Below are 288,358 nucleotides of genomic sequence, written 5' to 3'. Positions count from 1 at the left end.
GAATGGGGACACAAGGTGATAGATATCCTGCATTGGACAAAAATGTGGCTGTAGGGTTAACAGAAACAATCCGTATACCAACCTAATCATGAGGGTTATGACATCTAGCTAACGGAGGTCATTGTGGTTTTGCAGTTATCTTTCAGCAGCATTACAAATGACCACAACAGCGCCTGTGGGGTGTACCTCAGCAGATACATTCAGCAACTGTAAAGTCCACAACAGTACCTCACCAGGAGTATCAAAGAGCTGGAACACATGTAATGTGTCGCCTGATTAAACAGAATTCAGCTCCACACACTGCCATGCTGGCCACCCAGACACAAGCTGTGCCTGATGTAGAAAGCCATGTCCAAGCTGGCAGCAATGCACATGCCGTACCTTGTACAATGTGAATGGCAGGGAGATATGCACATGAGGGACCTGAACCCCAGCACTGACATACATAGGACAAGCTGTACTGCATTATCCATAACACAGAAGCCACGCCCACGCATGAGTAAACTACCAGTACAGGTTATCCATAGAGTCACTCATTGATTCTACTCAACAGGGATCCTAACGAGTGGATGGGAGATGGTAGGTATACCCTGGGTATCAATGTTGTGTCACAGGTAGACAGAGGCACAGTATACAAAACAAGACATATGTCATGTCAAACTGCACTTACGATGTGTTGATGGACAAACACACTATCCAATAAGCATTAGAAATGGCCTTGGGCACATCGGTAGTGTTTGCCAATGTACACCCATGTTGTGGAATACACTACTGATGTTGGATGAGGCCGTTGTAAGTAGTTCACATATGAACATAATGCAACATGGTCAGATAGGTTCATAGGTTCATACTAGGCTATCTGCCCCAAGGCAGTTCTAAGCCTAGCCCAGAGTCTGGTTGCGTCGCCACCCCTTATATGGAAACAGTACTGTGCCCATTAGTTTGACGTGCCTGTCTCCAGCAGTGACACAGTGACGATCCCGGGTAAACCTATGATTTCCCATCCACAGGTCAGGATACCTCTTGAACAGAGCCAGCAAGGTGCTGTGACTCACATGGACCGTGATTGTATTCCACAGCATAGGAGTCTCCGGTGATAAATCCACCCCTCCAACATGTCCAATGTACATCCCTGCTATGGTGTAAGTCACTTGCACTAGTGGTTCAGGTGGATCTGACGATTTTGAGGTGGAGCATGTCCATTAATCCCTGGTTGGACATGCTTGCATGTCATGCACATGTCACCTGTAAGCAGACAGTATGTGACTGAATAGAGCTGTAGTGTCTTCAATCTGGCAGCATATGACAGATGTTGGAGACCCTTTATCCTTTGTTGGGGACATTCAGGGTCTCTCCACTTGCTGCAGATGTCAGGTGAGATACATCCAGATAAGGCAGTGTACCAGATCACCGGTCCGATAAGTGAAGAGTACAGGGGAACAATGACCCACTAGATCTGGATGTGGATCCCTTCCTGATCATGTGGACAATGTAGAAGGTCCTACTAGCCACTTTAGCAATGTGAGTGTCATCAGAACAGTGACTGTCAACCTGGGTCCCCAGGTCCATGATAACCTCCTCTGTGCTTAGAGGATTGCCACCTATATGGTAGCTTGGGGTTACCTTGCTTTCCCTGAAGGGTATGACTACACATGTTTTGCAAGTTGACTTCAGGCCATGGCTCTGGCACCAGCTATCAGTGTCCGTGAGTCCCTTCTGAAGGATATCCGTGTCTGATGCACTGTCCACTATGGCACCCAGTGTGCAGTCATCTGCAAACTTTGTCAGCCAAAGTCCTCCCATGTTGGCCTGTACTTCTGAGAAGTAGATAACAAACAATAGGGGCCAAGGACTGAGCCCTGTGTGAGACCACATGTGACTGGCCTGGTGTCTGACATAGTGCCAGCAACTCTAACCCTGTGGGTCCTGTCCATCAGACAGTTTGCAACCTGATCTTGTGACATATGGGTGTACATTTCTGTTGGTAGGGTTTCCTACAATACCTGAGTGGGGTATTGCGTTGAAAGTGTTTTCAAGGGCAAGGTAGGCTCTATGGACTGCCTTTCCCTCATCAATGGCCTTAGTTACTGTTTTGATAATGTCAACCAAGTACAAAAGGCATGACTTGCCCTTGATCAACACAAACTGGGACAGGTACAATGTCTGCATGTCCCCATATCTTTCTTTATGAGCTCCATTATGATCCTCTCCATAGCTTTGCAGACTACACTTGTTAAGCTTATGGGGCAGTAATTACCAGAGTCCATAGAGGCACTGCCTTTGTGCAGACGTGCACAACTGGACCCTAAAGAGGCTGTTGTGCACAGTATGGAAATGTAAATCAGTGATAGGACTAAAGCCCAGGATACTGTCCACCACAGTGAAAGTACTGAACCACTACACTATACAGTACTACAGTGCTAGGTCAGTAGGAATGGATGTTAACAATTGTATGCAAAGTATCCCATGCAAAACCTGCAGGCACAGTATAATCCCTGTTGTGTTCACAGGAAGCATCTGGACAGTAACTACACAACATGTCACAGAACACACAACCTTAAACAGGAGTTATTTTTGGAGTTCACACTCATCCACAACTGTGATGGGCTGCATAGTTCAACATATGGAAAGCTCACACTGGGCATGCTCACACACTTTGATAAATGAGACATCATTCACACAACATGCCATGGGAAGGCTGAACTGGGCATGCTCACACACTTAGTTCAAATGTTCCTCTTAACAACTGTGAAAACACACCACAGGATGCACATTCCCCATTCCAAACAATGAAGATGTCAGCACCCTATAAGTAGATCAGTAGAAATGCTACCTCCCAGTAATCCGAATAGCGTGCTCTGCTAATGCGTCTGTCTCTAGTGTCATAACATAGTTAGGTAGGGGTTTGAATCCAGCAAGTGGCATGTGTGTGTGTGAATGGGGATAAGTGTGTGTATAAGTGTGTATGAGAAGAACATCCCTTTTGGCAACTGTGGAAACACACCACAGGGAGCTCATTCCACTTTCTAAACACTGATGATGTCAGCACCCTATAAGTAGATCAACTGAAATGAAATCTCCCAGTAATGCGAATAGCGCGCTCTGCTAATATGTCCGTCTCTAGTGTCATAACATAGTTAGGTAGGGGTTTGAATCCAGCAAGTGGCATGTGTGTGTGTGAATGGGGGTAAGTGTGTATGAGAAGAACATCCCTTTTGGCAACTGTGGAAACACACCACAGAGCTCATTCCACTTTCTAAACACTGATGATGTCAGCACCCTATAAGTAGATCAACTGAAATGAAATCTCCCAGTAATGCGAATAGCGCGCTCTGCTAATACATCCGTCTCTAGTGTCATAACATAGTTAGGTAGGGGTTTGAATCCAGCAAGTGGCATGTGTGTGTGAATGGGGGTAAGTGTGTGTATGAGAAGAACATCCCTTTTGGCAACTGTGGAAACACACCACAGGGAGCTCATTCCACTTTCTAAACACTGATGATGTCAGCACCCTATAAGTAGATCAACTGAAATGAAATCTCCCAGTAATGCGAATAGCGCGCTCTGCTAATACGTCCGTCTCTAGTGTCATAACATAGTTAGGTAGGGGTTTGAATCCAGCAAGTGGCATGTGTGAATGGGGGTAAGTGTGTGTATGAGAAGAACATCCCTTTTGGCAACTGTGGAAACACACCACAGGGAGCTCATTCCACTTTCTAAACACTGATGATGTCAGCACCCTATAAGTAGATCAACTGAAATGAAATCTCCCAGTAATGCGAATAGCGCTCTGCTAATACGTCCGTCTCTAGTGTCATAACATAGTTAGGTAGGGGTTTGAATCCTGCAAAGGGAATGTATGTGTGTTAGTATGAGTGGGGTTTGTGTGTGTGCATAACGCTGTGGAGGGAAAGTGCCTTTTGCCAACTGGGAGAACACACTACAGGGTGCACATCCCTCTTCGTAAACACAGATGATGTCAGCACCCTCTAAGTACAGCATTGGAAAAGATTGCTCCTACTAATGCAAATAGCACACTCTGCTAATGTGTCTGCCTTTAGAGTCATAACACATCTAGGTAGGGGTTTGGATCTTGCAAATGGAAAGTATGCGTTTTACTGTGGGTGGGGTTGGTGTGTGTGCACAATGGTGGGGGTGGGATGTCTCTTTTGCCAAATGGGGCTATGCACTGCAGGGTGCACATTTCCCTTAACAAACAGTGATGTTGACAGCACCCTGTACAAACAGAACAACAACACAGAAGGTGTTGGTACCAATGATGCATGTAAGGTTACACTTCAACTAATGTCCACAAAACAAAGTAGGATAAACAAATGCTCCTTTTACTCTATCCAAACAACATGGCAACAGACAACTGCCACTACTCAGTATAGTGCTACATGCTACTGTAACATGCAGATGTACCAGAATATACCTAGATAGTGTTTTGAAGCCTGAATGTGGCAAGTGTGTGGATGTGGGATGTTACTGTGTGTGCATTTCCGTATGGAAAACATGTTTGAGATATTGGCAATATTGTTGCAGACAGCTTAGGTGCAGATATCCCCCATTCTCCTACACAAGTGGAATTAGTTATCACAGATGACTGTAACCTCCCTATCCTCTCACATGTCCAGGTGAGGGCCACCCTCAACATTGCAGGACACATAGCATCACTGTTACAGAATGGTATCCCTGGATGTGTGCTACATTCACCCCTGGAGGACATGGCACCACATTACAGACTAATACTACTCCCTGGCCATACTACAGGATGTGTACCTGAAGAGTGCCATACAGACACAGTGGTCCCACACCAATGAGGAGTAACCTCTACTGACCCTGGTATCTACTGCATCATATGCACAACTGGCCTTCTGTTCTAAGCTACGGAAGTTTCACGTATGGGCAACATGTACAGCAATATTACATATGTATATATTTCAGGACTATGCACACAAAACCTATCTCATGGACAGAGCTATAGATAGTGAACTATGATACATTTGGAGGTGTCACAGTAAACACAGTATTAACCTGCTACTTTGCATTACCTGTGTTTGTGGCAGCTGTTGCTGTGTCAGTGGTGCTTGCTTGCTGCTTGCTGTTTGCTACTCATGGTTTTGCTGCTGGCTGTCTGTATATTTTCTCTTCTCTCTCTGTCTCTCTCTCTCTCTCTTTCTCATTAGGTTTGTGCAATGACTGTATTGCATGAGTGGAGTGTGGGTACTGAATACTTTTGTAGGTATCTGCATAGGTCCATGTGATGGCCCCTGCACCAATTGTAAGGCAGCATTTGCTAATTGCATGCAGCCAGGTGTGTGTTGATTGCATGTCTCACTGTGATTTCAGGACACTGCTATAAAAGCGTATGTGAGATAGGCGTTGCCCTTTCAGATTGTAGGGTGGACCATGCTGGTATGCTGTTGACAGTGTTCTGTGAGTGTGAAGGTTAGTATGGGAATCCAGTGATTTGGCCATTAAAACTTTACCTCACATGCTTTGGATGGTACATCTCCTATATTGCCTTTATACTAATTCCTACTATTGACTGTTATATTTATTTTAGCAGAGTGATTTTGTATGGCTGTCATGGCTTAGTGGTAGGTCATACAGACTAATGTTACCAAGGTCCTGGGTTCGAGACTGGCAGTGGGAATTTTTTTTGTCTCCAGACTTTCAAAATGAGTACAAGACCTGTCAATCAAAGTGCCATAAAGGCACTTTTAAGCACTTTAAACCAGGTCTGCACTCGTTAGCAGAAGGAGGCGTGTCCAGTATGACCTGGCCTTGGCAAAGAGGCAACGATAGCACATATGCTTGGTCAGTAGGAACACTGGGACTGATACCTGCTCTGACTCACTCATACAGTAACAGGGATGCCTAACATGACACAACCTGCTTCCAAACGTACAGGGAGTGTAGTATGTGTATCCGACAGAGGTGGCCCTGCAGCACCACCTGAGGCATGAATGCCATGTGTTAAGTAATGTAATAACATGTACAATATGCACACCTGAGGACCCCAACTAACATCCATATCCACGCATATGACCCTGCGGAAACAGCTGCACGTCATACAGTGATGTACATGTGCAAAAACATGGAACAAGATACAAAATGAGGGTGACTAGCAATAAATAGCATGGATAACCACACACCCATGTTTGTACCACAACAAGAAGCAACATGGAATAGCCATGGTCAAAACCCAATGGCTAAAACCGACTACTACTATATAGCTTGCTGCAGACCACTGTCCTAATAGCAGGAACTGCCCCAGGCCTATGTCCATAGGTCCATAGGTTCATACTAGGCTATCTGCCCTAGGGCATTAATAAGCCTAGCCCAGAGTTTTGTGGCTTCTGCCACCCCTGCAAGTTGATGGATAATATGCCCATTATTTTGCTGTGCCTCTGTCAAGCAGTGATACTGAGGTTATCCCTGGGGTATACCTGCAATCTCCCATCCATTGGTCACGATCTCACTTGAACAAAGCCAGTGAGGTGCTCAGCCTCACATGTACCAGGATGTTGTTCCACAGCATATGGACTCTCTGGGTGAGGAATCTGTCCCTTCAGCACATCCTATTAATATCTGTGTTGAGGTTTAGGTCTCCTGCCCTTGTAGTTCTGATGGATGTAGAGGTCTTGAGGTGAAGCATGTTCATTAATCCTGGGTTGGACATAGCCTTGTATGTCAGGCACAGGTCACCTCTGAGCAGAGAGTGGCGACTGAATACAGCTGGAATTCCTTCAGTCGGGCAGCATAAGAAATATGTTTGAGACCCTTTCACCTCCTGTCGAGGAATATGTGGGCCCATCCAATCTGAATGGGGCATTGTATGCAATCATTGGTCTGATGAGTGATGAGTACAGGGGAACAATGACCTCCCTTGATCTAGATGTGAATCACTGCATGATGAGGTGGCCAATGTAGAAGGCCTTCCAAACTACCCTGGCAATGTGAGTGTCAAACAAAAGGTCACTGTCAATCTGGGTGCCCAGGTCCCTGATAACGTACATTGTGCTTAGAGGATTGCCACCTAGATGGGAAGTAGTGGTAACCTTGTTCTTCCTGAAGGGTATGGCTATGCATTGTTTAGTGTGTAATGCAAGGCCATGGCTGTGGCACCAGTTAGCCGTCTCTATGAGACCCTTCTGAAGGATGTCTGTGTCAGATGGGTTTCCAACTATGCTTCCCAGTTTGCAGTCATCTTCAAACTTTGTCAGCCATAATCCTCCTGTGCTTGCTCGTACTTCTGAAAAGTAGATACTGAACAAATGTGGGCCCAGGACTGAGCCCTGTGGGACACCACTTGTGACAGCTCTGGAGTGTGAACTGGCACCAGCAACTTTGACCCTGTGTGTTCCGTCACTTAGCCAGTTTGCAACCCATGCTGTGATGTATGGGTTCACAATTAAGCTGGTGATGTTTTCAATGATACCTGAGTGGGGTATTGTGTCAAAGGCCTTTGCCAGGTCAAGGTAGGCTGTGTGGTCTGCCTTGCCCACGTCAATGGCCTGGGTGTGTGTTTTTAAAATGTCAACCAAGTTTAAAAGGCATGATCTGCCCTTGACAAAGCCAAACTGGATTGGACCCAATGTCTGCAAGTCCCCTATGTCTTCATTTAGAATTCCCATTATGATCCTCTCCATAGCCTAGCAGAACAGGCTTGTCAAGGTGATGGGATGGTAGTTTCTGGGGTTGGTGGAGGCACCCCCTTTGTGAAGTTGGTCCACCATTGCTGTATGCCACTCCTTGGGAACATATCCTGAGGTGAGGCTAAGATTAAACAGCTGCCCTAACTGCGGGTGTAATTACTCATTGAGTTCATGGAGCACACAACTGGGGACACCATCTGGTCCCATGGATAAAGTGTTTTCTGCCTTGGATTGAGCAGTTCCCACCCCAGCAGTGGAGATGTTTTGGGCTACAATCCTCTGGTGTACATACCCCCCCAGTTGGGGGGGGAGAAATCTGCACTGAACCTGTCAGCCAGTATGTTGCCAATGTCTGTAGGTGCAGTGATATCAACATCATTCTGAACTAAGTCTGAGCATATCTGGGAGTTTCCTCCCAGGTTTCAAACATAGGTAAAAAAGGCCTCATGATTGTCCCTGGAGTCCTGAGTGGGTTTACTCTCTAAACATGCCTTGGATGATTGTATGGGGGAACCCAGTGTTTTACTCACAATGAGCAGGGGTGTCTTCCCCCATCTCTATCTTGTAGTAGCTCCTTCCTTGTGTTGTACAGCTTGTTTATGGCTAGGGTCCACCAGACTGGATGCTTGCCTGTGGTACAAAGAGTCATTATTATTTGGGATTGCCTGAACCATGCAGTCCTGGAGGTGCTGGTAGAAGGCATATCTAAGTGATACAGTGGCTTGGGTAATGGTGTCCGCTGGCCTGGGGGCCTTGAAAGAGACCACACCAGTGCTCAGAAATGTGAAGTCGGCATTTGACAAGGTCTTCACCGTTTCTTTTCCCATCTGGGGTGTGGATGGGATGTGGACTCCCACTGAGAGTAGTCCATGATCTGATCTCACCAATGATGGGTATCGTCTGGTGTTGAAGAGTGTGACCCCATGTTTGTGATGATGTGTTCTAGTAAGTTGCCTCCACTTGAGGGGATTGGGACCAGTTGTTCCATGGCATTTCAGTGTATGAACTCTTGGAACCTTTGTGTTAGAGTGTTGTGGCATGATTAGTGATCCCAGTCTATATGTGGATAGTTGGAATCACCCAGTAGGATGGTGTTTGGAGATACATTTATCCCCTTCAGTGTTTGCAGGATAGCTGTGTGAGGTACCTGAGTTTGAGCGGGTGGCATGTAACATGCTACAAACTGCAGAGCAGTCTTGCCTACGGTCACTGGCACCTGGATGGTCTCCGATGCATCGTGTGTTGCCACCAACCATGAGGTGAGGGTGTCCTTGATGAATATGGACACCCACCATCCTTCTTGGTGTTGTCGGGATGCTGGTGCCGGAATGCATGAGATGAGGTAACACCCGATAGTGCGGGTGCTGTCAGAAACTGTGAACCAGGTTTCAGGCACAGCACAGACATCAATGTGCTACATACTGAGAAGGGCATAGAGTGTGTGCAGCTTGAGGTAGAGACCTTGGGCATTGAGCAGCATTAGCCTTAGTGTCTTTCCTTTACTGTGTTCTAGGGTGGTAGGTGTAGAATCTGAATCTTGCATAAAAAAGGCATAATGGGGTGGCAAGAGCATCATCTCAAATCCGGAAGCCCAGGGTGACAGGTGCAAGCCGTCCCTTGCAAATCACCATGGCCTGTCCAGCATCTCATCCCAGGCAGACAGACATTGGACCCCTTAGAATGACACCATAGTCTAAGCAAAATACTGCAGCTGATCATCTTGTCTCTGTTTATGTGGCATCATACTTGGTGAAGGTAGGATACTGCCGAAGGTCAGGGTCATACCTGCCTGGCCTACATAATCAGAGGGATCCTCTATGTCTCTTTCCATGTAGTCCAGGGAGGTACATCTCAGGTCGTTCACACCAGCATGGATTATGACTGGGTCAGACCTGTACTTGCAGTTTAGTGACCTGAGTGCTTGCATTATGTGGTGGATTCCAGTACCCGATAGGCAGCTTACTGTGACCTCCTCTGTACCTGATCTGGTGAGTGGGACATCAGTGTGTCTGACTATGGAGTCACCTATGACAAGTGTGTCTGGCATTGTGTTTGGCCTTAAGGGCTGTGACTGTTTGGCACACTGACTCTGTGGTCAATGTGTTGCATGTGCTGTGCCCTGTGGAGGCAGTTGTGTGAGTGTCTGCTGTGGTGGCCACCGCCATTCTGGTAGACCTCTGATCAGAGCCTCCGAGTGTCTCTGTGTGTCTATGTGTATGATCTTAAGTTGTGACAGTGCCATGTGAGACTGGATTAAAGATGTGTGTGTGGTTACCTTCACCCTCTCTCCAGTCTTGCTAGTCCTATGCTGAGAGAGCTCAGCCTCCACTTTGGCTATATAGTTGCATCTCTCACATGTATGTGTGTTTTATGGCAGAAGGAGAGGGTTGTCAGTGTACATGAGGCAACTGTAACAGTGCCTCAATATTCCCAGGTTCACCAGCTGAGCAGGAGAGGACACTAGCAACTGATCCCTAGACATGCTAGAAGGAATAGACAAAACAATGTTGGAATACAGGGAGATATCAAGACCCCCAAGCCACATCATACTGTTTGATTGACAATAGCTACACATACACTGGTGTTTCATAGTGTCATAGTGTACTACTAGGCTATCTGCCCTAGTGCATGTATAAGCCTAGCCATAGTGATGTGGCTATTGCCACCCCTTATAGTGGTAATAAGTGTACAGAATAGATTCTGAATATTGTGCCTCTGACTTAGTAGTGACACATTATGACCACCTTACGTCATTGAATAACATGACTGTGTCTCTGTCTAGTCTGTGCCTCCGTCTCATATGCAGTTGTCCAGATGTCTCCTGAAGAGAGTCAGTGAGGGACTCTGTCAAACATGAACTGGGATACTCTGCTAGAGTGTGAGATGCCTCTGAGTTATGGCTCTGTCCCTCCAGCATGTCCTATACATGTATGTGCTGAGGTTCAAATACTCAGCTTTCATGGCTCTGGTGGATTTGGATTGCTTGCAGTGGAGCATGTCTACCAAATCCTGATTGGACATGGTCTTGTATGTCAGGCATAGGTCACCTGTAAGTATGCGGTATGACACTGAACAAAGCTGGACTTCCTCTATTCGGAAGCATATGACATGTGTTGAAGAACCCTGATCTTCATGGTAGGTACTTTACGGGTGCAAAGGTGCAAAAGGCAGGATCTGCCCTGTACAAAGCTGAACTAGGTGGGAACAAGGGTCTGTAGGTCAGTAATGTGTCTGTGTAAGAGCTCCATGACTCCTCCCATATCTTTGCAGACAAGGCTGGTTAAGCCTGTGTGGTGGTAGTTGCCATGGTCTGTGGAGGCATCTCCCTTGTGGAGTGGGACCACTGTTGCCGTATGCCAGTGTTCAGGTACATATCCTGTAGCAAGACTAAGGTTAACTAGCAGTTGTATATATGGGTCCAGCCCTTCTGGAGTTCACATAGCATGCAACCGGAGATACCAGCAGGTCCCATGGATGCTGTGTACTTGTCTTTGCTGAGTGTGGCTCTCACATGGACATCCAAGATGACAGTGAGGTTACATACAGCAGTGATAACTATCTTGTTTTGGGGGTGAGGGAGGGTACATCGCACTGAAGCTGTCCGGAATGTTGCCAATATCTGTCAGGTCACTGGAATATATGTTGTTGTGTACCAACTCTGAGCATATCCGAGGGTTCACAACCAGGTGTCTGACATAACTGAAGAAAGCAGTGTGGTTACCTTCATTGTCTTTGGTGATTTATGTCCCCAAGTTGACCTTGCAAGTCTTTATGAGATAATGTAGCTTTCTACTAGTGCTGATCACAGCTGTCTTCCCTTTTGGAGATGTAGCTCTGTCTTGCATTAGTAACCCTCATCTCTCATACAGTTTGTTTATGGCTGGGGTCCACCAGACAGGACACTTTCCCTTTGTGGAGAGGGTCCTGTTTTCATTGTGATTGTATGGTCCATGCTGTCTGACATCTAGCTAAGGGGAGGTCATTGTGGTTCTGCAGTTATCTTTCATCAGCATTAGAAATGACCACAACAGCCCCTGTGGGTGTACCTCATGCACACACATCCAGCACCTGTAAAGTCCACAACAGTACCTCACCAGGAGTATGACAGAGCTGGAACACATGTAATGTGTAGTCTGATTAAACAGAGTGCAGCTCCACACACTGCCATGCTGTCCACCCAGATGCAAGCTGTGCCTGATGTAGAAAGCCATGTCCAAGCTGGAATCAATGCAAATGCTGCACCTTGTACAATCTGAATGGCAGGGAGCTATGCACATGAGGGACCTGAACCCCAGCACTGACATATATAGGACAGGCTGTACTGCATTATCCAAAACACAGAAGCCACCCCACACATGAGTAAACTACCAGTACAGGTTGTCCATAAAGACACTGGTTGAGTCCCCTCAACAGGAATCCTAATGAGTGGATGGGAGATGGGAGGTTTACCCTGGGTATCAATGTTATGTCACAGGTAGACAGAGGCACAGTATACTAAACAAGACATATGACATGTCAAACTAAACTTACAATGTGTTGATGGACAAACACATTCTCCGACTAGCATTAGGTCAAGATACCTCTTGAACACAGCCAGCAAGGTGCTCTGCCTCAAATGGACCAGGATTGTATTCCACAGCATAGGGAGTCTCCGGTGATAACTCCATCCCTCCAACATGTCCAACATACATCCCTGCTAAGGTGTCAGTCACCTGCACTAGTGGTTCAGGTGGATCTTCTGAGTCTGAGGTGGAGCATGTCCATTAATCCCTGTTTGGACATGGCCTCGCATGTCAGGCACATGTCACCTCTAAGCAGACAGTATGTGAGTGAATAGAGTGTGAGTGTCTTCAATCTGGCAGCATATGACAGCTGTTGTGGTTCCTTGATCCTTTAGGTGGGGGACAGTCAGGGTGTCTCCAATTGCTGCAGATGTTGGGTGAGATACAGCCACAATAGGGCATTTGACTCGATCACCGGTCTGATAACTGAAGAGTACAGGGGAACAATGACCCACTAGAGATGGATGTGAATCCCATCCTTATCAGGTGGGCAATGTAGAAGGTCTTCCTAGCCACTTTAGCAATGTGAGTCTCAGAAGAATGGCGAATGTCAACCTGGGTCCCCAGGTCCATGATAACCTCCTCTGTGCTTAGAGGATTGCCACCTATATGGTAGCTTGGGGTCACCTTGCTTTTCCTGAAGGGTATGTCTACACATGTTGTGCACTCTGACTTCAGGCCATGGCCCTGGCACCAGCTATCAGTTACTGTGAGTCCCTTCTGAATGATATCTGTGTGTGATGCACTGTCCACTATGGTGCCCAGTGTGCAGTCATCTGCTAACATTGTCATCCAAAGCCCTCCCATGTTGGCCTGTACTCCTGGGAAGTACATGACAAACAATGGTGGCCAAGGACTGAGCCCTGTGTGACACCACCTGTGACCAGCCTGGAGTCTAACATAGTGCCAGCAACTCTAACCCTGTGGGTCCCGTCCTTAAGCCAGTTTGTAACCCATCTTGTGACATATGGGTTTACATTTCAGTTGTTAGGGTTTTCCACAATACCTGAGTGGGGTATTGTGTTGAAAGTGTTAGCAAGGCCAAGGTAGGCTGTATGGACTGCCTTTCCCCAACAATGGCCTAAGTGACCAATTTGAAGATGTCAACCCAGTACAAAAGGCATGATCTGCCCCTGACCAAGCCAAAATGGGATGGGTACAATGTCTGCATGTCCCCTATATCTTTGTTTATGAGCTCAATTATGATCCTCTCCATAGATTTGCAGACTACACTTGTTAAGCTTATGGGGCAGCAATTAACAGGGTCTGTAGAGGCACTGCCTTTGTGCAGATGTGCACAACTGGACCCTAACCAGCCTGTTGTGCACACTATGAAAATGTAAATCAGTGATAGGACTGAAGCCCAGGATACTGACCACCACAGTGAAAGTACTGAAACACTACACTAGACAGTGCTACAGTGTTAGGTCAGTATGAACGGATGTTGACAATTGTGTGCAAAGTATCCCATGCAAAACCTGCAGGCACAGTATACTCCCAGTTTTGTTCACACAAAAAGCATTCGGACAGTAACTACACAACATGGCACAGAACACACAACCATAAACTGGAGGTATTTGTTGAAGGTCACACTCATCCACAAATGTGATGGGCTGCAGAGTTCAACATATGTAAAGCCCACACTGGGCATGCTCACACACTTAAGATAAATGAGACATCTTTCACACAACATGCCACAGGAAGGCTGAACTGGGCATGCTCACACACTTGGTCCAAATGTTACCCCTAGCAAATGTGAAAACACACCAGAGGATGCTCATCCCCTTTCTAGACACTGATCATGTAAGCACCCTATAAGTATATTGGAGAAAAGGATTCTCTCAGTAATCCGAATAGCGCCGTGCTAATGCGTCCGTCTCTAGTGTCATAACATAGTTAGGTAGGGGTTTGAATCCAGCAGGTGGCAAGTGTGTGTGAAGGGGGTAAGTGTGTGTGTATGAAAGAAACATCCCTTTTGGCAACTGGGAAAACACACCACAGGATGATCATTCCACTTTCTAGACTCTGATGATGTCAGCACCCTATAAGTATATTGGAGAAAAGGATTCTCTCAGTAATCCGAATAGCGCGCCATGCTAATGCGTCCGTCTCTAGTATCATAACATAGTTAGGTAGGGGTTTGAATCCAGCAGGTGGCAAGTGTGTGTGAAGGGGGTAAGTGTGTGTGTAAGGGTGTATGAAAGAAACATCACTTTTGGCAACTGGGAAAACACACCACAGGATGATCATTCCACTTTCTAAACTCTGATGATGTCAGCACCCTACAAGTATATCAGGGGAAAAGACATTCCCCAGTAATGCAAATAGCGCGCTGTGCTAATGCGTCCGTCTCTAGTGTCATAACATAGTTAGGTAGGGGTTTGAATCCAGCAGGTGGCAAGTGTGTGTGAAGGGGGGTAAGTGTGTATGAAAGAAACATCCCTTTTGGCAACTGGGAAAACACACTACAGGATGCACATACCCATTTCTAAACGATATCACAATTATGTATGGCTTTTGATTACAGACATGCCATGTGTGTTGTGCACACACAGAATGCCCATGTGTGGGTTGTCCCTCACAATAATGCAGGACATTGATTACAGCGGTTATGGCAATGAACACATGATGTATGTGTGTGCCAAATACACATATGTACCTGAGACTTTCAATAGTTACCATGTGTGATGCCTGCCACATGTGAATACATGGTATTTGCACAGGGTAACATTATGACCGTGGTCTTCTGTGCAGATGCTGCATGTGGGATGTGTATATACAGTGTGAGATGTAGATGCTATCAGCCTAGTAGTGAGGGATGCACACCTGGTCTGGGGCATAAAGTCTACATGTTGTTAATGTACAGGAGCTGCATGTTCTCACCTTTTGTGGGAGTGGTAAGACAGTATTCCATAGCAATGCAGTGACTGCATGCTAAGAACCATTCAGCTATGGTGTTGTAGATACACTTATTCATTAGCATTCAGTAATTTGTCAGAATCCCTGGTGAGGGTCTGATGCCAACCAAGGTCAGGGTCTACCAGCCTGTGTCACTTGCTCAGTGATCCCTTCCATGTTCCCTATCACGTATCCCAGTGAGCGACATCCCACATCAGCTGTGGTGGCATGGACAATGACTGAGTCATATGTGTCCATGCATCTGACTGACTTGTATGTTGCTGTTACAGTTTGGCCATGTGTTTCCATCTCATACATGTGATGTACATCAATGGGTAGGGGATAGGGTTGACTGTGTACATGTGGCAGCTGTGACATTACTACATGACACACATATTCCACAACTGTACCATAGAGGTGACTGACAACTGACCTTTGCACATGCTACCGGAGTATTGAGATTACATTGGTGATTGACAGCACATAGGGCCAATGGTGAAAAAGAGACATAGGTCCATAGGTTCGTACAGGGATATCTGCCCAGGGCATGTATCCACCTAGCCAGAATGTGCGTGCCTTTCAACATGCATTGTGAATCCGTCTTGCTATGCCCTTTTCCAAGGTTAGTATACTGTGCCTCTTTGTCACAGTGACACATAAGTGATACCCAGCGTAACCCTACAATGTCACATCCAGTCATTAATATCGCTCTTGAAGATAGTCACTGAGTCAGTCCACCTAACCTCTATTGGGATAATAATCAGGAATGAAGGGTGCCTCTGAGTTGTGAATGTGCCCCTCCACCATGTCCTATGTATATCACTCCTGAAGTTCAAGTATTTCCAGCGTGTATCCTGGTGGGATCTGGATATTCTGAGATGCAGCATGGCCATTACGTGAGGGTATGACCTGGCCTTCTATGTCAGGCACAGATTGCCTATGAAGAGTCAGTATGTCACTGAGTACAGCTGCTGCTACTTTAACCAGTCAGTATGTGGCATCTGTTTGAGCACTTTGATCCCCTTGTCGAGGTAGATATGTGGTAGCCCCAGTTGCTGCAGGTGTCTGGTAAGGTGCATGCCGACAGGTTCATCATAGTCAATTATGGGCATGATGAGGGATGAGTAAAGGGCACAATGTCCTCCCTGGCCTACATGTGGATCCCATGATGATGTGGCCCATATCACATGCTTACCTAACCACTTTGTCCATGTTGTTGTCAAATGGTAGAATGCTATCAACCTGTGTACCCCAAGGTCCATAATTCCTTGGTCTGCACTTACTGGATTAACACATATGTGGTACATTGTGGTCATTTAGTGTTTGACAAAGGGGATGACTATACTCTTTCTGTCATTCACGTTGAGGCCATGGCTGTGGCACAAGTCGTGTGTTTGCAAGAGTCCCTTTTGGAGGATGCGTGTGTTAGCTGTTGAGTTGATTATGGTGTTCAGTCTGCAGTCACCTGTGACTTGCTGAGCCACAGTACTTCCATGTTGGCCTGTACCTATGACAAATATATAATGAACATGACAGCCCCTAGGGCTTTGCCTTGTGGGACACCACTTGTACCAGGTTGGAGGCTGACATGGCTCCAGCAATTCTACCATGGATGAGTGGATGGAGATCATAGTTGTACCCCAGGTATCACTTCTATGTCGCTGTTAGACAGAGGCATAGTATACTAAAGTCGGACAAGGGCATAGCAGCATAACTTGTGATTGGGTGGCAAAAGACAAACACATTCTACTAGGCTTACCAATGCCCTAGGGCAAATAGCCTAGTATGAACCTATGAACTGTTCATTCTCAACTGTTCGAGCTCATTACAGAGTAAAGGGAGCCTCTCAGTTAGGAATTTGCCCCTCCAGCATGTCCATGTATGTTCTATTCAGTCGCTTACCGCTTGCTCAGAGGTGACCTTTGCCCAACATACAAGGCCATGTCAAACCCAGATTTGATGAATATGCTTCACCTAAAAAAATCTAGATCCATCAGAGCCACAAGTGCAGGAGACTTAAACCTCGACACGGCTATTAATAGGACATGCTGGAGGGATAGATTCATCACCCAAAGACTCCCTATGCTGTGGAACAAAATCACGGTATATGTGAGGCAGAGCACCTCGCTGGCCTTGTTCAAGAGAAATCTTGACCAATGGATGGGAGATAGCAGATATACCCCAGGGATTACCTCAGTGTCACTGCTCGACAGAGGCACAGCAAAATAATGGGTATGGTTCCCCATACTAAAGGGGTGGCGTAAGCCACAAAACGATGGGCTAGGCTTGTAAATGCCCTCGGGCAGACAGCCTAGTATGAACCTATGAACATGTGTGTACTGCTATAGTACTTCTGCCATATGTTGCATGTGTGTGTGTTGTGGGGGATGCACAGGTAATGGCCAGATACGTCTGCACAGGTGACACGTGTGACACATTCTGGGTGTTCATCCATACATACTGGATGTGTGCTGCCATCCAACCCTGTGATGTGGACACACATTACTCAGCCTGGATATACATATCTGAACAACACCACAAGCACAATACACTACCTTGCTATGTATGCATGTTATTACACAGTTATTCAGTAGTTATGACAGTGATGCTATCCATGCAGCCCACTGGGCCAGTGGAAGCCACAACACACACCGCCAGCACCTTTGCATATGCTTACCACAGACATCCCACATACTGCATGTACTGTGCACACAGTTATCTAACCCAGAACAACTGCACACCACTTATTAATCCTGTCCAGTGGACTACAGATACAGGCATATTGTATAACAATAGTAGGAGGCTACTGCAGCACAGGGCAGATTCACATGACGGGAAGGCATCTGTTGTCTGCAGTGTTAAGATGCTTCACATTCACCAAATGCACAGATATTGCCAACAATGTTGCAGACAGTTTAGGTGCAGGTACCCCCCCCATTGTCCTACACACGTGTTATTAGTTATCCCAGATGACTGTAACCTCCCTATCCTCTCACATGTCCAGGTGAGAGCCACCCTCATCATTGCAGAACACATATCATCACTGTTACGAAATGGTATCCCTGGATGTGTGCTACATTCACCCCTGGAGGACATAGCACCACATGACAGACTGATATTAATCCCTGGCCATACTACAGGATATGTACCTGAACAGTGCCATACATACACAGTGGTCCCACACCAATGAGGAGGAACCTCTACTGACCCTGGGAACTACTGCATCATATGCACAACTGGCCTTGTGTTCTAAGCTATGGAAGTGTTAGTTATGGCCCACATGTACAACAACATTACATATGTTTATATTTCATGACTATCTACACACAACCTATCTCATGGACATACCTATAGATAGTGAACTATGATACATTTGGAGGTGTCACAGTATACACAGGATTAACCTGCTACTTTGCATTACCTGTGTTTGTGGCAGCTTTTGGTGTGTCACTCGTGCTGCTTGAAGTTTGCTGCTGTTGCTGCTGCTGCTGCTGCTGTTTTGCTGCTGGCTGTCTTTATTTCTGTTTTGTTCTCTCTCTCTGTCTCTCTCTCTTTCTCTGTCGGTTTTGTGCAATGAATGTATTGCATGAGTGTAGTGTGGGTACTCATTGCTTTTGTAGGTATCTGCATAGGTCCATGTGATGGCCTCTGCACCAATTGTAAGGCAGCATTTGCTAATTGCAAGCAGCTGGGTGTGTACTAATTGCAAGTCTCACTGTGATTTCAGGACACTGCTATAAAAGGGTATGTGAGATAGGCGTTGCCCTTTCAGATTGTAGGGCGTGGACCATGCTGGTATGCTGTTGACAGTGTTCTGTGAGTGTGAAGGTTAGTACATCTCCCATGCTTCATGCTGTGTTGTAGATTCAGGTTGCTGCATTTATCTTGCCTGTTCCCTGTAGTGAGTGTGTATGCATACTGACACCTACAACTATATGTCATATGTATTGCTATATAAATATATATATATATATATATATCTGTGTACATATACATACTTTCATATATGTACATTAGCTGACATTATTGGGTACAAGCTAACAATTAGCAGGGCTGTTTCCGTTAACACTACTCTAGTATGGGAATCCAGTAATTGGGACTATAAAAGTCTGCCTGACATGCTTTGGGTAGTAGACATACTATATTGCCTTTATCTTCATTCCTACTATTACATGTTCCACTTATTTAGCACTATATTCCTGTATGAGAGTCATGGCTTAGTGGTAGGTCATACAGACTAGTGTTACAATGGTCTTGTGGTAGGGCCTACTAGTATGCTCATATTCTGCTTTTGAGTTGAGTATAGGGCCTATCAATCACAGTGCTGGAGGCACCTTTAAGCAGTTAAAGGGCTTAGTAGGTCTCACAGGAGCCAGGCTGTGTTGCAGATTCTGGTTGCTGCATATATCTTCACTGTTTCCTGTAGTGAGTGTGTATGGCTACTGAGACCTACAACTATATTTCATATGTATTAATATATATTTATATATATGTATGTGTAGATATACATACCTTCACATATGTACATTACCTTACATTATTATGTACAAGCTAACAGGTAGCAGGGCTGTTTCTGCTCACACTGAACTAGTATGGGAATCCAGTCATTTGGCCATTAAAACTCTACCAAACATGCTTTGGATAGTACATCTCCTATATTACCTTTATACTGATTCCTACTATTACATGTTATATTTATTTTAGCAGTGTGTTCTTCCAAAGCAGGCATGGCTTAGTGGTAGGTCAAACAGACTAATGTTACCTAGGTCCTGGTTTCGAGACTGACAGTGGGAATTTTTACTTTGCAAACTTTCCAACTGAGTACAGGACCTGTCAATCAAAGTGCTGAGGCCACCTGTAAGCAGTTAGAAGGGTAAGTAGGTCACACAGGGGTCAGGCTGTGTTGCAGATTCAGGTTGCTGCAATTATGTTAACTTTTTCCTGTAGTGAGTGTGTATGGCTACTGAGACCTACGATTATATTTCATATGTATTAATATATATTTATATATATGAATGTGTAGATATACATACCTTCACATATGTACATTACCTTACATTATTATGTACAAGCTAACAGGTAGCAGTGCTGTTTCTGTTCACACTGAACTAGTATGGGAATCCAGTAATTTGGCCATTACAACTCTACCTGACATGCTTTGGATAGTACATCTCCTATATTGCCTTTATACTGATTCCTACTATTACATGTTATATTTATTTTAGCAGTGTGTTCTTGTAAAGCAGGCATGGCTTAGTGGTAGGTCATACAGACTAATGTTACCAAGGTCCTGGGTTCGAGACTGACAGTGGGAATTTATTTTTCTTAGCAAACTTTCAAAGTGAGTACAGGACCTGTCAATCAAAGTGCCATAAAGGCACTTTTAAGCACTTTAAACCAGGTCTGCGCGTTTGCTGAGCTCACGCATGCGCACTGGCAGTGAGCTCCGCTAACACAAGCACACCACGCTATTTTCTTTGAAAGAAAAGAAAAGGGGTGACAGGAAAGTGGTGAAAAGGGGTCACAAAGAGGGTAAGACAGTAGGGAAAGAAGCGTGGGATTTGCAGGAAGGGTGTAGGTAAGGCCCATAGATGCCCATGTCTTTTGCAACAACAGCTGTATATTTCTATGTATTTTGGTGAGACATTTGAAACCTTCCACCTCTGAGAGAGGTGTCAGGACAACATTAATATTTGTTGTACAGCCAATTGTAATTAACAGTTTAGATGTCCAGCGGACATGTGTACGACATGGACAGCTATGTATGGTGCGTAATTTTTTGTGGGACAGAGTGCCCTTTTTTTTTTACAGGTGAGAGTGGTATGACAGGTGAAGGAAGTCGGTAAAGCTGGGGAGGTAGGTTGGGTAGGTTAACAGACAAGACAGACAAGACGCATACAGGGACGGTGTATGACACACGTGGGGGTTACACAATTGACGGGACGGAGGTTGGGATATCCGAGATGCACGAGCCCACAGATGGCAACAGTGGAACTGATATCCCCACCCATAGGCAGTTGCCACTGTTCCTTCACAGCCCAGGACGGGCTGTGCTGGGGCTGTGTAGGCGGGCAACGGCCGGGGCCGTTAGCTGTGCCACACGAGCAACAAACTGGCGTGGGGGTCCAAGAACAGTGTCTTGGATCTCCCACGCACCACAGACCGGACACCGGAGGGTGAGTGGGCGAACCCCTCCGGCCACACTTGCAGAGGGGACTGGCCCCATCCCCTGCAGCGCTTCCACCCGAAGGTGGCACAGGGCCACCGGAGGGGTCCGCCTGGGCACTAGTGCCAGGTGCAGTCGCCAGCTGAGGTGGGAGAGGTGGGTCCGCTGGGACCTGCCTTCCCAAGCGTTCTAGGTTTGTGAGTAGTTATGTTAGTTTGGGTTAGTGGCATTTTATTCCATTCAGATTAGTTGTAACAGCATGCATTGGTATTCCCATCAAACAAACACCCAGATATGAACACCATTGAACAAGGGGCATATCAATATCACATGCATTATTTGAACAGCAAAACACAGTCAAACGACATGCAGGGTTGATTAATGGCAACAGGCCATCAGATTTGCAGGTATGAACAGGGCACATGCACGAACAGACATGCATATATGTTTGAAACGGACAAATGTCCATGATTAATGAAATGTTCACATACCATTATTTAGTGGATGTTGTTATATGGAATTATAGGGTTGGGTGGGGATAGAAAGTGATGACACATTCATATGTTACACATTGATTCACATTTCTCATAGGTACACAATTAAGTTGAGGCTGATGTTTCAAAATAATCTTTATTTGACTGTCATGCTACACCTGTTACACATACATCACTATCCTACTTATTTTGAATTTGATCAGATACATCATCCTGCTACACTTTGATGACAGGACAGGGGACAACTATGGCTGTTTAGTCTGTCAGATAATCATTCATTCTATCTGCAAATTGTTTACTGTTATCACCATATACAGATTTTGACCTAGACATTCCAGATTCAGACACACTGAAATCAGTTTGGGATGTTAATTTGTACTTCCCACATGCATTTAGTTCTGTAGAAACACACTGAGGCTTATATATTCAGGGGTTATTACTACTTTATTTATTCATACATGAGCCTTTCTGTCACTCTCACACATTCTGCAACTTCACAGTTCAGGTTGGTACTTCTAGGCTTTGTTCACATATTAGACCTGTGGTGATTCAAACACTTTCCAACAGCCTCACTTCTGTCATGATTCAGCATTTCAACAGGGGATATATCTCACATGTGACTACCTCAGATTCTGAAGCTGTACTCTTGAGACTACTGCAGGTTACAGTATATTTAATTAATGATGGGACATCTGTATTACAGCACTGTTTAATTCTATCAATTATATTTCCAGTTACACTTGCATACTGATGAACTTGTTGCAGCCATACCTGCAGACTTTCAATTCCTGCTTGCACATTATATTACTTTTAATCAATACACTGCACTGTTCTGATACATGGTACATAATAATATTTATTTACAAGTACTGGGTGGGGTTACTAACCTGCATGGTGGCGCAGCCGCACCAGCCTTCTGGCGTGCATCTCACGATTCAGAGCGGACACCTGCAGCTGTAATACAAAGGGAATAATATTGGACTACACATCTCCATGGTATCAGCTGGTTGAAATCCTTACATACATGAGTAAAATGTGACTTACTCAGTAGTGGGGCGTTGGGCATTTGCCGGGCCTCCTGGATCCAACGGTTCAATTGGTCCTGCTTGCGTCTCTTCAGGTCCGCATGGTGGTGACGGACCTGCTCACCAGTGCGTGGAATGCCAGTAGCACTGGTCAGATCACGAGCCAACTGGTCCCACACCTCTGCCCTATATGCTCCCCATGAGACCTGGCCCTGCATGAGTTGGGCCTCGTGATTATGGACAAGGAGCCAGACCATGTATCTGGACTCCTCAACGCCCCAACGCTGTGCTCGAAAGCAACGTCCTACCTACTCCACTCATGCTGACTGCAAGTCTGTTCTACAATCAGTTATGCTGTGTATTCCCGCCTATGGGGCTTATATATGCTGCTTTTCCCGCACATTTCTCTGATTGGCCGTTTTGGAATTGTATCTACTTCACTGAAAATGCTTTCTCATGCTCCATTCTGGGTTTTATCCCATATACATGCTATTTCTGCATTTCTAGGTATTGCTGTCATGGCTTGGTGGTTTAGTTCCTTGACTCTAGTGCATGGTATCCTGGGTTCGAATCTGGCAACTGATTTTGCTTTTCCTGGCAGAAATGAATTGAGGACCTGTCAATCAAACATGCCAAAAGCACTTTTAAGCACTTTAAACCTGTTCTGCTCGTTTGCGGAGGTAACGATGCGCACTGGCAGTTAGCCTGTGGGAGCGGCGCAAACGGTGTGCGCTGGGATAAATCTTAATTGGCTAGTGACACACATGTTCAGCTAATTGCACACAGTTTCAGCCTGTTTACCCGCTGCTTGGCAACGGGCACGCAGTTTGCAGCTTTTTAAACACTACTCAGCTACGGGCACTCTGTCTCACGGCAGCTTAGCTATCAGTACATTTCTGACTATTTTTATTCTTATGTTACTTCAAAATATATGCTCTATTTCATTCCATTTTACAAAAGGGAATACATTTACATTTGTACAATACTGTCAGGGGGCTTTTTAGTGCTTATTTACAAAAAAAAAAAAAAGGTTGATGTAGGGGCTCGAACCCTGCCTGCCTACTCTGAGGGCGGCTACTCTACCGCTAAGCTATTATTTCTTGGCTTACTTTGCATATTTAGTTCTTATATCCTTTTCCACTGACTGCTAACTGTGATTGCGCTAGTAGCACACCCGCGCACACAGTAGCAAACATTTACGGGGTTTAACAAAAAAAAAAGGTTTTAATTTAATTTTATGACATCTCTTCACTTTATACACTGATGGCCAGTCGGGGCATGTGTTGTATAGTGTGTTTATTCACATTTTCATGGCCTTTCTCGTGGCTGTTTACTTTCAGCCATTCTAGTCTTCCGGGGGCGTGTCCACTTGCAGAGCTTAGCCTACAGACACGCCCCCTACTCTCTTACACGGACCGTGTAAGAGTTACTAGTGTGATTCAGCATGCCTCATGCACCTCATGCATATGCATGACATGCTGACATCACACAGTTTAACTGCAGCCTCCGTGTAAGAGTTATAACTCTTACACGGAGGCTTCCTGAATCTGGCCCATTGTCTTTCCAGACATTTTCCATACTCCCATTTCTAAACTCTTAATACCATTAAGCTTACAATTTCTATTAGACATAAATATTAATCTTCATACTGATTTCACAACGCTGTAAATCATCCTATAAGAGCAGAGAAAGAATCCTTTGAGTCATACTAAGTGTCTTACAAGCATTACGGCTCCATACGTGTGGTTGTTCTCAAATGCCATTTCAAGCACACAACCATGTACATCATCAACTTGCATTTTTTTTATATACCTGTACTCACAAACAAGGACCAGTGGCTCCAGTTTGTGCCTATAGTACTTCAAAAGTGTATAAAGAGACCTGTACACAGAATTATGCAAATAACTGTAAAGACAGCTTCTGACAGCATACCATACTCCATCCTATTAATCAAACTTAAATGTGCTACAGTCCTCACTTTATTCAAACGTTTTTCTAACCAAAAATCAACAACGGCAAAAATTATGGATTTTAAACACTGGTTGGTGTCCATACTGCATGAACGTCAAGCATCTCAGCTGTGCTCACAAATATTTGAGTTTTATTCTACTCCTTTGCCTTGACAGTGTGTAAATCATGCTGCACAGATTAAGACTGTCACACATATTTGAAAAATTTTGGGATCTTCACACAGACTACAAATATTGTATTTACCAGGCTGTGGATGGTGATTCATTACTGAGACTAAGCAGAAATTCCTTAAGATTCCAAGAGCAGGATAAGTTATTTCAGTACTTGCGTATTATCGCAACCACATTTCTTACCTCGCACAATGCATTCTGTTTTCGCGAAACATCAGAAAAGCAGGGGAACTGTGAGCCTGTGTGTGTCTCACTTTGTACAACTTTTGAAAAGATCTTCCTAAATCAACCATTGAGAAACAGTTGTGATTCATGGTTGTCGCATCCACTACCTCCGAATGAAGCCATTTTCTTACAAGAATTTTGTGTCTCTATTCCTTACTTCTGCCATGAGGCTGTTCTTGAAAGTCAGACTCCTTTAAGTTTTTTTCTCATTCTTATTCCACTTAAAACTGTGCATTAAGCTGATGTTAACTTCACATAAATTTGTAGCAGCAGACAAGGGCTCAAGCTTTGATGCTAATTTCTCAACAGTGAGTCGCTTGCAACCTGCTTGCGAAAACACGATGTAAGTGACCATTTTTTGCCCCAGAAAAACGGAGACAGCTTACTTAATTTTTACCATGTCACATTGAGTTAGGGATGTTTTCTGGATATGAATTTGTCGGCAGTGACATTAAGTAATCTACATTTGGATTTGGATACTGTGATAATTTACGACATTTCTGCATGTACTTGTATTCTGCTTTACAACGTCTATGCGTAGTTCAAGTGGTGACAGAAAACAGCTGTAAAACAACAAATCGCTCACTGTTTATTAAGACATGAGCTATTTCACTGAACCATAATGATAAGTTCACGGACACACACTTCCCAAGACAGATATATTTTGGCAGGAGAGCGGCTCGTAAATGAACCGTTTCACCTGCTCTGAAAGTGGTTGCAATAATACGCAAGTACCGTTATTTCTTACACTTGCTTCATTGAATTGCATTTCTGTAATGCTTATAATTGTGCTATACAGTTAATCTACTACATTTTGCACTGTTATAAAGCTTTTTTTTACTGTTTCACTGCATTTATGTACTGCTTTAACTGTATTTTTCATTACTAGATACTGTTTCATTACTCTACTTGCATGTTTACTGAATTACTTAACTGTAAACTGCTTTTTCATACCGAGAGTTGTATTTTTTCTGTTTGTGAGTGCTTTTCTGTGCATTTTTCTGAGGTTTCTGTGTTCTAGTCAGGTATCATAGAACTGATTTGTTTGCAGTTAAAAGCATTCTCTAGAGTCTCCTTGCTCCTTTATCTGTTTAAAATTTTCATTTAGTGGCTACAGCTAGTAGCTGTAATAGTTTCCACTCCCCCTCCCTGTTGTCGTCTTGTTCTTATACTTGGTGGCTTTGCAGTTACCTGCCCATACTGTATATTTGATCTGGGACACTCCTCCCGGTCTAGTGTCATTAGTTCTTTCTACCTAATAGAGAGAGAACATTTGTGAAGACCAACCCAATTCGATTCTTAACCTTGAATTATCTTCTGTTCCAGCTTTCACCTTTTCCACTTAAAAAAAATTCTAAGTTTGTTTCCCCCCTTTCCTGTAACGAGTCTAGTCCAGATACAGATTTGCTGTATCCAGGACTGTTTGTAGGCTCCAGAGCCCCCCAAGCCTTTCAGTGTTGGAGGGAAGCCTCCTAGCTTATCAGTAGGAGTTGTAAGCACTAGGTAGCCTATCTACCACATAATGAGTGGTTTCTGGCCCATTTTTGATTTATTGGCCTTTTGGGCAGTTTCTTCCAACTCTCTCAACTTTCCAGTTTAAAAGCCCACTTTTGCTCATTTCCCGCCTTTCCTGTAACTAGTCTAGTCCAGATAATGATTTGCTGTATCCAAGACTGTTTGTAAGCTCCTAAGCGGTGCCAGAGTCTGTTCTACAATTTTTCCCTTAGATTTACAAGTTCTCTCCACTCCTGCACTTATACTAGCTTATTAGTCTAGCACTTTACCAGACTTCTTGTAGCAATTACTGTAGCACACAAGTGCTACCAGCACTAAACGTTCTACAAGGAAACAGATCTAGTACTTATTATCAATGCCCACCCCTCCAGGCATGTCTATAGGTCAGTTCCCTGTGCTTTCTCCTATTAACCTAGTGAACCTGGGCATCCTAAGGCAATGTAGTAACTGCCTCATGTACACCGACAGCCCTCTCCTCTTACCTTCCAACACTCAGACCTGTGAGAGATGCACTTATATATCCAAATTGGAAGCCACTCACTCTCCAGCCAAGACAGGAATAGTTGGTCAAGAGGAGAAGGTCAACAGTTGCTCCACACCACATGGAACACATAGCCCTCTGGAACACACACCAGCACTGCCTTCACATAAAAACACAAACTACACACTCACCTTCGCAGAGGCTCTCAATAAAAATCTACCCAAGCAGCAGAGACCTCCAAGGCAGAAATGCACTTGACCACCACAACACAACGCAAATCATGAGACACATAGGTCTCCTAAACAGTGTGCCACTCAACCAAAGCTGCTAAGGCAAAACAGCATGCCCAACACCCTAGTCATAGGTGACTCGATAGTGAGGCACACTGATGTCCCACTCACTAGGCTGAATAAGGAGAAAGTAACAGTCAGGTGCCTGTCAAGTGCCAGGATCCGACACATAACGCATGCACCCAGATCGCTCAACAACAGGTACAAATATGACTCTGTCATTGTACATGTGGATGTGAATGACCCGAGACGTACCTCCCTCGACTAAATGAAAAGAGACATGGAAGACCAAATTACCACCATAACAGCTACAAACAAATGCAATCTGAGGGTCATGTTGCTCAACGCTAGAAGCCTAAATCTCAAAATATGTTTGCTTGTGTCACTCCTTAAAATGGAGAACATAGACACTTGTGCTGTAACAGAGACCTGGTTCAAGGCAGCAAAAAGCACCCCTGCACTACCAGGCTATAACTCATTCCACACCTTTTGGCCCCAGAACTTGGACCGAAGCTTCAAAGGCAGTGGTGTTTCCATATTCATAAAGGATGCACACCCCTCCAGACTGGTAGCCCAACATAACGCATCAGACATACTTCAAGTGCAGCTAACATTGGGTGAGACAGAGATTCAGGTCGGAGCCTGCTATAGGTCCCCAACCATGTCCCAAGACTCACACTCCAGGTTCTTAAGCACCCTGGAAAATATTAGGGTCCAACCTAATACTCTCTTACTAGGTGACTTCAACTACCCTTCCATTAACTGGGTGAACTACTCATATACCAATACACTTGCCCAATGTTTCCTTCTCTTTCGGCTGTTCCCATTCCCTGGTTGCCACAGTGGTCATCTGTCTCCATTTCATCCTCTCCTCTGCATCTTGTTCTGTCACACCAACCACCTGCACGTCCTCTCAGCACATCCATAAAACTTGTCTTAGGCCTTCCTCTTTTCCGATTACCTGGCAGCTCCATCCTTAGCATCCTTTTCCCAATATACCCAGCATCCCTCCTCAGCACATGTCCAAACCAACACAATCTCGCCTCTCTGACTTTGTCTCCAATCCGTCCAACCTGAGCTGACCCTCTAATATACTGATTCCCAATCCTGTCCATCCTTGTCACACCCAGTGCAAATCTTAACATCTTGCCCATCCGTGACTTGCCCAATATTTCCTAGAGTTCATTAATTCCAATGCCCACGACCAGCACGTTTTTACCCCCATTAGAGGTAGCAACATCCTTGACCTGGTTGCTCTACACCAATAGTCAGCTCCTCCCTGGTTAAATCAGACCACAAACTAATCACCTTGAAAATCCACAAACCTCCCACCCCCCCACCCCAACAAAGGTAACCACCATGAAAAACTTCTCCAAAGCTAACTTTGGGATCCTAAAAACAGAGGCGGCTAACTTCACTGCACCCATGCAAATGGGGAATAGTTGCATGACCACAGAATCATGCACCAGTGCACTGTACGAACACGTACATAAATGCATGGATCTCGCCATACCCAATAGAACCAAGACACTCTCCTCCAAAACAGGAAGCCAATCTGGTGGTCCCCTGCCATAAACAAACTCTACAACAGGAGGAGGAAACTGATGCGGAATAAGATGAAGTCCCAAGACTGGAATAATTCCCTTATCTGCCTCAACAAAAAGTTGAGATCCCTCATCAAATCCTCTAAAGCTAGGTATGAAAACAGAATTGCAGCAGATAGTAAAGACAACCACAAGGCCTTCTATAGTTATGTAAAGAATCTCCACGGCAATACCCAGATTTGCTCTGAGCTACTGCACAATGGTACCTCCCCTATACCAAGCCAACAGATATTGCCAGTATACTGGCCGCCAGATTCAGTGCCAACATTACCCCCCCCCCCCAAGGACCAATCACAATACCAGTATATTGCCAGGCACCCAGTATTAGTGCTGCAAAGGTTAAAACAGCACTGTCCAAGGCCAAGAATACAGATTCTATAGGACCTGACAATATCCCTGGTTGTGTTCTACATGAACTAAAGAGTGAACTGGCACCTCACCTGTGTGCCTTGTTCAATCACAGCCTCACCTCAGGCTTTGTCCCTGCTGAATGGCACACTGCTACAGTCATCCCTCTCCACAAAGGAGGAGCGATTCTGATATGCAAAGCTATGGAATGCATCATCATGGACCTAATAAACAAGGATATAGGGAATCTCCAAACTCTGGATCCCAAACAGTTTGGTTTTGTGAAGGGTAGATCATGCCTGCTCAACTTGGTTGACTTCTTTGAGCCAGTCACCAGAGCTGTGGATGAAGGCAAGGTGGTTCATACAGCCTACCTTGATGGCCAAGGCTTTTGATACCATTCCCCACTCAGGAATCATAGAAAAACTCACTAAGCTTGGCATCAACCCCTACATCACTAGGTGGGTTGCAAACTGGCTCACAGATAGAACCCACAGTGTGAAAATAGCTGACTCCAAGTTAGACTGCCGAGTAGTCACGAGTGGAGTCCCACAGGGTTCGGTCTTGGGTCCTCTCCTGTTTGGTATTTACTTCTCTGAAGTCCAGGCCAACACAAAGGGACTCTGGCTGACAAAGTTTGCAGGCTATTGCAAGTTGGGAGCTATTACTAGCTCAAGTGATGTTGAAATCCTACAGAATGGCCTCACTGTGACCAATGACTGGTGTCAGAACCATGGCCTAAAGCTCAATGCCGTAAAATGTGTCATCATCCCCTTTGGGAAAAACCCGGTTCCCATGAATTACCACATTGATGGTAGTCCACTGAACACAGAAGGGGTTATAAGAGATCTGGGAACACAGGTTGACAGCAATGTCTCATTTGATCACCACATTGCCACTGTGGTCAGAAAGTCCTTCTATGTGGCACATCTCATTACTAAGGGTTTTGCATCCAGAAAGAAAGATGTCATGGTCTCCTTCTACCCTTCCCTCATTACGCCAATTATCGAGTACAATGCCCCATTTGGCATGTACCTCACTAGACACCTGCAACAACTGAAGAGGTTGCAAAAGCACCTCACAAAGAGGATCCTAGGTCTTAAACACTTGTCCTATATAGACAGACAAAAACTGCAACTATTCTGTGTCTCATATCGCCTTATCGCCTACTTAGAGGTGATCTCTGCTTGGCTTTAAAAAGCCATGTCTGACTCAGCTCTGTTAGAAATGTTACATCTAAAGAAATCCCAATCCCCCCGCACCACACACTCCAGAGACCTCAACCTCATTACCACAATTAACACAACATGCTGGAGAATAGGTTCATATCCCAGAGACTGCCATGCTATGGAACAGACTTCCCATACATGTCAAGCAGAGCACCTCGATGACCTTCTTAAAGAGAAATCTTAATGAGTGGATGGGTAACAGAAAATTCACCCTGGGGATAACTCCAGTGGCTCTACTCGACAGAGGCACTGAGAACTAAGGTCAGGTGGCACTATGTCTGGGTAATCCTATGGCTAGGCTTATAAAGGCCCCAGGGCCATTAGCCTAGCGCACACCTATGAACAAAGTGCTTTATCATGCATGAGGTATGGTCTCTAGCTGCCTTTTTTTTTTAACACACAATGTCCAGGATAACCACATGGCATTTTACCAGTTTTAATTTTCTACCTTTTATTCATTATAAGCTTTAATTTGCCTTCTTCTTTCACAGCTATTTTCACACTTTCAACTCTTAAATCATACTTTTAATATGAATATTTGAAAAAATACTCATGATACACACATCTACGTAGTATTATCATTAGGAGTCAAGCCTGCTTCTCTCAACTCTGATATTGCTAAAATTCTACACCCTATCAGTGAATTATACAAGGCAGCAAATACAGTCTTGTTTCAGTTCCATCTTATGCATCTACTGACTCAAACTCACACATACACATATACAGTAAAAAAATAAATGTCTTGCATATGAAAAATTCCTCTTTGACGCATATTTTTCAGGACTGCCAAAGTGTCTCTTTACTCTTCTTTAATGACAACTGTTAAATACCTCAATTACATCAATACCTGTAACAACATTACTGTTTTTACTGTCTGCAATTAGAGTCGTTCTACCAAGTGTTGGAGCCATCTTGAGACATTAGTGGCTAATCTACTGAGAGTGTATTAAACTGCTGCTGTTTCTGGGTAGCCAAGCATCAACTGGTAAAACTTAAAGCTACTTTACACTGACAGTTTACTATTTACTGTTTGCTATACACTTAGATCAACTGCACTGAGTGGACTGTCATGGTAAATGTAGCTGGACAATGGTTACTGTTCCTATGTAAAGTTTTTCTTAATTGTTTAGTGCAATAATCCTTCTTTCATGTTATGGGTGGCGATCTCTTGTCTGCTCCGAACAGTAAGTGTTTGGTGCACTTGAGTGGACTTACAACTAGTGCTAGTTTGTGCTTTGGTTTTTCCTACATAGCCTGTGTATTTTCCTTACTTTGTTCCCTCCAAGATCCTACAAAACTAAAAATAATATAGCACTACAGAGCATAGACAGACAGCAGACTAGCCCCCTTCTACTGCCAGCCTTCTAGCATTTAGTACCCTAAAGACAGCTTAAGAACCACCTTATACTCACTGAAAATTAATTCTTGCTTGATCAAAAAATTATATCTGTGAGAGCTGCAAATAGATAGCTAACTTACACACAAGCACTCTCGAAATGTTATTCATGCAGTGAGACCACCATACTGCTTTACTCTTCAGCATAAACACACATACATTTTCATATCGACAACACTAAACCATCATATGCAGATGCCAAAAAAAAAAATCATTACTAAAGTCTTTCAGAACTCTTAACAGGTGGCAGCAACAAAATCCATTCAACACTTCTATATGCGCCTCTTCATCAACATGCCAACAACAACGCAACACTCCAGTGTCTGATAAGAATACATAGACTTCTGGAAACATCTTAGTAACTGGTGACTCTTATTAGACAGACTGACTCCATAGGCTGAACAAGGACAGGGTTACAGTTAACTGCCTCTAGGGAACCAGGAGTCCTGTTATATCAAGAGCCCACAAGACTCTATCCTACAGCAAATATGACTATAATGTGAATGTAGTCCCTGCTGGAGGAGATGATATGTCACAAAAGCTCACGAGAGCCATGCAGAAGGACTTATTGGAACTCACTACCCATACTTCAATCAAGATAAGATTCTGATTTTTCCCCAACCCAGAATGATGCCAAGATTCAAGTAAAAGGTAACTGCATTCAACAACTGGCTAATCAGCTGGAGTCATGAGAGAGTGTGTGTGTGTGTGTGTGTGTGTGTGTGTGTGTGTGTGTGTGTGTGTGTGTGTGTGTGTGTGTGTTGTGGGGGACATCTCTCTCAACTGTCAAAAATTTTGCCTCATATTTTCAGTCTAGTCCTCAAAAAATGTACGATTTTTGGGCAAATCACAGAGGACTGAAGTCACTAAATAATTACATATGTTTGAGTTTTAGACTTCATATCTTTCATAAAATGTAAGATAAATACTGTTATTCTAGCAACCGTCCAAGTTTACAAGAGCAATATTTAAAACCTGTCCCTACTTTTAGGCCTTTGTCCCCCCATTATTTAAGGCTTTGTCCAGACTTCTTGTGCTAAGATGCCAAGAGGTATGGGGTGGTGTATGCATCTCCCTAGGACGATATGTTTACCATTCCTAATCATTTTGCAATGGATGACCTGCACCTCTTTACACATATTGGCCAAAGCTTTAGCTGCCCCCATTCTGCCTTTTTAAGGCAGAGTTCATCTAATAAGCATACCAACCTTACTAACAAATCAAATCAGATCATATCATAAATTGGACAACATCAAGGTGATCCTTTTTAGTACCAGGCGTCTTAACAACAAACTGCCCAACTTGGAGGCACTTCACTTCATCTGTAACAAGTCCGTGTTTGTATAGTCACACAGACATGATTCAAGTGTAATAAGAATACCATGTCAGGGTATTGTGGTTACCATGTCTACAAGCCTACAGGTAATAGTGGTGATGTCTCAGTATTTGACAGGGATTTTATCTCTTAAAACTGATACCCTATGACACTCACTCCCCTCTCCCCACCCAAGTGAACTCAGTGAACTTCAGCTCACACTAGGTAATTCAGAATTTCAACTTTCAGCTTGTTATCATTCACCTTTTTTGGCCCCATAGAATCATGGCAACACCCTGGCAAACATGAAAATATCCCTATAAGAGACTTCTCTTTAATCCTCAGTGACTTCAACTCTCTGTAGACTGCAGTACTTATTTCCAGTGCTTCTTAGAGTGGGTTCACTAGAATTACCTAGATGATACTATCTGAAATCCCATCAGGGGTGGTAATATTCTTGAACTAGTTCTCACAACTGAATACGTGGCATGTTCCCTGCCTCTGGTTGGTCCCTGTTAGTTAGGTCAGTCCACAAACTGGTTACCTTTACCCTGAAAGCAGCTATCCCCCCTAGTAATCAGCACCACCCTCTTTAGAGACTATAAAACAGCAAACCTTCTGCAATTGTATGATGAAATCTTAAAATTTGCCCATGTTAACCCCACTGTGGATTTGGGATACACAGACACATATGCTAAGGATCGTTGTGCTTGTTTAGATGAATGAGTTGACACAGCAGAGCCCACCACATCAAAGTTCAACAACAAACCACACTGGTGGTCAGGAGACACTATGACATTAACAAGTTATACAATAAAAGGAAGAAACTGTACCTTGTAAGATCAGAACCTCCCATCACAAAAGTTAAAAACCCTCAAGAGAGAAACTGAAGACAGCTATAACAATGAGCAAAGTATCCCATGAGGATAGGCTAGCTTCAGAGGCCAAGAATAATTAAAGTCATTCTCACAAAGAACATTTAATCTAAGCCAAGGACGTTATCGCTCCCATGTCCTCTGCCCTGGTTATAACTATCATACAATATAATGCATCCCTTAGCATGCATCTCACTAGACACATCAAAAGAAAAAAAAAAAAAAAAAACAGAAGTTCCAATAGAAATTATTTTTATTTTATTTAAGTTTGATGACCACGGAAGTCCATTGGGCCAAGAAGATCCCGTTTTCAGTGGAGGCCTGGGGAGAAAAGCTCCACAATAATTGCAAGTTACATTTCACATGTTACAAAAGGACATAGTTCATACAGCTAATTAAACATTTACAGATAAGCTCCATATTTGCAACTGGCTTGTCACAATGTTACAAAAATGAAAAGACATAATTTAATACAGAAATTTCAACATTTAGATAAAGTGAATATTTTTGTTATAAACTCAGTTGTAGGTTTAACATTTCAAAATATATAGCTACTAGCCATTAGTAGGTTAGGAAAATATTATGCATGGAGAGGGTAATAGTATATTTGATATTGGAGTGTATATTACAATAGATATTAGAGACAAAATTAGTTTTTAGTAGGGGAGGGGTTGTTTTGGGTGGGATGAAGTAATAGTAGAGGTAGTTGGATTAGTCAGTGCCAGGTGGAATGGGGGGGAGGGGGTTAAACTAGAGCGTGGTAAAGGCATTCCCATTTGGAAGAAAGATGACAGAGTAGCTGAGATTTGAAATTTGTATGGTTAGGTAGGTTGCGTAGGTGTGTGGGGAAGAGAGTTCCACTGTTTAACTAAGGAGTGGGACAGCAGTAGACAGCCAGGAGGTTGTGCAGGTTTGTGGACCTGAAGGAGATTTTGGTTTTTGGATCTGAGTGAGAGGTTGGGAATGTAAGGTTTTAAGGAAGTAGCGAGAGCTGGGCAGTTGGCAGGTTTAAAGATGAGCTTGTGGCCAATGGTGAGTTGCAGGTAACTGAGGTAGTTGGGTAGTTCAAGCCAGATGAGGGTGAGGAGGGAGTGGCATTGGTGGGATGAGTTTTTTGAATTGGCTGCAAATTTGGAAATCTTGTGGTAGTAGGATTCAGGTCTGGACCAAAGGCCAAGATGGAGATTAGTGAAAAGAGGGGAACCATACATAAGGAAGGGGAGCAGGAAGGTGGATGCAAGAGTATGACAGGTAGAGGGGCTTAGGAAGCAGTTGTGCCTGTAGAGGAGACCTAACTTTTGGTGGATTTTCTTGATTGTGGAGTGGATGTGGGTGTCAAAATTTAGTTCTTCATCAATAATGATGCCAAGAAGCTTGGTACTGGGAACAATTTCAAGGAGGGTGTTGTCTTGGCTCTGTATGGTGAATGTGGATTTGTCAATGGAGTTTTTGGTAGGGGAAAAAAAAACATTATAATTTGGTTTTATTTGCATTTAGTGCCAGACGGTTAGACTGCATCCAGGTTTCTGTTTTGGAGAAGGCTAATTGGGTTTTTGCTAGGAGCTGGGAGGGGGAGAAGGCTGAACAGATGATTGCCGAGTCATCTGCATACTGGATGATAGATTAGTCTAGTCTGGGATGGATTGGTGAAAGTTGTTAATGAATAGGTTGAAGAGAAGAGGGCCAAGAACAGAACCTTGTGGGACACCTGTGGGTGTTGGAAGGAAGGGGGAGGCTGAAGTTTTCCATTGGACAGCTTGTTGATGGTTGGACAAGTAGCTGGAAAACCAGGTGATGGTGGTGGGAGAGAGGTGTAGGGTGGAGAGTTGGGATACAAGTAGGGTGTGTGAGATGGTGTCAAAGGCATTTGACAGAAGAAGAGTGTGGATATGAACTTGCCTGAGTTGCGTTCGAGGTTTATGGCTTCAAGAAAGGAAAGAAGGGCAGTCATGGTGCTGTGGCCAAGGCGGAAGCAGTGTTGGGTAGGGAAGAGGAGATAGTTTAGTGTTAGGTGTGCCATGAGTTGTGCTTGTATTGTTTTCTCTAGTATTTTAGAAAGAGAGGAAAGGATGGCAATAGGCCTGAAGTTGTGGTATCAGTATTTTTGCTGCCTTTGTGGAGGGGGATGATGTAAACCTGGCACCAGACAGAAGGGATGTATGATTCTTGTATGGATCTATTTATAAGAACAGAGATGGGATTAGGCAATGCTGTCTGCAGATTGTTTAAGGAAGGTGGGTGGAAGGTTGTCGGTGCATTGCGACAGGGTTTGAGTTTGAGGAAAAGTCTTTTGATAGTGCTTGTGGGGATGGGCTTGAAGCAGAAGGATGTGGAGGAAGGTTGACGACTGGGGCAGGGGGCTGATAGTTTAGCTATGCAGTCTATGAAGAATGAGTTGAACTGGCTGACTGTTTCAAGGTTGGAGAGGTTGGGGTCTGGGCAGGGGTTTTCTTTGTTGCCAGGATGCAGCATGGATGAGATGGAGTCCCAGAATGTTTGGGATTTGTTGAGTGCAAGAACTGGAGTTTGGAGTAGTGGGCTTTGCAGTCTTTAGTTATTAGTTTTTTTGTGGAGTTTCATAGTTGACTATACTCTAGGAGGGTATTAGGGTTTTTATGTTTTTGATACCGTTTCCAATTTTGTCCCTTTGGTGCAAGGCTAGTTTAGTATCTTTTGACAACCATGGGCAGGGACTGGTTTTGATGGGTTTGGTTTGGGGGGGGGGGGGGGCTTGCTGATTGAGAAGGGTTAAGAATGAGTGGTTAAAGCAGTAAACAGCATCATCTAGAGTAAGGGTTTTTAGAGGGGACCAGTCAGTATGCTTTAAGCATTCGGAGAAAGTTAGGGGGTTGAAAGTGGAGAGGTTGCGGGTTTGGACGTAGTGGTGTTGTTTATGCAGTGGAGATGGGACACTGTCGGCGAAGGCTGGTAGGTGATCACTGAGAGGATCAGGTAATGTTCTGGCTTTGGTTATAAGGTTTGGATGAGTTGTTAGGATCCATCAATGATGGTACCATCTTTATTTGGTCTGGTTGGAGATTGTATTAGTTGGGAGAATTTGTACAGGTTGATTGTGTAGGACAGGGCTTCAGAGTTAATAGTATTCCAGTTGATGTTGGTATCCCTGAGTATATAGGTTTCATTCTTTATATTGGAGGAGAACCACAACAGGATGTTTTCAAGAGTTTTGATATTATCACCAGGAGGAATATAGAGGGCAGCGATACATATGGACTTGTGGTTGTTTATATTTAGCAAACCTATTATAATTTCAGCGCTGGCAAAGGTTGGTATTTTATTGGAGTAGGGAGTTATAGTATGGGAGGTGGGGTAGATTACTGCTAATCCACCTCCTTTTTTGTGGGCTCTGTCATTACGAATGATTTGGAAGCCTGGTGGTACGATTTTGCTATCTTTTATATAGGTTTTCAGCCAGGTTTCAGAAACAGCGGTAATGTCGGGGTGGTTATGGGAGAGCCAGGCATGGAGGTTAGCGATTTTGATTTTTAGGCTTAAGTGTTGCAAGGCGAATCGACTTTGAGTTTGGTTGGGGTGGATGTCACCGGCTAGTGAGAGAGAGATGTGGGGGAGTAGAAGAGTGAGGAAGTATGTTGGGCAAGGGTAGCTTGGGTTGTGTGAGAGTAGTGATTTTCTGGTACCACATTTAAGAGGGGAGTACGGGGGGGGTTGGGTTGGAAGCAGTTTTGGTTTGAAGAAATAGATTGGGTTACAGGTAAAGAGTTCATGTGAGATGAACGAGTAGGATGGGAAATGATTGATGGTAAGATGTAGCCGAGTGTGTGTGAGAGTTATGACAAGGGTTGGGAAAAAGTGTGAGATAGGTAAGAGAAGAGAGAGAGATTAGGAGGGCAAATGGGGTTATAGGGACAGATGTTATGTAGAGCATTGTAGGAGGGATGGATGTTTGGGGGTGATGTAGATCTACAGATAAGTGGGGTTTGGCTTAGGTGTGTTGTAGGTAGGATTTGGGGTAGAGTGAGCCCGAAGGGCGAACAGAGCGGGTTGCACCTTCCGGGAGGAGCAGCAATCACCAAACAGAAAACAATCAGTGTGTGAAGGTTAGCAACTACAGAAATAGGGCAGCCTATCATTTTGGTTTGAATGTTACCTTTCTGTTTGTTTTTATTATTTATGCACCAATGGGAGCTGCAGTTCACTGAGAAGCAGGAAAATAATGTAGTTATGCCAGGGGTTTTAGAAAGGGTCATGCAGTAAGTGCACACTACTGAGGGATGCCCGTGGAACAGACAGAAACAGAGTGTAGTCAGGCAGAGGTTTTTAGTATTTCAAGATGGCGCCACCGCTCAGGGGAGAAATAAGTACACTCTCAAGAGGAAGAGGGAGGGAACAGACAGGATTGACAGGGCTGCATGTTAGGAGACCAAGAAAAGTAGGGGACTAAGAGCCAGGGCTTGGAGAAAGCTGTGAGAAAATGGGTTTGACAGGACTAGGAGACTTGCACTAGAATTATGTTAGGAGAACAAGAAAAGGGGGGAGGCTATGGACTAGGACTTAGAGAAAGCTGTGAGAAGAGAAAAACAAATCAACCAGCTAGCCCAGGTCAGTACCTAAAGGTGTCTGTTTATCTGTGTGAATTCAAAAGCAGATTTAGTAGAGCATCAGGGAAGTAGAATATAAAATAAATGTAAAGCTTTTGGAAACTGTATACATGTGTTACAATAAACGGGAGAATAAAATATAAGAATATAAAAGAAATGTGATATACAAGATAAATAAAATATAAGAATATAAAATAAATGCAAAGCTTTGAAAAAATGTATACATTTGTTACAGTAAATGGGAGAAAAAAGGGGGAGGGTCCAGCAGTGTGCACAGCAGAAAAATCAGTAGGAGTATCACAGAGAGATGATTATAATACACCTACACTGCTCACAGTTGGTTGATAAAAGAAGAACTTGCAGTGGCTTTTACTGGTTTGTACAGGGTTCCACTCTCCATGTTCTTGTATACAGGCAGTTGCTTCAGGTTTTTTGTTGTTGTTGGACCTTTGAATATGTTTAAGGGAACTGTTCACAGTCTGTAAATAATTTTTGAGATATGATACAGAATCAGAATTGCCAAGACATAGTAAGGCCTTGCTGAGTCCAATTATGGTGGCTGCCAGAAAAGCAATTACTACAAAATGGAAATCAAAGTCTAAACCAACTGTACTAGAAGTAGTGAATATAGACAGAAATCGCTTTAGAAAAAGGATAGAAGCAAATTACATAGAAAAAAGAATGAGAATTGTGGGAACAGTACATGCAGAGGAGGAATGAGGTGTGATTTGAATATGCTATGTAATGGTTGACTGGCAGTCACTGGATAGATTATACGTGATGTATAATGTTTGCAACTAAAATTGTCAGTATGGTTTGTTTTCATTTATAAACATGTATGACTGTCATTTAGGACATAGGCAATTTAATAAAAATGTTTCTTTAAAATCTCGACCATCAAAAATCTTAGCTATCAAGAAAGACTGGAATCACTATCCATTTACTCCTGTATCAGACAGACCTGTGCTTTGTTTTCCATGCCCTCAGGGGGGAGCGCTACAGAATCCTGAAGCCCAAAATCTCGAAAGTTCAAAATACTGAAAACACACAGGATACCAACAATTACTATATTCCAGCACAAGTACATACAGAAACAAATAAAGCACAAACCATATTACTCTTCTCCAAGTATAAGCAGGGGGGCAAGCCCCCCTGCACCCCCCTGATACTTAAATATATCAACTCCAAGATTGCACTTAGTGTACTGAAGTACAATCTCAGAGTTGATAAATTTAAGTAGCAGGGGGTGCAGGTGGGCTTGCCCCCCTGCATACAGTTGAAGGGTAATATGTTTCTGTATGTACTTGTGCTGGAATATACTAAGTGTTGGCATCCTGTGTGTTTTCAGTATTTTGAACTTTCGAGATTTTGGTCTTCATGATTTTGGTCTTTCAAGATTTTGTAGCACTCCCCTCAGGGACACTATTAAATTAGATCTCCTCTTTTTCGATATATCAAATAGTATAGCCACCACTAGAAAATAATATTTCAATTTACATCAGCTAATAACCTCTCTCTCCATTAAGTTTTGTTTTATTACCAGTGCCTGTGCCTCCCCTTGTCTGTCAAGAAATGTGACTCAAAATGCCCTTAAAATAAAGCTTAGACAACTGTACGAGTGCCCTAAAGTACAGTCTGGACTTACAGGCCTTGCACTACTTGAAAAGGTTGTAAGAACCTGAAGGTGGTTACTAGCAAGGCATGCATGGCCTCTGGTCAAATAGGTTTTGATTTCCCATGATTCCTAACACAACACAACACACTGAATGTTTTCTGGCTCTCCCGCAATTTCACTCAGTCAGAGCTCAATTTTTTTAAATCTATAGTTTTCAGATAGGTTTCTGTGCACTTTGAATGAAAAGGCTGGAAGAGCCTGAGGGAGGTTATTGGCAAGATGCACACGGCACGTGGTTGAACAGCTTTGACTTTGCTAGGATTCTTATGAACATAAAGGAACACTACACACAGGACATTTTCTGGCTTTCCTGTAATCCAGTCACAGTCAGGGACAGCTCAAGTTTTGGAATCTTATTATTACTTAAAATGAAATTAGAAAATTTACTCTCATACCTCTCAAGTGTACCTCATTATGAGGTAAGTTCCCCATTTTGGGTCTTAAAATGCCCATGCTCCTAGAAGTTCCACAATGAAAGGATATGTCATACATTCAGTGTTAGGAGTATTTTTTTAACTGACATCCTTGGCAAATAGTATTGAATCATATGAACTCATCAAAATAACTTTTTATAGGTATAAAAACAGTACATTTTAACCATACTGTGAGCTTCCTAGTTGAAGTTGTTAGTAAGTCATTATTAGGTATTCTACATTTTGCCCATTTGTTCTACATTATGCAAGCTAGTGTTTCTCTTTTTGGAGAGGGAAGATTGAGCGCTATGTTTACTATATGTGATAGACATGAAACTAAAAAATAATGTGTATGCAAAAAACAATTACTTATTAACTTATTACATTAATAATGTGAAAATTGAACTTTAAACTGTTAATTTTTGAACTTAAAAAAAAGAGAGAGAATGGTTTGTCATTCTAAGGGACTGTGAAAGAGTAGAGGTGTACATGAATAAGAAAAAGTGGAAGACTGCTGATAATGGTTTCAGAAGTTACAAAATTTGATGTAGGCATAAAAACATTTGGTGATAAAGCTGCTCTATATCTGACATCATAGCCTCAATCTAAGACATCATTTAGTCTATGTACAAACAAATATATGAGATATGGTCTACATGAAGAGGTATTAATACACAATTTGCCTTCAAAAACAACTTTTACTAAACTCTGCTGATGAAGTCAAATGCAAACAGACTCTATTACAATTCCCACTGAAAGATACAGCTATAGTATTAACCACTGTACATACTTGCTTGCTGTCTTAAAAGTCACAGCAGACTCCTAGAATGATCCCGCAGACAGTTGCTATCTGTAGAGTTTTCAAAGCAAAGAAGGGGAAATTGAAGTAGGTTGTACAGTCTTTCTTCAGTATCATATATGCATGATTAACTAGGGACAATTTAGAGTCCCCAGTATACCCAAAGTATGTCTTTAGTATGTGGAAGGAAACAAGAACACCAGGAGAAAATGTATGCAAACTCAGGGAGGATATGCAGACTTCACATAGAACTGTATGCATTGCATACAGTCACCTCTCAGTTAACTGGCACACATGGAGATTGGCAGATGCCAGATATCTGTAGTTTCTGGTTGCTTGAGAGTTACTATTAAAATAGGCCTGACTAATACCGTACCCTACTGTATTTCTTCAACATTTTTGGCCGGTTGGTTGAGAGTGGCAGTTGAATTCCGGTTAACAGAGATTATTGTTCTTATATATTCACATATTCTACACCCTTTATCCCCGACATGCAATTGACTGGTATCTCATCCATGGCTGGCTCCTGTTTTGTGTCTGCCACTTGTCAGAAGATGGTCAAGATCCTTCAACCCAGAAATGGATAAAAGAAGACACATCTGAACTCCTACAGTCAGACAGATGGAACACCATTAAAACATCTCCCCAAATAATGGCACCTCAGCAATGCAGCACACCCCTAAAGTTGCACTGCAGTGTTAGTGGTGGTATATAAATTTAAGCAACTGCTTTGGGGAAGAAGAGATCACTTTTGCCTCAAAGCATCCAATATTTACATAGTGCACTACTATAAAACATGTTGTGTTCAAGTGACATGGACCCTTTTTAAAAACCTTGGTGCTTTAAAATCAAATATATTCCAGTAGACAACTGGAAGGATCACATGGGACCATGACCTGTACATATGTCTTGCCTTACAAATGAAACTGTGTCTTTATATAAATAAATATATATATATATATATATATATATATATATATATATATATATACACATATACATACATACACACACACACACATACACACACCTGTTTCTGTAAGGCCCTTTTGTAGAATATCCATATCATTTGGGGATTCAATAATGGCTCACAGATTGCAGTCATCTGCGAACTTTGTTAGCTAGAGTCCCTTAGTGTTGGCCTGTACTTCAGAAAAGTAGATGCCAAACAAGAGCGGTCCCAGAACTGAACCCTGAGGTACTCCACTTGTCACGAGCTGGATTTGGAGTCTGTTACTTTTACAGTCTGGGTTCTGTCCGTAAGCCAGTTGGCAACCCATCGAGTGATGTAGGGATTTATGCCCAGCTTAGTAAATTTATCTATGATTCCAGAGTGGGGGATGGTGTTGAAGGCCTTGGTGAGGTCCAGATAGGCTGTGTGGACCGCCTTACCCTTTTCCACAACTCTGCAGACTGATTTGAAGAAGTCAATCAGGTTCAGGAGACAAGATCAGCCCCTCACGAACCCAAACTGGGTGGGGTCCAGTGTTTGAAGGTTGCCAATGTCTTTGTTTATAAGTTCCATGATAATGCATTCCATGCGCTTGCAGATCAGGCGCAGCAGACTGATGGGACGGTAGTTCCCGGGATCCAAGGTAGAACCCCCTATATATATATATATATATATATATATATATATATATATATATATATAAATAAATAAATTGGCATTCTTCCAAAACCACTAACATTTCAAAATGAACATCGGGGAAAATGCTGCACCACAAGTTATGGATAGTGCAAAAGTACATTATTAAAATATGGGAAAAAAACTCAAATTCCCGTAACCTTACAGAACGACACCACATAGTTAATTCAACTCATCTTACTACTGTGTAACTAAGACTACACACCAAAAATAGATAAGAGAACTTATTAACAGGAACATACAAACAAACCCTTCCTTTTCATAGGTTCATAGGTATCCCTTAAATATTCCACCAAGCCATGAAATGACATTCAAATGTGCCTCCAAAGTCAAGAAATGTGTTAGCTGAATGCAATAAATATTGAGCATTTCTGAACAGAAAACTGAATGGTACTCCCATTCCACTCCAGTTCATCCTAACCTTCAGAAAGTATTTTATGAAAATAAAACAGCAAATCCCATAAAACTGGCATGAACAGCTGTCACTCATACTTACAATTTCACTTACTCAGATCAATTTTTGAAGATTGAAATTAGTCTACTTTTGTGAGTACTATACGTTCTCATTATTTAAATGTGTTGACAAATACGAAAACAGAAGCTAAAGCAAGCTGCATAAAAATAAATGCCCATCAAAAGAAAGATTCAGTCCCAAACCATGCTAGCAATAACAAAACTAACCATTCAAAAAGTAAGCATTGCTTATGACAGACATGCATTGCTTTACACATACAGCAAGGAGTGTTCTGCCTCATTTTGTTCTAGTTTCAGCCTCCTCTACTTTCTGCTCCTTTCTAATCCATTCCATCTCAGTTGTCTACTACCCCCACAATTATGTCTCTCTACAATGTTTCTGCAGTGGACTACATTCTTCATTAGACTTCAATGCTCTTCATAGGTTCATACTTGGCTATCTGCCCTAGGGCATTTATAAGCCTAGCCAGAGTGTGTTTGGCTTTCGTCACCCATTTTAAATTAATTTTGCTATGCCCTTTTTCGAGGTTAGTATACTGTGCCTCTGTCTAACAGTGACACAGAAGTGATACCCGGGGTAAACCTATGATCTCCCATCCACTCATCAAGATTCCTCTTGAAGAGAGTCAATGAGGGACTCTGCCTAACCTGGACTGGGATTTTATTCCAAAGTGAAGGGAGCCTCTGGGTTATGAATCTGTCCCTCCAGCATGTCCTATTTATTTCAGTGCTGAGGTTCAAGTCTCTCGAGCGCGTAGCTCGATGGGATTTGGATTTTCTGAGGTGCAGCATGTCCATTAATTCGGGTTGGACATGGCTTTATCGTCAGGCACAGATCACCTCTGAGCAGGCGGTATGCCACTGAGTAGAGCTGGAGTTTCTTTAACTGGGCAGCATATGGCATCTGTTTGAGCCCTTTGATCCTCTTGGTGAGGTACTTTTGGGGTCTTTCCAGTTGCTGCAGGTGTCTGGTAAGGTACATCCCAAAGGGGCATTGTACTCAATTATGGGTCTGATGAGGGATGAGTAAAGAGGCACGATGACCTCCCCTGATCTAGATGTGAATCCCTTCATGATTAGGTGGGCTATATAAAATGTTTTTGTAACCACTTTGGCCACGTGGTTGTCAAATGAGAGATTGCTATCAACTTGGGTCCCCAGGTCCCTAATTACTTCTTCTGTACTTAATGGATTACCACCTATGTGGTAATTTGTGGGCACTTTGTTTTTGCCAAAGGGGATGACTATACACTTTTTGGCGTTTAGCTTGAGGCCATGGCTCTGGCACCAGTTGTCGGTTTCTATGAGGCCCTTTTGGAGGATGCTTGTGTTGGCTGGAGAGTCGATTATGGCGCCCAGTTTGCAGTCATCTGCGAACTTGGTCAACCACAGTCCTTCCGTGTTGGCCTGTACCTCCAAGAAATATATGCCGAACAAGAGAGGTCCCAGGACTGAGCCGTGTGGGACGCCACTTGTAACTGGTTTGGAGTCTGACATGGCTCCAGCAATTCTAACCATATGGGTTCTGTCCTTGAGCCAGTTTGCAACCCATCTAGTGACATAGGAGTTTATATTTAAGCTGGTGAGCTTATCTATAATGCCCGAGTGGGGTATTGTATCGAAGGCTTTTGTGAGGTCCAGGTAGGCTGTGTGGACCACCTTCCCCTCGTCAATGGCCTTGGTGACTGTTTCAAAGAAATTGACCAGGTTTAAGTGGCGGGATCTGCCCTTAACAAAGCCGAACTGGGTAGGATCCAGTGTCTGTAGGTCCCCAATATCTTTATTTATGAGGTCCATGATGATCCTTTCCATAGCTTTGCAGACCAAGCTAGTCAAGCTTATGGGGCGATAGTTTCCAGGATCCGTTGAGGCACCACCTTTGTGGAGAGGGACCACTGTTGCTGTACACAACTCTTTGGGTACATATCCTGTAGTAAGGCTGAGACTGAACAGTAGTTTTATGTTTGGGTTTAGCTCTTTTTGGAGTTCATGTAGGACGCAGCCCGGGACACCGTCTGGTCCCATTGATGCCGTGTTTTTTTGCTTTGGAGAGGGCAGCTCTTACCTGAGCATCTGAGATGTCATGAGACTCTGCTGGGATAGATATTTGCCCTTTTGGTGTGGGGGGGGGGGGTTACGCTGAACCTGTCAGCTAGGATGTTGGCAATGTCTGTGGATTTGGTGTATTTTTTGTCATTTTGGACTAATTCTGAGCATATCTGAGAATTCCCACCCATGTTCCTAACATAACTAAAGAAAGCCTTGTGATTATCCTTAGTGTCCTTAGTCATTAATAGCATGATGAAGTTTTATCAAGATTTTGCACACATTATTACTTATCTATTACTTCAACGAAAAGCCTTGTAAAACCTTTAATACAGTTTATTCTGGCTCTTTAGTCTACCTTGGAAGTAAATATTACTTAACTTGAATGTTATCTGATTTTAAAACAAATAAATAATAAATTAAACTGCACAATGATACACACCAGCAATACGCCAACTGAGATCATAAACTTGTAGCTGGTGAAAGTACATTTCCATTGGGCCTACCTTCACAGACGTGTAGAATGCCAAATATATACTACAACAACTTCATGTAGTAACTGTTTTTATATATATAAGTATGTGTATATCTGATCAGCAATCTATGAAGAGCATTTCTGGTTTCTGATCAAAGAAACAAGTCAGTACAGTGATCGGAGTAATTTAGAGGTTTCTCCACAGTCAGTTCTTTCCATCATAAAAGGACACGCAGTGGGCATACAAGAAAGAGCCCAGGAGCAGTATGGCACAGCAATAATCCTTTGCTGGCACCTGGGGAGAAAGCAACCACAAAGAGAAACATATGTAGAGCAATTATGGGGGGACTATACACAAGAAAAAGAAGTTGCCAATGAATTTTGGAAATATTTTCTGCAATGCAGCAAGGTTATAAAATTGTACTCCACTGCATCATTTAAAAAGTATTCTGTACTATTTTATTTTCATTCTATTCTATCCCTTACTGTCCATTTTTTTTTAAATCTTTTGTAACTTTTCTTACTGGGCCTCCAGTGAAAACGGACAACATGGGCAGCTGAGTTTCCCTGCCAACAAAAGCAAGTAAATAAATAAGACTTTACTGTATTTTTTCCTGGCTATTACCAGCAATTTATATGGTTCATAAAAGACTTGAGTATTACTATTATGGATCACACATGAGTGTGAATAGGTTAACCAAGGGGTTAATGTGGATAACTTCAATTAAAATTATTGCTATTATACTACCAAACTCACAATAAGTATACAACTATACTCCAAATATATATGGAAGTTTAATAAAATAACTTCAGAGAATATGTAACACTTTGCAAGCACCAATTAAATAAACACACTGGCATGCACCTTTTCTTCATGTCAAAGAATACAACTCCCTGCAATGCATTTTAATACAATTATGTGAAAAGACCATTACATCGACATACCATTTTCAATACTAACTTGTCACTTTCAAGTACTGCACATGCGTACATACACATCCACAAATATAAACACATGCACACACACAGAGAGACATTCATGGGAAATACATACACACACATATACTTCAAACAAATAATTTTACAGAGTAGTATTCATTCTGAAGGATAAAACTCATTCTAGTCACATCTAATTAAAAAAAAAATGTGCTTCAGCTCATTAAAAACTTATTAACCGCCATTTACTTTACTGCAACTATTTGCTCTTTAAACGTGTTTTAAGAAATACATTTAGTCTCTATAAAACAGGATGCCAGTATTCCACATAACCTCTTAATATGGTTCCAATTAAAATCCATCTTAAACTGTTAGATTAAACTTGGTTTCTGTGGATGACTAAAAATCTGTTTACAATAACTTCTGGGCAACAGAATCAGAAGTAAAGACGTATAAGGAACCTAGATGCCAAAACAAATAAGTATTGGCTACGTAGCTCATGCAAGTGTAGGTAAGAAATTCATAAAAAAGGCTGTTAACCTCATCATGTATGCTACTTAACTGTAATTTAATAACATATAATTTAAGACTTCCAAGGTGCTATCCTACTGAAAATGAAGCAGCCCACATCAGAAATATTGTTTGTTATCATTTATTCAGAAATAATGTGAAGCTGACACCTTTAAACACTAAGAATACCAAACGTGCATTTGAGACACTCTTGAAAGTGATAAAGCAATGTGTACGTCTTTGTACTACACAGGTCAATAATACAAACAAACAAAAAAAGAAGAAACATAAGCTGATGTGAGCCGCTCAACTATACATAAAATTCATGCTAGCCTCAAATTTTTGCAATGCTGATATGTCAGAAATGAATGTTAAAATCCAACAACCCACAAAGAATGTTTTATTTCTCTCAGTGACATTCCTTTGACAAACTGCCATGTAAACAGTTATGCAGTGAAACACTCCCAGGCCATAAAAACCTTGTTTTTGTCTTGATTTAAAGCACAATCACTGTGGAGAGGGGTTTGTTTCCTCATATTACAAAACATATCTATTATATACGTTACTATATATATATATATATATATATATATATATATATACATACATATACATATACACACACACACATATGCACACGCATACTTATGAACTGGACAGACAGCCCAGTCTAGTCTACCTCCTTCTACACAAGCAAGGATGCAGGCAGCAAGTGGCACTTAATCGTTATGCATACACTAAAATATACATATTGCATAAATATTTTTTACACTAAATTCAATATGATTTGAGGAAACTGGCAAATAGTCACTGATTTAAAAAGCGTGCGTGTGGGGCTTCATATAGTTCTGCAGCACAGGACATCACCAATACTGGTACCTGTTACAACAATTAGCAGCCAGTGAACAATAGATGTTTTTCACCAATACTACAGCAAATGTGGGAGCCATCTACACCTGTCAGTTTGTATTTACCGAAACTTTCGCTATGCCTCAAAACTACAAAAAAAAACTGCCTCAAATTGCAGAAAGGGAGGTAGCAGCTCCGGAAAACATCTCAAAATTGATATTTCTTGTGAAGCTGCACACCAAAGCATTCAGCAATAACTTTATAAACTTTCAAATGAATATAACCGACTTCACAGTCACTCACCTCAAAAACAGTAAGGGCGATTATCAGAAAGTATTATGCTCCCCCTTTAAATACCATGCCCTTACTGTACCGCAAATGCAGTTTCCACACTCGAATTTATACGAAGCAAAGTGATAACCCAATATTCAATATATCCAACTGCCACTACTGATGCTCTGGGTAACTAACTTCGTCTCCACGTTCACTTGGAAGTCGTGACACCTCCTTCACTAAAGAGAGAGCCACCAAAGCGATAGTTCATCCACAGTTATCCACGGCAGTGCGAATGCACGGATAAAATCCTTTCAGCAGCAAAACCAACGCACCCTGCTTGAAACAAAGTTCCTCCAATAATCTAAAAAGATACAACAGCCGCTCCCGCTTACTCCCTGCAGACCCTGAACACACTGCTTAGTTTCACCACTACCTCATATTGAAAGAGCGCATGCCCGGAAGTGGGCGGTGCAGTAGAACGTTTTCTCCACCTACTAAATAAGAAGGCGGGGTTAGTTTAATTTTTGACAATTTTTCTTAGGTTTCAACTGGAAAGTTGAACGGGATTTATCAGCGTTATTACTCTGCAGGTTATTAATTTATGTATACCTTTAAAATATGCGATCCGTGGATGGCACAGATAGTTCATCAGTTATATTTAAGACAAAAACGTGTTTAGCTTTCAAGGTGTGTGTGTGTGTGTGTGTGTGTGTGTGTGTGTGAGAGAGAGAGAGTGAGGGGGGGGGGGGGGCTACGGTGGGGAGCTACTGTACAGGCTGTTCAGGAACATCACAATCATGCACGAGCACTCCACGACGGTGTTTTAGATTATTTACAGCTACTCTAGTTTTCTGGATTTTACATTTAAGTATTTCATACAATATACAAACTGAATACAATAAAACCGAAGAGTAACAGTACTGTAACAGTAAATGACTACATGGATATGATTTAATGTATGTGAGTGTACACACACACACTTTATATATATATATATATATATATATATACACACACACACACACACACATCTATATGTGCTAAGTCTATATAGACACATTTATGTGTGTGTGTGTGTGCAGTAATTGACAAGATGGATATAATGTAACATGTGTGAGTGTACACGCACACAAACACACATACACACATATATATATATATATATATATATATATATATATATATATTTATATATATACACACATACATATATATATATATATATATATAGATTCACTTTGTAATCTCAAAATTCTGAAATACCGAATGTCAGAATCTCGAGATCATAAAGCCGAAAGTTAATAATAACGAATTCCCAGAAGCGCGAATTTTGAAATCCCAAATATTACATACACACATGCACATACACACAACTCCCCCACACACAAACACATGAACCTACACTGTGCCCCCCACACCCCCCTACTTAAATATTCTAACTCCAAGGTCGCACTACAGGTCGCACTACACATACACGCATGGAAACACCACCATACAAGCTGCATTCCCCTTGTACACACACATCATAGATTCATACTAGGCTATCTGCCCTAGGGCATTTATATGCCTAGCCAGAGTGTGTTTGGCTTTCGCCACCCATTTTAAATTAATTTTGCTATGCCCTTTTTCGAGGTTAGTATACTGTGCCTCTGTCTAACAGTGACACAGAAGTGATACCCGGGGTAAACCTATGATCTCCCATCCACTCATCAAGATTCCTCTTGAAGAGAGTCAATGAGGGACTCTGCCTAACCTGGACTGGGATTTTATTCCAGAGTGAAGGGAGCCTCTGGGTTATGAATCTGTCCCTCCAGCATGTCCTATTTATTTCAGTGCTGAGGTTCAAGTCTCTTGGTAGCGTAGCTCGATGGGATTTGGATTTTCTGAGGTGCAGCATGTCCATTAATTCGGGTTGGACATGGCTTTATACATCAGGCACAGATCGCCTCTGAGCAGGCGGTATGCCACTGAGTAGAGCTGGAGTTTCTTTAACCGGGCAGCATATGGCATCTGTTTGAGCCCTTTGATCCTCTTGGTGAGGTACTTTTGGGGTCTTTCCAGTTGCTGCAGGTGTCTGGTAAGGTACATCCCAAATGGGCAATGTACTCAATTATGGGCCTGATGAGGGATGAGTAAAGAGGCACGATGACCTCCCCTGATCTAGATGTGAATCCCTTCATGATTAGGTGGGCTATATAAAATGTTTTTCTAACCACTTTGGCCACGTGGTTGTCAAATGAGAGATTGCTATCAACTTGGGTCCCTAGGTCCCTAATTACTTCTTCTGTACTTAATGGATTACCACCTATGTGGTAATTTGTGGGCACTTTGTTTTTGCCAAAGGGGATGACTATACACTTTTTGGTGTTTAGCTTGAGGCCATGGCTCTGGCACCAGTTGTCTGTTTCTATGAGGCCCTTTTGGAGGATGCTTGTGTCGACTGGAGTGTCTATTATGGCACCCAGTTTGCAGTCATCTGCGAACTTGATCAGCCACAGTCCTTCCATGTTGGCCTGTACCTCCGAGAAATATATACCGAACAAGAGAGGTCCCTGGACTGAGCCTTGTGGGACGCCACGTGTAACTGGTTTGGAGTCTGACATGGCTCCAGCAATTCTAACCATGTGGGTTCTGTCCTTGAGCCAGTTTGCAACCCATCTAGTGACATATGGGTTTATATTTAAGCTGGTGAGCTTATCTATAATGCCAGAGTGGGGTATTGTATCGAAGGCTTTTGCGAGGTCCAGGTAGGCTGTGTGGACCACCTTCCCCTCGTCAATGACCTTGGTGACTGTTTCAAAGAAATCGACCAGGTTTAAGAGGCAGGATCTGCCCTTAACAAAGCCGAACTGGGTAGGATCCAGTGTCTGTAGGTCCCCAATATCTTTATTTATGAGGTCCATGATGATCCTTTCCATAGCTTTGCAGACCAAGCTAGTCAGGCTTATGGGGCGATAGTTTCCAGGATCCGTTGAGGCACCACCTTTGTGGAGAGGGACCACTGTTGCTGTACGCCACTCTTTGGGTACATATCCTGTAGTAAGGCTGAGACTGAACAGTAGTTTTATGTTTGGGTTTAGCTCTTTTTGGAGTTCATGTAGGATGCAGCCCGGGACACCGTCTGGTCCCATTGATGCTGTGTTTTTTGCTTTGGAGAGGGCAGCTCTTACCTGAGCATCTGAGATGTCAGGGGGGCAGCACTCTGCTGGGATAGATATTTGCCCTTTTGGTAGGAAGTGGGGGGAGAAGTTAGCGCTGAACCTGTCAGCTAGGATGTTGGCAATGTCTGTGGGTTCTGTGTATTTTTTGTCATTTTGGACTAATTCTGAGCATATCTGGGAATTCCCACCCAGGTTCCTAACATAACTAAAGAAAGCCTTGTGATTATCCTTAGAGTCCTGTGCAATTTTTCTCTCGAAGCTGGCCTTAGATGATTTTATGAGTGCCCGTAGTTTTTTGCTAATACTGATCAGTGATGCCTTCCCTTTTTGGGATTTTGCTCTATCATGTAGTAGCTTCCTCCTTCTATTGTATAGTTTGTTTATGGCTGGGGTCTGCCTTTGGAGGATTGGGTCTTGGTTTTATTTGGGATTGCATGATCCATGCATTCCTGAAGGTGTTCATAGAATGCATTTATAAAGGATTCTGCGGTCTGGGCCGTATTTTCCACAGGCCCGGGGGCTTTGAAGGATTCCAACTCGGTTTTGAGGAGTGTGAAATTTGCTTTAGAGAAGTTTTTCACTGTGGTTTTCTGGGTAGGGGGTGGGGTCGGGATGTGAATATCCAGTGAGATTAGTTTATGGTCTGATCTTACCAGTGAGGGATACACTTCTGGTCTGAAGCATAGAGTCCCCATGTTGGTGATGATCAGGTCCAGTATGTTTTCCCCTCTTGTGGGAGTGGTAACAAGTTGCTCCATAGCATTTGAGTTTATAAATTCTAGGAACCTTTGGGCGAGGGTGTTGGAGCTAGAGTAATGCTCCCAGTCTATGTTTGGGTAGTTGAAGTCACCCAATATAATGGTGTTTGGAGAGACCTTCATATTTTCCAGTGTTCTCAGGAAGGCCGAGTGGGGTTCCTGGGTTTGGGAGGGTGGTCTGTAGCAGGCTATAAACTGGAAGGCAGTTTTACCCACTGTTAGTTGCACATGGATAGTCTCTGATGCTTCGTGCTGTGCCACCAACCTGGAGGTGTGGGTATCTTTGACGAATATTGATACTCTCCCTCCTTTTGTGGTTCGGTCCAAGTTTTGGGGCCGAAAAGCATGGTATGAGGTATAACCTGGTAGTGCTGGGGTGCTCTTGGGTGCCTTGAACCAGGTTTCTGTTACTGCACAGATATTGATGTTCTCCATGCTAAGGAGAGTTTTGAGTGCATGCATCTTGAGGTTTAGACTTCTGGCATTGAGTAGCATTACTCTTAGTTTCTTATCCCTTGTGATACCTATGGAGGTGGGTTTGTCTTTTCAGCCTTGCCTAAAAAAGGCACTATGGGGGTAGCAAGAGCCTTTGCCAATATCCGAAATCCCAGGGGTGACAGGTGCAAGCCGTCCCTAGCGAAGCATCGTGGCTTGTCGAGCATGTCATCCCAGGCTGACAGGCATTGGATCCCCTTTGAATGACACCAATACTTAAGCCATTTGTTGAAATTGATCATCTTGTCTTCATATTGTGGCATCATTCTTGGTGAGGGTAAGATGCTACTCAAGGTCAGGGTCATACCGGCCTGGGCTACATGCTCAGAGAGCTCCTCTATGTCTCTTTTCATGTAGTCCAGGGAGGTATGTCTCAGGTCATTCACACCAGCATGGACAATGACTGAGTCATATTTGTACTTGCCTTGGAGTGACCTGAGTGCTTGTGTTATGTGGCGGATCCTAGCACCTGACATGCAGCTCACCGTGACCTTCTCCTTGTTCAGCCTGGTGAGCGGGACGTCAGTGTGCCTGATGATAGAGTCACCTATTACAAGTGTATCAGGTGTGTTGTTTAGCCTTAAGGGCTGTGACTGTTCGGCACACTGGCTTTGTGAGCTATGTGTTGCAGGTGTTTTGTTTTGGGGTACCGGTTGCTTGGGTGTCTGCTTTGGAGGTCTCTGCTGCTTAGGCAGATTTTTATTTAGAGCCTCCAAGTATGTTTTTGTGTGTTTATGTGTTTGGTTTGCTGTCGTGGTAGGTCTATGTGAGACTGGAATTGTAGTGAGTGTGGTTTCCTTCTCCTCCTGACTGGTTACGCCAGTACTGAGTTGAGAGAGCTTCGCCTCCAGTTTGGCTATATGGTTGCATCTCTCAAATGTGTTGGAATTTGTTGGGAGGAGAAGAGTGTTGTCTGTGTACATGAGGCAGTTGTAACATTGCCTCAAGATTCCCAGATTCACCAGCTGGACCGGAGAGGAGATTGACAACTGACCTTTGGACATGCTAGAATAGTATTGGGAATTCCTTTATAATTGAAAAAAGGGCCAATGGGGAACAAGGTACTCAAGGGGAGTTTGTGAGGGTGTAGTGCTTTTAATTTTTTAGTGCTGACTTAGTGAGAAAGTGCCAGGTAACTTAAATGCACCGTGTTACAGGTAACTTAAATGCAAAAACGACAAACAGTAACTTTCTTTCAAGTGAAACAAGGAAATAAGTACAGTAAGCAATGCAGATATCACTAGGGATCCACAGACGCACTGAAAAGCCGTGTTTTAGGTGGAATTAGCGTTTCAGGGAAATAACAAGCAAACAAACAACAAGCATACAAACAAAGCTAGATTCAGCAGGCCTGGATCTAGTCTATGCTACAGCAAACAAGATGTACCAATTTCAGTAAGAAACAGTTCAAATATGCAGGCACTATAAGCCTTTAACCAGAAATTCCCAGCTCAGAAGGGCAGAGTCCAGCCTCTCCTCCCACAAGAGTGCAGACCACGAACCTTCTTAATGTAAAATAACTGGCCTGAAGCCCAAGTGCTTAATCCAGAACTAATACACTTTTAGAATAACAGACACTGAGCCCTCAATCAGCAGTTCCCAACTTAGAAGGATGTAAGCTACCTGTCCTGCCACCACAGTGCAGGCCACAAACCTTCCTAATGTAAAACAACTGGTCTGAAGCCCAAGTGCTTAAGCCAAAAGACTTAGAATGACAGCTACACTTTAATCAAGTTACTACCAAGCAGTAATAAATACAATTGAATACTTTAAAGAATGCCTGGATTAGTCCTCAAGTTATACAAACAAAGCTAGATTCAGCAGGCCTGGATCTAGTCTATGCTACAGAAAACAAGGTGTACCAATTTCAGTAAGAAGCAGTTCAAATATGCAGGCACTATAAGCCTTTAACCAGAAATTCCGAGCTCAGAAGGGCAGAGTCTAGCATCTCCTCCCACAAGAGTGCAGACCACGAACCCTCTTAATGTAAAATAACTGTAACACAACACACTGACACACTCTAAATCCCCTAAATAAAACCCTTAAACATCAATACTTACCTGAATCTCCACCTATCCAGTCATACAGCGCAACACCAGAAGCGTTAATTCAAAATCTCCGAACTTCGGGATTTTGAATTTCGCGCTTCTGGTGTTTCGGTATTGTTAGCCTTCGGCTTTATGATCTTGCAATTCTGAAATTCGGTATTCCAGAATTTCGGGATTATAAAGTGTTCCCACACACACACACACGTGTATATATATATATATATATATATATATATATATATATATATATATATATATATATAAAAAAATATGTGTGTATATAGACTTAGTACACATATAGATGTGTGATTGTGTGTGTGTGTGTGTGTGTGTGTGTGTGTGTGTGTGTGTGTGTGTGTGTGTGTGTGTGTGTGTGTGTGTGTGTGGGTATCTATAAATATATATATATATATATATATATATATAGAGAGAGAGAGAGAGATTCACTTTATAGCATTGAAATACTGAATTATCAAAATTCATTATCACAAAACTATAAAGTCGAATCCCCTAAACACTGAAATTACACAAACGCGAAACACAAAACCGCGAATCTACAAACTCCCATCAAACGCATATCACACACAACAAAACACATACATACACCAGCGTACATACCTCCCACCACTTCCCTACAATAAACATAACACACATGCACACAACCAAACACATACACACACCTACCCTTAGTATATGCACTTCCCATGTGGGGGGCTGCACCCCCCACATTCCCCTACTTATATATACTAACTCCGAGGTCGCACAACACTCCAAACCACACACAACCCAGCATCGCACATTCCACAGCCCCCGCACAAATACACATCACATGCACGCAAAAAAACTGCATTCCTAACACTAACACATTCACACTGCATAACACCTACCCTAACCCACACCTCAAACATCCCAACATACTCAAACAAACACAAACCCTCCCCAAAACCTCAAAAACAGTACACTTACCTAATGCGCTATCCATATCGCGAGTTCAACATAATCCATTCGACACTTATGGGTTCGCGGTTTCCATCCATTCGACTTTACAGGCTCAAAATTTTAAAATTCGATATTTTAGCATTTCGAGCATGTAAAGTGAATCCATATATATATATGGGTTCGCGGTTTCCATCCATTCGACTTTACAGGCTCAAAATTCTAAAATTCGATATTTTAGCATTTCGAGCATGTAAAGTGAATCCATATATAGATATATGTGTATGTATATATATATATATATATATATATATATATATATATATATATATAGATAGATAGATAGATATGTGTGTATAGATGGGGATTTATATGTATATAGATAGATGGATAGATTAATACAGATAGATATACAGTAAAACCTCCATTATCCACTTGGTTAACCGTCAGTCTCAACCGTTAGGGCCAAAAAAAATTCCGCACGCCAGCAGCTACCTATGGTATTACTACCTACTACGTATGTACATACTGTATTGTCCTGCCGTATGCACATTAGAACAACTCTCCCTCATCCTAGTTTATAGTGTTCTTCCCCAGCACCATTTTGAAATCTACAGTACCTTCAGCTTTTCTCATTTGTTATAATTAATCTAAAGTACGTACTCATTGTTATGGCTGATAGATGTAATTGCGTGGTGTTGGGATTGTCACAAAAAATTGAAATGATTAAATGTTTACGAAACAGCAGAAGATCTTCAAGTATTGCTTCAATTTACGGAGTAAGAATAACAACAGTGAACTATATAAAGCGGGATGGCGACAAAACTGACATGTCAAAAATGGAAACCACTGACAGTAATGCTAAAAACTGCAAAACAATAAAACATGCTAAAAATGAACAATTGGATATTGTCATATATCAATGCTTTGTTCAAAAATGAAGGCAAGGAATTCCACTATTGGGACCTGTAATAATTGCAAAAGTTATTGTGATGAATAAAAAACTTGATGGGGATCATTTATTCAAAGCAAGCACTGAATGGTTGGAAAACTTTAAGTCCCGCCATGGTATTTGACAATTGGACATTGTGGGAGAAAAGCTGAGTGCAGATAATACAGTGATTGCTAATTACTGTGAGAAACTACACAAGGAAATAGGAAACCAATGTCTGGTTAGAGACCAAGTGTATAACTGCGACGATACTGGCCTTAATTGGAAAGCATTTCCTGAAAATACTTTGTTCTTGATGTCTGAAAAATCGGCACCTGGATTTAAGCTCCAAAAAGATGGCATCACTGTAATGGTATGTGCTAAGAATGGTTTCTTAAAATATTTGTACCAGGTGTAAAATCACACGTTATTGTTTGGTTTACCGCAAGAAGCGATGCTACTGATGGACAATGCTAATATGTGATTTGAAGAGCGATGGTGGCAAAGTAACATGTTGGTTTCTGCCAGCTAATACAATACTGCTCAACTAGCCAATGGATCAAGGCATAACTGAAAATATGAAATGCCATTATAGGAGAGGTTTTATTCAAAAACTTGTTTTTTGGCTGATGAATCAGGAGTAAAAGATTTCTGGAAAAAGTACACCATTAAGGACACTCTTTAATGTTGCTGAAGCCTGGAATGATCTGCCAGTTAAAATTTTACAAGAAGGCTGGCATAATTTATAGCCTATATTGGATTCAGCAGAAAGTGAACCAAATTCTGATTTAGTTAAAAATGAGATTGAAATCTTGAATCTGTGTTCAAAAGTTCTAGGTTGTGAAAACATTTCATTAGGGGAAGTGAACAATTGGCTGCAAATTGACAAAATGGACACTAATTGTGAAATCCTGGACGATAATGAAATAATTCAAAATGCAACTGCGGTGGACTCCTCTGAATCTGAAGAAGAGGAGGAAGTTGCTACCAAAAGAACATCAAAAATAATCAGTCACAGTAAAGCTGAAATTATGCTATCAAAGTGTATAGAGTGGTTTGAGGTGCAAGAAAAAAGCAGATGCCACACAAGTATTACTCTTACGCAAAATCTGAAGTATTGCTTCTAAAAAGTGCGTGGAGTAATGAAACAGCCAAAAATAACACAGTTTTTTAAAAAGTAAAAAATATATAACAAATGTATGGTATGTACTGTACAAATATCTATATTGCTTGTTGTTTCTTTTTGCTTGCTTCTGTATTGTCATTTTCTTTTTAATCTACAGTACAATATCATTTTTAAAGTAGCTGTTCTGTTATCCATCTTTTCTCTTATTTGTCATGGGTTCGGTCCAGACCCCTGATGTATATGTGTGTATGGGTTTAGGTGTGGGTGTATGTGTGTATAATTTCTGTCTATTCATGGATTTACCCTGAAGGAAGCAAACTACTCCAATCGCACAAAACAGAAAAGTAGAACAGAACAAAAAAAAAAAAAAAAACGTATTTCTTCCCATAACTTTCAACTTCTTTGTTCAATAATCCTGGACAAAGTCAAAAGTAATGGGGAAACAAAGACAAAAAAATCTGGAATGATATTTAAATGTTTATTTATTATTATTTTATTATTTTACATTTGTTGACTGGGTTAGTCCGACTAAGCTAAGTAGCCCTTTTTCAGCGGAGGCCCGGGAAGAAAAGCACCACAGTTTTACAATTTTAGTGTTAACAGTGTCACGTCATGCAATGAAATACATTTTATCAGAAAAATAATAGTGAAAAAAAACATAATAAACATACGTAAGAGAAATTATTTGATGCAAACATTTTCAATAAGCAGTGAAAAAAGTTCATAGTGTATGTAGTTATTTCATGAGATATGTGACATTAGAAATGGAGATAAGAGATGGAGAAGAAGAGCGATACTTTGAAGAGATTTACGAGCTAAAAGGGTTTGAAGTTTTGGCGATTACATATGAATTAATGGGCTAGATCAGTGAGGATGAGTGCAGTGATAGGACCAGTGAGTTTGGAGGTACTATCTAGTGGCAGTTTTGAATTGATTTGGATGTTTGAGGGACCTGAGGTCTAGTGGTAATTTGTTCCATGATATGGTAGGATTGTAGCTGTAGAGGTTGCAGTTGATTTTAGTCTTAGGTTTGTATATCTGTAGTAGGTTAAGGTCAGAGCTACGTAGGGACCTAGTGGAGGAATATTGAGAGATGAGGGGAGATAGTCTAGGGCAGAAAGATTTCTGGTATAGTACAGAGTGAATTATTTGTAGTTGAGAGAGTAGAAGCTGGTGAGGTAACTCCAGCCAGTTTAGGTATCTTAGTGAAAGACGATGCGATTTATAAGTTTGGTGAGCAGCGAATCTGGTAACCTTGTTGTAGGTAGACTCTAGTTTAGTTAATGTGGAGTTAAGATTGGTAAGAATCCGGTAGCTATATAGAAGGCTAGGTAAGAGGTATGCATGAGAGAGGGTTATTTTTGCTTTGTTAGTTAGAAACTTTTTGTTTCAATAAAGAAGGCCAAGTTTTTGGTGTGTCTTTTTGATGCGGTTGTTTACATGTAGATCAAACCTGAGCTGGTCATCTAGCATTACTCCTAGTAGTTTTGTACTAGATTCAACATTAATGGGAGTGTTATTGAGGGACAGTACAGAAAATGTAGATTTAAGGTGGGTGAAGTTCTTTGGGAGAAATAGTAAGAGTTTTGTCTTTTTAGGGTTAAGAATTAGCTGGCTGTCACAGAGCCAGGATTCGACTGAGTTATAAGATGCTTGAGTTGTGGAGATAAGGTCAGAGGGAGTATCTGCAATGGTGATGATGGCGGAGACATCTGTGTATTGTGCAAGGGATGACTGTGGACAGGAAGTGTAGAGTAAATTAGTGAATATATTGAATAATAATGGGCCAAGGATAGATCTTTGGGGGACTCCCATTTTGACAGGAAGAGGAGGGGAGAAAGCTGAGAGCCATCTCACTGATTGTAGACAGTCAGTGAGACAACTGGAAAACCAGGTAGTAGTAGAGGCAGAGAAGTTTATGTTGGCCAGTTTGTTCAGCAGAAGAGGGTGAGAGACCATATCAAAGGCTTTTACTCTAATTCTCTTTAAAAAGTTACTAGAGCAACAAGCTTTTCTGAACAATAAAAAAGTATGAAACTCTAATGTCTGGCAATATTAACTGTATGAGGGAAAGGGAAAACATATGAGGCAAAATCAGGGACCTTCTACAAAATCAGAGACAGTTGATAGGTATGTAGTCTTTCCATATAGCTTTTATTGCAATTTCTTGAACTCCCCCACCTACTTTATCATCACCCCTTTCCATTTTGAATTATAACCTTCTGCTTCGGTTATGTATATGAGCCTTAACTATGTAGCTCTAAAATATACCTTCAAACCAGGCAATCCTAAACCACCTTGTTCTATTGGAAGGATTAGCACATCATACTTTACTCTTGCCCTTTTTCCCTCCCAGATAAATACCTTCAACACTTTATTAATAATTGTCCACAACTTCTCTTCTGGTTGATAAAAGAATATGCCTGACTAGTATATAAAGTTAAAGGGACTAAAAAAACATTTTCATTGCTTGTACCTGACTATCAATATCCATAAAAAAGCTTCCAGTTTCTCAAATGTTTGTATTATCTTTTGTTTAGTCTCTTACCCCATATAGTTAGCTGCCATAACAGGAGCCTTTTTAATCCACACTGCTAAATACTTCAACTTATCATATCCCCATAAATAAGGGTATTGCTGAAGGAATTCATGTGTAAGTACATAATTTACAGTTACCACCTTTGTTTAATCTTCATTAATTTTATATTCTAAAAAGACTTGAAACTGTCTCAGAATGTTCCACAAAACTGAGATGTCCTTTTCTGGATTTATCAGGTAAAAATAATAACACATGCAAATAAAGCCAACTTGTCTTGATTACCATATCAATTATAACCTTGCATTCCTGAGTCCCTTATTTTCTTTGCCAATGGTTCTAAATATAAAACAAATAATGAAAGGGAAAGAGGACACTCCTGCCTAGTTCCTCTGTTCAGACACAACTTATCCAAGAGGAACCCTACCACTTTAATTGCTGACTTCGATCCTTTGTACATCATCTTAATTAACCTTATTACTGTATAAGAGAATGCTGATGCTTCCATTGCCTTGTTCATAAAATTCCAGCTTACGCTTATTGAATGCTTTCTCTGCATCAAGACTCACTAACTGGAGTGGCATTTTCTTATATTCTGATTCCCTCTGGATTATCATTGTTCCATTGATGTTGTCAAATGTTTGCCTTCCTTCTATAAAACCTCCCTGATACATAGCTATCAATTTTGGCAACACCTTTGCCATTCTTTCAGCTAGTATAGACATAAACATACCTCTCAACTGTACAGATTTTTGCCACATATTTTTGGTCTGTTCCTCATAAAATCTGTGATTTTCTGGCAAATCATTGGAATCATCTGAGGCCTGAATTCAATAAATAATGATATACATTCGAGTTTCAGACTTTGTATCCTTCAGAAAAATACATGCTAAGACAAATACTATTATTCTAGCAACTTTCCAAGTTCATAAGAGCAATATTTAAAATCTTTCTCTATTTTTGGGCCTTTGTCCCCTCATTCTATCAGGCTTTGCCCAGATTTGTCGCTAAGAAGTTGAGAGGCATGGACATAAACACTTTATAATCATGTTCTAAAATTGAAATGGGTCTATATAAAGCTGGGTCTGATGGGTCTTTGCTATCTTTAGGTAATATAGCCCCCATAACTTTCTTCCAAGTTGCTGGTGTTTGTCCTCTTTAAAATGCTGTTAAAGAAAACCTTCCAAATCTTTATCGCTTTTTTCCATCCTGAATTCCAAACTTCTACAGGAATATCATAGGTTCATGGAGACTTTCCTAAAGACTGATTATACATCAGCATTTTTATCTCATCTCCTGTCATCTTAACTGTTACTTGTTGAGCCTCATCTACCGCAAAAATGGTTGCTTAACAGCAATCTTTCTGAACTCAGTCATATTAATCATAAACTTCCTTATTTTCTTTTTAGCACTCTGGGTTTGTTCCTCTTCCTGTTCTTTGAGATTCCCCTTATTCAGCAATACTGTAACCTTTATCAGCCAGTGTAAGTAATTACTATTACTTCTTAACCACATTTATTTTTCTTTTATTTCGACCCAATTTTAAACTCCATTTTCATTTGATCCCACTCATTAGCTATATCTTCTAAGGATATTTCTATCTTTCCTGATAACTCTTGAATGTGTTCCACTACCCATTCTTTAAATTCATCTAATGTTGAAAGGTAAGCTGGAAAGTACCAGTGCTTCATTTTTACTTAATTACCCAGCATTTTACCTTGTTTCTTTTCAGTGCCTGATCTGAAATAGTTACTGTATGTGTGTCAAAGCTTTTAATCAAATGCATGCTCCTGTGAAATGTAATTTCTATCTAGTGTAGCCCAGTTATTCTACCTTGGGGAAATAAAATATACATTCTGCCCAAGTTCCTTCCACTTCACTTCTTCCATACCAAATATTTAAATAAATTTCTACAGAAATCTGCCCTATTTTGTTGTGTTTTCCTTTCTAGGTCCCCTGCTACATCTTAACTGCTGCAAATCAAGTTCCAGTCCCCACATATAAGTGATATTTTCTACTGAAAGGTAATTCTTTTTCCCAAACTTTTCTTAAGCTCCATAATAGCAGTTTTTGTTGGAATATAAATACATACCAGTGTAATCTTTCTTCTTTACCAATAGCCCCTTACTATCACAAATCTATCATTATTGTCTCTTTTCCTCTTCTATCACTACCAGAGTTTTGACCTTTCTTCCTCCATTATTTTTGGCTTTGTCCTGAATTATTGAGCAAAGAAGTTGAGAGTTCTAGGAAGACATCTGTTTTTCCTATTTCTCTCTCTCTCTCTTTTTTTTTTTTTTTGGGGAGCAGGCCATTTGGAATAATGGTTAAGGTCTTCACCTCCCATGCGCAAGGTGCAATATTCAATCCTGATCTCTGGCCAATGCCTGTTTAGAATTTTGTGCCTCTGTGGGGTTCTTTCCACTTCTGAAAAACATGCTGAGTGTTTCCATCTGAAACTCATCCAAGAATGGAGCTGTAGGCAGCAGCACCGACTCTATTCATTGATTTGTCCCCTCCAACCTTTTTGCTAATGTAGTCCATCACTAGTATGAACAGCATTGGGCTCAGCTGAACCTTGATCCACACCCAATCCCACTGGGAACTCCTCTGTGAGACCGAACACTGACCCCAACCACCAGACCGTGGATCATTTGATATCAGGCCACACAGAAAGAATAAAAAAACTTTTTATGTTGAGCACCTGACTGTTCAGAAAAAATGTGTATGTGTGTTTGTATGTGTATGAGTGTGTTTATGTTTCTGTCTGCATGTGTGAGAGATTGCATGCATGCGTGCATGAAAGCAGAATGTATGTGTGTGTGAAAGCAGAAGAGACTGTGTATGTGTGTATAAGACAATGAACAGTGAGATCTATCGAGCCATTATTTTAAACTCGCTAAGTAGCATTTTTACTATTTAGTGAGTATAAAATAAAAATAAATTAAACTGAAAAACAGTGTGTGTGTGTGTGTGTGTGTGTGTGTGTGTGTGTGTGTGTGTGTGTATGTATGAATGCGTACATGAAAGCAAAAGTGACTTTGTGTGTATATGTATGTTTGTGTGAAAGAAGAAGAGACTGTGTGTGTGTGTGTGTGTGTGTGTGTGTGTGTGTGTGTGTGTGTGTGTGTGTGTGTGTGTGTGTGTGTGTGTGTGTGTGTGCGTGTGTGTGTGTGAGAGAGACAGAGAGTAAAGAGTGAGAGAGATCCCTGGCAGCAGCAGCATCATTTAAGAGGTTTGCATATCTCTTAATCTCTCCGCACAAGAAATGTGAACACAGCCTCAAATACTAGGGGACAATGATCAAAAATAAAAATAGATTTTAAATATTGCTTTTATAAACTTAGAAAGTTACTAGAACAACAGGGTTTCCATTAGCATGTACTATCTGAATGATATGAACTCTGAAACTCAAATGCCTGTAATTATTTAATGACTTCAATCCCCAGTCATTTGCAGGAAAACTACACATTTTATGAGGATGGGGGAAAACATACGAGCCAAAAATCTTGGCATTCTGAAAAAATCTGGACAGCTGAAAGACTGTTCATAAGTTCATAGGTGTCTACTAGGCTAATGGCCCTGGAGCCTTTACAAGCCTAGCCCATAGGATTACACTGGCATCGTGCCACCCGACCTTAGTTCCCAGTGCCTCTGTCGAGTAGAGCCACTGGAGTGATCCCCAGGGTGAATTTTCTATTTCCCATCCACTCATCAAGATTTCTCTTAAAGAGGGCCAGTGAGGTGCTCTGTTTGACATGTATGGGAAGTCTATTCTATAGTATGGGCAGTCTCTGGGTTATGAAACTGTCCCTCCAGCACATTCTGTTGATTGTGGTAATGAGGTTGAGGTCTCTGGAGCGTGTGGTGTGGAGGGATTGGGATTTCTTTAGATGTAGCATTTCTAACAGAGCTGGGTCAGACATGGCTTTCTAAGTCAAGCAAGTAAGTAGGCAATATAAGATAGAGAATTGTTGGAGTTTTTTGAGTCTGTCCATATAGGACAAGTGTTTAACACCTAGGATTCTCTTTGTGAGGTACTTTTGTGGTCTTTCCAGCTGTTGCAGGTGTCTAGTGAGGTACATGCCAAATGGGTCTTTGCTATCTTTAGGTAATATAGCCACCATAACTTTCTTCCAATATGCTGGTGTTTGTCCTCTTTAAAATGCTGTTAAAGAAAACCTTCCAAATCTTTATTGCTTTTTTACATCCTGAATTCAAAACTTCTACAGGAATATCATAAGTTCATGGAGACTTTCCAAAAGATTGATTATACATCAGTATTTTTATCCCATCTCCTGTCATCTTAACTGTTACTTGTTGAGCCTCATCTACCGCTAACCTTGGCATAATTAAGTCATCCATAAATATTTCCATTTGTGCTCTTTTATTTCCAAATTTCTCTGATTTTTACACATTTTTGTAAAATTTCTAAAACATCTCTGATAACTTTACATGGTATCTGTTTTTTTTTTCTTGTTATAGGCTCTCTAAGTTTGGTGACAACCCTTTCTAATTTCTGTTACCTAAATTGTTGTGCTTAAAGTTTTTGTACTCTAGAGTTATTATCAAAAATGGTTGCTTAACAGCAATCTTTCTGAACTCATTCATATTAACCATAAACTTCCTTATTTTCTTTTTAGCACTCTGGGTTTGTTCCTCTTCCTGTTCTTTGAGATTCCCCTTATTCAGCAATACTGTAACCTTTATCATCCAGTGTAAGTAATTACTATTACTTCTTAACCACATTTCTTTTTCTTTTATTTCGACCCAATTTTAAACTCCATTTTCATTTGATCCCACTCATTAGCTATATTTTCTAAGGATATTTCTATCTTTCCTGATAACTCTTGAATGTGTTCCACTACCCATTCTTTAAATTCATCTAATGTTGAAAGGTAAGCTGGAAAGTACCAGTGCTTCATTTTTACTTAATTACACAGCATTTTACCTTGTTTCTTTTCAGTGCCTGATCTGAAATAGTTACTGTATGTGTGTCAAAGCTTTTAATCAAATGCATTTGCTCCTGTGAAATGTAATTTCTGTCTAGTGTAGCTCAGTTATTCTACCTTGGGGAAATAAAATATACATTCTGCCCAAGTTCCTTCCACTTCACTTCTTCCATACCAAATATTTTCATAAATTTCTACAGAAATCTTCCCTATTTTGTTGTGTTTTCCTTTCTAGGTCCCCTGCTACATCTTAACTGTTGCAAATCAAGTTCCAGTCCCCACATATAAGTGATATTTCCTGCTGAAAGGTGATTCTTTTTCCCAAACTTTTCTTAAGCTCCATAATAGCAGTTTTTGTTGGAATATAAATACATACCAGTGTAATCTTTCTTCTTTACCAATAGCCCCTTACTATCACAAATCTATCATTATTGTCTCTTTTCCTCTTTTATCACTACCAGAGTTTTGACCTTTCTTCCTCCATTATTTTTGGCTTTGTCCTGAATTATTGAGCAAAGAAGTTGAGAGTTATAGGAAGACATCTGTTTTTCCTGTTTCTCTCTCTTTTTTTTTGGGGGGGGGAGCAGGCCATTTGGAATAATGGTCAAAGTCTTCACCTCCCATGCGCAAGGTGCAAGATTCAATCCTGATTTCCGGCCAATGCCTGTTTAGAATTTTGTGCCTCTGTGGGGTTCTTTCCACTTCTGAAAAACATGCTGAGTGTTTCCATCTGAAACTCATCCAAGAATGGAGCTGTAGGCAGCAGCACCGACTCTATTCATTGATATGTCCCCTCCAACCTTTTTGCTAATGTAGTCCATCACTAGTATGAACAGCATTGGGCTCAGCTGAACCTTGATCCACACCCAATCCCACTGGGAACTCCTCTGTGAGACCGAACACTGACCCCAACCACCAGACCGTGGATCATTTGATATCAGGCCACACAGAAAGAATAATAAAACTTTTTATGTTGGGCACCTGACTGTTCAGAAAAAATGTTTATGTGTGTATGTATGTGTATGAGTGTGTTTATGCTTCTGTCTGCATGTGTGAGTGATTGCATGCATGCGTGCATGAAAGAATGTATGTGTGTGTGAAAGCAGAAGAGACTGTGTATGTGTGTATAAGACAATGAACAGTGAGATCTATCGAGCCATTATTTTAAACTCGCTAAGCAGCATTTTTACTGTTTGGTGAGTATAAAATAAAAATAAATTAAACTGAAAAACAGTGTGTGTGCGCGTGTGCACGCGCGTGTGTGTGTGGTGTGTGTGTGTATGTATGAATGCGTACACGAAAGCAGAAGTGACTTTGTGTGTATATGTATGTTTGTGTGAAAGAAGAAGAGACTGTGTGTGTGTGTGTGTGTGTGTGTGTGTGTGTGTGTGTGTGTGTGTGTGTGTGTGTGTGTGTGTGAGAGAGACAGAGAGTAAAGAGTGAGAGAGATCCCTGGCAGCAGCAGCATCATTTAAGAGGTTTGCATATCTCTTAATCTCTCCGCACAAGAAATGTGAACACAGCCACAAATTCCAGGGGACAATGATCAAAAATAAAAATAGATTTTAAATATTGCTTTTATAAACTTAGAAAGTTGCTATAACAACAGGGTTTCCACTAGCATGTACTATCCGAATGATATGAAGTCTGAAACTCAAATGCCTGTAATTATTTAATGACTTAAATCCTCAGTCATTTGCAGGAAAACTACACATTTTATGAGGATGGGGGAAAACATACGAGCCAAAAATCTTGGCATTCTGAAAAAATCTGGACAGCTGAAAGACTGTTCATAGGTTCATAGGTGTGTACTAGGCTAATGGCCCTGGAGCCTTTACAAGCCTAGCCCATAGGATTACCCTGGCATCGTGCCACCCGACCTTAGTTCCCAGTGCCTCTGTCGAGTAGAGCCACTGGAGTGATCCCCAGGGTGAATTTTCTATTTCCCATCCACTCATCAAGATTTCTCTTGAAGAGGGCCAGTGAGATGCTCTGTTTGACATGTATGGGAGGTCTATTCTATAACATGGGCAGTCTCTGGGTTATGAAACTGTCCCTCCAGCACATTCTGTTGATTGTGGTAATGAGGTTGAGGTCTCTGGAGCGTGTGGTTTGGAGGGATTGGGATTTCTTTAGATGTAGGATTTCTAACAGAGCTGGGTCAGACATGGCTTTCTAAGTCAAGCAGAGATCGCCCCTAAGTAGGCAATATAAAACAGAGAATTGTTGGACTTTTTTGTGTCTGTCCATATAGGACAAGTGTTTAACACCTAGGATTCTCTTTGTGAGGTACTTTTGTGGCCTTTCCCACTGTTGCAGGTGTCTAGTGAGGTACATGCCAAATGGGGCATTGTACTCGATGATTGGCCTAATGGGGGAAGAGTAGAGGGAGACAATGACCTCTTTCTTCCTGGATGAAAAATCCTTAGTAATGAGATGTGCCACATAGAAGGACTTTCTGACCACAGTGGCAATGTGGTGGTCAAAAGAGAGGTTGCTGTCAACCTGTGTTCCCAGATCGTCTGTAATGCCTTCTGTGTTCAGTGGACTACCATCAATGTGGTAATTCATGGGAACCGTGTTTTTCCCAAAGGGGATGACGACACATTTTTTGGCATTGAGCTTAAGGCCATGGTTCTTACACCAGTCGTTGGTCTCAGTGAGGCCTTTCTGTAGGATGTCAACATCACTTGGGGAGTTAATAATAGCTCCCAACTTGTAATCATCTGCGAACTTTGTCAGCCAGGGTCCCTTCTTATTGGTCTGGACTTCAGACAAGTAGATACCAAACAGGAGAGGACCTAGGACTGAACCCTGTGGGACTCCACTTATGACTGGTCAGCAGTCTGACTTGGAGTCAGCTACTTTCACACTGTGGGTTCTATTTGTGAGCCAGTTTGCAACCCACCTAGTGATACAGGGGTTGATGCCTAGCTTAGTGAGTGTTTCTATGATTCCTGAGTGGGGAATGGCTTCAAAGGCCTTGGCTAGATCAAGGTAGGCTGTATGAATCACCTTGCCTTCATCCACAGCTCTGGTGACTGACTCAGAGAAGTCGACCAAGTTGAGTAGGCATGATCTACCCTTCACAAAACCAAACTGTGTGGGATCCAGAGTTTGAAGATTCTATATATCTTTGTTTATTAGGTCCATGATGATGCATTCCATAGCTTTGCATATCAGACTCATCAGGCTAATGGGCCGATAGTTCCCAGGGTCTGTAGTCACTCCTCCTTTGTGGAGAGAGATGACTGTAGCAGTGCGCCATTTGGTAGGGACAAAGCCTGAGGTGAGGCTGTGATTGAACAGGGCACACAGGTGAGGTGCCAGTTCACTCTGTAGTTCATGTAGAACACAACCAGGATATTGTCAGGTCCCATAGAACCTGTATTCTTGGCCTTGGATAGTGCTATTTTAACCTGTGCAGCAGTAATACTGGGTACCTGGCAATCGACTGGTATTCTTATTGGTCCTTTGGGGGAGGAGAGAGGGGTAAAGTTGGCACTGAATCTGTCGGCCAGTATATTGGCAATATCTGTTGGCTCGGTATAGGATGTACCATTGTGCAGTAACTCAGAGCAAATCTGGGTATTGCTGTGGAGATTCTTCACATAACTATAGAAGGCCTTGTGGTTGTCTTTACTATCTGCTGCAATTCTATTTTTATAGTTAGCTTTAGAGGATTTGATGAGGGGATCTCAACTTTTTGTTGAGGCTGATAAGGGAGTTTTTCCAGTCTTGGGACTTCACCTTATTCTGCATTACTTTCCTCCTTCTGTTGTAAAGTTTGTTTATGGTAGGGGACCACCATATTGGCTTTGTTTTTTTGGAGGAGAGCATCTTGGTTCTATTGAGTATGGCGGGATCCATGCATTTGTGTATGTATTCGTACAGTGCATTGGTGTATGATTTGGCGGTCATACAACTATTCTCCATTTGCATGGGTGCCGTGAAGTTAGCCACCTCTGTTTTTGGGAGTCTAAAGTTAGCTTTGGAGAAGTTTTTCATCATGGTTACCTTTGTGAGGGTGGGAGGCATGTGGATTTCCAAGGTGATTAGTTTGTGGTCAGATCTAACCAGGGAGGAGTTGACTATTGGTGTAGAGCAACGGTCGCCCATGTTAGTAATGACCAGGTCAAGGCTGTTGCTACCTCTAGTGTGGGTAAGAACGAGCTGGTCCAGGGCATTGGAATTAATGAATTCCAGGAAATGTTGGGAAAGTGTATTGGTACATGAGTAGTTTTCCCAGTTAATGGAGGAGTAGATGAAGTTGTCCAGTATGACAGTGTTAGGTTGGACACTAATATTCTTCAGGGTGCTTAGGAACATGGAGTGTGTGTCTTGGGACATGGTTGAGGACCTGTAGCAGGGTACAACCTGAATTGCTGTCTTATCCAATGTTAGCTGCACCTGAAGTATCTCTGATGCGTTATGTTGGGCTACCAGTCTGGAGGTGTGTGCATCCTTTATGAATATGGAAACACCACCACTTTTGGAGCTTCGGTCCAAGTTCTTGGGCCAAAAGGTGTGGAATGTGTTATAGCCTGGTGTAACACCAATGCCCTGGCCTAGCAATCAATGAGCCTCAATTCTCACCACTAACACCAGAGAGGGCATCTCATATATGAGGAAAGGATAACAAATACACACAGTAAAGTGCAATTTCCCTTAAGAGCAGACAGAGATCACAGTCAGTTCAGGGCTGGTCGCTCCCTTGCTCTCCAGGTCCCCAATAAGACTCCCCACTGGCACAGCTATAGGGTCCAGATCTCAGCCTAGTGGGCAAGCTAAAACCTCCAGCACCCTCTCTGTCCAACCAGTGCTTCGTGTCCCTGCTCAAGTAGCTGACACACACACACTTTGAGATAAGAGTTTATACAACCACACAGACTCTTCTGGGGAAGGCTGGCACAGGTTCTCCAGCTGTGCCCCTTTTACCCAGACTATACGGTAGCACCCTGCCACCACCCAGCTAATAATTATCAGCTACTCAAACGCTCTTAAAAGGATGTCCAATTATTACTGTGCAATATTATTATCCAATTGGTAGATGTGATTAAACAGTCTCAAGGCTTATTAGAGTGACCTGGTACAGGATCCTTATATACATACAATGTACTCTTACAGCTTAACTTATAGGTTTATAGGTTAATAGGTAGGTACTAGGCTTTTGGCCCTAGGGCCTATATAAGCCTAGCCAAATGGTACCCTGGCTTTTGCCACGCAAGGAAATTATTTTCCTGTGCCCTGTCAAGAAGAGCCACAGAAGTGATCCCCGGGGTGAATTTCCTATCTCCCATTCAATCATCAAGATTTTTCTTGAAGAGTGCTAATGAGGAGCTTTGTTTGATATATATAGGTAGTTTGTTCCAGAGTATGGGAAGTCTCTGGGACAGGAATCTATCCCTCCAGCATGTTCTTTTTATTGTGGTGACAAGGTTTAAGTCCCTAGAGCGTGTAACTCAGAGGGATTGGGATTTCTTTACATGGAGCATGTCCAACAGCTCTGGGTTTGACATAGCTTTGTCTGTTAGGCAGAAATTGCCTCTGAGTAAGCGATATGCAACAGAGTAAAGCTGGAGTTTTTTGAGACGGTCTGCGTAGGGCATCTGTTTGAGGCCAGTAATCCTCTTTGTGAGGTATTTCGGTGGCCTTTCCAGTTGTTGTAGATGTCTTGTGAGGTACATACCAAAAGGGGCGTTGTACTCTATAATGGGTCTAATGAGTGATCAGTAGAGGGGAACAATGACCTATTTTTTCCTGGATGAGAAACCTTTTGTGATGAGGTGTGCCATGTAGAAGGATTTCCTGACTACTGTGGCAATGTGATTATCAAAGGAGAGACTACTGTCCACCTGTGTCCCAAGGTCTCTTATCACACTTAGGTTCATAGGTTCATAGGTAGGTACTAGGCTATCTGCCCTAGGGCATTTATAAGCCTAGCCAGAATTTGTTGGCTTTCGCCTCCTTTTTAGATTAGATTCCTGGGCCTCTGTCCAGCAGGGCCATAGAAGTGATCCCAGGAGTAAATTTATGATTTCCCATCCACTCATCAAGATTTATCTTGAAGAGGGTCAGCGAGGGGCTCTGCCTAACATGGACTGGGGTTGTATTTCAGAGCGAGGGAAGCCTTTGGGATATGAATCTATCCCTCCAGCATGTCCTGTTTATTGTTGTGCTAAGGTTTAAATCCCTGGAGCGTGTAGCTCTAATGGATTTGGTTTTCTTGAGGTGGAGCATGTCCAACAATCCCGGGTTAGACATGGCCTTGAATGTCAGGCAGAGATTGCCTCTGAGAAGGCGGTAAGCAACTGAGTAGAGCTGTAGTTTTTTTAGTCGAGCTGCATAGGGCATCTGTTTGAGGCCCATGATCCTCTTGGTGAGGTATTTTTGAGGTCTCTCCAGCTGTTGCAGGTGACGGGTAAGGTACATTCCAAATGGGGCATTGTACTCAATTATGGGCCTGATGAGCGATGAGTAGAGGGGCACAATGACCTCTCTTAATTTAGATATGAACCCTTTTGTGATTAGGTGAGCTATATAGAAGGTTTTTCTAACCACTTTGGCAATGTGATTGTCAAAGGGGAGGTTACTATCTACTTGGGTCCCCAGATCCCTAATTACTTCTTCCGTACTTAGTGGATTACCTCCTATGTAGTAGCTTGTGGGCACTTTGTTTTTCCCAAAGGGGATGAATATGCACTTTTTGGCATTTAGATTGAGGCCATGGTTCTGACACCAGGTATTCGTCTCTGTAAGGCCCTTCTGGAGGATACTTGTGTCAGCCGGAGAGTCGATTATGGCTCCCAGTTTGCAATCATCTGCGAACTTGGTAAGCCACAGTCCTCCTGTGTTTGCCTGTACCTCAAAGAAGTATATACCGAACAAGAGGGGTCCCAGGACTGAGCCCTGTAGGATGCCACTTGTAACCGGTTTAGAGTCGGACATGGCACTCGCGACTCTGACCATGTAAGTTCTATCCCTGAGACAGGTTGCAACTTGTGACATATGGGTTAATATTTAAGCTGGTAAGCTTATTTATGATGCCAGAATGGGGTATTGTGTCGAAGTCCTTTGTGAGGTCCATGTAGGCTGTGTGGACTACCTTTCCCTCATCTATGGCTTTGGTAACTGTTTCGAAGAAGTCAACTAGGTTTAAGAGGCAAGATCTGCCTTTAACAAAGCCAAATTGGGTAGGGTCCAGTGTTTGGAGGTTCCCAATGTCCTTGTTTATGAGATCCATGATGATGCGGTCCATAGCCTTGCAGACCAGGCTAGTCAGGCTTATAGGGCGATAGTTCCTGGGATCTGTTGTGGTGCCACCTTTGTGGAGTGGGATTACTATTGCTGTACGCCATTCTTTGGGTACATAACCTGTGGTAAGGCTGAGTTGGAACAGTGAATTTATGTGAGGGTTTAGTTCATTTTGGAGCTTGTGTAAGATGCAGCCCGGGATACCATCCGGTCCCATTGATGCTGTGTTTTTTACTTTGGAGAGGGCTGCTTTCACCTGTGTGTCTGTGATGTCTAGGGGACTGCATCCTTCTGGGACAGACACTGGTCCTTTTGGGGGAGAAGGGGGGTAAAGTTTGCACTGAACCTGTCCGCCAGGATGTTGGCAATGTCAGTGGGTTTAGTGTATTTTGTGCCATTTTGCACCAGCTCAGAGCATATCTGAGAGTTGCCACCCAGATTCTTGACATAGCTAAAGAATGCCTTGTGATTATCTTTAGAGTCTTTGGTGATTTTTCTTTCAAAGCTAGCCTTTGATGATTTTATGAGGGATCGAAGTTTCTTGCTAGTACTGATCAGGGATGCCTTCCCTTTTTGGGATTTTGCCTTATCATGTAATAGTTTCCTCCTTCTGTTGTATAGCTTATTTATGACCGGGGTCCACCAGACTGGTCTCCTTTTTTTGGAGGAGTGAGTCTTGGTTTTACTTGGGATGGCACGATCCATGCATTCTTGTAGGTGCTCATAGAGTGCGTTTGTAAAGGATTCTGCTGTTTGGTAGCATTTTCCATTTGCCCGGGGGCTATGAAACGTTCCACCTCAGTTTTGAGAAGTGTGAAGTTTGCTTTTGAGAAATTTTTCACAGTGGTTTCCTTGGCTGGGGGTGGGGTCTAGATGTGGATGTCCATTGTGATTAGTTTATGGTCTGATCTTACCAATGAGGGGTTTACCTCTGGTGTGGAACATTTAGCCCCCATGTTGGTGATGACCAAGTCCAATATGTTGTCCCCTCTTGTGGGAGTGGGGACCAGTTGGTCCATGGCATTTGAGTTTATAAACTCCAGGAACCATTGGGCAAAAGAGTTGGGACTTGATTAGTTTTCCCAGTCAATGTTTGGGGTAGATGAAATCCCCCAATATCATGGTGTTTGGTGAGACCGTCATATTCTCCAATGTTCTCAGGAATGCTTTCGGTGTTAAGTAGACTACTGTCTATGTGGTAGTTCATGGGTACAGTGTTTTTACCAAAAGGGATGACAATGTACCTTTTGGCATTGAGCTTGAGGCCATGGCTTTGACACCAGGCATCTGTCTCAGTGAGGCCCTTTTGTAGGATGTCCACACCATTAGGAGTTTTGATTATGGCTCCTAGTTTGCAGTCATCTGCGAACTTTGTTAGCCAAAGACCTTCTGTGTTAGCCCGTACTTCAGAGAAGTAGATACCAAACAGGAGAGGACTTAGGACTGAACCCTGTGGTACTCCACTTGTCACTGGTCTGAAGTTGGATTTAGAGTCTGCTACTTTCACAGTGTGGGTTCTGTCCGTGAGCCAGTTGGCAACCCATCTTGTGACATAGGGATTTATACCTAGTTTAATGAGTTTGTCTATAATTCCAGAGTGGGGGATGGTGTTGAAAGCCTTGGCGAGATCTAGATAGGCTGTGTGAACCACCTTACCCTCATCTAGGGCTTTGGCGACCACTTCAAAGAAGTCTATCAGGTTTAGGATACATGATCTGCCTTTTACAAACCGGAACTGAGTAGGGTCCAGAGTTTGCAGATTACCAGTGTCATTGTTTATAAGTTCCATGATTATATGCTCCATAGCCTTGCAGACCAGGCTCGCCAGGTTAATGGGGCGGTAGTTCCTGGGGTCCGTGGTGGCTCCCCCTTTGTGGAGTGGGATAACATTTGCTGTGCACTATTCAGTGGGCACAAAGCCTGAGATAAGGCTATGATTGAGCATGGTAATTAGGTGGGGTGCCAGTTCGTTCCATAGTTCATGTAGAATGCAGCCTGGGATGTTGTCAGATCCCATGGATGCTGTGTTCTTGGCTTTGGAGAGTGTGTTTTTTACCTGTGCAGCCGTGATTACAGGTACTTTGCATTCTTCCGGTATAGAGATGGGAACATTAGGGGATGAGAGAGAGGTAAAGTTAGCCCTGAACCTATCTGCCAGGATGTTGGCAATATCAGCTGGTTCTGTATATTTAGTGCCATTGTGCTGTAACTCAGAGCAGATCTGAGTGTTGCCATTGAGAGTCTTGACATAGCTATAGAATGCTTTTGGTTGTCTTTAGAATCAGTGTCAATTTTGTTTTCGTAACTTGCTTTGAAGGATTTTATGAGGGATCTCAGCTTCTTACTGAGGCTGACCACGGAGTTCCTCCAATCATGGGATTTTACTCTTTTTTGCAACAGTTTCTTTCTTCTGTTGTAGAGTTTGTTTATAGCAGGGGACCACCAGATTGTCTTCCTGTTTTTGAAGGATAGCATCTTGGTTCTTTTAGGGATTGCATGAACCATGCACTTGTGTAAGTGCTTATAAAGTGAAATTTTATAGGATTCAGCAGTCGTATCTCTATTGTCTGTCAGCATGGGTGTCGTGAAGTTTGCCACTTCTGTCTTAAGAAGCATGAAGTTGGCTTTGGAGAAATTTTTTACGGTGGTTTCCCTAATGGGGGGTGAGTTTGGGATGTAGATGTCTAGGGTGATTTGCTTGTGGTCGGATCTGACCAACTAGAAATTGACCTCTGGTGTGGAACACCGGTTACCCATGTTGGTAATGACCAGGTCTAGGATATTGCTGCCCCTGGTGGGGCTGTGGATAAGTTGATCCAAGGCATTGGAATTTATGAATTCCAGAAAACGTTGAGCACAAGAGTTGGTACATGAGTAGTTTTCCCAATTAATAGTGGGGTTGTTGAAATTGCCCATTATTAGGGTGTTAGGTTTAACCCTAATATTTTCCAGTGTATCAAGAAATGAAGAGTGGGAATCCTGGGGCATGGTGGGGGATCTGTAGTAAGCTACAATTTGCATTGCGGTCTTGCCCAGAGTTAGTTGCACTTGGATAATCTCAGATGCATTATGCTGAGCAACTAGCCTGGAGGTGTGGATATCCTTAATGAATATGGACACGCCTCGGCCTTTAGTGCTTCGGTCCAAGTTAGGTGGCTGAAAGGTGTGGTATGAATTATAGCCTGGTAATGCAGGTGTGCTCTCTGGAGCCTTGAACCAGGTCTCTGTCACTGCACAGATGTCGATGTTCTCCATTTTAAGGAGTGCCTCGAGTGAGTGCATTTTGAGGTTTAGACTTTAGCATTAAGTAGCATTACCCTTAGATTTTGCTTGCTTGTACCTGTTACTGTGGTGAATTTGTCATTTGAATCTTGCCTAAAAAAGGCACTATAGGGGTGGCAAGACCCTTAGCCAGTATCCGGAATCCCAAGGGGATCAGGTGCAGTACATCTCTGGCAAAGCATTGTGGTTTGTCGATCACGGCATCCCAGGCAGGCAGATACTGGATCCCCTTAGAATGACACCAGAAGCTTAGCCAATTGTTGAAGTCAATCATTTTGTCCTTGTACTGTGGTATCATTCTGGGTGATGGCAGTATGCTACTCAGGGCTAGGGTCATACCTGTCTGGGCTACAAGATCAGAAAGCTCCTCCATGTCTCTTTTCTTGTAGTCCAGGGAAGTATGTCTCAGTTCATTCACACCAACATGCACAATGACAGAGTCATATTTGTCCTTGCTGTGGCGTGACCTGAGTGCATGCATTATGAGGCAGATCCTGGCACCTGACAGGCAGCTGACAGTAACTTTCTCCTTGTTAAGCCTGGTGAGTGGAACATCAGTGTGCCTGACTATAGAGTCACCTATGACTAGAGTGTTGAGTACGTTTTTATGCCTTATGGGCTGTGTTTGAGTGGCACACTGAGTTTGTGGGCTGTGTGTCATTTGGGTTGTGTTGGGGGGTGGAGGTTGCTTGCGTTTCTGCTTTGGAGGTCCCTGTTGCTTGGGTAGATTTTTTTTGAGAGCCTCCGCAAATGTAGGTGTGTGTTTTGTGTTTCTATGTGTGTGTTTTGGTGGTATAGGTTTTGAGGGACTATGTGATGAGCGTGGTGTGGTGCAAGTGTTTACCTTCTCCTATTGACTGTCTAGTCCAGTCTTGGGTGAAGAGAGCTTTGCTTCCAGTTTGGTTATATAAGTGCATCTCTCACAGGTTGTAGTGTTGCATGGTAGGAGGAGAGGGTTGTCTGTGTACATGAGGCAATTGCTGCATTGCCCCAAGATGCCCAGATTCATCAGGTAGACAGGAGAAAACACCGGGAGCTGACCCTTAGACATGCCTAGATAGGTGCTTATTTATTAAGTACTAAAAACTGTTTTCCTCTAGACACGTGAGGAGAGTTGAGTGCTGTAGTAATTTGTAGCTTATTTAGTGCTTACAATGAGTTCTGAACAATTGCTGAGCTCAAAGAAACATATTTGAGTACTGAAACTAGAAAATTGGTTAGTTCTAAGAAACAAAATTAAGCTAGAAGGCCTCCCTGCAACACAGAAAGGATTGGGGGCTCAGAAGCTTACAAACAGTCCTGGATACAGCAAATCTGTATCTGGACTAGACAACTTATAGTAAAGCCAGGAAACAAGCTTAGAATTTTTTTTTGTAAAGTGAAAAGGGGAAAGGAGGAGCAGAAGCTAACTGGGTTGGCCTTCTCAAATGTTCTCCCTGGAATAGGTAGAATGAGGTAATGACACTAGACTGGGAGAAGTGTCCCAGATCAAATTTATAGTAGGGGCTGGCAACTGCAAAGCCACCAAGTATAAAAACAGGATACCAAGAGGGAGGGAGGATGGAAAACAAAAATCAGAACAAACAAACCCAACCAGATGCTGAACAATTGTAGAAAATTCTACTTAATACCTCACACACAGTGAGTAAAATAAAAGTGCTATAAATAACTCAGAAATAAGCAATAAACAGGATACGTAATGTTATATATCACAGATTAGTTAACTCAGAGCCCTTCCTCCGACTTCCTCCGATTAGCTCAGTGTGAAATGACAGAAACAGTCACAAGTTAACTTCTTAAGTAACAAAGTTGAAATCTGAAACAACTTTAAAAAAAGCTTGAAAAGAACCAATGAGGTGCTTACTCCAAGGTGCAGTCTAGGCAACCCCAGTCAGCCAATGACCACAAACAATTCACTCTCACTGAAATGCTATACTGGCTTTGGCTAAGCTATGATGGCCTGGGACATGTGCTCAGACATACCGCCTCTACTAACAAACAACTAGGCCCAAAACACAAGCCTGAATATGGACAATGCTACACTACCAACACTACTTAGGGAGAAAAAAACTGCAGAAATGTTTAAACAGAAAAAGGATCAAGGAGACTCTAGACAATGCTTTTAAATACAAACAAGTTATATGATACACTCCTAGCAGGAAATCAGAACAAACAAACCCAACCAGATGCTTAACAATTGTAGAAAATTCTACTTAATACCTCACACACAGTGAGTAAAATAAAAGTGCTATAAATAACTCAGAAATAAGCAAAAAACAGGATACTTAATGTTATATATCACAGATTAATTAGCTCAGAGCCCTTCCTCCGATTATCTCTACACAAACCAGCCACAGTTAAAAGGTTTTAGAATATTTAATAATAAATAATTAAAACCACAAGACAATACTTTCTACTATACAGTCAGTGCTAGTCAAGAGTTCAGAGATCACACAGAAATACTTAAAATAAATCAGTAATACAGTTCTGACATCACAGAAAACTTAGTCTAATCTTTCAAATTTTCTAGCTATTGCTAAAAGAAAACACACTTCTAAAATAACTTACTTACATAGAGCATAAGGCAGAGCTGAGTTGGATGTCCAAGGCAAAAATGCTTAATGCCTTCTGATTCTCTCTGTTTAAATTGCTATTGAAGTTCTGATAAACATGACATCATCTTTTTACACTTTCCTGGAGTTCCCAGGCTACACATTAACTGCATTTACTTTCTTAACATTTCCCTTTTCTATCTAGCAGCTGGTCAGGAACAGAGCAATAGAAATACATTTGCAGGTTTAAATCTAGCAATTTAGCTCTTGGTTAAAACAATAGAAAGAATTTCTTCATCTAGACTTTTCGGCACCACTGCTACTTCAAAGGGTCACCACATGCTTTACTTTGGTCAGTAGAGTGCACTGTCACATTTATTTCCAGGTCCACATGTAACAGTATTTCTTTACATTTAAGACAACAAACCTGTGATTCACATTCATATTCACAAATGATAGAATTATGTATACAATTCTATCAGGCTAGGCTGGCAGCCTTCACCCTTCTCTACCAGTCTTCACATTTCTCCCCCCCCCCCCGGAGATATCCACACCTCCTGGCTAGTTGCACAGCATAATGCATCCGAGATTATCCAAGTGCAACTAACTCTGGGCAAGACCGCAATCCAAATTGTAGCTTGCTACAGACCCCCACCATGCCCCAGGATTCCCACTCCTCATTTCTTGATACACTGGAAAGTATTAGGGTACAATCCAACACCCTAATAATGGGTGATTTCAACTACCCCACCATTAACTGGGAAAACTACTCATGTACCAACTCTTTTGCTCAACGTTTTCTGGAATTCATAAATTCCAATGCCTTGGATCAATTTATTCACACCCCCACCAGGGGCAGCAATATCCTAGACTTGGTCATTACCAACATGGGCAACCGGTGTTCCACACCAGAGTTCAATTCCTCGTTGGTCCCCCTAGACATCCACATCCCGCCCCCACCCCGAATTAGGGAAACCACCGTAAAAAACTTGTCCAAAGCCAACTTCACACTTCTTAAGACAGAAGTGGCAAACTTCATGACACCCATGCAGACAGACAATAGCAGTATGACTGCTGAATCCTACACAAATGCACTTTATAAGCACTTACACGAGTGCATGGATCATGCTATCCCTAATAGAACCAAGATGCTATCCTCCAAAAAAAAGGAAGCCATTCTGGTGGTCCTCTGCCATAAACAAACTCTACAATAGAAGAAAGAAACTGTTGCAAAAAAGAGTAAAATCCCATGACTGGAAGAACTCCCTGGTCAACCTTAGTAAGAAGCTGAAATCCCTCATAAAATCCTCCAAAGCTAGTTACAAAAACAAAATTGCCACCGGCTCTAAAGACAACCACAAAGCATTCTATAGCTATGTCAGGAATCTCAATGGCAACACTCAGATCTGCTCTGAGTTACAGCACAATGGCACTAAATATACAGAACCAACTGATATTGCCAACATTCTGGCAGATAGGTTTCGTGCTAACTTTACCCCCCTCTCACCCCTAGAGGGCCCATCTCTATACCAGAAGAATGCAAAGTTCCTGTGATCATGGCTGCACAGGTAAAAAACACACTCTCCAAAGCCAAGAACACAGCATCCATGGGACCTGACAATATCCCAGGCTGCGTTCTACACGAACTACAGAATGAAGTGGCACCCTACCTAAGTACCATGTTCAATCATAGCCTCACCTCAGGCTTTGTGCCCACTGAATGGCACACCACAACGGTTATCCCACTCCACAAAGGAGGATCAATGACTGACCCCGGGAACTACCGCCCCATTAGCCTGACGAGCCTGGTCTGCAAGGCCATGGAACGTATCATCATGGAACTCATAAACAAAGACATTGGTAATCTCCAAACTCTGGACCCCACCCAGTTCGGGTTTGTAAAAGGCAGATCATGTCTCCTAAACCTGATTGACTTCTTTGAAGCAGTCATCAAAGCCATAGATGAGAGTAAGGTGGTTCACACAGCTTATCTAGATCTCGCCAAGGCTTTCAACACCATCCCCCACTCTGGAGTTATAGATAAGCTCACTAAACTAGGTATAAATCCCTATGTCACAAGATGGGTTGCCAACTGGCTCATGGACAGAACCCACACTGTAAAAGTAGCAGACTCCAAATCCGACTTCAGACCAGTGAAAAGTGGAGTACCACAGAGTTCAGTCCTGAGTCTTCTCCTGTTTGGTATCTACTTCTCTGAAGTACAGGCTAACACAGTAGGTCTTTGGCTAACAAAGTTTGCAGATGACTGCAAACTAGGAGCCATAATAGAAACTTCTAATGATGTGGACATACTACAAAAGGGCCTCACTGAGACAGATGACTGGTGTCAAAGCCATGGCCTGAAGCTCAATGCCAAAAAATGTATTGTCATCCCCTTTGGTAAAAACTCTGTACCCATGAACTACCACATAAGTGGTAGTCTACTTAATGCCGAAAGTGTGATAAGAGACCTTGGGACACAGGTGGACAGTAGTCTCTCCATTGGTAATCACATCACCACAGTGGTCAGGAAATCCTTCTACGTGGCTCACTTCATCAAAAAGGTTTCTCATCCAGAAAAAAAGAGGTCATTCTTTCTCTCTACTCATCACTCATTAGACCCATTATAGAGTACAACGCCCCTTTTGGTATGCACCTCACAAGACATCTACAACAACTGGAAAGGCCACAGAAATACCTCACAAAGAGGAGAACTGGCCTCAAACAGATGTCCTACGCAGAATGTCTCAAAAAACTCCAGCTTTACTCCGTCGCATATCGCCTACTCAGAGGCAATCTCTGACTAACATACAAAGCTATGTCAAACCCAGAGTTGTTGGACATGCTCCACTTAAAGAAATCCCAATACCTCTGAGCTACACACTCTAGGGACCTAAACCTTGTCACCACAATAAACAGAACATGGAGGGATAGATTCCTGTCTCAGAGACTTGTCATACTCTGGAACAGACTACCTATCGGTGTCAAATAGAGCTCCTCATTAGCACCCTTCAAGAAAAATCTTGATGACTGGATGGGAAATAGGAAATTCACCCCAGGGATCACTTCTGTGGCTCTGCTCGATAGGGGCACAGGAAAATAATTTTCTTGGGTGGCGAAAGCCAGGGTACCTTTTTGGTTAGGCCTATATAGGCCCTATGGCTAATATCCTAGTACCTACCTATGAACCTATGAACCTATGAACTCAAGCTAGTTTTTCAAGTGCCCCTTGAGAAAAGCCTACCCCATTCCCTGTCTTGAGAGCCCATCTGCATTGGCATTGCTACTCTCACTGCAGTGCTGAACTGACATATCATATGTTTGCAACCGCGTTTATATTACGCTGTTGAAAACTCAAACTGTCAACAGCGTAATAATTGACATGAAAATGTCGAAACCCCTGAATATCAAACACACACGAAAAAAAAAACACCTAAACACAACACAAATTGCTCTATGCACCCCCCACACCCCTGCTACTTAAATATACCAACTCCGAGATTGCACCACATTGCAGTAAATGGAAACCTCCCCTTACAGAGATTTCTGTTTACACGCGTGATGACTTTCGCTTTCGACATTTTGGTGCTGACAATATCATCTTCGATATTGTCGGCCTTCGGCAGAGTGAAGTAGACCCTTACAACCCTAGGCTCCATCTTAGCAACTTGGCATTTTGCTGGCTGGCTCTGTTTAACCATGTTAGGGGGTTGTGATCTGTCATAACAGTGAATTTCCTTCCATACAGATAAGGCTGAAGTTTCTGCAGTGCCCACACTACGGCTAGATATTCCTTTTCTACAGCTGCATAGCATTCCTCCCCTGATTGGAGCCTATGACTGAGATAAACCACTGGGTGCTCTTCCCCCTCTGAAAAAAATCTGGCTAAGTACAGTCGCTACCCCATGGTTTGAAACATCAACCTGCACAACAATTTCTTTGATGTAATCTGGACTGGCTAACACAGGAGGGCCTCCCAAAGCTTCTTTAAGCTTCTGGAATGCCTGCTCACATGCTGGGGTCCACACTACTTTATCTGGCCTGTTCTTCGTTGTCAGGTCTGTGAGGGTAGCAGCTATGGTACTATAATTGGGGATGAACTTTCTGTAGTACCCTGCTGTCCCTAAGAATGCCCTTACATGCTTTTTGGTGACAGGTGCAGGCCATGCCTGAATGACTTCCACTTTGGCAGGTTCTGGCTTTATCTTACTACTCCGCACTCTATGTCCTAGGTAGGTGACCTTTGCTATACCCACTTGACATTTGCTCGGCTCAATGGTCAACCTTGCCCTCTGTAGTCTGCCCAGCACCTCCCTGACATGCTGAAGGTGCTCTGGCCAGGAATGGCTGTAGATGGCAATATCATCTAAGTAAGCAAGGGCAAACCCTCCTGCTCCTACTAGGATATTATCTACCAGCCTCTGGAAAGTCACTGGGGCATTCTTCATCCCAAAGGGCATCTTTGTGAACATATACAAGCCAAAAGGAGTTATAAAGGCTGACATCTCTCTAGCACAGGGAGTCAAGGGCACCTGCCAGTAACCCTTGGTAAGATCAATAGTTGTAAGATACTTAGCCCCACCCAGCTGCTCTAGGGTCTCGTCTGTCCTAGGCATGGGGTAAGCATCTGACTCTGTGTGACTATTTTATTTCCTGTAGTCCACACAGAACCTGGTGCAGCCATCCTTCTTTGGCACCAGCACCACTGGGGAGGCCCAGGGGACTGTTGGACTCTTGAATCACCCCTAGTTCCAACATCTCTTGTACTTCCTCCCTCAGGGTCTGTCTGATTATCTTAGGCACCCTATAAGGGGCCTGCCTAATAGGCCTTTGGGGTCCTGTATCCACCTGGTGCTGCACTAGATGGGTGCACCCTGGTTTTCCAGTGAACATGTCCCCAAATTCCTGCAACACTGCTCAGATTTCTCCAACCTGGGTAGGAGATAGCTGCTGGGACATTGCTATCCCTTCCACTGAGGTGTCAGCCCGAGCCTCACTGAGGAGATCAGTCCCCAGATCTCCCTCAGACTCCTCCTGCAATCCACTGCAAATGCTCAGCACAAGGGCCTCCCTATCATGGTAAGGTTTCATCATGTTAACATGGCACAATTTGTGCCCCTGCCATCTGCCTAGCAGTTCCACCATGTAGTTAACATCGCTTACCTCTCTTACCACCTTGTAGGGTCCCTCACAAGCTGCTTTCAGCTTGTTGTGTCTGACAGGAATGAGAACCATTACCTACTGCCCCACAGCATACTCTCTAGCTCAAGCATTCCTGTCATACCACACTTTTTTTCTGTTGTTGGGCTTCTGCCAGGTTCGCCTAGGCCACACCCATGAGTTCCCAGAGCCTTGTCCTGAGGTTTAGGACATATGCCACAACAGACTCCTTGTGACACTCGCACTCACCTTCCCACTCATCTCGAATTAAATCTAGAGGTCCCCTCACCCTATGCCCATACAGCAATTCAAAGGGTGAAAACCCTGTGGATTTCTGGGGAACTTCTCTATAAGCAAACAACAGATGGGGCAAATATTTGTCCCACTACCTCTTAAACTGATCTGCAAATGCCTGTAGCATGGACTTGATTGTAGAGTTTAACCTCTCAACAAGACCATTAGTCTGGGGATGGTAGGGGTGGTCTTCATGTGCTTCACCCCATAGGACTTCCACAGACAAGCCAACAGGTCTGACATGAAATTGGCACCTCTGTCAGTCAGTATTTCTTTTGGGAAACCTACCCTGCTGAAAATCTCTAACAAAGCATTTGCCACCTTCTCTGCCTCAATGGAGGACAAAGCCACTGCCTCAGGGTATCGTGTAGCATAATCCACTACCACTAGGATATACTTTTTCCCCTGTGGAACTTGGGGTACTCAGAGGACCCACAATATCCATAGCTATCCTCTGAAATGGCTCCTCAATCACAGGCAAAGGCATCAAAGGAGCTCTCACCTTGTCTCCTGCCTTGCCTACCTTTTGGCACTGCTCACAGGTCCTGCAGTACTTTGTTACATCTCTGGAAATTTCAGGCCAACAGAAGTTCTGCATAATATGCCTGTTTGTAGGTTTTATGCCCATATGACCTGCAAAGAGAATAACATGGGCTATGGCTAGTAGTGCCAGATGGTAGGCTCTAGGCACTACCAACTGCTGTACTCTCTCACCTTCTAGCCCTCCCTCAGGGGTCCACACTCTGTATAGTAACCCTTTGTCCCAGTATACAGATTCCCCCTTTCCTTGAGAATCAGGTGCCTCCCTAGCTACCTGCCTCAGGCCTTGCAATGTAGGGTCTGAGAGCTGAACCTGTCTCAGCTCTCTCCTTTTAACCCTTCCCAGCTCCCCTTCCAGAGGAAGTCTGGCATCCTCTGACAGTGGTGCCTCACTGTCAGCCTGGGTACTAGTACTCACTTCTACTTTTGCAGTTACTCTGTCCAAGAGACCATCAATACCCACAAGCAGCTGTGGTTCACATTCAGTCTCACTGCTACAGAGTAGCTCCCTCCCTGAAGTAACCACCTCACACATCCTGGCTGCAAGTATGCAGTCTGTCTGGGTCTCCCCCAGGCTACCAGACTTACCTGCTTGTCTCCAAGCCTGACTAAGTGTAACTGCACAAGCACAGGGTATTGCACTATCAAAATCATTCCATATTAGGACATCTGCAGGTATATCATCAAACGCACCTACTTGCTGGCTTCCTTTTCCACTCTCCCAGTCAAGGTGAACCCTAGCCAAAGGTATTTGGAATGGGATCCCTCCTAAAGCCCTGACTGGAGTGGACTGCCCAGGCAAGTAGTGCTCCTCTGTAACCATTGCAGGCTTTACAATGGCTATATCAGAGGCTGTGTCTCTCTTGGCAATGGCCTCTTTGCCATTCACTACAATAGGATATAGCCTGTGGTGGTAGTTGGGTACACTTGTTGTCCCAAGACAACCTACTATTGGCATTTTGTCTTTCACAATTACTGGCTCCCTCACCTTTGGTTCCCTACCTTGCCTCCTTGGACACCTCTATGCTACAGGGCTGCACTGGTTGCAGTCAAAACATTTAAACCTAGCTCCTGGATGTGTACCTAGACTAGTGGCTTCCCCTGCTACTGGCAGATTCTGTTGGGCTAGTCTGTGCTGCCCACCATGGATTCCTTTAGACCCATGACCAGTACTGGGGGTCCCCTTCCTGTGCAGGGCTGCCCTGCTTGCCAGGAATATGTTTCCCCTTCTTCCCCAACTCATCTGAAGTAGCACATTGTCTATCAGCTAACCAGATCCTCATGACCTCAGGCAAAGTGCTAAGGGCTTGTTCCCTCACCAAAAGGTCTGTCAGCCCTTCAAAAGTGGTGACCTGACATCCACTCACCCACCTATGGAAATAAGTGCTCAATTCAGCAACATATTCATGCACACTTTCATCTGCCTTGTGTCTATGCTCACAAAACTTTTTCCTGTATGTTTCAGGTGTTAGCTTAAAAAGTTCTAAAATACTATTTTTATAGCAGTATAATCAAAACATGCAATGTCAGACATTTTGGATAAAACAGTTACCGTTTTACCATGGAGTAAGGGGGTCAGCAACCGTACCGAGAGCCCTTGGTTAACTTTATACTGTTTACATACCCTCTCAAACATATGAATGAAACTATCAAAATTATCCCCCTCTTTAAACTGCAGAAGAAATCTACTGACCCGTTATGCTTCTGGGGTCCAGTTACTCCCTTCTCCATTACCTCCATGACTCTGGCGAAGAGTCAGCATCTCCTTCTCATGCTGCTTCTGCCTCTATTTTTCCTCAGCTTCCAGACATAACAGTTTCTCATTCTCCTCAGCCTGTAAACTCCACAGTCTCTCAGCTGCTTCAAATTCCACATGCCTGGCCTCCAACTCAAGTCTCTTTAACTCCATCTAGATTTGTAAGTCCACTGCAGAATGGTCGTGCTGTCCATTCTCCATGGGTATTGTATCTCTACTGCCAGTCTGATTGTCCTCCTGGTTGCTGTTTTCTGATGCAGCTGTAACTAAGGCTGCAATCAGGTCTGCCTTAGGTTTCCATGCACCAGTCCCCTAGCCTGGCACATCTCCGCCAGCTGGCTCCTTATCAGCTTTCCATACTACTCTGCTGACATGCTGCCTGTTCACCATGACTAAGCTAACAAAAGAAATAAAACAATTGTGATCTTAACTGTGAGTATTCACTGCGTGGCTGTTTTAGAGTACAAAACACCTTCAAAGCTCACTGTACACAAGATACAGGATTCACTCTACCCACACCACTACAAGTCAATTAGTATTTGCCAACTAATTAATATGTGATGTGGATATCCCACCACTGCCAAACAATTAATATGTGAGGATATCCCAACCACTGTCCACCAATTAATATGTGAGGTGGATATCCCACACACTGCCAAACAATCAATATGTGAGGTGGCTATCCCACCACTGCCACCAATTAATATGTGATGCACGTGCCCTGGCCCAGCAATCAAGAAGCCTCAATCCTCACCACTAACACCAGAGAGGGCATCTCATATATGAGGAAAGGATAACAAATACACACAGTAAAGTGCAATTTCCCTTAAGAGCACACAGAGATCACAGTCAGTCCAGGGCTGGTCACTCCCTTGCTCTCCAGGTCCCCAATAAGACTCCCCACTGGCACAGCTATAGGGTCCAGATCTCAGCCTGGCTGGGCAAGCTAAAATCTCCACAACCCTCTCTGTCCAACCAGTGCTTTGTGTCCCTGCCCAAGTAGCTGACACACACACACTTTGAGATAGGAGTTTATACAACCACACAGACACTTCTGGGGAAGGCTGGCACAGGTTCTCCAGCTGCGCCCCTTTTACCCAGACTATATGGTAGTACCCTGCCACCACCCAGCTAATAATTATCAGCTACTCAATGGCCCTTAAAAGGGTGTCCAATTATTACTGTGCAATATTATTATCCAATTGGTAGATGTGACTAAACAGTCTCAAGGCTTATTAGAGTGACCTGGTACAGGATCCTTATATACATGCAATGTACTCTTAGAGCTTAACTTATCTCTACACAAACCAGCCACAGTTAAAAGGTTTCAAAATATTTAATAATAAATCATTAAAACCACAAGACAATACTTTCTACTACACAGTCCGTGCTAGTCAAGAGTTCAGAGATCACACAGAAATACTTAAAATAAATCAGTAGTACAGTTCTGACATCACAGAAAAACACTTAGTCTAATCTTTCTAAATTTCTAGCTATTGCTAAAAGAAAACACACTTCTAAAATAACTTAATTACATACAGCATAAGGCAGTGCTGAGTTGGATGTATAAGGCAAAAATGCTTAATGCCTTCTGATTCTCTCTGTTTAAATTGCTATTGCAGTTCTGATAAACATTACGCCATCTTTTTCCACTTTCCTGGAGTTCCCAGGCTACACATTAACTGCATTTACATTCTTAACATCTCCCTTTTGTTATCTTGCAGCTGGTCAGGAACAGAGCAATAAAAATACATTTGCATGTTTAAATCTAGCAATTTAGCTCTTGGTTAAAACAATAGAAAGAATTTCTTCATCTAGACTGTTCGGCAAAACTGCTACTTCAAAGGGTCACCACATGCTTTACTTTGGTCAGTAGAGTGCACTGTTGTCACATTTATTTCCAGTTCCACATGTAACAGTATTTCTTTATATTTAAGACAACAAACCTGTGATTCACATTCATATTTACAAATGATAGAATTATGTATAAAATTCTATCAGGCTAGGCTGGCAGCCTTCACCCTTCTCTACCAGTCTTCACATCTGGTAGTGCAGTGGTGCTTTCTGCTGCCTTGAACCAGGTCTCAGTTACAGCACAAATGTCGATGTTCTCCATTCCAAGGGGTGCTTCGAGAGAGTGCATTTTGAGATTTGAACTTCTAGCGTTGAGCAGCATGACCCTCGGACTTCATTTGTTTGTAGCTGTTACGGTGGTAATTTGGTCTTTGGAACATCGCCTAAAAAAGCACTATAGGGGTGGCAAGAAACTTGGCCAGTATCAAGAAGCCCAGGGATGACAGATGCAGGCCATCTCTGGCAAAGCATCGAGGTCTGTTCACTCTTAGCTCAAGATAGCTGGATAAACCTAAAATAAACAGGGGATAAATGCTCAAAATCGGAACATGTTTTAATTTATTAGGATTTGTGTTAGCACACATTTTCTGAAACAGAGGTGTGTGTGAGAAAGTGAAAGACAATGACAGTAAAGAGGTTTGCATACCTCGGGACCTTTCAGCTGAAGAAACCTGGGTAAACCCTAAAACAAAAGGGAACAAAGGCGCAAAAATAGGAACAGATTTTAATTACTGCTCTTATAAAATTACAAACTTGCTTAAATAAAAGGATTTGTATTAGTATGAATTTTCTGAAGAAAATAATAGTTTGAAACTCAAATGTATGCCATTATTTAGTAACTTCAATCTCTAATGACTGGCAACAAACCAAACGTTTTAGGAGTAAGGAACCAAAAAATAAAGTAAATGTCTAAATATTTTTAAGTGTTATATTTTGGATGTAAAATGCTTTCTCCAACACCATTAACATATACTACAGCAAGTTTGAAACATTAGGAGGAGGAACTATTTTGCATCAAAAATAAACAAAAAAATTAGTAAGTACAACACAAGAATTTTACAGAGAGCCCTTTCTCTAAGCACACTAATGCCTGACTGGGTGTGTGTTAATGCATAATTAATGCCCTTCCAGGGTTATAAATATACATGTTTTATATATATATATATATATATATATATATATATATAATCTACGTGTACACATATATATATATATATATATATATATATACACACACACATATACATGTATATATATATATATATATATATATATATATATATATACACATATACATGTATATATATATATATATATATATATATATATACACTCACAAATATATATGTGCTTCATGAGAAGCCAACATGGAGTTTACGTGTTTGCAAGGTGAGCAGCAGCAGTGATTATATATTCATGCTGCACACCATGTTTAAAAGTAAACAAACATAGTTTTGTGGCTGGTAAGAGTAGATCAAACTAGGTTAGTGGGATTAGTCAGAATGCTACATAAATTATCAGGGTTTATCATATAGTAATGCATATTGTCCAAACACAGTACTGGACAGTGTATACAGTGCAGAGCAGGCCATTTCAGGCATTCTGTACAAAAGTTGTGTAAATGATCTGCAACGGTACATGGACTATCATTTAAAATAAACAGTCAGGGGAAGTGTGTGTATTGAATAGGGACACACAGATAAATTGTAGGAATGAACACAGGGAAAGAGGACAGATGAAACATTGTAATGTACAGCAGATGAGGGCATATAAATGAAAGATAGTTGTACATGGTACAGTAAGGAGTGCACAGTGAAAATGTATGTTATGTGACTGTCAGATAAGGTGATACAACAATGGAGAAGATGTCTTTGTGAGATAAGCATCCTAACATGAGCAATGGAGAGGCATGTGACACACACACACACACACACACACACACACACACACACACACACGTGTGTGTATATATGTATATATATATATATATATATATATATATATATATATATGTGTGTACATATATATATATATATATGTATGTATATATATATATATATATATATATATATATACACAAAACTGAGGTTGGGTGCATATTATAAAGCTGTGCAAACTGATTTACCTGAATATGAGTGTAATCTCAGCAGAGGTCTCCAGCAAGTGGCGAAACAATTATAGGCTCATGTACAACTGTAAAAGAAGCATGCACTATCATGGATAATATCAGAATAATACCACCAGTAATCCCATGTCTCTGACACAACATAGGTGATTTTGTGCGATCATAGATGGTTCTGAATGAACACACTTGTACAACTATTATGACATGTCAGCAATCTATGAGGGTAATCAAGCACACTGTCCTGACACTGTAACATCTGCATGAGGTGTTCAGAGGGACACTGCTCTACCTGTATATGACATTATAATACATCCAGGTATATATATATATATATATATATATATATATATATATATATATATATATATATACACACACACACGTGTGTATATGTTTAAATATATGGCAAAATCCACACTGTCAAAAATGTAACACAAAACAAAACAAATTCTTCCAGCCGTGCTAAAGTCCTGCTTACTCCAACAAAGTTGCAAAACAGAAAGAAAAGTGGCAGGACACTGCTGCTTCACAATAAAACCTTTTAATAAAACTCTAAAAACACACTGTGATCTTGATACAAAAAGAAATGAAAAAGTAAGCGCTTTCGGGTTACACCCTTCATCAGACATCAAATATTTTACACACCTTCTTTTTATATAATAATCAACCAATGAATTTCTTCAAAATTTAATGATGCATACGCCTATTCAAAAGTGTAGGTTTTAAAGGGATAACGTCATTAAGGCCAGGGGGTATATGTGCCATTAAGTCTATAATCCATTTGGTTTCATCCAGGGCTGTCTGCAATTTAATGTCCCCCCCCCGTTTGTTCAACCTGACATTGACAATAACTCTAAAGGAGAAACTATGTAGTGGATATTCATGTATATGCCTATATAAAGCGTTACTATCATCCCTATTTCTTATACTTCCAAGATGTTGTAGGATTCTTACCTTAAACATATTGGTAGTCATTCCTACATAAAAACTTAAACATTTTGTGCACTCAGCCAAATAAACCACATTGGGAGTCCTACATGTGGCCCTACCTTTAAGAACAATGTTTTTACCTGTTGCTCTATGTAGAAAATTAACCTCCTTATTAATATAACTGCACGCTTTACACATGCCACAGGGAAGTGTCCCTGCCATACTCTTAAAGGGCCTATCCATTTGAAGACTTTTCTCTTTACATAAGAGGTCACTCAAATTCCTGTTCCTTCTATATTGGAAATACGGTCTATTATCTATAAGCCCCTTAAGATTTGTGTCACTAGTGAGGATATTCCAATTATTTTTAATAATATTGCAGATATCACCAATGTTACTTCCATAAGTGAACATCATCCTGGTGCCTCCCACTCGTGAGCCACCTTGCCCATTCCCTATAGAGGTCAGGTCCTGATGTCTATTAAGCCAAGGTTTATATTTAGTCTGCCTATAAACTTTACTGTCATCTATCGCATTCCTAACCAAATTCTTCCCATAGCCTCTCTGTTCAAAATAACCTGTAAGGTTATTTAGTTCTTGTTCAAATTGCATGTCATCTGTATCAATTCTTGAGGCCCGACTCACTTGTCCTTTGACAATATTGGGAAAAAGATGGCGGGGATGCATGCTGTCATAAGACAGCAGAGTGTTTTTCCAACAATCTTTTTTATATAGGCTGGATGAAAAGCCTTCATGTGTCTGTGTTACCCTGACATCTAGAAATTCTATACTGTGGTAAGATGTTTTGGCTGTAAATTTAAGAAATGTGGTGGTGGTGTGTAAATAAGACAGGAATCTATCAAATGAATCATGGTCTCCATTCCAAAGAATAAAAATATCATCTACAAACCGTACATACATCAGAATATAGATCTTCCAATTTTCATCATTCAATATGTTGGCAGTTTCCCATTTAGAGAGGACCAAGTTTGCATAGGTATTGGCACAGGGGGTGCCCATAGCAACCCCCTGTGCTTGCCTATACATGGAACTGGCCCCTAAAAAAACATTATTATCCAATACCAATGTCAACAATTCTTTAATGAGCTCTATTTTATTGTTAATCACACCTAGGTTTGTTAAAAGTTCACCTATTGAATCAATACCATAATCATTATTGATCACTGTAAAGAGGCTGTTAATGTCTAATGTAATCATAAGAACATTATCAACGTCTTCTGGTTTTTTGACGCTCCCCAAGATCTGCAAGAAATGCCCTGTGTCTATCAAAATGCTCTTCATTTGTTTAGTGTATGGTTTTAATAAAAAATCAACCCATATAGACACATTTTCAGTCACCCACCCCCTGCCTGAAACAATCGGCCTAAGGGGTGGGTCTTGCAGGCACTTATGTAATTTGGGTAAGGCCTTGAATAAAGGAATCGTTGGTTTTTCTACCCATAAAAACTGATATGTGTCTTCAGTGATACTCAAATTATCCCTCAAAATTTTTAACTTCATATGCACTTTATCTATGATGCATTTCACAGATATCGGATTGATCTCCGTATAAGCTATATCGTCCTGCAACAAGTTTTTAACTTTACTGTTATACCATTCGACATCCATTACAACGATTGCACCTCCCTTATCGGCCTTTTTTATTATTATTGAATCATTGTTAACTAATTGATTCAAGGCTTTAATCTGCTCTACAGTTAAATTATAATATTTGGAAAAATGCCCCTCAGTGTAGTATTTAGCTAAATCCTTCTCACATGCACTCAAAAATAAGTGTAGTGTGGGTGAAAGCTGTGGTATAAAACCACTAGCTTTTCTGGGTATTAAACAACTAGATGTATAATTTCCAAACATCATTTTTAACATAACGTTTCTGCAGAACAACATAATGTCCATAGTTACCTCATTATGTGTACAATTGTTGCTGGAAACAAAAGTTAGTCCCTTGTTCAAGACGAACAATTCATCCTTGGTTAAAATATGAGATGATAAATTGTAAACAATATCAAAAGAAGTATCAGAAGTCACTGTAGAGTTCTCCTCCTTTTCCCCACTTCTCTGTCGTCGCTCTGTGATCTTTTTCCGGCCCCTTTCTTCTTGACGGGCACTGGTAGTTGCTCCAAAAAACGCTTCTGTCCCTGTGGCACCTTTGGGCGTGCTCCAGTGCCCTTATCCGCCTCTTCGGTGTCCTGTTCAATGTTGGACGTAGTATCCACCACTGCAGACACAGTGGTGACTTCTGCAGTATTCCTTGACGATTCCCCAGAAGAACACGGGTTCACACAGCCTGTGTTAACGGCCAAAAAGGGACCGTTAGAGGTAGCAATGGAGTTGTGAAAGTCTCTTGCAACGGTATCACCTCCCTGTGGGCAAGAAGTGGATGGGGAAGTCAAGTTGACGGTGTCCGTAGTTGTAATGTGTCGTCGCTTGATGACTCCGACATGCTCAGTACGTCCCACTGCGGGACGTGTCTCAACTGGCCGCTCATCACACTCTCTAGAATCCTTAGAGTGCCGAGGATTTCTGGGTCAAACAAAAATGTTTCCCCTCGAAAAATCATCAAAGTCTCTCTTGATTTTATTCATTTTGTCAAGGTGTAATTTCTCCGCATTATCTTGGAACACTACACAGGACTGTTGTAAATGCTGCATACTTCTATTGTCAGTGAAATCAGTTTCTAATTTATGTAACAGAGACTGCACCTCTTCACTTAAACACTCAGTTTCGGGTGCAAAAAAACTAATCAACAATTCCATGTATTTATAGCTTGTGTTAATGTTCAACGCCTGCCATTTGGCAAGCAAATCAGGATACCGGTCTCCTTGTGCCGGCATGCACATAACTCTCATGCCTCTGGGTACGATACCGTATTCAAGGCATGCCTCTAAATGAAATTTCTGCCACTGCAGGCGTTGCAATTTATTCATTTTAAAGTTCAGATCTTTTAACAAGTCCTCAAAAGTCTTATCAACCTTCCAACTTCCAAGATGTTGTAGGATTCTTACCTTAAACATATTGGTAGTCATTCCTACATAAAAACTTAAACATTTGGATAGGCCCTTTAAGAGTATGGCAGGGACACTTCCCTGTGGCATGTGTAAAGCGTGCAGTTATATTAATAAGGAGGTTAATTTTCTACATAGAGCAACAGGTAAAAACATTGTTCTTAAAGGTAGGGCCACATGTAGGACTCCCAATGTGGTTTATTTGGCTGAGTGCACAAAATGTTTAAGTTTTTATGTAGGAATGACTACCAATATGTTTAAGGTAAGAATCCTACAACATCTTGGAAGTATAAGAAATAGGGATGATAGTAACGCTTTATATAGGCATATACATGAATATCCACTACATAGTTTCTCCTTTAGAGTTATTGTCAATGTCAGGTTGAACAAACGGGGGGGGGGGCATTAAATTGCAGACAGCCCTGGATGAAACCAAATGGATTATAGACTTAATGGCACATATACCCCCTGGCCTTAATGACGTTATCCCTTTAAAACCTACACTTTTGAATAGGCGTATGCATCATTAAATTTTGAAGAAATTCATTGGTTGATTATTATATAAAAAGAAGGTGTGTAAAATATTTGATGTCTGATGAAGGGTGTAACCCGAAAGCGCTTACTTTTTCATTTCTTTTTGTATCAAGATCACAGTGTGTTTTTAGAGTTTTATTAAAAGGTTTTATTGTGAAGCAGCAGTGTCCTGCCACTTTTCTTTCTGTTTTGTCAAAAATGTAACCCATGTTGTCAATCAGCTGTGTATGTACTGTGTGCATCACCACAACAGGTGTCACGCATGCATCTAGTGTAACACCTTGGTGGGTGCTCTGCACCATCAGGCAGTAATATTTATTCAACAAAAAGACTACCTAGGTATGGCCAATAAGATGTGTGACAGCTCACTGTGGCAGAGGTGGTGCACTTCAGTTACACATCACTGGAAGATGTTTAGGGAGGTACACAAAGAAGGATGCATTGTACTCAGTTATTGGTGTGATGAAGGCTGGGAACTATGGCAGTATTATGGCCTTTGATGTGCATGTTGTGCACATACTCAGTAGTTGTATTACATACAAAGGAGTAGTCACCAGTGTGCCATGCTGGTGGATGTTCAACATACCATCTACCCCAGGACAAAGGTCACATATCAACTGATCTGCTTATAGGGTGAGATGCCTACATTATCATTGGTTTGTGTATTTATTTTCATAATGTAACAAATCCTCCCAATGTTTTTGCTTTATCTCATGTGTAGTCATGGCTGTGGCAGCAATCTTTGGTGTGTGTTGATAATGTCTGTATTATACTAATATCACAGTTAGAGTCAATGATTGCTCACAATCTATAGTCCTCCAGACAGCTGTTTGGACACAGTGTGTGTATGTCATTCATGACATCTGTAACTTAAATAATGGACAGGAAAGGGCCTAGCAGATAGCCCTGATGTACGGACCTGATCACTGGACCCAAGATATAGGTCACTTCACACATTTTGAAATATTTAGATTCCACATATGTAATCCAGTGGTCTTCCCGCCTGGTGATATAGGTGGTCTTTTATGGTGGTCACATCTGACAGTGTTGAGTGAATACCTCAATGTGGATTTGTGTCAAATGCCTTGGCCTGGTCAAGTTCCACAGGATGATAATTTTGTCATTATGCATGCCCTCAATGACCTCTTTCAGGACATCTAACAGAAGTAACAGACGTGGATGCAGCAATAACAACACAACTTACAGATGTCTTTTGCACACAGCTGGGATATTACTAGTGTCCATTTAGAAAAGGTCCATGATGATATGTAGGCCTACCTCACAGATGAGTAATGAGAATGTGTCTAGACATGCATGCATCAGTTGCTGTCTCCCCTAACTCAGATGGATGCATGTTAATGTGTAGTCTTCTATTGTAACATATTCCATGTGGATGGTGTGTTGAAGTGTGTATCCTACCATGACAGGTCACACTATAGGCAGTCTGTGATGTTGTCACAGCCCATTGATTCTGTGTGACAGACCTGGATGAAGGTAAGGCAGTGCATACTGCCTATCTTGATCTGGTCTAGGGTTTGGACACAATCCTCCATTCAGGTATCATTGAGAAACTCTCCCAGCAGTTTGCTGATTCTTGCATATTGGGTTCAATCATTGAGTCCACCTGTGATGAAAGGAAATATTGCCAGCACAGCTAGCTGGAATTTTATAAATAATTATATTGTCATTGGTGAATATCAAAATGATTTATACAAGGTGCTTGTATTACAAATGTATTAAAACTGTATGTTATGTGTATATCAAACTGCTTATACAGATGTGTGTTGAAAAAGTATTTGCAAAGTGTGTTTGAAATGTAACCACAGTGGGCCTTAGTGGAAGAGAATAGAAATGTACATGCACTATTGTAACTGTTTAAATGTATGTATATTTTAACAGTGGAAAATGGAATACAGAAGCTTAACCTCAGTCCAGCAAACTTTAGAAAAATATCTGAAATTAAATTACTTTATAGGCTAAGCAATAAAAATGTTACCTCTCAAGTTTTCAATGCCGTTAGAGACACAAAAATATGTACTAGGACGTTTTCTGTACTGTCTCTGGAGTGAACAAATTGATACTTTTGAAGCATGAAGGAAGGGAATTGTTTTATGACTTCCAGCATCAGCCAAAGATCTGAGCAAAAGCCATTGCCTGTATATTTTTACAGCAGATGCTAAATACTGCCAGCTTCAGCAACTGGGGTTTTATCTGAGAACTAGAAATCAGATGACAAAGAAATTATATTATTCTGCAAGCTATCCCAGCAGTAATATTTTAGATATTAATTTGAGAAGTCTCTTAGTGAGACAGAGCATTCTGTATTCTGTCTTGGACCTGACAACAAGAAGACCCGTTCACCACACATCTGCCTTGCTCTAATGAAGTAAGTTTCTAGGGAACAGTATAACTCTCTTAGATACAGTTAGGAATATAGTAAAGCTTAGTTTAGATGTTTTTTTCTTAATCGTGTGAGCCTGTACTGCAATGTTATTTTAAATATTTCCTGTAGTTTTGAATTCTGATGTCACTGGAAATATATATTTAGTATTGTCTTGTTCTTTTATTATTTATTAACTATATTTAAACATTTCATTGTGTCTGATCTGTGTAGAGATATTTAAGTTTTGAGAGTACTTGCAAAAGACATAGCCAAAATATTAGTGGATACATTTAACTCAAACTTTATACCCTTAAGGTTCATATGAACCCAGAGCTGTTGGACATGTTCCATTTAAAGAAATCCCAGTCCCTCTGAGCTACACGCTCTAGGGATCTAAACCTTGTCACCACAATAAACAGAACATGCCGGAGGGATAGATTCCTGTCCCAGAGACTTCCCATACTCTGGAATAAACTACCTATCTATATCAAACAAAGCTCCTCATTAGCACTCTTCAAGAAAAATCTTGATGATTGGATGGGAAATAGGAAATTCACCCCGGGGATCACCTCTGTGGCTCTGCCCGACAGTGTCACAGGAAAATAATTTTCTTGGGTAGCAAAAGCCAGGGTACCTTTTTGGCTGGGCTTGTATAGGCCCCAGGGCCAATAGCCTAGTACCTACCTATGAACCTATATAACACAAGCAGAAGGTTATAATTCAAAGTAGAAAGGGATACTGATAAAATAGGGGAGGAAGTTCAAGGAAAAAGGAGAGTGTGGAATTTTGGCTATTAAGGATAATAATAACCATACAGAATATTATATTTAGAAAGCAGCAAAAAGTATTCTGAGAACTCAGCCAACATGATAATGGCAAAAGGATATTTTGTCAATAGGGATAACTAAGTAGGAGTGCAGAAAATAGGCAGGGGTGGAATTAACTGGAGAAAACTGGCAAAGGAACTGAGGTACTGGGAGCAAATAACGAGAGAGGGAAAGGTAATAGAGTGGGATAAGGCCAAGAAGACATCTGTACTGCAGGTTAGACACTGCCTTCCCTACAAGGATTGATATCAGAGTACAGACAATGAGAAAGGGACAGGGGAATCCAAAGTGAAAGACCTGTTCTGGTAAAGTTTTTAGCTGAATCTAGAGCAGAAGTTGCTGTTAAAAAAGTATGATTAGTAGGGCATATAAAATATGTATCACAACAAGAATCTATCAGAGGAGGTTAGGAAAGACTGGGAAGACAGACTGGAAAAGCAATCTGCAAGGGAACAATGGGAGGGCACATGTATGCCTGTCAAGTATGCAATGAAGTATGAAAGGGTTAGGATTTTACTTGTAAGTGTTTGCATGGGTACTTTTAGACCCCAAACAGATTTCAAAGCATTTTTCCTGTGGTAGATAGTAAATGTTGAAAGTGTGATTGTGAAGAAAAAAGTAACTGGAAACATAATTTTGGGAGAAAAATTAGTTGGTATATTTTAAAGATCCCTTACAGAGTACTTTGTCAGAAATATTGGGTGGGCAAATGAGTGTAACTAAGCGAATTATTTTTTGAGCTGGGACACAGGATCTGAATTGTTTAGACATAGTAAGCCCTTAGAATGAAATGCTTAAAGTAGTCCCAAAATAGCAGCAGGGCTAGACAAATACCCAAGTAAATGTGAAAGTGGTATTAGAAATTTATTTTAAAGAATGTTAAGTGCTTTCATCCCTGTAAAACTGGACTTAATCAGAACTACCCGAAAATAATTAAAACCATGCTTAAATAAGTAATGTAAAAAACACAAAAGGCATTTCAGGACAAACAAACATTTAAATAAACAGTCTGTTAATGCATAAGAATGCACTGTTCACAATAAGTTATATCACTAGTAAACACAATATCAAATCCATAACTTAAAATACAAAATATGAATATAATATCATTACATGTCAAACCCAGATTTGATGAATATGCTTCACCTCAAAAAATCTAGATCCATCAGAGCCACAAGGGCGGGAGACTTAAACCTTGACACGGCTATTAATAGGACGTGCTGGAGGGATAGATTCATCACCCAAAGACTCCCTATGCTGTGGAACAAAATCCCGGTACATGTGAGGCAGAGCACCTCGCTGGCCTTGTTCAAGAGAAATCTTGACCAATGGATGGGAGATCGCAGATATACCCCAGGGATTACCTCAGTGTCACTGCTCGACAGAGGCACAGCAAAATAATGGGTATAGTTCCCCATACTAAAGGGGTGGCGTAAGCCACAAAACGATGGGCTAGGCTTGTAAATGCCCTCGGGCAGATAGCCTAGTATGAACCTATGAACCTATGAACCTATGAACATCTTGGATGCCTGCATCTTTAATACACTGCTAAGTGAGACCTCATCATTTAAACTGGGAGACAAGTTGGCTTCTAATCTTAGCTGCCTAAGCAGCTCCTGGTATTCTAGCCTTTGCTCCCAAGCCCCCCCCCCCATTAAATTTGGTAAAACTTGTTCCAATACAAACAGTAAAAATAAATTATTGCCTGGACAGATGAGCTTATGTTTATATAGAACATTGTTATCATTAAAGGTTTTTACATCATAATAATGTTTATAAATGCATTTTTCTATGCTCGTTCAGTTTTGCCAATGTAGAAATAGTGGCAGAATTAACAAAAACTAAGATACATCACTCTAGAGAAGTTACAATCACAAGTATGATGTAGCTTGGATTCAGATTGATAACATTTCAGTTTTAAAGTTTGACCAACATAAATATATTTACATTGAGGACAAGATTTACATTTTAACATCCCTTTAGGTAACTTCATAGAACTAATAGGGGCATTAGATGTCGTAGCCAATTCCAACTTCTCCTAGGCAAACTCCCAGTTGTGTACTCAGCGAAGTTAGACCCAGAGGTCAGTCCAGCTATCAGGCCAGCACGTAAAGTTCCAATAGCCATGCAGGACAGAGTCAAAGCCAAGTTAGATAAGATGGTGCAACAAGGTGTGATTTGTCCAGTTGAAACTCCAACTGAATGGGTATCTTCCATGATGGTAGCTCATAAGAAAAGCTCAGATGACATCAGAATATGTAATGATTCACGAGATTTGAACAAAGCACTAAAAAGACCTCATCATCCAATGCGCACTGTTGAAGAAGTCGCAGCCTTGATGCCAAATGCCACTATTTTTTCTGTCTTAGATGCAAAGAGTTTATTTTGCAAATTCAGCTTGATACAAAATTCTCGTTGCTCACTACTTTCAGTACTCCATTTGGCAGGTACAGATTTTTGAAAATGCCATTTGGGATAAATTTTGCAAGTGAACTCTTTCGGCGTGCAATGGAGAAATTTTTTTCTGGGTATCCTTGTGCTATTATAGTAGACATACTAGTAGGAGGTCATGATGAAGCAGAACATGACAGAAACCTCAGAAAAGTTCTAGAAAGGGTACATCAAGTGAATCTTAAGCTCAATGCACACAAATGCAAATTCAGGCTACAAGAAGTTCCTTATGTTGGTCATTTATTTACGAGTGCAGGCTTACGACCAGACTCTTCAAAGTAAACAGCCATTCTCGAGATGCTACCTCCAGACAATGTTCAAGCCCTGCAATGTTTTCTTGGCATGGTCAGCTACCTAGGCAAGTTCATTCCAGACTTGAGCGAACTATCAGCACCACTCAGAGAGCTGACATGTAAAGATGTGTCCTGGCCCTGGTTAGAGCAACACCAAAGAGCATTTGATGTCCTGAAACACAGACTTGCTAGTCTGCCAACACTTAGATACTATGATGTTCACAAACCAGTTACACTTTCCTGTGATGCTTCGAAATTTGGACTTGGTGCAGTCATTCTACAAGAGGATCAGCCGGTTGCTTATGCATCAAGATCTCTTACACAAACTGAGCAGCAGTATGCCCAGACTGAGAAAGAGCTTTTGGCAATTGTGTTTGTATGTTCAAGTTCCATGATTATGTTTATGGTAGACCTATCCAGATCGAAACAGACCACCAACCATTAGTCACTATCTTGAGAAAGCCAATGCATTCAGCTCCGGCCAGACTGCAATGTATGCTGCTGAGATTGCAAAAGTACAACTTCAATCTTGTCTACAAGAAAGGCAAACTTCTTTATCTTGTTGATACATTATTCAGAGCACCCAGAAATACCACTGAACAGAATGACAATCAAGGTTTTCATTTGATTGATGCTTTTAAAGTCATGGAAGTGAGAAATTGTTCTCCCACATGTCTTGATGAACTAAGAGATCACACATCCACAGATCCAGTTTTACAAAGGCTCGTCCACTTTATCAATCATGGATGGCCGTCAAAGCAATCTAGTTTACCTCAAGAACTGCAACCTTATTTCCCATACAGAGATGAGATTTTGACTGACAAAGGTATCATTATGAAAGGTCTGAAAGTAATTGTTCCAAAGTCCTTGCAACCTGAGTACATTACTATCTTGCATCGTGGTCACCCAGAAAATGAATCTACCAAAAGAAGGGTGAAAAAACTAGTATTTTGGCCTTCTGTGTCACAAGACATTGAGAGAGCACTTTTAGCTTGTTCAGTATGTAATAGTACTAAGCCTCATTAACAGAAAGAACCACTTCAGCTTAACCAGATTCCAGCACTACCTTGATCGACAGTAGCCACTGATATCTTCGAGTGGAATGGTCAGCATTGTTTGATGTTAGTAGACTCTTACTCCAATTGGTTCAAGATTGACTTACTTCCTAACCTAGCATCTAGTACTGTCATTACTAAGATGACGTTTCATTTTGCTGCTCATGGAAGTCCGCACAAAGTTATTTTGACAATGGCACACACTTTACAAGCCAACTGTTCAAAAGATTTGCTGAAGAATGGGACTTTACTCATGTCACAAGTAGTCCAGAGTACCTGCAATCAAATGGTTTGGCAGAAAGTCAGTGCAAAGTGCAAAGAAGTTACCTGAGAACAACACAATAGTGATGTTTTCTTGAATCTCTTGAATCTCAGAAATATTCCTCATGATAAACGTCTTGGTTCACCTGCTCAGAGACTTCTGTCGAGACAAACCAGTACCACATTACCAATCAGTAGTCAATTGTTGGTTCCATGTGTCAAGAGCAGCAGATCAGTGAAAGCCAATCTGTTGAAGAAACGCCTATCCCAGAAGTCCTGCTACGATAAGACCAGTAAACCGCTCAATCCATTACGAAAGGGAGAAGTGGTAAGGATGCAAATGTCCAAAGGTTATGATTGGATTGTTGTTGTGAAGAATATTGGTCCAGAGCTGAGACTGTACATTGTAGAATAAGAAAGAGCAAATTTTAGGTGGAATCAGAAACATTTGACATCGGTGTCCGAGCCTATACCACAGCACATAGCCTGAGAGAGAGACTTTATCTCAGAGTGAGTTGTCCGGTGTTCCAATTCCAGAGGATGTTCCAGAGGACATTCCTGTTCCTATGATGAATCCAGATGTTTCTGATACAAGTTATGCACTGCAGACTGCTCCTGCTGCTAATTTTAGTCTCGACTGTTATGCTACAGGATATGGTCAAATTTCTAAACCCTGTAGCAGATATGAAGTACAATGGAGATGAACACTGTATTTTGTTTCTTATGTATATACTAATGCATGCCTATCTCGAGGAAGGCCAGCAAAGTGGTGGATGGATTGTGTAAAAAAAGATCTGAGACAGTCAGGCATGAGTGTTGAAGAAGGCAGGAATGTGGCACTGAATTGAGAGAGTTGGCAACAGTTAACACAATACCCTGACCCCATGTAGAAAAATGGGAAAAAGAGGGCTGATGATTATGATGATGATGATGCCTATCTCTGCTATTGTTTTGCATAAAGGGCAATCTTTTTAAGAGGGAGGATGTAGATCAATATGTGTGCATATACCTTTAAGAAGCTATCCAAGCGCTTGCACTAGAATATAAATACTGAGCATGTGCGAGCCTGACTGCCATTTTGTAGTTAGCTTTTGAGATGTAAGCATGTATGTATGTAAGCTCTGTTTGTTAACTAGTTCATTCATATTTAATGATGCTGCTATTCATCCTATGTTTATATGTATTAAAGCATCTGAACAAAACCCCAAGCCTTCTTGTTATATGTATTAGAGATGAACGAGCGACAATCCATAATGACCATATAAAGAGGAAAAGAAGTGGTATTGCTTTAATATTTCCCAACAATTACAACAAACTGATAGTAAAATTCAGTTCAGAACAGCTTCATATTACCTTCCTGAAAAAAATAAATTATAAACAAATATGTATTACTGTCCTTTACATCCCTCCTGGCGACAATATAGCTATAATGGAAGACAACCTACTTTGGATATCCATAACAAATCCACAATTAATAATACTACTAGGTGATGCAAACATCAGTTGGTTGGACATAAACTCTAACTCCCCTAAATGTAGTATGAACCTATTTGGCTTCACACAACTAAATAATGGCCCCACACATTATAGCAGGACATCAAATTCCCTACTAGACCGGATCCTAGTATCAGACCATAGAAAATACATCACCTCAAGTACAATGTCTGACAGTCTCAGTGATCATCTCCCAGTCTCTACAACCAGACATCTCACACATCCACTTAAGCAGCATGTTTATAAAACAACACTCACCCTTTCTAAGTTTAACACAGAAATGTTCATTACTAACCTATCATATATTAACTGAAAATTCCTAAAAATCCTCCCCTTAGATGATGCTATGAATGAATTCAGTGCAACTTTCCTGAATATCCTAAATGGGCTTGCATTCCTAAAAGGAAGAGACTAAAAACAAATAATGCAATTTGGCTAGCCAAAAATAATAGAATGCTAATTCAGGATAGAGAAAATGTATGGAAAGGAAGCAAAAATATAAAACACCACAGTATCTTGTAATCTTCAGAATGCTTTGCAATTATACTAAAAAGCAAATTAATGAGGGCAAAAAAACATTCAGAATAACAGTAAACATAATCGTAAAAAATTCTGGACAGCCATTAAAGAAATCTTGCATCCCCGTCATAAATTCAACCCTAACTGTTAAAGTTATACTACACTATTCAGGTAGTCTGTACCTTTACTCAATGAAGACACTGAAACAGTTCTGTTGTTACAACATTCATTTACTGCACACAAGGTTTACATCTAGCTTAACAATGAAAGGTATACACATCAAAATGTACTTCAGCTGAGAATAATCAAAGTCTCTGATACAAAAGAAAAAGTCCCAATCTTTATAGTGTCTTTTCTGCCTGCATAAACATTTTGTTCCTAAAGAATAAGTCCTTTCATCCTTGACCTATCTTGCGTATCTTATTGACGAGACACAGCTGCATACAAGAGATCATCTTGACCTGCTTGTAGATAATAAATTTCACAAGCTGCATAGTTTATGAGATAAAATATTTTACTTCTGATTCTTATTAACAATGAATGCCAAGCTATATGTTTTTGCCAAGTTAGTAAGCTGAGTGCACTCTACACACTGAAATGCAGAACATTTATTTTACATTTTCAGAAAAAAATCCACCGAAATCCATTTTAACCTGTTCTTTTACTCTCACAATTCCCACTTTTTATTTAAAAAGTGGAAAATGACTGTTCATTTTCAATTTTTTCTTTAATGGTACACATTGAAACTTTCTCAAGTTTATTTAGGTTAACTGTCATGATTTTCTGAACTCTATAAGTTTTTCGCAAATGACAACTTAGGTAGCAATTCCAGATAGTCAGTATGACTATAATGTCTAACACAACTAATACAGGTTGTATCAATCAATTTAACAGATTTTTCCCTGATTTTGACCAACCAGTAAAGATATCCCACCAATTGTGAGCAGTGTCTTTTTTGGTCTTTTCAGCCAAACTAAGTAGTTTATCTTTTGCAATGATGCTTAATGCCTCATAATACAGAATACTTTTATTTTTTTCCAAATACTCTCTGAGAATTTTAGTATTGTTCATTATGTTTTTTAAATTATCCAGGGGTACAGATAGACTGAGAAGCTGTCTTAAGTCATAATTCCAGTTCTTGGAAATATTTACTTCTATGGGTTCAATAAACACATAGCTCTTATTATTCCATGTAAGGAAATCAACATGTGATACACATCCTACAAAAGGTAATTTTAAATTATGACCTACGTCTTGATCTGTAACTAGACAAATATACTGAGGAGCCACTTTTATAAACATTTGAAAAGAAGAATGCATAATAGTCCATTTACACAAATTAACAGAATGCTGCAGTAAGCATGGTGCATAGATAGGCGAATGCTGTCCAAAAATTAGTCCATTTTGAGTCTGTGTACAATACTCAATTTTATGTGTTTTTCCTCTCATATCTATACCTTCAAAATGTGGCAACCAATACTCATACCCTTCTGGTACGAGAAATATCATAGGTAACACTGTAAACTGACACATAATAGTGGTATCAGTAACATTATAATGCATAAACTTTCCTGTACAACATTGTGGAGTACAGTATGTTACTTCAGTAAATAGCTTAATCCAATCTGTATCAGGTATCCATTTGTTAAGCAATTGTCACCAAACATTTTCATTTTGTAACATAAGTTCAGTGTGTACTCTATTTTTATGAATTTCCACATACAAAGATTGCATAGTGCATTTTGTCCAATTTACAAAAATTGTCATGTTACCATCAAATTTCAACTGATGTAGCTGCATAGCATCATAATTGTTTAAAAATTTCTGCTGATAATTTATATTGTGCAGGTGTGTCTTCCATATTTCTGGATTCCAATATGCTTGTAAATGCACAATCTGAGAGATATCTTCCCCCGCTACTTTTAAATGATTAGAATTTTAACAACATTAATAGCTCCCATGCCTGTACCTAGGCTTCCTAGCAGAGTATCATACCATGCCCTTTTATATCAGCACCTGCCTGTGTCTGGGAATGTGAGGTTAAAATGTACTACAACCTTATGATACTGTTTGCCTACCTTTTTACAGGTAGAAGGGATTTTAACCAATGGTCTGTATGAACAGAGGTAGGTTTACTTGTTAATATTGATAGAACATATGCCCGATGTATGCTTCCTCTAATGACTGTGGTATTAGTACATATTACAGAAACTCCAGTAGTAAAATTTAATTGTACTTTCATGTTATTGGGGGGAATACTAATTTCCTGTATGGTATGATTACCACATTTTTTCACATAAATGAAGACTAGCCATTGTGTTGATGGTGGATATTTCTTTGAATTTTCTGCTTTTTCCAAATAAAATATAGGAAATTGTCAACATTTAATATAAACTTTGAAATCAAATTCAAGGGTTACCTTAGGACTATTTGGTCGAATGTAATAATGACCCATAACCGCGGACCAAAAGGTAACGTTACTGGGAACTATTATATGCCAAAGGTACAATTACCATTAGATGGACAGGTGAAGTTGTCCTCCTGTCTTTGCCCACAAAAAAGATTTATGTTTGAGCATTTACTCCAACCTAGCTTTAGAGTATTATTGTTGTTGTTTATTTTCCAAACTTGCATCTTTCCTGTTTGACACCCTACCCCAAGGGCTCCAATGAGTACAGTCAGTACAATAACAAACAGAATATTTATTATGTACAATAATATAATCGTTCCACGTAAGTGGTATTAATCTGAAAAGTTGTTTTGATACATGCTTTTTTAACTGTTTCAGACTTGGTATTTGCCGTGAGTCTACAAAAAACACCTACAAAATATGAAGTCACTTAATGACTTTTAACTGATCTCTATGAACAAGAATTATTTTGCTCTTTCTTTCCTTTAACTTTGTACACTAGAGGTCCTAACTGAGCAATTCTTTTAAAAGGTCTTTGCCAATTACTATCCCACAGACCGACCATCGGGAACATCTTGATCAATACCTGTGTCCCAGAGGGAAGGTTTTCTTTTGGTATAACAGGATCCTTTGACCATAATTTGAATGCTTGCATTTCTGATAAGCTTTGACACAATTCAGAAATATCTTTTAACCATTGCTGATGCTGTGTAATTTCTAATAATGGTCTGTTTGTACTAACAGTAGGATCAAATGGCAGTTGTACAGGCATTTTTCTACCTGTCATGACTTCAAAAGGTGAGATTCCTGTTTTACTGTGTGGAGTTCTCTGATACCCAGCAATATTTCAGGCAAATGTTTTACCCAATTTACACCCTTTTCCAAGCAGGCTTTCTTAAGACATTTCTTAAGAGTCCTGTTCATTCTTTTAACTATCCCATTAGACTGGGGATGGTAAGGAACATAAAATCGTTGCTGGATACCAAGCAAATCACACAAAGCTTTCATCAGTTTACTGACAAATTGTGGCCCGTTATCAGATTCGATAACTCGTGGCCATCCCCAATGAAAAAAAAAATGTTTTTTCATAAGGCTTTTGCTGTAGCCTTAGCCGTCATTGTTTTTGTAGGAATTGCTTCTACCTATTTTGAAAAAAACATTAACTACCACTAGAAGATACCTGTACCTGCCTTTAGCTGGGGGTAATGGACCTGCAAAGTTAATGTGGATGGCATACCAAGGTCCAACCGCTTGAGTTACTCTTAGTAACTGTGTTTTTTTTTAATTGAGCATTAACCTGCAAACATATTAAGCATTTAGCATGCACTAAATCACAGATTTTCTTTAACTGTGGATGCCAGTACTTGTTTTTTACAATGGGCCATAACTTTTGTGTACCCAAATGTCCCAATACCTGATGATTAAATTTCACTAACTGTCTTACCTGTTGGTACAGTATATAAGGAAGACTAGAACCGTCTTCAAAACATTTTGCATAATATTGCCCTGGACTTTCTCCTACAAGAGTACATTTTTCTAACTCTTCATGCAGTCCAAACAGTTTGGATCTGCAGCAAATCATGTTGCAAATTCTGAACTGAAAATGTCTGTATGGCATGTACTGCAGTGGTTTTATTTGGTACACTAGAAAGGTGTTCTGTAGGATACAATTGCATTCCTTTTTTGCTGCCTTTTTTGCCATTTGATCAGCATAGTTATTTAACTGTACATTTTCATTTGTAGCTTTCTGATGAGCTTTTAGCTTTAAGATACTGTAGCAACCCACAAGGGACTGACTACGAACCTAATTCCAAATAGTCTGTAACACAGAAGCATGCTTGAGTGGTTTGCCCATGTTCATAGGTTCATAGGTTCATAGGTTCATACTAGGCTATCTGCCCGAGGGCATTTACAAGCCTAGCCCATAGTTTTGTGGCTTACGCCACCCCTTTAGTATGGGGAACTATACCCATTATTTTGCTGTGCCTCTGTTGAGCAGTGACACTGAGGTAATCCCTGGGGTATATCTGCGATCTCCCATCCATTGGTCAAGATTTCTCTTGAACAAGGCCAGCGAGGTGCTCTGCCTCACATATACCGGGATTTTATTCCACAGCATAGGGAGTCTTTGGGTGATGAATCTATCCCTCCAGCACGTCCTATTAATAGCCGTGTCGAGGTTTAAGTCTCCGCCTTGTGGCTCTGACGGATCTAGATTTTTGAGGTGAAGCATATTCATCAAATCTGGGTTTGACATGGCCTTGTATGTTAGGCAAAGGTCACCTCTGAGCAAGCGTGCGACTGAATAGAGCTGGAGTTCTTTCAGTCGGGCAGCATAGGACAGATGTTTGAGACCCTTTATCCTTTTGGTGAGGAACTTTGTGGCCTCTCCAGCTGCTGCAAGTGTCGGGTCAGATACATTCGAATGGGGCATTGTACTCAATCATTGGTCTGATGAGTGATGAGTATAGGGAGACTATGACCTCCCTTGATCTAGATGAGAATCCCTTCATGATAAGGTGGGCAATGTAGAAGGTCTTCCTAACTACTTTAGCTACATGGGTGTCGAATGACAGACTACTATCAACCTGGGTCCCCAGGTCCCTGATAACTTCTTCTGTACTCAGTGGATTGCCACCTATTTGGTAGCTAGGGGTAACCTTGTTTTTCCCGAAGGGTATGACTATGCATTTTTGGCATTTAACTTTAGGCCATGGCTCTGGCACCAGTTATCCGTTTCTGTGAGACCCTTCTGAAGGATATCTGTGTCAGATGTGTTTTCTACTATGGCCCAGTTTGCAGTCATCTGCAAACTTTGTCAGCCATAACCCTCCTGTGTTTGCTTGTACTGGAAAAGTAGATGCCAAACAAGAGTGGGCCCAGGACTGAGCCCTGTGGTACACCACTTGTGACAGGCTTTGAGTCTGACATGGCGCCAGCAACTCTGACCCTGTGGGTTCTGTCACTCAGCCAGTTTGCAACCCATCTTGTGATGTATGGGTTAACATTTAAGCTGATGAGTTTTTCAATGATACCCGAGTGGGGTATTGTATCAAAGGCCTTCGCCAGATCGAGGTAGGCTGTATGGACTGCCTTTCCCTCATCAATGGCTTTGGTGACTGTTTCGAAAAAGTCAACCAAGTTTAGAAGGCATGATCTGCCTTTGACAAAGCCAAATTTGTTATCAACAAACCCTCTCCTTGCCCATGTAGACATATGCAGCCGCAGAGAATTAACTACTTATGCACTGTCTGAAAAAATATTGACAGGTGGAAAATATTGTAACACATAAAGAACTGCTTCCAGTTCTGCTCGCTTAGCAAACATATGTCCCGGTAACTGAATCAGAGTTGGCTGTCCCATAGAAGGGTTTTCTGGTACTACTGCAAATCCAGTCCGATATTGTCCGTTGTCCCAAAATTGAGCACTGTCAACAAAGACGGATGGCCTGTCTTTCTGAAAATCAAGAGACAGAATGGGCTTTTCTGGATTTGAAATATGCCTAATGCATTCGTGTCATTTTCCTTCATATCCCATGAAGTTAGATAAGTAATACTTATCTTCTGCCTTTATTGTAACTTGCTTGACACTAAATAATGCCAACTATTTTGCAAACACTGCTTGACTGACGTCATCAATCAGTTTATTTAGCTGAGTCTCATCTACCAAAGCCTGTATGGCATAATGCAGTGTCTGTACTATAATGTCTTTAGAAAAAGCTGTTAGGTATTCAGTTTGTTTTAAACCCCAGTAAATGGCCAAAGGTTGCTGAATACACGAGTGATATCCCCTCTCAACGTGTCATCTTCCTACTGAAAAATGTAATGGGGCGTAAAGTCTTTTCCATTCTAGAATCAGAGCCCTGAGGCCACTCTTGTAAAGGCACAACAGAGAGTGTGCTGGGTCCAGCTACTGCCTGTAACACAAAAGGACATGTTAGACTTGGAGCTACTAATTTTGTAGCCTTGGCCAATGCTGCCTTTAAATTACAAAAAGCTGTATTTTTCTTTGGTCCCCAGTCCAGAAAGGGCAATTCTTTCTGGCTAGAAACATGTCATGCAGAGGAACTGCCATGCTGGCATAATCCTCTATAAATTCTTGATTATAATTCATGATACCCAGAAATTTGTGCAAATCCGGAATGGTAACTGGTTTATCCATTTGCAAAATTCCCTGCACCCTCTCCGAACAAGGAGTATGCCCAGAAGGATGTAAAATAGTACCTAGAAATTTTACTTCAGATGAAATGAATTGTACCTTTTTACTTTTAACTTTAAACCCTGCCTCCTGCAGTGTTTGAAGGACCTGTGTCACTTTAGCTAAATGCTGTTCTTTTGTTTCAGACTGTATTAGTATGGCATCAATGTAATGCAGAACAGAAGCATCAGATTCTAGACCTTGTAGTATTCGTCCAACTGTTTGGTGAAATATAACCGGACTGCTTGGAAATCCCTGCGGTAGCCACGTCATGACATACTGTTCATTTTGAAAAGTAAAGACAAACCTTTGCCAATCTTTTTTCTGCAGTGGTGCTGCAAAGAAACCATTAGCTAAGTCTATGACCGTAAACCACTGACTTTGTGCTTTTATTCTTGCTGCTAGCTCTGGGACCCCTGGAATCAGATGAGCCTGGGGAGTCATGAATTGGTTCATTTTTCATAAATCAATAACCAACTGGTAAGTGCCATCTTTCTTTTTAACTGGCCATATTGGTGAATTTGTAGGGATATTTTCCTTTTGAATTATTCCTACATCAAGCCATCGTTGTATGCAATTTTGCATGTCTGTCTCTGCTTCCTTTGGAATCAGATACTGTTTTTGAAATGGTGGAATAAAATCTTTGTCACTACATACAGAAACTGCTTTCTGTAGCTTCCTGCAGTCTGTGGGCCCTTGGGACCACAACTTAGGGAACTGTTGTTTTACCTTTAACCATACTTCATTTTCAGTAGGGCTGACAATATGGTCCTTTTCAGAACTGTTTGATACATGTATTGCCTCAATCATACATAACATGGAACCTTGTCCTTGCCATATAATGCCATTAGGAAGGTCTATGACAATTCCCATTTTGGGCAATATATCCATTCCCAAGATTGTGGAGGTGCAAGAATTATGCATCAAAAGTATCCCTTTTACTGGTTCCCCTTGATGGGAGAATTGTACTTGTACATGTTTACTACCTATGGCTAGACATTCAGAGCCATTAAAACCTGAAATACATGTACGTTTAGACAAGTCAGGAGGCAAATGCCTACCTGTCACTGAGACTGTCACTCTTGCATCTAGAAGAAAATCTTTCCACAGGTTCCCCTCTACCCAAATGTTGATAAGTGGTCATCCATCTTTCCCTTTCTTGAAGTAGGTCAAGAAAGAGACTTGGGTAGGGGGGGGGTCACACCCCTATAGTAGATCTACTTCCCACCCCGAATCATCGGTGATATTGGACTGCAAAGGACATAATTGCAGTGTTTTCTCGACCTATTTACAGTCAACATAAGAAGAGTGATTAAGTTCATGATGCAAGGCTATTTGCTGCTGATAATTAGGGTTTGCTGGACCATCAGGAACAAAGTCAGAAGGGACAGTTGTATCCTGTGTGCTAACAATATTAGCTTGTACATTGACACTAGGTGTCACACCATCCCTTTGCTGTACTGGGAATACTGACTGAGTGTGGTATATAGGGGTTGTTGCTGTAGTCCTCTATTACCCTCTGTAACATATTGCTGTGAAGTGTACTGCTGTGTTTGTACTTTTGGCTACATTACCTGTTGCTGTCATGGTACACGTGGCTTATCAAAATTGTTTACGTTAAGAAACTTCCCTTTGTCTCTTGTTCCTGACGCCATCTGCGATAATATTTACAATCATTTTTAGTATGACCTACCTGTTTACAGGAATAACAAATAGGCTGTCTCTTTTGAGGACCCTCTATAGATTGAGTAACTTGAGAATTTAACTGAGTGGCTGGGAGAGCTGAAGCTGCCCATTGTTGCCCCTGTATGACTTGTCCTTGGCGTGATTGTCCTTCTACCTGCTGTGGGACTTGCTGTCCTTGATTAATCCATCTCCCACGCCCCCTTCCCCTTACTTCACTAACAACAGGTACAGAATGGGGAGTGTAAATCTTTTGCTTATAAATAACATTATCTTTATACATAATACGTGCTCGCAGCAATTTATCTACTAACTCTGTGAGTGTGTTTGAAGATTCCTCATAAATAAGTTTGATATCCCCTGGGACACTTTTTAAATGGTCCAAAAAGTAGCGCATAACAGCTTTTTGAAAATTGACATTTTTTATATCTTTTTCATCACTGCCATTGACTAGTATATATGCCAGCTGATAATGGTCTGCTTGTTCTTCTAAAGAATCACAAACTCTCATTTGAAACTGATCTAAAAGTGTTGGTGTGAGAGATTGCCCCCTAGTGTATGCTAACTATAGTGCTGTCATTCTTAGATGGTTAGTTTGTATTCAATACTACTTTTGCTGAATATAAGCCATAAAACACAGAGGAATAAAATTCCAGAAACAATGTTTAAGTGTATCATTCCATACAGTGCCTACAGTTTTAAGAACCCAAGCTTTAAATGTAATCATGTTATTAAAAATACACTTCTGTTCATCCCACTTAGGGAGAGTTTCTAACATCCTAGACTGATGATAAACTTCAGCAGAAAAACCTACTGAGGCTATGATAAGACTGGTAACAGCAGTTTCTAGTGCTTTAGACTGATATGTTTCTAACAGGGCTTGTAATCATAAAAGATCTTGATTAGCTAAGTCTGTTGCTCTAGCAGCCTCAGATTCCTGTGTCTCCAACTGAGCTCATAATGTGTTTATTTCCTTCCTAGCAACAGTTATGTCATGCTGTACATCAGCCAGCTGCTTGTCATATTTTTCTTGCAAATGGACAATTTTACTCATTAACCCTTCTATCATACCAATAGCTTTACTGTCCTTTTCAATAACAGTTTGTGTAAAGGTCTTAATTTCAGTCTGTGAGACTTTTAAAAACTGAGAAAATTCTTTTGTAGATTCAGCGGTGTCAGCATGCAGTTTACCAGACGCATTCCATTTATCACGGTAAGTTTGAAAATGACCCATGAGGTCAAGATCCTGCTGGTTGCTAACTTTAGCTATCCAATCTTTAAACTCATGCAAATCAGACTGTAAAGTACAAACTTTGACATCTGCATCACCCTCTAATAAATCTTTTGCAACAGGATATATAGAAACAGGAACCATTGTCTGTGCTTCAGGCATTACTTTATCCTGGTTGTGTTCCAGGTTTTGTACAATACGTTTATGACAAGGCATACACAAATCAACATTTAATTCATTGCAAATAGCACATTTTTGTACATTCTATGGCCCTTTTGCCTTATGTACATATAAATCAAAGGTAGCAATCCATTTGCATAATGCTGGATTGTCAGTTCTCCCCAATACAGACTTACAGGTGCTTACATGCTGATCATACCATACATTTAAATAATTCCACACATTTATATATGGTTCAGACACATCAAAAGTAAAAGGCTGAGTGCACTTCTTGGCATTTTCATGAATTGCATTCATTGTTAAAAGAAAAACAGAAGAAAATATTTACCACAAAGGTTTAGGACAAGGTGGCCAGTCTTGACACGAAGATCAGTTGTGGGAAAATTCTCTGCTGTCTTTCACTAGATGCTGGTGATATGAAAATTTAGGCAGTAGTATTTTCACCTTGTGAATCACCAACTGTCTGAAGAAAAATTACCGTACTGCCCTGTACTGCACTGCAGTGTTTGTCCTCCAGTCAATGGACAAAATTTAGGAAGAGAAGAATCGATTCTAAGAAGGTCTGCGCTGGAATGTTGCACAGTGAGAGGCACCTCTTCAGGTCACCCCCCCCCTTGGTTGTTTGGACTGGACTGGTCTTGCCACTGTTAAAGTGGTACTACACTATTCTGCTGTTACGACACTCATTTACTGCACATGAGGTTTACATCTAGCTGAACAATGAAAAGTATACATATCAAAACGTACTTCAGCTTAGAATAATCAAAGTCTCTGATACAAAAGAAAAAGTCCCAACCTTTATAGTGTCTTCTCTGCCTGCATAAACATTCTGTTCCTGAAGAATAACTCATTTCATCCTTGGCCTATCTTGCGTATCATATTGACGAGACACAGCTGCATACAAGAGTTCGTCTTGACCTGCTTGTAGATAATAAATTTCACAATCTGCACAGTTTATAAGAGATAAAATATTTTGCTTCTGATTCTTAACAATGAATGCCAAGCTATATGTTTTTGCCAAGTTAGTAAGCTGAGTGCACTCTACACACTGAAATGCAGAACATTTATTTTACATTTTCAGAAAAAATCCACTGAAATCCATTTTAACCTGTTGTTTTATTCTCACACTAACCCCTCTCCCAATTACACATCATGTGAAATGCAATGCAATTTAAATCTTATTTCATAGATAGTATAGCAATGTAACTAAGGATTCCTCAACATCTAATCCTAGCCCTGCCCAGCAGCTACATATCACCACATTCACTTTTACCTTCATACCTGTGCCCACATCCGATATAAAACTACTCTTAAACAAATTCAAATCATGCTCTACTTCAGCAGATGACCTTCCAAGTGAATACCTTAAAATAGTAGCCAAGTGCACTTCCTACCCTGTCTCAGTCCTTATAGATAGGTCAATCCAGGAATCCCACATTCCCTCTCTCAGGAAAAAGTTACACATTTTCCCTGTGCACAAAGGAGAATATTCAACAGACCTTACTAACTTTAGGCCTATAGCAATCTTATCCATCCTCTCCAGAATATTTGAAAAAATTATTCAAAAATAATTGCTAAACTATCTCCTGCAGGAAGAACTCCTACCCCCATACTACATGGCTTCCATCCATCCCACAGTACTAACACTGCACTTCTAACCTATATAGATGCTGTCAATAAAGCTTGAAAAAATGGGAAATAAGTCTCCTCCTTATTTCTAGACTTATCTAAAGTCTTTCAACACAGTTTGTCACAGCAAACTTCTACTTCAAATGTCCTCATTAGCTCTCTGTCAGCCCACCATTATATGGTTCAAATGCTACCTGTCTAATAGGTGTCAGTCTGTAAAATGTAACTCCTGCCTCTCTCCATACCTCTTAGTCACCACTGGTGTACTACAAGGCTCTATCATTGGTCCCCTCCTCTTTAACATTCTCACCAACACCCTCCACACATTCAAACAAAAGGCCCACTAATACAGCATGCAAATGACTTCACATTCATTTGAACATATGACAATGTGGCACACCAACGGAAAATTATTCGGGAAGTTTTAACACCAGATGAAACATATTCTTGTAACTCACAACTCATGCTCATCCCTAAAAACAAAAACAAAAAAAAACTATTACTTTTTTCACAAATCCATCTCCCATCTTATGAAAAAAAAAATGTAAAGTTCTCTCTCTTGATAATGCAACCATTGAAGTCACTTCTCATAGAAATTTATTAGGGATAATAATGGATGATAATCTTAAATTTGACTTGCATATGCAAAATTGCATAAGAAAAACTCATTAAAAACTAGGATTGCTTTATAGAGCCAAAAACTTTCTCACTGGTGCAACTAAAGCTACACTTGCCACTACTTATCTCCTCCCCACAATTCTTTATGGTGCTCCCATCCTTACTAACCTTCAGGCATCACAAAAATTAAAATGTGAACAATGCTAGAACAAAGTTGCTAAATTTGCAGCAAATACCCCTTTCAGAACCCTCCACTGTATACCACTAAAGAGCCTGAATTGGTTATAACTACCACATCAACTAACATATACACAGCTTACTACCACCTATTAAACTATCCAGAATTCATCTGCTTTTTGAGTACTAAATAACATTCTACACAACTATGTTCCCAATTAGCCATTATGATCCAGTGACCAAAACCTCCTGTCTCTCCACAAACTGGTTAAATCTGCTGGGTATTTTCTGTACTCATACTATGTTGCTAAGGCCTTGGAATGCCTTATCTCTATCCATCAAGTCAATAACCTCTCTTCCATCCTTCAAAACCATTCTGCAAGACTTCCTGGCCAAAAGCTGGCTCTGTTCTTGCTCAATACTAGGATAAACTATACCCTTAAATGTGAGTCTGTTCATACTTTACATCTCCTTACTTTCCCGTCTTCACTCACTTCCTTACTTCTACCAGTTTCTCAAGCAGGAACCAACAAAAAATAAAATAAAATAAAATAAACAACAATGGCAGAGTTAAATTCCCATAGTTTAATAAAAAACAAAACACAAGTTTAGAGACTATACCAGTGCTTCATCAGGCATTAAAAACACTGTAAACATTAAAGGTTTAAAATTACTGTTCTTAAAATGTTTTGTAATACTTTGGAACTTTTCTCCCAGGGCCTCTGCTGCAAATGGCGCTTATTCAGTCAGGCTTTCTTGGTAATCAAATGTCAATTGATAAATAAATAAATAAATAACCATTAATAAGGATATCAGCAGTCTACAATTCCTTGGCACAAATCAGTTTGTCTTAAGACATAGATAATTACTAGATAGATAGAAGATAGATTCTGCTTCCTAAACTTGGTAGACTTCTTTGAACAAGTCATTGATCCACTGGATACTGGATGCAGGCATATTGATTCACAGTACTTACCTCACCATGAAGAAAGCTTTTGATACCATTTCATATTTTCACATTATTGACAAGCTAATTAAAGTAAATGTAAGTGGTTATGTTACCAGTCGGATATCAAAGTGATTTATTGACAGAACCTACTTGAGTAGTTTAGAGGGCATGCTCTCACTTGAAAAGGGTTATTACTGGTAGTGGTCCTCAGGGAACAATCATTGGGGCACTTCTCTTCAGTATTTGCTTCTGTGATGTCAGGGATGTTGTCCAGGGCCTGTGGCAGACCAAGTGTTCAGGTAACAAACTCAGAGTTGTCATAAACTCTCCACTTGACTTCTAGATGCTCCAGGAGGGTCTAACACATACAAACAAATGGTGCCTGGACAATGGCCTTAAGCTAAATGCCATGAAATGTAGCATTTTGTCCTTTGTCAAACATGGGTACCTATGAAGCTAACACAGAGATAACACTCATTTGAAACTTGACTCTGTTATTTAGGATCTGGCACTTTCATTGACAATGAGCTGCCTTTTGATCACCATTGTGAAGGCTGCAAGCCTAGCTAGATAGAATTTTGTAAATACTTTTATGTCATTGTAAATATTAATATGATCCACATGCTTGTGTAACAAATGTAAGAAAATTGTGTTATGTTCTGAGCTTAAAAAATGTAACCACAGTGCACCCTGCTGGAGGAAAGCTGATAAGTGACTGTGTTTGATCTCAAGCTTGGAGACAGGATGTCTGGGCTAGAAATTCTTTCTATTGTCTTAAGACGTAGATAATTACTAGGTCTCACATGTAAAGAGTATTTTATTGCTGCGGCGTCCTGCAGGTGCAGATTACAAAAAAAGAAATGTTAATGCCATATTAGTCTAGCTGGTTTCTATATTTATGTCAGACTATCCTACAAAATTGTTTTAAAGTATTTTCCTGTGATTTCTGAACTCTCTATTAGCACTGTGTTGAACTGATGAGCATTGTCCTGAGTTTTTATTATTTAGTATTACATATTTTTAAACTTTTCAACTGTGACTGTTTTGTGTAGAGATAGTTTAAACTCTGAGAGTACTTGCATGTATTTAGTGACTCTGTACTAAGCCACTCTAGAATAGCCTTAGCCATGGGTCACACTTACTATTTGGATAACAGTAACATTACACAGTGGAATTGGTCACCTTTTAGGAAGGGCCTTATAGTAGCTGATGAGCAGTTGGTGGCAGTGGATTACTACCTTATAGCCTGTGCGGAAAGGGGCATAGCTGGAGGACCTGTGCCAGCCTTCTCCAGGAGTGTCTGTGTGTTTGTATATAACTCAAATCTCAAAGTTTGTGTGTGTGTGTGTGTGTGTGTGTGTGTGTGTGTGTGTGTGTGTGTGTGTGTGTGTGAGAGAGAGCTACTTGGGCAGGGACACAAAGCACTGGTTGGACAGAGGGGGTACTGGAGGTTTTGGATTGACTACTTGGCTGAGATCTGAACCCTATACCTGTGCCAGTGGTGTCTTATTGGGGATCTGGAGAGAAAAGTGGAAACCAGCCCCAGACTGACTGTGATCTCTGTGTGCTCTTAAGAGAAATTGTACTTTACTGCATGTTTACTTGTTATCCTTCCCCTTACGGATGCCCCTCACTGGTGCTAGTGGAATGGACTGAGGCTCCTTGATTACTGGGCCAGTGCATGGGCATCACAAGCATGTATACATTGTCATTAGAAAATTATTTTATCTAGTCAGAATGATTACCAGGGTAATATCTTCTAGACAATAGAAAGCTATCATCCCTCATTCTTCTCCCTCAGCAGACCCATAGTAGAATATAATAACCCTTTCAGCATGTACATGTCTAAACACATGACTCATCTTGGAAGGATTGAGCATTTCCTCACTAAGATAATCAAGGACATATCTTTCTTATGCTACACAGACTGCCTTAAAGCACTTTCTCTCTTGTGTGTTAACTAGTGACTCTTGAAAGTGGGGGTTCCTCTTCCTCATCTAGAAAGCCTCAAAGAAGCCAGTCCTATGTGACCTCTACACATTTGCAAAACAAACAACACCCTAAACACCCATTCAAAGTAACTAAACTACAACTGAATCATAAACAGGATTTGCTGTTGAGATAGATATAACTCTTAAAAAAATCACTCTTACAAAATAGACTTCTCTTAGATATAAAGCAAATCAGTTCTCTGACTCTGTTTTACAGCAACCTGGACACGCTGATGGGGAAACTGCAAATTTACCCCTGATCTGGACCCTCTAATTCTCACAGAAAAGGACAAAATTAGGTAGTCATTCATGTCATAGGGTACTGATGAATTGGGTTTTTAAGGCTAGGCTACAAATGATCTATTTTATCAACAACCTAGCATGAACCTATGTACTTCTGGCAGTATATCTGATTGTATATTTTCCCTCATAACATCCATACTTTAAAATGGGAAAAAAATCTTGGTCAGTTATCATACCATGTGTCAAATTAGGCACCAGAACTACAGGATATAACACTGTACCTAAGAGAGTCTAATTTTCTAATTGTGTTACAAGGTATTCCCCCTTGTCTTCATGTATACATTTCACATCAATTTTCTGCTTACTATTTGTGTTATGTTCTAACTAGTGTAATCATACTTCCTGAATCCAGCAATCCCTGCATTACTCTTCCCTTAACAATATTACATTAAACAAGTCTAGTAGCAGCACAGTTACAGAAAGCAGATTCTGTTCTTCCAATAGTTAAATATTTAGCATTATCACATTCACTAGGCATACTGTCAGCTATAGGAGGTTGATTAGTCTTAACAGTTTTTATAGACATAGTATTGCAGTCATTAATTGTGCAGTACATGTCTATATGTATTTTTCTAAAGCATGTAAAACAAACCATTTCTGATTGTGATGATTTTTTTTCTTGTTACTGGCAATGACACATACTTAGGTGAAAGGAATGGGTCTGGAATAGTTCTACCTGTAGTTGTTTGTCATTCACGTCATGCCTTTCTCTTAATTGCCTGCTTGCCTCAAGAGTTAAAACAGTTGAAGTTGCAGTGTTTCCTAGACTCAGCAATCGCTACAATGTCACAATACATCTATGTAAATGTACATACATAGACACACACAAACACATATATCTGTATCTATCTATCTATCTACAGCTATCTACCTATACATATATATATATATATATATATATATATATATATATATATATATATATATATATATATATTTATATCTATGGGAACACTTCACATAATCGAATTACTGAAATCTCGAATTTCATATGGTCGAAACCATATGATCGAGATTTCAGTAAATCGAATATGTAAAGTGTTAAAAAATAAGACCTTATTTATATTAAAACATTACGTGCATACAGAGGCAAGGATTCCTGTACGGTCTGTGTGCACGTAATGTTTTTATCTTTACTGCGGTGTTGACAGGAAGTGGGAAATCTCCCTTTTTGCACTTCCGCATACAGCGCAAAATGGGAGATTTCCCTTTTCCCCAATGTAGCGTGATCTCGGAGTTGGTATATTTAAGTAGGGGGGGTGTGGGGGGCACAGCCCCCCACATGGGGAGTGCAGGGGGGCGAAGCCCCCCCCCTGCAAAAGCGGTGTTTGATACACACACACACACACACACACACACACACACACACACACACACACACACACACACACACATATCTATATAATTAGATCTATATCTATAGCTATAGATATCTATATCTATATCTATCTACCTATATATATATATATATATATATATATATATATATATATATATATATATATATATATTTACACTAAATATTGCCAAAACACCCAATGTCAGCATTCAAATTATCGACCACAAAATATCAACAACATGAATGCTGACATGCTACTACTCATGCACTGTGCGAAAAGCTTGGTACATGTAAAATTCAAACAAACAAAAACTGCTAAAAACTTTTTGTTGGTGGGCAACCTCCCCAGCACCCCACACCCACAGTGAATTATAAATACTAACTTTGAGATTGCACACTATTGGAGAAAAGGGCATATTTCCCAATCCAGAGAACTGTGCGATATTGCACACCTGTCGACTGTCTGCTTAGGTGACCACATTTTATTGACTAAACAGTTGTCGACAAACTACAGTGTTGACATAATTCAGTGCTCCGAGATATATGTATATCTAGAGTAGTGTGTCTTGTGGTCAAACTTTCATTATCATGAAGAGAGAAAAGTTGAAAGAGTTAATCAAAAATGAGATTATCAAACATTACTGTCTTTTTGTCTGTGTAAGATAGCAAAACAGTGGGGAATTGGGAATTTTCCCCTTCCCAACTGCAGTGCAGTCCCAGAGTTGGTATTTTTAAATTGCAGGGGGTGTGAAGGCACAGGTTAGCTTGCAAAAAGCACATGTTGACCTATTTTGGTGAAGTGAATTTCAACATGTTGAGATAAGCAGAGGCTTGATATGTCAACTTCAGCTGTGTATGTGTGTGTGTGTGTGTGTGTGTGTGTGTGTGTGTGTATGTATATATATATATATATATATATATATATATATACATATATATATATATATATATATATATATATATATATATATATGTATATATTCTTTGCATATATGTATATATATATATATATATATATATATATATATATATATATATATATATATATATATATATGGGTCTAGGACTATTCACTGAAAGCACATTTCACTGAGACACATTTGACTGTGCACAAATCACTGAAAGCTCAATTCACTGAAAAAACAATTCACTGAAACACATTTCACTGAAAGTTATATATGGCCTTTTCCCCACTGTAGTGCAACCCTGGAGTTAGTATATAGTAAGGGTGTGGGGGGCATAGCCCCCCACATAGTTTGGATATATATTATGTTCAGAAAAGAGTGATATATTGGAATTGCAAGTATCCATGTATATATAGTTCAAAATATTTAAAATAGGTGGGGGGGCTATGCCCCCTGCACCCCCCTTACTATATATATATATATATATATATATATATATATATATATATATATATATATATATATATATATATACTAACTCCAGGGTAGCACTACAGTGGGGAAAAGGCCATATATAACTTTCAGTGAAATGCGTTTCAGTGAATTGTGTTTTCAGTGAATTGAGCTTTTAGTGAATTGTACACAGTCAAATGTGCTTTCAGTGAATAGTCCTAGACCCATTCCGCGTTGTATGCCAGTCTCCGTTCAGAATTTCGAAGTTTTAAAACTTCAATCATATGATCTTCGATCATATGAATTTCAAAGTTTTAAGCTTAGAAATTCTACAGAGGACCCATATATATATATATATATATATATATATATATATATATATATATATGTATATGTATATATATATATATATATATATATATATATATATATATATATATATATATGTTCATAATTTCGAAATACTGAAATCCCGAATTTCAGTATTTCGAAATTATAACACCGAAGCCTTGAAATCCCGAAACACCAGCAGTGCGAAATTCAAAATCCCAAAGTATGGAGATTTTGAATTAGCGCTTCTGGTGTTGCTGTGTGTGAATGGTTAGGTGTTAGTTCGGGTATGTATGTATGTGTAAGTGTGTTGGTTAGGGACATTAGTGTATGTCAGTGTGTGTTGTGACTGTGATGTGTGTGTGCGAGGGACTGTGAAATGTGTGGGTGTGAGTTACCTTTGTGTGTCTGATTGTGCGATCTCAGAGTTATTATATATAAGTAGGGGGGTATGTGGTCTAGGTTTGTCTGTGTGCTTGTGGGGGGAAGTTGTGTGTATGTTTATGTGTGCGCTCTGTGTGTAGTGTAGGTTCGGGATTTTGCATTTTGCGATTATGGGTTTTTGGGATTTGCAGGTTTCGGCTATGTAATATTGAATATCATCATCATCTTCTTTTGGCTGTTCCCGTTAGGGGTCGCCACAGCGGATCACCTGTTTCGATTTCTTCCTGTCCTCTGCATCTTGCTCTGTCACACCAACCACCTGCATGTCCTCTCTTACCACAGCCATAAACCTTATCTTAGGCCTTCCTCTTTTCCTGTTACCTGGTAGCTTCATCCTTAGCATATTTTTCCCAATATACTCAGCATCCCTCCTCAGCACATGTCCAAACCAACGTAATCTTGCCTCTCTGGATTTGTCTCCAAACCTTCCAACCTGGGCTGACCCTCTAATATACTTATTCCTAATCCTGTCCAACCTCGTCACACCCAGTGCAAATCTTGACATCTTTAACTATGCCACATCCAGCTCAAACTCCTGCCTTTTTGACAATGCCACTGTCTCCAACCCATATAACATAGCTGGTCTCACTACCCTCTTGTAGACCTTCCCTTTCACTCTTACAGGTACTCGTCTGTCAAAAATCACTCCTGACAATCTTCTCCACCCACTCCATCCTGCCTGTACTCTCTTCTTCACCTCTCTTCCGCACTCACCGTTACTCTGAACTATTGACCCCAAGTATTTAAACTCATCCACCTTCGCCACCTCTACTCCTTGCATCCTCACCATTCCTCTATCCTCCCTCTCATTCACACACATATATTCTGTCTTAGTCCTGCTGACCTTCATTCCTCTTCTCTCTAGAGCATATCTCCATCTCTCCAGGGTCTCCTCCACCTGTTCCCTACTCTCACTACAGATCACAATGTCATCTGCAAACATCATAGTCCACGGGGACTCCTGTCTGATCTCATCTGTCAACCTGTCCATCACCATTGCAAATAAAAAAGGGCTCAGAGCTGATCCTTGATGTAACCCCACCTCCACCTTAAACACATCCGTCACTCCCACCACAGACCTCACCGCTGTCACACTACCCTTGTACATATCCTGTACCACTCTTACATACTTCTCTGACACTCCTGACATCCTCATACAATACCACAACTCCTCTCTAGGCACCCTGTCATATGCTTTCTCTAAATCCACAAAGACACAATGCAACTCCTTCTGACATTCTCTGTACTTCTCCATCAACACTCTCAGAGCAAACATCACATCTGTAGTGCTCTTTCCTGGCATGAAACCATACTGCTGATCACTAATCATCACGTCCCTTCTTAACCTAGCTTCCACTACTCTTTCCCATAACTTCATGCTGTGACTGATCAATTTAATCCCTCTGTAGTTACTACAGCTCTGCACATCACCCTTATTCTTAAAAATCGGTACCAAAACACTTTTTCTCCATTCCTCAGGCATCCTCTCACTTTCTAAGATTTCATTAAACAATCTGGTTAAAAACTCCACTGCCATTTCACCTAAACACCTCCATGCTTCCACAGGTATGTCATCTGGGCCAACAGCCCTTCCATTCTTAATTCTCTTCATAGCTATCCTTACTTCCTCCTTGCTAATCCATTGTACTTCATGATTCACTATCCCTACATCATCCAACCTTCTCTCCCTCTCATTCTCTTCATTCATCAACCCCTCAAAGTACTCTTTCCATCTCCTCAACACACTCTCCTTGCTTGTGAGTATGTTTCCCTCATTATCCTTTATCACCTTTACCTGCTGCACATCCTTCCTAGCTCAGTCCCTCTGTCTATCCAATCAGTACAGGTCCTTTTCTCCCTCCTTAGTGTCCAACCTTTCATACAACTCTTCATATGCCTTATCCTTAGCCTTCGCCACCTCTCTCTTTGCTATGCACCTCATCTCCTTATACTCCTGTCTACTTTCTTCATCTCTCTGACAATCCCACTTCTTCTTTGCCAACCTTTTTGCCTGTATACTCTCCTGTACTTCCTCATTCCACCACCATGTCTCCTTGTCGTCCTTCCTCTGTCCCAATGTGATACCAAGCACCTTTCTAGCCGTCTCCCTTACTAACTCTGCTGTAGTTACCCAGCTATTTGGTAACTCTTCACTGCTACCCAGTGCCTGTCTTAACTCATCCCTGAACTCCACCTCACAATTACCCTTTTTCAATTTCCACCATTTGATCCTTGGTGCTGCTCTCACACTCCTCCTCCTCTTCTTGATCACCAACGCCATCCTACAAACCACCATCCTATGCTGCCTAACTACACTTTCTCCGGTCACCACTTTACAGTCTCCACTCTCCTTCAGACTGGCCCTCCTATATAAGATATAACCTGTGTGCATCTTCCTCCACTCTTGTATGTCACCCTACGCTCCTTCCTCTTGTTAAAATACGTATTCACCACAGCCATGTCCATCCTTTTTGCAAAATACACTACCATCTGACCTTCTGCATTCCTTTGTTTAACACCATACCTACCCATCACTTCCTCATCCCCTCTGTTCCCTTCACCAACATGCCCATTGAAATCTGCTCCAATCACCACTCTCTCACCCTTGGGTACAGTCATCACCAGTTCATCCAATTCACTCCAAAATTTTTCTTTCTCATCCATTGCACACCCAACTTGTGGAGCATATGCACTAACAACATTCATCATTACAGCATCAATTTCTAGCTTCATAAACATCACTCTATCTGACACTCTTTTCACCTCCAAAACACTCTTAGCATACTGTTCCTTCAGAATAACTCCTACGCCATTTCTCCTCCCATCCATACCATGATAAAACTATTTGAACCCACCTCCGATACACCTAGCCTTACTCCCTTTCCATCTGGTCTCTTGCACACACAATATACCAGCCTTCCTTCTTTCCATCATGTCAGCCAGCTCTCTCCCTATACAAGTCATACTGCCAACATTCAAAGTTCCGACCCTCACTACCACAGTCCTAGCCTTTCTCCTCTCTTTCTGCCTTCGGCCATGCCTTCCGCCTCTTCTCGTTCAGCCAACAGTAGACCAATTTCCGCCAGCACCCTGTTGGCTAACAGTATTGGTGGCGGTCATTGTTAACCTGGGCCTCGACCGATCCGGTATGGAAATATTTACTGGTGACTGCATGAAATGATTTGGTGAAGTTTTATGCCGGATGCCCTTCCTGACGCAACCCTCCCCATTTATCCGGGCTTGGGACCGGCACAAAGAAATGCACTGGCTTGTGCATCCCCAGTGGCTGGGTTGGATTAAAACTTATATATATATATATATATATATATATATATATATATATATATATATACATATATATATATATATATATATATATATATATACATATATATATATATATATATATATATATATATATATATATGTATATAGGTTTACTATTGATAGCTTGACGTCAGAATGTACACCTATGAATTATTCAAAGTACAGATGTTCAAATAGTTCATATGATTACATTCCAAATATTTGAATGTTATATTTGCGAATGTCCTGTGCATTCGCAAATATAGATATTCGAATGGATGTACAGAAATTGCAGTACAGTGTGGTTAGGGAAATGCATCCCTTTCCTCATGGTAGTGCGATCTCGGAGTTGGAATATACATTTAGGGGGGTGGGGGGGTGCAGGGGAGGCTTGCTCCCCTGCATAAATGGGATGTGAGTTGCAGGTGGTTGGGATTTACGGCAAGGGTGGTATTGTCGTTAATTGCCGTAAAATTTTAAATTCGACATTTTCTGATATTATTGCAGTTTACGACTAACTGAACAGTCATAAATCTGTAGTTTCGACATTAATTGTCGCTATCTAAATACAAAATAATTTTGAATTTCGTACATTCAATAGTAAACCATATATATATATATATATATATATATATATATATATATATATGGTTTCACTTCATATCGTCGAAAGCTCATTTCATCGCATTTCAAAACAGCTAGACCAAATTGTTGAAAACTCAAATCATCGAAAACTCATAACATCGAATCTCAAATCATTAAAACTAAAAAGTAACTAGAAATAACATCCCAGACACTGTTTACTAATTTTATGCAGGGGGGCAAGCCCCCCTGCACCCCCACACACCCCAAAAATTAAATATACCAACTCCCAGGTCACACTACAGTGGGGTTAGGAAATTACCTTTTTCCCCCCACTGTAATGTGACCTTGGAGTTGGTATATTGAATGTATGGGGGTGGGGGCAGAGAGCCCCATGTGGGGTGCAGGGGGGCTTGCCCCCCTGCATAAACGTAGTAAAGACTCTGTGAGATGTTATTTCCAGTTGCTTTGTAGTTTTCAATGATTTGAGATTCGATGTTATGAGTTTTCGATTACTTGAGTTTTTGACTATTTAGTCTCGCTGTTTTGAAATTCGATGAAATGAGCTTTCGACGATATGAAGTGGAACCATATATATCTATCTATCTATTATATATATATATATATATATATATATATATATATATATATATATATATATATATATATATTCACATGGATCCACTATGTAATCTCGAAATATTGAAATCCCGAATTTCAGTATTTCTAAATTACATAGCCGAAAACCCAACCACAATACAAAATTCCGAAACCGCATAATTGCGAAATTCAAAATCCCGAAGGTATGCTACACATACAGCATACACATAAACAGACACACACAACTCCCCCCCCACAATCAAATAAATAATTCTACACTACAGATAAGCAGGGGGGCAAGCCCCCCTTCACCCCCCCTACTTATATATTCTAATTCCGAGATCGCACAAACAGACACACAAACAAAACTCACACCCATAAACAAAACTCACACCCGCACATTTCACAGTCCCTGACACATGCACTTCACAGTCACAACACACACTTACACACACTAAAGCCCCTAACCAACACACTTACACATACATACTTACCTAAACTCCCACCCATCCATGCAAACACCGCACCAGGGAAGTCGAAATTCAACATCTCCGTGCTTCGGGATTTCAAATTTCGAGCTTCTACCGGTTTCGGAACCTAGAGTTTTCAGCTATGTAATTTAGAAATACTGAAATTCGGGATTTCAGTATTTCATGATTACATAGTGAACCCATACACACACACACACACACACACACACACACACACACACACACACACACACACACACACACACACACACACACACACACACACACACTCACACACATATATATATATATATATATATATATATATATATATATATATATATATATATGAATCTTTGTATGCAAAGTGGGTTAAAAGTTAAAAACACATTAACAAATGTGAAAAAATAGAATTGGAATTAATGTAATGCACCATGCCCCTCATTCCATCTCCCAAGGCCTAACTTGAACTGCTGCTGCTGCTGTGTTTCACAGCACAGTAAAACTAATATAACAAAAGAAACAAATACTCACCATTAAAATACTTACAGTGCTAACATTTAAAATTAACTAAGTAGTACCCTAGAAAGACCCTGAGAATGTTAGCCCTATGCCCTTTTCTTCATAATGACTTGGGTATAATAAAAAAATCAGATAACATAGTTGATTTAAATCTAGATACTTCATAGGTTCATAGGTTCATACTAGGCTATCTGCCCTAGGGCATTTATAAGCCTAGCCAGAGTGTGTATGGCTTTCGCCACCCATTTTAAATTAATTTTGCTATGCCCTTTTTCGAGGTTAGTATACTGTGCCTCTGTCTAACAGTGACACAGAAGTGATACCCGAGGTAAACCTACGATCTCCCATCCACTCATCAAGATTCCTCTTGAAGAGAGTCAATGAGGGACTCTGCCTAACCTGGACTGGGATTTTATTCCAGAGTGAAGGGAGTCTCTGGGTTATGAATCTGTCCCTCCAGCATGTCCTATTTATTTCAGTGCTGAGGTTCAAGTCCCTCGAGCGTAGCTCGATGGGATTTGGATTTTCTGAGGTGCAGCATGTCCATTAATTCCGGGTTGGACATGGCTTTATACGTCAGGCACAGATCGCCTCTGAGCAGGCGGTATGCCACTGAGTAGAGCTGGAGTTTCTTTAACCGGGCAGCATACGGCATCTGTTTGAGCCCTTGATCCTCTTGGTGAGGTACTTTTGGGGTCTTTCCAGTTGCTGCAGGTGTCTGGTAAGGTACATCCCAAAAGGGGCATTGTACTCAATTATGGGCCTGATGAGGGATGAGTAAAGAGGCACGATGACCTCCCCTGATCTAGATGTGAATCCCTTCATGATTAGGTGGGCTATATAAAATGTTTTTCTAACCACTTTGGCCACGTGGTTGTCAAATGAGAGATTGCTATCAACTTGGGTCCCCAGGTCCCTAATTACTTCTTCTGTACTTAATGGATTACCACCTATGTGGTAATTTGTGGGCACTTTGTTTTTGCCAAACGGGATGACTATACACTTTTTGGCGTTTAGCTTGAGGCCATGGCTCTGGCACCAGTTGTCTGTTTCTATGAGGCCCGTTTGGAGGATGCTTGTGTCGGCTAGAGAGTCTATTATGGCACCCAGTTTGCAGTCATCTGCGAACTTGGTCAGCCACAGTCCTTCCATGTTGGCCTGTACCGCCGAGAAATATATACCGAACAAGAGAGGTCCCAGGACTGAGCCTTGTGGGAAGCCACTTGTAACTGGTTTGGAGTCTGACATGGCTCCAGCTATTCTAACCATGTGGGTTCTGTCCTTGAGCCAGTTTGCAACCCATCTAGTGACATAGGGGTTTATATTTAAGCTGGTGAGCTTATCATTAATGCCCGAGTGGGGCATTGTATCGAAGGCTTTTGCGAGGTCCAGGCAGGCTGTGTGGACCACCTTCCCCTTGTCAATGGCCTTGGTGACTGTTTCAAAGAAATCGACCAGGTTTAAGAGGCAGGATCTGCCCTTAACAAAGCCGAACTGGGTAGGATCCAGTGTCTGTAGGTCCCCAATATCTTTATTTATAAGGTCCATGATGATCCTTTCCATAGCTTTGCAGACCAAGCTAGTGAGACTTATGGGGCGATAGTTTCCAGGATCCGTTGAGGCACCACCTTTGTGGAGAGGGACCACTGTTGCTGCACGCCACTCTTTGGGTACATATCCTGTAGTAAGGCTGAGATTGAACAGTAGTTTTAGGTTTGGGTTTAGCTCTTCTTGGAGTTCATGTAGGACGCAGCCCGGGACACCATCTGGTCCCATTGATGCTGTGTTTCTTGCTTTGGAGAGGGCAGCTCTTACCTGAGCATCTGAGATGTCAGGGGCAGCACTGTGTTGGGATAGATTTTAGGGCTTTGGGGGGGGGGGGAGAAGTTTGCGCTGAACCTGTCAGCTAGGATGTTGGCAATGTCTGTGGGTTCGTGTATTTTTGTCATTTTGGACTAATTCTGAGCATATCTGGGAATTCCCACCCAGGTTCCTAACATAACTAAAGAAAGCCTTGTGATTATCCTTAGTGTCCTGTGCAATATTTCTCTCGAAGCTGGCCTTAGACCATTTTATGAGTGCCCGTAGTTTTTTGCTAATACTGATCAGAGATGCCTTCCCTTTTTGGGATTTTGCTCTATCATGTAGTAGCTTCCTCCTTTTATTGTATAGTTTGTTTATGGCTGGGGTCCACCAGACAGGATGTCTGCCTTTGGAGGATTGGGTCTTGGTTTTATTTGGGATTGCATGATCCATGCATTCCTGAAGGTGTTCATAGAATACGTTTATAAAGGATTTTGCGGTCTGGGCAGTATCCACAGGCCCGGGGGCTTTGAAGGATTCCACCTCGGTTTTGAGGAGTGTGAAATTTGCTTTAGAGAAGTTTTTCATTGTGGTTTTCTGGGCATGGGGTGGGGTCGGGATGTGAATATCCAGTGAGATTAGTTTATGGTCTGATCTTACCAGTGAGGGATACACTTCTGGTCTGGAGCATAGAGTCCCCATGTTGGTGATGATCAGGTCCAGTATGTTTTCCCCTCTTGTGAGAGTGGTAACAAGTTGTTCCATAGCATTTGAGTTGATAAATTCTAGGAACCTTTGGGCTAGGGTGTTGGAGCTAGAGTAATGCTTCCAGTCTATGGTTGGGTAGTTGATGTCACCCAATATAATGGTGTTTGGAGAGACCTTCATATTTTCCAGTGTTCTCAGGAAGGCCGAGTGGGGTTCCTGGGTTTGGGAGGGTGGTCTGTAGCAGGCTATAAACTGGAAGGCAGTTTTACCCACTGTTAGTTGCACATGGATAGTCTCTGATGCTTCATGCTGTGCCACCAACCTGGAGGTGTGGGTATCTTTGACGAATATTGATACTCCCCCTCCTTTTGTGATTCGGTCCAAGTTTTGGGGCCGAAAAGCATGGTATGAGGTATAACCTGGTAGTGCTGGGGTGCTCTCGAGAGCCTTGAACCAGGTTTCTGTTACTGCACAGATATCAATGTTCTCCATGCTAAGGAGAGTTTCAAGTGCGTGCATCTTGAGGTTTAGACTTCTGGCGTTGAGTAGCATTACTCTTAGTTTCTTATCCCTTGTGATACCTATGAAGGTGGGTTTGTCTTTTGAGCCTTGCCTAAAAAAGGCACTATGGGGGTAGGAAGAGCCTTTGCCAATATCCGAAAGCCCAGGGGTGACAGGTGCAAGCCGTCCCTAGCGAAGCATCGTGGCTTGTCGAGCATGTCATCCCAGGCTGTCAGGCATTGGATCCCCTTTGAATGACACCAATACTTAAGCCAATTGTTGAAATTTATAATCTTGTCTTCATACTGTGGCATCATTCTTGGTGAGGGTAAGATGCTACTCAAGGTCAGGGTCATACCGGCCTGGGCTACATGCTCAGAGAGCTCCTCTATGTCTCTTTTCATGTAGTCCAGGGAGGTACGTCTCAGGTCATTCACACCAGCATGGACAATGACTGAGTCATATTTGTACTTGCCTTGGAGTGACCTGAGTGCTTGTGTTATGTAGCGGATCCTAGCGCCCGACAGGCAGCTCACCGTGACCTTCTCCTTGTTCAGCCTGGTGAGTGGGACGTCAGTGTGCCTGATGATAGAGTCACCTATTACAAGTGTATCAGGTGTGTTGTTTAGCCTTAAGGGCTGTGACTGTTTGGCACACTGGCTTTGTGAGCTATGTGTTGCACGTGTTTTGTTTTTGGGTAGCGGTTGCTTGGGTGTCTGATTTGGAGGTCTCTGCTGCTTAGGCAGATTTTTATTTAGAGCCTCCAAGTATGTTTTTGTATGTTTATGTGTTTGGTTTGCTGTCGTGGTAGGTCTATGTGAGACTGGAATTTTAGTGAGTGTGGTTTCCTTCTCCTCCTGACTGGTTACGCCAGTACTGAGTTGAGAGAGCTTAGCCTCCAGTTTGGCTATATGGTTGCATCTCTCACATGTGTTGGAATTTGTTGGGAGGAGGAGAGGGTTGTCTGTGTACATGAGGCAGTTGTAACATTGCCTCAAGATTCCCAGATTCATCAGCTGGACTGGAGAGGAGATTGACAACTGACCTTTGGACATGCTAGAATAGTATTGGGAATTTCTTTATAATTGAAAAAATGGCCAATGGGGAGCAAGGTACTCCAGGGGGAGTTTGTGAGGGTGTAGTACTTTTAATTTTTTAGTGCTGACTTATATAATTGTTTTAGTGAGCAAGTGCCAGGTAACTTAAATGCAAAAATGACAAACAGTAACTTTCTTTCAAGTGAAACAAGGAAATAAGTACAGTAAGCAATGCAGATATCACTAGGGATCCACAGAAGCACTGAAAAGCCGCGTTTTAGGTGGAATTAGCTTTTCAGGGAAATAACAAGCATACAAACAAAACTAGATTCATCAGGCCTGGATCTAGTCTATGCTACAGCAAACAAGGTGTACCAATTACAGTAAGAAATAGTTCAAATATGCAGGCACTATAAGCCTTTAACCAGAAATTCCCAGCTCAGAAGGGCAGAGTCCAGCCTCTTCTCCCACAAGAGTGCAGACCATGAACCTTCTTAATGTAAAATAACTGGCCTGAAGCCCAGGTGCTTAAACCAGAACTAATACACTTTTAGAATAACAGACACTGAGCCCTCAGTCAGCAGTTCCCAACTTAGAAGGATGTAAGCTACCTGTCCTGCCACCACAGTGCAGCCCACAAACCTTCCTAATGTAAAACAACTGGTCTAAAGCCCAAGTGCTTAAACTAAAAGGCTTAGAATAAGTTACACCAAGCAGTAATAAATACAATTGAGTACTTTTAAGAAGACGCAAAAGCAAAATAAAGTAGGAAAAAACACAAATACAGTAAAAGCAGATATTTTCTCAAAATCCCATAAACTCAAATGAGATGTAATTATGTTCCTACTGTCTACTAATATCTCAAAAGAAGTTTATCCTCCTCTAAATATCCGCTTTTATCTCATAATTTGAGTGTGTGTGTGTGTGTGTGTGTGTGTGTGTGTGTGTGTGTGTGTGTGTGTGTGTGTGTGTGTGTGTGTGTGTGTGTGTGTAGGGGTCTAGGACCCAGCGATCCCCACCGTTCCACAGTACTAAAAGATTATCAACACTGATACTTGCTGTTGCAACATTTCATTTGTAGATGTAGAGAATAATGCCTAATATGGTGGGCATTACAGGGAGATAGCTGTGCCAGGCCTCCAACCCCAACCAATGTCACTCCATTATTTCCCAATTGCACCAAATCTAATGGGCATTATTGCACTTAGAAATTGACATCTGTGAGCTTTTGTTGATCTAATAGTTGCCAAATGAAACAGTGAATGCTCAATACAGGAAACTGAACTTTTAGATAGAATCATACTCAAAAAAATTATTTTATGAGGGGTGAGGATCCCAGTACCCCCCACACCTTCTAATTATGTATGCCAACTATAAGATCATATAACACCAGGAAAAGGGCAGATTTCCAGTACTTACTGTACCAAGATCTTTCACACAGAGCAGCAGGCAGCCAGAAATATCAACGAAAGAGAATATTCACTCTTTCAAACATCCAGTCTTATAAACTGCAATCTCTATATCGTGTCACAAGTTATTTGGTTGAATGCTGAAGTGGTCATTAGGTAGAGTAATGTATTTTTCTATCAAATGTTACTATGGTTGAATGCTGCAGATATTGACCTTGTTTAAGTTTTATGTGTAAGCATGGTAATGTTATTCCCTGTGGTGGTGGTGGTGGTAGTGAAATCACAAAGTTGGTATACGTAAGTTGGGAAAGGTATACGGAGCTCTGCCCACCCTCCACATAGTGAGATTAGTTGGTGTAATTACTTTTTTCTTGGTGTCATTTGTAATAAGTTTAGCTATTGCTTGGCATTTTGATTTCCTGTTATGATTTGCTGATCATATTGCTGCTTCCTGGTATCATACATGATGGTGAATATGTGCAGTGTTTTATTTTCAGCTGTGGTTGTGTTTGTACATTTACATCTCCACTTGAGTGCGTAATTGTTAAGGGACAGTGATTAAAATGTTCCTGAAAAATAGGAATTCTCATTTATGTTTAGAGTTATTGACACTACTTCATTCTTAAATTTTGTAGTGCTGTTTCTGATTTTTGCGTATTGCCTGCAGTACGAGTAGCATTTCCTGTTTTTGATGTTTTGCATTTCAAAATTTCCTACTCTCAAGAAATGCATGGTATAACATTTCTTTTGCTAGCTATTTGATGCTCAACTGCATATTGTCACATCTGCTGTACCATACTGTTCTTGCAAATCTGACTAAATCAGATCCTGCCTTCCTTTAGTATATCTCAGGTCCTCAAGTACTCTAATTCTTTCACTTCTCAAGGTTCTGTTCAGTAAATAAGCTAGGTCTAGAGCTGCTGAGTATGCACCGATGAGCAGTGCTATGAAGCAATAGCTCTCAACTTAAAATTTGCCATTGTGTGTTACAGTAATTCCTTCCATCACACACACCCATGACCCCAGGCAAAACAACTGTGTACATTACTTCTGAAGTTGGCTGTTCTTAAGTAGACCAGGATGTCCTTCAGGGAAGGTTCACAGACAACTGGTTACACCCATTAAAATTCAGTTTGCAGTCACTGATTCTTTGCAGGTTAATTTATGCTGTGTTAACTTATCCCTGTCAGTACAAATGCATATAAACTCATTTTATGTGGAGATATAGAAGTAACTACAGGGCAAATTTTCAAAAGGCTCATGTTGACGGGAGCATATAACCCCATCAGATGTGAGGCATTATTTTTAAACAAGAAACATCTTTACAGAATTATCACTTTTGACATAGGCAATTATACACTTATATAATTGAAAACAAACCATATTGACATATTTTCAGTTGCAAACATAACATACATCACCTATAATCTTCTATACTGTCATTTTTAGTAAGACATTCCACAGCTCATCCAATTTCTGGATTCCCTTAAACCTCATTTTGCTTCGAAAACATTATTCTGATTGTATTGTTCCACAATTCCCATTTTTCCATGTAATTTGCTCCTAACCTTTTCAAAAGATCCCACTTCCAGTTCTTTTATCTCTGTTACTATATTCACGCCTTCTAGTATGGTTGATTTAGACTTTGATTTCCATTTTCTAGTAATTGCTTTTTGGTGGCCAGCAGAATTAAACTCAGCAAGGCATTACTATCAAGGCAATTCTGATTCTGTATCACAGCTCTAAAAAATAATTTTCTTAGTTACACCAATTTGCTCACCCAGTATTTCTGACAGAGTAGCCTGCAGGGAATTTTCTAAAGTCTTCCAACTCATTACACTCCCTCCAAAAATATGTTCTCAATTATCTCTTTCTTCTCCATCACACCTCCAACATTTGCACTCTACTCAAAGAAAACATTCTTTGGAGTCTGCCTGGGGTATAAAAAATACCTATGCAAACACTTCCAAGCAAAGATCCTAAATCTTCTTGACTTTGTTGCATATTTGGAAGACATACATATAACCTCCTACTGCTTCTTTGTGAACTTTGTGAATTGCTTATCCAGTTTCTCTTGCCAATACTTTCTAACCTTCTGTGACTGAATCCTGAAGTTATCATACAATATTTTATAGGCCCTACTAATTATCCCCTTTTTAACAGCAGCTTATATTCCAGATTCTGCTAAAAACTCTACCATTGATGGTCTCACTAAGAGTCCCCCTATTCCATTTTCTTTGCCTATAATCTGATATCAGTCCTTGACAGGGAAGGCTTTCTGTAGCCTGCAGTCCAAATGAATTCTTGGCATCTTCCCATTCTATTACCTTTCCCTCACTAATTATTTGCTCACAGTACCTTGGTTCCTTTGCCAGTTTTCTCAACTAAATTCCAACTTTCTCTTGTCTTTTCTCTGTACCCCTGATTGCCATCATCCCTATCATCAGAATCTCCTTTCTCCATTCCCGTGTTGGCTTAGTTCTTAGAATACTTTCTGCTACTTCATGAACATAATATTCTATATGGTTATTGTTATTCTCCTTAATTATCTGCATCTAAAATCCCAGCCTCTCCTTTTTTTTGAGCTTCCCCCATTTCATCATCCCTTTCCACTTTGAAATATAGCTTTCTGCTTGTGCTTTGTATAAGAGTTTTAACTGTGTAGCTCTGAAATACCTCTTCAAATCAAATAATCAAAAACCACTTTACTTTATTGGGAGGATCAACTTATCCCACTTAAGTCTTGATCTCTTCCCCTCCCAGATAAAATCCTTCAACTATTTAATTGCTATCCACAACTTCTCCTTTGGTCAATAAAGATATTCCTGACTTATGTATAAAACTAAAGAGATTGAAAAATGTTCACTGCTTGTATGTTCCTATGCATATCCATACAACAGAGCTTCCAATTTCTCAACTTTTGTATTATATTTTGTTTAGTCTCTTCCCACATATCCTTATCTGTGTTAACAGAATTCTTCTTAACCCATATTCCTAAGTATGAGCACAATACTTCCAGATATGGTATAATCCAAGGCACACACTACGACCATAAAAACAGAACACTTTATTGGAAGTTAAGCACTTTCATCTCTGTTAAACAAGAGACTTCTTCAGAACAAAAATTCTTTGTACCCCCATGCTTTTAAACACAATTAATTAATCACATGACACACTGTTAATTATTAATGATTCATTATCACGTATAATGCCCATTACTGATTTTAAATATATATACATTCTAAAAAACTCTCCATTTTATTATGCAACAATACATAAAATAACTATTTTAGTGAAACTTTTTAATAAAAAACACCATTCAATCTAATAGTAATAATAATAAATATGGCTGGAAACAGTACAGCAGTTTACTTCAATTTATCCATATATATATATATATATATATATATATATATGCTAAACTGTATATATTCTCTCTACCCACTACATAAAAATAATATATATATATGTGTGTATTTTTAAAAATGTATATATATATTTTGTAAAACAATATATTTATTAAAATGGGGATTCATATAACAAGTACTCTCTTTTTCAAAACAGGCATAAAGTTATCTGATTCATTTAACCCTGGGAATGTAGTTGCATTCAGCCTAAGTTGACAGTTTAGTTCCTTAAGGGCCAGTTCATTCTCCCAAATCCCCCTTCTTGGACTTTTCTTTGCTACTTCTAAGATACCAAAGTGGAACTTTTTGAAAGAGGGACAGCTAATACTATGTTTGTACAAAGTGTTGTTCAAATTTTGATGATGGATAGCATAATTGCGTTCATAAATTCTCTTACAGAGACTTCTCTTCATTTTCCCTATATAATAAAGTCTACTACTTGAACAGATAGCCAAATATACTAATCCTTTACTGCTACAATTCCCTGTATCTAATTTTATTTGTTGTGGTGGTTGACCTACTACCATGCTGTCCCCTTCAAATATATAACTACAATATTTACATGCTCCACATTTATAGGTACCTTTCCTTTTGTACATAGGGTCTGATAATGGATGTTCTAACCAATATTTTAAGTTGGGTTCAGTCTTATATTGAAACAATGGTCCCTCTCCCAAGGTGTTCCGTATATCCGTGTTATTCTTAAACATAACCCAGTTTTTAGAAATATTTTTTCTTATCTCTGTACTCAACTCCCCATGGTGAATAACCATAGAATTAACAAGATTAGGGTTCATATCCTTATGGTTTTGATGAGGTTCTAATAACCTCCTACCCAAGAGCTGTGTATATTTAATACCCCATCCTTCTAACACTTGTTTACTACATTCTACCAGTAAATGGGAAGGGTATCCTCTTTCTGAAAACATTTTGTAAAGTAAACCTAATTCATATTTAAAGTCTTCTACACCAGAGCACATTCTCGCCGCTCTTATCATCTGGCTTTAACTAAATTCCTTTTAATATAATATGGGTGGTGGCTCTGGAAATCTAAAAAAAAGTGTTGGAAAAAGTTGGTTTTCTAAATAATCTAGATCCAAAACTTTTAGCTTGACAGTTTTTAAACAACACGTCTAAATAATCTATCTTATCCATGGAACTTTTATGTGTAAAGTTGAAGTATGGACAGATCGTATTAATGTATTCCACAAAAGCTTCAATTTCACTGTCCTTATTCTTCCACAATATAAACACATCATCCAGGTATCTTAAGTATACATACCACTGTTCACTGTATTTTGATTTTATTACATATTTAGTTTCCCATGCATGCATAACTAAGTTGGTGTATACAGGGGCGCAACTTGCACCCATAGCAACACCCTTTGTTTGCTTAAAATACTCCCCTTCAAAAAAAAAAAAAGTTGTTACTTAATACACATTCCATAAGTTCCATAATAAAATTGAGCATACTATTATCAAAATTACCTAATGTTCTTATAGCTTCATAAAACAACTCTAATCCTATTCGATGGGGTATATATGTGAATAGGTCTACTACATTGCTTGTGGAAAAAATAACTTCTTCAGAAAAATATTCCTTTTTAATTTCGCCCCAAAAGTCCCATGAATCTATCAGAATATGTTCCACAGGGCGTAACAGATCTTTTAAAATTCTGTCTATAAAAATACCCAATGTATAGGAAGAACTATTATGCACTGCCACTATCATTCTCAATGGTAGATTCTCTGTTCTCTTGTGGACTTTAGGTATACCAAACACTTTTGGTATCAATGGGTGGTTGTTACTCAACAAATTAAGTAACATTTCATTAATAAACCCCTAGAATAACGAATCCTCTAAAAACAACTGGATCTTCCTATGAGCTATGTTTATCTCATTCATTAATACTGTGGGATAAGTCTCTGTATCATGTAGCATATCACTAATTACATTAATGTAATCTGTCTGGTTCATTGGTACCATTCCACCCCCTTTATCTGGTTTCATAACCTGAATTTCTCTGTTATGCCTAATTTCATTTAACAGCTCCCCTTCTTCCTGGCTTAAGATGTAATATATTTTCTTAAATTGACTATGTATCTGAAATATTACTTATTTACAAATATTTTCAAAATTAGCTATAGTGGGGTGCAATGGAGGTTGAATGTACTTTTCTTTTTAAACCTATTTCCTAAACCCTCTACGTTAGGTTTATCTTTAAACATAACTCTAAAATTGATCTTCCTAGTAAATAGCTTAAGCTCTGTTAAAATTTTAGCTAAGTCACTTTTTCACCCTGAAACAAATTTCAAACCCTTTTTAAAAAGGAAAAAATTTGTTTCTGTCATCTTCTGTTCTGTATAATTAAAGATGTTAAAACCATCTAAACTTAATAATTTCCCTTCAAAAGCCTCTATAATTCTATTAATTCCTAATAGTTCCCCCTGTTGTTCTGCTTCCATTGATATGTCGTCCCCTTCCCTTGCTGTCCTTTTGGAGTGTAGTGATGTACTAAAATATATATATATATATATATATATATATATATATATATATATATATATATACATTTTTAAAACTACACACATGTATTTATTTTTTATTTAGTAGGCAGTGAGAGTATTTACATTTTAGAGTATATATATATATATATATATATATATATATATATATATATATGTGTGTGTGTGTGTGTGTGTGTGTTTGTGTGTGTGTGGATAAATTGAAGTAAACTGCTGTACTGTTTCTAGCCATATTTATTATTATTTTTAGATTGAATGGTGTTTTTTACGAAAAAGTTTTACTATAATAGTTTATTTATTTATTGTTGCATAATAAAATGGAGAGTTTTTTTAGAATATATATATATATATATATATATATATATATATATATATATGTATATATATATATATATATATATATATATATATATATATATTTAAAATCAATGATGGACATTATATGTTATAATGAATCATTAATAATTAACAGTGTGTCATGTGATTAATTAATTGTGTTTAAAAGCATGACGGTAAAAGTGCTTAACTTCCAATAAAGTGTTCTGTTTTTATGGCCATAGTGTGGGCCTTGAATTATACCACATCTGGAAGTATTGTGTTCATGGTTTGTGTTGACTTCCTGATTTAGAGCTATTGGTTTTATTAAACCATATTCCTAAGTACGTCATTTTATCATGTCCCCATAAATATGACTAATGCTTAACCAATTTGTGTTTGGGTACATAGTTTACAGCTATTGTCTTTGTTTTATCTTCATTAATTTTGTATTCTGAAAAGACATGAAATTGTCTCAGAATGTTCCACAACACTGAATGTCCTTTTTTGGTTTTATCAGGTACAGAATATTATCATCTGCAAATAAAGAAAACTTCTCTTGATTACCATACCAATCATATTATTGAATTTCGGAATACCCTATTTTCTTTGCCAATTGTTCTGAATATAATGCAAATAATAAAGGGGAAAGAGGACACTCCTGCCTGGTCCCTCTTTTCAAACAGAACTTATCACAGGGGACCCCTCCACTTTAATTTTCGTCTCTGATCCCTCATATATTCTCCTAATTAATCTTACTATTTTGTCAAGAAATGCAAATGCTTCCATTGCCCTACTCATAAAATCCCAGCGTACTCTTTCAAATGCTTTCTCTGCATCAAGACCCACCAACAATAGTGGCATTTTCTTACATTTTGCTCCCCTCTGGATCATCATTGTTCTACTAATGTTATCAGACATGTACCTCCCCTTCACAAAACCACATTAATCCATATCTATCAGTTTTGGCAAAACCTTTGCCATTCTTTCAGCCATGATAGACATAAACAATTTGCAATCATGGTTTAGAATTAAAATGGGCCTATATGAAGCTGGATCTGATGGGTCTTTACCATGTTAAGATTTACAGCCACCACAGCTTTCTTCCAGGATATTGTTGCTTCAACTCCTTTCAAAATACTGTTAAACAAAACCTTCCAGATCTTTATCAGTTTCTTGTCTCCTTGCTTCCAAACTTTCTGGTAGATTGGTTATACATTACCATTTTTATCTCATCTCCTCCTATCCTGTTAGGAATTGAACCTCATCCAACTCTAACCTTGGCATATTTAACTCTTCCATAAACCTTTCCATTTGTAATTTGTCTTGAGTTTCACATTTCTCTGTTTTATACAGATTTTCATAAAATTTCTAAAATATTTCTAATACCTCTGCAAGATCTCTGCTTATTTTCTTTAATAAAACAAATAAATGGAAGAAGCACATAGAACTGATAACTCCACAATATTCCATGTAATTTATTGTAGACAAGATTGAATACTTTCGTCCAAATAGGAAGGCCTTCATCAGAATAATAAATCATAAAAAAGCATGCGTTTATATACTACCGCGGAGCCGCCTGATTTAATAAATTGAATCAATTAGGAATTAAGTGATCAAGCATTTAAAATACATGCCCTAATACAAATATTAACCCATTTGCAAAGCATACATAGAAAGTTACAAAACCTTTAAAAACATAATTAAAAAAAAAAAAAAATATATATATATATATATATATATATATATATATATATATATATATATATATATAAAATTTAAAATTTATAATGCAAAAGCAGCTTTTAATTTTAAGATGCAGCTGATAGAGACTGCTTCATTTAACGCTGGATAAATGGTGGTATTAGTTCTAAGTTGCCACTTCAACTCTTTTAACTCGAAAATCATCTGATGGTCCACCTCTTTGCCCTAGATCAACATGATCAATAATCAGAAATTTAAATGAGTACAATATTCAGCAGTATGTTTAAATAAGGCCTTCCTAAGGTCTTTTTTCTGGATGTCATAATAGTGTTCATAAATTTTTGACCGCAAACTCCGCTTTGTTTTTCCTATATAGAAACAGGTACATGCTTGACACTTAGCTAAATAAATAATCCCTTTGCTGCCACAGTAGTATTTTTGGGGAGTTTAATTACCACAAAGTTGTTATGGTGGAGACTACCAACTTCCAAAATATGTTTACATTGAGGGCAGTGACCATACTTTGTCATTCTCCATCATTTTTAGAAAGATTTTCTTTTTCGAGTAAAGTTTTAAAATAAATATCCTTTTTATATACAATACACGGTGCCTCCCCTACCACTCTAGTGTATTCAGGGTCAATACCAAAGAGACTCCGATTCTTCTGTATAATAGATTAAATGTCAAAAAATGGCTATTGGCTTTGGCCCAGAACCTTCATTACACTTGACTGTAGTAATTGGCCTCCGATTAGCTCTGCCAAGTAGTGTAGTAAAATGCCCCAAAGTTTTTTTAGTTTGAACTGCTTTAAAGATATTACTAAGAAAAGATTCAGGGTACCCTCTCCAACATATGTTTTAATATACAACACTTGTTTGTTTGTCTTTCGGCTTTTCCTGGTTAGAGGTCACCACAGTGGAACTCCGGTCCGCTAATGATTGGCAGTGGATTTTTATGGTGCCTAGTTGCCAGCCTGACACCCAACCTTCAAAGAAGGCACACCCATTCATGCACGCACCTACCTGCATGTCTTTAAACATCACTTGACCGCTGGGAGGACATGCAGACTCCACACAGAAGGCGCTCCAGCCAAGAATCGAACAGGAAAACCTCTTGCTAACCGCTGCACCACTGCAGCCTCCTGAAATTTCAAATCTCTGGACACCATTCGAGCTAACCTAATACATTGTCCTTTGACCAAAGTTTTCTTTTGGTGATAGGGTGCCAGCTATCAAAGTGCAATAGAAAGTTGGAGTAGGTGGGTTTTCCATAGATCATAAATTAAAACTGGCTGTTGTTTTTGTTTTTAGAAATAGAACCATCCAAGTAGTTGACTCGATTAGTCTTAAATTTTCCTTGCTGTAGGCTCCCTAAGCTTGGCAACAACCCTAAATATTTTCTGTTGCCTTAACTGTTGTGTTAAACATTTTGTGCTCCGGAGGTATTATCAAAAAACATTTGCTTAACAGCAATCTTTCTAAGCACATGCATATTATTGAGGGAGTCCTTTATTTTCCCTTTAGCAGTTTGTTGTTGTGCCTCTTCTTGTTCTGTGAGATTCCTCCTATTCTGCAACAATTTAACATTTGTCAGTCCCTCTAAATAATTCTTCTCACTTCTTAACCATATTCCTTTTTCTTTTATATCTTCCCTATTTTTTAAACTCCACTTTCATTTTACCCCACTCCCTAGATATATTTTCTGAATAAATTTCTGTCTTCTCTAATAACTCCTGAATAATTTCCACTATCTACTCATTAAATTCCTCTCTGTTTAACAGATAGGTGGGAAGTGTCAGTCTCTCATTTTTTATTTCATTACCCTGCATTTCTATTTAGTTATTTTAGTTATTATTGGTGCATGATCTGAAATAGTTATTGTCTGTGTAACAAAACTTTCAATTGAATGCACATGTTCTTGTTTAATTAATTTCTATCTAGCCTGGTGGAGTTTTTGTACCTTGGTGAATAATATGTAAATTCTCTCCAAGTTCCTACTACTGAATTCATATCTTCCATGCCAATTATTTTCATAAATGTCTTCAATAATCTTCCCTCTTTTATTATATGTTCCCTTCTAGGCCCCCAAGATACATCTTCACCATTGCAAATCAAATTCCAGTCCCCACCTATGAGTAATATTCCCTAGTGAAAGCTGATTATTTCTACCAGAATTTTCTTAAGCTCCATTATAGCAGCTTTAGATGGAACATAAATACACGCCAGTGTAATTATCTTCCCTTGCCAATAGCCCCTTACTACTACAAATCTACAGTTATCTTTTTTTGCCTCTCCTTTTACTGTTGGAGCTCCTCTAGCAATTAATCTAAGTGCTCCCCTTTTCTGTTGTCCCAGATATTCCACTGAATAACCATCCTGAAATCCTTTCTTTATCAAATTCACTTGCTCAGTTCTTTCCAAATGTGTCTCCTGTAGAATGGCTATTTGCACTCTGCATTTTTAATATAGGACTCTACTATTGCTTTTTTGTATATACATGTGAAATCATTCACATTAAAAGACTATATAGAAAGTTCTGCCATTATGATAAGAAGTTATTATTCCTACCTGTTATGTATAACAGCTTTTTTAAATATCTAGTTTTAGCTTTTGTGTTATGTGCATACACTGATGTTTGGCAGGTTGATCTTTTTGTACAGTTGTTTCTTGTCATATCCATTTGAACCTTTGTCATATTTTACAAGACTTTTTGCTTTAATGAAAACCCTCAAAAGCCCTCAAAAAATACTCACCAGGACACCTACATAACCTATTAACTTAATGCAAGCACACAAAACTATCTACATCTTCAAATAATAACGTTTAACCCTCCTAATAAGAACAGTTGTCCCTGATTGACAGCTACACTCACAGGTTTGAACTGATCTATAATGAAGTTTATCCATGCTGGTTATCCATGCATGGTAAAGCCTGTGCTTCTACTTATACTAAGTGCTGTCTGTTTTGTCTTATTTTCATTCCTCTCCTAGATGTAGAAAACAACTTGAATGCTTTCAGATAATGTTTAGCAAGATTCAATAAACTCCATGTAGGCTTCACGCAAAGCCCACATGGAGTTTATGTGTTTGCATGGTGAGCAGCAGCACTAATTACATATTCATACCGCACACTGCATTTAAATGTAAACAAGCACAGTTTTGCGGCAGGCAAAAGTCTTGGCAGACAGGAGACTGTATAATGCAACATGGATAGCTAACCTTTTTCCCGTAAACACAGATGAATTCTGTTTGGTGAGGCCAATATGACAATGGGTAACAACAAAGGAAATCCAATTGTGTTCAACCAAATTTTTAATTTAAATGTAGACAATATAAAATTAGTTGAGCCCTTTCATCCCTGACATTAGGAATTTCATCGGAACAAATAATCTAAAATACAGACATCATAATAGGTATTTAAAGATAAAACCACATCTCCAAAAAGGTTAAAATGAATAAGATCATATTATTAATTCAATACAATTTTAAGGCTTAGAAATTTTAAAGAGACAAACCACATTTTTTAGATTATTACACTTCCAGTCTCTTAATACAGTAGCAATGGAACAGGCATCATTCAAACCTGGTGAATGTGTGGCATCCAGTAATAATTGCCACTTTAATTCATTTTAATCTAGGTGCTAATTGACCAAATAACCCCTAGGATCAAAAAGTACCTATTCAAGAATAGTAAACTTAAAAAATGCATTGGAAATTGTGCAATGTGCCTATATAAGGCATTTGTATTCTTGCATTTTTTTAATATCAAGTAGGTGTTCTTAAATTCTCTCTTTTAATCTCCTAGAGGTTTTGCCCACATAAAATGCTGAGCATGTGTTACAACAGGTCAGATAGATAACCTGTTTAGAACTGCATGAAAAATGCCCTTTTATAGAATAGGTGCTGCCTCTGACCACACCTTGCTTTACCACTAGTATGTTAGAGCACATTTTATTATGCCTTTTTTTCTGACTGTGCAAAATAGCATTCTATTCCAGTATTTTTTTGAAAGATGTATCCTTTTTGTAAACAACATATGGTCTATCTCCAATTGTACTAAGAAGATCATAATCAGTGGAAAAAAATATTCAATTCTTTTTAAGGCAATTAAAATACCATTACTGTCCAAATTGCAAGTAGTGATAAAGTACTTATGTTGTTAATTCAACATGTTCCCTCCACTGCTGTTGGCTGTATCAGCATTATTGTCAGTGGGCATTAACACTGGGGCATTTGTCCCACCTAGAATGGGTTTGTAAACCCCTGACTGTTTTTTTGTAATGACCTCCTGTTTTATTGGTTCCACAAAGGAAATAGGATAATCTATCCTAACAAACATGCTCTGGATATTGTCGCACTCCTCTATAAGGTTTTTATAATTGTAATCATCCTGACCATTCTCACAAGCTGCCCCTTCACTACTGCCTTTTTCTTGATACAAAGGGTGCAAGCTCAAGAAATGCAGATAAGCATTAGAAAAAGTAGGTTTGTGATAAATGTTAGCAAAAAAGCCCTTGTGTTCATGTTTTTTGGTTAATTCAACATCTAAAAACAAATTTTGTCCCTGTTATAGGACCATGAAAATTTTAAAAAAAGGAACAATATTATTAATGTAATAAAAAAAAATCCACCAATCTCTTTTCAGAGTCAGTCCACAAAATAAAAATATCATCCAAAAATAGAGTGTAAAAGGCCCAACATTGACTGAAAACACTGTTCAAAATGTAATTCATCTCCCAAAAGGGCATGACCAAATTAGCATAACTGGAGGTGTAAGCCACCCCCATTGCCACACTAGTTACCTGCCTAAAATATTGACCATCAAAGAACAGAAAATTATTTATGAGCACTAACTCCATCAGTGTAAGAATGACACAAATATTATCAGATTCTATAACGTTCAGATCTCAAAACACTTCTTCAAACCATAATCCCTCCTCTTGAGAAATTACAGAAAAAAGGTTATTAACATCTGCAGTAGCAACAATGCAATTCTCATCAAATGAGAGGGTATTCATTTTTTTCTAGGAAATGCCCTGAATCTCTACATATTTGTGAAATGGCAGCTACTGAATCTTTAAATAAGTGGTCGATATACTTGGCAATATAATGTGTTTTTGACTTTTTGCATTTACAGTAGGTCGGGGGGGGGGGGTCCCGAAAAATTTTTATGAATCTTGGGTATGCCGAATATTCCAGCTATAACTGGTTTGTCATTAAATAGAAATTCATAATCTCTCTGATTCAGTCAGCCCTGCATTAACATGTCATATAGCACAGCATCAATGTTCATATAAGCAATAAAAATGTCATTCTTAGATACCTCTTTATAGATATCAGATATCAATACTGACATCATTTTATTGCCGTACTCAACACTGCTCATGAGCACCAGCCCTTCCCCCTATCTGGTTTCATGACTCTAAACTCTCTGTCTGAACAAATGTTTTTTAATAACATACTTTAGTTTTTATTCAAGTTATAGAACTTGTTCTCAGCAGGTTGCATGCTCATTTGCCTAATATCCTGCTCAGACAAACATTCAAACATCCTAAAGGTATTATTTAATGGTAGGTTAAATAAACTGCACCTACTGATAGTATTTGCACTGTTAGACAAACTACTCTGTGAAAATCAAAGAGCAAGATTTAACTTTCAGATATATAATTTCAAATCAATTAAAACGTCAGCAATATTGGCACACTTGGCTGGAATGAAACTCAGCACTTCAGATAAAAGGTGAGCATGCTTAGTGTTCACCAGTTTATGAGTATAATTATGAATAGTAAAGTCATTTAGAATATTATTTACCAGTTCTGGAAAAGTGTTGTTGCTTGTGGTCTCAGTTGTAGTCACAAGGGAAGCTAGAGCAATAGTTAATGAGTCTTCCTGTTCTTTTTGTTGTAAAATCCCTTTGGTTTGGCCCCTTGTCTGTTGTAATTGTCCTCAAAAAACTTTTTAGTGTTTCCTTCCCCTGTAGCCTCTCTGATCTCTGAACTTGCTCCTGTTCTAAAGGGTCTGTCTCTAAAGGAGAACCATTTATAGCTTTGGAGGTAACAGTTTCCTGCTGCCATGTAATTGGTGTGCTAGCACTGTCAATCATCTGGAAACTCCTATTGAGAGGGGATTTGGATAAGCTGTACTACTATTGTAAAAATACTGAACGGAAACAATAAAAGCCGGCAACCAACAGAAAATTAAATTAAAACTGCTTAATTGTGAGCGCTTTCGGCTAGGAAGTACCTAGCCTTCATCAGACAAAACAGTTACAATAAGCAAGCAGGTTCATTTTATTTAATTAGGCATTATCAATTAAGCAGCCTAATTAAAAATATTTAAAGCCACATGTCATCAGTTGGCAATTGAGTACATCAAGATGTTATTCCAATGAAAACTCATAATCTAGAAAACCTTGTTCAGATAAAGGCAGTAAAATATGTTACATTATATTTATTTATTTTAAAATGTTATTTATATATATACATGTATATAAAAATATATGTATGCACATATATATGCAGAAACTACGGTATTTGAATCTAAATATACTTGTTTTTAAAGGCAAACTCTCCAAACACATAACATTAGGTTATACAACCAGTCCCATAATTTATTATATCAAGACACCATAGGCATAACATTTATTCAAGTATAGCTCATCTAAAGTTAGCTTATGTGTCCCAACTTCACCGATGATGGATGAATGAAATAAGTTCTAACCCATTACTAAAATATTATCTTTTAAAGGACAATAACTTCAGAATGCATTTAATAGATACATTCTCATTCAAGCCCGGAAAGGTGTGAGCCCCTGTTCTTATTTGCCATTTTAGCTCATCAATCTCCAATTGTACTTGCCACGGTCCCCCTCTAATACCTGGTGTTCTTTGTTGAAAATTAGCAAATTTAAACCTATGATTGGGGTGATTCATAACATGCTTGGCAAGTGCATTATTAGTGTCATTTTTACTAATGGCATAATAGTGTTCGTATATCCGTTGTTTCAATTTCCTTTCCGTCTTCCCAATGTAGAATGCATTGCATTCGTTACACAATGCCACATATATAACCGCTGTAGTTTCACAATTATATTTAAAATTCAATTAATACATTTTATTGTTAATACTCAATTGATTACCAACATTTATATGTTTACATTGGGGACACGCCCCACATTTAAACATTCCATTTTTGTTTTGGCGTGGAATATTTTTCTTTTCCAAAAGAGACTTTAGATTTTGTCCTCTCCTGTAAGTTATTTTTGGTTTAAACCCTAAGGCTTTTACTAACATTTCATTGCCTTTAATGATAGTCCAATTTTTATATACCACCTCTCTGATAAGGGCATAGTCCAAAGAGTAAGTACAGAGAAAACTTGTGTGGTATATTATATTTTGCTCTACTAGGCCATGTTCTTGTACCTTAACCTCATTAATTTGAGGACTGTTTTTAATGGCCACTATTAAATAAGAAGGGTAACATCTATTTAGAAACATAGTTTCTAACAGATTGCATTCAAAATTAAAGTCAGTATCATCCGTAATCATACGGGCAGCCCTAACCATTTGTCCCTTGACTACTGCCCTTTTCTGATGGTAGGGGTGATTGCTTGAAAAATGAAGGAAAGAATTTGAATATGTCGGTTTTCTATAGATGTTACTTTTATATCGAGAATTGGAGCTATCTTTGGTGAGGAGTATGTCAAGGAAGTTAATGCACATCTCCTCTGTAGCATAAGTAAATTCTAGGAAAGTGGTGGTCTTAGAGATGTTATTAATAAATAATGGTAGCTGGGAAATATCTCCTGTCCAAATACAGAACATGTCATCCTGGTATCTTGTATACCAGGAGACATTGTTCTTGAATAATGGATCCTTGAATAGGAAATTACGCTCCCACCATGCCATTATGGCATTAGTGAAACTTCCGCCACAAGGGAAGCCCATGGCAACCCCAGACTTTTGTAAATAAGTTTTACCCTCAAATGTCATAAAATTGTTAGTCAATACTATTTCCAAGAGTGTCTCAATTAAGTTGATGGTGTTACCCTCAACTTTTTTCATAAGTAAAAATTCTCTAACCCACTCTATACCAGTTGTCTGAGGAATGACTGTATATAAGTCTTTAATGTCTATTGTAAGGAAACATCCATTAGGCTGAAAATCAAGCTGGCTGGTATTCTTCAAAAAGCCCCAAGAGTCCTTATAAATCTGTGGTTCACTTTCTAAGTATGGTTTTAAAAGACTATCTATATATTTTGCACACCCATATGTAATTGACCCTCGACCATCTACTATTGGTCTAAAAGGTGGGTCAATCAAAGATTTATGAATTTTTGGGGTGCCAAATAAAGCTGGAGTGATAGGTGTAACACAGATAAATAGTGGTACAAATCAATGTCAATGGAACCTTCTAAAAAAAGGTCTTCCAAAATTGCTCTAATCTTATTGTATGCTCCATTGACTTTGTTCAAAGAAACGCATGCATATACTTCTGTATCAAGATGTTTGCACATTTTAGCCACATAGACATTACGGTCCATAAAGACAAGATTGCCCCCTTTGTCTGGTCTCATGACTCTAATATCACAATCTTTTAACAAATTAGTACAGTCATCCTCAAGTATACTAGTGTTATGCCTCACGGCTCTATATTGAAAGCCTTCGTTAATAGCTCTAAAATCAAAGTCACACATTTTTTCAAATATACTCAACTCAGGGTAAATTGGAGGATTAAATAAACTAGAAACCCTGGTGGAACAACACATACTCAAATTGTTACCCATCAACAGGTTAAGGTTAAGTTTACGGACAAACAACTTAAGATCTATCAAAGTACTCGCAATGTCCATTCTTTTTCTAGGAACAAAAGTTAACCCTTTAGAAAAAAAGTCAATCATCTCCTGATGAACATCCAAGACAGTGTAATTAAATATTTTAAAGTCACCTTTCGAGCTAGTATGAACTCTTGGGCCATAGTTCACAATGTTAGCATATACTATCTCCTCCTCTGTCTCCTTTTGTTTTTCCCTTGAGTCCAATTCCGGTTGTACTGGCGATTGCTGGTTCGACCATTGTTGTTGGACTGAAAAACCTGCTGATTAGGTTCATCAGTCCTATCATTGACATTGTCAGAATGGTTATTTGAAAAATTATTGTTATTGCTGCCCCCTGCATTTTTACCGTGGTGACTGATAGTATTTAACCTTTCACTCCGCCTAAGCAGTTGGTTGTCTCTATTGGCAGTTACAGGGCTTGTGTGAGGTGAATTAACCATCCCATTCTCGTTGTTTAAATTAATATCAACACTAGAGACAGAAGCTCGCCCTAGGGGCACACTAGAAGGGGGCTTAAGGTAAGCTTGTTTTTTAGAATAGTCATTAATGTCTCTGGCAATCTTTTTCTTTTTAGTAATAACAATTTGTTCAATGTTGACTCCATACCGGTATAAATTCTACAATATTCGAATTTGTACCTAGGAAAATCACCATGGTTTTGATATCATGGTCCAATATTTCCAAGTCTGTTTTTAATGTACAAATATCGGTGTTGTAGAAGTTAATAAGGGCTTGTAAGAACTCAAGCCCTTGGCGATCGAAGAGTTCAATGAGCTCATGGTGAAAAACTGAGTCATTAATCAGCCCTGCTGGATAGCGCCATTGCCTGAGCCCTTTGGGAATTATTTTCTTATTAATGCACTCTTGTAAGTAGGAAACTTCAAGCTGAAGTTTCCTACATTTATACAGTTTCATGTCAAATTCATTAATTTTATTAAAAAAGTTATTAGTTACCTGTTCATCGTTATTTTCAAAAGAATTGTCATGTTCGTGTACACTATTGAAAAAGTTATTATTCATAAATGCTGTCATAGAGGGAATATTAGTACCTTGATCTGTTAAACCATCTTCATTCAATGCTGGCACTAAATTCCCTTGAACTCCCATCCGATTGCCATTTGCTGGACTGGTACTGGTCGGTAACATATTGCGACCGTTGGAAGCACCTACAGTTTCTCCTATTGTTGCTTCTCTAACATTGCTGTTACCCGGTCTAAGCAGTGATACATTCATACTGTTATCTCCCGTAGTATTTGGAGCACCCGGTTGTCTAGTAGAAAAACTACCTTCATTGACTTTAAAAGAAGACGAAGCTTCAACTTTTTGTGTAAGCGAATCAACCCGCCCTAATAGAACCTGCACAATCATAATCTAGAAAACCTTGTTCCGATAAAGGCAGTAAAATATGTTACATTATATTTATTTATTTTAAAATGTTATTTATATATATACATGTATATAAAAATATATGTATGCACATATATATGCAGAAACTATGCTACGGTTTTCATTGGAATAACATCTTGGTGTACTCGGTTGCCAACTGATGACATGTGGCTTTAAATATTTTTAATTAGGCTGCTTAATTGATAATGCCTAATTAAATAAAATGAACCTGCTTGCTTATTGTAACTGTTTTGTCTGATGAAGGCTAGGTACTTCCTAGCCGAAAGCGCTCACAATTAAACAGTTTTGATTTAATTTTCTGTTGGTTGCCGGCTTTTATTGTTTCTATTCAGTATTTTAACAATTTTTTGTTTGTGGAGTTGTACTACTATTGTACTCACTCAGATCTCTTCTAAATTTTTTAATTTTCCATTGTAAAATGTCATTCCAGAGGTTATCATCTTTCTTAAATATATTGAGATAATTAGTCTCATAGGCCGCGGTGGTGCAGCGGTTAGCATTGTCGCCACACAGCAAGAGGTTCTCCTGTTCGATTCTTGGCTGGAGCGCCTTCTGTGTGGAGTCTGTATGTCCTCCCGATGGTTGAGTGACATTTAAAGACATTCAGGTAGGTGCGTGCATGAATGGGTGTGCCTCCTTTGAAGGTTGGGTGTCGGGATGGCAACTCGGCACCGTATAAATCCACTGCCAATCATTAGCGGACCGGAGTTCATCTGTGGCGACCTCTAACCGGGAAAAGCCGAAAGATGCAAAGTCTAATAGTAGTCAAATAACGGGTCTTTGGTAATAGAGTTATTTAGAATGTCTAATTCTTTAGACAGGGATTCTATCTGAAGATCATTGTATTTTACAACGAGCTTCATAATATTAATTCCTGCACTGTTGAAGATCTCCAAGAGTTTCTTTTGGTATTCAGACCCTTTTATCACCCCATTAGGGAATTTCCACAATCTCAGTCCTCTAGGGGCCAAATTGCTAGCTTTGTTTTTTAGCAACTAGTTATTCTCAAGTTACAGCTTTTTAAATTCTAACATTTTTTTATCAAGAGAGAACTTAAGAGACTGGAAGTGCAGTCATCCAAAAAATGTGGTTTGCCTCTTTAAAAATTCTAAGCCTTAAAATTGTATTGAATTAGTAATATGATCTTATTGGTTTCAACCTTTTTGGAGGTGTGTTTTTTATCTTTAAATGCATAGTATGATGTCTGTATTTTAGATAATTTGTTCTAACAAAGTTTCTAATGTCAGGAACGAAAGTGCTCAACTAATTTTATATTATTTACATTTGAATTAAAAATTTAGTTGAACACAACTGGATTCCCTTTGTTGTTACCCACTGTCCTATTGGCTTCACTCCATGAAATTCATTTGTGTTTTTGGAGTTTGTGAATATTCCGAGAGTTGCTTGTTTTTTGTTACTAACCTGTTTCCCTTACAGCAATTTAGGCTAGTGCACTTGCGTGGAATGTCACAGTGATTACCAGGGTTTATCATATATTAATGTGTAGGTTCCAAACACAGTACAGGACAGTGTATACAGTGTGGAGTACTGCGAAAACCCATTCAAGCCATTCTGTACAAAAGTTTGGTAAATGATCTGTAAGGGTACATGGACTGCCATTTAAAATAAACAATCAAGGGAAGTGTTTGTATTGCATAGGGACAAACAGATGAATTGTAGGAGTGAACACAGGGAAATAGGACAGGTAAAACATTGTAATGTACAGCAGATGAGGGCATGTAAATGGAAGGCAGTTGTAGGAGAAACACTAATCACATATCAACATGGTACAGTACGGACTTCACAGGAAAAATTTATATTACGTGACTGTCAGACAAGGTGACATAACAATGGAGAAGATATGTCTTTGTGAGATAAGCATCCTGAGATGAACAATGGAGAGGACATCTATCAAGGATGTGATATACAATTGGGGTTGGGTACATATAGTGAAGCTGTGCAAACTGATATTCCTGAATATGAGTGCAATGTCAGCAGAGGTCTGCAAAAAGTGGGACACAGTTACAAACCCATGGATGACAGTAAAAGATGAACGCACAATCATGGACACTATCAGAATAATGCCATCAGTAATACCATGTATCTGACACAACATATGTACTTTTGAGTGATCATAGATTGTTCTACATGAACACACTTGTACAACTATTATGACAGGTCAGCAATCTATGAGGGTAATCAAGCACACAGTCCTAACATCTGCTGGAGGTGTTAAGAAGGACAGTGCTATACCTGTATGTGACACTATGATAAATCCAGGCTAGTTGACTGGTATGCATGGCATATATATTGCATAGTCTACACTGTTATGAATGTAACCCATGCCATCAATGTTGTCAAACAGATATGTATGTATTGTGTGCATCATTAGAACAGGTATCACACATGCATCTGGTGTAACACCTTGATGGGGGTTCTGCACCATCAGACAGCAATGTTTATGCAATAAAAAGAATACCTAGGTATGGTCAATAAGATGCGTGACAGCTCACTGTGGCAAAGGTGGTACACTTCAGTTACACATCACTGGAAGAGGTGTAGGGAGGTGCATGAAGAAGGGTGCATTGTGCTCAGTTATTGGTGTGATAAAGGCTGTGATCTATGGAGGTATTATGGCCTTTGATGTGGCTGTTCTGTACATACATAGTTGTGTTATATACAAGGGAATACTCATCAATATGGCCACATGCTGGTGGATGTTCCATATACCATCTACCCCAGGACACAGGTCACATACCAATTGGTCTGCTTATAGGGTGTGATGTCTACATTATCCTTGGTTTGTGCGTTTGTTTTCATAATGTAACAAATCCCCCCAGGGTTTTGACTTTATCTCATGTGTTGTCATGACTGTGGCAACAATCTTTGGTGTGTGTTGCTATTGTCTTTATTATACTAATATCACAGCTGGAGTTAATGATTTCTCCTCCAGACAGCCGTTTAGACACAGGATGTGCATATCAATCTCGACATCTGTGACTTAAATAATGGAGAGGAAAGGGCCTAGCAGACAGCCCTGATGTACAGACCTGACCGGAGATATATGTCACTTCACACATTTCAACATATTTAGATGCCACATATGTGATCCAGTGGTCTACCCACTTGGTGATATAGGTGTTTATGGCCACATCTGACAGTGTTGAGTGAATACCTCAGTGTGGATTTGTGTCAAATGCCTTGGCCTGGTCAAGTTCCACAGGATGATAATGTTTTCATCATGCATGCCCTCGATGATATCTGTCTGGACATCTAACAGAAGTAAATTACATAGATTTAGCATTAATAACTCACACATGCCTGTTGTACATGGCCAGGATATTATTAGTGTTCATATAGAAAAGGCCCATGATCTCTCACCAAGAAAATATACGCCCTACAAACTATGTCATGATGTATGTGGATAGACTGAAAGCCCTGTCACTGTAATCTGTATTGTATGGAATAACATGACTTGTTCTTGGCCTACAGGCCAGTCTCTAACCCTGCCCTGATGGGAATACTGCACAGCTCAGCTATAGCTGATGACATCAGCAGTGTCTGGTGAAGAGAAAATGTTAATAGCAGTGCCACACATGCTGGTGTAAAATGCTCTCTCTAATGTCAATTAAGTGCACAAACACACTCCAGCTGACTGCAGTGAGAACAGAACCCTGACCTATCTTAGTACACTGACTAGAGAACTCTGTATTTAAGGCAAACAGTATACTTCAAATCTGAATTTGAGAGTGTTAGACAACAGTTTGTAGCTGATGATATCAACAGTGTCTGGTGAAGAGAAAATGCTAATAGCAGTGTCCCACATGCTGGTGTATAATGCTCTCTATAATGTCAAGCAAGTGAGCAAACACACACACACACACACACACACACACACACACACACACACACACACACACACACACACACACACACACACACACACACCACAGTTGAATGTAGTGAGATTAGAACTCCTACCTAAGGACACATAATAGAATATTCAGTACTTTACACAAGCACCATGGCACAAGTCTAACTTTTACAAGGCTACAGGACAACATATAGTGGATGATATCAGCAGTGGTTGTTGGAGTGAAGATGTTGGGAGGCCAGCATAAAATGGATGTGTTGGCATGTGCAAGTTTCAAAACATTGGCAATCCATGGGATTGGAGTGGTAATTGCAGGATACATGCTTTTGCACTTATGACTAGCTAGACACATGCACACACACACACACACACACACACACACACACACACACACACACACACACACACACACACACACACACACACACACACACACACTGCCCAGTTGACGTCAGCGAGAACAGAACCCCTACATATCTAAGTATGCAGACTGGAATACTCTGTACTTTATGTAAGCGCCATGACACAAGTCTGAGTTTTACAAGGGTGCAGGACAACTTACAGTGAATTACATCAGCAGTGGATGTTGGAGTGAAGATATTGGGAGGCCAGCCAGCATGAAATAGATGTGTAGGCATGTGCAAGTGTCAATATATTGGTAATCCACGGGACTGGAGTGGTAACTGCAGGATACACACTTATGCTTTTCTGACTAGACAGACACACACACACACACACACACACACACACACACACACACACACACACACACACACACACACACACACACACACACCTCCCAATTGAATGCAGTGAGAATAGAACTCATGCCTAAGTACACAGTATGTTATGCAAGCGCCATGACACAAGTCTGACTTTTACAAGACTGCAGGACAACTCTCTTGGTGAATGACATCAGCAGTGGATGCTGGAGAGAAGATGTTGAGAGACCTGTATGAAATGGATGTGTAGGGATGTTTAACTGTCAAGATATTTCAAGTTCTGCATGTTACCAGATTGATGAGTACACAATGTGTATTATGTGGTGGTTGTGTTCTAATGTGCAGGTATACTTTAAGAGACAGCTTTACAAACTATATGCAAACAGGTGTCCACATTACTACAAGTATTTGAAAATCTAAATGTGTATTATTCTAAAGATATGCATGATATATCACACATTTCTCATTAATTTATGTAGTGTAGAGTAGTTGATATATATATTTGTAAGTACTGAGAGACAAGGATTGCATTGCATGGGGGTGGTAACATGCATTGTAAATATGTGACATATTCTTAGATATGGTCTTCATTTTTTTATGTTTCCACATGCAGTTTCATGGCATGAAGACTAAATGGACAGTAAACAGAACTAATGCATACTATTTTTTAATTTGCATAGTGCACCACCAAACAGTAGGTTTGTGTAATGGTTGCACACATGAGATACACATTTCTACTGCTTCTCCTGTTTGTGCATCATTAAGCAGTGTGCAACTGTGATGCTCATTGCTAAAATTATGAAAGTTAGTACTGAGTGGATGAAACACACCTGCTGCTTAGCTGACTCTGTGGCAGCAGGTGTAAATGCATTGACACATTCATTTTTCAGCCCCAATGATACAGGGTTTGAATCCAGGTGTATGTAATAGTTTTAAATAAATATTGATATGCAGTAAAATTTTACTTTATTGTATCGTCACCATGTATTGGTGTGTTTTAATGTAGTGCAGCATGTTTAAGCTGCATTGTGTGGAGGTAAACACACCATAGAAGAGCCAGTCACTGTTGTTTGGCATTGGTACACAATGCCAAACTCTGCACAAACAGTGAGGCCAAAAAGTGAAAGGTTCCATTGTTTTTTTAGTACTTATGTGTGTTGTGCGTGATTCTATTTTTTGACCAGATTAACTCATTAAATCTGAGTGATGCCTGCAGGTGCATCTGCAGTTAACTCCTACTGATGCCTCTAGATGTCAAATGTTTGTTGCTTGTTCATATTTGCAACAGTAATTCCAAAACCATGCAATGTATAAGGTTTTGAAAGGTTTCATCTTAAAGCTTCCACAATAGCAAACTCAACTGCATTCATATTTGACCTCTGTCTAGTGCAGGTAAATATATATTAACTGTTGTTTTTATGATATTAATTTATATGAATACAGTTTTCACATTTTTCTAACTATCTCAACAACTAAGTAACACAGACAGAACTCCTTAGCCTCATATGAAAGCTCTCAGCCAGATGAATAAAATGCTAGTGACAGTATGTGTGTAACTTGAGTGGTTGCTGAAATACTGTAAGTTGTTTACAAAATATTACAAATGTAATAGTTACTGTGTTTACTGTGACTTATAAAATTCGGTTTAAGACCTAGAACCTAAAGAGTACTACCACTAGAAAAATAGTTTTTGCTGAACAGTTTGCCATTTATACTTCCTTCATGATCCCTATGGTTCCAGAGATATGAGCATTTGTTTGAAATGTGAGGGCATAATTTGATTATGTCAAAAGGCTTAGGCTCCGCCCATTGGAAGTTACAGTGAAAACTTCCTAAGCACCATTGAAGTGAACGAGTTAAAGGTGTTAAAATGGGATAGATAGGAAAGTGGTGAAATGGGTGCAAGCAGGGGGAAGAACAAAGGGAAAGCAATATAGGAATGTGCAGGAGGGAGGTAGGAAAAACCATAGCTATCCATTTCTTCAGTAGTATAAAATGAAAATATGTACAGAATATTAGCTGAATTTGGACTGTTTCTTCCACTAAGAGGGGTGACAATAATGCAATCATTTTGTATAGCCAATTGGACCAAATCAAGTATGTCAAGAAGACATGTGTGTGAAATGGAGAGGTATGTATGGGATACTATTTTTTGGGGACAGGTACCCATTTTTTTACTTCAGTAACAGAGGAATGCCAGATGAGGGACATTGGTATTTCTGGGTCAGGTAAGTTGGGTAGGTTGGGGGACACCATGATTGGAGTGAGGGAGGGGACAATGCCAGCTCATGCCCATCAAACATGGGGACAGTGAGAATCTAGCCCTCACCAACAGGACTGTCATCACTGTCCCATTACTCCACTGGCTGTTGGAGTGCTTGATGTCTTCTCCTCCTACAGATCATGAGGGAGAACAGCATTTTCATCTGGCATAGGCATACACCAATGGTATGGTTCATGTCCCTAGGCACCAACCCTGGCATCTCCTGGCAGGTGATGTAATCCCCACCTCCACCAGTACTCCTGATGGGTACCACAGCACCAGCTGCTGGGGTAGTGCTATCTGAGGGTGAAGGCAGTGCTGGGGCAAGAGAGGCAGTACTGCCAGGTTGGGTCCCAGATGTGCTCAGCATTAGTGCAGGAGCTGGTGGAGTGAAGGCAGGCTGACCCACTGGGTTGGTCTCTCTCACTGTGCTGTGAAGCATTTAGTGATTTGGTACAAATGGATGACATGGAGACATTTTGATGAGACATAATAGAAAAAAAAGATAAGGGTTGGTGAGAGAGAGAAAAAAAGATAAAATTAGTACCGTCATATTTATCGGAAGTATTATGTTTAAGTATATGTCCTAACAACTACAAGCTATAATTACAGATTGCTCAAAGTACTCCTAGCAATGTGCATATATTGCACATATAATTGGCCCAATTATACAGATTATAGTTAACAGCAGGGCCTTTATGTCACTTGTATGGAGTTTAATTTATGCAATATTATTAAAAAATGCAGTATTGTAGAATTGTTGAACTCACAACCTCTGACTACAGTTTTACACTTCTGTCCTAAAGTTGGTTTGTGCTACAGACTTATGCATGTGTATTTGCTTTTACAGTTAGGATATGCATGCTCACTTTGCTACTACTGTATAGAAAACAAAAAGCTATCTTTAACTTTTAAAGTTACAATAATACTTCTGTTGTGCTGCATACATACCTCTTGCTTCCCTCAGTCTCTTCAAAAGGTCACCATGAGCCTGCTGATTCAACTCATTTCCAGGATTAGCTGTGCAAAGAAATGAAAACAGCAGAAGAGCATTATGCATCCCAATCTTACCTATATTTAGCTTTCTATGTATTATAAATCCTCTTTATTAACATACTTACACAGCTGTGAGATGTCAACAGTCTGAAACTCATCCAACCACTGGTTGTGCATATCCCTGTTGAGCCTTTTTAGGTTGTTGAAATGGTGCCAGCACTGTTCTCTAGTGTGTGTGGGATGCCAGCCACACTGGATATAACCTTGGCCAGACTATTCCAAGCCTCAGACTTGGACTGGGAGACAGAATAGCCCCCCTGCATAAGCCTTTGGCTGTGGTGCTTTACCAGGAGTCCAGTAAATATCCTGGATTATACACAAGTAGCCAGTAAATTCCAACAATTGCCAACCAAAAACTGAATTAATTTACTGGTAAAACAGCGGTGTCTGGTTCCAAAAAATGAAGCTAGAGCTGAATAAAACAAACAAAGAAAAAAAAAACTAATTTATTTTAACATCAGGTTTAACGCTTTCACCTACTCACGGTAGACTTCCTCAGAACACCATATCTAACAACAACAGTCTTTAAGAATAACCTTCCAATCATGTAACTGATTAATTAAGCTCATTAATATTCATCAATTCAATTCTAAACTACTATAATCTAACACTGCAAATACATGTTAATAATTTAAAAATATATAATCACACTCATGTTTTCAAATTATAAAACATTAAAAACAAGTACACAGAAGTGTATATGTGTTAAAAATATTAAAAGTATTAAAGTATATACAATATATCACTGTGGGAAACAATAATGTTTTAACTAGTAAAATACTGATACTAACACCTGTAATTGGTGTTGTTAAAAATACAGCTATACATACCCCTTTCAAGCTCTTAATAGGGGTTTGGTAGAAATACAGTCATTTAATCCTGGAGGGGTAGCTGCATTTAGTAGAATTTGTCATTTCACTTCTCTCTCCCCCAGTTTAGCTTTCACATCTCCTCCTCTGGGGTCGATCTTAACACATTCTAACATGGCAAATTTAAAAGTATTACAAGTGTCACTAACTTCCAAATGTCTATATAGGGCATTGTTTGTATCTTCTTTTCTAATACAGTACAGGTGGTCATATATATGATTCCTAAATCTCCTATCCATTTTTCCTACATAAAAACTAGGACAGTTTGTACAGGTAGCTAAACAGACCACATGTTGGATCTGACAATTACCCTTTTTAAACCTAATCACTGTTTTGTTAATGTTATCCAAAGTAAGGGTATGGTCTTCACTAATTGCATAGCAATGATTACAGTGTCCACATTTACTTGTACCTTCTGTCCTATGATTCATTTTTTCCTTATATTTGTCACTGGTTTGAATTTTTGTTTTCAAGTTCAATCCTGTTTTGTACACAAAATGGGGTTCATCCCCTAATTTATTGTGCACCCCTTCATCATATCTCAAAATGTTCCATTTCTTGTGTATAATATTTTTCACTTCTTTAACATAAGGATTAAACTGTAATATACAGGCTCTATTGAATTTCTTAGTCATTTCCGTAACTTTTGTGTTGCTGGGTCCATTGATAATATCCTTATCTGCACCCAGCAAAGGCTTGTACTTCCCCCCCTCACTCTCTTTTTACATACCCAGTGACATCATTAATAATTTCATTAGGGTATCCCCTCTCTCTGAACATATTTCCTATATATTCAATATCTGTCACCATCTCAGAATAATCAGAAGTCATCTGGGCAACTCTAATACATTGTCCCTTGATTATACTTTTTTTCTGACTCCTAGGGTGATTACTAGAAAATTCTAAGTATGTGTTACTGAAGGTCTCCTTTCTATATATTTTGGATTTAAAACCCCCATTTATAGAATAAACATAGGTATCAAGGTATGGGATACCAGTACTATTGTAGTTGTGTGTGAACTTTAAATATGTACTAGACTTATTAAGATGTTCCAAAAACATTACAATTTCATCCACGGTACCAGTCCACAAAAGAAATATATCATCCAAAAATCTGATGTAACAACTAATGAACTGGTACCATTGGTTTTTAAAAATATATTCTTCCTCCCAATCTAATAGAACAAGGTTCGCAAACATAGGGGCACAGGCTGCCCCCATAGCAACCCCTCAAATCTGTTTGTAATGTTCTCCTTCATAATATATGTAATTATTATCCAGCACTATGCTCATAAATTCTTCCAACAGGCTAATTTTGTCCCAGTCAAATTATGTATACCTCTGTATACTATTTGTAAATCTAATCAGACCTTCTTCCTTAGGTATACAGGAAAACAAGTCGACAACATCAGTTGTTAAAAATATTAAATTTTATTTCCATAACTGGGGTTTAATTCTACTAAGGAAGTCCCATGAATCTTTTACTATGTGTGGGACTTCATCATAAGTAGATTTTAACCACCTGTCAATGACTTTTCCAAAGGCAAAAATGCAGCTCTATCTTATCTTTTTGTGTTTGTTGCTCATTATTGTCTTATCTGAGCAGTAATCTGAGGCATGCAGTCTGTAAGGCATTCTGTATCATTGTCTTTAACATGTGTGAGGATATTAAATGGCGATAATATACAGTTGTCAACAAATGAAGAGGATGTTGGATGTTACTAAACAGAAACTATGAAATGTGTGCTACTTACTTATATTTAAAACACTGATATAATTACTTCTACACTTTGTAACTCTGACCTGTCTGATGCATCCACTGGAGATAGGGCAGTCTGAATTGCTGTTGTGTTCCTTCTCCCTATCAGTAATCATTTACAGTTGCAATCCATTATCAACAAACATTGAAGGAGTTATTGTACTATGTTAACATGTGCTACATGGAGCAAAGTAATTGGGATTCAGCAATTCTAATGGGTTCATACATAATTTGCATATTTATCATGCTCACAGCCCTGAATCTGAATCTGAAAAGTGAACCGTGTAGCTAGGGAACCTAAAGGTGAGGAGATTTGTTTATGTGGATATTACTTTGGGATATATCTACAGGGAAGACTACTGACCTTGATAAAGTATGCTTGCATTTTTTTCAGCTATAAACTGCATATGCTGAAATGTCATTAAGAAAAAAATCTGTTAATATATATATATATATATATATATATATATATATATATATATATATATATATATATATATATACATATACATAAGCAAATGCTACTTTATCTATATGCATTTTTTAGAATTGTACTGATGGCATGGTCATTTATGTCAGGGCATTTCACTTTCTCAGATGCACAGCCTTATTAACTGTCATCACAAGTGCTAACATTACAACTGTTTTTCTCTGTACACTCTTCTATTATTTCCATTAAATGTAAATGTCCTATTTTGTCTATGTCACAGGGGTGTTAGTCTTCTAAGATGGACCATACACAACTCTAGGAGAGTGCTGGCCACTGGTAGACATGACTGGCAATAGCTTAAAATAGAATGTTCTGTGTTAAATCTGTACACATTTCAGGGACAGTTTTTAGCATTTCACTGATGGTTTGTTAGCAAAACATGTCATTTGTCTGTTCTTTTGGGGGTGGGGAGCAAAGTTGGGTTTCTGTTTTGGCCCAAACAAGATTTTTGCTATTGTTACTCTCCTTGTTTTGAAGCCAAGCCTGCTTTGTGTATGATTGTAATATGTTACAACCACACAATTCCTTTTTTTATAGCTGAATATCTGAATTGTTTTATATTTCTCCAATGGATAATAGTGAAATGCTACGTTCTATTTGTTATACTGAAACAGGAATTTTAGTTATGTCATACTTATGTGTATTATCCTTATGTTGTGTTTTAAGTCAATTAGGACTATGGCACCCAGGTGTCCCATTCCTGACTCCCCCTTCAGTGACCTTGAGAATGAGGTAATTGTGGAAGGTTTTAGGTGACATGGTGTCTTTCTGCTTGAGAGGGGACATGGAGATATGTCAGGCAGGATGGAAATTTGGCAGCTGATAGTTGCTGATGTGATTGCAATAGGAGGCCAAAGCAGAATATATGATCAGGTGTCTCATAGGGCCACTGACATGATTTCATCTGCACAGAGGAGAGCAGGTGCAGTGGGCCATGAATGGATGGCTAACAAGGAGGGTGGCTGCAACATAGTCACCACTAACAGCAAATGAAGAGTTCCTGTTCACTGTCAGGAATCCAGACAGCTCTCTGGAAAGTACACAACACCATGTAATTGACAGTGATGCTACTGTTTCAGGGAGAACAAATATGTCCCAGGACAAGTTTCCATGTAGGGTTATCTATCTCAATTGTTAAATACTTCTTGCATAGTAAAATATTGACAGCAAACTTATTTTCTGTTTAACATTAAATTTGTTTTGTGAGTAGTTGTAGATTGGTACAGTTAACAACACATTCTGATTGATTACATATGGGCTTAGGGTGCACTTTTCATCCAAGTTCTTGTTAAAAGTGTTGTAATAAGGGCAAAATGTTTTAACCCCCCTGTCTTACTGTTAATTGTGATGATAGTGTTATTACCTTTTGCTTAACTTCTTCCAGGACCATCATCCATGGGAAGCATAGCATCATCTGCACATGGTAAGCCAAATATTTTTTTTTTGGTCAGTAGTGATGAGCAGTTCAAAGAAATATTTATTTTATCCATACATATGATGTGGGTGTCAGGACTGTTGTGTGTATTGTTGTACTGTCTGTAGTAGTGGCACCACTGTTAGTTTATTAGCATACATTTGATTATAGAAGTGTAGCTATTATTTTTTTCCATGTTTGTTACTTATTATTGCAGGTAATCATGACAGTGGAAGTGTAAGACTCTTACCACCTGATGTCAGAGTATCGGCAGACTCTGATAATGATGGTGGTGAAACAGAGGCACATTTGAGGGGTGCAGAGGTTGAATCTGATACTGAGGTTGACATTCAGCCATCCTCTGTAATTCAATTGGACACAGCCAATAGCCCTATGCCAACCCATTCTAATGAGCCCTCATTTATTGGTGGTTACTGCGGCTTCAGTGCCTGTTGACACTGGCAGTCACCAAAGTATGGGTGAGGTGGCACGCAGGAGGGTTGTTAGGGGTGCTTGGAGGAGTCCTGATGTCCATCCTGCACCTGATCCAGGTGTGTATTCCCGTGCCACTTGATGTATGTTTAGGGAAGTCATGGAGGCACAGACACATTCCATTAGGTCCTCCAAGAAATGCTTATGGTTGTAGATGTGGCACATGACTGCCTCCACCATGTTGCTGATTTAATGGATCAGATGAATGACATGTTGGAATGGGTGGTGTCTGTGGTGGAATGTTTGCTGGGCGGGGGATGGCATCCTTGTGGGCATAGGTCAGCCACATCATCTGCTGTTAGCTGACATGGCTGTGCCCAATCATGTTCCCATAATGGCAATACTTCCACTGCCCCATCAGTGGTTGAGGTGTCCACACCTACACATGGCAGACCATGGGATCGTGGTCCTGACTTAGTGAGGGGAGTTCATACAGCAGACATCAGTCACATTCAGGTGGGAACAGTGCATTCACCATGGGCATTGATGTGCCAGTAGAGCTCATGGCAGAGCCAGTTCTCATGGTTGGGTAAGACAATGATGAACTGCCACCTCTACCACACACAGCTCACACTTGTCCAACATACCAAGACAAAGAGCTAGCACATAGCTTGGCTGTGTTCCTGCAGACATTCACATAGCAGTTTCACCTGGAGGACCCATACAGACACACATACAACAGTTATGTAGTTCAGCCATGAAGCTTAAAGCTCAGTTTGTCTCACTGGCCATTTGTTACTTTATCTGAATGTTTGCCTGCTTCTGCTTCCCTTTCTTACTTACTTACACACACACTCACTGACCTTTTGTGTCAGCCTAGGCTTTCCACCCCCCCCCCCCCATACACACACAACACCCTGTGCAAGTGATGATATTTGTGCCAGATCCTTGTTTTCTATCTTTTGGATTCAGGGATACATAACATTTGTATCTGATGCTCAGGGTGCATATCTGACTTAGTGCTTAGTATATCTGCATTTGTAATGTTGTTTTGCTAACTGTACTTTTGACATATTTTGGTCTTAGAAAGTTAGACAGTTGACATAATCAATTTTTTTTCCCATCAGTATTTTTAATAATCTTCTGAGGGTTATGAAGTCTGAAACTGAAATGTGTCTCATTACTTTCTAAATTATCTCTTTAATGATTTTCATGTACAAAAGTATTATGCTAAACTGAGGACATTTGGTGACCAACAGTACGTTTGAGCAGTAAGAAAGTGTGAATCTTTGATGTCTGAGGCCTACTACTTGATAGAGGACACATGTAGTCACATGAGTCTCTGCTCTGACATGTTAAAGCCATTTCTGTACAAATCACCCACCTTTTACTTGCTTACATCACCAAGTACCAACATTCAGGATATGCCATTCATTCATATTATTACACAATACACTCCAGGTTCAACACTTACCTTGTAAATCCAGCAGTTGGAACAGCTTTAGTTCAGGGCTGACTTTGTCTGATGCCAGCAGTATGCAGCCATTACATAGGTAGGTAAAGGTTACTATATGTATGTGCATAGGATGAAGGTTTTAGCCCCTTAGGTGGAAAGCGAGTGCACTATGCATTGCCTCCTAGCCAATATGAGGGCATATTAAGCATGCCTATATCAACCTACACCTACAGAAGCTGCTGGTTCCCCCTCTGACTCCTCACCTGTGTATGGCTGTCGTGACCTTGCCATTGGTGATGGGATATGTGCCCCTTCCCCTTGTTGATCCTTCTGAAGCTGCTTTCTCAGGATGATGTTGTGTAGGATGGCACAGATGGTAAATATTTCAGTATATGTATGTGAATTGTACTGCAGGACACCCCCAGATGTATCTAGGCACTGGAACTGTGACTTCAGCAGCCCAAACACATGATCTGTGATATTTCTGGTTTAAGCATGTGCCTCATTATGGCATTCTTCAGCAGGTGTGCGTACATTTCTGATGGGCATCATCAGCCATGGTTCCAGTGCATAATCTGCCTCCCTCAGGAAATGACCCTGTGGGATATCACCCTAGTGAATATCTGATACAATTGGGAGGTGTGCCAGACATGTTTGTTATGGTAACTGCCCGGGGTGCCAGCACACACATTTAAGATGATTCCATTGGCATTACACATGACTTGCCAGTTAATAGAGTGGAATTCCTTTCAATTTATGTAGCGCCTTCCCTGTTTCCTGGGTAGTGCCTTAATTTATATATGTGTACAGTCTATGGTACCCAGTACTTCAGGGTAGTGTGCTACAGGGTAGAACTCCTGGCATATTTGTGGCCTTGTTCTCAGAAGTACAGGGAAAATATATGTGGTCACTGGCTTGTTGGAGCATAGCTTTCAGAAATTGATGGAGTATCCTGGATGCTGATGCCTGTGACACCTCTAGCATGTCCCCTGTTGGTCTCTGTAGCTAACATTCTAAGTGCTACACATACCTTTGTCTCCACTGGTATGAGTTCTACTTGGTTTGCCCTGGGTCTGAGTTGTAGATAACAGAGGTTGCAGAGTTCCTGTAGTGTGTCTGTATCCACCCTGTAGTGCTCTACAATTTGTACCTCATGTAGACTGTGATAAGTTAAATGGGGTCTGAAAACTCTTCTCCTTCTTGGCCATGGTCTATTAGTAGCAGTAGCAGCAGCAGCGTAGACTTCAGCCTATTGCACATACACATGAATTAAAGCCACAGCAGCCCCTAACATTCTTTCTGTGTAGACTCCTTTCCATAGCTGTATTCCAATATGTTCTGGAATTTGCAAGGAAAAAACAGAACTGAGTCTACACGGTTGCTTTATAGTTTGTTGAATAGCTCCTCCAACTTGGATTGGTTGAATAGCATACAATTCAGCTACTTATGTTGTAACTCCCATGCCACTAAGTTTACCATGGTTGTGTGGCTTTACACATCACGTATTGCCACTTACTGAATACAAAACAGTGCACCACTGTGACATCCGGGCAATACCCCACTGGACTGCCAAAAATAATGTGACATTCGCCACTATCCTGGGTCAGTAACTAAGGAGCTTCAATCTTCACTACTAACTTCAACGTGAGACTGTCACTTAAACAGGAGTAATTATCTTTAAAATCCTGTTATTAGCCCTGGCTGCTGTCTGCTCCTGTCCCTGTGTCTCCACCTGCACCATACTCTCCTGTGCAATTTCCTGCACTAGTCTCTTGAAACATACCTGCCTTGTGGAATGAACTCTTTCTGAATGCTTGCAGTGGTATCACAAAGCCTAATCTCCCTACAACCCGTCTCAAGTTAACAAGAAACACCATACTCTCCTGTGCAATTTCCTGCACTAGTCTCTTGAAACATACCTGCCTTGTGGAATGAACTCTTTCTGAATGCTTGCAGTGGTATCACAAAGCCTAATCTCCCTACAACCCGTCTCAAGTTAACAAGAAACACCATACTCTCCTGTGCAATTTCCTGCACTAGTCTCTTGAAACATACCTACCTTGTGGAATGAACTCTTTCTGAATGCTTGCAGTGGTATCACAAAGCCTAATCTCCCTACAACCCGTCTCAAGTTAACAAGAAAGTATGTTGTTGGTCTCTCTATCCTGCCAATAATTTTCTGTAAATCTTTGTTATAAACCCTCCAGGAAACCAGGTGCAGGCTTCAGGCCAGCACAGACAGCAGTCTCCACCATCCTTTCCTAACATATTAGTGCCCCTTCTTACCTCCTAACCTACACAGACATCCCTTTTTACTTGTAGTCACCCCTCCCTAGTTTTAATAACCTCACTATCTCCTGTAATAGCAAACCCAGCAGCCATAGGTCTCACCCCTAAACCTCAGCTTAATCTCTTGGGTACCTCCTGCCCACTTGCTTCATTTCATATTTCTTTGGACTCTTATGACCACCTAACCAAACCTACTACTTCCTCACTCTTTTCCTACCCCGGTCTCATCCATCGACTCTATTCTCTGACTCCTTACTTAACTCAGCACTTACATACTGCTGACTTACCTTAGTATACAGCTTTTCTGATTGTTTTCCTTACAAACAGTTTCACTAACTGTTTCTACCTACTCCACCGTATCCTACCTTTCCTTTTTCTACTATATCCCTTGTATGCAGGCCCACATCCCACGACCCTCAACCTGCTCTTCTCACTCCTTTCCTTCTTTACCCTCTCTTACCATTCTGTTCCTGTAATCCTCACCTTTCAGCTCTTCCCACCTACTTGACTCCACAAACCTTCAGAGAGGGAGTTATCCCTAGCCCCTCCCAGCTGTACCTATCACTCACCTCTATCCCCTCCCTTCTTCACCTTTTTTTTAATCTCTGGAATCCTATAAATACCCTGGGATCTGCGAGGCGCCATCTTTAAAATCCTGTTATTAGCCCTGGCTGCTGTCTGCTCCTGTCCCTGTGTCTCCACCTGGTATGTAATATTCGACTGTGGGTATTTTTGCCTACCTAAGGTGCATTGTCTTACTGTGTATTCTAGAATTACTGCATTTCATATGATGTTAGTATTCATCTCTACGATGCTGTTCTAATGGTTCAGAAACTGAAAGTTTAGCTGAGTAACTTCTCTTGTTACATTTTGTTTAAGAACTTTTTACCTGTTGTAATATCTTTGTATTGAGGGTGTGAAGAGTTCCTAAAGCTTGAATGACTACCTGTCTCCTTTAGCTGTAACTTTCTAGCTACTATGTATTAATTACCCACCTGAGTATCCCCATACTTGTATCCCCACGTGGAGCCATTGTTTCTGGGCGTCCTGTACTCAGTCGTCGCTCCAAGCCTACAATTAGGCATCTGTATTACAACGCCTTCCCACTTGGAGTTATTATGGCACTGGTTGAAAGGTTAATGACAACTTTAACCGTATAAACGGGTTTTTTTTTTCAAAAACTGCAGTCTGAAGAAAGCCAGCTTTGGTTATTTTTGGCTAGCGACTCCCTCGGGGGGCATCTCTATGCATGTTCTGTAAGGAAATACCAGATGTAACCGTATGAACGGCTTTTTTTATTTACTTACAATTCGGTGGTCTGAAGAAAGCCAGCAATGGTATTCTTTGGCTAGCGACTCCCTCGAGGAGCATCTATTTTGTATTTTCTCTAGAATATACTAGGGTTACATGAGTGAAAAAGCGTATACTTTTTTTTTTTACTTTCTGGTACTCTGTGAAGCTCTTCCTGACAAGCGCCTCTTACTAGGAGCTTAATCAAAGAGTGTAGGTACGCAGCAACACAAAGTATGGGCAATAAAGCCTGTGATTCTACTTCTGCATACCTTTAAATTGCTTAGATGTATTATTTTGTAGTTAACGCTTCGGCATAACTTTAAATGCCATAGATGTATTATTTGTAGTTAACGCCTCCCTGCTTAAGCCTCGCTAACATACGCTTGCTCTGAAAGGCATAATTTGCGACAGCAAAGGGACCTGGTTGTTCTGCCTGAGAGGTAAAGACACGCTGAATGTGTCAAGACTCTTATGGTTTAGCTGTCTACTCAATACAGTTCGAGTGCCTTACCTAGGATTACTCGTGTTAAATAATTTTAACTTCAACTATTTTTTATACTCTGTTAAGGTTTCCATGGCTACCGCTCCTCATGTAGAGCATTTCTAAGCATACAGGTACTCGGGTACTCCATGTAAAAGCAATATAGCTAGCTCCTCTGGGCAACATAACACTACATTAACTGGGGAGAGCTCCTTGAGTTGTTTGTGCTAAAGCTGACATACTCCCATAACAGCGCTATTGCGCTTCCTTATCCTATAAGGAACCCATTAACCAAACATAGTAACTTGCATCTTCTATGGTGTTATTTACTAGTTAACTGCAATACTCTATACCTCCTAGTCTGCAGTATTATCAGTTTATTCCTAAACATATTTGACCGGATAGAGATTTATTGTGTCAATCCTTCTTGATAGATACTGTGTATTAATTGTGATGGTAATGGACTACCAAGCCATTTTATAGAGTCCTGATATTGCAAATTCTATTTTGAAATGCTTGCGTTTATGGATACTGTTAATATCTAGATTTTTGTTTTTTTTAGCCTAAAGTGGAATTGTGGATTAAGGTCTTACTGAGCTTGAAACAGTATAATACTGCAGTATAATTTTTTCTTTTTTAGCTACTGTTTTATATAGACAAGCTTGCTATTTATGTTATGTATCAATAATAACTGTTATTAATGTTAACAAACATACCCATCATGTCCTAACTCTTTGCTTTTGCTCCCCACTCCATTGTTGTTATATTTTTTTTTCTCTCCTCCCAGCACCATACTCTCCTGTGCAATTTCCTGCACTAGTCTCTTGAAACATACCTGCCTTGTGGAATGAACTCTTTCTGAATGCTTGCAGTGGTATCACAAAGCCTAATCTCCCTACAACCCGTCTCAAGTTAACAAGAAAGTATGTTGTTGGTCTCTATCCTGCCAATAATTTTCTGTAAATCTTTGTTATAAACCCTCCAGGAAACCAGGTGCAGGCTTCAGGCCAGCACAGACAGCAGTCTCCACCGTCCTTTCCTAACATATTAGTGCCCCTTCTTACCTCCTAACCTACACAGACATCCCTTTTTACTTGTAGTCACCCCTCCCTAGTTTTAATAACCTCACTATCTCCTGTAATAGCAAACCCAGCAGCCATAGGTCTCACCCCTAAACCTCAGCTTAATCTCTTGGGTACCTCCTGCCCACTTGCTTCATTTCATATTTCTTTGGACTCTTATGACCACCTAACCAAACCTACTACTTCCTCACTCTTTTCCTACCCCGGTCTCATCCATCGACTCTATTCTCTGACTCCTTACTTAACTCAGCACTTACATACTGCTGACTTACCTTAGTATACAGCTTTTCTGATTGTTTTCCTTACAAACAGTTTCACTAACTGTTTCTACCCGCTCCGTTCGCCCTGCGGGCTCACTCCGCTCCCCTCCCTACCCCCAATTCCCACCCACCCCCAGGGGTCCTACCTTTATACTTCCTAGACCACACCTCCTCCACCACACCCCTTCCTCTCTCATCACTGTCCAAACACTTAATTTCCTTTCCACAACTTTTATCCTATTACTTACTGTGTCCCTTCAGCTTTACTCTACATAAACACTCTTCTCTTTATACTTCATCCTTTCACACTATTCAGCAATCTATTTCCCTAATTACACCCTACACATTCCCTCCCAAATATAATTGATACTGCCCTCTCTCCCTCCTCCTCTCAATACAGTTTAGCTTCTAGCTACATAGTACCAATTAATACCCCTACAATGAAGAATCAAAACATCTCACCCTTTATCTCAATCGTACTAATACTTTCACTCCTACCTCCCCTAATTCTCACTCATCTACTCACCTTTCTTGAAAGCCCACTTGATCCATTACTAAATTATCCTAAAACAGAAACTATCTCTCTAAACCCACACCCAAATTTAACACATGCTAATATCATATTCTCTTCCAAATACATATTTCCGAAATTTCATCGAACACAACACACAAAATATAATAACCTCAACCCCAGGAAATGTCTATTTCATTACTGTAGAATCCATAACCTTTACTTTCTAAACCTAATTCTCTCTCTAATAGATGGCGACATCCACCCAAACCCAGGACCTTCACTTTCTCCTTCCTCACCCCTCAATTCCAAAATGTTTCCTACCCATATATTTTCTAAAAAATCTAACTCTCTCTATTGCTCATCTTAATATACGCAGCATAAACAATAAAGTTACACAATTACAAGCCCTGACTGAAGTCTACTCCTTTGATATTCTATGCTTAACTGAAACTTGGTTAAAACCTACAACCAAGGACAATCAGATCATCCCACCTGGATATAATATCCTAAGACTCGACCGAACCTCCAAAAAAGGTGGAGGAGTTGCTATCCTATATAAACCTTGCCTAAATTTAACCACCCATAACCTCAAACCACCTCTAGACTCCAATGCAGAGATTCTTATCACAAAGCTTCTTATCAACAACTCCAAATCTATCTATATCATCTGTTTATACATACCCCCTGGTAACAATATAGCAACTATGGAAAATATTCTCTCCTGGCTATCCCAAAACCTACCTCAAGAAACTATCATCCTAGGTGATACAAATATAGACTGGACCTCCCTCTGCAGTAACCTCCCTTCTAACCACATAAACCTATATGGGTATTCCCAAACTATCACCTCCCCTACCAGAATAAATAGATCCAACAAAAAATCTAGCCTATTAGACTGGATTCTTATTAACCGTCCTCCCCATACTTATGACTCAGGAACTCTCCCAGATGATTTAAGTGACCACTCACTTACCTACATCATCAAACATAAAACTAACTGTCCCTCTCCAACATCCACAATAAGCATCAGATCCAAAAAGAACTTTAACTCGGAGCTATTCCAGATGGAACTACAAGCATGTAACTGGTTACCACTACTTAATTTATCCTTAGACGATGCCGTTACTTACTTTAACTCCAACTTTCTTACCATCCTGGACCGCCATGCCCCAACCAGACAAATTAGAACAAAAAACAAACATGCACCATGGCTATCTAAAGAAACCAAACAAAAAATCAAAGATAGAAACAAACACTGGGGAATTTGGAAAAAGACTCAAAGTCCTATCCACCAACAAACCTTCAGACAACTAAGAAATCAAACTAAAAGAGCTGTAATATCAGATAAAAAGAATTACTACCTACTTTCCCAACAAGCAAATCAAATCAAACCACAGACGTTCTGGTCCAGCATCAACCAACTACTCCACCCAGGGCAAACTACCACTCCTAGCCCTCAAAATACTGAACACAAAACTTCAATAAATATAGCTAATGAATTTAACATATTCTTCACTAACACTATACAAACACTAGCTAGCCAACTCTCACCTGATAATTTCACTTTACCTACTAATAAAACAAACTCTTCTCCTTCCTTCCAACTTCAACCCATCCCTACATCATATGTACTTACCCTCCTTCAGAAATTGAAACCATGCTCTCCCTCGGCAGACCAACTACCTGCAGAATTTCTGCAACTAGCCGCTAAATCCATTGCCTACCCTATATCAATCTTAATCAACAGAACCATTACTGAAAGCTATATCCCCTCCATTTGGAAAATCTCCCACATTATCCCCCTCCACAAAGGTGGCCAATCTACTGAACTATCCAACTTTCGACCAATTGCCCTCCTCTCACCTATAGCTAAAATTATGGAAAAATGCATCCATAAACAACTACTTCAACATTTAACACAAAATAATCTTCTGGCTAACTGCCAGCATGGTTTTAGACCTTCACACAGTACCTCCACTGCCCTTCTCTCCTTTACAGATATTATCAACAAACACCGTAGTCTAAACAAACTCTCTTCTGCCCTATTCATTGACCTATCTAAAGCTTTTGATATGGTGAATCACCAAATTCTCATCACCATAATAAAATCCCTATCACTTGACACATCCTCCATTAAGTGGTTCCAGTCCTACCTTGACAAAAGACAGCAGGCCGTACTATGGCACAAGTCTCTCTCTACCCACCTACCAGTCAACCTAGGTGTCCCCCAAGGTTCCATCCTTGGACCTCTACTTTTTTCCATTTTCATCAATGACCTCCACCTGGCTATCCCTCAAGCCTCTTGTATACAATATGCAGATGATTCCACACTTATATGCTCAGCCTCATCCTCTTCAGACCTCCTATACCTTACCCAACAAGTTTTCAACACAGTTGAGAAATGGTTCACACATAGATGCCTTCTCTTAAACCCCAAAAAGACTAAACTCCTTCTTTTCTCTCCCAACAGTAAATTCCCCACATTAGATTTCTCAGTCACTTCCACCAACAATACTATTATATCCCCAGAACCTACCACTAAACTGCTAGGAGTCACCATCGACAATAAACTAAACTTTGATATACATATAAACAATACTATTAAATCTGTAAATAGAAAATTAGGCTCCCTGTATCGGATTACATCTTTTCTCCTACCCTCTGCTCGTACAACAATAGCACACACACATCTAATATCTCCTCTTCTATATGCTTCACCCATCTTTACCAAACTTTCGAAAAACAATCTCAGCAAACTGGAAATGTCCTATAATAACATCGCCAGATTTGCCACAGGAAACCCTTATAGAACCCATCATTGCCTCAATTTAAAACAGCTAGGCTGGCTTGAACTACAGAACCTCATTAAATTCCATCAACTAACTATAGCTCACAAAACCCTTTACACACCATCCAAAACACCTGCTCTATCCACACTAATCACTCCCTATAAAACCTAGATTCCCTAAGGTCCTCACATAAACTCTTAGCACATACTACCAAAATAAACAACAAGGCCAGTGACTCTCTTTTCTCTAATACTGTAGGGAAAGCCTGGAATCTTCTACCAAATGATATTTGTACACTTCCCTCTCTCTCCACTTTCAAAAACAATCTGAAAGTATATGTCAAATCTCACTGGCTATGTCATTGCTCCAAACCTGACTAGCTCTATAGTTACTTAACTGCATCCTATTCAGATTATTTAGCTAGAATTGTTATTTTTATCCTGTAATTTAGTGCTGTTTATGCTTATTTTTGTTTGTATTTTTTCTTTTGCATATTTGTGTTACTCATAGATAGAAATAAGTTAATAAGCTGTATGTATCTAGGAGCTTTTCTCCCCGGGCCTCTACTGAAAATGGACATGTATCCAGTTAGACTAGCCCGGTAAACAAATGTAAAATAAAATAAAATAAAAATAAATAAATAAAATAAATATTTCACAATTTCCCCTAAGAGTACAACAGGAACACACTCTATAACCTGGGACTGGACTGTATACTTCTGCCCACCCCAAATATAACTTCTTATTACACACTTCAGAGCAATATGTCCCAGTTTAAGACCTCTGATACACACATACTTAAATAAATTAAATCTCACTCATACAAACACTTCTGGGAAAGCTTGAAGCAGATCTCCAACTGTGTCCCTTCCACAAAATAATATGGTAAATGGGTATCCAAATATAAAAATTAGATATTAAAACAAATGATAGCAAATGACCTAAAGCAGCCAGGCTTTTGGAGTGGCCCGGGAAGCTATCAAAACTGGTTGACCAGCCACACTGTAAATTAATAAAAAAATATTTCATAATGAACAAAATGATTAAAAGTATAAAACAGTAATTTCTAATAACCAAACAGAACTCAATCACCAGGAAAATGAAATCAATACTAAAGGATAGAATGCAAACATTTAGAACAGGGGTGTCCAACCTTTTGGCTTGCTGGGGCCACATTGAGTGAACAGAAATAGTCCTGGGGCCGCATATAAAATATATCATATAGTTAACTCTTTTGTTGCTCCGGAAGACCACAGTCGATCTCCTGGCTGTACTGTAGGTGCATTTGAACAATGAATAAATGTAATAAATGCCTAATATTTCCCTTAAAATTCTAATTCTCATTCTAATTCTCTAATCTAACAGTTAACTCTAACATCTTAGTTAATATATCTATATCTATATCTATATCTATATCTATATATATATATATACATATATATATATATTTTTTTTTTTTTTTACAAATAAACAGATATTCACTACAGCACTAGCATTTCTCACTGGGAAAACCATTCCAGCAGTCCAACTACGTAAAATGTCAACATCAGCAGTCCTACAATACTATAATCCACAAAAATAAGCCAACAAATTTGCAGTAAAGTAAATAATTCACATTACTGACTTAATAAAACAATTCTGAATAAGCTACAAGAGAGTCTCACCCAAACAAATAATTGGTGCCAGAAACATGGCCTCAAGTTAAATGCCAAAAAATGCATCATCATCCCCTTTGAAGAGAGTGATGTCCCCACAAATTATCACATTAATAACAATGTTGTAAGCATGCAATAAGTTGTATGGTACTTGGGCTCCCAGGTTGATAGAAACCTGACTTTTGACCACCACGTTGTCTCCGTTGTAAGGAAAGATTTTTACATGGCCCAATTCATTAGTAAGGGTATCTCATCCAGGGACAAAGAGGTCATAACATCCCTGTATTCTTCCTTTACAAGAGCCATTATTGAGTGCAATGCCCCTTTTGACATGTGCCTCAGCAAAACACCCTGCCAAAAGAAAGATTACAACCACTTCTGCCAAAAAAGGTCAAAGGACTAAGTTCACTTAGTTATCTAAACAGACTAAAAAGCTTCTTGCTTTCCTCTGTCTCTCACTGGCTCCTATAAATTTCACCATTGGCTTGCTTTCCAGGCTAAGAAAGATCCTGCCTTAAGAGACTTCCTCTACCTCAGAAATACTGGTTATACTTAAAATGCTCACTACAAAGACCACAGCCTTCACTGCAACATAAACAAGCCACTTTGTATGGACAGGTTCTTGACACAAAAACCTGCAACGTCTGTAAAAAGCTCCTCTCATTATCAAACAATGTAGTTCAGCAACATGATGGCTGGATGGATATCCATAAATGTAGTCCTTGGGTAAGTAGTATAGCCTTCATCATACCAGATGGAAAATTCACATACTAACCTTTCCCAGCTGGATGGCTAAGATCTAATATCGGTTACTCAAGTCTAGTTGCCCAAGAAGAGGGGCATGTTTAACTAAGAATTCCATTTGCAAAATTATATTCAGTATACATATTAAATCTCTCTCTACACACACACACACACACACACACACACACACACACACACACACACACACACACACACACACACACACACACACACACACACACACAAAGCCCCTACTTGTAAAATAGGCAACCTCAGTAATCACATGACACCCACTGACTGAATGAAATTGTCTGGAAGTCAAAATATCTGAAAAAAAAATCATAATAGAGATGGATTCATCCATGTAATTTCCCACCACCAAAAGGACCATCAATAAATCAACAAACAACTGCTCAGCAAAAAGTAAATCAATAAGAAAACCATAAACTATAATGCTACATACTGGTGTAAACATATAACTTGTGTCAATCCCCAGGTTAATCCATACCAAAAGATTGTTTCAGAGTTTCAGAGCTTCAGCTATGTACAAACAGCTTTCTCCTAAAAACTTAACTCATTGATATTTGCCTTGCTGTAATTATAACTGTAAAAAAAAAATGTTTTTAAGTTTATTCTGTACCGCAATGATTCTCACTATTACGAGATGTAATCTCTGCCATATTGTATGAGTACTACATCCATAATTTGCTGTCTCTCTCTCTCTCATGTATTATATTGTTTTGTGTTATTTTTGGAGCTTTTCTTCCCGGGCCTCTGCTGAAAATGTACCTGTGCCCAGTCGGACTTTCCCGGTAAACAAATACAAAATAAAATAAAATAAATAAAAATAAACTTCCCTCCAATCTAAAGCCATTTGACATTCAGACATTTTAATTTGTGCAGAAGTTACTCACAGACTGACAGTTTACTGAGCTGTAATGCTGACCTTTGCTTTAGAAAAAAACAAATTCCCAGACTTTGTCAATAGCTCAAAGTGTAGAAAGGATTATTTATTTATTTTTGGAGAACATCTTTAAAACTGTTAAATTGATTACACACGCAGAAACACAGAAAAGTTACTGTGATTATGTAAACCACAGACTGCTGCAAGAAATCAAAGTCACATTAGCACTCTATGCTTATGTCCGAACAGATGAATCATACCTGTCAATTCCAAAAGAAGTAAAGTAGCTTAATAAGAAGGTTATTTGCAAGATTGCATGGCAGTTTATATTGGAAATAAGCAGAGATATTAAAAAGGCTCTGTTTTTCATAATTATGCCGAAAAGTCTTCCAAGGTAAATACAACGTCTGATTTAGTATGGAACCATACCTCTCAACCTCAGAGCAAGAAATCTGGACAAAGCGAAAAATAAAAGTGGGACACAGGCCCAAAATAGTTATGCATCACAGACACCATTGAAACAACTGTAGCTGCAAACATTATACATCACTTATAATCTTTCTATCCCATTATTGTCAGTTAAATATTATATGGCTCATTCAGTCCTGCCTTCTTTTGCATCAAAGAAAACTATGCTTTGAAATGACAAATGCATTAAAAATAATACATAAAACACATTGCATCAACATCCTGCAACTTCCTACCTGCAAGCAACCACAGAGCTTTCACTGAAACTAGGGCTGCTTGTTTCCCCAGAATGACAGCTCTCCCTAATTAAGTCTAATGGTATACAATCTACCAGTATCTGGACTACCTGAAATAAATTAAATTATGGCCTGTAAATTGAAAGTATACTTTGTTTAATTAAACTATATTTCTAAGCCCACTTACTATATTATTTCAGTAACATCCCAATATCCATTTCCAGGTCACTTTACAAGACATTGGCAGTGGTAGAAACCCACAGGCCCACACTAATACATTGTCCATTAAATGTAAATATCCATCCACTGTAAATGGCAAGAAGCTATGTCTTAAAAAATCTACTTCTGGCATGCGTACCCAAGTATTAGGTTTTGAAACAAAGAAACATATTCTCCACAGTCCGTAAGTCTCTGTCTTTGATAATCATCTACTGTTGCAGCACTCCCAACACATAAGCACACACATACACACTAAAATCCCCAACATTTAAAAAAATGACATTGTGCCTACTTGATTTGCCAATATTATGATCCGCCAAAGCTAAGCTTACTGTTGTCCAATCTACCACTGCTTAGAACCCACCAATGAAAAAACAGTACTAGGTGCTTTTTTGTTTGTCTGAAAAAACAATACAACTTTATATGCTACAGTCCCACATAGTCAGTCCATTACTGACCCATTAACCCTAGGCTGCTGTCTCATTCTTACTCCCTGGAACTGCATTACCTTGGATGACTACTTTATTTTCCTAAGCAAAAGACACAAATTGGAAAATAAGTAAAAAATCCAGACATTCTTTGAAAATCCATACAGTTAAGAGGTATGAGTTCATGTTCAATACAACACTCTCCCTGTCAGGAAAGCCGCAATTTAATGAAAGTGTACTCTTAATGTATGATATATTTGGGAGCTAACTTTTTTGTGTTCAGTAGGTAGAATGATAATTGTTAGCCTCTTTGTGCATGCGTCTCTCTCTCTCTCATGCACACATATACACACACATACACACACACACACACACACACACACACACACACACACACACACACACACACACACACACACACACACACACACACACACACACACACACTCTTCTTCTACTTTAACGCACACAATTCTGCTTCATGCATGCACTCACTCACTCCGTACTTACCTATTAACACAGGTAATTGCTGTGCCTTTCAAAGGGAACAGCGGCAAATCCATACATGAGTCCCTCTTCAGCGAGAACACACACACACACACACACACACACACACACACACACACACACACACACACACACACACACACACACACACACACACACTGATTGTTCAGTGCAAAATAATGGCGTAAACACACTGACCCTTTTTTGGCTCAAAAACAAAACTAGAAGGTGCTTTGGCACATGCGCACACCGACATTATCGTTACAGGTCATGGGAGCGAAAAACACAAAACAAAAAAAAGTGTTTTGGGACATGCGTGAATCGATGTTGCAGTTAGAGATTGAGGGCCGCATGGAAGAGCTCTGAGGGCCGCATGCAGCCCACAGGCCACAGGTTGGACACGTCTAATTTAGAAAAACTCTGATTAGTTATAATTTCCTATCTGACTGGAGAACATTGTTCCTGATCTAAAGTAAATTATTACAACAGAGCAAAGGCAGGCATACAGTTCTTGGTTAGTTCTTTTGGGTATCGACTGCACAGTACAACTGTGAACAACTGAAAATTGCAACTGGCTGTTAGTTGACTACTACTGACTTCAACTGTCTTCAGCAGACTCTTTTATAGACTAGCTTAACTGTCACAACTGTTCCTGTTCTAATTTTCATTTCATATTTTGAAAATCAGCCAACACCTGTTGACTAAAGTTCCTTCCTATCTTTCATCATCTGACAGTAACACATAGCAACTGTCAACATTCCAATGACATAATCTGCAGATCAGCTGATTCTGAGACAGACTGCAGTTAGAATCTTCTTCACAAATATGCACAGTTAGAAATGTAAATGAACACTGCTGAAGTCTCTAAAACATTATGTACAAACAGATTATAAATTAACATGTAAGAACTTATTTACAATATCATAGCTAGTCATGCTGGCATATAATACACATGTTAATCTGAAATTATGTACAAAAACTTTGGCCAGACATGCTAGCACAGATGACAGTATCTAATTTCTTCACAGCTACCATCTTAATGCATCATGTAGGGTTTACTGCATCTACCTGATTATCTTTTAGCAATTGAAATAAAAAGTATTCTGTTTTTATTGCCCTGATCAGCTTGCCACCACAGAAACTTGACAACCAGATACACAGCTGCCTTCAGCCACAAGCTTCTCATGTTCCACTGTGAACATTTATTAGCTAAAGAATACTTTTCATGACATTCAATGGTCTTTTATTTCTTTGATTCTACTTAAAACTTGTTGTTATACCAAACAAATGGGCTTAATCCACTCATTCCCAATGCAAAAAACATTCTTGGCATGCATGGTTAGGCTTAAAAAGGCCATTGTGGTTGTTAGCCTCATAAACACCTATGAACCTAAAAGTAAGAAAAAGCATATCAGTTTTACTAGCATCATGCTCTTATGTCCTTGCTTTCTTCTCTTTTTACATTGCAGTGCCTATATTTCTTCTTCTTCTTCTTCTTTCAGCTTTTCCCAGTTAGGGGTCACCACAGTGAATCATCTGTCCACTCATGATTGGCAGTGGAGTTTTGCAGTGTCAAGTTGCCAGTGTTTTCTCCTTACCTTTTGTTGTTGATTTTATTTCAGGTTCTCTAAATTTCTTCCTTGTTGGTATCCTTGCAGTGCACTTACTAGCCAGTAACTGAAATTTACCCAAGAAGACCAATTCACTGTCTCGCTTTTCTGAGTTTCTGTTTTCAAACAGGGAGAGCAGAAATGAAACTGTTACTCAGTGTGCAGTCATCTTGGAAATCCATCAGATGTGAGCTGTTGATTGTAATGGCAATCAATGACTCCTTTCATGTAAGTGACACATAGATTCATACTCTTCATTTCATTTATGACACCCAGGGCCTGTTTTGTTGAGATTCCTACTGAAATTTGCCATTGCTGCCATTGCCTTGCTTTCTGTACCTAAATGTGAATCACCTAGGGGGAGTGACAGAGGCATCTGCTGCAGGAAGGATCACCCATAAATCAGACTACTTAGTGCAAAATGGGTTACATTAGTGATTTTGAAGTGCCCATGTTTTGTTTTAGTGAAAGTTACTGAGAAAATCCATTAGTTCTGAAACCACAGGGATTCCACCTCTCAGTATGTCTCAAGATCTACAACAATAAATCTAAATGCATTGCACTACAGGAAGTGGTCACACAGTAAGTCTCAAAATGATCTTTATAGTGAAATTATAAGCAGCTGTCCTTGCCAAAATTAGCATAATGTTTTACATCAGCGTTTGCATGATTTAAAGAATAATATGATCAGCACGATCTTCTATGCAGTTAAACAACAATTAAAGAAATAACTTTTATAGGAGATGTGTAAAACATTTGATTATATTATTAGGGTTACATGATACTGTTTAGTAAACAGTGCCTGTTGTACACTCTTTTTTCTAAATCATTTTTATGCAGTATTATCAGGCCAATGTTTTTCCAATTTATTCAATCAGCTTTCAGTATTTCTTTTTTTTATAATATCATATTGTTTCATTCGCTTATTTAAAAATATTCTTTGGTTACATCCATTTCTCTATTCACTTTACTTCTTTTATTTCTGTTAGCCAACAAGATGCTTGTGAGTAATCTAAGATATGGGAGAGGACATGCCAGTTTATTACTTGGACACACTGGACAAAGTCTAGATGTAACTTTTTATGTTCCTGTATATTCCTTTGTATTTTCTCCTTTATCTTAGCTAAAACTCTCCCCCCTGATTCTTTCTCATCTTTTGCCAACTTCACTGCCAAGTATTCTATCTCATTGTTTTCCTCTGCTGCTGGTAGTTGCTCTTGTAGTTCTCCTACCTCTCTCATATTTATAGCTAGTGCCTGTGTTTTATGGTTATTAATCTTATAGCCTGACATCCTAGAAAAATCTTCCAATATATCCCATAAAATGGGTATATCCTGCTTTGGATGGGTCATATTAATCAGAATATTGTCAGCAAAAAAGGATATATTTAGTTTTATCCTGCCCCACATGTATCCCCAGATTGAAGAGAGTCTAATCCATTCTGCCAATACTCTAGATAAAGGTGGCAACCTTGCTTTGTTCCCCTTGTTGTACTAAATTCTTCTGATAAGCAGGCCCTTACTTTTACTTGTCCTTTAGATCCATTGAATATTACTTGTAGTAATTCTTCATGTGTTTTTCCACTCTTGAAAGTTTCTGCTTTTGTAACACCCCAAGGGTCCCTTCTTTATGTATTTAATTCCAGTTTCCTCACTAAAATGTATTCTTTGTGCTATGACTGCTCTGATTTCCCCAAAATCTGCTGTAGGTGGCAGATAGAGGGTAGTTATAGAGGTTATTTGTCCATGCATCAGCCCCTTTATCCCTGCGTGCCTTCTCTTTTGGTCTTCTATCTTCCCTATTGTCTGAATGAGTATCTGCCCTCTCACCAGCAGAGCTACCCCCACCTTCTGGCTCCTTTATATACTGAGTCAGCCTCAGTTAGAAAGCCTTTCCTCTATAATCTTTGGTGTTCTTCATGTGTATGGTCGGTTTTAATTAGGAACACAATATCTTCTTTTTCCCTCCTAATTATTCCCATAATTTTTAATGCTTAAAGAGGTTCATTACTCCATTTATGTTGCAACTTATTTTAGTGATATCCTTCATCTACATGCCCGCCATTATTTTCCAGCACTGGTTTTAGTCTTTCTTTTATTATCCCCTTTCTGCTATTGCTATCCTGCTTCTGGCTGACATTTTTGTCTTAACTTTTTTTTGGAATAGAGTCAGGCATTGGTTATTCTCTGTGTCACTTAATATGTAAATCTCAAGTTTAGGTGCAGGCTACACTATGTATTGAACTTTAATATAAATACCATTTTGCAAACAGTTAACTATAATCAACAGGATAATATTACCCAAAACTATATATATTAAAAAATATTGTCTTTCCAAGGCATGGGCAATATAAGCCCAAAATAGGCCCCCTAGTTCCATCCCAAGATATACTTCATGCAGAGCTGTACAGTGAAGCAACTCTTACATTAATTATAATTCTGTATCCCATTGGTTCTGTCAGTATGGTCCAAATGTTCATGCTCTTAGTCAATATTCAACTGAATAAAGATACCTTTGTGCCCTTTTGGTAACTCTTGCTTCATGCATTGGCATTAAGTTTCATATTATGCACAAATTCCACTTAGCATTATTGAATTACATTGACATAAGGGGAGCCATAAGTCCTCATCTCATGTTTTAATCACATCTAAATGGATTCCACCATGATCTTCTCACCATTAATGCTATAATTTGTGTTTTTTAGCTTACCATTGCCTATCTTCACTGGTACACTTCCTGATCCTACAGCCTCAAATCAATGAAAGCATACTATTATTCTCCTTCCGTTCCAGTCATTGAGTGGGTTGCACCAGGCTTTTTCATTCCTGCACTATTGTTGTTCTTTCCCTCAGTATTTGGTATCATTTGAAGAGACAGAATAACCTTCCTGGGTTAAATTCCACTTCTGCTTGCTGTAGGATTTCCATGGCTCTATAACGGGGCATCTGGGGTGGATTGTCTGATACTTCTATAGTTCTTGTCTCAATTCCAGACAACTAAGTGCTTTCTTAGAGTCATTGCTTGTTTTGGTCCTTTGGGCAGGAAGAGTTTACATATTTCTGGATATAGGAGCATTACTTTAATACTCTTGTGCTTTTCCGATTTAATCATTGGTAAAAATAATGCTCATTTCTTCCTGATGTCAGAAGAAAAATCCTGATCTATGAAAACTCTTACAGATCCACACATCCATTTGTTCCCAGCCTTCCACAGCATTGTAAGGATAGTTTCCTTTTGCTTATATGTCCTGAAGCATATTAATGACATTGGGTGTTGTCTGCTGGTATATGTGTCCAGTTAGCTTGTAGCTGAATGATACATTGTGCACAGTTCCTTCCTTTTCCTCCTTCTGGCACTAAATTTTTCCTCTAATAATGTAGATAATATTAGCAAACAATGGCTGGGAAAACTTTACCATAATATAGTGTACAAATTTGAGGGACTAATGACGATTAACAGTTTGTGTGTGATTCAGAGACAAACCTACCACTAAAAGGGAATGCTGAGCAGAAGTGATGTCTGCTGTATATACTAATGGTCATATAATGACTTAAGGAGCAACATTATTAAAATTAGTGGCTTGGTGTATGCCAATAAGGCAAAATATGATGGTGGAGTATTTCATAAGCTCATAAATGTCACACCACAGATTTGCACAGCCTGTGTAAATGAACAGTGCCAAATCTTCCTGATCATGCCATGGGAATTGTGCAAAAATGTTAGGGGTTGCCATCTCATTAGTAAACATATATCTGCAAAAAGCTCTTATTGCCACTACAGGCCACTATGGTGTGTGTTGTCACCCTAGATGCACTGTGTCATCTGACCTTTCTTAACATTTCATGGACTCCATGACACACAGAAATTGTGGGGCAGTACCTTGTAGATAGGTGAGGCCATGCAAAACATTGTGGACATGCGTCAGCCTTATCTATGTCCCCGTGAGAGTCATGCAGTATGTATCCCAGTGGGTACCAAGGTACGTCTGACTCTACATATACTACTTACAGTGACCTTTCATCTATTTACATGGGACACATTGGGGGGGTATCTTAAACATTTGCTTTGAAAATATTCCATTATTTTCTTGATGACATGCTTCAGCATGTGGGGGAGCAAATATGGTTCTCACATACCTCAGAGGAGAGAGGGAACCCCATACAGAACTTCTATGATGCAGCCTATTTCTATGAGGTACTGGAGGACATACAATGCACCCACATTGAAAAAAGGCTCCACCTGATGATCTTTGAAAGAGACATGTGAATCCTTAAAGGTAACACTTCATCAACTGTCAGGTGGTCTATAATGCCATATATGGCACACCTGTGACCTGTACCAACATTTTGCAAGGCATAACGTCCCCTAGGGGTATCTTATTGATGACGCTGGATATTCCTTAGAACTCTGGCTGATGACACCCATTAGAAATCCAACAGAACGAAGCAGCTCAAGGATACAACTTCACCCAATCACAAACATGGGACATTACTATGTGTACATTTGGACTGCTGAAGGCCTGCTTTTGCTATCTGAAGTCATCTGGTAGTGCCCTGCAGTATGATATTGGCAAGTGTGCAAAAATAATTTCTGTATGTGAGATGGGCTGCAGTCTGTAAGAGAGGCTGCTCAGAACTGCAAATGCTCACCAACTGTTTTGCATGCAAGACCATATTATAGCGGGGTTAGGGAATTTGCCCTTACCCCACTGTTGTGTGATCTCCTGCAACAAATATTATCATTTTTTGTTGTTGTTTGATATTTTTAGATTCAACCTAAAAGACTACTCTTTTTATATTCACTCTTTGGAGAGTTGAATATTTGATGAGAGTTTGTGTAATGTTACACATTATACCATGACCCCCCATTAATAGTCCAAAACGTGCACGCTGATTGGTCAGCGTGCACGTTCTAAATCGACTTATACTAATGGAAAAAGGTCCAGTCACCCGGACTTTTTCCATTAGTATAAGTCTTTTTTTTTAAAACACTGTGTCGCTATGTTAAAGGAGTTTAACATAGTGAGACAGGTTTAAAAAAAGTAACGGAGATCTCCGTTGCTTTTTTTAAAGCTGTGTCGCTATGTTAAACTCCTTTAACATAGCGACACAGTGTGTAAAAAGCAACAGAGATCTTGCTTTCTCCGTTGCTTTTTTTTAAAAACCTGTCTCGCTATGCTAAATGGGTTTAACATAGCGAGACAGCTTTAAAATAAGCAACGGAGATCTCCGTTGCTTATTTTAAAGCTGTCTCGCTATGTTAAACCCATTTAACATAGTGAAACAGTTTGTAAAAAGCAACGGAGATCTTGCTTTCTCCGTTGCTTTTATAAAAACTGTCTCACTATGTTAAATGGGTTTAACATAGCGAGACAGCTTTAAAATAAACAACTGAGATTCTCCGTTGCTTATTTTAAAGCTGTCTTGCTATGTTAAACCCATTTAACATAGCGAAACAGTAAAAAGTAATGGAGATCTTGCTTTCTCCGTTGCTTTTGCTCACAGCTCTGATGTACTGCGTAGGCATACGCATGCGCAGTACATCAGAACTGCCGCGGAATACCAGACAGCTGCGGAAGGGCAGCAAGGAGGCATTATACAATGCCATTATTTAAGAAAATTTATTATTTTTTTCTTAAATAATGTCATTGTATAATAGCAATAACCCACGTCTGGGTGTGGGTAATGCTGGATTTACCCATGGTTGGCTTTGTTTGGTCCCTCGTGACCAAACCACGCCAACCGTAGGTAAATCCAGCATTACCCACACCCAGGCGTGGGTTATTGCTATAATATCAAAGGCAGTTACAGCAGGGGTGGAGCAGTTGCAGGATGAGCAGTCCCCAGCACACCAGGCAGTGGAAGTTGAACCAGATGAGAAGTAAGTGGAAGAGTCAGCTGCAGGGGATCATCATGCCAAATGAGACAGGTGCAGTATGCCATGACACTGCCAGTGTTGTGGAACTGGCAAAGAGGCAGCAGCTTGGATATAGCTTTGGCCCATATTAAAGAGATGCATGCAAAAACAACACCAGGCTATACTTACCATACCTCTCAACTGTACAGATTTTTACAGAATGTCCAGATTTTTTCCTCTTATTTTTGGACTGTTTCTCATAAAATTATAATTTTCTGACAAGTCAGAAAATAATGATAGACATTTGAGATTCAGACTTTTTACCTTTCAGAAAATCTGTGCCAATTCAAATGCAAAACTTGCTATTCTATCAACTTTCTAAGTTTGTAAGAGCAATATTTAACAATTGTCCCTATTTTGAGCCTTTGTCTCCCAATCCTATATGGCTTTGTCCAGATTTCTTGCTGTAAGAAGTTAAGAGGTATGATGCTTACCCACTCAAAGGCTGGCCACACTGTGCATCAGACAGAGGCAACCCAAGTAATAATGTACAGGGTACAGTTATTATCATTTGCACATGTGTGGATGTCTTTCACAGGGAAATGTGTAGCTGCTGAGTACAATTAAAAGACAGAGTGCAGCTGTGTGTATAGGCTGTGAGTACCATTAACATTAAAGAATTTGTGAAGGTCACTGTCACTGGAAGTGTGTGTGTGTGTGTGTGTGTGTGTGTGTGTGTGTGTGTGTGTGTGTGTGTGTGTGTGTGTGTGATATACTAGGGCTGTGGTAGTGTGAGTGCAGTGGACTTTATGAATTTGCATGATATAACAGTAGTTGGAGGCAGTGAGCACCATCGTGCTTCAGAAGAATTCCTAGACTGGCAACTTTGAAACCTATAATCATCTATAAACTTTAACGATGTGAGTGTTACATTTTCAGTTTCACTTTTTAAACTATGCTTAATGTTAACTGCTGTGATACTTATGCATATAATTATATGGCTTTGATAATACTTTTTATGGGTTATTGAACAAATGGAGTGAGAGGGGTACTGGTAGGTTAAGGCAATTGTTGTGCTGAAGGACTGTTAAGCGTAACGGGAAACACACTGAGCAGCAAATGCTCAGAGTACATGTGAAGATATTCAACCTGGCTTTGTACTATAATTTTGTGTAAAACCATTTGCCTGTTCTGTAGTGTATACACATACCATATGTGAAAAGGTATTTATAATAATGAGAGGCAATAGTCATGTCACCTTGGGGAGTTGGAATGTCACGGCCGTCATAGCGTGGAGAACATTTTCTCAGTAATGTTATGTGCCTAACAATAGGTAAACTGTCTGGATAGAAAAATATGACTATCAGACACATCAGAATTACGGGATATGGGAAAGAGGAAGAACAGTATTCTAGGGTTTTATGGGCCACTCACGTCCAAGATGTTAGTACCAGTGTTTTCCATACCTACAGAGCACTGTTTAAAAAAACTTAATAAGCAGAAAAACACTACTAAGTCTGCTGGAAAAGCTACCAAAGCAAAATTCTCTGATGCAGATAATGAAGCGTTACTTCAGGCCATCTGTCTTCATGGCCAACAGCTCTTTTGGCAGGATGCTACTGACTGGATCTACAGAGAATGTGCCTGGAAAAATCTGGTGCTGGACACTAATGATGTCAGTGGCCAGGACCATACCTATGCAATGGTCCACTACAGGGCCTCCAACATTCCTCATGTGATTGAAAAATGAGCTGTCCTCCTGGCATGGGAAGATAGCATTGATCATGCCACCTATCATGGAGATGGATTCATTTCTGGCCTCTGTCACAGGCAGTTACACCTACATGTGCTTCCATAATGTGGTGCTGGGTATCGGTGCAGAGTTTCATTGGGCACCAAGATTATCTACCAGAGATGCCCCAGGTACATAGAGCTCCTCCTCTGTAACAGTAGCTGTAAGTCCTCTTAACTTAGTAGTCATCAGCCAAGTTATTAAAACTGTCTGACTTGGATTATATAGGAACATCAGTGATTTTACCTGCTTAGCATTCTGTACAAGGTGTGCAATTCAAATGTTTGGTTTTCACATGCTACTATTCCCACACCTAGCTTTCATGTATACTTCTGGTGATGGGTCATACTTACACTGGATATTTTGTGCTTTGCTGTGCTTACGGATGATTCTTTATCTAGTAGCAGCACTGTGGAACCCACCCACTTGATGCTGGAAGATCTGCAGCATCTGATAATGATGGTAGGGATGAGCTGGTACAGTTCGGAAGTGTAGTGCATGTGTTGGATGCAGAGAATGCGACCACTGTATCCCCTGCACACATCATGGACACATCCTCTATGCTATGGACACCAAGGCAACACAAACTACACAGGGAGGACTGGTTAGTTGGGACAATAGCAGTTAGGGAAGTGTGCCCCCCCCCACCAGAAATATCACAGGATCTGCACTTAGTAGGGATGGTCCTAGCAATTATGGAGCCCAATTTGGACCATTGTGGTGGGACCCATCCGCTGATGTCCTCATCCACCACTCTATCTCTCCCTCCACTAGCTGGCATCATGGACTCAAGACTATTTTGGATTAGTTATCATGAATATATGCTACTATTGTGAATCAAAAATAAAACAATATGTTTATTTATTAACTTATAATTTTCTAATAAAATTTATTAAAACAGAAGTAAAATTGCTTCGCTGGTGAAAGATATACCAGAATTTTTATTACATTCATAGTTAAGCGCTTTCATTTTTAACTTTGAACCTCATCAGAAACAAGTCATTTAATTACATCACCTTTTCAAATAAAATATGTCTGATCACATGCATCATATACAACCAGGAAAACCGCATTCCATTTAAACCATGAAAAACATTAAACACATAAAAATTTCTAGTAATATTAAAGTCCCTGTCAAAAAGTAAAAAAAACATGAATTTCCAAAATCAATCAACTATACTAATAAAATATTTGTAATAATGTCATAACCTAGCCTTTCTTAGCTGTAATAAACATTTAATAGACAATTTGTCATTAATACCTAGGGCTTGCATGACTTTTAGGAGACTCTGCTAATGCAGTTCTCTAGAGTCCAAGTAGACTTGCCAAATCCCTGCTCTAGGACATTTTGATATTTTCTCTACTACTGAAAAAATTATTTTTTGTATACCTCACATTTTATGGTGTCTAAACAACACATTAGTGGGATCACATTTGTTAATAGCATACCAATGCTAGTAAATTCTCTAAGTGGCTGCTCCACTCTCACATATATGCACATGTGTACACACACACACACACACACATACACACACACACACATACACACACACACACACACACACACACACACACCAGGTTTCATTTATCTAGGATTACTTTGCTCCTAGCTGTGACTGCAGCAAGCATTTCTTTGCAGTGCTAATGAATTACTAACATTCTTTCACAAGTCGTAGTGATTAGAGGTTACCTCACTTGACAGTATGTGTTGTTATTTTTTATACTTAATCCTGAGATTGAACATCCAATAGTTATTTTTTGTAAATGTATCTGTTAGCAACCATTAATAAATCCAATGTGAGCAAAATAAGTGAAAGAAAATAGTACCTCTCCAGTAACCTTTAAATTAAGCCAGGTCTTATCTTCCTAGCAGTAACTGGGGTGGTACAGAAAACCATATGGTTTAATACAACCAACCTGGGGTTAAAAACCCTACTGAGCACTTAGCAACAGCAACTGACAACTATGGGAGTGTTAGTAGCTAACACTGGAAGCCACACAAGAGGCACAAAGCTACAGTTATTAATAATACTAGACTAGCTTCTAGTGCAGTTTGACACTAAATCTTGTCTACTCCACTAATGAGACTTGTAACTACTTCAGAAAAAAAGACTACCAGTAGGAAAATGTCTTGCACTTTGTTGAAGTGTCTCTCAGGCAAATGACTGGGTAATATAAGTCATAATTATCCTGTCATAGCCTACTGTGGGGCTCTGAGGGAGAGGAGCCCTATTGGGCCAAATAGGTCCAATTGGCTTAAGACCAGTCCTGTCCCCTAGCCCTTTTGTGTGGAGTTACACAAAGGGGTTTGTGGGTACTGCTGCTCACTGGATACATGGCTACTGCCAGCCACCTAAAGTTTATGTGTCAATAGCTGCAGCCTAGAGTATGTGCAGAGCTATCATGAAGGCACAATCGAGTGCCACCACAGCCAAGGCAGTGTTAGTAAGGCTGAAGAAAAGTCTGTAAGATGACTTATTGGATTGCATGTCCCATATGTGTAATTGTTTTCATGGACAAAATCACATACTGGAATGTGTAATGTTCTCTCAAGGTCACCTGCAATGCATGCAGCGCTGCAGATGAAGCTGCTCCACCTCTACCTCTATGGATGGTGGCCACCGTGGCTGTTGATGACCTTGATCATGATCACACAACACTGGTGCTTCCACAGCTGCATCTGTTAAGGAGGTGTCAAGAGCCAGGAGAAGACATCTCTGGGGTCATGGCAGTCATGACAGTGGCACATCATGTTAATGGACATTGATCAAAGTCACACAGCATGTTAACATCTAGCCAGGGCAATTCTTCATAGAGCCAGCTATCATGGGTTGGTGAGTGATGCGATGATGTGAGGTAGTGCCAGCTGTGCCAGGGAGAGTAGAACAGTGCATGTGTAAAATATGCCAGCATACCTAGCTGGAGTTTTGTAAAGAATTATATGTCATTTGAATATAAAACTGATTTGTACAGAGACTTGTGTTAAAATGTATTTGTAAAGTTGCTTGTGTTAAAAATGTATCAACAATGACCTGCTGGACAGAAAAAAAATATATATGTATGTCAGACTGTATTGTTGTAAATGATGAAATGTAGATATTTTAATAGAGGATAATGGAAGGGAAGGGATTAACCTCAGCCCAACTAAACTTTTTTTCAGCCCAGCTAACCTTAAGAAAAATTGCCTGAAATTAAATAACTTGGTTAGGCTACAAAAATTTTAACTCATAGGTCTGAATGCTGTCAGGGAATAGCTTGTTAGTTTCTGCAGGATGGGTGGAAGTGTTGGAATTGTTTTACAATTTCCAGATGCTGCAATAAACCTTAGCTAAAGTTCTATGTGTGTATTGTGATTCACCAGTGCCAGATCCTGTCTCAGTTTCTAGTGAGGGGGTAGTGTGGGAACCACAGAGTCAGGTGACCAGGTGTGATGTCATTCAGTAGACAGTACTGAAATTATATTTGAATACTAGTGAGAGGCGTGAGGTGTGCACTTTGTTTTTGGACTTGACAAGACATCCATGTTCATCTTGCCTTGCTTTAGTAAGTAACTAGGGAACGGTAATTCTTCATTCAGTTAGAAAGATATAGTGAGATTAGTTAAATGTATCTGTATCTGTCTTAGTGTTTCCATCTGTTTTTTTTTTTTATATTTCCTGTGATTGAAACTCTGGTGTTTATTGTAAATAGATATTCTGTATTTTAAATGTTTTTTTTATTCTTTAATATTAAATATATCTAAATCCTTCAGATAGAAAATATTTAACTTTTGAGAGTACTTGCATTTATGTAGTAGCACTGTGGCTCCATGTTCCTGAACGTCTTGCTGCTTGGTTAAACACTACCATTTGTATAAGTATTAATTTTAATAAGTGTAATTGGGTACCCTGGTAAGTGTCTTAAAGTAGCTGGCTTCAGATGTTCTGGTGGCAGCAGATCTACCTTATAGTTTGGGTGGAGGTGGCAGAGTGGGTAAGTTCTGGTGCCTTTCCCAGGTGGGTGTATATGTGTGAAAATCAAATCTGAAAGAGTGTGTATGACAGCTACTTTGAACAGGGACACTGAGAGCACTGATTTCATAGAAAAGATGGGGGGGACTTGGTTTGGAACACCCGGCTTAGGACTCAGCTCTAGAGTGGTCAGTGGGGAGTTTTATTTGAGGCTTGGGAGAAAGTCTAGCCCCAGGACTGGAGTATACATTCTCTGTGTGCTCTTAAGGGAAATTGTACTTGGTGCAGAGAGCTGCTTCTGAAAATACTGTGTGTGTTTATTTTTCTTACCATGGATGCTCCCCAATGGTGTCAGTAGTAAGGATTGAGGTTCCTTGATCACTGGCCCAGAGGAGAGATGTCTCAATTGCACAGGATGCTCAAACTTCCAGTTGCATGCCCTGGACCTGTCCAGTAGATTGATTCCTAGAGGCTACTACTGAGGCCGTCACCACCAGCAAAAACCCAAAATGTCTGAAACTCAAAATGTCCGGTTCCCAGGCTGACACAGTCAGTAGACACTCCAGCCAGTGCCCTATACCAAGTATGGTGCTCTTGTACCTGGCAGTAGCATTGCAAGTGAAGCTGATAGCTTTGTCACCCACTGACAGTTGACAGACATAGTGGAGAAGCTCATTGACAGGAGGCTAGATGCTTGTCTCAACCACTTAGAGAAATTCCTCCTGTCTTCCCCCTGTTTGTCTACTGTCTTCTTCTCTATTGTGCGCCTCCTCCCTCTTTCTGTCATTACATCCCTTGCCAGTCTTGTGTGTCTTCTATATGTGTTTTGTTTCTCTACTACCTCACCCGACCCTCATTCCTCCCCTTACATCCCTTATTACCTTACTTCCTTTTTCAAGTTATATTCTCATCATATAGATATATAAAATAGGCACCTGACTCTCAGAAAAATTACCCCACCTCCATCCTGCTCATTCCTTAAGTTTTCACCTTGAGTTTTACCTTCTTCTTACTTCTCCGTTTTCATCACTTTTCTATATTCCCATTTCCACTCTTTAATTTGGTCAGGAATAGATGACCATACCTGTATAATGGCAATTTAAGGCTTCCAAACCAGTTCTTCTTACCACCACTTTGCTCTTGAGATTGTGCAGATCCTCATCAAAGCATGTATATGGATGAGCACTACTAGTCCTTATCTTTCTCTGTATCCACACCTCAGTGCTACATGCTGTTCCTGCAGACTCTGCTGTACCCCACAAGTGGGATATTTAATAAGCTCACTGAAGCAACAGAAGTTGAAACAAACTAAGATGAATGAAACAAAATCCACGTCAGCAGAACCAGCAGCAAAGAGTCCAATATTAAGTGTTTTATTAACATCCACTTTTCGTTCAAGAAAACTGAACTTCTTCAGACAAACATCAAAAGGTAACAAATGTAAAAAAACTCCTTAAATACACAATTAACAACACATGGTACATTTGAATGGACCAACCAACTGGTTAAAACTCGCTGACATCAGTGTGTGGGAAAAAGCTGATCTCAAAGCTTCTTAAAGAGCTACTACATACAAAAGTCAGATCTTTACAGATTGTGTTTTGAAATCAAACAACTAACCAAAATGAAATAAAAAATTATCAATGAAAATGTGTCTAAACATAGAATGTTTAAAACCAAGAAAAATGAAACATAATAAATAAAACCAATTTAATAACTTAAAATAAAAAGTAAAACATAAAAAATAGTAAGTCATGAATGGAAAATAAAAATAAAAAATAATAAAATTATCTCTGCATACTTCTGAGTTTCAAAATGCAAGCTAAACTTACTCTGTCATTAAGACCTGGAGGTCTGTATGAACAGAGTTTCAGCTGCCAAATCACTTCTAGGCGCTCTAATAATAGTTGAAAAGGACCCCCCCCTGATGTCAAAGGGAACCTGTCCTAACACCCTAAAAGTAAAACTGTGCTGAGGGTGGTCATTAACATGTTTCGCCAAAGCGTTTTCACACTTATTTTTCCTAATACAATACAAATGCTCATAGATTCTTTCGTTAAAACCTCTGTCAGTCTTGCCCACATGAAACTCTGTTCATACAGACCTCCAGGTCTTAATGACAGAGTAAGTTTAGCTTGCATTTTGAAACTCAGAAGTATGCAGAGGTAATTTTATTATTGTGCTCTCTTTGCTGCTGGTTCTGCTGACGTGGATTTTGTTTCATTCATATTTAATAAGGTCACTACCTTGCACTGATTTCTCTTTTTATTCATTCTTAACAATCTTTGGGCCTTGTTGTGCGAACAAAATAAGCATTGGTGGGCTGGACATACCCTCTCCTGCATATTTTCTGAATTCCAGGCATTGTTAGGTGTTTGTTATAGCTAGCCATTAAAAATTAGTAATTTAACAATGATACAAAGTAGTGTCAGACTACTAAAAGCTAAGGTATAAAGTATAGAAATGATGTAACATGAAATTAGTAAAATGTATGCAAGCTATAATAATAAATATTGCTGAATAATGCAAGCAGAGGTAAACAAAAAAATGAATGTGAATCCAGTTAACTATAAGTAACCAATGATATTCCATTAGTTCTGTGTAGATGTGGTAATGTTAAATATAAGGATAGTATATCATAAAAGGTGTTCATCAGGACTTGGCAATGGTAATGTATTTCTGTATTGCAGCTGAGGAGCTGAATAAGGAGCTTGAGTTGAGTAAGGAGCTAATAGAGAGTGGGAAGTAATTTGGTGAGTTCTGTTGTACTGAAACCTTTAGGTAATTGTGTACTATAATTTGCTACATTAAGTAGACCTCTAACCTGTTTTGCATTTATCAATTGTCTGTCATGCAGTGACTCATCCATATTTGGGTCTGGAGACATGCCTATTTCGAAAATGAAAGAACTATAAAACTCTAGCAATAATATTGTAAAAGGTCCCATTTTTCCTAGTCAATGTTAGTCCACTTTCCCTTAAGATTTCTAGTACATGTCTTAATATTTTGTAGTGTTATCCATTTGTTTTCTGTGTGTAATTGTCACTATTATAATTCTTTGAATGATGTATTTCTTTTATATGTTGTGTGACAGTTTGAAAATAATCTGTAATTAAACTCAGACCCACAATAAATCTTGCATATTTTTTAAGCCCCAGTGTATTGAGAATATGGGGATGCTTCTTTAAGTGAATGCAGCTCTAACTGGTGCTATTTCAAGAACCATGGGACTGAAACATTTTGCTCTACTTAATTCTATAATGTCATCTACTGCAGATATAATACAGTTTCCCTCATATTTCTCCACTAGCTAGTCTTCTGTCAATGCAGATGTATACATCATTGTTTTGCTAAGTTTTCTGTAATGTTAAATGGATTTAATATTTTTAATTATGCGAACATAACAGTGGACAAGTTACACTTTGAGCTTTTTAAAAAGGCTTTAAATTTGTACTGTCAGGAAAGATAGGTACTGTGAATGTCCTTAGTGAACTATGTCTCTTTATGAGGAAGTTAAACTTGCAGATTTTATTTAAAAACAGTGAAAATGGTGTTTCACTCAAAAATACTGGTGTTACTATGCATAAGAAAAGTTGCTTTAATCCACCACTGCACCCCTTCTTTCAGTGTTTGAAAAGTCCTGTGTGTAAGAAATCCACAACACCTTTAATCGTAAGAAAAAGAGTTTTCATAACATGTCAAAGAAAGAAACACAATTATTAAGAGAATTAAGGGAAAACCAGGATATTAGGATTATGAAACCTGACCAAGGTGGGGGAGTGGTTTTGTTTGATAGAATAAATTAAAATAACCGACTTTTAGAAATTTTCTATGATACTGACAAATACCAACAGACTTCAAGTAATGAAGCATTTATTATGCATAGAAACATTTAGCTTTTTCTTGAAGACACCCTCTTACAGGGCGTCCTTAATGAGAACTTATTTGAATTTTTGAACCTAGAACATCCTATTATTCCTCTGGCCTTTGGAGTTCCTAAAGTTCACAAAAGCATTGACCACCCGCCCTTCAGGATTATAATAGCAGCTCATAATAGTCCCACATACTCTTTAGGGGTATTTGTAGACAGGCTACTTAAGGACTTAATAAAACTGGTTGACTACTTATTAAAGGACTCATGGGACTTTCTAACCAAAATTCAGGCCAGTTGGTTTAGTGATGAGTGTAGCTTCTCAACAATTGATGTTAAAGACCTGTTTACTTTTATACCACATTCTGAAGGACTTAATTTATTTTATGATACAGTTAGAGAACTCACCCCCTTAAGTGACACAATGCTGAATTTTTTTGATGGACACTACCCAACACACTAGTCATAGGTGACTCTATAGTCAGGCACACTGATGTCCCATTCACCAGGCTAAACAAGGAGAAGGTTACTGTCAGCTGCCTGTCAGGTGCTAGGATCAGCCACATAACCCACACACTCAGGTCACTCTACAACACGTACAAATATGACTCCTTCATTGTCTATGTTGGTGTGAATGACCTGAGACGTACCTCCCTGGACTACATGAAAAGAGACATGGAAGAGCTCTCCGATCTTGTAGCCCAGGCAGGTATGACCCTAGCCCTGAGAAGCATCCTGCCATGGCCCAGAATGATACCACAGTACAAGGACAAAATGATTGACTTCAACAATTGGCTAAGCTTCTGGTGTCATTCTAAGGGGATCCAATATCTGTCTGTCTGGGACGACATGGTAGACAGACCATGATGCTTTGCCAGAGATGGCCTGCACCTTTCGCCCCTGGGATTCCAGATACTGGCTAAGGGTCTTGCCACCCCTATAGTGCCTTTTTTCGGCAAGGTTCAAATGACAAATTCACCACCGTAACAGGAACAGGCAAGCAAAAACTGAGGGCAATTCTACTCAATGCTAGAAGTCTAAATCTCAAAATGCACTCACTCGAGGCACTCCATAAAATGGAGAACATCGATATCTGTGCAGTGACTGAGACCTGGTTCAAGGCTCTAGAGAGCACCCCTACATTACCAGGCTATAACTCATACCACACTTTTTGGCCATCTAACCTGGACCAGAACACCAAAGGAGGAGGTGTGTCCATATTCATTAAGGATATCCACACCTTCAGGCTAGTTGCGCAGCATAATGCATCCGAGGTTATCCAATTGCAACTAACTCTGGGCAAAACTGCAATCCAAATTGTAGCTTGCTACAGATCCCCCACCATGCCCCAGGATTCCCACTCCTCATTTCTTGATATACTGGAAAATATTAGGGTTCAACCAAACACCCTAATAATGGGGGATTTCAACTACCCCACCATTAACTGGGAAAACTACTCATGTACCAACTCCTTCACTTAATGCTTTCTAGAATCCATAAATTCCAATGCCCTGGATCAACTTATCCACACCCCCACCAGGGGCAACAGTATCCTAGACCTAGTCATTACCAACATGAGTGACCGGTGTTCCACACCTGAAGTCAACTCCTCGTTGGTCAGATACGACCATAAGCTAATCACCCTAGATATCCGCATCCTGCCCCCACCCACCATTAAGGAAACCACGGTAAAAAATTTCTCCATGGCCAACTTCATGCTTCTTAAGACACAAGTGGTGAACTTCATGACACCCATGCAGATGGACAATACAGTTATGACTGCTGAATCCTACACAAATGCACTCTATAAGCACTTACATGAGTACATGGATCGTGCTATCCCAAACAGATCCAAGACGCTATCCTCCAAAAAAAGGAAGCCAATCTGATGGTCCCCTGCCATAAACAAAATCTACAACAGAAGGGAGAAACTGTTGCAAAAGAGAGTAAAATCCCATGAGTGGAGGAGCTCCCTGGTCAGCCTCAGTAAGAAGCTGAGATCCCTTATAAGATCCTACAAAGCTAGCTATGAAAACAAAATCACCACTGATTCTAAGGGCAACCACAAAGCATTATATAGCTATGTCATGAATCTCAATGGCAACACCCCGATCTGCTCTGAGTTACAGCACAATGGCATGAAAATTACAGAACCAACTGATATTGCCAACATCCTGGCAGATAGGTTCAGTGCTAACTTTAGCCCCCTCTCACCCCCTAAAGGGCCCATAGCTATACAGGAAGAAGGCAGAGTCCTTGTAATCACATTTATGCAGGAAAGGCCACAGAAGTACCTGACAAAGAGGATTACTGGCCTCAAATAGATGCCCTACACTGATCGTCTCAAAAAACTCCAGCTTTACTCTGTAACATATTGCCTACTCCGAGGAGATCTCTGCCTAACATATAAAGCTATGTTAAACCCAGAGCTGTTGGACATGCTACACCTAAAGAAATCCCAATCTCTCCGAGCTACATGCTCTAGGGACCTAAACGTTGTCACCACAATAAACAGGACATGCTGGAGGGATAGATTCCTGTCCCAGAGACTTTCTATACTCTGGAACAAGCTATCCATCTATGTCAAGCAAAGTTCCTCATTAGCACTCTTCAAGAAAAATCTTGATGAGTGAATGGGAAATAGAAAATACACCCCGGGGATCACTTCTGTGGCTCTGCTCAACAGGGGCACAGGAAATTAACTTTCTTGGGTGGTGTAAGCCAGGGAACCTTGTTGGCTAGGCTTACTTAGGTCCTTGGGCCAATAGCCTAGTACCTGCGTATGAACCTATGAACTATGGAATATATTTTGAATAACAATTAGTTTATGTTTGAAGAAGAAATTTTCAAACAAGTTAAAGGGGTAGCTATGGGTACAAGCTGCGCACCCGTATATGCCAATTTAGTGCTATATATGTGGGAGAAAAAACATGATTTTGGCTTAAAATTCCCAGAGGATTGGCTAACCTATTATAGATACCTTGATGATGTCTTTATTTTATGGAAGTCTGCTAACAAGATAGATGTATTTTTGAATTATCTAAATAGTGTTGGTGACACCTTCCTTTTTACAGGAACTGAACATGAAAACAGTATAGATTTTTTAGGTATAACTTTGTTTAAAGACAAAACCTACAGAAGGTTTGGTTCCAAAATTTTTATATAGAAATCTTTCTCCAACAACTACCTGGATTACCAGAGTAACCACCCAGGACATATGAAGAGAAACATTTTAAAGGACAGTTGATATGAGCAGCGAGGATGTGCATGGACTTGGATAGTTTTTTGATGGAAGTAAATATCATCATAGACCTGTTTAAAGAAAGAGAGTATCCCCAAGATTATCTAATGACAATAGTCCAGGAAGTAAAATCAGGATGGGGTAATAAATACAAACCCCTCTTAAACAACAGCATTTTGGCAACACATGATAAAGTACCCAAAACCAAATTAAACTTCCAAAGCTGTATGTTACTACCCTATGGTACGGATAGTCAGGAAATGAAACAGATATGAACAAAAATTGGATAATCTTTAAAAGTCATCCTGATATTCTCGAACACATTGGACAAGTTCTCAGTTTTGTTTATAAGACAGGTAAAAACTTAAAATGGCTATACAAACATGAGTTATTATACCACCAGGTACCAGAGAAAGGGACAACAAAATGTGGGGCATGTCGACAGTGCCCATTTATTATGGAGAACCAGACTGTTACTTTGGAACATGTACCCTTCAAAATTATGTTGAAAAAGGGCAATTGTGGTACCAGGGGTATGGTATATTTGGCCTTGTGCACCACATGTAGTTATTTCTATATAGGGAAAACAGAACGTAGCCTTAGGAAGCGTATTTATGAACATCTATATGCTGTTAATAAAGCCAATACAAATAATGCCCTTTATAAGCTAGTTTGTAAAGGTACTAGTAGGTTCAAATTTGGGATTTTAGACATTGTAGTTGACAATATAAGAGGAGGTTGGTGGGAACTAAACCTGGAGATCAGAGAACTATATTGGCAGCTAAAATTAAATGCCATGGTACCTTCAGGTATGAATGACAACAGCACTATTGTCCCCCTTCTAAAAAAAGTGCCCTTACTTTACAAATAGTATTCATAACAGAACATATGTTCTCTTAACATTTATGTTTTTTAAGTCAGAATTGATTTTATGTTTTATATTCATTCACAGGATGTACTATTTTCATGCCTGATTTACTTTACTTAGAATTGTTACTTTTTTATGCTTTGTTCTTTTAAGTGCGTTCATCTTTTTTTTTAATGTTAGCTCTGGTGACATAGACAAATAAAGCCCTGACTACCATCTACACAAACCAAGTATGGTTGCTGGCACAGGCAATTGATGGAACTGGCAGGTGAGAATGGATGTGACCATCCTGCAGGAGGGTAGAGTGGAGGAATATCCATCTTGCTACAATCTATTGGAAGAGGGGCAGTGATACAAGTGCATGTCTTGGGTGGGATTCATATCAAGTTTACAAGAGTGTGTACTCACAATGGGAAGGCATTGTGAGCCTCCACAGTGGTTTAGAAGGCTCACACACCTACCCAGGGGATGAAGTTAGTGCCATCACAAAAGCCCCCTTAGCTGAGGTGCTGACAAGGGCACACAAGCACCATCATGGATGCCTGGATGATACCCCTCTCCCCAAGATAGCTCTCTCCCAAGTGTATCTGTTGAGTAACTCCTCATGTAAAAGGGAATGAGTTTTCTGAAGTCCAGTAGGGAGGTCTTTGATGACTGGCTGGATGGGGCAAAAATGACCTTGGAAAAAACAAACTTTGCTTAACAGCTATTGAATGCACCTGTGTGGCTGCACTACTATTTTCACAATAGAACCACTATGAAGCCCTACATGATGATTGTTTAGTTCACCTGTACATTAAGGCAGATCATTGTATTTTGCTGATATATTTTATATTTTAGACTGTTCTCTTTTTCTAATGAGTTTAATATATTTTGAAGCCAGATTTATTTCTGTTGGAGAGCTAAACAAAACTGACTTATTTTGCATTCTAAGAAATAAATATCTATACTTGCTTTTTGCCATTATTTATGCATCGCAATACAATTTATTGGCACAGATTTGTCAGATTTGAATGTGAATATTCTTGCCTATGCTGTTATTAGCATTTGGTTTAATTTAGCAGTCTAAAATATGGTCATCTACAAGATGTAAAGATGTTTCTGAGTCTAATCAAATTTTTACTTTTATATTAATTAGTTCTGGAATCACAGTTTCACAGTCACTTCTAGTTAACTATAATTTTTCTCCATTATGTAGTGTGTGCATATGCCAGTTTTGTCTTCTGTTTCATTTTTTGACTTTGTATCACATTCTGTTTCATCTGCTATAGTTAACTCATAATGTACAAGACCTCTTTTGAACTTTTGCTTATATAGTGTAGTTCCCTGCAGTCTTGCATACCTTTGCAAAGTTGTTCAATTTGTTTATATAGCTTGCATGTTTTGCTTTTTGTTGGATACATTCCATTATGTGAATACCTCTGCCACATGTACATATTGTTTTTCATTCATAGTTCATGCTATTCATTTATACAACATTTTTTTGTTCTTGTGCTGTTATTTTTTTGTTTGTTTTATAGTTGAACTTTCCTTTTTTACTGTATTTATATTTGCCCTTTTCACCCTTTGTGCTCTTATTTTTTTCTGAGAGATCATCGAATTTAGTAAAGGCCATTAATTCATCAAAAGACAAGTCATAATCAAAGGTTTTCTATTTACTATTCCTGAAATACCTTTTTACAAAATCTGTATTTAATTTAATCAATTACATTAATGAAATAACAATTATATGCTGAATTCTTAATCTAGTGTAGAATGCATCTATTAGCCAGATTCAGAAAACTTGCCATATTGTGGTAAGTGAATTTGTGCTAAAAACACCATGCTTACAATGTGTGCTATTTAGTGAAACATACTTTGCATTGTAGCAAGGCCTAGGAGCTCAATAAGAAGCAGTATGTGTCAATGGCCATATAATGACATGTAATGAGGAAAATTATTAAAATGAGCTTCTCCATGTATGCTAATGAGGCAAAACAAGATGGCAGAGCAATCCAGAAATGTATAAATACAGAGCAATGAGCTGCACCTGCTGTATATTTGAACCCAAACAAATACTTGTTTTCAAATTCAGGATATTGCTAAGTAATGTTGGGGGTTGCCACAGCCTTAATAAATGTGCATCTGCAAGAGGATTTATTGCACTGCAATGCCCAAAGGTGCATGACATTGAACCTGGAGGCACAGGATTATCTGCTTTACTTAACATTTTAGAGACTCCATGACCCCAAAGAAATTGTGAACATGTGGCGGCCTTGTCTGCAGCCTGTGGGAGTTATAAAAGTATGTCTCCTAGTGGATGCTAAAGTATGTGTGGCTTTACATATATTAGCTCACGGACCTTTCAGGGAACCTACTGGGAACACAGTGAGGAAATCTTAGGCATCTGCCTTGAGAATACTCTATCAGTTTCTAAATGCAATGCTTCAGCATGTGGGGAGCATTTGTGGTTCCCACATACCACTATGCAAGATTTCTATGATATAGCACATTTCCCCGAGATACTGGAGGCCATAGATTATACCCACATTGAAATAAAGGAATCTCCTGGTGAACTGTGAAGAAGTTACATGAATCGCAAAAGGTGTCACTCCATCAACTGCTAGGTGGTCAGTACTGCACAGGGTATCATTTACTATGTGTGTGCAGGCTACCAAAGCAATTATCATGACTCCCACATATGGCACACATGTGGCCTGTACCAATGGTCTGCAAAGGGGTGATTTCCCACAAGGGCATCCTGTTGGTGATGTCAGATATGTCCTGAAATCCTGGCTCATGACATCATTAAGAAATCTACAAAAGCAAACAGATGATGGATATAACCATGGCCAATGAAAAACAAGAAATATTACTGAGCATTTGTTTTGGGCTGCTGAAGGCACACTTTTGTTGTCTGGATTCATCTGTTTGTAACATGCTGTATGACACTGACAAGTGGAAAAAGAATGCCCATGTGTGCACTCTTGCACAATATTATACGTAAGAAGCAATTTCAGTAAGGTGGTCATTTGCATGGTCAGATGTTCCCAGCACAACAGACAATGGAAGCTGAGTCAGGTGAGGCTACAGAGCAGGATCCAGCAGCATTCCAGGTGGAGGCAGGCATAGTATGCAGTGGCACTAACAAAGAGGCAGTGACATTCACATAACTTCAGAACACAGTATAGAAGAGTAAAGCAGATACATGATAATAAAAGTAGTGCATGCAAAACCACTGCCAGACTGTGCCTACCCATGTTTAGGTGGCTACACTGTGCATCAGACATAGGCAGCTCAAAGTAACAATGTCTTAATGGCAGGATACAGTTATCATCATTTGCACAGGTGGACAAGGGAGCATAGAAGATATGTCTTTTACAGGGAATTTTGTGTGAGTGCAGAGGAGTAAGAAAGTAAAATGTGAATTCCTGTGAAATGTCAGTACTAGGGGTAGGGGAAACTTTAATATAGATGTCAGTGGAGATGTGTGATGCAATGGTGATGAGAGTATGGGTCTGCAGGGACACAGCCTCAGCAGTAGTTATAGCACTGTGGCTTGGTCTACTTTACAAGTCTACTACATGCATGATGAAGGTTTCAGTATTCTGGGCATGCTCCCACCCATGAGAGCTGGTTGCACCAGGTGTTGCACTGGATGTACCAGAACCCTGGCTAGATGTTGGTGTGCTATGTGACCATGACAAATGTCTGCTATGAGACATGCCATTATGATGACAGCAAAAACTATGGAGACTGCCTGTTTTGGGAATAAATTTGTCCAGAAGAGATCTTACTGTTTAAGTGCTAGCATTGCAGGAGTGAGATCTCAGTCCTCCATGGTCACTTTGATTAGCTTCATGGATGACCTCTCACTCCCAGCAGGAAGGACCAGAAAAAATATTGTGCATTCCAGTGTGTGATCAAGTCTATCCAAGGGATCACACATATTGGACAAGCACACACACCTGCATCACCTTCACTATTTCCGTAATGGCTGTGGTGGTACTTGCCTGTGCCTCCATAATGGCCCTGCACATATGATGGGTTGTGGTGACTGATACACCAACCTTTGGGGAGGGTGGTAACCATGTCTTCAGTAAGCATCATAACCCACTTTCTGTGTGAACATCTCTGTGCATGAGTGCTAGGGGTAGATTCTGACATCTGTCTACTGAAGGCCAGCACACTTCCCTGATTTATAGTGTCTCTATTAATCTGGCCTCCATGTAAGGTGTTAATAGCCTGGGTATCTGCAGGCATAAAGGCTGTGTCTATGATCTGTGCTGAAGATGTAGTGGTCACATGCCTTGCGTCTAACACACTCTCTGTATTCCCAACTGTGTCAGCTCATCCCTGTCATCATTATCAGAGGGTGCAGATCTTCCAGCATCAGGTGGGTAGGTTCCACAGTGCTGGTGATGGATAAAACATCCCCTGTGAATACTCCAAAGCACAAAATATCCAGTGTAAGTATGACCAGCATCAGAATTATACATGCAACTAAGAGTTTTACAAATAAGAACATGATAAAAATAATAGTGTATGAGCATACCTTGTGCTGATGGCTGTGGATGTTGAACCATAGATATACCTGTGTACAATAAGTCAGACAGCTTTAATGCATTTTAGAGTGACAAAGAGCTACAGAATATTTGCAGGTATTGCAAATACGCCTACATACCTGGGTCATCTGCAACAGATCATCTCTAGGGCCTGTCCAGCTCTGCTGCGAAATTCAGTACCACTCTGCTACATTGTAACAAATCAAGCTGGTAGTTAACAATACAGCAGAAATGGAAGAATGGCACAAGGGCATTTCTGACTCAGTAACAACAGAAAAAAAAATCTCATAACACAAATTCAAGAACAGCAAATTGTACCTGGTTTATTCTGTTCTGCATTCTAGGGATAGACATGAAATAAAAGAAATTATAAACTTATTTTAGGGCACTTCTAACGTGGCTGCATAATGATCACCAGCTTAATTGCAGCTCTCCCAGTATGCAAAAAGAAACTGGGAAATAAGAGTCAGTGATATTGTCAGCTTGAGTAAAATTTAGTTACTGGATAGTAAGTACACTGCCTGTATGCCAGAAAAGAAGAAATTTAAAGAATTTGAAAGAAAATCAGCCAGAAAAGGTGAAGAGAATACATTATCTGGAAAGAATTCTGCAGCTTTCCAGCAATAAACAGCTAGAGCTTTAGCTTTGATGCAAGAGATGTCTTCCAGTAATTTAGAGGAGAAAATAAATCAAATGTACTCGGAGATAATTAAAATAAATGAAACACTGCAGGACTATATCAAAAAATGGCATAAGTAATATGTCCTATGCAGACGTCCTCAAGGCCCTATCCTTGTATTCTGTCTCCTACATGCTTTTGAGTGGAGATCTATGCCTGGCATACAGGGCATTCTCAGACCCCACTCTGATGGACCTCCTGCATATCCTCAACACAAACAGTACCAGAATTACCCATTCTAAAGACTTAAAGCCTTGCCTGTGATATGAGTAGAAACTGTTGGAGAGATAAGTATGTATCCCAGAGAATACCCCATCTGTGGAACAGGCTGCCCATGTGAAGCAGAGTTCCTCCCTAACCCAATTCAAGTGCAACTTGGACAATTGGATGGGAAACTGAAAATTCATCCCTGGTTTGGCACCTATGTCTCTAATGCAAACGGGTAACCTGTAAATAGTTCATCTCCCAGGCCTGTGCTTACATTTATCAAAGGTATCAGAACTTGTAAGAGATTTAGGATGCATGGCTATGCTTAAAAAGGCCCTTGTGCTCATTAGCCTAATAAACACTTATGAACCAATGAACCTAAAAGACTGGAAGAAATAGAAGTTTTAAATAGTTATTCAGATGAACTGATAAAATTGCAAAAAATAGAGGCTGAAATGAAGAAAAGGCTAGCTGAGTATGAGACATCTCAAGGCGTGCTATAACACAAGGGTGCACAGAGAAAACTTGAGATTTTCTACTGTACCAGAGAAACTGGAAGGAACAGACAGTATTCATTTTATGAAACCACAGATATACAACTGGGCTGATATTCCACAGCAGGATTTATTAATTGAAAGGGTGCGAGTGTATGCTCCAAACCTGGCTATGACAAAGCAATCGAGACCTGTATTAATAAAGATGCAATCATACCAGCAGAAAGAGCTAATCCTGACACAACTGTGGAAGAAGGGAAAAAGTATTAAAAACTGAAGACAGCAGAGTATTTGTGGGAAAAAATGATTATTCACTGTACGCCAGGCAGAAAAGAAGCAAATTTATCTCAACAATCAGGGAATGTGAAGAGGCAGGTGTGAGACTAAAGTTGCTATATCAGGTTGTCTTCAGATTATTTTCTCCTGGAGGATGAAGACTATTTTGATGCAGAACAGACTAAGGAGGAAATAAAACAGTTTATCCAACAAAAAGTAAGCCAGCAAAGAGAAGGAGATTCCTCATTCTTCTGACATAAAAGCTCAAAGAGAGACTTTGTCAGTAAAACCGTTTCCATTGTTCCAAAGGAAAGTACTTGAGAGAAAGAAAAAATCAGGAGTTCATTAAAAAAAAATCAAGAGTACCTTAGACTTGAATCAGAGTCTGGTGTTGGTAGATGGAGATGAACAGGAAAAAGACCAGCAACACTGAAACGAGTGAATAAATGGGTGACTATTAAGCATCAATCATATTTGTGAAATATCACTTTGTATGGAAAAAGTAGCTGAGAATGACTGGACTTTTGTTGACTTCGGTAAACTTGTGGGTGGACTGTAAAGAATATACCCCACTTTATGTCATTAATGTTTCTCAGGACATCAAAAGAAAAAAGTAACTAGAAGTAAAACAAATTTTCTTCATATTAGTATTGAATAAATAATTTCACTATATATATATATATATATATATATATATATATATATATATATATATATATACTGCAGGTTATAGATAGTAAAGCAGTGTTGTGTAGTGTGTAGTCAGTGATATTTTAAATGTTGTTAGAAATACATTTGATTCTCGGCTGGAGTGCGTGGAGTGCCTTCTGTGTGGAGTCTGCATGTCCTCCCCACAGTTGGGTGGGCGTTCGAAAGACATGCGTAAATGGGCGTGCCTTCGTTGAAGGTTGAACGTTGAGCTGGCACCTTGGCATTCGTGAAAATCTACTGCCAATCATTAGCGGACTGGAATTCCGCTGTGGCGACCCCTAACCAGGAAAAGCCGAAAGACAAACAACAACAACAATATAACAAGAGAAGAAAGACTGATCAAAAGCATGTTTTATTTTAATATGTTGTGATCTTGGGCTGCTGGGGTTGGGTAAAAAAGTGCGCTAATTATATTATATGTAAAATAAAGATTTTTTTCTTATTTCTGCAAGAGTGAATGTCTGGATTAATGCCCTTGGCTTAAGCTATAAATTAGTGTTTTTGTAAGCAAGTAAGCTTGAAAAATAAGACAAAAATGATGCAAGCCATGGCAAATGCCAAGCTTCCTACATCTGCAAAAGCTTGCTTTCTTTGTCAAGAAATGTTTATTGGAAATCAAGAAGTTTGCTGCCAATTTTGATTACATTCTGATCTGGGTGAAATTTACAAAGATTAATTGCTAACTACTTTTAAATGGAAAGGAGCTGTCTGCAGATGCAAGCAATTAATCTTGAAAATTCTGAGCATTCTTTGCTGATGGAAATGCACAATTTAAAGTTACAATGGCAAGCGGTTCAGTGAAAAATAAAGTTTGAAATTAAGAGAAGTGAATGAGAGATAGGAGTCTCTCTAGCAACATTAATGTTTTAATAGAACAGTAGACAATTCAGCATTATTTAAAGATAGCCAGGGTACTTTTTCTTAGGGCTAAAAGGTAATGTTTTCTGAAAGCATACATGCTTTTTTTTGCATCTGGGAGGGGTAGTAGATATAAGAAAAGAACAGACAGCAATCAGTGTATGTGGAAACAAAGGCTGTAGTATGCACTTTAGCACTGGTAACCTTAATTTTTGTTTAGGTAATGCCTGTGGGTGCAGCTATTGATTTGGGTTAAACTTTATTTTTGAAGATGTACTTACTTTTGCGTGTCTGTCTTAGGTTAATAGGGAAGGGGGTGTTTTGAAAATGTATTTAGTTTTTGTTTGAGGATTTTCATTAAAACAAGCCCTGGGATTCAAAAAGGTTACCATTAAGTATACACATCCTTACCCACATTGCTTGTACTGCCTATTCACTCAGAAAGGCTATACTAACTGTACACTTAGTGTATATTAGTGGTAAAGTTTATGAATTCCAGCAAATTTTTTTTTTGAAAAATGTGATGTAGGTTCAAATGGAGATGAGAAGAAACAACTGTATAAAAGATCAACCTGTGAAAGTTTTGTATATGCATTTAAAAAAAGTTGGAAATGAACATTAAAAAAATTATATGCATAATAGGTGGAAACAACAGATTTTTATCATAATGGATACTCAATCCATATTATCTTGGAAAGTAAATGCTCTTACAAGTATAGACAAAACAGAACGAGTATTGCATTATGTTATGAAATGCAGAATGCAAATAGTAATGCTGCAAGAGACACATTTGGAAAGAAACGAGTATGTGAATTAGTCAAAAAAAAAAGATTTCAGGATGGATTTTCAGCAGAATAACAGGGACAAAGGAAAAGGGGAGTAATTATCTTAATTGCTAAAGGGGATCCAATAGTGATACAAGAGGAAAAAAGTCAATGATGTTAGAGTGGTGGCAGTAAGGGGACATTGGCAAGGGAGGTGAATTATGCTTGCATGTATTTATATTCCACCAAAAACTGCTGTTTATTTATTTCCAGTTTGATAACCGGTGAAGTCCACTGGGCCAAGCAGAGCCCATTTTCAGTGGAGGCCTGGGGAGAAAAGCTCCAAAAACAGTTAACAGAATATAACATAAATAAAGCATAGAATATACAGTATACAAAAGCATAAATATAGAATTTAAAATGCAAATACAAAATCAGGGAGTATATGCTTAAAAAACACAAGTGTTAAAATATAGATAACGTAAAAAGTAATACAGATAATATAATTAAAATACAAGTCATAAAGTGTTTATACAAGTTTAGTGTTTGCTCTAACAATAGTGTTAGTTATCAGAGGTGGTAGTAGATGAGATTGAAGGGAGGTTTGAAGGAGACAGTGTAATTTAGGTGAGAAAAGAGCAGGAACAGTCCCAGTTTGAGGTAAGGTAAGAATGGAGGAGAAAAATTGAAATTAGACTGGTTGTGAGTACAGCTGAGGGAGGGGGAGGTAAGAATTCCATAGTTTAGCTAAGGAGTGCAATATAAGTAATTGGCCAGGAGGGCGAAGGGGTTTATAGATTTTAAGGAGGTATTGTTTTTCAGATCTAAGAGTATGACTGGGAGGTAAGGGGTTAACAAAGATGAAAGAGAGGGGCAGATGGAGGGTTGGAATATGAGTTTGTGAGTAGTGGTGAGTTGTATGAATTTCAGGTAGTTAGGGAGCTCAAGCCAGTTTAGGGAGTGGAGGGAATGGTAGTGATGGGTGGAGTATTTGGATCCTGTAGCAAATTTACAGACTTTGTTATAGCAGGCTTCCAGTTTGTTTTTTAGGCTAAGTTGGAGATGAGTAAGTAGAGGGGCACCATACATAAGAGAGGGGAGCAGGTAGGCGGAGGCTAGAGTATGTCTGGTAGAAGTGGTTAGATAGCGATTTTGTCATTACAGCAGACCTAGTTTTTGATGTTTTTTTTTTATATTATTTTGGATGTGGATATTGAATTTTAAATGTTCATCAATAGTGATGCCGAGTAGTTTGGTGTGAGGTACAATATCGATTAGAGTGTTATTGTGGCTTTTTATTTTAAAGGAGCTTTTGTCTATGGTGAAATTTCTCAAAGGAGAGAATATCATGATTTTTGTTTTGTTAGCACTGAGAGTGAGATGGTTGTTTAGCATCCAGGTTTCGGTATTGGAGAAGGCTGTTTGGGTTTTTTGAAGGAGTTCTTAGGGAGAGTTTGCTGTACAGATGATTGTGGAATCATTAGCATACTGTATTAGTGTACTATTATCTATGGATTTTAGAAAGCTGTTAATGAAAATATTGAAAAGTAAGGTGCCGAGAATAGAGCCTTGGGGGATGCCGGAAGGATTTTTGAGAAAGGATGAAGTGGAATTTTTTCATTTAACAGCTTGTCTATTGGAGAGATAGCTTGTAAACCAGGCTATGGAGGATGGAGATAAACTGAGGCAGGAAAGTTGAGATAAGAGTAGAGGATGTGAGACAGTGTCAGAGGCTTTAGAGAGATCTAAGTAAAGGGTGGATATGATTTTCCCAGAGTCACAACCACAATTAATGGTGTCAAGGAGGACAGAAGAGCAGTGGTAGTGCTGTGGCCAGGCCTGAAACCATGTTGTGTTAGGTATGGCAAGAGTTGGTAATGAATGTACTTTTCAAGGATTTTAGAAAGAGTTGAGAGGATAGCTATAGGATGGAAGTTAGTAGTGTCTGGGTTATTGCCGCCTTTGTGGAGAGGGGTGACAAAAGCTTTCTTCCAGAGTGAGGGGACATAGGCTTCTTGGATGGACCTGTTGATAAGAATGTTAATGGGGAGAGCAATGCTGTCTGCAGCTATCTTAAGGAAGGGTGGAGGCAGATTATCAGGAGCATAGGAGCAAGGGTTTAGACTAAGGAGGAGATTTTTTATGTTGCTGGTGGGGATAGGTTTAAGACTGAAAGGTGGAGCGTTAGAGGGAAAATCAGTGGATGAGGGGCTAAGCAAGGGAGAGAAGATGGGAATGTTTGTGGTTAGTTTGGCTATGCAGTCAACAAAAAGGTGTTGAAATTAGATGCAATTTCATGGTCTCAGGAGTTTAGGTTAGGGCATGGATTTTCTTTTCTACCAGGGTTTAGATGGGAGGAAATGCAATTCCAGAACTTTTGGGGTTAGAGTTATGTTCTGATTGGAGTTTGGAGTAATAAGTCTTATGGTCTTTAATTATTAGTTTCTTCACTGAGTTGCAGAGTTGTTTGAATTCAATTAGAGAGTTTGTTAATTTATTTTTTTGGTATTGCTTCCAACATTTGTCTCTGAGGTGCATTAGTTTCTGGTTTCATTAGATAGCCAGGGAACCATTTTGGCTTTAATTCTTTTTGTTCTAAGAGGCACTAGGCTGTTCAGTAAGGTTTTGTTGAAGTAATTAGTTGTACTGTCCAGATGCAGAGTCTTTAAGGGGGCCCAATTCATTTTTTTCAGACAGTCAGAGAATGTCTGTGGATTGAAGTTGGTGAGATTACGAGTTTGAATATATTGATGTTGCATTTGGACAGCAGAGACACATCAGTGGGCATAGGCTGGTAGGTGGTCACTAAGGGGATCATGTATAATTCCGCTGTTTGAGATTAGGTTGGGATGAGTTGCTAAAATCCAATGTAGTGTAGTGCCAGATAAGCCGTCTTTACTGTGTCTGGGAAGGTAGTTTATTAGCTGGGAGAAGTTAAAGAGATTAATTGTTTGGCTTGAAGATTGTGAGGAGTTGGTGGCCCATTTGATGTTTACATCACCAATGATGAATGTTTCCTTTTTGATGTTGGAAGAGAACCATGAGAGAATATCTTCAAGGATGGGGATGTTATCACCAGGGGAATGTAGCTGGCAGCTATACATAAATATTTATGTATGTTGATTTTTAGGAAGGCTGTGGATAGTTCAGCAGAAGAGAATTTAGGAATGGGGTTAGTGTATGGAATGACTGTTAGAGAAGAGGAGTAAATTATGGCTACCCTTCCTCCTTTCTTATTAGGCCTGTCATTCCGTATGATTTGGTTGTCAGGGGAAGAATTTCAGTATCTTTGATATGAGGTTTGAACCAGGTTTCTGAGACAGTTAATATGTCGGGATGGTTATGTTACAGCCAGGCATGTAAGTTGGGTATTTTATTACAAATACTTTGGGTATTGATTGTATCTAGGTGGATGGTTTTGGGGGAGGATGATTGTGGTGATGTAGAAGAGCAGATGTTGGTGGAGATAGTGGGACCAGGCTTGAGGTGGATGCCACCAGAAATAGAGAGAGAGACTAGATGTAAAAGATGGGTGATTAGGTTCAATGGGGAGGGTAAGTTAGGAGTGTAGTTGGGGAAAGGTCTACTATTGTCAGTGAAGTGAAATGGGTTAGCAGAGAGAGAGGTACTGGAGGGAGCTTAAATTTATAGACGAGAGTTGTATTTAGAGGGTATAGTTCATGGGATATGGAGTTGAAGGAATGAGGGGCGATTGTTTGAGAGTAAGAAGTTATATGTAGTGGTAAAGAGTGTGAGGAGCCAGGGAGGATAATAAGGTATAGGAGGGGGCAAAGGAGGGATATGAGGAAGGCTGAAGTGAGAAAACAGGTGGGGAGATGGAGCATGATGTAGAATGAGAGATGTGTAGAAGTAAATATGAAATGGGGTGGTAGAGATTAGTAGGCTGAGGTAGGAGTGTGGGCAGTGGGAATATTGAGAGAGTTGGTGAGAATAGTTGGAGAGCAGGAAGTGAGTGGGTGGGGGGCACTTGTTAGTGATTGTTGGAGGTGGGGAGTATAGTGTGTCTGAGTAAGGGAGAGGTTAGGAAATTTGAGAGGATTAGAATGTTGGGGGGGTGTGAGTTGATTGGATGAAAGTGAGTATGGGAGGAGTTAGGGAATTATAAATGTAGGATCACTGGGGATGGGAGGGAATTGGGGGCAAGGAGGGGAGTGACGTGAGCCTGCAGGGCGAACAGAGTGGGATGAAACCAGCCAAACCAGAGAGGCAAGCAGTGGAAAGCTATCAGTGAAGACCTCACAGAGGGTGAATAATAATACAAACTCTACCTGTAAAGTGAAAGAGAGAAGATACAGCAAAGTTTATTAAGGTTGGGAGTGTGTCTTCACATTGACTTGCTTATTAGTAGCCAGTTTGTGCACAGATTAGAGTAGGGAGATACATTGGCAATGAAGGGGAATCTACAGAGATGCTAATAAACAGGTGGGGCTCAAGTGATACAAAACTAAGGCAAACAGCACTAAAAAAGCTGCTTGAGGGTTATTTTTTATCACAGAGAGTAGGAAAGACCGAAATTAAGTGTATACTGTCTAGTGAACACTTAGAATTACTGCACAAGCTGTGGGAGGGGAGAAGACATAAGGCTCAAAACAGTCAGTTCTATTGGCACACTGAGAACTACTAAGTAACACAGCTAATGTTAAAACTTTGCTATCATAACGCATACATGTTGAATGCCTGGATGGAATGACCCTATTCTTCAGGCTCAAAAGGTATATCCTTGTTTTAGTTTTGCAGTACTGATTCCTTCTTAGTGTTAAACTCCTATTATGGAGTTTAAGAAAATTTCAGGAGAAATAATCAGCTTTCAACAGGGAATATTGCTTATAGGTGAGGACTGGAACTTGGTTTGCAGTAATGATGATGTATCACATTACCTAGGAAGGAAAATGTAACAAAAGGGGGTAGATTTCTGAAGAAATTCATGAAAATGTTTGATATGGAACATGTGAATTCAGTAGAAGGAACTCAGCTTGAATTTGCATATCATTCCTCAAGCTACAATAACTGGGCTAGATTAGATAGAAATTATATTTCATAGGAACAGGTGCATTTCATTGAACGATTCAACACATACTATTTTAGATCATGCACTGCTAATAAAACAAGGTAAAATGCAAGGTAATAAAGTAAAAATGAGGCATTGATAAAAAAACAAGGTAAAAATGCAAGGTAATGAAGTAAAAATGAGACAATGGCACTTTCCTACCTACTTGTTAAATAGAGAGGAATTTAAGGAATGGGAAGTGGAAATTAGGGAGAAGTTATAAGGAAGACAGAAATATCTTCAGAAGTTACAGCTAGCGAGTGGGATAAAATGAAAAGAGAATTTAAAAACAGGATAGACTTAAAAGAGATATGGTTAAAAAGTAATAGGAATTACTTAGAGAGGACGACAGAGGTATTGCAGAATAAAAGGAATCTCGCAGAACAAGAAGATGACAAATGCAGAGTGCTAAAGAGGAAATAACGGAATATCTGGATAATATGCATGAGTTTAGAAAGATTGCTGTTAAGCGATTATTTTTTGCTAATAACTTCAGAACACAAAAACTTTTAGCACAACAACTTAGCAACAGAAAACAGAAACGGTTGTCACCAAACTTAGGGGGCCTTTAAAAGGACAATAGCCAGAGATTTTGCAGATCTATTAGAGATATTTTAGAAATGTTATGAACATTTGTATAAAGCAGGAAAATGTGGAAATAAAGAAAGATCACAGATGGAAATATTTATGGAAGACTATATTATGTCAAGGTTAGAGGTAGATGAGGCTCAGCAACTAAGAGTTAAGATAGGAGGAGATGAGATAAAAGAGTGATGTATAATCAATCTTCAGGAAAATGTCCAGGAACAGATACCATTCCTGTAGAAATTTGGATGTTAGGATGGAAGAATGTGATAAAATTCTGAACATTTTTATTTAATAGTATTTTAAAAGGAGGGAAAGCACCAACATTTTGGAGGCCGTATTACCTAAAGCCGGTAAAGACCAGTCAGAGCCAGCTGTATTTAGACCCATTTTAATCTCAAACCATGATTATAAAGTGTTTATGTCTATACTACCTAAAGGAATGGCAAAAGTGTTGACAAAATTGATAGATATGGATCAATGTAGTTTTGTGGCGGGGAAAGCAAACGTTTGATAACATTAATAGAAAAGGTAAGAAAATACTACTATTGTTAGTGGGTCTTGATGCAGAGAAAGCATTTGTTAGATTAAGCTGGGATTTTATGAGTAAGGCAAAGAAAGTGTTTGCACTCTCCAGTACAATAATAACATTAGTTAGGAGGATATATGAAGGCTTGGAGGCAGAAATTAAAGTAGGAGTGTTCCTGTCTCATAAGCTGTGTTTAAGCAGAGGAACCAGGCAGGATTGTCCTCTTTTCCATTTATTTGCTTTATATTTACAGCCACTGACAAAGAAAATAAATGACACAGAAATGCAAGGATGTAATTGATATGATAATTAAGAAAAGTTGTCTTTATTTGCACATGATATTATTTTGTACCTGATTAATCTGGAAAAGGACATTTTAGTGTTGTGGAACATTTCGAAACAGTTTTAAGTCTTTTGGGATATAAAATTAATGAAGACAAAACTATATATAAAGACTATAGCCATAAAGTATATATCCATGCATGAATTGGTTCAGCAATACCTATATTTACGGGGAGATGATAAGGTAAGGTATTTAGGAGTATGGATTAAAAAGGCTTAGCTGCAAAGCTAAGTTTATGTGGGAAGAAACTACATAAAAGATAATATAAAAACTGAGAAACTGGAAGCACTTGTTTATGGATAGTAAGATAAAAACAGTGAAAATGTTTTTAGTCCCTTTAGTTTTATATATGGTCAGACATATTTTATCAATCTACGGATAAGTTGTGGACAACAATTAATTTTTTTGTCTTTCGGCTTTTCCTGGTTAGGTGTCGCCACAGCGGAACTCCGGTCTGCTAATGATTGGCAGTGGATTTTTACGGTGCCGAGTTGCCAGCCTGACACCCAACCTTCAAAGAAGGCACACCCATTCACGCTCGCCCCTACCTGCATGTCTTTAACGTTACTCAACCGCAGGGAGGATATGCAGACTCCACACAGAAGGTGCTCCAGCCGAGAATTGAATGGGAGAACCTCTTGCTGTGAGGTGACAATGCTAACCACTGCACCACAGCAGCCTTCAATTAATAAAGAGTTGAAAGAATTTATCTGGGAGGGGCAGAGGGCAAGAGTTAAATTGGATAAGCTGATCCTTCCAATAGTATAAAGGTTTTTAGGATTACCTGATTTGAAGGGATATTTTAGATCTACTCAGTTAAGGCTCATATACATAACACAAGCAGAAGGTTATAATTCAAAATGGAAAGGAATAATTATGAAGCATAGGTGAAGTTCAAGAAGTAAAGAGAGAGAGGGATTTTTGGATTCAGATACTTAGGAGAATAATAACCATACAGAATATTATATTCATAAAGTAGCAGAGAGTATTCTAAGAACTAAGCCAACATGAGAATGGAGAAAGGAGATTTTGCCAATAGGGTGACTGCAAGTAGGGGTACAGAAAACAGAGAAGAGCTGGCTGGAATTTATTGGAGAGAACTGGCAAGGGAACCAAGGTAATGAAAACAAATAACTTGACAGGGAAAGGTAATGGAGAGGTATGAGGCCATGAAGATGTTTGGATTCCAGGCTAGAGGGAGCCTTCACTACCAGGAACTGATAACATAGTATAGTCAACAAGAAAGGGATATGGGTATCTTAAGTTAAAGACCTGCTTTGGTAGAGTTATTAGCTGAATCAAGAACATAAGCTGCTATTAAAAGAGGATAATTAGTGGGGCATATTAAATACTGCATGATAACTATAGGAATCAATCAGAGGAGGTTAGAAAAGTTTGGGAAGAGACACTAAAAAGCAATTTACAGGAAAACAAAGGGATGAGTTATGTATGGCTCCCAAGTAGGCAATAAAGTCCAGAAGGCTTAGGATCTCCACTTGGAAGTATTTGCATTGGTATTTTAACACTTCAAAAAGACTTTAAAGAATATTCCTCAGGTTCATAGCAAATGTTGGAGGTGTGATGTGGAAGAAAGAGGTAACAGGGTACATATATTTTGGGAATGTAATGACTTGGCAGATTTTAAAGATTCCCTGCAGAGTATTCTGTCAGAAATATTGGGTGATCAAATGGCTGTAACTAATGATATGAGTCTTTTGAGTTGGATGATAGGATCCGAATTGTCTAGACATAGTTTAATTCTGTTGGCTGCCAAAAAAAGCATCTACTGGAAAATGGAAAACAAAGTCTAAACCAACTGTATTTGTAGGACCAATTATTATAAAAGAGTTAATGGAATCGAAAGAGAGATCTTTAGAAAAGGGGAGGAGGAAATTACATAGAAAAAATGGGAACTGTGGGAACAGAACATGCCAAATTATATTCAGGAGAAGGAGTGAGGTGTATGGCAAGTCAGAAATTGAGGAATGTATGCAATTTTGGACTGATGATGGTTAAAAGGAAAGAAAAGATATGTGATATATAATGTATGTAAATGGAAAGAAAATGTTAATATGGTTTGTTTTCTTTTTCTGATAATATATGTTATATCTAGGTTTTAAGTGATAATTTTAACAACATTTTAAATAAATAAAATCTACAAGTTGCACCAACATTTAAGACAAAACACACACACACACACACACACACACACACACACACACACACACACATACACACAGATCTTCCCACTGCAGATACTAGTAAATAGCAAAAGTAGTCTAAACATCTGCATGTCTGTTAGAAGTTCTTTGGTACTAAAGAATGAGTGCTGAGTTAGTAGTTTTTGGATGAATGAGTGTGAGGGTGGGTCTGTCAGAACTTGAAAGACTGAATTGTCAGCTTTAAAAACTCTGCACTCCGACTACTTTATTTTGTTGAGGATTTGCAACTACTGTTAAGAGGTAACAGCACTACTAAGAACATAAGTCAGAGTAATTCAGGTAAAAAAGTCAAGTTTCAGATGCTTTGAAGATACCTACAACTCACAATACAGCTATTTTAATTTGCATGGCAATAAAAATGTTTCTTTATATATAACATGACTTGTATAAATGGGGCTTGAAATAGATTCTGGGAACAAGACATCCAGTAACACATTGATATAGTAGGTCCAATTAAAAAAATAAGAAGCATTTAGTGATTGTGGTATATTAACATAGCTCAAAATGCAAAGCTACAATGAAAGAACTGAAATACAGTGATAACCATTGTGACAAACCAAAATGCTGCCAGTCTAGCTAGCTGAAATTTTGTAAATAATTATATGTCACTTGAAAATATTAATATGATTTATATAGAAATATGATAAAAGGAAATACTGTCAGTCCAGCTATCTGGAATTTTGCAAATAATCATAGGTTCATAGGTTCATAGGTTCATACTAGGCTATCTGCCCTGGGGCAATTATAAGCCTAGCCCGATTCTGTATGGCTTACGCCACCCCTTGATTTGAGTATACTGTGCCCTTTTTAAGGTTTAGTTTACTGTGCCTCTGTCTAATAGTGACACGGGAGTAATCCCTGGGACAAACCTACGATCCCCCATCCACCTATCGAGATTCTTCTTGAAGAGATTCAGTGAGGTGCTCTGCCTCACATGAACTGGAATTCTATTCCAGAGCGAAGGGAGCCTCTGGGTTATGAACCTGTCCCTCCAGCAAGTAAGGGATTTAGATTTACTGAGGTGGAGCATGTCCATTAATTCTGGATTTGACATAGCTTTGTATGTCAGGCATAGATCGCCTCGAAGTATGTGTCTGATTTATTTAGAGATATTTAAGTTCTTAGAGTACTTTCATATGTATTTGGTGACACTGTATAGGCCACCCCAATAGCCTTGCTCTTGGTCACACTTACCATTTGGATAATAGTAACATTACACAGTAGGATTGGGCACCCTTTGTAAGGGGATTAGAGTAGCTGATAAGTAGTGGTTGGTGGCAGTGATAACTACCTTATAGTCTGGACAGAAGGGGGCATAGCTAATAAACATGTGCCAGCCTTCCCCAGGAGTGTTTGTGTGTTTGTATATAAATCAAATCTCAAAGTGTGTGGTGTCAGCTATTTGGGCAGGGACATGAAGCACTTGTTGGACAGAGAGGATGATGGAGGTTTTGGCTTGACCACTAAGCTGAGATCTTAACCCTATAACTGTGCCAGTGGGAAGTCTTATTGGGGATCTGGAGAAAGAGACATAAACCAGACCCAGACTGACTGTGATCTCTGTGTGCTCTTAAGAGAAATTGTACTTTACCGTGTGTGTACTTGTAATCCTCCCAATGTGTACATCCCTCACTGGTGCTAGTGGTGAGGATTGAGGCTCATTGATTACTGGACCAGTGTAGGGGCGTCACAACCATAAACAACCGCTTGATGCTGCAGTCTTCCAGCTCTTCAAGAAAAACTAGACATTGAAAAAGATGGAACTGTATCAAGCAAATGCAGCAACATGAATCATCTAGTAGTATTGTTTTGGTCTATATCACTTCATCGAAGTGACACTTCAATGAATTGCATTTCATCGGAAATGGCATTCATCGATTTCTGCTCATGTGGGAGCTGCACCCCCCCCACCCCTCACTAATTATATATACCAACTCCGAGATCATACTGCAGTGGGGAAAGGGCAAATTTCCCGATCCTCACTGTACCGCGATCACAGTAAGAACAGTTTGACAAATGGCATGTTCAATGTAAGTGCACTGAAAATGCCGTTCACTGAACTGATCTTTCGCTGAACTGATAGGGACCCATCTTTTTTCTACTCTGCAGTACTAACACCAACAGAAATAATGTGGACTTGAATGTCTTGATCTAGCACAAAAATGGGAATATTTGATTATAATAACACACTCCTAGGTATGATGTGGGGGCAGGTTTTAAATGATGAATACATTCTTTCCTCAATGTTATTATAATTGTCTATGAACAAGTCTCAGCATAAGAGTTTATGCCCATTTGCAGTTTTAATGATTGGGAGAATTAAAACTGGAAGAGTTTCTTAAAATCTTTTTTGATGTATTCATTTAGTGTGGCTTGATATTATTTCCCTATCATCCATGCTACCAAGAAGAAAAACAATTAAAGAAATTGCAGCCATCATAAAAAATCTATTGTCAAAATATGGAACACTATATGACTTCTGAAAATGTAGAACAAAATGGGCAAAACATGGAACATTTACTAGCAACTATAAAGGAAGCTCACATAATTGTTAAAATGTGTACTTTATGTGTATAAGCAAGTTATTTTGATGTCCAGTCTCCCTTTGATTGCCAGAACATTTACTTGATTGCGACATAAAAATTTCCTTTTGCAGTGCTTGTAAGGAAAAAAAACTTATCCAATAGTTATATTATAAAAGCTGTAGTAGTGTGCTTAACCACATACCCAGTTCTTCAAACATTTGAGACACTCTGGGAAACAACTCAAGATGCAAAAGGCCAAGGCTCCACCATCTCAAAAAAGAAACACAATGAACACTAGTGAGCATCAAGCAATCAAGCAATACAGGTCAGTGCAGGCTGGCTAGTAACTTCATGAATACTGTGCCATACCAACCATAAAACCAGCTAGTAAAAGAATTAAAGAAGCTACAGCCATAGTCAACTTTCCATCTTTAAAATGTGGTATAACTAGACTGTCTTGCATAATGTGGCACAGATGGAAAAATATGACATATATGCTAGCAACCAGGAAGAAGTTCGCAGCATGGTTAAAATGTACACTTTATACTTATAAAATGTTATTCGATATCCAGTGTGTTTTTAATTGCCAGAAAAGTTATTTGGCTAGATTGTATTATTTTGTTTTACACTATTTATAAGGCAAAAACATAATATAGCAGTTTTAATATATTATGTTTTACCACAGACCCAACTCTTCAAACTTAAAGATGTGAGAGAAGAGTATGTTGCAAAAATCCAGCAAACCCAACAGAAAAATAAGCAAATAATTCTCATTGTCTTTCTTAGTATTTCTAATTATAAATTCTCAGTGACAAACAACTTTTGCCTTTTTCCCCATCTCAGTTATTATTACTTCATTCTATCCACTACATTTCCAATGCTTTTTTTTCTCACACACACACACACACACACACACACACACACACACACACACACACACACACACACACACACACACACACACACACACACCATTTACAATCATTTGTATGAAGGTACACCTTGAGTATTTGCTTGGGATCAAATAAATTAATAAATTCCTAAATAATGGCCCAGAAATGTAACTCAGCAAATTGATGTCCGAACACTAGAGTGCCTTCTCAACTTCATGGTTCAAAAATCATTAACAAAATCAAGAACAGATTTTAAATATTTCTGCTATATACATAAAAAGTTGATAGAATAATGGGGGAAGTTACCTCCTCAAAGAGACCAGTTACCAGTTGAGTCCCCAGGGATTCTGTGCTGAGACCACTCCTGTTTGGCTTCTACTTTTCTGAAGTAAAATCAATACCAAAGGGCTCTGGTTAACTAAGTTTGCAGATGACTACAAAATAGGAGCAGGCATTGAATCCTCAAATGACTTAGACATCCTTGAGGAAGGTTTTGTCCCAAATAAATAACTGCTTCCAAAATCATGGACTGAAACTAAATGCCAAAAAATGTATTATTATATCCTGTGGGAAATCATCCACCCCACGGAACTACCACTTTAAAAATACACCCCTAAGAGGTGACTGAGTTGTTCAGGATTTGGGAACTTATGTGGACAGTGACTTAACTGTTAACCAACATATGTCTATTCTTTATTTATTTATTTTTATTTTATTTTACATTTGTTGACCGGGCTAGTCTAACTGGATACATGTCCATTTTCAGTAGTGGCCCGGGGAGAAAAGCTCCACTTTTAAACTAGATAAAATCAAGACAATACAAAAAAGATACATGCAATATGTAAAGTAAATAAGAATTTCTTCATCAACTTAAGTTATACAGAACTAAAAATATACAGATTTTGAGTACTGGGTTTAATAAGGTAAAATACAGTATTATGACCAAGGGAAAGAGATAGATCATTCAATATTAGTAAAATGGGTATGAATGTGCCTTTGAAATGATATAAAAAGGTTATGAAAGGTGTATAAAAAGGTTATGAAAGGTGTATAACACAGGGAAGTAGGAGAAATTATGGAGGACAGGGATGTAGGAGAAATTATGGAGGATAAGTACATGAGGAAGTAATTATAGTCATAGTGTAAGAAATAGATTGGTTTATGTACGAGGTGGGAAGATAAGAGTTCACTGAAGAAGGAATATGTAGTAAGGAGCATGCTCAGTGATAGCATAATGGGAATAAGATACTAGGACAGGGAAGAGTGATGAAATTGCTAAATACTTCAAAGTGGGTTAAGGAGGAGATATATAGAAAAGGTTATGGTGGGGAGGGGGGTTAGTCAGGGTTAGTACAAGGACAAAGCCATTGTGTTTTTAAGTGAATTTTTAGTTGATTTTTAAAGAGAGGTAATGATGAAAGAGATGTAAGTTTAGTGGGAAGTTTGTTCCAAATCTTCCCTACAGAATTAGAGAAAAGAGAATCACCTGCCTTGTTGTGGGATTTCTGGGTGGTAACCAGTAGTTTATTTGCTGAGCGAAGGTTAGAAAGGTTTGTGTAGGGGGAGATGAGGCTACTGAGAATAAGAGTATTACTAGGCTGGTATAGTATTTTATGAGTAATGGAGAGTTGTTGAAATTTTAGCTGGTTATTTAGTTCAAGCCATCCTAGAAGTTTTAGGTTTAGACAGTGATGTGTTCTAAATGAGGACCCAGTAGCAAACCTGGCAATATTGTTATAAGAATTAGACAGTTTGTTTAGGTTGCTTTTGGAAAGATTAGTATAAACTGGGGAGGCATAGAAGAGAGTGGAGATCAGATGGGTCTGGGCAATAGTAGTTCTGGTTTCTGGCGTAAGAAAAGGTTTTATCCTATATAAGGATCCAAGTTTTCTGTTTACAGTTTTGATGGTGGCATTAATATGAGCGTCAAAGTTGAGGCTGTGGTCAAATCAATACCCCTAAGAGTTTTGTAGTTGGGTCAGGAGCTATGATTGTACCATCGATGGAGGTAATAGAGAAGTCTAGTGGGGTGGATTTGTTAGTTGGAGTAAATAGTAATAGTTTGGTTTTTTGGCGTTAAGGAGGAGATGATGTTGTTGGAACCAGTTTTCTACTTGGTTGAATACTGACTGGGTGATGGCATGGAGTTCAGATAAAGTGGTTGCTTTACAAATCAAAGTGGAGTCATCTGCGTATTTTATGCAGGTAGGTAGAGGTAGATTAGTAGAAAGGTCGTTAATGAATATGGAGAAGAGTAGAGGTCCCAGGATAGAGCCCTGTGGACACCAAGGGTAATAGGGAGATGTTTGGATAGGTTATTATCCCAAAAGACAGCTTGCTGTCTATTGTGCATATAGGATTTGAACCACTGTAATGCCTGTGTGTCAAGTGAGAATGAGTTGAGTGTATTGAGTAGTAATTGATGGTTGACCATATCAAAAGCTTTAGAGAGATCAATGAACAGGGCAGAGGAGAGCATATTATTGTTACGATGTTTATTAATACAGTCTGTAAAGGATAGGAGAGCAGTGGTGGTACTGTGGAATGGTCTAAAACCATGTTGACAGTCAGCTAGAAGGTTATATTGGAGAATGTGATCAAGAATTTGTTGGTGGATACATTTTTCCATAATTTTGGCTAGTGGTGATAGTAGGGCTATGGACCGAAAGTTGGAGAGTTCAGCTGAGTTCCCTCCTTTGTGAAGTGGGATTATGTGACAGATTTTCCATAGTGAAGGAATGGAGCCTTCAGTTATGGTTCTATTAATTAGAATAGAGATGGGGTAGGCAAGAGCTTTAGCAGCAGTTTAAAGGTATTCAGGTGGTAGGAGATCGGCTGAGGGTGTACAGGGTTTGAGTTTATGAAGCAGAGTATAGATGAGGGCTGTAGGAATAGGTTTTAAGTGAACGGTAGATGGTAAGGTAGTGGGTGAGGACAATAGGGTAGGGCTGAGAGGTGGTAGGTTAGCTAGAGATTGGACAATTTCAGTAAAAAAGCTGTTGAAAGCATCAGCAATCTCATTTGGAGAGTTTTGGGAGAGACTAGATGGGGTGGGTGTTTTGCTGTGTCCTGGATGTAAAAGTTTATTTATGCCTGACCAGAAGCTTTGGGTTGACTATGCTGATTTTGTTGGAGTTTGAAGAAATAGTTTTTTTTTATCCTGAAGTATTGATTTTTTGGTGGCATTTCTAAGTTGTCTAAAGTGCTGCTGATCAACTGGGTCTTTGGTGTTTCTCCATTTGGACCAGATTTTATTTCTTTGTAGGATTTGTTGTCTGGTTTCTTTAGTGAGCCATGGGGCTGCTTTGCATCTAGTTCTTATGGAGCATGAGGGGGCATGGAATTCTAAAATTTATAGGAATTTGGAGTTAAAATGGGATACTGCTTCGTCAATTGGCAGGTGCCTTAAGGGTGACCAGTCACAGGCTTGAAGCTCAGCCTGAAAATTGACTGGATTAAATTTTTTTTTGTTCCGGGTGATTTTAAAGGTAGGTTGATTTGGAATATAGGATTTTTGTCTAGATAGGTAGGTTAGTGAGTGGTCACTAATATCATCAGGAAGGACACCTACTTTGTAAGAGAGAGAGTGGCAGTTTATTAAGATCCAGTCTAATATACTTTCTTTGCTGGTGGGTTTATGAATTCTAGTGGGGGTGGTAATAGTTTGAGAGAAGCCGTAGAGGTTTATATAGGTTGTGGGTTCTAGAGTGGTACAGGAGTTCCAGTCTATATTAAAATCACCGAGTACTATGGTTTCTTGAGGGAAGGATGTAGGAAGCCAGCAGAGGATACTTTCTATGATGCTAATGTTATTGCCTTGGGGTAGGTAGGAGCATATTATGTTAATATATTTAGTATTATTGAGCTGGAGCTTGGCAATAAGAATTTCCATATTGGTTTCTAGAGGGGGTTGTACCTGTATGGATGTGACCTGTAAATGAGATTTGTGCAATATTGCTACCCCACCACCCTTTTTGGTAGTTCGGTCTAACCTCAGGATGTTATAACCAGGTGGGAGTATTTCATTGTCTTTTGTAATAGGTTTAAGCCAGGTTTCAGTTAAGCATAGGATATCAAAAGAGTGAGTATCTAGTAGAGCATGCAGTTGGCTTACTTTATTGTTAACACTCCTTATATTGAGATGAGCTATGAGTAGTGAATTAGTGGGAGTGAAGGGGGGGGGGGCGGGCTGTCTTAGGGTGTTGTTATAAGGTCCTGGGTTGGGATGAATGTCCCCATGAAGGAGAGGATATTTGAGAGGACTATATGGATGCTTCAGTGGTTTAGTGTAGTTAGGTTGCGCTTTCCTAAAATGTATAAATGTAAAATGGGCTACTCTGTGGTATTTAGGTGATAGATAGGATGAGGTGGATGCTATGTTAGAATGGCTAAGGATTTCAAGATTTATTATTAATGTTTGTTCTTGTAAAAAAAAAACTCCTATATTGCACATCTTATAAACAAAAGGACTGTGTCAAGATCTAAGGATGCCATTGTCCCCCTTTACTCAGCTCTTATTAGTTCAGTCATTGAATATAACACCCCAATGTATCTGCCCAGGCACATGCAACAACTGAAATGCTCACAGAGGTACCTTACTAAAATGATACAAGGCCTAAAAAACATGCCCTACATGGACTGGCTCAAAGCCTTGTCACCATACTTGGTATCCTATAGACTGCTAAGAGATTACTTTTGTCTGGCATACAAGACATCCTTTGACCCATTACTGCTAGATTTACTGCACATCAGCAAGTCAAATGTCATCAGAAATACTTGGTCTAAGGATCTAAACCTCTTCTGAAACATCAACAGAGCGGTCTGACGGACAGTTAAATCTCACACAAGATACCACTGCTGTGGAACAGACTGCACATCCACATAAAACAAAGTTAATTTATATTCATTTTCAAGAACAACTTAGATCTATGGATGGGTAACAGAAAATATATCCCAGGACTGCCCCCTATACTGCTAATGAATAGAGGCAGCTCCTAAAACCTTTATCCCATGCAAGGGTCCTCTCAAATTATCTGTGGTATGATCCCAGTTATTCTTACTAGGGATAATATATAATTATCAACCATGGGGTGGATAAGGCCAATCTATAATCAAATGTGAAAGCTTATTTCAAGCAAAAAAGGGAAATTGACTAGGCTTAAAATGGTCCACAAGGGCAGCTAGCCTATTACTTACCTATAAACCTATAATAACATGGTTTGCATTACTAAGCATTTTTTTAATACGGAGTCTGAAACTCACATGCCTGTTATTGTTTATTGAGCACAATCTGCAACAATTTGCCAGAAAGCCATACTTTTACAAGGAACAGACCAAAATACCTATCAATTTCTTTGCTTAAGAATTCTGGATAAAACAGACCTGCTCTAAAAGAGTTTTTAGTTGACTCTAGAACAGAAGCTGCTGTTAAAAGGGGGATAATTAGCAGGACATATAAAAATATTGCACAATAACTATAATAATCAATCAGAGGATGTTAGAAAGGACCTGGATAAGAGACTGGAAAAGCAATTTACAAGGGAACAATGGGAAGACATATGTATGGCTCTCAGTTATACAACAAAGTCCAGAATGCTTTGCTTGGAAGTGATTGCAAAGGTATTTTAATACTCTAAGCATATTTCAGAGAATTTTTCCTGAGGTAGATAGCAAATGTTAGAGGTGTGATGGGGAAGAAATAGGTAGCTGGGAACACACATTCTGGGAGTGTAATGAGCTGGCAGATTTTACAAAATTCTCTACAGAGTACTCTTGGCAGATATAGTGGGGGGAGCAAATAATTGTTGTAACTAATGAAATGTTTATTTTGAGTTAGGACAAAACGTCTGAGTTGCCTAGATGCAGTAAGGCTTTGTTAAGTTTAATTGTGTTGGCTGCCAAAAAAACAATTACTAGAAAATGGAAATCAAAGTCTAAACCAACTATATTTGAAGTACTAAATATAAAAGAAATAAAAGAACTGGAAGAGGAATCTTTAGAAAAGGGAAAGAGCAAAGTACTTGTAAATAAATGTAAATTGTGGATACAATACATGCAGAATAATATTCAGGAGAAGGAGTAAGACTTAAGGGAAAGTAGGGATTAAGCAAATTACATAATGTTGGGCTGATAATAGTTATAAAGAAAGAAACATATGTGATGTATAATGTATGCAAAAAGGAAGAACTATTAATATGGTTGTTTCCATATGTCTTAAGTGATAATTTAATAAAGATGTTTAAAATATAATTCTGGACAAAGCCAAAAATAATGGCTGACAAAAAGGGACTCACTTTAAATGCTATTTTCTGTATTTGTTAACCAGATAAACCCACCGGCTAAGTGTCCCTTCTTAGGGGTAGGCTCAGGAACACTGTCTGATTGAATGACTTACTCAAAGTCACACAGTAAATATTAGACAAGAGGCCAGTCACCACTGGCATACCACAGGCCTCAGTACTGGGCCCCCTCCTGTTTTGGATATACTTCTCATTTGTCAAGGCAAATGTAGATGGCCTTTGGCTGACCAAGTTTTCTGATGATTGCTAGTTGGGGACAATCATTTATTTATTTATTTGACATTTGTTGACCAGCATAGTCAAACTGAGTTTGCACCCTTTTTCAGCAGAGGCCCGGGGATAAAAGCTCCACAGTACAAATTATACAATTAAAAATTTCACAGTACAAATTATGTAGGTAAAACATTGACAGGAGTAAAGTAAAATATAATACACACAATAATAAATATATACAAAAAAGGTTAAACAGATGACCAGTTGCAATACAAAAGATCTCAGCAAATGTGGCATTTCAAATAAGTAGTAAGGATTGGGGAGGTAGGTAAGAACAAAGTGGCAAAAATGCAGAAGAATTGTTATTGGCGGACTAGTACTAGAATCATAGCAGTTAGTTTGATAAGTTACAGTGTGAGGGGAAATAAGAGAGAAGGGTAGACGAAAGAAAAGAAATTAGTGTCAGATTACTGCGGGCAGGAATTTGGAGGGGTATGGAAAGCAGTATTAGAATTTTCATTGTAATACATAAGAAGTTAGGATAGATAGCATAACTGTGAGAAAGAAAGAAGTAGGAATGAGAGTGAGGGAGAAGAATAAAGGAGGAAAGAGGGAAGGGAAGATTTCAAGTGGGGTGATTGCAGTGACATCTCCAGGCGCTGTATAGGTAAATTTCTGACAGCTGTCTTGAATTCGTGAGCATGGGTAATAATTCTGAGGGCCATGGAAAGCTTATTCTAAGATAGAGCAGGAAAGTACAAATGATTTTCAGGTTTATGAATCTGTAAGAGGCATTGATCTGAGCTTCTGAGGGAGTGTGGTGGGTTATAGAGGAAGACAAGAGAGGATATGCTAGGGCAGGAAGAGGATTTGTTTAGGATAGTGTGGATGATGAGAATTTGAGTAAATAAGAGTTGGTTAGGAAACTCTAACCAGCTGAGAGCAAGACAGTGGTGTGATTTTGGTGGCAAGGTAGCTGCAAATCTGGCTACTTTGTTGTATGTGGTTTTGAGTTTGGATAGTAGAGAGAACTGTAAGTTAGTAAGGATTTGAGAGCTGTAGAAGAGGATAGGGAGAAGATAAGCCTGGGTAAGTGAGATTCTGGAGTTGGGGATGAGGAACCATATGTTTCTATAAAGTAGGCTGTGCTTTTGGTGGGTTTTCTTTATACAGTAGTATACATGGAGGTCGAATTTCAGTTGGTCGTTGATTACTTCAAGGCGCCTTACATGGGGTTCGGATGAGATGGAGGTGTCGTTAAGGGAAGAGATGGTGAAACAGGATTTAAGATGGTACTGAGATTTGGGTAGGAAAAGAAGGAGTTTTGTCTTTTTAGGGTTTAGTATGAGTTAGTTGTTAGTAAACCAAGTTTCAGTGAGGTTAAAGAAGTTTGGCCCAGAACTCACTGAAAAAATAAAACAATCAGTGAAACCGTAAGTATCTTTGCAGGGAAAAGCAATGGGTTTGCAGTGTCAAGGAATAGACTCCAATATAGTGATAGTGGAATGGGGGAGGGTCAAGTTATGGAGAAGAGAAATAGACTACAGAATCTGGAACAAAAAACAGTGTAATCTAGGGCAGCATTTGAATGGAGCAAAGCATCATGGAAGAAGGCATCAGAACAGAGTAAGGGGGACAGGGAAGAAGAAGAATACAAACTAAGAGTAAAACAGGGATAAATGACACCCCAGAGAACAAGAACCAGCAGGTAAGTACTCAGAAAAAAAAATATCAGTGAGGCTACAGCAAATTTATTTAAGATGCTGTTAAAGGGTCAGTTAAGTATTGGGTGAAAAGTAGTAAGATATGCAAGAGTACATTTACAGCGTATAAAACAAAACAGCTTAAGGATGTTTGGTACTCCTCCTTAACTAAGCATAGTGGAATCAGAAACTGCTGCAAGTACAATTCCTAATTAAAATAAGCTGGGAGGGAGATGTGGTGTGTGCACACTACAAAGATTGCAAGTATAGCAAACACATTGTATTAAACACAACTATTCAAGCCAAATAACATTGAGTATTAAAAAGCCGATTAAAGGGAAAAAAACATTTATACACACTTTCTTATTTATAAAGTGTTTTGGCGGGTTTGCAGAGAGCTTGCAGGTGAATTTTGTTGTTTGAGCGTTTAAACTCATCCAGGGGGGCACCTTATACTTTAGAGATGGGGAAGGAGGTAGCAGAATTTCTTATTTATAAAGCATTTTAGCATGTTTGCAGAGAGCTTGTAGGTGAATTTTGTTGTTTGAGTCCCGAGTCTTTAAACTCATCCGGGGGGGGGCGCCTTGTAGTTTACAGATGGGTGGTGGTGGGGGGATAAATCCAAACAATGTTGATATCCTACAGAAAGGTTTGATGCAGACAAATGATTGGTATCAACTGGAGTTCCTCCACAGGAAATCACTGGAGATGAGTTGTGCTGGAAGTGATTTCTTTTTGAGATGGTGTGACCATGGAGTTGGTATATATAAGTTTGGAGTGTGTGTGTGTGTGTGCGGGGGCTTGCCTCCCACATTGGAGGTGAAGGGAGCCTTGTCCTGCTGCAAGAACATGTAAAAAAGTGTTTTTTGAAAGGATTTTATTTGGCTACTGCAGTTCGGGGATTCCATTTGTCAGTACATTTGCTTTTGTCCACTTATAGTGAAAGCCTGCTGTAATGGAAAGGCTATTTTGTTTTTCCTTATTTTGCTCTCTTGTATTTTGTATTGCTTTATTGCCTTTTTCTATTTTGTATATTGTGGTGTATTTTCATTGCACTGTGTTTTAACTGCATTCTGTTTTCTATTGCAGATTTAAACTAGGAAAGAAACCAAAGCTTTATCTCTTCAGAGACACACAGAAATTAGAACAGGTCACTTAAGGTAAATCACTTATGCACTGAGGGAGGAGCTAGGAACTAAACCTTGTATTTAAGGGGTAAAATAAAACACTTTAAGGCCTTACTGGTAAAGCTCACTCAGACTCTGCCATAGACTGCTATGAGGGAAAGGTTAGATGTGAAGTTATTCAGTCTCGCCTTCATTCTTACTGATGGGTTCAGAGCCGATCCTCAGCTCTGAGTCGGCCAATTTGCAAAGCTCAAGGTCTCTAACAGCTCAAGGTCGAAACCCTATCCCACAATGCGCCTCTACCTTCCCCAGATCTAGTTTGTTGCTGCAACAGATGCATTTTCTACAGCTCAGGCTCTATTTGTGAGATAAGTGTATTCTTTTTTGGAGTTCTTGCTAGTTTTCTTTCTTGTTTAGAATTAAAAAGTATTCAGCCAGGATAGACTATCTTTTCTTTGTTTTTTTGTGCTAAGTAGTTAAAGAAAAAGAAAGAACTTTGTGCTCTCATTTTGGTGTTAGGCCCTGTTGGTTTCTTTAGGTTTCTCCCTATCCCATACAGCAGAGTTAGGCTTTCTTTAGTTGTTATAATTGTAGCCGGTTAGGCTTAATTTTGTTTTTTTGCAGCTACAGCCGAGTTAGGCTTTCCTTAGTCATTATATCTGTAGCTGGTTAGGCTTAATTTTGTTTTTTTGCTGCTGAGTTTTAAAAGTTGAGTGCAGACTTTGTTGTTTAGTGTTGATCCTTAGAGTTCTGATTGGATTGTTGTGGGATTGCTTTATCTTACAGTGATTTAACTGCAAGGTCAACCATGTCTGAAAAAGCTAAGTCAGGGTTTAAAAAGTGCCGTAAATGCAATCAAAAAATTTCTATCACAGATGGCCACACCACCTGTGTTTACTGTTTGGGAGAGGTTCATCTCCAAGAGGTTTGTTCCATTTGTCATAGTTTCAGTGCCAGGGTTTTGGCAGAGAGGAAAAAAAAGTTGGTTGAACGTGGTCTGATTAAGTCTGCATTTCAGTCAGACTTGGATACTGCTCTGGGAAAACCAAAACCATCATCTTCTTCTTCTTCTTCTGCAAGTTTGGATCCAAAGGGCTCTTCGGTTCTGAAGGTTTGCAAGAAGGTTCCTGTATCGGTTCCACAGTCATCAGAGCCACCTGTACAGGTAGTTGGTAGGAGCCCGTCCCCAGTCTTGGAACTGGTATCTCCCACCTTAAGATCTCCAATTCTGGACTCACCGGCTCCTTCTGTAACTTCCTCTCGAGCTTTCAGACTTTCAGATTCAGATGTGGATCGTGTGGTATGGTGACTTTTACGGGTTCCAGCACTGGCTAAAATTCTGTTGGCTTCGACTCAGGCAGTTTTGGAACCGACAAAGTCATCTCCTGTAATTTCTGCTCCTCCTCTGACTCAAATTGAGGCATTGGAGCCGGAGGGAGCCATTCAGTCATTTGTGGAACCATTAGTTCCGACACTCACTTCGGACCTGTCGGCACTGACAACCCTGATATCTTCTGCTCCGGCGGTGGACTCTGGGAGCTGACACTCTCCCATTGGCTGTGGGGAGGGGAGTCAAACTGATGGGTCAGTTCCGACTCTTCCCCTTGGGGCCTTGGTGCAGATGAGCTAGGCTCCCACCTCTGGCTTGGAGCCGGCAGTTTTGGCCTGGGAGGAGTCATCGGTGTCTTCGGACCTGGGTGCTTCCTCTCACCGGAGCCATGGTGCCTTCAATGCCATGAGGAGGGTTTTGTCCCCTGGACAGTCACAACCTCTGATATGGCCACCTCCTCCTGGAAAGCACCAGAATCTTCTCCGTCACTGCAGACCCACCATAAGCGTAGGGACCTAGAACCTCAGGAAGCCCTGTTGGGGGAATCCTACTCTTCTGAGACCTCCCCAGAAGTTCCCACTGAGGAGGTTTCTCGGAAGAGGTTATGTAAGAGGAGACATTTAGATTCCCCTCAGGAATCCATCACATCTGACACCGATTTTGAGGAATCGGAAGGGTCCCCAAAATCCCCCTCTGAGGATATCTCCTTTGTGGATATCCTAGAGATCCTTAAGCAGAGGGGTGACTGGCAGCCCCTTAACCCTGTAAAAGTGTAAAATTCCCCAAAGCAGACAGAAGACAGCTCGATATGCAACTAAATCCAAAAACTTGATGAACCAGCAAGTAATCATACCAAAAATCTTTATTGCAGAGAAAGAAAGTACGCGCTTTCACAGTAATACCATACCGCTTCTTCAGACAAACATGATTGGGGACAGAATAACTTATATACAAATGACATCATCTCAAACAGCTTAACAGCCAATAAAACAAACATTCATGCAGCCACATTCTCACCTTAAAGGTATAAGAAGTAGATAATATTTACTGGCATAAAATCTAATAAAAAATAAAAAATAATAATAAAAACATTAACACAAGTAAATAAAACATGAAAAATATTCATAAATATATAAACAAACAACAATAAACACCCTACAGCTGTTTATTCCTTAATACAGGCTTAATGGGGACATGATCATTCAACCCCATAGCTAGGTGTGCCCCCAACCTCAAGATCCACTCCAACTCGACCACCTCAGTACGAGTCACTATATCACCACCTTGCAGACCTGGGCTGATCACACATAATACCTGGAAGACAAAGTTGTGTTCAGGGCCAATAGACAAAACATGTTTCGCTAAGGCACTAAAATCATATTGCTTCTTCATGCAATACACATGGTCCCTAATTCTTTCTTTTAAGCTCCTGTTGGTCTTGCCAACATAGAATTTATAACAGCACTGACAATGTGCTAAATAAACCACATTCCTGGTGGAGCAATCAGCAGATGCCCTCAACTTCCACAAGTAGCCCGAGACTGGGTGACATTTAGTGACGATAGATGTTGTATCCCTGTTTATGTGCATTTCTAACCAGGAAGGCATTAGTATGGTCAGGGCAGTTTTGGCTAGGAGTAATAAATTTGACATGAAGCATATTGACTTCCTGTGCATGCTTCTAGAGCTGGTCTTTAAACACAATATCTTTATGTTTCAAGATAAATGTTACTGGCAACAATCTGGCGTGGCTATGGGGACCAGCTGCGCTAATTCTTACGCCAATTTGGTGATGTCAGAATAGGAATTCCATTATGTATTGGGACAACACAGAGGTCACATTGCCATATATAGACGTTTTGTTGATGGCATGTTTATTGGTTGGAAAGGCAACAAGCAAGAGCTTGAAATGTTTTTATATTCTTTAAATAACAGTAGTAATTTTTTCAAATTTACCCTCACTTGTTCCCAAGTCACTGTTGATTTCTTGGATGTGAACATCCAGCTGAAGAATGACAAAATGCTGACCAGGATGCATAGGAAGGACTGTTATAGACCGTTATATCTCCTTAGGCAGAGTATGCATTCACAACATATATTTGGGAACATTGTGAGAGGTCAAGTCTTTAGGGTCTCGAGGTTGTCATGTACTACTTCTGACTTTGAAGGAAGTTTGTCAGATTTGAAGAAAGAAGAAGAAAGAGTTTGCCATCAGGGGTTACACCCAAGTTGAAGTTGATCAAGCTTGTGCCAGAATAACCAACGAGCGTGATAGTAGAGCATGTCCATATTTTTCTGCTCTGTATAGGCAATCGATCAGATCACCTCATGTTGTCCTCCCATTGTTTTGAAATTTTCCCATGGTGTAAATATGGTGAAAGATATAGTTACCAGGAACTGGCATATTTTACAGACTGACAGCAGATGTTCTGATATATTAGCAGATGGCCCTAGATTTGTATATAAGAACCACAGTAATTTAAGGCAACCGTTATGTTTTCCTAGACATGTCATGTCTGGATCCCAAGTTTTGATGGGTACATCTAAATGTCATAAATGCAATTTTTGTCAGTTTATAGATGAGTCCAGGTTCTTTAGGCACCCTGGCATGGGCTACTTGTGGACGTGGAGGGCATCTGCTGATTGCTCCACCAGGAATGTGGTTTATTTAGCATGTTGTCAGTGCTGTTATAAATTCTATGTTGGCAAGACCAACAGGAGCTAAAAAGAAAGAATTAGGGACCATGTGTATTGCATGAAGAAGCAATATGATTTTAGTGCCTTAGCGAAACATGTTTTGTCTACTGGCCCTGAACACAACTTTGTCTTCCAGGTATTATGTGTGATCAGCCCAGGTCTGCGAGGTGGTGATATAGTGACTCGTACTGAGGTGGTCGAGTTGGAGTGGATCTTGAGGTTGGGGGCACACCTAGCTATGGGGTTGAATGATCATGTCCCCATTAAGCCTGTATTAAGGAATAAACGGCTGTAGGGTGTTTATTGTTGTTTGTTTATATATTTATGAATATTTTTCATGTTTTATTTACTTGTGTTAATGTTTTTATTATTATTTTTTATTTTTTATTAGATTTTATGCCAGTAAATATTATCTACTTCATATGCCTTTAAGGTGAGAATGTGGCTGCATGAATGTTTGTTTTATTGGCTGTTAAGCTGTTTGAGATTATGTCATTTGAATATAAGTTATTCTGTCCCCTTTCATGTTTGTCTGAAGAAGCGGTATGTTATTACCGTGAAAGTGCTAACTTTCTTTCTCTGCAATAAAGTTTTTTGGCACGATTACTTGCTGGTTCATCAAGTTTTTGGATTTAGCTGCATATTGAGCTGTCTTCTGCCTGCTTTGGGGAATTTTACAGTTTTACACTTTCATTTGGTTGCTGCAGTTGGGTTTGTTTTTGTAGCCCTTAACCCTACTGAGGATGAATCAGTGCTCCTGTAGGCTTTTGGGTCGCGACCCTGCACCTCTTGGGTTTCTCCACCCTACGATGAGTTGATGGACCTTTTATCTTGAAGGGTATGGGAGTCACCAGATATTATGGAGCCCATTCCTAGGAGGCCCAACAAATACATCTCAGCACCTCATGATAAAACCTTTTTATCCAAACCAATTCCTGTTGATGCCATGGTGGTTGTGGCAGCCACTAAGAAAGAGATTTTGGAGACCTCTATATCTGTCCATCCTCCTAATGGAGATTATAAGATTATGGACAGATTTGGCAAGTGCATGTTCAGTTCTATGACTTTTGCTCTTCGCTCTTTGAACTATCTAACCCACTTCACAAGGCTTCAAAGAGATCTCCTGAAAGAGCTAGGAGATACTCTCCAGGGTGCAGTAGCTGATACAGTGGCAGACAAGGTAACATCTCAGCTTGCTACCCTCAATTCTATCATTAACTCTTCCATGTGCCTCGTATCATAATCAGCTGATGGAACGAGTAGGGCAGCATGTACAGGAATAGCTCTTCGGAGGCATTCCTGGATGCACTTATGTTCTTTTGTGGAACCTTTCAAGTCGTCCTTTGTGAATGCCCCATTTGATGGTTCTACCTTTTTCGGACCAAAAGTTAAAGAGACTCAAACCAGATGTGAGCAAGACAGAAAGACTCTATCTGCCATAGGAGTCCATTTTTCCACCTCTACTAGACCTATCCTAAAGGTCAACAGGGAGGAAAAATGTGGTTCCACAAAGCCCAAAGAGCCTTTCCTAACTCACAAGGTGAAGCCTCCTCCAGGGGCAGAGGAGGGGGCAATGATAGAAGATGACACCCATGCAGCAGAGGGGGTCTGCAGAACCAGGGCGACAGGGATCAGTTCCCTGTGAAGCCCTACCAGTGCTCCTGGAAGGAGGCCTGACTGTCCTGCTCTGGAGGCAGTTGGGGGACATTTATCTTTGTACCTAGGCACCTGGCTCAAAATTACAAAAGACAGATGGGTACAAAATGTCATATCCAGAGGCTATTTCATCCACTTTCATACCCACCCCATATTAACAAAAGGAATCTTGGATATTCCACCCAATTTACGGGATGTAGCAACAGTAGAGGTTCAGAAACTTAGAAAAAAGAGTCATCCAACCAGACCCAGCAGACCAGCAAGGATCCGGAATTTACTCAAGATTCTTTTTCGTGCCAAAGAAAACAGGGGACTGGAGACCAATTTTGGACCTCAGCAGTCTCAACAAGTATGTAGAAAAGACAAAGTTTCAGATGGCCATGCTTCAGATTATACTCCCGTTCCTAGGGAAAGACAATTGGATGTGCTCAATAGATCTTCAGGATGCGTACTACCATATCAAAATGGCCAAGCCATCCAGGGATCACCTGCACTTCAGGCTGGGAGCCAGTCATTTCCAGTTTTGGGCCCTACCCTTCGGTCTCACTACAGCCCCAAAGTGTTCACCAAATGTATGGCAGTGGTCATGGCTCACTTGAGATTCTTTAGGCACCTGGGCATAGGCTACTTGTGGACGTGGAGGGCATCTGCTGATTGCTCCACCAGGAATGTGGTTTATTTAGCACATTGTCAGTGTTGTTATAAATTCTATGCTGGCAAGACCAACAGGAGCTAAAAAGAAAGAATTAGGGGCCATGTGTATTGCATGAAGAAGCAATATGATTTTAGTGCCTTAGCGAAACATGTTTTGTCTACTGGCCCTGAACACAGCTTTGTCTTCCAGGTATTATGTGTGATCAGCCCAGGTCTGCGAGGTGGTGATATAGTGACTCGTACTGAGGTGGTCGAGTTGGAGTGGATCTTGAGGTTGGGGGCACACCTAGCTATGGGGTTGAATGATCATGTCCCCATTAAGCCTGTATTAAGGAATAAATGGCTGTAGGGTGTTTATTGTTGTTTGTTTATATATTTATGAATATTTTTCATGTTTTATTTACTTGTGTTAATGTTTTTATTATTATTTTTTATTTTTTATTAGATTTTATGCCAGTAAGTATTATCTACTTCATATGCCTTTAAGGTGAGAATGTGGCTGCATGAATGTTTCTTTTATTGGCTGTTAAGCTGTTTGAGATGATGTCATTTGAATATAAGTTATTCTGTCCCCATTCATGTTTGTCTGAAGAAGCGGTATGTTATTAACGTGAAAGTGCTAACTTTCTTTCTCTGCAATAAAGTTTTTTGGCATGATTACTTGCTGGTTCATCAAGTTTTTGGATTTAGCTGCATATTGAGCTGTCTTCTGCCTGCTTTAGGGAATTTTACAGTTTTACAGTTTCATTTGGTTGCTACAGTTGGGTTTGTTTTTGTAGCCCTTAACCCTACTGAGGATGAATCAGTGCTCCTGTAGGCTTTTGGGTCTCGACCCTGCACCTCTTGGGTTTCTCCACCCTATGATGAGTTGATGGACCTTTTATCTTGAAGGGTATGGGAGTCACCAGATATTATGGAGCCCATTCCTAGGAGGCCCAACAAATACATCTCAGCACCTCATGATAAAACCTTTTTATCCAAACCAATTCCTGTTGATGCCATGGTGGTTGTGGCAGCCACTAAGAAAGAGATTTCAGAGACCTCTATATCTGTCCATCCTCCTAACGGGGATTATAAGATTATGGACAGATTTGGCAAGCGCATGTTCAGTTATATGACTTTTGCTCTTTGGTCTTTGAACTATCTAACCCACTTCACAAGGCTTCAAAGAGATCTCCTGAAAGAGCTAGGAGATACTCTCCAGGGTGCAGTAGCTGATACAGTGGCAGACAAGGTGACATCTCAGCTTGCTACCCTCAATTCTATCATTAACTCTTCCATGTGCCTCGTATCATAATCAGCTGATGGAACGAGTAGGGCAGCAAGTACAGGAATAGCTCTTCGGAGGCATTCCTGGATGCACTTATGTTCTTTCGTGGAACCTTTCAAGTCATCCTTTGTGAATGCCCCATTTGATGGTTCTATCTTTTTCGGACCAAAAGTTAAAGAGACTCTTACCAGATGTGAACAAGACAGAAAGACTCTATCTGCCATAGGAGTCCATTTTTCCACCTCTACTAGACCTATCCTAAAGGTCAACAGGGAGGAAAAATGTGGTTCCGCAAAGCCCAAAGAGCCTTTCCTAACTCACAAGATGAAGCCTCCTCCAGGGGCAGAGCTGGGGGCAATGATAGAAGATGACACCCATGCAGCAGAGGGGGTCTGGAGAACCAGGGCAACAGGGATCAGTTCCTTGGGAAGCCCTACCAGTGCTCCTGGAAGGAGGCCTGACTGTTCTGCTCTGGAGGCAGTCGGGGGATGTTTATCTTTGTACCTAGGCGCCTGGCTCAAAATTACAAAAGACAGATGGGTACAAAATGTCATATCCAGAGGCTATTTCATCCCCTTTCATACCCACCCCATATCAACAAAAGGAATCCTGGACATTCCACCCAATTTACGGGATGTAGCAACAGTAGAGGTTTAGAAGCTTAGAAAAAAGAGTCATCCAACCAGTCCCAGCAGACCAGCAAGGATCCGGAATTTACTCACGATTATTTTTCGTGCCAAAGAAAACAGGGGACTGGAGACCAATTTTGGACCTCAGCAGCCTCAACAAGTATGTAGAAAAGACAAAGTTTCGGATGGCCATGCTTCAGATTATACTCCTGTTCCTAGGGAAAGACAATTGGATGTGCTCAATAGATCTTCAGGATGCGTACTACCATATCAAAATGGCCAAGCCATCCAGGGATCACCTGCACTTCAGGCTGGAGCCAGTCATTTCCAGTTTTGGGCTCTACCCTTCGGTCTCACTACAGCTCCAAAGTGTTCACCAAATGTATGGCAGTGGTCATGGCTCACTTGAGGCATCAAGGAATCTGGGTGTTTCCATATTTGGATGACTGGCTCCTCATTGCACCCACCAGGCATCAGCTTAGTTGGGTGAGGGACACTGCCTTAGATCTTTGTTTTCAGCAGGGCATCACAATAAATTCATAAAACTCTGGTTTATTGCCATCGCAGCATGCAGTATTTATAGGAGCAGACTTAGACACAGTCAACATGTCCTTAAAACTTCCCACAGAAAGAGTGCTTACCCTATGACATCAAATTGTAGATCTCCTTTCAAAACACAAAGCACCAGCATTGCAGATTCTCAGGCTGCTGGGCACCATGGCAGCAGCTATCATTGCAATACCCCCTGGCGAGATCTCACATGCGCATTCTTCAGTGGCTGCTATTCATGCAATGGACTTTTCAGGACTTACCAATGAATCACCCAGTTCTGATAACCAACTCTTGCAAGGAGGATCTCCGGTGGTGGTTAACGTCTGAATCAGTGACCATGGGACGTCCCTTTGTTCTTCCGGTTCCAGTTGCAACGGTGACCACAGATGCCTCCCTGATCAGGTGGAGGGGGCATTATCAGGGATGGACAGCCCAAGGTACATGGCGGGTACACGAGGCTCAATTGCATATAAACATCCTAGAGATGAGAGCGGTTCACTTAGCATTACAGTTCTTTCAAGACTCTCTTCCTCTGGGCACAATTGCAATCCAGTCAGACAACATGTCCGTAGTCTAGTATATAAACAAACAGAAAAAAATATAAACACAAAACTAAACTAGTAAACAAGTTGGGTAGCAGCAAAACCAATGCAGACCAGTAAAAGCCAAAATGATTTAGTAAGATTAAGCGCTTTTCGTTTGCTCTGTCAGCAAACTTCTTCAACAAACAGGGTGGAACCAGATCTTATCCCCTATGTCAAGAGGGTCTAAGAGTATGGAAATGGGCAGAGTCCACCCAGTGCTTTCTGATAGCAATGCACATCCTGGGGAAATCTAACGTGATAGCGGACAAACTCAGCAGGGCAATTCTGTTGCCTCATGAGTGGTCCCTCAAAAACAAAGTAGAGGAAATGATTTTCCGCAGATGGGGCCAGCCTTGCTGCGACCTCTTTGCTACTCCCACAAACACCAAATGCAGCAACTACTTTGCCCTGATTCCTCAACACGGACAGTCCCCCCGAGGGATGCGCTCGTACATAATTGGCCCCGGGACTCCTTTATGCCTTCCCTCCCTTTCCCCTGATTCCCAAAGTTTTGCAGAAAGCCAGATTTCTGGGCAGGACACTTATCTTAATAGCCCCATATTGTTCTCATCAAATCTGGTTCCCCTTTCTGAAGCCTCATCTAGTAGTAGGACCTTGGATCCTGGACCCAGTGCCGGATCTTCTGACCCACTTGTCAGGAGCTCTTCACCCTTCACTTCAGTCCATCAAACTGACAGCTTGGCTGCTCCAATTTCCAGAATAGCCAGGTTCCAAAATTTATCAGAAGAAGCTCAACATATTCTTTTGTTCTCACATAAGTCTTCAACCAGGAAACTATACCTCAGTAAGTGGAAGAAGTTTTCAATCTGGGCTCAGCAAAATAACATTGACCCTTTTCTACCCTCCATATCAGATATCTTAGAGTTTCTGACCAAACTGTTCAGCGAAGAAGCTGCAGGAGCAATCATTCGGGTACAACTGGCTGCTATATCTAATTTCCATATAGGTGAATCAGGAAATAGTATTATGTCCCACAAGATGGCAAAGGTCTTTTCGAAGGGTACGATGCATCTAAAACCACCAATTAGATCACCTACTGCTCTATGGAATCTGAATTTAGTCTTATCCAAGATTATTCTCCTGCCCTTTGAACCTGCTTCTTCCTGTGAGCTGAAATATCTTTCTTGGAAGACCATTTTCTTGGTGGCCATTACATCCGCACGCAGAATTTCGGAGTTGCAAACCCTTTCAGTTAGGCACCCATATTTGATATTCCACAAAGATAGGGTTTCCCTCAGGATGAACTCTTCATTCTTACCCCAAATTTGTTCAGAATACACCCTTAATCAGGCAATTGAATTACCTGTTTTCTTTCCCAATCACACTAATCAATTGGAATATATGCTTCACAAGGTTGACGTCCATAGACAACTTTGTTTCTATTTAGACAGGACAAAAGACCATAGAAGAGCTGATCAGTTGTTTGTCTCCTTCTCAGATTCCAAGAAAGGTGCAGCGGTATCTAAATCTACCTTATCTAAATGGCTCTCTGATTGTATATCCTTTATATACCACGAGGCAGACATTTCTTTAGAGAACAAAGTCAAGGCTCATTCAACCAGAGCTGTTTCTACTTCCATAGCCTTTTTGGCCGGACTACCCATTGATTCTATTTGTGCAGCTGCCACATGGTCAAGGCCACATACTTTCATAACTCACTGCAAAGTAGACAAGGCCTCTAGGGACAGGGCTTCATTTGGTTCTGCTGTCCTTAGACAGGTACTCCTGTGAGCCACCCAAGTTTGTGGTGCTGTGGACGCTACCCATCAGTAAGAATGAAGGCGAGATTGAACAACTTTACATAAAGAAGTTATGTACTTGCCATAACGTTTCATGTGAGTTGTTCTTCTCGCCTTCATTCTTACGACCCCCACCTACCCCCATCCAATGTCTGGGAGTTCGAGAGAGGCTCTATGTTGGTTTTGGTTCTTCTGAGGAGTTTCCTCTCACTAGTTGTCTTTATGATTTCCTTCGAAATCTGATTTAGATTTACCACTAGTTGGCAGCAAACAAGATCTGGGGAAGGTAGAGGTGCATTGTGGGATAGGGTTTCAGCCTCGAGCTGTTAGAGACCTCAAGCTTTGCAAATTGGCTGACTCGGAGCCGAGGATCAGCTCCGAATCCATCAGTAAGAATGAAGGCGAGAAGAACAACTCACATGGAACGTTATGGTAAGTACATAACTTCTATTATGTTTTACCTTATATTGTTTTCTTGTATTTTGCATCGTTTTATTGCTTTTTTCTATTTTGTATATTGTGGTATATTTACATTGTACTGTGTTTTAATTGCATTCTGTTTCCTGATGCAGATTTAAACTAGGAAAGAAATGAGAGCTGTGTCTCTTGTGAGTCATACAGCCACTGGATTTTCCCCACTCTCCCACTGCACACCAACTTGAAATAAAGACCTTTGTGTTTATATGTTCTTAAACTTGTTGTTTCTCTAGTTTCCCACCCCTTATGTTAATTTGACCATATAATTCCTTCTCTTTCCTCTTTCATTGGCTATCATCAGTAAGCACAAAAAATATGATTTTGTGAAGTCATTCCACTGTAAGCTATTTAACTTTATTTGCACTTCCCGTGTACTCTACAGAGCCAGAATACTGAGTGCCCACCCCCATCCAGTCCATCTTGCTCTTTTAAAATGAGTTGCTCTCCCCATAAACTGCTAACGCTGAAGTTGCCCCCTCTTTCACATCTAACTAACTGCTTAGTGCACACTGCAGCTCTTAGGATATTAACCCGTTTTTTCTATCTTGGTTTTAAAATCTTCAACATCTGGTCCAAGAATATCATTGGAGAGCCCATATTCTGCCTGTCAGTAGTCTTCTTCGGATTAGTGCTTCTGTTTTGCTCTTGATGAGAAAAGTAGCATAGAGACATTATTTTCAGGAGACTGCTTGGAATTTGTGCTACTGTTTTGCTTCTGGTGAGAGAAACAGCAGATTAGAGCAGATAAGAGCAGATTAGTCTGTGAGTGTCTGTGTGTGACCTTTCTTATTGAGCTTGTTGCTTTTCAAAGCACATACCAGGAGAAGGTTATAACAAACCTACAGACCTCTGCATCATCTAGGATGAGACTGCTGATCAACAAAGAGCCTGTGGTATTCTTCTCATCTTCGGATTAGTACTACTAGTTTGCATCTGTTGACAAAAGAAGCAAAGAGACACTGAATCCCAACAGTGTGAAGCTGTGGTGAGACCAGGACTAGTAGTAGCCAGGCAGTAGCCAATTAGGTGAATCCTCAATATTCATCATTCTTGTCAAAGATAATTCTTTTCAATAGGTACTGCATGATTAGCTACTGCCGATCCTAACCTCTCAGTATCTCTCTAATTACTTCATCCATAAATTATCAGGGTCTACTACAGTAGTTTTCCTTAGGTGTTCAGCACTGTACTGTATAGATGCAGGTACCTTGAGCTGACATTTTTCCCGTACAAAGCACCTCTAAAATTTCATCAAGACCTTGTTTTGCACAGGGTACATCAAACTAAACAAACAACTCGGAGGGCAGATCATGTCTACCAAAGCCAGATTTGAGGTAAATCTCGCCTCCCAGGCCAAGGACAGCCCTAAGGCATTCTTTAGCTATGTCTGCATCCTCAAAGTCAATACATAGTTGTGTGCAGTGTTCATTGTTAATGGAGCCACCTATAAATATATAGCAAAAATACTGGCAGACAAATCCAGTTCTAACTTTACCCCTATACTCCCCAGCCTCCCCTCATAAAATACCATCAAATATAACCTCCTCAGCTATCATGAGGGAACAGGTCCTCAATGGACTCTCTAAGACCAAGAACACTGCATTGATGGGCCCACACAATATACTAGGTTGCCTTCTAAATAGCATGAACCATGACCTATCAGGCCATCTAGAATCACTGTTTTAACTGTAGCCGCCAAATAGCTTTGTGCCTTACGAATGGAGAATGGCAACTGACATCCCTCTGCACAAAGATGGGCCATCTATGGACCCTGGAAAATACAGACTCATAAGTCTCACTAGTCTCCTATGCATAGCCATGGAAAGAATTATTATGGAAATGCAACAGTGATGTAGGAAACCTCAAGACCAAGCCAACCAAGCTTTGTTTTGTCAAGGGCAGTTCATGTCTATTCAACTTGGTTTTCCTCTTTGAGAAGGTCACCATAAAAATGGACAAGGGAAAAACAGTTCACACTGTCAACTTTGACCTGGCTAAGGCATTTGATGCAATATACCACTCAGGCATTATTGACAAACTCAAGATGTTAGCTATAAACCCCTTATGTCACCTGGTGGATAGTCAGTTGGCTCACAGATAGGAGCTAGGAAGTTAGAATTGGAGTCCACTTCTGCAAAGATGTCACCAGTGGAGTACCCTAGGGATCAGTCTTGGGGCTGGTCCTTTTTGGCATCTACTTCTTTAAAGTCAAGACCAACATCAAGGGCCTCTGGATGACTAAATTTACAGAGGATTGCAAATTAGGAGCAGTCATATAATATCTCACTGACACTAATGTTCTCCAAGAAGAGCCAATACAGATATCTAACTGGTGTCAGAGCCATGGACTAAAACTAAGTGTCAAGAAATGCATAATGGTAGCCTTCAGGAAGTCATCCACCACTGGTAACTACCATATTAATAACACACCTCAAAGAGTCAACACAGTAGTTAGGGACTTGGGGATACATGTAGATAGTAATCTAGCCTTGCACCAGTGTGTGTCTTTAGCAATGAGGAAATCATTTATATTGTGCAACTTACAAACAAAGGTATGACAGCTAGGTCCATGGAGGTCACTGTTACACTGTGTTTGGCACTATTCAGACTTATCATTGAGTACAATGACTCATTTTTGTATGCACCTAACCAGGCACATCTAACAAATGGAATGCCCCCAGAGGTTCCTCATTAAAAGAATACATGGGATAAATAATATGTCCTATGCAGACCACCTCAAAGTCTTATCTTTGTATTCTATATCCTATAGGCTGTTGAGGGAGATCTATGCCTGGTATACAAGGTATCACTGGACCCCACTCTGATGGACCTCCTTTATGTCTACTAAACAAACAACACCAGAATTACCTGTTCTGAAGATTTAAACCTTGCCTGTGATATAAATAGGACCTGCTGGAGAGACAGGTATATATTCCAGAGACTACACACAGTCTCTACTCCTCATTTATGTGAAGAGTTCCTGCCTAACCCAATTCAAAGTCACAGTCAAAGTCAAAGAAAACTTTATTGTCATTCAGAACTACACAGTCGTATAGCTGAACGAAATTACAATGCTTCGTTCTCAATGCAGGAAACAGTTGCACATATAGACATAGAAAAATTAATAAAATATCATAGTAGAAATGTAATAAGTAGCTATTAGTGAGTAAAGTTGGACAGCAGTGACCCACACCCATCCCAGAACAGGAGACAAGGAAGACAAGGAACAATATGAAAGTAATATTGTAAAAGTAAAATTTAAACAATAGCAGCATATCTATGATTAGACTGAATTATTGCAGTTTGTATATTGCACTTTACAGTCTTTCAGTGTATAGGTGAGCTACCTTAGTATTGCACTTAGTTATTTCACATACATAAAATAAGCCCCTTGATAGGCTAGTTATGTAACAGACGTCATAGCTCATTTTTCGTAAGAGTTCAACAGTCTAATGGAGAGCAGAAAGAAACAGTTTTTTAGTCTGGTGGCCTTACAATGCAAGCTTCTGGATCTCCTACCTGAGGACAGTATTCAAGTTCAAGTTCAAGTGTAACTTAGACAACTGAATGAGGAAGCAAAAGTTCACTGTTGGTTTGGTATTCGTGTCTCAAATGGACACAGGCAGTTTGTAAATGGTTCAGCTCCTGGGCCCCTGCTTGTAAATGTTTCATCTCCCAAGCCCCTGCTTATACTACCAAGGGACCAGAATTTGTCAGAGATTTAGGATGCATGGCTAGGCTTAAAAAGGCCCCAGTGGTCATTAGCTTAGTGCACACCTATGAACCTGTAGTATTACTCATCTACACTAAATACCAGACATGTTGTAGCTCAACACAATGAGTTTTACTCTTGTGTGCCAGCTAAAAAACAAGTTAAATTAAAAAATGCATTTGAAGTTAACATTTTAACATTCAACTTGTAGAATTAAGCTGTTCAGTATATTCATAGCCAAATAATAAATGCATTAACAGTCAACAAAACAAGGAAAACAAGGATAGTACCCAAAGAACATGGTTCATATGATAACCTCCTGTGTACTACAAACGATTCCTTCCTTTACATCATAACTACTCTGTGACGCAGGACACACACACACACACACACACACACACACACACACACACACACACACACACACACACACACACACACACACACACACACACACACAAAACCATCAGTTGCATTCCCTTGTATGATTGCATACATTCAGATATTTGTTCACAATAAAATGAATGACCAGTTTATAAATTTGAGGTAGTTCAGATCACTGCTGTGAGAACCATATATTGCATCCCACTGCTCCCCCATAATGCCCTTCCAACCTCATTGCTCAAGAAGCAAAGACAAAGACCAAAAAACTCAGGAGCAGATTTTAAATATTTTTTTATATGCTTAAAATATTTCTAGACTAACAAGCTTTGAATTACCAAGCATTTTCTGAAGGACACAATGTTTGAAACTCACATGCCGGTGATTATTTAGTGATTACAATTCAAAACACATTGCCAGAATGCCAAATTGTACAAGGAACAGATGAAAAATCTTTGCAACTTCTTTGCTCAACAATTCTGGATCAAGTCAAAAATAATTGGGGGGGGGGGGTGTTGTGGCCAACAAAGGCCCACAAAGGGATACATTTTAAATATTGCCTCCTTTTATATATTTGTTATCCATGTAAACCTACTGGGGAAAGTGTCCCTTTTTGGGGATGACTCAGGAGCATTGTCTGAGTGACTTGTTCAAAGTCAGGCAGTAGCAAATGAAGGTAGAATGATCCAAACACTATACTTTTGACTACAGGAAGTAGTTATTTAACAGTTTAGAGCTTAAAGTGCCAGACAACTCTAATTTACTTACAAAGGTAACAGAGCAACATGCCTTGCATGGACATACATTTTCTGAACAATAAGAGCAATTAAAGTCTTATGCCTGACATCATTGACTGAGGGTAATCCTCATTGAGTTACCAAAATAAAAACTTATTAACAAAGATCTGGCAGTTGATGTGGAGGATTAAGGCTCTAAATTGTTAATGAGCCTTTTTCCTGTAGTCAAGAGTCTAGGGTTTCTACCTCCATTTGTCTACTGTATGACTCTGAGCAAGCCACTTAACCAGTCAGTGCTCCTAGTTAATAAATATAAGCATTTTCTGAATCTGTAGTTTTCATTTTCTCATGAATCTGTAGTTCTTAGTGACTTACCAACAACTCTAAGTAACTTGATGTCTGGCATTACTGTTTCTGTGGTTCTAACATATTACCACCAGAAGTAACTTGGTTGCCTCAGGTCTGAGTTCAGACAGACACTCACACACACACACACACACACGTTTGTTTTCTATCTGTTCTCTGTGCTTTCTACCATTTATGCTTCTTCTTCCATTCAAAAATATAAAAAAAATGAATGTATCTGTTCTCTGTTTTTCCTGAAAATACACATGCTTTCTGTTACTCTCTTTAGGAGGCTTTCTTGCCTCTTCTGGAAGGGGATTCTTCCCAGTAACAAAATGAAAATAAGTTAATAAATAAGAAATCTATTAGATAATCTAATTAAACAATGATAGAAAAACTATCAGTGTTTTTTGTACCCCTACCCCACCCAGCTACTTCATATACCAATTCCAAGATCACACAACAGCAGGGAAAGGGCATATTACTAATCTCTGCTGTACCGCAATCTCACACAGGTCACAGACAGTAGTTTTTGGTTGTGCAACATATTGAGCAATTCTTCCATTTATGGATCAAGATACAGCTGAAAATGTTTGACGAGCTATGTCTTTGAATCATTGAATGGAACCCATCTAGTCCAGCAATTACTGATACTGTTTGAAAATTGTTTTTAATTGCTTGTACAAATGCTTTTTTATTTATTAACTTGGTTGTATACCCCCAAATAAATACATGAGCTATTTATTTGTTATCTGTTGAAGCTATGATAGCTTTTACATGGTAAAATCCCTTGGAAACTATGACAGCATATATATATATGAACACCTGTTTGCAGTTTATAACAAGGAAGCTATTAAATGTTTTATTTAAAAACTTGATTAGTGCTGTAAATCTTAGAAAAGTTTATTTTTTTATTATTGACTATGTCAAAATGAACTATATATGTGTGTGGTGATTTTAACAGTCACCTTGAACAAGCCGAATTGCTGTGAAAAGTCAAGTTAAATCCTGAGTATTCCCCTGGGATAAAAGAAAATCTTAGCATCAAGAACACATTGAAACTGAGACTTCTAAAATAACACTTATTTCACGGTCTAGCATGCATGTTACCTAGTGATAATTTCTTCAGTTACGTCTATCTGAGCCAATGTTTTCAATTGACACTTTCCAATCTACATATTAAGTTATTGTTTGTTTGAAGTAAGTAATGCCTTTTGGCTTTCCCGGTTAGGGGTCACCACAGCGGAACTCCGGTCCACTAATGATTGGCAGTGGATTTTTACGGTGCAGAGGTGCCAGCTCAACACCCAATCTTTAAGGAAGGCACACCCATTCACACACGCACCTACTTACATGTCTTTAAATGTCACTCGACCGCAGAGAGGGCATGCAGACTCCACACAGAAGGCACTCCAGCCGAGAATCGAACGGGAGAATCTCTTGCTGTGAGGCAACAATGCTAACCGCTGCACCACCGCGTGCTATTCACTATTTTAATTGGTTTATATTTTATGTCACCTGACGCTGTTTTACTGTTTAAGAAGTGAAGTGTAGTTGTATGGTTTTTCTGATAATGCTAGAACAGAAAGCACTAAACCATTACACTTGTATTGTGACACACCTGTAAAGTAAAATACTTTGTTTTTTTGAGTTTTCCATTTATAGTCCACACGGTTATGTGCATGGCTTATTGTTGTTTACTTATTTTGGGAAGATAGCCTTTACTGAATTATGGATAAGACACTCCTACATAAGCCCATTGGACTGAGGGGAGAGGATATAATCTAACTGATGAAATGGAGCCAAGACTGCAGAAAGCTAAGCTACACGTTTAGTGATTCGGGCACACAAACAGATCTTCCTTACTGTATAGCTAATCAGTCCACAGGCTAGGAATAAAACACCATGAAATTTAGCAGGGCAGTACATCTTCAGACTTATTCTGTGATTTGCGTTCTGAAACATTTTTCACCTTCCTGAGATTAGTTCAATACACTGAGATACCAATAGAAAACAGCTTTATAGCTTGTTTTGTGAAGGGTTGCTAGTGAAGTTATGTTTATATTCTTTCCCCTTCTTACAGATACACTGTTCCTTACATAATACCGATGCTTATATAAGTCAAGTCTAGAAGATTCAAACAAAGCATTATAATTAAACCAGAAGATGCAGTTGTTCAGGGTAACCCAAATCAGTGACTTATTGTGAAGAATATGGGTTTACAATGTCTTACCAAAGCTACTCTTCCTCACATCTTACTTGCTTGGCCAAAGCTGCAGAAAACTTATATCTCAAACACAGAAATCACCCAAGCACACATATTCAAAGCTGTAAAATTTTGACGCAAATAAACAAACTAACCAACTAAACAAACAAACAAATATTTTTTCAGTGACCCCTTACTTTAGGATTTTGAGTCTGAGGTAGAAAGAAAAGCCTTTTTGTGGATGCTGTGATCTGGAGAAAAAAAACAATATGCATTGATACTTTGAGCAGACAAGCATTGTTGCTGTATGATTCCCTTGAGCAATGAAGCACAAGCAACTACAAAGTGTAGAAAAGAAGAACGGTTTAGTATGGTGGAACTGAAGGACACCTGGAAAATATTAGGTGTAATCATAGAACTGAACCTATTCATGAGCAATTTCAGTCAGAAGCTCAGATTATACTACATGACAGGGGCCTCAGAGACTGTTTTTTCTGTCAGATATGATCAGGGCACACAGCTTGCAGGGATGATTAATAATGCAGTATCTTAATTACATTTAAAGGAATAACATTTCTCATTTCAGATAACCAGCTCTTAATATTGCTCCATTCGGATGTTATCATCTTCTATGCACATAACCATATAAAGCATAAAGCATTTTCTTATTTTCCAAGTCTCAAGATTTTAATTAAATTTGTGGTTATTTTAATACAGTTGCTTACATAGAAAGCATAACATTATTTACGGACTGCAGGTTTGTGGCAGACTTATGAAAACTGAAGGTAGGAAGGTATCCATGAATACAATAAAACACAATATTTAATTTCTACACCAGAAACAATATGGTGACAGTTTATATGTGAATGGCATTTTTCCTGACCCCATCAGGTTCTTACTTTAATCTGCTGAAAATCATATGTCATGTTTTAACTTTATTTTCCCCTTTTGAACCTAATCTGACAATTCTCACCTGTTGTTTCTAATGTTGTAATATAATAACATAATTTGATTCTATACTTTAATGCTTACATGTTTACAAAAGACAGTTACCAAATGAATCTGCACTGATACATGTAAACAGTAAAACTCTGAAATGGCCAATTTATGGCAAATGCAAGTTTTTAAATTGTCTAAAGCCATCTCACGTATAGCAATATTTCACAATTATCATCATTTTGAAGAAACTCATGCAAACACCAAGACTATGCTCAAAGCTAACTACAGTCTGAGCATAGATTGAAAATAGAGTGATGCTTGTGTATGTAGTTTATATAGGAATGTACTGCACTTGATTCCCGTTAAATATATGAAGACTGTATGAGTGATCCTCAGAACTACATAAATATAAGTGAGATTAACAGAAAATATATTCTGCATCTGAAATTGTTGTATCTCAGATTATATTTTCTCCAAGGTATAGCAATTTCAGAGTTACTATATATAAGTAGTGGGTGTATGGGTACAGCTGTCAATACTGAAGGTTCAAAGGGTGTTTCCCCTTGCAAAAACACTTTTAATATGTAACAGCAACTTCCACAGTTTGCTGTAATTTCTAGTGACTTGCACTCATTTTATCACAGTTTTGGGCTGCACTGGTCAAAGTAAAAAATAGGACTTTAAAGGGGGACCATTTAAGTTGTTAAACTCTCTATATCCATCTCATATAGGGGGATGTAAAATGTCACTATCATCCATAGTAAAAATATTATATACTTTGTAGAAATTCACACAGAGACCAAGGCCATGCCCAAATCTACTTTACTGATAACTATAGCTTGAACATAGACTGAAGAGAGAGTGACACACTGGGCATGTGAACATACTTCATACAGGACTGTGCCAAGTGTATAGACTCATTTTTACAGAGCTGCATACAATGTTCAGTGCACCATGTTACCACCTATGTTACCACATTTTTAACTGAGATCCATTTAATAATTTACTGGGTCAAAATATTATTTCAGTGTCCTAGACTCTGTTTATACATGGTGTAGATTATTTGGTATTATTCATGTGCAGGGTCTGAACCATTGCCATAGTCAGTTGGTCAGTGAGCCTGGAGGTTTATTAACCTTTTGTGATTTGTTTTGTGTTCTGGCACTAATTCTTGCCTCACTGGCACAACAAACTCAATATTCTGCATTAGAGTCTCTTATGTAGAGTCAATGAAACTTGGAAACTGACTTATACTCCTCTTCTGCCTCTTTAACACAGTCACAGTCCTGTAGTCTAGAATCAGGCATTACTTCATCAGGAGAGTCGGTGTCATTAGCTGTTGCCAGTTTAGGTTTCATCAAGCCAGATTGTTTTCTGCAGGAAGATACTGAACCACTTCCTTGAACTCAGTATGAAAATGAACCCATTTTATCTGTAATGATTCCTGGAGCCTCCTTTTGTCATTTGCTAGTAGTATCCAGAGGATGGAAACTGAATCATCTTCATTGAGTGAGCAGTCTCTTGCATGCTTGTCATGATGGATCTTCTGCAAGTACTGCTTCCTTTGAACAATCTTACTCTGATTTGATTTTATTAAGCTCAGTTTGACTGTAACACGGCTGCTCAAGAACAGTCCTGTAGAGGCCTGTCATGCTGTATAATGCAGAGTTATTCTGCATTGTAACAGAAAACAAAACAAAAAAATGCTATCAGAATTTGATCTTTAGATTCCAACATGCAATTTGATAATATCTTCATACCTGCTTTATACAAACCTTTAAGCTAAACATTTTGTTGATGGGTGCCATGCAGTACAAATGCAGGGATCTGCAACCTTTTACAGCCAGGGAGCCACATAGTGAGTGGTCAATCAGCTGTCTGGTATTGCATGCAAGATAAACATGAATGCAGGTTAGTTTATGGAAAAAAGCATGCAAGTTCACTATAGACAGGCACAGAAAGAGTTAAACAAGAATGTTTTATTGAAACAAGTTATATAGGTGCACTGCTTCCTGCTGAGACTCACGTAAGTGCTAATGTGCCAAGAGGTAAAAATGGTAGGTAGGCCTCTTCTGTTGAGCACACCTATTTACTACAGCCTACACCACAGTGTGAACTGTTTTTTTTAATATGTTATGTCTTAGATTAAAGCCATTTGCACCTATACTGGCTCTGTATGCTTGTTATATGTTCTTGACATCATCGCATACCAGAATTATACATTAATGCCGAATATTTGTTCACAATCTGCTTTTCCCTGGAAAAAAGTTTTATTAACCCCGTTGACTCAAAAAATAAATCAACTAAATAAATGGCAAAGCTAAATAAGATTAAAGTTGTAGACCACATTATCAGAAGATGCTCACCTCTAGACACCAACAAGTCTTGCTCACAAGGCATTAGTAAACTTGGAACTGTAGCTTTTATATTTTTCCACCCAAAACCAGAGACAAAGGTCTCAAATCAGGAATACTACTAACTTGCAAAGTCAGCAGAATAAAAGGATTGAATTAGCATGCAGTTTTAAAGTAAAAGAAGTGTGTAACTATGAAGAATATCATTATTTACTTAGTGCAGTCTAGCATATTTTCTCAAAATGTTGATAATGTTAAGATGGGCAGGGCAACATTTTAAGTCAAAATCAGGGATAATTAAGAGGTATGCTAAGGACTACAACAACTTCCAGCATTTTAGCAGTACTACAGTAACACATACTCTAAACACACCAGTGCACAGACCTCTGTAAATAAATAGTGCTATGCTCTTAGTGGATACATTACAAACTGTTAAATAGGTTCATAGATTCATAGATGATTACTAAGCTAATGTCACAAGGGCCTTTACAGGCCGAGCCAATAATACCCAGGATATGACAATATTATATCTTACTTCCCCAGATATGGGATGGGGTGGTATCGGATTAGTGAGTCTTTGGGTGTTGGAGCCCTGAGTCATTTTACAGAATGCCTCTGTCCATAAGGGACATGGACAGTATTCCAGGAGTGAATTTACAGTCCCACATCCATTTATCCAAATTCTTTTTGAAGAGAGTGAGGGACGGGCTTTGTTTTATGAATATGGGATGTTTATTCTATAGACAAGGTAGCCTTTGGAATATGAATCTGTGTAAAAAGGGTGACTTTGCAAAATCAAAATAGATAACCAGAAAAAGTTCTTAAATAATTTTCAACATGACCGAAAATAACTTACTTGGATAAGAAGCAAATTTTTAAAAAATGACACCAAATGCCCTGAATGACATGTTAAGGAAAATAAAAAAAGGAAAAAAAGTATTAAAATCAGAGCAAGACACAGAACCACTGATCTCTTTCATTAACTTCAGTATCAAATGCTAACAGCTGAAAAACCCCCATAAAGGTCACAGTCAATATTAAACAATTTCCAAACATCTAAATTCCTCTGCAATGCAATAACCATATAATAATATTCAAGTCCTATAGATTTATCTGACTGACAATATCCTGGTTGGAATGGACTTTCCAAGATGGCTGCACACTGATCAACAGCTTAATTTCAGTTCTCCTAGCATGAAAAAAGGAACTGAAAGATAAGAGCCAGTAACTCTGTCAGTTTTAGTAAAATTCAGTTACTAGCCAGTAAGTACACTGCCTGGATGCCAACAAAGAAGAAGAAACTTAGAAACCATGAAAGAAAATCACCTAGAAAAGGTGAAGAGAAAACAGTGATTGGGAAGAATCCTTCATCTGTTCAGCAAAAAGCAGTTCAAGCTCCAGCTTTGGTACAAGAGATGGCTTCCAGTAATTTAGAGAAAAATTACTCAAAAGTGATTAAAGCTGATTGAAATAAATGAAACACTGAAGGGTTATATCAACTCAAATAACAAAAAGCTGGAAAAAATGGAAGAAGCTTTAAAACACCTATTCAGATGAACTGATAAAACTACAAGAATCAGAGATCAAAATGAAGTGAAGGCTGGCTGTGTATTAGACTGCTCAAGAAGAGATGTTTCAAAAACTAATACAGTTGGAAGGCAGAGTGAGCAGAGAAAAACTGAGATTTTTTGCTGTACCAGAGAAACTGGAAGGAACAGACTATATTGATTTTTATGAAGGCACAAATAAGTAACTGACAGGTGTTCTACAGTAGGATTTGTTAATTGAAAGGACATAATGTATGTAAGCTCCAAATCTAACCATGAGAGAGCAGACAAGATCTTTGTTAGTAAAAATGCAATCATACCAACAGAAAGAATTGATACCGACAAAACTGTGGCAGAAGGGCAAAATATTAAAAACTGGAGACAGCAGAGTGTTTGTGGAAAATGCATATTTACTGTACACCAGGCAGAAGAGAAGGAAATTTATCCCAGCAATTAACAAATGTTGACAGGCTGGTGTGAAATTCAAGCTGCTGTATCTAGCTGTCTTCAAAATATCTTTCCTGGAGGATCAAAGTCATTTTTTGATGCAGAACAGGCTAAGGAGGAAATACAAAAGTTTGTCCAACAAAAAGTGAACCATCAAACAGAAAGGACGATGCTTCTCATTCTTCTGATAATAAAGCTCATAGAGAGACTTTGTCAGTGAAACCTTTTCCAGTGTTCCAAAGGAAATGCTTTAGAGACAGAAAAAAAGCACAGGTGTTGACTAGAAGAATTGGGAGTAGCTTGGACTTGAAACAGAGTCTGGGGTGGGAGAGGGAGATGAACAGGAAGAAGACCAGCAACACTGAAATTAGTGAATAATGTGAGACTATTAAGCATCAGTCACATTTGTGAAACATGGCTTTACAAGAAAAACAGGCTGAGAAAGACTGGATCTTTGTTGAATTTGTTAAAATTATGGGGAAACTATCAGGCATATACCTCACTTAATGTCATTGATGTTTGGCAGGACACTAATAGGAAAAAAGAGAGAAAAAGGAGAAAGTAACTGTAAGTAAAATAATGTTTATTAATAGTATTTCTATAAAGCATTTCATTATATAAATGGCATGTTATATAGTAAAGCATTTTTCATCTAGTGTGTGATGAAGATACTGAAGTAAACAAGTGCTTTTTGTCTTTTTATTTTTAAGGGAGAACCATACCCACAGACTCAAAAAATGTTTATTTCATCATGGTTTGGTGTTTCCTACATTTTAACACCACTCTGGGACTATTTACAGGTTTTAAAATATTTTTATACATAATTTCTGAGTCTGAGCACATGGGGTCTGGCATCTTGAAGTAATTTTGATTGTTTAGCCTGCCTCTAGGTATCCCACAATGCAGTGCTTGTCTGTAAAAAATTACATCACTCAGACCTCTTTCTTCCTAAAGCTCCCACCATTGCATTGATTTTACATGCATATACTGCTGTCTTTCAGTCAGTTAGTTTTAAGTAACATTTCATGCTGTCCAATAACTACTTAAAACACAAACAGTGCAAATGCCACAGAACAGACTTTCAAAGTGCTTTTTAGTGCTGCTTATTTTTAGAATGGCTAAATTGCAGTATTGTGAAGCCTGGATTGTACTACTTTGACTCATCTCCTATCCCCCTTCACACCTAACTTCCCTAGCTGTCAAAGTGCTAAGGGTAATTTGAGCTGTTACCTTCTGTGATTGACAGATCACAGCAGGAGACTTGACTCATGTACTGTTTCCTTGTTCTAGTCTTTACTTTCTGTATGGGTAGGGGAAGGACCAGGGAGCTGTGACATCACAGCATGGGTGGGTTTTTAGGGTGTCAGTTTGGGGAGGGAAATGTCCAGAAAACTACCTGTATTAATTGGCCTTGATGACATCAGTGAATTGGAGACTGCAGCAAGCTTTTCCAGGATGGGATACTTACTATTCTAGTAGAGAGAAACAGTCGATTTAAAATATTTTAAATGCTGTATTGTTGTTTATTCATAGTAGGGATGGGACAATAAATAGGGAGAAAAAGGACAGAGAAGGTGAGCATTTAATAATAGAATCCCATTGTTGTCCTTTAAGAAATTTAGGCATTACAATGTAAAAAGAGAGGAACGACTGGGCAAAAGCATGTTTGAGTTAATGGGCTGTACTTTTGGGCTGCTGATATGGGTATGAGGTGTAAAAGTGCACTGAATATAATATAATATAATATAATGTAATATAAATACAATATAATACATGTAGAGTTGAGATGCTTTCTTTTATACTTGCATAGGTGGATGTCTGGATTTATGCCCTTGGCTTAATCTCATGTCAAGATTTTTTTAAGGAAGTGTGTTTTTTATGAGAGTCCACAACAGTATGAATAGTTTTTCTTTAGCAAAAAAATACTCACTGTTAGTTGAGAAGTACATTCTGTACTTAGGTTTCCATGGAAAAAGTTGACAAGTTAAAGGCAATAAATCAAGAGATCTGGACATGATTTACTGATAGAAACGTAAAATGAAAAGTTACAAGATCAAGTAGCTTAGTACACAATAAAGTTTGAAATTATTGGAACTGAATAATAAATAGCAGCTTTTCTGCTAACTAAATACCTTAATGCATTTACTAGAACAATGTATAATTTAGTTTTATTTAAAGATAATCAGTGTGCTTTTGCTTAAGGCTAAAAGGTAATGTTTTCTGAAAGCATATAAGCTGTTTTTCATATCTGGAAGGGAATAAAGATTAGACAAGAACAGAGAACAATTAGTGTAAGTAGGAGCATGGGTGGTAACATGTACTTTAGCATAGATAACCTTAATCTTAGGTTAGTTCGTGCCTGCATTTGCAGCTGTCAATTTGGGACAATTGTTCCTATCTGAAGGGTTAAACTTCATTATTTGAAGATGCACACAGTTTTGTGTGTTTGTTTTAAGTTAATTGGTTCTGGGGGTGTTCTGGGGTGTGTTTCCTTGCTTTTTTTCAAGGGTTTTCATTAACAAGGCTTGTAAAATGTGATATAGGTTCAAATGGAGATGACAATAAACAACCATATAAAGGATAAACCTGCCAAACATTAGTGGGTGCATGTAACACAAAAGCTGGAAACAGATATTTAAAAAACTGTCATATATAATAGGTGGGAATAATAACTTCTTATCATAATGATTAAAATAAACATATTATTTTGGAAAGTGAATGGCCTCGATGGTATAGACAAAAAGGTAGGAGTACTGAATTATTTTAAGAAATACAGAGTTCAAATAACAATGCTACAGGAGACTCATTTGGAAAGAAGTGAGCATGTTGAATTTGATAAAAAAGTATTTCAAGATGAATATTCAGCAGAATATCAGGGACAAAGACAAAAGGGGTTACTTATACTAATTGCTCGATGTGCTCCAATAATGATCAAAGAAGAAAAAAAAGACAGTAATGGAAGATTTGTGGTAGTAAGGTGCTTCTAGCAAGGGAGGAGAATTACTCTGGAATGTATTGATATTCCACTTAAATATGCTATTATTAAGCTTAAGAAAATTTTGTGAGAAATAATCAGCTTTCAGCATAGAATATTACTTATACGTGGGGACAGGAACTTGAGTTGCAACAGTGAGGAAATATCTGGGGATCCTACAAGGTAAAATATAACAAAAGTAGGTAGAATTAAGAAGAAATTTATGAAAATACTTGGTATGGAAGGCGTGATGTCAGTAGTAGGAACTCAGAGAGAATTTACATATTATTCCCCAAAGGTACAATAACTGGTCTAGACTAGACAGAAATTATATTTCACATGAACATGTGCATTTAACTGAAAGCTTCAACACTCATTCTGTAACTATTTTAGATCATGTGCCAATAACAACTAGGATAACATTTCAGGGTAGTAAAGTAAAAATGAGACACTAGTGCTTCCACACCTACCTGTTAAAAAGAGAGGATTTTAAGGAATGGGTAGTGGAAATTATTTGAGTGTTATTAGGGAGCATAAACATTTCTTCAAAGGTTTTAGCTAGTTAGCAGGAAAGAGGAGTTTAAAATATGTTAGAAATAAAAGAACAAGAGATATGGTTAAGAAGTTAAAATAAATATTTAGTGGGGTTGACCAAGTTAAAGTATTGCAGAATAAGGGGGGGTCTTATATAACAAGAAGAGGCACAATTGCAGAGTGCTAAAAAGAAAATAAGGGAGTATCTAGATAATATGTATGAGTTTAGAAAGATTGCTGTTAAGCAACTGTTTTTTACAAAAACTTCAGAGCACAAAAACTTTCAGCCCATTGACTTAGGTAATACAAAGCAGAAAGGATTGTTGCAAACTTAGGGAGCCTATAAAAAGAAAAATAACCAGAGATCCTATAGAAGTGTTAGAGATATTTTGAAAAGTTTATGAAAATCTGTATAAAGCAGAGAAATGTGGAAATCAGGGAAAAGCACAAATGAAAATATTTATGGAAGCCTTAGGTATGCCAAGGTTAGAGGAAGATGATGAGGCTCAACAATTTACAGTTAAGATAAGAGGAGATGAGTCAAAAATGGTGAAGTAAAATTAATCTGCATGAAGGTCTCCAGGAATAGATAGGATTCCTGTGGAATTTCAAAACTAGGAGTAAAGAAAATGATAAAGATCTGGAAGGTTTTCTTTAACAATATTTTAAAAGGAGAGGAATAACCAACATCGTGGAAGAAAGCCGTGGTGGCTGTAATACCTAAAGATGGTAAAGACCTATCTGATCCAGCTTTATATACACCAATTTCAATTTTAAATCATGATTATAAAGTGCTTATGTTTATAATAGATAAAAGAATGGCAACGATGTTGCCAAAATTAATAGATATGGATCAATGTTGTTTTCTGGAGGAAAGGCAAACATTTGAGAACATTAATAGAACAATAATGATCCAGAGGCAAGTAGAATGTAAGAAAGTAATGTCATTGTTGGTGGGTCTTGATACAGACAAAGCATTCAACAGAGTAAGCTTGGATTTTATGAGTAGGGCAATGGAAGCATTACATTCCCTTGTATGATGATAATGATAATAATGTTAATTAGGAGTATATATGAGAGATTGGAGGCAAGTGGGAGGGTTCCTTTTTGTTAAGTTGTGTCTGAAAAAAGGAACCAGGCAAGGGTTATCCTCTAAACCCTTTGTTATTTGTGTTATATTTAGAGCCATTGGCAAAGAAAATAATGGACTCAGAAATTCAGGGATTTAATTGGTATGGTAATCAAGAAAGGTTGGCTTTATTTGCAGACAATATTATTTTGTACCTGATAAAACCTGACAAGGGCATCTCAGTGTTGAGGAACATTCTAAGACAATTTTAAGTCTTTTTGGGATGTAAAATTAGTGAAGGCAAAATAAAGGCTACAGATGTAAACTATGTATCCACACGTGATTGATTCAGCAATACTCATATCTATAAGGACATGATAAAATGAAGTTCATGCTAGATGTCAGGGAGTTAGAGTTTATGTCTTACCAAATGACATTTGCATCACCTTGTATTTTTTTTTTCTTGTGAAAATGCTATGGATATGCAATGTAGAATTTCTTCCAGTATAGCTGTATTGTTGCCAAAAGGGATATAAAGGACAGTAAGACATATTTGTTTATAATTTATTTTGAAGAAGATAATAAGAAGCTCTGCTGAACTAAATTTTGGTGTAAGGGGAAATGTGGTAGACATTGGGAAATATTAAAGCAATACCACCACCTTTCCTCTTTATGTGGTCATTATTGATGCTATTATAGCCAGCAGGTATAACTTTGGAATTGTTTACACCGGGTTTAAGCCAAGTTTCAATTACAGTGAGAACATCAGGCTTATGTTGGGTAATCCAGGCATGAAGTTCTACAATTTTATTTCTTATGCTTCTAGCATTTATTGCAGCAAAAATTAGATCACCAGGGTTGGGGATTGGCTGTTGTTGGGTTATAGAAGTGTGTGTGGGAAAATTATGTTTGTGTTCATTGTTATAAGTGAGGCCAGGATCAGGTAGGAATTTAAGTTCCTTAGTAATCAATTCATTTTGATTTCATGTCTAGATTCTAGAAATAATGGGGAATTATTTGTGTTGTAGATTTAATAAGATGTTAAAGATGTGTCTGCTATTTCAGGATCTTGGATGTGTAATGTATTTGCCCACACATTTTCTTTCTTTGTAACAATTGTTATTCTCTCCAAAATTATGTCTGGTTAATATCCCACCAGACTGCCACCAATAAATGTGATGTGTCCCACTTATAACCCGGGTCAGTAATTAAGGAGCCTTAATCCTCACCACTGACACCAGTGTGGGAGCATCACAGAAAACACCAGAATACAGAGCACACAAGAGTAAAATTCCACAAATTTCCCTTAAGAGCACAACAGGAACATGCTCTATTTCCTGGGACTGGACTACATACCTCTGTCACCCCAAATGTAATCCTTTATTATACACTTTAGAGCAATGTGTTCCAGTTTAAGACCTCTGACTCATTCACACTCAAAATACATTTAAGTCTCACACACTCTAACACTTATGGGAAGCCTGACACAGATTTCCAGTTATGTCCCCTTCCCAATACAAATGGGAATGCTGCCACCATAGTCTAACAGGTCTACATGCCTTTCAATGGGTGATCAATTAATAAGAATTAAATGTAAACATAAATGATAGCTATGACCAGAAGCAGCCAGGCATTCAAGGTGACCTTGGGAGTATCAAACAGGTATAAGCACTCTCTAATCTGTAAAGAACACACTGATTGCCCAGCCACAATGTAAAGTAATGAAAAACATTTAATAGTCATTGCTTAAACTCTGTGCTTTGGCTAGCTAAGACCTACATGAAATCAAATCAACTAGACATATAAGTGAATTTAAGTAAATCTTTATCTGCACTTTTTCAAATAATACAGCATTTAAATTGATTTATTTGTGTTGCACTGAATACTATCTAGCTGGAAGTTGTGGCTCTGTTTTTTGTTAATGCTTGTTAGAATTCTTGAATAGCCAGTGATAAGTGGGGGTAGTTTACTTCATTGTTATTCGGTTCCTGCCTTATATAAGTGGTACATTTTGGATTATTTTCTGCTTAAACTCTGAGCTTTGACCAGCTAAGACCTACATGAAATCAAATCAACTGGACGTATAAGTGAATTTAAGTAAATCTTTATCTGCACTTTTTTCAAATAATACAGCATTTAAATTGATTTATTTGTGTTGCATTGAATACTATCTAGCTGGAAGTTGTGGCTCTGTTTTTTCAGTTAGTTCTCCACCCACCCTCCTTGCTTTTGTTTTGGTGTTAATCTTGGTGGCTTTGAAACTGCCCGCTCCTCTTGTAAATTTGCATTTGGATACTCCTCCTGGGCCCATCTCATTTGCTCACTCAAAAAAAAAATTGCACTTTTTTCATCTGCTTTTACTGTATTTGTGTTTCTTCCTACTTTATTTTGCTTTTGCGTCATCTTAAAAGTACTCAATTGTATTTATTACTGCTTGGTGTAACTATCATTCTAAGCCTTTTGCTTTAAGCACTTGGGCTTCAGACCACTTGTTTTACATTAAGAAGGTTTGTGGTGTGCACTGTTGTGGCAGGACAGGTAGCTTACATCCTTCTAAGTTGGGAACTGCTGATTGAAGGCTCAGTGTCTGTTATTCTAAAAGTGCATTAGTTCTGGTTTAAGCACTTGGGCTTCAGGCCAGTTATTTTACATTAAGAAGGTTCGTGGTCTGCACTCTTGTGGAAGGTGAGGCTGGACTCTGCCATTCTGAGCTGGGAATTTCTGGTTAAAAGCTTATAGTGCCTGCATATTTGAACTGTTTCTTACTGAAATTGGTGCGGCTTGTTTGCTGTAGCATAAACTAAATCCAGGCCTACTGAATCTAGCTTTGTTTGCATAACTTGAGCACTAATCCCGGCCTTCTTAAAAGTATTCACTTGTATTTATTACTGCTTGGTAGTAACCTGATTAAAGTGTAGCTGTCATTCTAAGCCTTTTGGTTTAAGCACTTGGGCTTCAGACCAATTGTTTTACATTAAGAAGGTTTGTGGTCTGCACTGTTGTGGCAGGACAGGTAGCTTACATCCTTCTAAGTTGGGAACTGCTGATTGAGGGCTCAGTGTCTGTTATTCTAAAAGTGTATTAGTTCTGGTTTAGGCACTTGGGCTTCAGGCCAGTTATTTTACATTAAGAAGGTTCGTGGTCTGCACTCTTGTGGGAGGAGAGGCTGGACTCAGCCCTTCTGAGCTGGGAATTTCTGGTTAAAGGCTTATAGTGCCTGCATATTTGAACTGTTTCTTACTGAAATTGGTGTGCCTTGTTTGCTGTAGCATAGACTAGATCCAGGCCTGCTGAATCTAGCTTTGTTTGTAAAACTTGAGCACTAATCCAGGCCTTCTTTTTTGGGGAAGGTTCTGCTGCACCCCAGTGGCAGGAGTGTACAGTTAGAACATGCCTGATTGAAGACTACAGGAACAGGGCTCAGTTTTGAGATTATTTTACTGGTTAATTGGGTAATTTGTTTAAAAGCCTTTTCTGATTGCTTGTAGTCATCTAAATCTGTTTTAAGTGTATTTTTACTCTTTGTAGTCGTTTAAAGCTGTTTTAAGTGTATTTTTTATTGTTTTTGCCTTATCTTTTCAAAAAATGTTTTTCCTTGTTTCCCACCTTTCTAAGCTAGTATAGTCCATTTTTCAGGCTAGTGCTGAATTCAGGGCTGTTACAATTTTCTGAGTTGCCCATACCTTACTTGGATAGAGGGAGGTTTCTCTGTACACCTGTGAGAGAGGGAGCTTTGAGCAGCCATCTGTCCCTGGAGGAATGGTTCCAGCCCAGAAGTTAGTGGTTTATAGGCCATGTTTGGCTAATTTCTATCTCTTTCATTTCCCTGCTGTAAAAACTACATTTGCACAGTTTTGCATGTCTGGGCAGTGCCGGTTAGCTAAGGCTAAATGTATCCTGGCTCCACCAAGTCTCCTCTTCAGTTTTTCCCTTGAAAGTAGTCTACCTCTCAACCTAAGCACTTAAAAAACATCCTACAGTCCAGCACTTGCTCAGACCTAATAGCAAGCACTAATATACCCCGACACTTGATTGCCCAGCAGGGCAAGGCTCATTATTCACCCCTCACCAACCAAGTGACTAATCAGCTCACCCTACTATTTAGACATGACCAAAGGGCAATTTCAGGTATACTCTCCAGTCCAGTTGGTGAACCTTGGTATCCAGAGGCAATGTTACAACTGCCTCATGTACATAGACAACCCTCTCCTCCTACCACAAAACATTAACATATGTGAGAGATACAATTATATAGCTAAACTGGAGGCTAAGCTCTCTCCACCCAAGACTGGAACAGGCAGTCATGAGGAGAAGGTTAACACTTGCACCACACCTCCAGCCTCACATAGACATACTAAACCAGCAATGGCAAAAAATACACATAAATACACAAAATCATACTCGGAGGCTCTAACTAAAAACCTGCAAAAGCATCACAGATCTCCAAAGTAGATACCCAAAAAACCTGCACCTCCCGTCACAAACCAGACAACACATAAAACACAAAATCAGTGTGCCGCACAATCATAGCCCTTAAGGTGAAATAACATACCTAACACACTAGTAATAGGTGACTCTATAGTCAGGCACACTGACGTCCCACTCACTAGGTTGGACAAGGAGAAGGTTACTGTTAGCTGCCTGTCGGGAGCCAGAATCCACCACAAGCACTCAGGTCACTCCAGAACAAGTACAAATATGACTCTGTCATTGTTCATGTTGGTGTGAATGACCTGAGATGTACCTCCCTGGACTACATGAAAAGAGAAATGGAAGAGCTCTCTGATCATGTAGCCCAGGCGGGTATGACCCTGACCCTGAGTAGCATCCTGCCCTCACCAAGAATGATACCGCAGTATAAAGAAAAAATGATCAGTTTCAACAATTGGCTAAGTTTTTCTGGTGTCATTCAAAGGGGATCCAGTGTCTGTCAGCCTGGGACAACATGCTCGACAGGCCTCGTTGCTTCACAAGAGATGGCTTGCACCTGTTACCCCTAGGCTTTTGAATACTGGCCAAGGCTCTTGCTGCCCCCATAGTGCCTTTTTTAGGCAAGGCTCAAAAGTCAAACCCACCTCCATAAACAGCACAAATAAAAAAATGAGGGTTATGCTACTCAACGCCAGGAGTTTAAATCTCAAAATGCATGTGCCCAACGCACTCCTCAGTATGGAGAACGTTGACATCTGTGCAGTAACTGAAACCTGGTTCAAGGCTCCACAGAGCACCCTAGCACTACCAGGCTACAACTCATACCATACATTTCAGCCACAGAACATGGACTGAAACACAAAAGGAGGGGGTGTATCCATATTCATCAAGGATACCTACACCTCCAGGTTAGTGGCGCAGCATGATACCTCCGAGATCATCCATGTCCAACTAACATCAGGCAAATCTGCAATGCAAATTGTGGCCTGCTACAGATCACCCTCCATGACTCAGGACCACCACTCCACCTTTCAGGAGACAATGGAAAACATGAAGGTCCTACCGAACACCCTGATATTGGGTGATTTCAATTATCCTACTGTTAACTGGGAAAACTACTCAAGTACAAACTCCCAGGTCCAGCACTTCCTGGAATTTATCATCTCAAATGCCCTGGATCAGCTGGTAAACTCCCATACCAGAGGTGAAAACATATTGGACCTGGTCATCACCAACATGGGCGACAGGTGTTCCACACCAGAGGTCAACCTGTCACTGATTAGATCAGACCACAAACTAATTACTCTGGATGTCCACACCACACCACCACCTCCAACCAAGGAAACCACAGTGAAAAACTTTTCTGTAGCAAACTTCACCTTACTTAAGACACAGGTGGTAAGTTTCACAGCCCCCACACTAAAGGATAACAGTGTCCAAGATGCAGGAACCTTTACAAATGCACTCTATGAGCACCTACAAGGATGCATGGATCATGCCATCCCTTGCAAAACCAAGACTCACTCCCCTAAGAGAAGGAAACCAGTCTGGTGGACCCCTGCCATAAACAGGCTATAGAATAGAAGGAGAAAACTAGTTCAGAAAAAAAGCACATTCCAAGAAGGAAAGACATCCCTGATCAGTATCAGTAAGAAACTAAGGTCCCTCATAAAATCCTCCAAGGCTAACTTCGAAAGAAAAATAGCTAAGGATTCGAATGATAACCACAAAGCCTTCTTTAGCTATGTCAAGAATCTAAGTGGCAACTTGCAGATATGCTCTGAGCTAGTGCAAAACAGCACAAAATATACTGAACCCATTGATATTGCAAACATCCTGGCAGATAGATTCAGTGCAAACTTCACCCCCCTCTCACCCGCAAAAGGGCCCACAACAATACCGGAAAAGTGCAGTGTCCCAGAAATCACAGATGCACAGGTGAAAACAGCCCTTTCAAAAGCCAAAAACACAGCACCATGGGGCCAGATGGTGTCCCAGGCTGCGTCTTGCACAAACTACAGAACGAACTAACCCCCCACCTAAACACACTGTTCAACCTCAGCCTCTCCACAGGCTACGTGCCCATAGAATGGTGCACAGCAACGGTTATTCCGCTCCACAAAGGAGGGGCCACAACTGACCCTGGTAACTATCGCCCCATAAGCCTGACTAGCCTGGTCTGCAAGGCTATGGTGTGCATCATCATGGAACTTATTAACAAAGACATTGGGAACCTCCAAACAGTTGACATGACCCAGTTCGGCTTTGTTAAGGGCAGATCCTGCCTACTAAACCTGGTTGACATCTTCGAGACAGTCAACAAGGCCATAGATGAGGAGAAAGTAGTTCACACTGCCTACCTTGACCTCGCCAAGGCTTTTGACACCATTCCCCACTCGAGAATTATAGAAAAACTCACCAGCCTGAACATAAACCCCTACGTCACGAGATGGGTTGCCAACTGGCTTACAGACAGAACTCACAAGGTAAGAATAGCGGGCTCCAGGTCTGACTCTATACCAGTCACAAGTGGTGTCCCACAAGGCTTGGTCCTGGGACCCCTACTGTTCGGCATATACTTCACAGAAGTACAGGCAAACACAGGAGGACTATGACTAACCAAGTTCACTGATGACTGCAAATTGGGAGCCATAATTGACTCTCTGGCTGACACGGACATTCTCCAAAGGAGCCTTACTGAGACGGACACCTGGTGTCAAAGTCATGGTCTCAAGCTAAATGCCAAAAAATGAATAGTCATCCCGTTTGGGAAAAATAAAACACCCATGAATTACCACATAGGTGGCAGCCCCCTTAATACAGAAGACGTAATAAGAGATCTGGGGACCCAGGTAGATAGTAATCTCTCCTTTGACAATCATATTGCCAAAGTAGTTAGGAAATCCTTCTATGTAGCCCATCTATTTACTAAAGGGTTCGGATCCAGAAATAAAGAGGTTATAGTACCCCTCTACTCATCACTCATCAGACCCATCATAGAGTACAATGCCCCGTTTGGGATGTACCTCACAAGATACTTCCAACAGCTGGAAAGACCACAAAAGTACCTCACCAAGAGGATTACTGGTCTCAAACATATGTCCTATTCAGCCCGATTGAAAAAACTCCAGCTGTACTCAGTGGCATATTGCTTACTCAGAAGTGATTTCTGCCTGACTTACAAAGCCATGTCCAACTCAGAATTGATGGACATGCTCCACCTAAAGAAATCCAAGTCACTGCGAGCCACTCATTCTAGTGAGCTAAACCTCACCACAACAATAAATAGAACATGCTGGAGGGATAGATTCCTGTCACAGAGACTCCCCATGCTTTGGAACAAAATTCCTAACTACATTAGGCAAAGCCCCTCACTAACACTCTTCAAGAGAAACCTTGACGAGTGGATGGGTAACAGAAAATACACCCCTGGGATCACTTCATTGGCTCTTCTTGACAGAGGCTCAGTTAATTAATCAATGGGGTGGCGAAAGCTGACACACTCTGGCTAGGCTTATAAATGCCCTCGGGCAAATAGCCTAGTACCTACCTATGAACCTATAAAATGATTACAAGAATGTAAATCAATAACTTTCAATAAACACCAGAATTCAATTATCAGAAATATAAAATTAAACTGTAGGATAGAAGTCCATCATCATAGAAAAACTCTTTCTAAATAACTAAACTTTCCTAATCTAACTAGAGAATACTGTCCCTGATCTAATCTGAAACATAACAGCAAGGCAAAGGCAGGCTTACTGTTCTGGTGAGTCCTTTTTTTCTGGGTATCTTCTGCACAGCACTGTAACTGACTGTAACTCTTCAGTAACTGCTCAGCTCTTCACTAACTGCCCAGCACTAACAGTCTCAATTGTCTTATTTTAAAAAGAACAGTCAGCTGTTTGAAAAAAAATGTCCCTGTCAATCAGCTGTTCAAATAATCACCTAGCAACCAGGAACATTCTAATGATATCACCTACTGATTAGCTGATTCTATACAGACAGTTTGTACTTTAGAATCTCCCTAACAAACATGTGCAATTAGAAATATATCAAAACACTGACACATTTTTTAAACATTTTGTACAAACAGGGAAATATTCAACACTTTAAAACTGATTTGCATTTTCACAATTAGACATGTTGGCATACAATACAAGTTAATCTGAAAATGTACACAAATCTCCTGCCAGACATGATAACACAGATGACAATGTTTTTATTTTCTTCACATTAGTATTTAGGAGTATAGGTTAAAAAGCTTCTATTATGGCAGCTAAGGATATGTGGGAAGAGACAAAACAAAAGATAATACAAAAATTGAGAAATTGGAACCTCTTGTTTATAGATATGGATATCAAGATATAAGCAGTAAAAATACTTTAATCCCTTTAGTTTATTTACAGGTCAGGCACATTTTTATCAACCAGAGGAGGATTTGTGTACAGAAATTAATAAAGAGTTGAAGGATTTTATCTGGGAGGGAAGAGGGAAATGTCAACTGGGATAACGTGATCCTTTCAATAGAAGAAGGTGGTTTAGGATTACCTTATTTGAAGGGATATTTTAGAGCTACACAATTAAGGATCATATATATATAACACAATTTGAAAGCTATAATTCAAAGTGGAAAAGGGCAATGATGAAACAGATGGAAAATTTAAGAAAAAAGAAGAGAATAAGATTTTGTATGCTAATCCTTAAGGAGAATAGCAAAAGACATACAGAATATTATACTGTTAAAGTAACAGAAAGTATTCTAAGAACTAAGTGAACACGAGAATAGAGAAAGAAGATGTTGCTAACAGGGATGACAGCAATTAGGGGTACAGAGAAGAGGTAAGATGGGGCTAGATTTACTGGAGAAAACTGGCAAAGGAACCAAGGTATTGGGAGCAAATAACTAAAGAAGGAAAGGTAATAGAATGGGAAGAGGCCAAGAAGACATTTTGGATTACAGGCTAGAGATTGCCTTTCTTATTGGAAATTGATATCAGAATATAGGCAAAGAGAAAGGGATAGGGGAATCCTAAGTGAAAGACTTGCTCTGGTAGAGTTTCTAGTTGAATCTGGAACAGAAGCCGCTGTTAAAAAGTTAATTAGTAGGGCATATAAAATACTGCAAGATACCTACAGGAATCAAATAGAGGATGTTAGAAAAGATTGGGAGGAAAGATTGGATAAGCAATTCACAAGGAAACAATGGGAGGGCATATGCATGTCATCCAAATAAGCAACAAAGTATAGACGATTTAGACATGTTGCTTGGAAGTGTTTGCACAGGTATTTTTATACTTCAAGGAGTCTCCAATGAATTTTTCCTCAGGTAGATGGCAAATTTTGGTAGTATGATGGGGATGAAAGAGGTAACTGGGAATATATAAACAAATAAAAACACAAAATTCACAGACTGCACCAAGCCGCTTTAATGAAGATCTAAAAGGCTCCAAAATACTAAGCACTTTCTCCATCAAAACTAATGGCTTCTTCAGAGTAAAAGGAGCTCACAATCACATTATTTAAATACAAAATTCCACCTGTACATTAACCAGTCATATTTCTTGCTTAATTAACAATCCCAATAAACATTATGTTATAGTGTTCAATGAACCATAGAACATGCATACAAAACTTGCTTAAAAGCATATATAGAACTTATATATTTATATATTTATATACATATTCCCCATAAACATTCACTTTGAACATACACATTGTGCACATATTTTACTGCTGTTATTAAAACCTTATTTAAATTATTACAAGCCTTATCCCCCAATAAATCATAACAAAATGACTTCAAACAACCATTGCCCTTTGTTTCAAAATGGGCTTGATGGAAATATGGTCGTTGAGTCCAGGATAAGTTGTTGCATTTAATATCACCTACCATTTTAATTCTAAAAACTCAACTCTAACATTATCATCACCCCCTCTCTCACTTGTCATTGCCCGATCAACTACAAAAAATATAAACTTTTTAAAATTGACACAATTCTTGGAATGTAAATATAATGCATTATGATTATCCTTGTTCTTTATAGCCCTCTGATGTTCTGCTATCCTTTCCCTTAACCTACGTATAGTTTTCCCTACGTAGAAACCTGCACATGGTGTGCATGTCGCAAGGTAGACAACTTTCTTAGAATTGTAACTACATTTACCTGGGCATGAAATAATTCTATTGTACCCCCCTCACGGTCACATAGGGTCCATCATTAATATATCTACAGTACCTGCAAGACCCACATTTATACATTTGTGAACTTGTAAATTTAATTTGTGATCTCTCTAATATATTCTTTATATTTAAACCTCTTGAAAATATTACTTTTGGTGTTTGACCTAATTATTTTTTTGATATCCATGTTAAATGCCAAATCCCAAGATTTCCCAACAATATCAATAATATTGGATGTCTGGAAATTATATTTCAAGACTAAAGCTCTGGAATCGAACATTTCAGAGTGAGAAAGTTCTGTTCTTTCTATTACGTCAGTAATCCCACTATTTTCTACCAAGATAGGTTTAAATGATGTCCTCCTCCTTTTCATCACCTCTTTTTTAACTGAAATCAACAGTTTCAGTGGGTAACCTCTATCGAGAAACATTCCTATTCATTTGTACATCTCACTTTGATAAATCTCATCATTACTTACAAGACGTGACAATCAGACCATCTGCCCTTTGATCACGCTTCTACGTTGATGTAATGGATGGCAACCTGAAAAATGCAAAAGTGAGTTACTATATGTCTCCTTTCTATAGATGTTACTTTCGAGACCTTCCCTTGTCTTAGTAAGCTTTATATCCAAAAAATCTATTGTATTGTTGTCCCACGTGAACGTAAAAGAAAGAAACAGGGTGGTAGAATTAAGGTATTCAACAAAATTCCTAGCTTCATCTTCATTTCCCCTCCAAAGAATCAGTATATCATCTAAAAACCGATTATACAATACAATATGTTCAAAAAAAATACAATATGTGCCAAAAACACAATTACTAGAAAATGGAAATGAAACTCAAAACTAATTGTACTTGAAGTACTGAATGTTGTAACAGAGATAAAATAACTGGAAGCTGGATCTTTAGAAAAGACTAGGAGCAACCTGTGAAGAAAAAAAGGAAAATTGTGGGAACAATATATGTAGAATAATGTTTTGCAAGAGGAGTGAGGTCTAAGGGAAGGTAGGAATTGATCAATTTATGAAATGCTGAATTGATGATAATTGTATAAAAGAATATATGTGATCTATACTGTTTGTAACTGTGAACATGTTAACCTGGTTTGTTTTCTTTAATACAAATATATGTTTGCCTATGTCTTAAATGATAATTCAATAAAGGTGTTAAAAAAGAAAAGAAAAATATCCCTGCTGGAATATTTACAACATAATTTGTCTTTTAGGTTTCTCGCACTTCCTCAGGTAGCGCCCTATTAACAAGCCTTGGGGACTAAGTGCACATGTGTTTTCCTATGGGTGAATGAGATCATCAGCTTCAAACAACCATAAATGCTTACTAACTCTCAGCAATAATGAAATGCGCACCAAGAAAACTCTGTTGCATGAGTCACCTGTGGACCACTGCAGATTGCTTTGAGGGCGCTTCAACATCTGAGTGTAAAGAGCAACTGCAGCAACAAAGACACACCTCAGGGATAAGAAGGCTCCATTGGGATGCATTAAGCTCCAAAACCAGGCAACACAAGCTGCACCTCCAACACCTGCCAACTGCAGCTCTGATAACAAATAAAATAATAATCCAGTCAGAAACACTGTGAGACAATCTGCAAACTTAAATAACCTATGTAGGAGTTTAATGTCCCAGTCTACACCATGGTGTCTGTTGTTTGCCTATTTCTACCCTAAACCCACCAGATGTCTCAAAAGATGGGGTTAAGTTGCTCAACAGCCACTATACTCATAGAGGCATCAATTAGAATTAAAATAAGTGATGCAATGTTGCATGGCTTAATGCATCATGTTGAAAAAGAAATGTCAGAAACCTTGAGCCTGGCTATGGAAGTCTGTTATCATACATCACTGAAATTATACCACTTCTGAATATGATCCACAAAGTAGCAAAAGATGGCTTTTGATTTCAGTAAGCCTCTGTGATGGTAATCATTTGAAGAACACCAACAGGAGACAGAGCTAGCAATGCACTTGTGAGTAAGAAACATCTATAAAGTAGAACTGAATCAAAATGATGTGTACTTCAGTTTACTCTCACATACATTTTGTACAATGGAAAACACTTGTAAGCCACATTGAAAGAGGCTATGAGTTGCATGCAGCTTTTGGGCTGTGGGTTGTTAACCTTTGCTATAATGGAATGAATTATTCCATTTGGCTTAACAAAATGATGCAGTTTGTTTGGGTCTTTTGTTGGGCAATAGTTTTAAGAAAATCATAAGCAATGAAAAGTCTTTTCAGACATCTAATGGTGGCCTGATATATGATTTAAGATTTACAGGATACTTGTATCCATTCCATTTATGCATCTGCCACTGCCTTGCATACATTAGCCACGAAGGGTCCAGTAAAATCAATGTTTAATCTTTTCCAGCATTCATCAGGAATACCTCCAAAAAGTGTAATGGTGCTTTTGTAGGCATTTTCTGTTGCATGTGACATGATACAAAATCCTTGCATATATTCTCTGTTTCTTTGTTTAGCTTTGATTATCAGACCATGATTCTGGCTAGTAATAACAACCAAAATAATGAATAAACACAATAAAAAAGCAACCAAAAGAATCTGTAAAATGGTTTTAATAGATCTTAGCACACTGAGTTGAAAAACTTTTATTAGAGATAAAAAAATCATAAAAATTCACACTTAATATACATAATTCAAAATAATTATCCAATCACAGTAAAAAAACCCTCAATATATACTTAAATTTAACCATAATGTTCCATAGTTGTAAAACATTAAGGTACATTCTACCTCTGTTTTTTCTTATGTTTTATGCTGATATCCTTTGGTGGTGCTGCGGTAATGTTGTCGCCTCACAGTAAGACGTTGTCCTGTTCGATTCTTAGCTACAGCATCTTCTGTGTGGAGAGATGCGTGAATGGGTGTACCTTCATTAAAGGTTGTGTGTCAGGGCCGGCAACTCGGCACGTATAAATCTACTGCCAATCATTAGTGGACCGGAGTTCCGCTGTGGCGACCCCTAACCTGGAAAAGCCAAAAGACACAACAACAACATATATACTTTAAAACACAGAATTTTAAATCAGTAACATATCCTTTATGTTCATTTCATAAATGAAAAGCAAATACAATTTTGAATCCTAGTTGATGAAATCATTCAAATGTTCCATAAATCTAACTTTTACTGGATGTATATTGTTTGTCTATATGATAACAAGAACTAGTACACACACTAGCATGAACTACCATGCTAGATAGACAAGTAAAATGTCCCATGATTTTTAAATGGCCAGATGAAAAATAAAAAAAAATAAAAAAATGATCAGACGTCACATAAGGGCATGCCTTACAATATTGATATAGATATGTGCCTAGCACAGAGAAAATTCTAAAACTCTTTCTGTTAACCAAAACCTGGAGCATTTCAAATCTGCTACTGATTTTAAATTCTGTTTTAAAACAAATAAAGAATAAAAAGAAGTTATGTACTCACCATAACGTTCCATGTGAGTTGTTTATCTCACCTTTATTCTCACTGATGGGTTCGGAGCCGATCCTCGGCTCTGACACGGCCGCTCGCAAAGCTCAAGGTTTGCCAGTAGCTCGAGACCAAGCCCCTTATCTCATGATGCACTGCTGGAATTACCTCAGAAATTGTTTGCTGCATGTATATATAACCCTGTAAGGGGTGCACTCCCCAAGAAGAAGAAGAAGAGGTATTGAACAACCAGGATGATACTAGCTTCTAGGTCAACTGTCAGCCAGGAGGGGGATGGAGGGAGGGACATGAGAATAAAGGCGAGATAAACAACTCACATGGAATGTTATGGTGAGTACATAACTTCTTTATGTGAAGTTGTTAAATCTCGCCATTTATTTTCACTGATGGGTAGATCCCTAGCACCCACAATCCTGGGTGGCTCACGGGAGTACATTTTTCAGGACCATAGAACCAAAAGAAGACCTGTCCCTGGAAGCCTTATCCACTTTGTAATGAGTGATAAAAGTATGAGGCTTAGACCAAGTGGCTGCAGCACAAATGTTATCAAGGGGCAATTTTGCTTGAAAAGCAGAAGACGTAGAAACGGCTCTGGTTGAATGAGCCTTTACTTTGTGTGGCAAAGTTATGTTAGCAGTTGCATGAACAAATGAGATACAATCCGATAACCATTTTGAAAGGGTTATTTTAGCCACTGGTCTACCTTTTCTGGTCTCCGAAAAGGATACAAAAAGTTGATCTGATTTCCTAATATCCTTAGTTCTATCAAGATAAAATCTGAGCTGTCTGTGCATATCAAGTTTGTGCAGCATGTATTCTAATTTGTTGGAATGGTTGGGAAAAAAGACTGGCAACTCAATGACCTGATTGATATTAGACTCAGAACAGACTTTAGGCAGAAAGGAGGGGTTTGTTCTGAGAGATACTCTATCAGCATGGAAAATCATATAAGGAGGTTTGATAGATTAAATTCTGACACCCTGCGGCAGAAGTAATGGCCGCTAGAGAAATAGTTTTCCTAGACAAAAATTTGAGATCACAAGATGATGCTGGTTCGAAGGGGGGGAGAATTATTTGAGATAGCATAAAATTCAAATTCCAAGGAGAATAAGGGGTTTTGACAGGAGGCTTCATGTGAAAAACACCCTTGAGAAAAACCTTAGATAACTTATGGGCCATAATATTTAACCCATCCAATCCAAGGTGGAAATTAGATATGGCGGCTAACTGAACCCGAACTGTGGCAGCTGCTGCTCCTTCCTTAAAAATCGTTGTCAAAAACTCTAAAATGGATGACAAAGGAGCTCGGAAAGGGTCAATTTTTTGTATGCTGGCCCAAATGGAGAACCTTTTCCACTTACTGTGATATAGTTTTCTGGTGGATGGTTTATGAGAAGACAATAGAATTTGCCTTGTGTCATCTGAGATTGAATGAAGCCTGGCTATTTGGGGAAGTGGATCAGCCAAGCAGTCAGCTTTAGAGACTGCAGTGAAGGATGGAGGTCCCATGACGGGTGTGTCAGGAGGTCTGGAACTGGGTCCAGGATCCATGGATCCTCCAGCAGATGATGGTGAAGAAAAGGGAACCAAATCTGTCGAGGCCAATGGGGGGCTATAAGGATAACAGTCCTTCCCAGTGAATTTGCTTTCTGTAAAAACCTGGGTATCAATGGAATTGGAGGGAATGCATATAGGAGACCCAGAGGCCAATCGTGTATGAGTGTCTCTCTCGGGGGATGTCCCGGAGGTGGTATTAGGGCAAAGTAGCTTCTGAATTTGGTATTGATGTGACTGGCAAAGAGGTCGCAGCAAGGCTGGCCCCATTTGCAGAAAATCATGTCAGCAACATGTTGGTTGAGAGACCACTCATGAGGCAACAAGATTGCCCTGCTCAGCTTGTCTGCTATCATGTTGGATTTTCCCAGGATGTGCATTGCTAACAGAAAACACTGGGATGACACAGCCCATTGCCATACTCTGAGGGCTTCTCGACAAAGGGGGTAAGACTTGGTTCTGCCCTGTTTGTTCAAGTACCAGACCACTGACATGTTGTTTGTCTGAATTGCAATTATCCCTAGAGGAAGAGAGTCCAGAAAGTACTGTAATGCCAGAAGTACTGCTCTCAACTCCAGAACATTTGATATGCAGATGTGACTTTTCATCCGTCCATGTGCCTTGGGCAGTCTTTCCCTGAAAATGCCCCTCCGCCCTATCAGGGAAGCGTCCGTGGTCACAGTGGCTACTGGGGAGGGGAGCACAAAGGGTCATCCTATTGTGACATGAAGAGACGTCAACCACCACCGAAGGTCCCTCTTGCAAGAGTTTGTGATGAGAATCATATGGTTCATTGGCAATTTCTGGTAAGACCATTGAGCATCAGAAGCCATTGAAGAATTCGCATATGCATCCTTGCGAGTGGAATGGCTAGAATTGCTGCAGCCATCAAACCTAGTATCTTCAAGACCTCTGCAGCTGTAGCTCTGTTCTTCGACACAAATGAGTTGACGTGTTGGCGAAGAAGTGAGACCCTTTCGAATGGAAGACGTAGAGTGGTGGTTGAGGTATCTAACTCAGCTCCTATAAAGACGGTATGCTGCGATGGTGACAAGGCAGACTTTTCGAAGTTGACTGTAATGCCTAAGTGGTTGCATAGTGTCAGAGTAGATTCTGTTGCCTGAATCAATTGATGCCTGGTGGTGGTGGTAAGGAGCCAATCATCTAGGTATGGAAACACCTGGAATCCTAGACGCCTCAGGTGAGCCGTGACCACTGCCATGCATTTGGTGAACACTATCTAAATCTATATATATATATATATATATATATATATATATATATATATATATATATATATATATATATATATATAAACTATCCTATCAAGAATGAAAGTCAAGAAAAAGTTTTTTAAAACTTGCAAATAGACGAATCTTTCCAATAAAATTGGTCCGAGCTATCTGGAACACTGAGATCTGTGCCGCGGCAAACTAGATCTCAGGTAATTCCAGCAGTGCATTATGGGATAAGGGGCTTGGTCTCAAGCTACTGGCAAACCTTGAGCTTTGCTAACAGCCGTGTCGGTGCCGAGGATCGGCTCCGAACCCATCAGTGAGAATAAATGGTGAGATTTAACAACTTCACATTATTAGATATACTAAAGGATGTCAATATAAAGTGTTAGAAAAGACAGAGGAAAAATTGATGTTACTTGTTAAAAACAGTCACCATATGGGTTAAATTTAGATATACCTTGGGAAGCTTTACTCTCACTGAATAATTATTTTGAAATATGTATATTAAGTTATGTCTTTTGTGATATTGTTTTTTATCTCTTAAGAATGGAGTTTTTGAACTTGAGGTGCTAAGATTTATTAAAGTCCTTTTATGGATTATTTTCATTGTTTTCTTTTACTGATTCTTTTGGTTATTTTCTGTTATCACCATTCTAGCTACTGCTTTCTATTTTAACTTCAGACAGTAATCAGCACTTGTTGTGACTGAAGCTGGCCAGCCTTTTATCATAGATGTTACACTTAATGACTGCTCTAAGTGAGTTCTATCTACTTTAACAAGAATGTCCTAAAAGTCTTTCACAGTCAGATCATTTACATATTCTGTGTTTTCTTCTGTAGTAGTGTCAGAAATTTCAAGTAACAGAATTATTGTGAGAACATCAGCATTGCCATCATTTTTGGAAACTATTTGCTCTCTTTGAAAATCAGTTGTTAACATTTACTACTTAACTCAGAATTCTTGCCACTGCCACGGAAAGCCAAATCTTATAAACAAATAATATTAACCAAGGTTTATGCTCAGCAACCAGCCTATACCCAGAAGACTTAATGGAGTTTTTTTTACTCCAAAAATTAAAGTAGATGGTTTCTTCTCAATCCGTGAATATTTCCTTTCAGCTGGATAAGGGGTTCTTGATATATACACAGCTTACTTTCATTCCTTGAAGGCACATGGGATTAATCACTGCACCTCTGCTGTAAATGATATTAGTAACTTGTCATTGTGGTCTAACAGCACCTTATCACAAGTCTGTGTTTCTTTATAGTTTCCAGATCATTTTGTTTAAATTCTTTCCATTGCTGTGATGCACTATCTTCCAGTAACCTATACAATGGTGCTAATGCTATTCTTTGAACTTTCCGTAAGACTTGTTCAAGCTCCTTTACAGTTATATGAATGTGAGTGAGTGTGTGTGTGTGTGTGTGTGTGTGTGTGTGTGGGGGGGGGGGTGAATGAGGATGGGCGCTGCATGAATGGCCTTCAAATTCTCTGTAGAAGGGCAATACAATGTTCCCATTTTTTTCCTGTACAAAATAAGCCCCAGATAGCCATACTACTACTTATCAAACTCAGATTTTATTTTTTTTTAACTCTCAGTTGAATCAGTTGAATCTCACAATCATTGCAAGGCCTTTTGTAAGTTACAGAGATGCTTAGTTTCTATTTTTCACAGTAATTATTCAAGTACACAGTTGAATTCATAGCCCCGAATACATGTCATTAGTCTTTGAAAAATAGATGCTGCTACATTTACCCTAAACTGCAATCTGTTATAGAAAAAAAAAACTTTTTATATATTAATCAACACATACATTTTAACTCATTGTCAAATAATACTTGTTGATAAACAGTGGCTATACTTGTTTTTGAAAAGTCACAGTCAGATTCATAAAGCTACCACAACGTGTACGTGGCTGTGTACATATCACAATAACTTTTTGGTATTCAAGCAAGCACTCTTACATGGTGCTGCACAGTCCTCCAATATGAAGACTTGCAACAACTTGAAGGTCTGGCCTTGTGGCCATGCTAAATGCCAATGAGGCATTCCTGGAAATGAGGCATATGTTAATTTGCCTTGTGCTCTCTACCCAGATCTGCTTCCAGGAAGGTATCTACATGGCTGAGTAATTCAACAAATTTCTTGTTTGTTTAGATCAGCACTTTTATCCCCAAAACATTGTGAAACTGAACATGAATGTGGTGGTGGTGGGGAAAACTGCTAGACCCCAGAGGCATCATTTTAAAGTGCCATAATGGCACTGACATTGAAACAGAGACAGGAGCTGGGGGATACATTAGACACCAAGAAATCATCCCTAAAATGCCATACCAGTACCAAGGTGACAACCAGGACTGGGGGTGAGGGGAACCAGTAGACCACCAAGGATAAAGTGAAGTTCCATAATGGCACATAAATCATAAAGGGTGGGGGAACCACCGGACATCAACAGTTATTATTTAAAGTGCTGTACTGATACCAGTGTTACTACTGGGATCAGGTGGTTGGGGTGACACACACTCTGCAGTGCTTTACTGGCACCAACATTATTTTGGGGACCAGGGGTGGTAGGAGAAAATGCTTTAAATGCTGTGATGGTACCAAAATTACAATGGGCATTGGGGAGTGCGGGGATACACTAGACACCAGGATAACTCCATAAAGTGGGCTAAGGAACAGACCAGCATAATGTGGATGGTGGACCACCGGACGCACTCTAAATTTCCATAATGGCATCAACAGTAAGCTAGACAAAATCAGGAACTTCTGCACAATTATGGACAGTTGATAGGTATGTTATCAGTTGGTGAAAGGCATGCACTGAACTGTGGTCCGTTATGCAAACAAGCTTCTCTCTATTACTCATCATATACTTTTTATACTCATTATCAAGTAATACTTGTTGATAAACAGTGGCTAGATCTATTTTAGAAAATCATTCTCCTACTCAACATGGCTATCAGATCTTCCACTCAAAGAAGAGGACATGTTTCTGCTTGCAGCCTGTTTAAGGGTCACTATACAATTGCCATGAAGGTGTATTATTCCTTTTTTATAGTAGAAATAATTGAAGCTGTCCATTTGTTATGCCTAACTGGACTAATAATAGCTTCTGTCTCAAGCATTTTAGGTTCTTTACCTACTGTTTTATTCACTGTAAATGGTGACAGTTCACGTTTGCAAAGCTTTGGTGCAACTCCCCGCTTCACCACCACAGACTCTGTTATGTTCTGTTCCATGTTCTTAATAAGGCCTCCTCATGCAAATCAAGCAATTCTTGCACTGATACAAACTCATGTGATACTTATTGCCTCACAGACATAATGTTTCCAGTTTACCACTATTTTCTGTAGCCAGTTCCTCTTGCACAATGATGTTCTTTTACCTTTTACTACAACGAAAGGCAAACATTCTTTTTTTGTTATTCACCACATGCTGTTGCCATTACTTCATCCAGCAGAGACATATTCTCACCTACTTACATTGTAAGCTTCAGAGCAGTACTCTGTAATCATTTCTTAGGAAACAATGCATGATGCATTCATTTATTTATGTATAATAGGCATTGTTACACTGAAATCTATGTCCATGTCGCTACCATTTATAATAAAAGAAGGCACAAGCAATTCTTTCTCTTTATGAGGACTGGCCAAAATCATTGGTAATTCTTAATCATTCTTACATGTTTGTTCATCTTTCAATTTAGATTTAGTATTTTGCTATGAAAATTATTATTGTTGTTGTCATTATTTACTTTTGTGTTATGATTGTACTTTAATACAATTTCTTCATTTTATATGCCTGTTTTCTTCTACAACTGTGACATTTAGGATCTTTGTAACTACAAACTTCTGGTGCATGACTTTTGGTCTCACACTGATAAAAAAGAACATTGTAGATCTCTACAATGGGTGCTTGCTTTACCACTCACTCTGTTTAGTTTGAGGAATTCAGATAGTGTGGGGTCATTTATTGCATGGAATGCTGAACAAAAATCACCGCTTAACAGCCTATATGAGACTAAGCGGAGGGGCAGTGGTTTTAGTCTAGCAAAGTATTAAAGGGTACTAAAACTTGAGATTTTTTGGTAAGGAAACATTGATATCTCTCAAGTAGCTTTAGGCCTTTAGTTAGGTAAATGCAAAAGGAAACGTAACTGTTTCAGTTCAGCAATATATTCTGCCACTGTTTGTTAGTTAACTGATGCAAGGACTTAAATAAATTCTTTTTGCAGTTACCTGTGATTAGGCTGAAAATGTCCCTTCAACATTTTCACAATTTGGTTTTAGGATTTGTCTTTAGGATTTTATAGCTAAACCAGGCTTCAAAGTAATCTTTGTATCGATATACCTGTAACACCATGCAGTTTTACCATGTAGTTTTCTAGGAATGTCATTCACAAAAAATAGTAATAATAATAGCAATGACAATAATAATAATTATTATTTTTTTCTAAATATGGAGTACATGACTGCACGGCTGTTTTAAACTCTTAAATTCTTCTCAAAAGAGCTATCATTGCACTACCAGTCTTTCTTTTTTATATGTTATATACTTTGAAGAAACTTACATACAGGCCAAGACCAAGTGTAAAGCCACATTATTGCCATGTGTAGACTTAGTATAAATTGACACTAAGCATGTGAGCGGATACTTTATGTAAGGGTGCATGGGATCACCTTTAACAGAGTTACATGCAACTCTCAGTACATTAAAGAAAGTAAAAATAGGCTCATCGGGATTCTTGATTTGTGTTAATGACTGTTAATGCTTGATTGTTTTTCCAGGCACCATGGAATTCATAGGATGGCTTTGCACACATCTAAATACTTGGAGAAATTTAGTGATAAAATCTGTCTGCTCTTGAGATTACATATTAGAATCCCTTGTCTTTTTTAAATACTTTGTCTTTGTTAATAGAAAAATAACTTGTCTTTCTATTATATTATCTTTACTTTATTTAACAATATTTTATAACATGATTCTTCTTCAATGTATACTGTATTGTCACCATTGCCTTACACAACAAAAATGCATTAAATCTCTTCTTCCCTTGTGTGCGGACCTGACTGCTCTCCTACACTATTCTGAAAGATTCACATTAGATTCAGTAACCAGCCTTGCTTAGGTTTTACACTCTATTCACACTTTTAATAGAGAGATTACATAATGAATACTAAAGTTTGTATAAGTTGTGAAATAATAAACACTGCGGTAAGTATGAAGCCGTACTCTTTTTCTTTCAATTACAAAGCAAGCCAAGATATGCAACACCAGCAATAGCCTCTGTTCATTATCAACTAATGATTTACTTTAAACATTAATCAATTCATCACGACCTACTCCCTTCTCAGATTAAAAGGCCATAATAGTGTTTTCCCTCCCATACAGTTGATACCCTTTAGGTAATAATTTAAACTGATAATGCACAATAGAAAGGCTAGGTAATGATAAAATATGACTGCAAGTCCATAGACATAATTATTTATAAATATGTTAACACATTTACACAAATTCACTGATTACAGTAAACTCTCAGTTAACTGGAGCCCATGGGGATCGGCAGATGCCAGAGAACTGTAGTTTCCGGTTGCTTGAGGGTTACTATTAAAAATAGGCCTGACTAATACTGTACCCTGTACTATTTGTTTGGTTTGACATGTTCTCAGGTAGGGGAGAGGGAATTTATTCCTATCTTCCTTTTTAAAACTCTAAAAATGTAAGGTATGTTTCTGCGGGGGGAAAACAGAAAGTACAACACATGAAAATTGTACTGTATTTCTTCATTTTATTTTTTTGCCAGTTGCTTCAGAGTGTCGGTTGTTTGAGTTCCAGTTAGCTGAGAGTTTACTGTATAAACATGGTGCAGTGTTTAAATTCACTTTAAATGTAAAATTTTCATATTGTAGGAGTTGGGAAGAGTTAAGTCCACATACTTTTTTGTGTAAATAATGAGATAGATAAATAAATAAATAAATAAATAAATAAATAAAAATGGTACAGACATACATTTGCATTTAATTATATAAGAAGTAATAGTGTGCATCTTTCTAACATGAGCTACAATATTAATTCAGGGCAACCACAGAAAATATTAACTAAGAAGAGAGCAACACGTACTCACAAAGGTATCCTGAAAAGCAACTTACTTTAGATCTTCTAACTTTATGTATAATATATTATTGCAGAAGTGTTACTTTAGACTGCATAATGAAATATTTTATCACAGAGCAAGACAATCCCTGGCATTCACTAATGCCTACACTAAGTGTACATTAAGTGTAGGCTGTTCTGAGTGAACAGACAACACAAGCATAACTCACACCTTCTTCCTCCTAATTTTAGATTTTTACTGATTTTGTGCAGCCTTAAATATCAAGGGGAATTCCTAAAGGTTGCCACAAAGTGTAGACTCATGTACCCTTAGTATAATCTTTCTGAGTGACTAGAAAGCACAAAACATGTGGTAGGGATGTTCTTAAATACAGATAGAGTACACTTAGTATAAAGGTAGGTAGGTATTAATGTGTCTGGCACCATGTGTTAGACATGGCCTTGTTAATGACTGATCATACAGCACATCATAGAAAGAATGGAGCAAAAGTACAACAATGGGACCTTCAAGATCTACCCACAAACAATGGCAACAAAGCACTGCAACTCTAATGATAATATAGAATCAGAAAGGTGGAATGGTGAGTCATATTACGTGTTCTAAGAATTTGAGAATATTTAAAAAAAAACACTTTTTTTCACCAGAAACTGACATTTGTAGAAGTCTTATTGTAAGATAGCCATACCCAATTACACAGACATTTTTTTCTAGATATATAGTACCATACTATAGCAGGATTACACTGTGGAATCTACGCTTCTACTACAAGTGCTCGAGTCCCCATTGTCCAAAAAAAAACACTGTTTAAAAGCCAGGGGCTCAAGTGTCTTATAGCTCATGTGAGTTGCCACTTGTGCTTGAACTCAAATATGAGTTTGAGCAAATGGCTACTGGAGCTTACCTGAGCACATTATTTCAGTTCAAGCAAGGTAACAGCAGCAGCCTTGGGGAGGGAGTAGGAGGGGGATTTTAGGGTTAGAGAGTGGGAAGGGAATTTTACGATTAGGGAGCAGGATGGGAGTTTTAGGTTATGGAGCAACTGGGGTAATTAGGGTTAGGGAGATGGGATGGAGGTTTATATTTAGGGCATGATCAGGGATTTTAGAGTTAGGAGGGGGGGAGTGGAGTTTAGGGTAACGAAACAAGGGCATGGGCTGGGAACTGGGTGGAAGCCTTTAGGTTAGTGTTGGGACTTGGTAGGGCAATACAGTCCTATAGGGTCATGTGTTGGGAGATAGCTATGTAGAAATAGGAGATCATGTGAGTAGGGAGTATGAGCACTTGCTTTTTTTTTTTTTTTGTCCTGTTCGATTCTCAGTTAGAGCGTCTTCTGTGTGGAGACATGCGTGAATGGGCGTACCTTCATTGAAGGTTGTGCATCAGGGCCGGCAACTCGGCACATAAAAATCTACAGCCAATCATTAGCGGACCGGAGTTTCACTGTGGCGACCCCTAACCGGGAAAAGCCAAAAGACACAACAATGCAAGTGGCACTGAACAAGTGTGTCAGAAGCCACTAGCATGTGAACACCTGTACCAGAACAGGAGTCTGCTATGAATAATTATGCTATCATTAAATCAACATGTGATTAATCAACCCCAAAAATATCTACAACCTTGCGAGGTCATAACACAAAGCAATAACATGTCCAAATTCATACAGCTTGTGATGATGTGAGGTATTGCCAGCTATGCCAGGAGAAGTAGGCAGTGGATGTGTGACAAATGTCAGCATAGCTAGCTGGAGTTTTGTAAAGAATTATATGTCATTTGTATATCAAACTGATTTATACAGGTGCTTGTGTTGAAAATGTATTTGTAAAGTTGCTTGTGTTAAAAATATACCAATAGTGGGTCCTACTGGACAGAAAAAGAAATACACATGTATGTCAGACTGTATTGTAAGTGTTGGAATTAATATATTATAAGAGATGAAACTGGAAGAGAAGAGGTTAGTCTCAGTCCAGCTAATTTTAAAAAAATTGACTGAAATTAAATTACCTGGAAGGCCATAAAGCTTGTATCTTACAGTTCTGACTGCAGCCAGAGACAAAATGTCTGTGAAAACAAGGACTAGGCATCCTGCTGTACTGTCTTTAGCAGTGAACTAATTGCTACCCTGGTAGGGTGGAAAGGTTGAAATGGTTTTATGGCTTCCAGATGCTATAATTTTTATTTTATTTTATTTATTTATTTTACATTTGTTTACTGGGATAGTCCGACTGGATACATGTCCATTTTCAGTGGAGGCCCGGGGAGAAAAGCTCCACATAGACAAGCTTACACAGATTACACAGACGTTAGCAAACAAAAAAACAAACTGATTATATACAATGGCTTAGTAGTGTTCCCTAGTAGAGACTCACACTTCTCATGGACAGACACAATTAAAAATAAGAGACATTAGATTGGAAGCAGAGCTTGGTGACGTAGTTACAAGTTATGATAATTACAGAATATACTTTCAGTTTATAACTTAATCAGGGCTGGTACATGGGCATAACCAGTTCACTTTGAGATACTATTTGAGGTTTTTTTGAAGAGACCTTTGGAGGATTGTAGGGTTATATAGTTTGGCAACGAATTCCAGGTTTTGCCAACAAAGCTGGCAAACAGGGATTCACCATCAGAGTTATAAGCTTTGTGGGTTTGGACCAGTAGTTTATTGGCTGACCGTAGGGATCTCAGGTTGCTATATGGCTTAATACTATTTTTAAGTGAGGGGGTATCCTCAGGGTGGTACAAACTTTTGTACACTATTAAGAGTTGATTGAATTGAATTAAGCTGGGCAGTTTTAGCCATTCTAGTTGTTTAAGGTTCTGGCAGTCGTGGGTTCTATAGGTAGAGCCGGTGGCGAATCTGGCAATATGATTGTAGCTAAGGGACAGCTTACCTAGTTCGGATTTGTTGAGGTTTCAGAGTCCAGGCAAGGCATATAAAAGAGTAGAGAGTAGGTGTGATCAGGCGATGGCAGTCCTAGCCAATGGGGTTAAAAATGTCTTGTTTCTATATAGTGATCCAAGCTTCTTATTGATGGTCTGTATGGTTTTGTTGACCTGTAGGTCAAATTTGAGATTATTGTCTATGATAATCCCTAGCAGTTTGGTGTGATGATCTGGGGAAATAGTGGTACCATTGTTAGATGTGACAGAGAATGAAAGTGTGGTAGATCTACGAGTGGGGAAGAAGAGTAGAAGTTTAGTTTTATTGGGGTTCAGAAGTAGGCATTGGTTGATGAGCCAGTTCTTGATAGTGTTAAATGTATTTTGGGTTAAGGTTTGCAGTTTGGATGGGGAGGTGGCTGAGCAGATCAGAGTGGAATCATCTGCATATTGAATGCAGGTAGCTTTAGGGATAGCAGTGTGAAGGTTGTTGATAAAAATAGAGAAGAGTAGTGGACCTAGTAAGGACCCTTGAGGGACACCAAGTGTGAGAGGTAGCTGGCTGGAGAGTTTGCCCTGCCAGAGTACAGCCTGTTGTCTACCAGTCACATCTTAGCAAAGCTCTGTCTATGTGTATAGTAACACATATGTGCGAGATTCTGGTTTGGTTTTTAGTAAAGGGAGGTAGTATGGGAACCAGAAGTCAGATGACCAGATGTATGCAATATCATTCTGTAATCCAGCACTGAAATGATGTTTTAATACTAGATGAGACAAAAGTCTCAGTGCAGTCTGTTTTTGAATCTTGACAAGAAGGACACCTCACCTGCATCATCTTGCCTTGCTCTAGGAAGTAAACTAGGCTTTAGATCAGTCAGGAAAATATAGTCAGATTAGTTAAGTACTGTTTTTCTGTATCTATATGAATCTATCCATCAGTGTAATTTTTAACATTTCCTGTGATTGAAACTCTGGTGTTTATTGTAAATAGATATTTAGTATTTTGTGTTCTTTTATTATTTATTATTAAATATATTTAAACTTTTCATTGTGGCTGACCTTTCAGATAATGTTTTAACCTTTGAGAGTACTTATATTTATTTGGTGACACTGTGGCTGCTCCTGAAAGACTTACTGCATTGGTCAGACACTACCATTTGTATAAGTATTACTTTTACTCAGTATAATTGGATACCCTGGTAACAGCCTTAGAGTAGCTGGCTTAAGAGTGTCCTGGAGGCAGTATGCACCATATAGTCTAGGTAGAGGGGCATAGCTAGTAAATATGTGCCAGTCTTCCCCAGTTGTGTGTGTGTGTGTGTGTGTGTGTGTGTGTGTGTGTGTGTGTGTGTGTGTGTGTGTGTGTGTGTGTGTGTGCGTGTGTGTGTCAGCTACTTGGGCACAGGGCAATGGTTTCACAGAGTGGGTGGTGAGGGGCTTGACCTGCGACACTTGGCTGAGGACTCAACTCTATAGCTGTGCCAGTGGGGAGACTTACTGGGGCCTGGAGAGAGAAAGAGGGAAATCCAGCCCCCAGACTGAGTGTGTTCCCTGTGTGCTCTTAAGGGAAGTTGTGCTTGGTGCAGAGAGCTGCATCTGGAAATACTGTGTATATCTATTTTTGTTCCAAGTGAACATCCTTCACTTGTGTCAGTGGTGAGGATTCAGGCTCCTTGATTACAGGCCCAGAGGAGGAATATCATATATTAGTGAGCAGTGTTATGGATATTAGTTGAACTTCTGTAGCTTATAGGCAGGTGTCACTAAAG

Source organism: Protopterus annectens, chromosome 7.part0 (assembly GCF_019279795.1).
Source record: "Protopterus annectens isolate FY-2018-M chromosome 7.part0, PAN1.0, whole genome shotgun sequence".
Taxonomy (NCBI): domain Eukaryota; kingdom Metazoa; phylum Chordata; order Ceratodontiformes; family Protopteridae; genus Protopterus; species Protopterus annectens.
This window is presented reverse-complemented; position numbering follows the sequence as displayed.